Below are 288,358 nucleotides of genomic sequence, written 5' to 3' on the forward strand. Positions count from 1 at the left end.
TGCCATAAATCATTATAATGTTTGTAATTGGGTTTTGCAAATATCTAACCAGTAGTATTAAAAGTGCTTGTCAACTTTGACAACAAAATATTTAATCATTTAAAAAGTACAGTGTTTTTCCATTTCCTGAAAAACAGCGAATTTGGATATCCGAGTTTTCAGAAGGATAGCATTTCAAGACTCGATCGTGTTGTGTATTGTGAATACCAGAACTTCACAACATTGCCGTAATGTCACACTAACAAAGTTGATTGTACTTAACACAGTATACTGTGTTTTGTTCACTTTTACTGCTCAGTATGCACATTATGCGGTTATAACACACACAAAAAATTATACTAAGTACTACAATACATTTTTTTTTTATTAATTAGCCTACTAGTGTTAGCCGACACAATTCTCCTCTATCGTGTCTGCAAAGTGGCAGTGTGCCGTTTTAAGGAGGTTTCTAAACAACACAATGCATAGAGATTTTGAGTGCGCTTTTCCAGCCTCCCAGTCCATCTCGCACTACAAGCTCACTGCAGACGGTCACACCCTGTCCGCACCGCATGCGAGCGGCAGGATGCGACACGACAAAAGATAACTGAAACCATTAACAATAAGGTGTTTGTCGCGTTGCATTGCATCGCAACGCTCGAATGCGTTATAGACAGATGAAAAGTTTGAATTAAAGCAATATGGCGGCTTCGAGCACTTTTGAACACACTTAAAAACGTAAAAACGTGTTAATGTGGCATGTTGTGTCAAATTGAAACGAAAGCCAGTCAAGTTCGGTTGTTGCTAGAAGGGAGGTAGCTGTATCCCTTCTAGCCAAAACCGTCAAGTTCTGCTTCACATGGTCAAACCAAATCTTTTTTGAAACTAGAAACATGAACATCCATTGTTAAACACCCCAAAACATAATCAAAGCTTCGAAAACAGCCAATGAACGGCACCTTTAAAAAAATGTGACAAATTGACTAACCAGATTCATGCGACTTTACTAAAAATTACTTGCTGTGTTTACTCACTATTTTAAGCAAACCGCAATCTCAATATATTTTGTATCATTTATAGCAAAAAAATTAAGTAATGTGCAAAACCTTAGTAAAATCAGCCTATTTTACTGATCCATATTTACTATGGCCATGAATCATTTTTTACAGTGAGTTCAGCATCGCCAGCTCGGTCTAACAGAGCATAATTAGACACTTGTGGGTTGGGGTGGGAGAAGTGTGCTAATATAGTTTCTTTTAATTGTCTTGAGCAGTATAGGTGATAATGTTATTCAAGGCACACAAAAAAACTGCACAGAAGGAGAAAGAAACAAAGTCAGTTTTCAATAAATTACTAGCATATCTTTACCGTGTGTTTTTTGTCTTCTATCTCTGTCTCTCACTCGTGCCGTCTTTTAAATCATGAGACACTTGAATGATCGATGTGGATGAGGGGAGTTGTGATTGTTTGTGTTGAGATGTCACAGCGTGGTGACGCTGATGTCTTTTTCTAGCCGTGGGCAACCGTTAACAAGACATGTCCCAAAATTCAATTCAACACATATTTCCCTGCTCATCATTTCTTAGCCTGTGGGGTTTATATTTGCAGTTATTGAATGATTTATTACAATCAAAATATCAGAATAATAAAACTGTCAATAATGATGCTTGTTTTATGTGCGAAATGAATTGTGTTATGTTGCAAAAAGAAGGAACAGTTGACTCATTCTTTCCTGTGGAGGTATATTCAAGTTTTAGTCAACAGTTCCACTTTTGGTTTTATGTCATTCATATTAAAAAGAATGATATGAATTTGCACATGCATTGTTTTTGTTCATGGGTGATACTAAATTACCTTTGATTTCTGTAGCTTTTCATGATTTCAAGTATTTACAGGCTCAGATCAAGGTTGGACCTCCTGTGATTTAAAACAAGCTTTTAATAAGGTTTTTGTAAGCCTGATGCAGCTCATTGAACTGATTGTACACCTGTCTCTTGCAGCTTTGTTTTCATTCACGTAAAATTAAATATGCTGTCTTCACTGGATAAGGTTTATTTCGCTACCTACTGTTTTACAATAGCCTTGGTGGAGTGTGTCTATGTCACGGACGTGGGTGGTGAGGACACGGAGACAAGGACAGAGGACCCAAGTGCAGACAGCGGGTAAGGGGTTAACAAGACATTTAATAAAATATAAATACAAAACAAAGACCCACGTGGGGGTAACAAAACAAAACAGGGAAACAGGAACAAGACTAACTAAACTAACAGGACTAGACTAAATCACATCACAACTACAAAATAAACTAACTCAAAGACAGGAACTCACCACATAACACAAACACGACACAGTACAATGAACCAGCACGAGACAGAAGACACAAGGGCATTATAAAGGGGATAAATCAAGAGGGGACAGGTGCAGGACATGAACTAATTAACAAACAATAACGAGGAGACGAAAGGGCGGGAAAAAAGACGCCACACCGGAGAGTGGAAGACCAACAGGGACAAAACGTCACTCTCCACATAAAACAAGAGGTTCTATCATGGTTCTGCCACTAGGCCAAGAAAAGCAAGACAAGGTGGGCAGAACCATGACAGTCTATAGTACCTTGAATAGACAGTGCCGATGGTTTCAGACTCACTATTTATGCCTTGTTTTATCCCATCCAACCATTCTATTTCACTGTTTGGCCACACACACATTGCAAAGTTTCAGGAGTTGACAACTGCTTTTATATTCAGAAGTAAATGCAAAAAAGCAATATTATGTAAAGGTCCAGTGTATAAAATTTAGCGGCATCTAGCGGTGAGATTGCGAATTGCAACCAATGGCTCACTCACCCCTCCCTTTCGAACCACTACAGTGGCTGACACAGGACTAAGATGTTGTCACGTTTTGGCTTCTTTGCCGAACGGGATAACGTATTTACGAAACACTCTGTAGAGCAGTTTGTCCATTTACATTTAGGGCCACTCACAACATGGAGAATTCCATGCAAGGGGACCCGCAGTGTTTGTAGATAGCAACAGTTTGTTCTAAGGTAATAAAAACATAACGCTTCATTGTGTAAGGACTTCATAAACCTCTGAAGACATAGTTATGTATATTATACAGCATTTCTTTTTTAAATAGATCCTCCAAAAAAATACACATCAGACTTTTAATGTGCTGCTTGTAAACTTGTGTTCTTACCCCTCCGTGTTTAAAAAAATCCGCTCCACTTTAGTTTCTACTGTATATTGCTCTGTTTTTGTTTTTCTAGGTTTCGTGTTTGTAACCGCATTTGCTGTTTTTCTTTTTCTAGTAATGTGCGACTGATGAGAAGAAACCCACAATGCTCACATCGCTGCAGAAGCAGGTGATTGAGTCGGCTTCTGGTTGGTGCAAAGATATCCATTCTTCTAATAGGTCTCATTCAGCGCTCGCTCCTGTGGGAGACATGGGGAAACAAGCCCAGTCTGAGGCCTCAGATTCTCTTGCCTCTCTCTAGACCTCTGAGCTCAGGTGGATGAGTTTATATGAGCTGCCAATTTTACTCCGGTTCACACTCTCAAATGTTTTTCTCCTGGTCAAGTTGAATAAGAGAAAATGAGAAGGATATGACACAAACAAGGGTCAGGAAATGAAAGAAAGCCGTCTGGGAAGGTTTTAGATTGTGCTGTGTGAACGGAACCAGGGTGAACATGTAGTTGTTGTATAAATTGTCTTAAAAATATGGAGTTCTGATAACAGAAAGGGAAATAAAATCTGTGTTATCTGAAAACCGGTCTTACAGAACGTATATGTTTCTGTAAGCTGTTGTGTGAACGGGACAACTCCAGAGTAAATACGCTTATCAATCTCAAGCGCTGACTGTGTGAACGCAGCTGTTAATTGTGTGTAGTGTTACAGAACTGAACAGCTTCCTGTTAAATGTGCTTCTTTTAAGCATGACAACTCGTTCAAGGTGCAGCGTTAAAAAATAAACAAAGGTACAGTATGTGTTTTGAGTCATTTACACTTTTGAAACAAGTCTCTGTCTTTGCGTTACTTGTGGTTTCTCATGACAGCCCTGTGATCTATACTGTATAACATTGTGACACCACCACAGCAAGGCAACAAATATAAATGTTTTGCTCAGTATACAAAAGTATGTATTTTTCACTCGGTATACCAATGTGGTAATTGTATGACCTTCCCTTAAGTCAGAAGAGACTCCTTTCAGATAGATAGCCCAGTACTTTTATTTTGATATGGGGTGAGAGAGAAGGCAAAAAAGCCTATAGCTTTGGGAGGTTAAGGGCTGTGCATGTTGGGAGCCATTAGAGCTGGTTGGAGGGTTTGTTTTCCTTTTGAATTTATTATGTGTACACAAACATTTGAACATTCAACTGAATATTTATAACCGAATCAAAATGTTAAACAGTTATCGATTTAAAAATAAAATAAATAAAAATGAAACTGAAAGTGCTTCTGGACCAATGTGTACATCTTGTGAAGTGGTCTATAGTTTTAGCTTAGCATCATGCTAGCGACTCTTGCGATCAAATATCACTGTTATGTCAATTGTGTATGGCATGTGTTGTTATGCCTATTATGCCTCATAAATAAACTTTTCTCTGTTCTTTAATGTTTCTGCTGCTTTAAACAAGGTTACAAAAAATTTACGTCATGTTTTTCAGATTTCAAAAAGACTGCATACTCCAGATTCCCCTCTTCTATCTCAGAGGAGCAGAACAGGATCTCTTCACTGGTTAATTAGTGTTGGATGGACATTTTGTGCCCATCAGAACAAAGAATGAAGGACAGATAGTTCAACGGCCACTTTAAATGTGCCAATCTGAGTAATTTTAGTGGAAGAGCAGAAGGAGTAAGTGCTGCCTATATGGTGAACGAAGCCGTTTTATTCCATTTCTTTTGATCCCAGAATCCTTCAGACTATTTAAGTTCTCAGATTTTTATTCAACGACGAAAATGACAAAAATGATTTAAAGAAACAGTTTGAAAGTCCCCAAAATTCATGTCATTTACTCATTCGCATTTCTTTCCCAACACAAACCCAGAGTTGTTTTGCAGAATAAGTTGGTCAACCTTTTACAGTGAAAGTAAATTGAGATGCCCTTATGAAAATAAGTATGGTAATGCTTTAGTTAACCTGTTTTTAGAGACTTGAATAGGATTTACCTTATTTTTACTGCAGACATCATAGTTGAAATAGTTACTGTGAGACATGGTAAATTTTTGGTTACTCTGTTTATACAGTAAAACAATTACTTACGTTACTATAGTAAATATGTTTATTTTATGGTTAAGGACAGAAGGTTTCCAGCTCAAAACATGACACAAAAGTAGTTTGTATGACTTATGTACTTTATTTAAAGTCTTCTTTATAGGATTTTCAGCATTTACCCCGATTTCCCTCGAAGTTTAAATGTAGTTCTATGATCAGTGATACATAGCATGAATATTCATCTCAATGTACCAATACCTGAGGAAGTAATTAGAGGCTGATTTGTTCTTTCTTTAGCAGCGGAATTAGTTCAGTGTAAATTTTGAATTTCGATTCAAGCCCTCTTGCTAATGCAACAGGATGTTAATTTTACACAGACGTACTGTAAATGATACGACTAAATTGAAAAGGTGTGTTACATAGAGGTTCGGTTCGAGTGTCAGAGAGGGAGAAACGTATTGAAAGCTGTAGAGTCAAGCAAACTACTTTCTTTTGTCCTCAACACTCAAACGTAAGCTCATCTTACATATGGATGCTGACCCAGTTTAAACCTTCGAATCTGGGCATGCTCGTATTTAGCTCAAGGAGTCCCTACTTGAGTCTATTACACATCAACTTCTGGAAATTCCTCTCCATGCAGTCTCCCAAATGCCCACACATGCTGTAAAAACCAAGTAAATGCAAATTTCGTTTTTCTTTAATTAGACCACAAAGCCTGAGGCACAGCGCCTATCAAATAGCACAAAGTAAATTATCAAAAGTTTATGTTACCTAGGGACAGGACCCTTAATTATAGTAAATCCATGTCTTGGTTAGGACGAATCCTAGATATAGACAGGTAGAGAAAAGATAACTTTTAAGGGAATATAGCCTTGGAATGATCAAAGCTTTTAGAGTAACTTAGAGGCCAACCACTGAGTGGAACAAAACACATCCCAACCTCTACAGACACATCTAGAATAGTGAAAAACCAAAGTATCTGTTTCAAATCCCTCATTAGACCTGAATCCCTGCACTGATGCCATTTCTTCTAAGTCTGGACAACAAAATATTCTGGTTGTAATAAAGAATGCATGAACTAGCTACAGAGGGTTGGTGGTTTCTCGGCTCCCTCTGCTCGGCTCTGTCCCGTCCCTTCAAGAAACGAAAGGATTTTTGTTTTTTAAAGTTTGTGTGAACATGAGCTGATGTGGTGTACAATGATGTATGATGTTAAACTGTGGTAAGACACCTTCTTTCAGTTGCATGCTTTAAGTCTCTGGGCATTTGTCACCTGTCACTGTACAAAAAGTATGGGAGATTAAGCTTTTATACCGAAGAACAAAAGTAGCAAGGATTTTCTTATTTAGTCATAGTTTCAGTGTTAAATCTCTGACATCAGGATTGCATCAGGACTGTCACAAACTCACCAGTCTCTTCCCAAACTACATTTTAGCACCTCTGGGACTTCTATTCACGCACACCTGTACCCATTTAAGTAATCAGTACTCACCATTTGTGTATACATAGCTCTCAGTTTGGTTTGTTCTTTGTCAAGTCTTGTTTATGCTTCACCTCTCAGTGGACATAACTGGTTTTTGACTCCTAACTTCTGCCAAATTAAGTGTTTTGATCTTTAGCGCTAGTTTTTGGTATTTAATTTTTTTTGTTTGCTTTTGTTGTACTTTAGATTTTTGCTTGGTTTTTCATTAAAAACTCCAGCACTGGGTTTCAAACCTTCACAGTCAGTTTCTCTGTTCTTCAATCCTGACAAGGACGATGTTTAAAAAAATTAAGGTTAAGAAATATGCGTTGTAGACTCATGTTGATTTATTGAAGGGGTTCCATTATGAAAATTTACCATGGTTTTACTACAGTAAAAATTGAAAAATCATGGTTTTACTACAGTTAAAACAAACAAAAAAACATGGTTACTGTAGTAAAACAATGGTTATCACAAAATAACCATGGTTTTGAAAACCATGTTTTTTGTAAAAACCATAGTAAACGGTGGTTACTATAGTAAAACCATGGTTTTGCCCCAAGTAATCAATGCACCAAAAAACCATGGTTACTACACTTGTACCACAAAATAACATGGTTAATTTTCATCATCGTAGTAGTTACTATCTCTCATGTAAACTTTTTTCTTTCTTCTGTGCAGCATGTGGATACATTTTAAAGAGTGTTGGGGTTTTCTCCGTGAAATAAGTAAGGAATAATTGACCATGGTCCGTTCAATTACTCGAAAGTAAATGCACATCCCGGGGTGGTAATGGCCGTTACACCTCGGGTGTGCATTAACTTTCGAATAATTTAATGGACCAGAGACCATTATTCCGCTTATACCACGGTTACCACATCACAGGACATTGTTCAAATGTTTATTTTCAACATTATGTTATGCCTATAAAATGCTCTTGATGGTAGGACTACTTTCTTGCGCATCTCATTTCAAGCGTCCGAACGGATTCGCTAGCTTGAGCCTGTACGTGTGTGTGCGTGCGTGCGTGCGTGCGTGCGTGTGAGAGCGAGAGACCGCGTGTTTGCAGTGACGTGACAGAAAAGCCGGTGATAATAAATTAGGCTATTTATTCCTCCTATTGTTTCTATCATCAGCAGGAAGAGGAAACGAACCAGTAGGTTATCAGTTATTTTATTTTTTCGATTTCAGTATATGTATTTCTATATTGTTTATGAAATGCTTTGTTTATTGAAACGAAACTTAACACGTTTCCATTAACAGTAAAGTTTGACATTATAGATCAAGAGCAGTGTGCTGTGTGCGGTTGTAGGCTACAATATAACCTTTCTGTTGTTTAAACTTGGCGAAGTGATATGGAACTGTAATGCGGTCAGCAGACCTGGAACACCTTCATAGGTGTGCATTTAACTGAAAGTTAATGCGTACCCTAGAACGTTTGTCAACCAATCAGATCGAAGCATTCAACAGCCCCGTGGTATAAAAAGAAATGATGACACTGTGGCTGCGTCCGAAATCGCATACTGTGACAGTACGTACTGAATTTGAATAAGTACCTACCTATCGGCCGTCAAAACAGTACGTTCTATATAGTATGAGTGGTAGTAGTATGAATACATTTCCGCCATGTTTTATGGTCATGTGACCCGTATGCTCTTTGACCTATGACGTATTAACAACAACCTACACGTGAGAGTTGATAAAAACATAATTTAGTCACGAGAAATTAATTTACTGGCACTTACATTAAAAACGGACGTCCGCCTTAAAGTTTTCCGCTATATTTATTTGATTTACTTTTGAAATTTGATCGTTGCTCAGCTCCCGTGGCATCATGGGATAGAGAAGTGTCCATCCGATCCACACTCACGAATCTCGGCGGAAGTAGTAGACCATCAGGGTATTTTTCGCCTACTGTTTTTTGCATACTTTGGTTTCGGACATACTATTCATGACTCATACTCATTTTCGCCTACTATATAGTATGGAAGTAGGCGATTTCGGTTAGTTTCCTGTTAGTCACTAACAATATTCCTAACATATTTTTGTACTCCACAGAGTCACGCACAGGTTTGAAACCACACGAGAAGTGAGAGTTATGACAACTTTCCGTTCAAGGTAAGCACAAGACAATTTAATCCTTACAAGTCATAAAAGCCGTGACGCATTGTTTTCTTAGCTAATGGTAGTTCACCTGTCAAGCGTGCAGTCTTCATGTCATGTGATATAAAGATATGAGGTGTGTTCGAGCTCATGCGGCGCGGCGCGGCGCGGCGCTGCGCGGACCGATCGGCGAGATTAGCCGCTTGCAGTAGAGGGAGGAGTTGAAAAAGAAGCAGTCAAGTCGGACACCTGCTGCTTGCCGTAGTGACGTTCGCACCGTGTTTCATTTTCAAAGTGCGATTGAAGTGGATTAGAATACTGGATTTGTCCAATAAACAAACGTTTAAATTAAAAAGTAGCAACCGTAAACTCTTCATATTGCAAATGTTATGTGCTGCTTAACACTGTGTGCCTAAAAATCATGGTAAACATAAGAATATATTATTAAATTACCAACAGAGTCTGTATTCATTTCGTTTTTATTTTATTAAACAACACAAAATAACATGAGTTATATACAAATGAGTTTTAGCTGTTTTAAAAACATGCATTAATAAGTATTAGTTGAACTGAGGGTGTTATAATAAACCGAAACGCACGTGATCGTTGTCTAGCCAATCATGAAAAGCTATGTCGTCATCACAGCCTGGTGCACGAGTCGAGGAGTCGATTCCTGTCTTGGAGTCGATTCCGACTTTAGGGACATTAATAGTCGAGGAATCGACTCTTCTGGAGTCGACTCCCCATCCCTAGAACACACCTATTTTCTTCATGCTATTTGTCTAATTTTCTTGCGTTAGCGTTGATCAACCCATGATTTTCCTAATTTTTTTCATTGGTATACAGCCCTCTGACGGCTCGCTCTTTTCAGCTCTTCAAGCTCTTTAAGGATTTTCCCCACATTTGTGGGCAGGAATAGACGTTTATCTCGACAGGGTGCATGCATTAAGGAGAGCTAAACTGCTTTGACATGCCTGTGTCAGTGACTTTCAAACCGCTTTATGGGGTTGCGCTGCATGCGTAAACGATTTTTCATTCTCTTACAAGACCAAACGTATGTTTGCAGTTGAATGTGGGTTTCTTACATGGGCACACAAGTGACATTAACAAATGTCTTCCTCTATACCAATTACTGTAGCAGCATGTGGCGTGCACTCCAGGTGAGAATGAGGAAAAGTGTTGAAAAGTATATGCTAGAGCTGAAACAGCACTGAATAGATGCTTTCTTAAAAAAACAACTCTTTAGAACTTACTTCTAGATTTGTTTTTTAGTTAATCCTACCAGATGCTGTGTCCAACACAATATTATAGTAATTATTAACATTTTTATTAGATGGCTACTCTGTATGAATTCACATGATCTCGTTTGTAGATTTTAATATGATCTACTTTTGCCCCAGTGATGGTTAAGTTAAGGGGTGTGGCTTCATTATGACTTTTTCTAATCATATACAGTATGTTTGTATGTTTTCATACAAGATCAGACTGGAAGGTCTGAATAGTATTGAAATAGAGGTTACCTGTACAGATTCATTGCAAATGTACTTAAACACAAAACTATATACTGTAAAACTTTGCTGTAGTTTTGCTGCAGGTTTGCCAGTAACTTACTGTAGATTTAATAATGAAATAATGATTTTATTTAGCAGAGTACTAAATGAACATTTATACATTTTGCAGTCACATCTTCTGTTTTTGGTTTTGGATTTGTGTACTGCCAATTAAAATTGTTTACGTACAATTTTGGCAAACAAAAAGGTACCAAAGCGGTCACTGGGGCAGTACCCTTTCAAAAAGTACACTGCACCTAAAAAGTGCATATTAGTGCCTCAAAGTTACATATTGTTGCCAAATGTATACAGTACATATTTGTACCGATATGGTACATATTGGAGCTTTTTAAAAGGTGCTGTACCAGTGACAGCCTTTCTACCCTTTTCTGAAAGTGTAGTCCCAATGCAAATGCATTAAGTAAACTTCCATTTTATTAATCTACATTGTCTGTACGCTCTGAATTTTATTAAATGTTGAAGAATTGTGTTGCATTAGCTCATTATAAATACCTCAATTTAACAAGCAGCAAAAATTCATTTTCCCAGTAAACAGAGCCTTGCGCATAGAAGAAGCTTGATGCCATGGACAATTTGTAATAGGCCATAAATCGCAAAAGCATACAACAGTAGACAGCCCATAATAGACTGAATGCCCACTCTTGATATTTGTTCTTCGCTTCCTCATTTTAGAGGGCAAATAATGGCCCACACAAAAATTCAGTCTTATTGTCTCTGATGGGGTTTCCCTGTAGACATGTCTATTAAAAGGACAACTGTGAGTGTTACTTGTCCTCAGGGAAGGAGGCCAGTTGCTTTTATAGAGAGATATTTAAAGCCTGTTAAACATTTAACCCCGTCACACAAGGTCGACACATTCACACACGTATACACATGTGGACTTTGGCAGGACACACTCAGACACATTGCACCAAATATTAACAAATGCTTCAGGCTTCTATTATGTTGATGTTCTCGGTGGGAGTTGATGTGGCAGCGTGTAAGCATTTTTCATCTGAGTCGTCTCTCCCTGCTGTACTTTTAATCTCAACTTTGGGTCCCATTGTGGCCCTTCTCATCACTATGAATACCATGCCCTGAATTCATTGCTATGGGGAGTCATGTTTAATCAGCATCATTATTGGACTGTAACCATGTGTTTCAGTCCCATTATGGTACGTCTAGACGCATTTTGAAGGACGGACGATTTTTGAACACAGAAGGATATTCTCACTTTTGATATGGTGTTAATCGTGTTTATTTGCCAGTGAGCAAAATGACCCCATGAAGTATGTGGTCAGTGATGGTTGCCTTGCCAGGTGGAAGAAAGAACAGGCAATAATACTGCATGAGAGGCACTCGCTGTAACATCTTTGACAGTGTCTGAACCGTCACTGTGGTCTAATCTCTATAACTGAAAGCTCAGAATCCCATTGGGCAGCCAATTGAAAAGAGAGGATCAGATGCACTCATATAAATAAATGTCATCTTTAAATTTTGGGTCTGAATGCTTATGGTTAAAAGCGTGACCACAACAAAATCTAAGCACAATCTAGCAAGGACTACTTCTCAGAATTACTTGTGGGAGATGCTGATAAGATCTTTGTATGCTATATTTAAGTGACGTTGAGAGGCTATTCTTAATTTTTAGATTCATATTTTTTTAAATTAACATTCGGTCTCCTAATGTTGAATATTCGTTTGCATTCTAGGTGAAACTATTTGTGATTACTGTGCAAGTAATTGATACACTACAAAGAGAAAAATGAACGACTGTTTATTAAATACACAGTGCCCACACTAATGTAAATTGTTTTCCATAAATGTTAGAGTATATGAATAATTAACTTCCATATTACCGGGTATTTATTATTAATGTTAAAATAAATACATCCTTCTACACGATAATTACACGCAAGAGAATGAGCAAATAGCATCGCCTCTCCGGATGTACAGCGCAGCTCCCATGCAGTGGCCCCCGGAGCCCCACATGACCCGTGATGAACAAGTCTAACGCTACCAGATGTTCACATGTCATCTTGAATTTAGAAGACATCTGACATGTATGCTCATCCTTTTCTCTAGCACAGCTGGTCACTTCCCACCGCATCCGCGTACCGTTGGGCGGCAGCGGGGTGAAGGACAGCCGCCGCGCTCCCTCCGCCCTCCGCTATTGGCCAGCGCGCAGCCGGTTCATTATTTTAGTCTCACGGATGCGAGAGACGCACCCGCTCGGCGCTCACTACCACACGCACTCCGCCCGGATGAAAGAGATGCTGCTACTTTCTCCTGAGTGAGATCCACGTGAAGTCGCAGAAGATCGCAGAACTTCGGGTTTATCGCGACTGGAGAGACCTGTTACTAAAGCAGAGGGAAGCGATGGCACATGCATGAGAGCGTCCGAGCGGCTCCCCGGTTTAGTTGGGGACGCAGACGAGCAGCGCAACGATGATGGGACGCTTTGGAAAGAAGGGACGTTACACTTGCGTTGGCTTTCTCGCGGTCCTCGTTTTCCTGCTGCCCAATGCGATGGCTCGAGGTAAGAGAACTTAAGTCTTTCCTCAAATGACATTGATACGATGTACTTTTTTCCACGGTTATCATCTGTCCCAGAGTTCGTGGGCTTGTTAATGTGAATATTAGGTTTTATCAGTGCATGGGCAGCATGAGACTGAAATGCGCATTAAACTTAATACACCCATGTACAGGTAATACCCTCGGATAAGTTCATCTCATACCATATGTTCCTGTAGGCAGCACTAAACGTTTATTTCGCTTAATGCCACAGATAAGCTCAGTGCCAGTGCAGAGAGAGCAACACATTTGCGCTCATTATTCCGTAAACGCGCATAAAGCAATTGGCAGTCTTGAATTGGATTCTTGTCGGCAATTCTGTTCGCATGTGTCCGTATGTATTGGCCCTTGTGCGTGACTGCATGTGTGTGCCGCGAGATGCGCAGCGCAACAGGCGTGAAAACACATTCCCATCCCATTCTGCACGATTTGTCTTCACATGTTCTAAAGGGGAGAAGTGCCATTTTGTGGGCTATTAAAAGTGTCATTTTACCTAAGTACTTTTTAAAGCATATAATTAAAGTCAGCTTCATAATGCATTTGAGACTAATACTCTGCACGCAATTATAATTATTTATATGTACAATGTTACTTTTTAAAGAGCAATGCTGTGTTTCTTTCTGCATGTTTAACAAAAGTAGCTACTATGTACAGGAGTCACTGATGCGCACTAAATATATAGGTGGACAGTGCACTGTGTAGACAAGTACAATAACTATCATTAAGATGTTCAATTAAGATAGCTAAATTGGATGTTTATAAATAAGTGTCCAATTACATCAGGTTAATTGCCAATGCTGTTTTTGTCCTTGCATAAAACCTATAGTAAAGGTTTGTTCATTGATGTATTTGCTCGATTGCCGTTTCTGCAATTTGAGGCAAAGCACTTATAAAGAAACCTGATGCTATGAAGTGGGCAATTTGAGGTTGTTGGTCTTGTTACTGGCCAAGCACACTGTTATTACCCGAGGTACCCCTAAGGGCCACCGTTCATATTGGCAGATCAAGACATTGTTGTTAGCTGGTTGTGAGCATCATTCATGTTAAATTTTGGAATTTGTCTTATATTAACATGCTGATGTGGTTTCTTTGATATGCTGTCATATTAGTTGGATTAAATACTCGAGTTCAATAGTAAAGATTTGAGTCAGCATCTCACTGTATTTGTTGAGCCAGATCCAACCTCCTGATTCCAGCATCCTTTATAATAAACCATTTGCAAGTCTATTAGCAAATTAGCCCTCTGAATTTGATCCTCCTCCTTCCCTTAAACTATGGAAATCAGCTTGGCCTAACATTCATAATTAATAAGTTGTTCTCCCCAGCATTAAGAGCATATTACGTAAGGTATGTCTTTTTCTCAGCGAGAGACTGCTTTGTTGCCTCATTTAAGAGAATTCATTAATATGTAAATGAGACCGTGTCATTAAAATATCCAATCGTCCGTCACGTTCACTTACACCGCCTCGAGACATTATCTATTGTTTCAAATCCATGTTTGGAAACGTTCCACACCTGTCAGAGCGAACCTGTTATTGAAAACCATAAACAAACCCAAACTGTTACAGCGTTCGCCACATTGCCTGTGGTCAGAACGTTAATGTCGTTTTCCTTTAATGTATTGTTTGTTTTTTCATAAAGTTGATGTGAGACACAGAATGAAGCTGTAGCCCCGCGGCGGCAGTAGATGGAGATGTAACAGTCTCTGATTCAGTGATAGAGGCACATGGTAATAAGTTTGAGTAGCTTTTGACGTCTCCAGAGAGGCTCTCTCATTGCATGGGTTATGAATAAAGCCAGTGGGTTTCATCTGAACATAAGGAATGATTAATTTATAGTCCGGTATCGCTAGACCTCCGCTTACGCTATGCCTTTTGACATCATGCACGTTGTAGTTTATAGAAAAACATTTGAAATGTTGCACATTCTGTGTTGTTGAGTGTGTGTGTATGTGTGTGTGTGTGTGTGTGCGTGCGTCAGCAGCGACGTGATTTAATATGACTTGTGCAATGTTATATTAATGTGTCATAAATATGTGCAACGATATAACACTGAGCTCATTGGATATCCTCGAGATACATCTGTTAACGCTGATGCATCGCGCTGTCCGCGAGAATCTTGTAACGCCAAGACATACATTTCCCAGAATGCATCAGTGATATCCCCAGAGAAATGTCGAGCTTGTCGTGTTGTGAGAGGTTGTCACGGTGCTGGTTGGTGGAGAGTATTTATGAGAGGGCCAGGTCTACTTATCCTCAGGGACCATGGAGCATAGCTGGATCAGAAGATGCTTGTTAGGTTGATGGAATCCTCTCATCATTTGTCATAGCTCCAACGTGGAAAGCCAGCTTTATCCCTGTGGAAGATCTCAGGACATGCTGCTTGCTTTTCAAGAGTTGCACATGTGTTTTTTGCATTTGTGTGAACGGGTGTTTGTGTGTAATTTGTTGAGGTTTGTGATTTTATATGTGCGCTGTTTGCTGACGAAACCAACAAAGGTCACGTTTAATCTCTCGAAAACAACCTTGGCACTCATAAATTTGTCAGAGGGAGGGAGGGAGGATCTGAATAACTACATGAATTTTTCACCAGGAGGTCGGCAAGGTTGATCCTGGGTGAGGCTGCGGAATTCTTAGATTTTTTATGTGGTCAGATGCATTTCCTTATGAGTGCTTGGGGGTGGATAGATATGTTGTATTTTTGTAGATGTTCATCCTATACTGTAATAGGTGCTCATTGACAGCTCTCTTGATTGACTGACAATGCCTACATACCTAAATGTGGATTCTGAAGGCAGAAATTGTCAGCATAACTACCGATAACACCACCAGAATCGCCATGTTTTAGAGTTTGAGTATGTGAAAGAAGTGGAGTGATGGCAATTTGCCCTCAATGCGTTCTGTAATCACTCCTCTCCAACTCCACTCCAGGTTTTACATTTCCCACACCTTGTTTCCCACACTCTATAGCATAATTTACCTTTATTTTTATACATAGACTACCAAAAGTTTGGAAACACTTACCCTTCATTTATATTTTTTCCACCTTTTGGAATATACAGTATAGTCATCAAAACTATAGAGTAGCACAATTGTAACTGTATGAATTGTCTTGCAGAAGCAACTAAAAAACTGTTATATTTTAGCATCTTCAAATTTGCCACCATTTGACAAGAATTTGCTAAATCTGAACAGCGGTACCCATTCAGACAATTTTACAGGCGCAAAACCAATGCAAGTCAAAGGCTGCCATTGTTTGGTTACCAACTTCCTTTAAAATATCTTCTTTTGTGTTCTGCAGAAGAAAGAGAGTCATACAGTTTTGAAATGACAAGAGGATGAGTAAATGATGACAGAATTTTTGACTTTTTTAATCTTTACTAAGCGTTTTGTATTTTAGGTAATTGCTAATAAATGTACACATTTCTGACATTTAGGAATGAGGTTGTTAATGAATGACAAAGGTGACGTCATCGTAGTGCTGACTGTGTGAGCAACAACACCAACGCTTTCCAAAAAACAAACACTCTTCTCTCTAGGGAAAACCAAGCACTCCGCTACACACTCCTCACAGCTCCGCACACTCCGCCTGACAGGCCGATAGCAAATTCGCAGTGAAAGCTTAAAACGCAGCTGTCTCGAAAACATTTCTCTGCCTTGCTGTTTCATTTAGCTTTACGGATTTTCACAGAGCCCTGAAAGTATTGGCGCTCGCTTTCTCCCGGCACGTGCTCTCACCTCGCTTCTCTCCTCCTAAGTGGCCTTGTTTCCCGTTTCTCCATCTTCATTTGTATCTCCTCGGAGTGCTTTTGAGAGAGTGCTGAATGAAGAGCCTGGAAGATTGCTGTCCTTCCTCCACTGACCCTGGGTTTCACCACCCAGCCATAACTCGCACCATTAACCATGAACCCTTGAGAACAAGTGCTTCCCTTTCTCTTCTCCTGCCCTCCATCTATTTACCTTTTCAGCATGCACACAGACCACTCTAGGTTCTCTAGACGTCCTGAACTATCTTCTGTATCTTGAGTGCTCTATCGGTGTGAATATCTGTTCTATATTTCCTCTTCGGGTCGGAACCTTTTGCATTGTGCATGGTGGTGTTGTTTTTTTTAGATGGGAAGACAAAGAAAAGGACTGACTGGTAGGTGAAAGAAGAAATGTAAAAGAGGTTATTAATAAGTGTAGATACGCAGTGTGTGGGATAAGAGGTCAGCTTTAATGGACTTTGGCTATTCTAGAAAAAAAGCATTTGTCTGCTGGTCCAATAACAATTTCTCCCATTTTAGGATTGAAATGCAAAAATGATAAATTAACATCCATTCACACTCATATTGTAATTATTTTTTGATAGATAACATGCATCAAACCCTATGCAGTAGTCAAAGAAATGTAAACTAGTTTAATGCGTTCTCCCCTCATTACCTGTCTGTGACAGATTTTTGCTATTGGCCATTGTATTTGAAAAATTATCTGACATGTCTCTTTGGTGTAAATCAATACAGCTCCCAAATATGAATATTTAATGTATTAATAATCAATTGCAACATTGACAGAGATGTAAGAGGCTGTCGGTAATAAAATATAATGCAATTTTACCTCAGAGGTTGTGATGGCTGCGCTGTCGATGAGCAGAGATCTGATTGGGCTGTGGGTGATATCGATCGCAGCGAGACGGGTTACATGAGCGAGTGAAAACATGCGTGAGCTAGACTGTCGGAGAAGCACGATTTATTTTATCATGTGTTGCGTGAATGAAATCGTATGCGTGGTATTTCAAATGCAAAACATGGCTTTGACTTTGCTGGAAATGGATCAATGGCTTTGCACTGCAGTCGCTCACAACCGGTGAACATGCTGGTTTGGTGCTGGTCCACAAACTTTCCCGGTGAAGTGGTAACACTGAGGACACCAAAATGATAGTGACCGGGCTTGGAATTTAAATGCTGGCCCTCAGCATGTTGGTGTCTTCATAACAAGCGTGTACATTCACACGTTATGTGTTCTGACGGTGAACCGAAGAAGAACGGAGGTGATAAAGCTCAAAGCCTGTTATGTTGTAAACAGCAGATTCACTCTTTTCTTAGCATGTCTCTGACTTCGATGTCAGACTTCTAATAAGTTGATGTGTAAATTTAGTATTCGGAACACATCACTCATCATCCGTTCAGTTGATTAGTGCATAGCATCTGTCTAATGAAAGCCTTCATTCGCTAATGTGCCCATATACCAGCACGTTTTTCCACACAACTTGAATTTCATTAAACCTACAGCCTTGCTTTAAATAATGAGCGTGTCACTATAGGATACGCTTTTCTCTCCTCTCTTATTTCACAAACATGTTCATGAGGTCGCTCGTAGGATGTGCTCTATGTTCCGTGACTGAGGAGAGCATCGCGTTCGCGTGTGCATATATTTTTCATTTGCAACCCCACACACACATACAGGGGTCGTGTACAGTGTAGGGCCCACCGCACCCGTATGTTGATGTACGGTCAGCAGTGTCAGTATGAAAATCTGCCGGTTCTTCACGCTTCCGTGGCTTACTGCTTGTAAAAGAGCCGGAAATCTGCACATAGCAGGTGTTTTGCTGAAAACACATATATCTAGATGAAACGCACTCCTCTCTCTCTCTCTCTCTCTCTCTCTCTCTCTCTCACACACACACACACAGATTTTCCACTCAATGAACAATAGATAATTTTCTTTTTACAACCCTTAAACTCAGTGTGGGTTTAAAATATCGTCCGCATTAAGGTTTGGTTGCCTCCCTCTGTGTGACATTGAAAATGTTCATGGGAAGCAAATTGTCTTCAAAAACTCATTTATACAGGGCTGTACATATGCACCGGGCTGTACGTTAACCTTTATTGCACATCTTTAAAAAAAACACAAGGGCAGTTTATCACACGAATAGGCAGATAACTGACAAATGAAATTAATGTTAAATACAGATGGATAAATTAGGGCAATATCATTTTTAGTTTACCTAAATTAGTTTTTATTTTTTTAAGTTCTGTACTATACAAAATTAATATATTTGTCCACATACAAATGCAGTAGTATACAATACTATAGTATTTATTACAGTAAAAGTTCTAGATACTATAGTATTTTTGAATCTTACTATATACCTAGGGTTGCAAAGGGGCGGAAAATTCCCGGTAAATTTCCAGAAACTTTCCATGGGAACTTCATCTGGGGAATTTTGAAAATATTCCAAGTTTGAAATTTACCAGGAATTTATGGGAATTTTCGGGAATTTATGGGAATTATTTAGAATTATTTAGAATTATTTAAAAAATTTGTTTACATTATAATTTTAAGTGATCATCATTCAAGCCTGCATTTAATTGTTTAAAAATACAAATAGTAATAACAAATAATTTTAATTATTCTAAGAAAAAATGATCACACATTATAAAAAATATTAAGCAGCACAAAATTGATGAAATCAGCATCACGTGTCACTGAAGACTGGCGTAATGGGTATGGAACATTCACCTTTGCATCACAAAAATATATTAAATACTAAAACAGAAAACTATTATGTTTTACAATATTACTGTTTTATTCTGTATTCAGAACAGAATTCATTAAAATAATTCAGAAAATCATTTAGAACAGTAATGTGTCCAAAGCTCTGACCAGTAGCCTACTGTACTTCTGTATGATGACAGAAAACTGTCTAGAAAGTAGAAGAAAGAGCATCACAGCTTGTGTTAGCTAGCCTCATAAATTGTCAATGAAATAGTGCTGGCTTACATTCAACATATCTGATTTGCTGGCTAGCTACTGAATAAACACATTTTGGTATTTGCTAGTGTAACTTTAAAACCATAGTTAAATATATTTAACCAAGTAATATAAAAACTTACTTAACTTACGAAATCAAATGTAGAACTGTGGTTTAAATATTCCTGTGGTATAGTCAGAGTCTGGAAGATGGGGATTTCCCACCCAGGTGAGGGATTTTTTGTGGGGGGTGGTCTTTTTTGAGTATTTTAATATGGCTCAATATGGTTCAATTAAAACAAGAGTTGTTACTTTTACTTTTGCTACTGTTACTTTTGTCATGACAATCAACATGGCTATTGTTTTTTTTGTCAAACTTCTGTCATGACAATCAACATGAATTTTTTTGTTGACACAAAACAATAGCCTTCCTAAAAGGATAGTTCAACTAAAAATGAAAATGATTTTAATCAAACAATGGTGGTACCCATTGACTTGGCATTGGTTTTGTATCCGTACAGTAGATATAAATGGGTAACGCCATTGTTTGGTTACCAACATTCTTCAAAAAAATTAAATTGTGCTATGCGGAAAAAGAGTCAAGAGGGTGAGTAAATGACAGAATTTACATTTTTGGGTGAATTATCACTTTAAGAGAGTCCTGTGTATATGCATTTACCTTAAAGGGCCAGTGCACCCAAAATCCATTTACTAATAGAATTTACATGAAGATAATTTTGCACACCATTTTTAGGATCTCATCCGCTCAACACATGTATTTGTCACTATGAGTTTGAGACTTTTTGAACCCAACCCTCCAATAACTGTCTGCACGCAGAGCGCTCTCAATGATGTATATTTTTACACTGTGTTTTCATCCATCCTTCTGTCTGTGTCTCGCATTCTCACTTTCTTTCTATCTTTGTCTGTCTCCCCTCCACACACATTATTCTTTAATATTCCACTCTCTGTAACTTTCTGTTCTTTCTTCCAGTCCGGACCTTTTTTTTCACAGATTGCAGCTTTCTCCCAAACTTTTGACCCGTGAGAGCGAAAAGAAAGAAAGAGAAGCTCTTTTCGTGGTCTTACATTGAGGTAAGAAAAGGCCGCAGACAGCTGCAGTATAATAATCTGGCTTTAATAAATGAAAACGATGACCCCAAAATGGCCGGCTAACCGCGGCCGGTGCACCCGAGGTCAGCGCAGTCTTTTATTTCCAAATCAGGTGGGCGACTGTCTAACAGGTTCCCTCTCGTTGAGAAATCTCACCTGCTTTAAGCCGTTCCTTCCGCCCGCTCATGTAATTCCATTCCGTTCCGCGATTTACATGTAAATGAGAGAAAATGACTATTCATTCAGAAGTGAAATTGGGAACGTGCATGCTAATGCTAATAGACCGCCATCAGAATCTTTGTTCGCCGTGTCACCCAGCAGCGTACGAGCGAACCGCGTGTGAGTGTTCCGTCAATGCGGGGGCAGGGTCAAAGCGAGCAAATTGAAAACCATTAAAAGGTTGCTTTTTAACACACAAAAAAGCATGGCGACAAAAACGATATGGAAAATGACACTGGGGAAAACGGGATATCACTCGGCTAATCATTACCCACAATTTCCCACTCTCTGACTCTGCGGCACATCAGGTAACGCTTCTTGAGAATGACACAAGTGATTGCGGTCGCATCATCCCTAAAACATCAATGCTGTCTAATCATGCTGCGTGTATGCAATAAGCACGCTTAATGTGTGTTTCCGATTCAGCAAGGTGTTTGTGCGTCTATAGGGGTGTTTATCCATTCATACGAGTGCTCTGAGGAAAGCGGCGGTGATCATTGTGTTGAGTAGAGGCGTCGAGTGCATTTCTCAAAGATCATTTGAATAGCACGGGTCAAAGGTCTTGCTACACAAACCAATTAGCTTGGTGTGAGCTCTGCAGCCCACAGTGCAGGTCTTGACTTAAATGTATATCAAGACTGCATGGGAAGAAAGAGAATAAGTTTAACATTTACACAGTCTTGCCTTTCCACTTAGCCTTTCTCTTTCCCTCCTCTGGCTCTTTAAAAATACAGGCAGGGTTATACTAATACCACATTGGAAATCTGGTATTCAAAATCCAATTTGAAGCTGGGAACAAACAAGAACAAGAAATGTTTATGATTCTGCATGTTTTTTAGTGCATTGGCCCAGTTAACTCCTTTGCACAGCAGGCCAGAATTTATTTTGCTTCCAGTGAAGCAGATGAGATGCTCTGTGAAACAAGTTGCTCTTTATAATATGAAATGTATATAGAAATATATTATACTGCAGTTATGTAATACATAATGGTAACATATGGTATATGGTAATATGCATGGTTGTGTGTGTGTGTGTGTGTGTGTGTGTGTGTGTGTATACAGTATATATATAAGTATGCACAGTGTATATAATATTTGTACATGTAAATGTACAAATATATGTTTTGGTGTGCATGCGTGCGGACACCTATATATTTTAATAGGCCTTTAAGTGGCATGCCCTAGCTACCTGGCAGCATCACCAAAATAGTCAACATGCATATTTTATAAGCGCTTTACTACCGAGCGATGAGGTTCCCTTCCGTGTCAAATGGCCATCGGTAGCAGTTCTGCACAGCTGTCTGATTGGTAAGAGGTCTGAGGCATGCATGTGCAAGAGAGGGTTTCATCAAAGGCATCCGAAAACAGGAAGTGTTCGTGTTTAGATTACTCTTTAAATTTCTGAACAGCACATCTGCATCACCCGAGGCCACTGTGACCTTGGCTAGACTGTTGAGGTTTGATGTCTTTGAAATGTTGTCGTGCTCACAATCCGCCTTGTTTTGGACGGAAAATGCAGTTGTTTTTTGTTTTGACCATCACAGTCTTTTCGGTGGACTTGATCAGCATGTGGATGCAAAATAACAGTTTGGAAGCTCATCATTTTAGTTTATTTAAAGATTACTTAAAGGTCCAATCTATGAAATTTAGCGCCATCTAGCAGTGAGGTTGCAAATTGCAACCAACAGCTCACTCCACCCCTCCCCCCTTCAATATGTAAGGTCTTTATACACATCTGAAGACATAGTAAAGTGTATTATATTGCATTTCTGTCAATAGATCCTCCAAAAAATTACACATTGGACCTCAGTGACCACATACATATAATTCAAAATTTCTCTGACCACTTAAGATGCGTATTAATTTTGCTTATTAATATTTGTCCTATTTTCCCTAATAGAGTAGGGAACACTCATATTGATAAAATGTATACCCTGAATGCACTATAAGCGTTTGCTAAAATAACAAATGGAAATGATTTGAGAAGGTTTCACAGAGCATCTTTTGTGCTTCAGGAAATGTTTTCATTACATTTTTTATGACAGACCTATTCTACAATAAAAACCTAGAAATAAACATTTCTTAAAACATTCCTAATAATTTTACATAATTATGTCTTTGTTTAATGTTCTTGGTTTATTCCAGATTTCAGATATTCTGCCTAATCTCCCTCTTCTGTATATTCCTGATCATGATACACATTTGAGGAAGTGTTCAGAACTTTCAAGCAGTTGTGTGCTTCTTCTACAGTCGAGATGACCTCGTGCACGTTGCTAGAACATCCACAAAACATTGTAATTGAACTTGAAAGGTCCTGCACTGCATTTGCCCCGTTCTGTGTCGTCCCAATTCCCCTTTCTCTCTCTTATTTCTCCCAGACACTTCACCCACATCAACCGCTCCAATTGTGATCTTTATAAAAGAAAAAGCAAGAGACCCAAAAATAAAGAGAAAGAGAAAAAGGGATGGAGTGAGTGAGAGTGAGTTGAAAGTAATAGACTGGAAGAATCGATTGCAGAGAGCTACAGCAAAAGGCATTAGAGAGGAATCATGGCCCACATTGAGTCTTCCCCTCAGCTTCTTTCTGTTGTTTTTTAGACCTCTCTCCATTCTCTCTTCCTCTATATCCTCTCATCCCTCTCCCGTCTCCCAAGTTTGTTTCCTTCAGGGACCAATTAAACGCATAGCCGTACGTCTTTCTGCTCTGAGCCCGAACTGCAAATCTCCAGTCCAAACTGAATCTATAATCGGGCTATAATTTGACTGTTTCGACTCCAACTAATCTAGTCCTCAGATAAGTATCTTCACCAGTGCCCATTATTTCAGCACAACCTAATGATGCTTCTCGCAGGCGTGCCTTTTCATAAAGGCAGTGAGCGGTGCGGTTTGTTTATTCCACATGCAGACCATATCATGTGTCTTTTGACATGACAAAAACAATGAATTGGCTTTTTTAAAGGTATTTATAGAGATTGTTAGAAAACATGTTTCCTCAGATGTCTCTTTATTATGAACAGGATGTATGTGTATATATAATATAAACCACTAACGCACAAAATATTTAGTAATTTTATTATGGCTAATTTTAGTCTGTTTCAAAGCAACACTATAAACAAACGTTACTGCCCATGCACACTTTTGTGGCCCAAACTTAACTTCCGGTACACATAGCCAAAGAATAGCAGATTATTTCTGATTACAAGCAAAATACTATCAAGTAAATTACTTTAGCTAGTTAAAAGTATGTCTAGCCAGTATTATTTTGGGTTACCATGAAGAACTGTTACTTGGCTAAACTTAAATGCGACAAGGTTACAAGACACATTCAACAAATGGTTTATACAATAAAACTAATATACAATAAAATTCAATAAATTGTTAATTAAATAGAATTTCCTAAAACGACAGTGCTCCTAATGTTTCTGGATCATCCGAATAGGTCTTGTTTCATGAATTGAGCTGATGAGATTTCCCATCACTTTTCTTCAACCCCAAATCTCTCTAGCGGGATGTTCTTTGCAGTTACTTTACTTTAAGTCAGTTTAGATTCAGCATTTGTGCTAAATGAGTGTTTTCTGAGTAACATAGCCACATGTTTTTGCTGCATGTGCTGAAATGTCTTACGCAGGAGCTGCAGACGTGTTTATGTACTCGGCGTGTTCAGACGTGGTGAGTAATGTTTTTGAAATTGACTTGACACGTATGATCAAATTATGCGCAGAGGAGTTTCGACAATACCGTAGCAGCCATCTTTAAACCTACCCATGGAACTCATAACTTTCACTGTTTGTGCACATCTTCATCCAGAACCCTATGGGTTCAGGTACATTTCACTGTATCATATTAATATTTCAGAGAGAGTCTCCTTTGTTAGACTTGAGTATTTGTGTGAAACGGGCACACAAGCACACACGCATGCACACAAACCCATGCGCGCACACACACACACACACGCACATATACACACACACACACACACACACACAGAGTGTGCCTTCTCATTCCCTTACCTCATTTGATCGCTGAAGATTTTAAATTGGTGTCGCTCTCTGAGCTCCATTTAAAGAGAGAGTGATGGGTGTGTGCGTGCCCTATTCGTTCCGCTTTTCCTCGCCTCTCTTAATTCTACATTACGTTAATGGTGTCTTTTTCTTGAGCGCTAGCGCAGGGCGATCCCGGGAAGAGAAGAGGCCAGCTTAATGAAAAGGTAATGACATGCCGTCCACTGTCATAATGGCCAATTATCTCCCTCTTAGATTCCGGCACATAGAAGTGTTGAGTTCCCACTGTCTGTCTCACCCTGTAGATACTTTAATGAGCACTTAACGTCCCTCTTTTTGTCATTTTTCTCATCATTCTCATTTTCTCATCAAAAGTGTTTTTGTCACGGGTAGAACTGTTTGTACGAGCCTGTGTGCTTGTGTGTCACTTAACACTGGTGGATGATCTACATAAGGTCTGTTCAAGTATTTCTTGTTGAAACGGATCATTGTGGCTGGGCATATCAAAGGAGTCATTTGTTTTTCAAATAGCCAATAAGATTTAGTTACATCACAGCTGTGAACCATGATTTGCTACTTGGTATTCGGTGGCGGGTGGTATAAGGAGGAGATCAGCATTCGCAGTTTGGAGACGTTTGATTCATGTTTTCATTAGTATTTTTGGTCCGTAGGGTATTTATGTGTAATGTTAATTAAATGTGTATATCTGCTAGATTTAATTTGTCAGTGTGGAAGTAAACTACAAAGAAACTCACGGGTTTGGATCTCATATATAGTTGTATGTAGTTTATTATATTTGCACTGTGGATATTATGCTTTCCAAAATGAAAAAATATGCAAAAAATATATACTTAAAGGATAGTTCACCTTAAAATTGATTATTATTTTATCATTTATTCACCCTCCTGTCATTCCAAATCTATATGACTTTGTTTCGTTGGTGACCAAACAACATTGGTAACATTGACTTCCATTGTATGAACACAAAACCAGTGAAACATTTCTAAAAATACTGTATCTTTTGTGTGTTCACAGATTCTGTCGACAGATGATGACAGAATTTTCATGTTTGGTTGAACTATCCCTTTAACCATATTAGGTAATATAAAGAGTATTAGACAAAACTTATTCAGCATATAAACACCAAAGTAAATATTAACGCTGTTCCCAAAAACACCACACCTACAACGCCTCTAGGTGTTTGTGCACAGCGTCTTATAAATTCTGTTTCCAAGCGGTGAAAGCGAAAGACAGGGTGGCTCTCAATCACGTTGTTTTCGTGCGTGTCTCCTTGAATGCATATGAATGCGTGTTTGTCTTCGAAAGTGAATGAATGTTTACACATGGAGCTGCTGGTAAACTGTTGTTTTTATGGCTCTCCACTCTCAGTGCAGTCGCAGTCAAACCTTCCCCTCCGGCTGCTGTGTTATTACACTGCGGCGACTGCCAGCGCATCCTCATACATCCCAGCACACGGCCGAGAATTGAGCTTAACCACATCAGGCCATTAAAACACACCTTTAACTGACTAATAGTGGCCATTACAAGTATCCTTTGGACGAGTAAAATAATAGCATCTATAAATCAGGGGTTACAGTGACATTCTGTGCCCATGGCGGGCAAAAAAGCAGCAAGAAATAGAGGGGAATAATAATCATTGGTCTTTGTAAATACAAGGCAGTCCCAATTTCTCCCACGTTTGATTACTTTACAAGTCGTAATGCCTCCAGGCCTAATAATAATTAATCAGGCTGGTTACAGACTGGCAAACATAGTGTCTGTGATCCCCTTGTGTGGCGGGAACGGAGCGTATAAAGCTCTCCGTCGGCTTGCACCATATGCGATGGAAAGAGGCAACGAGATCTCTGAGATTTTAAATGAAACTTCCTCAGCCGCAGAGAAGTCAATACTGCCCGTAGCTCGTCTCATTCCGCGTCACGCCGATGCAATTTACAGAGTCAATTTAAATGTCAGAGGCACACAGCTTGGCCAAAACCACTCCGGTAATGTCATTAGCATCGAGTGAGCAACCGCAGTGCATCTCCACGGTACGGAGAAGGTGAGGGACGTGACCCAGCTCCAGGTGTCGTCCGGGCCTGTCGTTCTTTCGGCTGGCTGTTTTTTTGCCTTGGAGGGAAGGACGAGAGGTCAGGATTCGGGAAGTTGTCTGAGGGCAGTTAGATTTGGTTGGATGGCCTCTGGCATAATGGGGGAAATAGTGAACATGTGAACATCGTGCATGTAATTGCTTGTTATGAAACACCAGGAACTTGGGACTGACAGCAAAAGTGCCAAACTGGGATAGTTTGCCACCAAGATTACTATAACATGTGTGCATATAAACAAATAAATGTGAAATGTGTAAGCGCACTTGAATGAATATATTACCTCAAGACTTTATTTACAAAACTTAATTGTATGAAAGAATAGCTGCCAAAAAATGTCCAGCATTCAGTAGAACCTCAGGTATAGTTTTATTTAAAAAATGTATATTTATACTGTGCTATATTCTATATTATTTTATATTATGTTTTAAAAATGTATTCAACACATATTTATTAATGACACTTAAGTTTGTCATTGTCATGCAACTTTTTAAAAATTGTTTGGCAACTTTCTTTTAATTTTAAATTAATTTTAAAATGGCTTTTATTTTTAGATTTGTAGTTTTTATGTTTTGATTGTAGTAAACTAAAATAACCTTGATACTGACAATATTATACCGATGTTATCACAATATTATCATGATATCTATTTACTTTTTACTAAACAAATAATGCTATTAGTCAAATTCATCTTTAATTTAGTTTATTTTGTGTTCACACAAAATCAACATGTCACACTTAAAATTCGAGTGTAGGGATTAGAAATCGAGTTTGTAACCATTGTGGCCCTTAAGGCAAAACTTTAAACGGGTGCTGAAATATTTACGATATTATCATATTTTGTATAGAATTACCATGGGTTTTTTTATATATATACACCACGGTTATTGGATATCGCAGTATATTGCCACACCCCTAGTTTAAACTATTATTTAGTAATATGTAACTGTAATAATTATGCTGTTGTGACTGGGTGTTTAAAACTTTTTACTTGGAGTATACATGCACAAACATTCTGGGATTTTCTTTTAGAAGCATTGCTTTGATGCCTCTCGCCATACCTTGATTTTTTCCACCACTCCTCACAGTCTTTTTATCTCTTTCCTCAGACAATGTCTCTCTCTCTCTCTGTGGTTTCTCCTTTCTCATCTTCTTCAGCTAGTTCTACATTAACCTCTCTATAGTGTTTCTGGAATGAGGGCTGGGACTGGGGAAGTGCCATATCTCCCCAAGCTTCTCTGGTATTCTGCCTTGAGTACTCGGCTACTATACCCAGAGACGCAGCCCTCGTGTGGGGAAAAGACCTTTGATCTTCGGAGCTCTCTCCCTGGATAGACTGCTTACCATGTCAGACCCCTTGAAGTTTTGGAGGGCTGGTATTACGAGAAGCAAGGCAAATATGGGTCGGGTTAAAAAGCTCCAGAGTTTCCAGTTTAACTTGTTAAATCTTGTTCTGTCTGTGTTTCCTCACATTTCATCTTTAAATACCGTGCAAAGGACATAGTGACCAAGTACAGTGCTGTAGCTTAGTGGTTAAAGATCTGAGGAACTAACTAGAAGGTTTGAACTGTGAAAAAATAATGAATTTGTCACCACTATGTTCCTTAATCACCCTGTTGCCTTTCAAATACAATTCAATGGAGCAAGAACACACTTTAGTCTCCAGCACACTGGTAGATCATCCATCACCTAGTATTCGCCATCTACTTCCCTTCAACCTTAATGAACCTCTTCTCAGCCCTTAAATTGTTTGCGGCTTTAGTATCCAAAACAGACTAATTTGAATGTAGTGGTGAAAGAGGGTATTTGCCGCTTCTCACATGATCCGCTGATGAAACGATCATTTGTTAGGGTCTGATTAAAGCCAGTTTACAGCCAGAGGGTGGTGGGTGGCTCTTGTGATGAGGGCTTTAAGGTCTTTGGGTGAGGCCTTTAGTAATTGATGTTGTCTTTGTAGTGTAATACTTTAATCTGTGTCGGCTTGTGTCTAGGCTGTTATAGCTCGCTAGCGCTCACGGATCTTGCACACCGCTTCCGAAATGGATCTCACAAGCTGTGCATGCATCATTCATATTTTTACATGTCACTGTGGTTATATCCACAGCCCCGGGGTCAGAAACATTTCACAGCAAGGGATCCATTAGGTTATTGGTTTGTAGCCTTAGTCGGCTATATGGTATAAATATTTAAAAAGCAAAAACAGTAGGGAATGATATTAATGCATTGTCAAAAAGCAGATACAGGTATACGTTTCATATCCCATTTCGCTTTTTGCTCCGTAGGCTATCCTTAACAGAGCCAACAAGGTACAGGGCACTGACCCAGCCATGAAGTTGAATATGTTGACTTTAACTTTGATAAATCTCGGCAAGCCGAGTGAGGTTTGTTTCTACATTATGTTTTCAAAGACTTTTATCCAAAGGTTAGTTTAACACTGTATTGTACCTCAGGCAGTAGTTCCCAAAAGCTTGCCTCAAGCATCTTGGGGAGAACTTGAAGTTCTCGGGAGGTTTTTACCTCACATTTGGCCGTGGTCTATTTAGTCCCTTTTCCATCTCGGAACGCACCTTTCTGTACTCTCGTTTATTATTTATTACGTGAATACATGACATCACACCTCGTGAGAACCGCTCTGAGGTGAAATTCGTTGTCTTTTTGTGGGGATTACTGTACGTACACCTCAGTTTTATTTTGGAATACAGACTGTTCTCAGATATACAGAAGTAACTCAAGCTGAAAGTTGGTTCAACTTTTCACAATAGGAATTTACAGTATGTCTAGTTACAGCTTGAAGCAAGTCCTTCCCGACTTTCCCAACTTTCTGTCGTGCTTTTTGACTGAGACTAAAGATGTTCTATTTACCTTAGTTCTTTGTTCACGGTTTGGTTTTAGGGAAGAAAGTGACGAACATGTTGTTTGACGGCTCAGTTTTGTAACCTTTAAAAGCAGTCTAAGAATAAATGTCCCGATAAACACTTTGTGATGGCTCACTGCTTGTTTTTACCTCTAAAACCAGACAGCCTTACAGCGTAGAAAGGTCAGTGTCCTTCCATGTGGTGCTAATTACACAGCTTATTTCCAAATTTATGTGTCTCTTTGTTTTTGTAAAAACCAGGAGATGTGATACAACATGGAAACGTAACACATTGAATTTGTTCTTTGCTTAGCTAAATGCTTTTTTAAATGCTTTGCTTAGCTTTGTTCTTTGCTGTTCTAGGCTAAATAGAAATTAAACTTTGTGATTTGTGGCCGTGAAGTGATTTTATTTTCTTCCACGCAGAAAAAAATTTGAATCCTATTTTATTTCACTTTTTATCTGATCAGAGTAGATCAAGACCCACGGGGTGGCCCACATGCTGCGTGTGGAAAACTTGGCAGAAAATCCACAGAACTGAAACGCAAAGGCACAGAATTACATGCATCCCCCAGCCTTGTGTGCCTGTTTGTTCAATATTTTGGGCATTTTAAGCAATTAAATGTAATACACTTTTTACAATCACTATGTTGCAAGCCAGATTTGAACCTGCACCCGACACCTCTGTGCGTGTGTGTTTCACCTAAGACATTATCATACACCTCTCTCTGACAAACACACGCTGCCGTTCTTATGGTCAATCCCTGAACCACCGTATTGATTTTCATCAGATGTTGGGCCCTCCAGTGTCAGTTAGGGAGCTGAGATGTTGTTATTTTTATGTTGAGATCGATGGTCTCTCAACATACCCAAACTTCTATTTATTTTGTTACTCTAATCTGTCTATTTGACCTCATGCAAGCTCGGCCTTGACTATAGAACGAGTGTTTTTGTTCATTCCGTATTTTGTTCTTTGTCAAGATGAGCTTCATTTGTATTGAATCCGGCCTGATGCTTCACCGCCCATTAGGAAGCGGAGTTATCTTACTCCCCACGTGGTCTTTGGTTGTTGGAGAGACTGCATTCGCTGCGGATGTGCTATTGAAACATTTATACTTGAGATGTTTTAGAATGAAGCGAAACGGTGTGCCGTGCGACGGCTTGCACAACCCAGTGCTAAGCTTGCACTGCTCGCGGATGCGGTTTGCCTGCGGATGTAGTCAATACCTGTCTTGTTTATAAGTTTGTGCTATATGTGTGTGCATGGGTCAAATGGGGCTATAAAAATAAATTTCCCGTATACTCCGGTCCATAAGGAAGAATGTTTTTTATCAATACTTTCCTCTTGACAGCAGTGGGGTTAAATTGAGAGCAAAAGGAACATTTTGCTTGGTTCTTTTGCATCGCACATGTTTCTCCTGTGAAAAAGAAACCGAAATCTTACCCATCGTCATGAAAGACATCTCAACGTCGTCACAAACTTTGCTCCGATTTGCCAAGATACCAAGTCTGCAGACAAAGATTATCAAAGATTTCAACATAAATAGTTTTTTAAAAAACGGTCTAAATTAATTTTAAAGATCCATACTTTATATGCATGTCAACAGTTGTCTCATTTGAAATGTAAGGCCATGATAAAAAGCATCTTTAATGCATCTTCCTTGAAAATGACCCACCACGCGCCTTGTCAGAACACCACCCTCGGCACACCCACCAGCTCTTACTCCTCACATCATTCCTCCATTTTACCTTTCGCTCTTTTCTTTTAGATGAGGTACAAGCATTGCCTGGATGTCTGCATCACTCTGACTTTTACATCCCTGGTTTGGTAGCCCTCCATTCATTTTTCTTTCTGCCTCTATCTCTCGCTTTCTCTACTTGTAGGTGTAGATGCGGGCCAGTGTGAGTGCTCAACATTTGTATTTGTTTTCCTGCAGGTCTATTTTTCTCTTCTTCATTCCTCTCCGCCTGCACATGGGCCAGAGAGCAGCTTTGTTTATTTCTCTTACCCACGTCTAGTGCCCAGCAGCCAGTCATATCTGTTTGAAGTCACCGGTATCAGAGGAGACGAACAGAAGGAAAAAAGGTCTTTAGGCTGTTGTACAGTACAGTTTTGGTCAGAATTTGTCAATCCGAGACCAATTTCAGCAATCGTGAAAGATTTATTTTGTCGCAGGGCAAACTTTGATCACTTGACATGCTCAACAGTTTCAGATGATTTGTATTCATAATTATATTTTTTGCCTTATTTGACCTTTTTATATAAAAGACTATTGATGTTTCCCAATCTTCCTTGACTTTTACCCAAGATCATACAATCTGGCAAGCTGAAAAGAATCACAGAGAACAGAAAGATCTCATTCTCAGTGTTGTGTGTATGAATGGCCATATGTGTTTATGCATATTAAAATTTAAGGTAATAATTCCTTTGCAATTTCAAGCATTATCTACCCAAAGGAAATTAAACACTTTTTTTCTTTCCTTTTTGTAGTTTTTGTTCTAGTCTGCCAAATATGCGAGTACTCATTCAAATCTTAATTCATTAAAATTCTGCTTGTACGTATGGTCTCCTGACATTTTAAATGGCACTGGTTGAAAAATTTATCAATTATGTTTTCCATCATGGAAGTGTCTGAGCAGAAGAAAACGTTCAAATGGTTTTTGAATTCACTGTTCTTTCATGGACAGATATGGTACAGCTCCATATGGTAGATCTTTTTTTTTTTTACTTTAAAGCTCCAGTTTCTGCACCATTAGCAGCACCAACTAGAAATAGGAAATACATGACCAAATTTAACAAATAACTCTCAATCTGACTAATCCCGCTGTAAACTAACATCACCAGTTGAGCTGATGTTTTTGTGTCAGGCGGCTCCAACAAAACAGCAAAAACAGTGCAACACTGTATATATTTGTCAGTCAAGAGGACAATCTACGAATGGTTTACTAAGTGTATACTCGTCTCTGCACATTAAGCTTGAGAAAGTATTGTTAAAAGTAATGACACACTTCACTTTTAAACATTTTTTTTAAGGTTTATGTTAGGACTCTCGAGATTTTTAAAATCTGCTTGTGTCTTTGGCTTTTCTTAGGTTTTTCTTACTGTGGAAACTTTTCAAAACTCCACATCTAAATTTTACTCCAAGATTCAGCAACTTTACTCCCTACTTGAAGCTTAGCTCAGATGCCACTAAAATTTCTCTGCCTGCGCAGTTTTTACTCTGCCAATCAGTGTCTGCTGGAGGCATTTTAGCTTATAAGACAAAAAGTAGAGGAATCGAAAACAATTATTGAAAGAAGAACAGCAGTGGGGTCTGTCGCCGCCTCGGAGGCTAAAACTGATGTGGCTATATAGCATCATTTGTCCCAGAATTGAGCAATCTTACTCTATAGAAAAACCACAGACTACAACAGTCATCGTCGTGATTATAGCACAATGGTTGTGATGTTTATATTGTGAATGTGATTTGGGTTTATGGTGATGATTGTGATTACAAAGAAATGGTTGTCCATTTTATGCAATCAAATCACATTACAGCGAAATGTGCGATCTATCCAAGCGCTGGTGCAGCCACTTCAAGTCATCTCTGACTGACTGTCTATTATTTGTCTGTTTAAAAAGGTTAAATTGTATATGGGGCATCTAAAAGTCTGACTTCATATAACGGGGGATTTTTTAAAAATGTGGGCCTAAATGTGAAATTGACTATGATGACTTCTTTTTACAATTCCTGCGATAAGCTATTTGTTTGTCCATACCGAACGCGAAAAAGTGGCGGGACGCGACAATCAATCACAAAACACAACCAATCAGAACAGTTTTTCTCTGTCCACGCATCCTCGCACGCTGCAGCTGAAGAGAGCACATAGAGAGATGCGTCCTGTTCTCATGACTTAATTATGCTGTAATATCAGAATCTAAATGTATGCAATCAAACGTATATAGCCTGTCCTCATCCATGTTTAGTGATTAATATTCATGAGGTGTAGAACTTACTTCGAATGAGAACGTTGTGTGGGTGGAGCTGTCAGCCGCGACAACGCAGAAATATAAAAACTTTTCAAAAATAGAAATGACCGTTGCTCGTCACGGCGGGTTAGGACAAAACTTCTAATTAACAACTCGGTGTAAGAGTTATGGTTAACATTGTTAAACAGTGACATGATGTTGAATTTTGTCGCTGTCGGGCGGAATCCTCGCATCTCCAAAACGGCATATTTTTTGATTTATTAAACATTGTATCATTAAAGTTGGTATTATACCTTACATTGCTATCATATACTGTTGTGTACCAACATTAACACAACATTTCCCCTAAACCATGTTTAATCGGAGATACAAGGTTTATTACTTGGGAGCAGGGAGATACGAGATTACGCTGTCATTGATAAGAATGGTACGGACACAGACGACGCTGCTGCCAGCAGTGTTCATCAAAGTCTGTGGTCGCATTGAGCCTTTTGACAAGAGACGAGGCTTTAAGAGCTAATGAAAGCGACGATTTGTACTCCCTATGGTTAGGTGTTGGGTGGGCTTTAGACATACGGATCAATCAGGTCGCAGCCTTCCTGGCATATGAATGAGAAGCGTACAAATGTATTTATTTATTCTCTAATGTAATTACCTCCTAAATAAATAAATAAAAACATTAACCCAGTATTTTTAAACACATTATGCGAAATCTCAAATAATTACTGTCCCAGGATAAAATAAAAATCCTGTTCTTAATTGGAGATTAAGTAAAAACTTTGAGAACAAAGATGTTCCTAGAAATGATGCAGTTTACTGTTACCTTTGTGTTATTCAATTTACAAAAGGTAAGATTTTCTTTTGCTCTCTAGAAAGTTTTTAAATCATGTAGGGATAACATGGTTTATCAAGTTTGGTGCGTGCACTTTTAGCATAAACGTCCATGGCAGATAATCTACAGTAAGTAAATTTTATATAATCAAATAAAAAAAAAATGTAAATAATTTGAAGTATAGTATAGACATTTTTACTCAGAAATTTATCAAGTAATATAATTTAAAATAAAAAAATGGCAAGCACAAGCACTGATGGAAATGGTTTCATTGCCACTAGAGTTTTTTAAAACCCACTGTATTTTTACAAAACCCCTTTTCATTGCTCTCTGCCTCTGTTTAGTTAATGTGCAAGTAAACCCTTCTCGTTTATTTCTTACTCTTAAACTGACAATTTGTCTCCGCTCACACTCTGTCTTTTCCGCACCTTCTGACACGCTCCCTTTCTTTTCCTGCTCGTTCTTTAACTCAGTTTGACTTTGTCACATTAAACCGGGTTTCATGATTAATCATCACAGTCCTGTCTTTCTCTCAGCCCCGTTGTCGCACGTTTACAGTTAGTTTTGTCATGCTCTCTCTCTTTCATTTAAATGGCTTTTGGCTCATCATTTCTCGCCATATGTGTTCAGGATCTCAATGGCTTTCTGTCTCTATGGTAGCGGAAGCTTCCAGCACTGTCAGCCCTCTTGTTGTCTAAAAAATGCTTCTCACAACCGTCCCTTTAGCGCAGACCTTCTCTGAGAATAAACAACGTGCAAACATAACTTCACTTTGACTCATCAGAGGACGCCATCAGGCAGACAGCATGGAGGGACATATGCATGCCCGAGTCTTCGCTAGTAGTGAGGATGTCCTTAAATTCATCGCTGATTAGAACATGAATGTATTTATTTATTCGTGCATTTATTCACTTATTTGCATATTTACCTAGTCAAAGACTAATAATTAGAATATTTTAAAGGAAAGTCAGTTCATCCTGCACTTTACCCTGAGTTAATTTATGTGAAAACCTTGCGTTAAAGACACTGAGTTTTTGTGGTGCCAAAGGTAAACGGTGTAAAATGATACATTGCTGAAATAGCAATCAGTCATAAACAGCCATAGTGCTTATCTCATTAAATATTGATGACTTAAAGGGATACTTCACCCAAAATGACCTTCGAGTTGTTCCAAATCTGTATACATTTCTTTGTTCTGATGAACACAGAGAAACATATTGGGAAGAATGCTTATAACCAGACAGATTTGCCCCCCCCCATTGACTACAATAGTAGGAAAAAATACAATGGTAGTCAAAAGTGCCCCAGAACTGTTCTTCAAAATGTATTCTTTTGTGTTCAACAGAAGTAATTTTTCCTACTATGGGAGTCGATCTGTTTAGTTATAAGCATTCTTCCAAATATCTTTCTCTGTGTTCATCAGAACAAAGAAATTTATACAGATTTGGAACAACTCGAAGGTGAGTAAATGATGACAGAATTTTCATTTTTGGGTGAAGTATCCCTTTAAGTTTCAACGTCCAAGTGTTATGGTTAACATTTTTAAACAGTGACATGATATTGAATTTTTACACCCTATGGTTAGGTGTTGGGTTGGCTTCAGATATATGGACCAATCAGGTCGCAGCCTTCCTGGCATATGAATGAGAAGTGTACAAATGTATTTATTTAATCTCTAATGTAATTACCTCATAAATAAATACATAAAAACACTAACCCTCTATTTTTAAACATATTATGTGAAATCTCAGATAATTACTGTCCAAGGATAGAAGAAAAATTCTGTTCTCTTGAATCCTACCCTATTTGTGTAGCACAATACAATTTGTTCCTTGGGGAGTAGAATAGTGCCTTTCAATTTCCATTGAGCAAGTCATAGGCAATGATGGCAAGGATGTTTAAGAAAGATGAAGAATAAACCTTGAGAACAAAAATGTTCCTAGAAATGACGCAGTATACTGTTACCTTTGTGTTGTTCAGTGGACTCTTGTTAGAGCCATTTGTTATCTCTGTGTCCTTGTGCCCTGCCTTGGTGTTCTAAAGAGGACATTATTGAGCTGTATTGATCATGATGGATCAGCTTTGATGGATGGAGCCAATTGGAATGAGCCATAGGCGTCTTTAAGCAAAGGTGAAGGAAGATTTGAATAGATAAGCTTGTCTTCACTTTTATTGTCTTCAGGGATATGCATGGGGTTCCATGAAATCAATTTCTATTGTCTTAGAGTAATCAATATTTTAATAACCTCCAGATTTTTGGGTATTGGATGGAAATAGGTGGGCTCGATGAAATAGAATTTTATTTTCTGTGGTATTTAATTAAATCAGTGGCGGTTTTCTAACGTTCAAGAGAAAAAAGTAAATAGCTTTTACATACTCATTTAAGCTTGACTAGACATTTCAGCCTTGCTCATTTCTAGAAGATCTATAGCGACTTAAGGCAATACATTTACTTGCGCAGATGAAAGATTTTTGTCCATCGATCACGCCTTTCCATCTTTGTTCGTAAAGTCAATAATCCACTCCCCCCGGATCATTATGACATCATTATCTTTTTCAAGTTAATTTTTATCTTCAGAACCATAATGAAATAACTGCCAGGCACTGCTTGGTTTTAATTGTATGTCAAGTTGTTTGAATTTGAAAGTGCCCTTGGGTCTTTCTCGAAAACATATGAAAGTCAACTGTATGTATCACAGCTTTACGAGAAAAGCTGCTGGCCCTCATGGAGGCCGAACTTTTGAAGGTATGCTTAACTTTAAAGGACTTCCAGAGGCTAGGTTTCATATTTACCATCTGTTAATGCACCAGAACAGGACAGTATTGTGTATTGATTGAGCCATCTAATTGTTTGCTGTATCTAAATGAGGTTTAGCAGGCTTGTCGGTGTATGTGCTCTCTCGCTGGATCTCCTGGGCTTAGTCTGTCTGAAGTTGACACGTCTACATATGACAGCACAAAACTCAAGAGAGCTGGCTGTTCAATTATTGATGAATATTTTGTCCTTTTTCTCCCACTTCCACTTATCCTGTCTTTTTTTCTTTTTGCTTTAGCTGCCAGAAAAGGATTCTGAACCATTTTGTATTTTTTCCTTTAGTGTTGTTGTTCTTTGTTCGGAACCTTTTTTTTCTAAATCCTTTTCATTTCATTTGTCTCACTTTCTACTTTTATTCTTGTTTTTTCCTCTGTTCTGAAAACTGTCAGAAAGGGCTATTAAACTTCACCTAATGTCTGGCTGTTGCCATTTTTTCCCGAGCTTTGTGCATCGTGAACCTTACAAACCTTGACCACCATATGAGACCCTGTTCTCTGCAAGAGTGTCAGGAACAACTCCTTTTTCTTACTTTTTTGTTTTACTACACGCATTCAATATCCACCTTACTTTCTGTCCCAAATTCACCTTAACACAATTCTCAATTTGCCCTAATATTGAATTTAGTATTTTCATTTGCCTGCAATCTCCATTCTCTCTCTCTCTCTCTCTCTCTCTCTCTCTCTCTCTCTCTCTCTCTCTCTCTCTCTCTCTCCTCCTTCCCTCGCCCCATCTCGTCTCTCTCTTTCTCTCCTCTTCTCTCTCTCTCTCTCTCCTCTCTCTCCTCTCTCTCTTCTCGTTCTCCATTCTATTTCTCCTCGCTCTCCTCCTCTCTCTCGTCTCTCCTCCTTCTCTCTCCTCTTCTCTTCTCCATCTCCTCCTCTCTCTCCGTTCTCCTCACTCCACTCTCTCCTCTCGCTCTCTCATCTCTCCCTTCGCCTCCATCTCTCTCTTCTCTCCTCTCTCTCTCTCTCTCTCTCTTCCCTCCATCTCTCTCTCGCCTCCATCTCTCTCTCTCTCTCTTCTCTCTCTCCTCTCTCTCATCTCTCTCTCTCCTCTCTCTTCTTCTCTCTCTGCCTCCATCTCTCTCTCTCTCTCTCTCTCTCTCTCTCTCTCTCTCTCTCTCTCTCTCTCTCTGAAACCAGCAACCCCTGCAATAAGGATCATTAGTTTGATTTAAAGAGGAAGTGTCATTGTTTTCCCAACATGCTTTATCAATTATTCACGTGTGATTAATAGAGTCTGCAAAGTGTTGCGCAAATATATCAATATGACTTGCTTCAGGGATTATCAACAAACAATGCAAATCATTCCGCGTTCTGCCACAGACGAGAAAAAAAGAAAATAATTGCCGTGTGACTTGTATCGGGACCTTCACAGAAATGCGTTTAGAAAAGTAAGCTGGTAAAGATTTAAATAAACACTCCCCTCGCTGGGCTTTGAAGACGGCACATGAAAGAAGCCTCGACCACGATGGCACTTTCCAGTCATGATGCAGAAAAGTCGGAAAAATCGTAAGTTGTCATTTTCTTTCTCTGCAGGCTCGGGTGACTGTGGCTACGCGTGCCTGCTCTGAATACAAGCAAAGAGGAAATTAAAGATGGTTTTAAGATAAGTCGGGCACCTGATAGTCTTAATGTTATTAGTATTGCTAGAAGCACCCGAAGCAAAGTCTGTTGGGTAAGATGTGGTCACAACGATGTCAATGTGTTTTCTATAGTTGTAGGGGTGGAATTTTGAACTAGACATTTTGCTTATTGTGTGTGCTGTAACTTTGATCAAGGTTGCCAGCACCACCCGGTCCTGTAGATCCTGGAGAATACGGCGAGAGAGGACCGGGCCCGGACATTAGTTAAGTTTTGTTTATGTTCGTGTTGCCGGCAGTCGTCCGCGAGGGGCTGCCGGTTTGTTACTTTTGTGTTTATGTTTGTGTGGCCGGCAGTCGTCCGTGAGGGGCTGCCGGCCTGTTTTATTGCTGTTTATTGTTTATTTATTTTGAATTAAAATGTTTGATTGTTCGCCGGTTCCCGCCTCCTTCCTTCCGTTTTATTGAGCTTTGCTACAAATATATAATCTTGTTTTGTGATATGTGGTACTTTGATATAGCCATGTAGAAATACACAAGAAATACACAATATACTGTAGTAACAGCTATGATGCAAAAAACTAGCATTAATATTGTATCTGTAGATCTTTTATGGTTTTAAAACATCCAGCAATGATGTACAGATCAGTCTTGTTCAATTTTCTTTAAAACTACAAGTTGCATTCTTCCTTACCATTTATCATTAGTAGTCAGGTGGGTCTTTCTGGCCCCTAAAAGATCAATAAACCTCTCTGTGGCAGAACGTACTGTTGACTGCAGTAAAACCTTCGGACTCTACTGAAGAGTGCTGGTCTTTATGTCCTCTCTTCCCGCACCTCTGTGTAAATCAGAAGTGCTCTTCTGTCTGCTTAAAAGCAGCCGCGCTCTAGTTCAATTCATTAGTGCTGCTCTGTTGCCTTTTACACCTTCAGACTCAGCCGACACAGTCATAGATCAGGGCAGAGGGAGAGAGGCCAGCTTAGAAACAGGAGACGCCCGAGGATTGATCCTACCTGTCTTCCAACTTCTGCGGACAGAGTGGCAAAACGTAAGGCGGTAAAACGCAGATAAGACAGGAGCGTAAATAGAAGGACAGTCTTGTAGAGTAAAAGTGAAAGGCAGAGAGAGGGAGAGAGAAAGACTCTTTGCTATTTTTGATTTATTCTCACTCCCTGACTACAGTACTTTGAAGGTCATAAACTCTTCTTTAGCAGCCCACTGTCACAATTACTGACTACAGTTTTCTTCCGCATCTTGTTTATGTATTTATTTTTTGTCCACCACTCTAATGATTTTATTTTCATAGGTAATTTATTATCTATACTATGTAATTATCTTAAAATGAGGCTTGCTTGAGTGGCAAGTATAATATCTCTTCACACTTAATGCAGAAAAACTTATAGGACAATTGCTCAGGTGTCATTCTCACCCGAGTTTGGATTCTGTCAAAGCCTCAGCAATTTTCGGATGTTTCGGATGAGTAAATGATGACAATTTTATTTTAATCCTAAAAGTTTAGCTTTGTGTAAACCAATGGAATCTTTGAAAACAAGCTGTAGTGATTTAGGTGGCACAGAATAAAGGCCTGTTCACACCGAAAATGATAAATATAAAGATAACTAAAACTATCATGGTACTATAGTATCATTCACATCAACTGACAAATAACGTGATGATTATTCTAGTCTTGCATGCTGCAGTTTTACATTTTATATGTGTATGATCACAACAATACCATTCATCTATATTGTTATCAATACAGTTGTGATGTGGACTCCACTATTCTCTTACGTTTAGTGATTGTTGTCGGCATTAGTGTGAATAGGGCTTTAGAGTCATTAAAATAAGGTTTCTTTTTTACATTTATGTCATAGAAAAAATTAGTAAAATTCTGTCCAGTGCCATTTTATTTTACCTGTGATCTGGAAGCACACCACGCTTTATACTCGCCTCTTCTCTTTTGAGTTATTTTGGGTTTCATCTCCTCCAGTGGGCTCATATCACAAGAGAGAGAGATGTAAGAGATGAAGTATTCATGTTTTTGTTTGGTATTTTGGGAGAAGCCACCAAACAAGGTTTTTCTATAGTAACTGACGAGGGACAAACTCGGCTTTTTAGAAGGCTCATGCCTTATTCAGTCTGGTGTTTTTGTCGTTCCACTGTCAGTCATTCATAGGCGCATGTGTGTTTTTGAATACTATCGTTTGCATATCTTGACACTAGTGATGTCACCAGGGACAAAACCATAAAACAAACATCTGTGTACTTGCTGTTGCAAACTGGTGGCTTCTGTAAAGGGTGTGCTGTGTGAAAATAAGAAGTAAAACCACCTCTAATTATTAGTTTAGATTTAACAATAATGTTTAGTTTTAATTGTGCACTATCAATAGATTAATTGCATGTTTTCATGCATTTTCCATGACGTCCCATATACTGATTTTCATATCTAGCTTCTGATTCAGCAATGGGAGAATGTAGAACCGGCTCATGAGCATCTTGTATGCATCATACTTGCTTACTCACCTATTTTTTTCTTCTATTCTTACATTCAGCCACCTGCATTTCAGATAACACAGGTGTGTTTTACCTGCTCTGAATACATATGGATATTTTAGTTTCCGGCCTATAGAGCATACAACAAATTCCTTACAGAATCAGTTACTGAATGTGAATTACAGATTCAGAGATTCTTTTTTTTTAATGGATGATTAATGTTAGTTAATAAATGTATTAAAACATGATGTTGTAAATGGCATCCAGAAATATGAGACTACATTAAGACATAAAAAACTGCAGTATTTTTGAAGTAGGTCACCGATCAAATGAGAAAATTTGGTTCATTAATCACGTTCAATTTTTTTTTCACGGACGATGCTCTTTGGAACATTCTCAAGGCATGCTGGGAAAACATTTTGGAGTTCATGTTCATCAACACTTGTGGAGTTTCATGCCAGCTTGAGTGCATGCTGTTATTAAAGCAAAAGGGGAACATCCCAAATTACAAGAAATTTGTTATGCTGGCGGTATAACTTGTGTTGAAATTTTTTTAAATGCAAAGTAGAATCATTTTAACTTTTCTCAGACTTTTGGGTCCTCTAAACCAGTAGTTCTCAAACTGGGGGCCCCCGAGATGGATCCAGGGGGCCACAGATTTTGTGGCATTTTATGAAATATAGAATTTGATCATAGATTTTATGCAATCAAACATCAGAAAAATAAGACCACCAGACAAAATAATTGATGTTTCAGCATTGTATAACCGAATATGTTTTTGTTTAAATAAAAATGTTAAATTTAAGATTATAAGTCTTTATTTGGGGGGCCGCAAAGCGATGCACTCTACAAAAAAGGGGGCCTTACAACGAAAAAGTTTGAGAACCACTGCTCTAAACACTGGTCCAGAAGCACTTCCTGTTTAAGTTTTTTTTCTTCTTTTTTTCTTATTTCACATATATAGTTGAGTATCACAAAAAGTATGTTTATTTAACATTTCAATTCAGTTTTAAATGTTCTGTTTGTTGTATTTTGTTTGAATGCTTCTGAAGTGTTAAACAACTGAAACATGCTTGTGGACCAGTGTTATTTGCAACATATCCTCCAACCAATACGACAATCGTATGTCATTTGTCCCTTCCTCAAATACGACAAACATGAGCATTTACTAAATTAGCGCCTCTCCTATGGGATGAATTTCATCTCAAAATGATTAACAAATGCATGCACAGTCATCCGTGAACGTTACACTTGTATTTTACTATTCACAAACAAATGCCTTATGATTTGAATCTGTGAAATTTAGATTTTAATAAACATGAGGCGATTTGTACAAATAGAGACAGATCTATGAATACAATGTTTAATTTTATGTTCATGTATAATCATTTTACGCATACCAATGAGAAGTTGTGCATCTGTGTATCCTGCAACGCGCGTCCATTCATCCTGTTCTGTACATTTGGATTTTGAGATGTTCTTTTCACGGTTTTCAGCATTACACAACCATGTACATACAACTATCAATGAATAAACCGATGCCTATGCGTTATGACCCTCAAACAAATGCCTTCCATTTCGTGTCCGCAAAATTCAGAATAAAATGAATCTGCACGGATTTGTACAAACAGAGATATATTTGTGAATCCAGATGTTATCTTTCGTATTAATATATCATAATTTGTGCACGTCAATAACAAGATGCGCATTTGTGGCATCCTGTTCGATTCATCTGGATTTTGAGACTTTGTTTTCAAATGTCAAATGACCCGCGGTGCGTGCGCGGTAGAGGGTGACACGGGAGTGGATTTTCAAACCTCTCCCATCCCATTCCCACAAAAAAATCCCGTCCCATCCCAATCCCGGAAGAATGACTCCCATTCCCTCCTACTCCTGTGTTGTGTTTATTTAAAGGGGTGGTGCAACGGTATGTCATGCATTCTGACTTCTTTACAATGTTAAACGTGCCGTCTTCTCATGCTTAACATGGTCAACTTGTCCAAAAACGAGTTGGGCGTATTACGTAGTATTTCTGTGCTCGATACAGCGATCGTACAGGTTTCTGAAAGTTTTTTTCGAACATATAAAACTGTTTCGTAACAATTTTTACCCTTATTGAACAATTCTCCAGGAAAAGTACGCGGCACGCCCACGCGGCAGCAAGGAGAGCAGGAGAAGGAGCATGCGCAGATGTCACTTTCACTTGTGTGCAGGAGAGAGAGAGAGAGCATACGTTCGCGAAGTTCAGGTGTTTTTTGTTAACTGCATTTGGGTGATGAATGTTATATAAACGGTGGATATAAGGCTGGATTTGGAGATCGTTTGAAACTGATATATGGAGCCGTCTCAGCGCTAAAAGATGCCGGACATGAACCCCATGTGGTGAGTGAAACTGATGTCTGTATTTTGTTGGCAATGGGTGTGCATGTGCTTTAGTTCAGCCTACCCCTCCCCCCGCATGCGCCGTATGCTTTCGGAAATAATCAAAAAGGGGGAGACTTGGACGCGCATGTGGTGCGTGTGCACATTTGACAATAAATACATGTGACTGTACTTTTACTTGTGTGTTGTGTTTAATTGTTGACAAGTGGTTAGGTTTAGGGTAAGGGGTGTATGGGGTTAGGTGCTCTTAAAATATCTTTGAATCCATAAACATTCATTAAACCATTAATAGTTTTATAATGCAAAAATAAATGCGTCTTTATCTGACTGCACAAAACGGCATGGGGTCCTTGTTATAACAATCTAAAACGTGAACTGTTGTCGTAATAAGCTACATGCACAAACAACCTTTTGAGTCGTTTATGCTTGAAGGACAGGCTGGTTATTTACGTGTATAAATGCTCAAGGCAGTGATGATTAATATTTGTTATCTTTATATAAGGAAAAGGTTTTTGTTCTGTTGAAGTCTGACTGTCGGCACTGGTCAGGCTTTTATATCCAGTTCAAGTTCAATTACATCCTTAAGATTAGATCTGTATGTTTTTATCATCTTTAGCGTGGCCGTACCGAATTTCTGGACAACTTAATTCTGGATTTCATTAATTCTCTGGTCCTCTGTTCATCCAAACATCTCTGCTTTTATAAAGCATTTACTGTCAGCCCTGATTAAAACAACGTCAATCTCATTCTTGGTCTTTAGTGAAACATGCTTCTTTTCATCTCCTGTTTCTCTGTGTACATTATGTAATATCCGCTTTGAGTTTAGCATCCGTCTCACATCTTCACAACACTCATAGACACACAAGTGATTTCATGCTCTCACTTAGGGAACAGGCTTTGAATCATTGATTTGAGTTGTTGTTTGGTGATACAGTACAGATAATAAATAATGCCCTTGGGTTGTCTTTTCATTAGAGTTCAATTTAAAGATGAAGTGTTTTGTTTTCTCCATGTTAAAATGTTGCATAGAAAACTGTTCTGTAGGTGCAGTGAGTTAGGGGCGGAGCTACATTTTTGTCCAACCAACAGCAGTGGCACAGACACCTTTCATTTTTAAAATTAAATTTGTTTATTGTTTCTGATTTCAGTCCTAGAAAAGTATTAAAACAGATTGACAGTGAAATTTTGGAGTTTCGATAGGCATCATCGACGATCCTCTAGTCGACAGCGTGAGGCTTAAAATCAAAGCAAATATGTAATAAACCATAACATCCACATGTGTGAACACAAAGAGTTACTTATCATCTTTCTTTCACACTTCAGTAAATGTTCTCTTCAGAGTGCAGCCGTTGGAAGCCCAGTGACAGACAGCAATTTAGCATTTTGCAGCTTTACTTTTGTGAAGACACATTTTAGCATTTCTAGAAATGTAAAATCAAAATAAACCGGAAAACTTTTCTAGTGGAGTCGTCAAATTGCACATTACATGTGCTTTTGAAGCCATAAAAAGACATTAATGTTATAATTGGCACCGTTTTGAGTGTTTCAACGTCTTGTCGTCAAACCCCCGTTGCTTTTTTCTCAATTTCTTAAGTTTATTTCCAAAAGTCTTTTTGGACTATTTTTACTGAAATGGTTACAGCATGAGCTCAAACTAATCCTGGCTTTTTCATTAGATAAACCCACTCTTATGTCTTCTCTTTACTTGTGATAGTTCGTCAGCAGTAAGTGCAGGACTGGGAACTGTAATTGTCATGGCTCTGCTTCCTTAGTCATGTTTTTCTTGGTCCTGTAGCAGAGCCATGACAAAGTCTTTGGTTATGTGTGGAGAGAAACATATTATTGTCCGTTTGACAGTAATATACGTTCTCTCCAGTGTCTTGTCATTGGCCCCATTCCTCTCGTTTCCTTGTTATCCTTCCCTAAGTGTTTGATTACCCACACCTGCCCCATGTCGTTATCCCTTGTTTGTCTTGCCTATAAATACCCTCTTGTTTCTTTGTCTTGTGCTCGTGCATTGTATGTATGTGGTTGTTCTCGTGTCCTACGGTCCTTGTTCCTGTGCTACTGTGTTTGCTGATGTTCCTCGTTTCCTCCCGTGTCTCTTGTTCCTGTTATCATTTGTTGTAGTAAGTGTTAGTTTAGTTTGTCTAGTGTTTATTCAGTCTTGTGTTTAGTCAGTCTTCGTTCTGTGCTTGTTTATTATTTCTTGTTGCTGTTTTACCCCCATCGTGGGTCCTTGTTTTGTGTTGTTTAATAAATATCTTGTTTAACCCCTTCATTGCCATTGCCTGCCTGCATTTGGGTTCTTGCCGCCAAAGTCGTGACAGAATCCACGAGCCATTACGAACCCAGCGGGCAGCATGGAGGAGACGGACGAGGCGTTTAGGAGCCGCCAGGCTCACACCTTGTTCGGCTTTCGCCAGATGGGCACCCCTGTGAAGACCTTCGCCATGGACTTCCTCTCCACTGCGCGCCACTCAGGGTTCGGCGAGGCGGAGTTGAAGGTGATCTTCAACAGCTGCCTCGACGAACCCTTTGAGACGGCGGAGATGCGCAGGTTGAGGCCCCTGGGCTTCGTAGACCAGCTCCAGATCGCGATGGATCGCGAGGAGTCCAGGGGAGTGTCCGTGGCGGGGTCTTCTACGAGGCTGGCGACGATCCCGGAGGGCCAGACCCTGCAGCTCGGGGTCGTGGGTCTCTCCGCACCCTCCACCTCGTCCGATGCAGCCTCCCCACCAGTCAGCCTACGAGGTAGGCGAGGAAGGAGGGAGTCCTGGGGAACCACCTCCGAGGAGTCCCAGCCGGAGCCAGCCGTGCCGTTTACCTCCTTCCATCACCCGACCACCAGCCGGGTGGCTAGGCGTAAGAAGAAGAGGCAACGGCGGGCAGCGTGGTCTCCTCCCGCCGGTGCAGCCGGCTCCAGTCCGGTGCGCCAGGCCGGCTCCAGTCCGGTGCGCCGGCTCCAGTCCTGTGCGGCCGGCGTCCAGTCCGGTGTCAGCCGGCGTCCAGTCCGGTCAGCCGGCGTCCAGTCCGGTGTCCAGCCGGTCCAGTCCGGTGTCAGCCGGCGTCCAGTCCGGTGTCCAGCCGGCGTCCAGTCCGGTGATCCAGCCGGCGTCCAGTCCAGTGATCCAGCCGGCGTCCAGTCCGGTGATCCAGCCGGCGTCCAGTCCGGTGATCCAGCCGGTCAGTCCGGTAATCCAGTCCGGCAGCCGGATCCAGTCGGGATCCAGCCGGCATCCAGTCCGGTGCAGCCGGTCCAGTCCGGTGATCCAGACCGGCGTCCAGTCCGGTGATCCAGCCGGCGTCCAGTCCGGTGATCCAGCCGGCGTCCAGTCCGGTGATCCAGCCGGCGTCCAGTCCGGTGATCCAGCCGGCGTCCAGTCGGTGATCCAGCGGCGTCCAGTCCGGTATCCAGCCGTCCGCGTGTCCAGTCCGCGCAGTCCGATCCAGTCCGAGTCCAGCCGTGTCCAGTCCGGTGTCCAGTCCGGCGTCCAGCCGGCGTCAGCCCTGTCCAGCCGGTCCAGCCCGCAGCCTGTAGTCCAGCCGGCGTCAAGCCTGTCCAGCCGGCCTCCAGCCGGCGTCAAGCCCTGTCCAGCCGGCCCTCCAGCCGGCGTCAAGCCCTGTCCAGCCGGCCTTCCAGCCGGCGTCAAGCCCTGTCCAGCCGGCCTTCCAGCCGGCGTCAAGCCCTGTCCAGCCGGCCTTCCAGCCGGCGTCAAGCCCATGTCCAGCCGGCCTTCCAGCCGGCGTCAAGCCATGTCCAGCCGGCCTTCCAGCCGGCGTCAAGCCATGTCCAGCCGGCCTTCCAGCCGGCGTCAAGCCATGTCCAGCCGGCCTTCCAGCCGGCGTCAAGCCCTGTCCAGCCGGCCTTCCAGCCGGCGTCAAGCCCTGTCCAGCCGGTCCCTGGGAGACTCCCAGGGCCAAAGACTGTTCCCCCCGGACTCCTCCTAAGTCCCCCAGGACTCAGCGCCCTCGAGCGCAGCCGGGGACTGGGACTGTTCCCCCCAACCCTTTTGGACTGCCCCCTATGAACTCTTGTTTTGCACCACCCCCCCTCCCATGTTTGTTATTTTTGTTATGCCACCCCAGTCCTGTAGTCTTGTTGTCCTGTCTACCCCTTGTCATGTTCACCATGTTTGTCTGGTTTTTGTCTTTGTCTCGGTCTGCCTTGTCTTGTCCGTCTACCCCTTGGTGAGCACCTGGAGGTGCTCATTAAAGGGGGGGCTTCTGTCATGGCTCTGCTTCCTTAGTCATGTTTTTCTTGGTCCTGTAGCAGAGCCATGACAAAGTCTTTGGTTATGTGTGGAGAGAAACATATTATTGTCCGTTTGACAGTAATATACGTTCTCTCCAGTGTCTTGTCATTGGCCCCATTCCTCTCGTTTCCTTGTTATCCTTCCCTAAGTGTTTGATTACCCACACCTGCCCCATGTCGTTATCCCTTGTTTGTCTTGCCTATAAATACCCTCTTGTTTCTTTGTCTTGTGCTCGTGCATTGTATGTATGTGGTTGTTCTCGTGTCCTACGGTCCTTGTTCCTGTGCTACTGTGTTTGCTGATGTTCCTCGTTTCCTCCCGTGTCTCTTGTTCCTGTTATCATTTGTTGTAGTAAGTGTTAGTTTAGTTTGTCAAGTGTTTATTCAGTCTTGTGTTTAGTCAGTCTTCGTTCTGTGCTTGTTTATTATTTCTTGTTGCTGTTTTACCCCCATCGTGGGTCCTTGTTTTGTGTTGTTTAATAAATATCTTGTTTAACCCCTTCATTGCCATTGCCTGCCTGCATTTGGGTTCTTGCCGCCAAAGTCCTGACAGTAATGCAGCATTATGCAATATAATGCAATTATGTTTATATTTAGCTGCGTCTTGTCTCTGCTGGCTCTTCTCGGTTTATTGGCTTGATGACTATTTTATAAGCATGACCCTTGTAGGCAGGTTATGCTCCCGGTTGTCATGGACACCGACAGTGCTGTGGAGATATCGAAATAGGGATGATAATAACTCCAGAAGACGCTAAGGTTAAAGACAAGATCAGACGCCCACTCACTTTCTGCGACAGTGTAGAAGACGAGTAGGAAAAACTTTGGTTTCAAACTTTTCATTTAGCCCTTCGGCAGCATATAGTAGATACTGTATATTCTGCTTGTTATGTATAAAAGGATGAGGCCATGTGCTGTAAATTAGTTTTTTTTAAGGGATAGTTACCCAAAAATAAAAATGCATTTAGCTATTTTGAAGAACAAATACACATTTTTGACAAATATGATGCATATTGTGAATTTTTTAAAATATTGTTAAGAATTGATTGTATAAATGGTTACACACAGTTACATGCAGTTGCTGAGAAAGCAATTTGCCTCTTTTAATTTGTCCTCTTTTAGAAAGTCAATGAAACTTAATAGTGTATTTTTTCTTGTGCTGCTGGAGCAAAATGCAACGCTGTTATAACATTTGCAATGCTCTCACATTCTACCTTCACGTGCCAGCAGCGATATTTACCCGGCTATTGTTTACATTCTGCTCTCTATACAGAAATGTGAAAAGGCTCCATTAAGACAATGATTGGGTACTAAGTAATGTCTTAGATATACTGGAAAGAAGCATGACGTGATATATAATCACAGCGGTGAAACAAACACTGATGTTCTTTTGTCATTCATCAAATCTTAATGGGAACTAGGTTTAATATTTTGTACATGTTCTCCCTCTTTTAGCAGGAACTGTTTCATACTGTAGAAACAAAGTGTGAAGGAACTTTAGCGCAAAAAGTTGCCAATTACTGTATATCGCATTTGAAAGAGGAGGTAACCATAGCAACATACTGCCTTGTTAGGAACAATTTGAGACAATGCAGTACATCAATGTAACATAAATACTGTCCAAACATGATTTTATTACAGCTTTAAAAATGTCTCGCATGTAAAAAAAACTGTAATAATTTACAGTATATGTTTGTGCCAGGAGTACAAAAAAAATCTTCACTTACAGTACAATCTATATTTGAAGAGTTCATTTGCAAAAACGGATAATTCCTTACTGATATTACTTGAAATGCACAGTGGAAAAACATGATTATTGAAATTTTAGTATTGTTTATTTGTATTATTTTTCTTGGCACATAGTTGATAAAATTGTATAGTATATGAAAACAAATTTGTTGGTTCATTTGAGTTGTGAAACTCGATTAGTTTGTGTTGTGATAATAGAAAAGAGTTAAGTAAATAACATTACAGAACAATATGGTGATGATGAACCCTTGATTCTGAATAAACATAACACAGGATGTCACCATTGAATGTTGACTTTTTCTTGTAAAAAAAAATAAGAGTTAGCAATAAGAGTTAATTATTGCTAAGTAAATATTTGAATTGTTTTTGCTCCTAACAACACAGATAAAACTAGTTGTACTAAAAGACAAAGTCTGACTGTATGTAATTCACAAACATTTAGTAAAAATCCAAACTCCTTTCGTGTTTCTTTAAGATTCCCTTGTATTATTCTTGGCACTAGGCTTGTGTTTTTAAGTATCGTAAAAGTAAGAAGTCTCATCCTGCGGTGTGCAGAGGTGGATATTCACTTGCTGCACTTTATTAGCATTGAGAGGGTTTTATACTGGAATGTGTCCAAACTCTCATTCCGGTTGCTTCTAGTACCCAATTTCTTCAGGAGTGTGGTGTGTGTGTGTGTACCCAAAGACCGTGGAGGGTTTGTTCAGTAGAGGTGTGAGAGAAAGAAGAGCAGAAAATGTCTCCACTCCCTAATAGGGGAATTTATTAGTGTGAATCTCCAGGTCTTCTTAAATGCCCTCTGAAATCGAAGTGTCAGCTCTGAAGCCGAGCACATCAAATGCCCCTCGCAGCGAAACGTCTGCATGTTGCATGTGCGAGTGTGTGTTTTCAGGACTTGTCAGCACTGAAGTCAAGCACATCAAATGCTCCTCCTCGCTGAGTGACTGCATATCTGTCTGTAGAGCAGAACAGACATGGAGCTCCGAAGTGTAATTACATTTCACCTATACTACGGATGTGTGGGTATGTGTGATGGGGCTTTCTTTTGAACATTCTATGGTACAATACTATAAAAGTTTTATATTATATATTACATCTATTTTTTATTCTATCTAAATGTATTTTCCGTAAATCTAATGTAGCTTTCCTGTAGCTCAGTGGTTAGAGCATGGCGCTAGCAGCGCCAAGGTCATGGGTTCGATCCCAGGGATTGCACATACTCAAATACAAATATATAGTATTATGCAATGTAAGTTGCATTGGATAAAAGCGTCTGCCAAATGCATAAATGTAATGTGATGTATTTTCTGTCCCCCACACGGTATGTGTGTATCCGTATGTGATTATGTGTATGAATGAAAAGCTAGTGATGACAAAGCAGTGATGTTGACAAAATAATAGCACCTCAAAAGACTGCAAATCAGTTATTTATAACTGTTACATTTCATTCAAGCTATTTACACTTTGAAAAACAACAGAATTTTGAGTCAGTGAAGACTCAGCTGAGTTGAATTATCACATCAGACAAAGGTCTACCACGAGGTTACCTACAGTTCAGTTATATCGCCCCTACGGTGACTGATATTTGTTTACACAGCGTTATGCTAGACAACCCCTTTGTTTTCCTGTCAAGGTCAAGGGTAGTTCTCTTAAGGATCGCTCCGTCGTGGCCTTTGCATGTAATGGAGAACTAGATCATAATTTGTGTCCAGTCGGGGAGCAATCGAGGACGAAGGAGTGACCTTCAGTGCCGGCCCCTGTGGTCTTGTCTGAAAGTGTGCCAGCAATAATCGGAGACTATTTTTGACTCCCTATCATGTAGATAAAATAGGCCACTGCGAGCCGGCCCGCATGGTCAAGAACACACACACACACACACACGCTGTGGCTAATCTCTTAAATCAAATGTATCCTCTGTGGGATCTTCACTAATGTTTAATGCACCAGGGATGGGGCTTCAACATGCTCTTGATATTCCTGTCGGGATCCTACTTAAAGGGGTAGTTTACCCATAAACAAAAATTCTGTCATCATTTACTTACCCTCTTGACATTTTAAACTGGTATGACTTTTTTTCTTCTGCAAAACACAAAAGAAGATAATTTGAAGAATGTTGGTAACCAAAAACCTTTGGTCCCCATTCACTTCTATTGTATGGACACAAAACCAATGCAAGTCAATGGGGACCAACGGTTTTTGTTTCCCGTCATTCTTCAAAATATATATTTTTTGTGTTCTGCAGAAGAAAGGCATATAGGTTTGAAAAGACAAGAGGGTGAGTAAATGATGACAGAATTTTGGGGTAAACTATCCCTTTAAAGCTGCAAGCCGTAACGAATCTGTTTAAAAAAATAAAAAAGTTGAATAAAATCAACATGACGACTCAACTTATAAATGATTATTGTAACATTACTGTTGTGCAATGGCGTAAGATAAGGAGACCATTTAAAAAATAGATATCTGTTTATTTTCCAAAAAAAAGTTACGGATTGCAGCTTTTACATTTTCAGTATTATGATTTTTTTGTACGTTTAGTCATGTTTTAGTCAGATCAGCATTGCTTTGTGTCATACTGGAGTGTGGAAATAACTCCTTTAATAGCTTGAATGTAGTTAGCCACTTATTAATGGTACTGTAATGTAATGCTAAACACAATTTTTTCTAAGAGAAGCTTGACTTGAACTACTATATTTTCAATTAGCTTGTCTAAGACCACTGCTTGCTGCGTCTCATACAGGAAGTGAGCTTCATCATCACAAACGAATGGGATCTATTGATGGATGAAGGGATGGACGGATGAGTGGATGAATGGGACAAAGTAAGGCCATTTCTTCCAGACTCTCAGATAAAACTTGATGGACCTCTTTCTCTCTCATCCCTGTGGGAGCCTCACCATTCTTCCCTCTTTTCCTTTGTCTCAGTCCTGTCGCCTCGCCGTGCCTTCAAGCCCCACATTCCTAGGCTCGTGGTTTGAGGAGATTGTGCTTTAATAATGAATGAAATAAAAGCTGTTGCTTAATGTTTTATGAATGATGTTCTCCCCTGGCACTGCTTAATGAGATGTGCTTTGGAACAGGTTTCTGCTCGCTCTGAAAACCACACATTTACCCACCCTGTAACATAAAGGCTTCATCCTAACTTTGATTTTTCGTCTGATTTACTGCGCTGCTAATTAGCTTTTATTCGCCAGTTTAGGGAAATCAAGTACGTCGGAGCGAAATGCGGATGAGTAATCTATACAACTCTATCCCAGTTTCTCCTCTCCTCATAGGAAAGGAAAATGAGTAGTGAGGTCTTTTTAATATTTCAGTTGTTTCTGCCAGACAGCAGTGGAATAAACAGCACACAAAGATGTTGGCAAAAAATCACATGTGCTTCTCTTCTAGAGTATCAGAGAAGGTTTTGTTCTGATGTTTAGTTTTTAAGAGATGCACCGATACCGATTATTCAGAGTGATGTGCCGATGTTATTAACTCGCATTGACTAAATTCTGAAGTTTAAATTAATATTTTAATATTAACTGAATGTTATTAATTCATATAATGACTGTTAATATTAAGCATCAAACTGGTCATGTTTCTTAGCATTTTCTATACACCTCTTTTGATTGACAGGGTATATCGGCTCTTGGCTATTTTTATACTATCGGCTATTGGCCGCTTTATCGGTGCATCTCTAGTTTTTACTTATTTTTATTGTGTTGACTGGTCATTTTTGTAATTTATATAGTTTATTGTATACTTTTGTACTCTTTCTCTATATCAACAATGAAGTACTTTGTATTTTGGAATTTTCTAAGAGATTTAAGAAGAAACATCTGAGACAAAATTGATACTTAAATTACACAACTGTGAACTTAAAACCTTTGAGCAATAAGTGTTCTCTCTGCGTTTTCTCATCTAGTCTCTCTTCTCTTCTCTCCCGCTCTCTTCTCTCCATTTATGAGTTCATTCAGAATGGCGCATTCATGAGCGGAGTGGCACAAAATCGTAAATGGCTGGTGCCACGTCTGGTTTGTGAAGATAAACACTGCGTCGCTGGGTGCATACTAAACTTCCATATTTATTGCTATTTTTTTCCCGCTCCCTTTCCATTTCACAAAATCGGGGTGTGAAATATGTGGGTTTGGGCCAGGATGTGCTGCCTGTTCCACAGGCTTTAGAAAACCTCCCATGTGGACCGCTTCAGCTGAGAGACTGATATTATTTTGCCGGCTAGAGCATTTGCAGAATATTGCTTTTCTTATAAATCGGCCAAGGTGGCTTTGCATGGACTGGATCTAAAGCCCATGGCAGGGAATACTGCTTACAGCCATTTCATTACAGCCTGAAAGTCATATTTAGCTTTAGAGATTTGGACTGTACGTTTTTTATGCTTTTCTGTAGGCATACTAAACTAATCTGTTCCTGTTTTAAGATCATAAATTCTATACTTTTATAGATTATTGTTTACAAATATATTTATTTTGTTAATTTACTTTTATTGGTAAACTAATGACATGCATATATTGTATAGCTTTTCAAAAGCATAGATTGTGATTTGGATGCTTCCCAAAGGAAAATTATTGTCAGAAAAGTTATTGCTCAATGTTTTTTTTTAATTGAACTGTGTGCTAAGTTGTGTTTTATTTAAGCATAAATTGCACGGGAGACTTCAGCAAAACTTTCCATTTGCTTTCCTATTAATCTAATGCCTATTTAGGAGAAACAATTCTATTAACACAGAGATCTTAACTGATGTTTCTTTGATTGGTTAGCATGGTATGTGCTGTCCCCAACTCACATTCAACATTTATTAGCCTCCGCCCCACACACACCTGTTTTTTCCACCTGGTGTGAGGCAACCTGACTGTTTGCATTACTCTTTATTACCTTCTTGTACTCACTCTCTTTGTGGAGAAGCGGGAACGTTTATGAGGTTTCGCTATTGAGTGCGTACTCGTAAAACCCTGGGTTACGTATTGGTTGGCCTGCCCTTTAGGCCTCCACTTAACAAAGCAGAAGCTATTCTAATGTGAACTCACACTGGAGAATACTAGTGCTTTATATGCTGCATGACACAGCCGAGAGAACATTTAATTTATAAGACCTTAGATGTTTCTACTGAAATTTGTTTGGAAAAATAAAACCGTTTAAAATAATGTTTTAACATAGATTTTATATCAAGTTTATTCTTTGATAAAAAGATATTTTTATAGAATCGCAAGATTTTGTTCTGAAGAGACACTTGTGGTGTGTTTTTCCAAATGCTCTCTGTGTGAACAGAAAAGATGATCACTCTTACTATATGACCACTACTTTCTTAATAGAATATATTTATAATTTTTGAAATACATTATATTACAGTGCATTTTTTAACTTGTCTTTTTAATCCTGTGTTTTATGAAGCTTCACCAAACCTTTGCCGGGGGGTTTCGAGGACACAATACCTGTCAGGAAAAGACATTTTGTAACTGACCTTCTGTCAGAGAAATCTGATTGGCTCTCTTGTGGCTGTGTGTTTGGGGGGGGTATAACCTTTAACAGTTTTTCTGGAGCTTTGCAAAGTGTCTGAATACTTACTAAGAAATGTGACTATTTGTAAGAAGTGTGGTGCGACATTCATAAGCAGGTGTTTATATCTGTTTGACTTTTTTATGTATTTTTCCTCCTTTTTCTTTTGTCTCTCGATCTGCCTTTTTTTCAACCAATACCTGCCCGTCAGGACTTTTGCCCTTTATGTCTTAAAGGCAAAATCCCAAGTCAATAACAGCCCCATAAATAAATTACACACATGTCCTGCAGTGCACCTGTAGCATCTTCATCACACAGCTTTGAAATGTGTGTTTGTGTGTTCGTCTGTACAAGACCCATAATGCAATGCAGTAGTTGAACAGGAAGATGGAGAAAATGTGACCTCCCTTTCTGTCGGTCTCTCGACGTTGTGTTGACAGAATGGGGTTTGACTTGAGAACCTATCATCTCTGACTGACTTTGAAAAGGCCAATGAAATTGGCGAATTAAATTTGCATGCCGGTCAAATTTCACGCCCCGGATATCCGGGTATAAAAGGAAGACGGCGTGCTGCATTCATTCGCCTTTTGATCTTCAGAGCCTTCGCATCTGATGCTATTTCTCCACAGAAAAATTGCTGGAATCTTACGACGCGGTGCAGCAGATCGTCCCTTCTTGTCAGTGACTTCCCCTGGGCGTCTCGGCAGTACCAGAGGTGTTCTAAAAGAGCAAATTTCCTTCAGCGCGGCGTGCCCCGCGGTTCTCGTGGGTGCAACACCCTCATCGAGGAGGTGGACGGACACAACGTCTGCCTCAAGTGTTTGGGTGTCCGGCACGCTGAGGCGGCGTTCGTGGATACATCCTGCCCGCACTGCAGGCGCATGACAATCCAGACGTTGCGGTCATGGGTGGATGTGTTCTTTATGGACCACCTCGTTTGCTTCCCGTCCCGTGACAGCAGCGGCTTCAGCCCTGCTGTCCGCCATGGCCCCAGTGGCCCTTACGGCCGGTGGCAGGGGCTTCCCACCTTTCTCAAGCTCTGGGACCCCCTACCTCTCCACTGGACGGTTACAATTTCGCGCTAGCGCTTACGTCTGACATGCCCGGGCCAGTCAGCGTCGCTTCACTAGAGATTGTGACGCGGCACAGCGCCGTGGCGTTTTCATAGGAACCCCATTCTGTCGACACAACGCCGAGAGACCGACAGAAAGGGAACGTCTCGGTTATGTCTGTAACCTCTGTTCCCTGATGGAGGGAACGAGACGTTGTGTCCTTCATGCCACAACGCTTGCCGCCCGCTGCAGCAGTCGAGAGACGCTTCTTAGGCCTCAGCACAAAAGGTGAATGAATGCAGCACGCCGTCTTCCTTTTATACCCGGATATCCGGGGCGGAGACCGGCATGCAAATTTCATTCGCCAATTTCATTGGCCTTTTCAAAGTCAGTCAGAGATGATAGGTTCTCAAGTTAAACCCCATTCTGTCAACACAACGTCTCGTTCCCTCCATGGAAAAATGGTTAGTTATGTCTAAAGCTCTTTTTAATTTGTTTAGATAAGTAGACAATTGTCTGAAGGGGTTTTCATCAGCAGGTATAGGCTACCTACGTACGCAAAACGTTCCCCATGAAGCCAGGAAGACATTCGCTCTCTCTCATCCATTGTCTCTCTCTCTGAATATCTTCTTTCTTGCAGAGCTTCATATCTGCTCAAGTTCATATCTGCTTCATATCTGCTCTGCTCAAATATCTACACCTGACTTTAATTTTCTAGTGAACTCAAAGTCGTTGGTCAAAGCTGGTTCAGGACTGTTTGATTAGAGTTGAAGTTAAACTCTGCCGGCAGGATGACCACAAGAAACAGAACTGAGCTCCCCTGCTATAATGCTGTCTTAAAGTCCTGTTGGAGTGATGGTATTACAAGATGAGCCCACATGAAGGGCACCACATGTTGTAATTACCAGTAGGAAACGTTGAGCCTAACTTTTCAAGTTGGGTGTGTGCCTGTCATGGTGAAACTAAATTGCTGTTGGTCACAATGAAGTTTTAATATTTAGTTTAAATGTATTTTCTGTACTGTTCATAAAGAGCCACAAATAAAGTTTGCCAGAAAATGTTACTCATTTATGTGAGCTTGCTATACAGTATTTCTTCACTGCAATTCTCTGTGGCAACAGGAAAATGATGAAATATATAGCATCAATTACACACTGTCCTTTGCTGTTTGCTTTGTTTGTACTAGAGCCAAAAAGAAAAAAGAAAGAAGCATATGAAATTACCTTAACTCAGTTAAATTAACTCAAAATAAAAAAATGGAAAAATTTGTTCCATTTAAAATGACTTAAAGGCACATCGTAATTATGAACTGAAATGAAAACTGCATAGAGCTTAATAATGCTTGTTTGGTACATAAAGTGTTACATAATCTTGCCCCCCCTCCGCTGCATGGCTTTTTCCAAAGACTTGAAAGTGGAGATAGTACACGGGCCTATAAACAGGGACTGTGTGATACCATTTAGGCGAACCACTTTTGGACAAAACGCATTGTCAATAATAGACGGTACAATCTGGAACAGTTTGCCCCTCCCAATAAAAGAGTGTCCTACATTCAACACCTTTAAAACTCACTTAAAACAGTGGCTTCTAGAAAACCAGAGATGTATTCATTTTTAACTATCACATAATGTCTTTTCCATCATGTATTTTTGTTTTGTTGTTTGTTGTCAATGTATATGTCACCGTCATATGTACCTTTTCATTTCTAGTGAATGAATGTTGTATTATTGTTGGCTGTCTTTATGTTAGTTTTATGTTACCTGCCTAGGGACTGCAGATGAAAAGTAGTTATTGTTACTTATTCTGGCATATTTACATGGTGTATTCTTACACAACAATGTTCATGCATGGTCCCTATTAAATAAATAAATCAATAAATAATCCCAAATTGCATACCATATATATACAGTATATATATATATATAGTATGCTAGATTAAAACATGCTCTAAATCAGAGTACATGTACTGTATGTGCACAGTATCTCAAAGCTGCCTGAATGGCTTGTTTCCAGTATATTTGCATCTGTCCATGTTTTTTGGGCTAATACCTCTGGTTCTCTGATATTGCATCGAGATGTAATTTTATGATATAGTAATACAGTATATCCTAAATCTGGTGTACTGGGGCACTGGTTTCTATTAGTAAAGGAGAACTTCTCCATAATTTTTTTAATTGCATGCTTGCCATCTGTTGATCTCAACACTACATATGAAAGCTAAATTGCTCTGGATAAAAGCCTCTGCTAAATCCCTCAAATGTAAACGTAAAAGTTCTTCATACTTAAAACGTATACTTCGCCAATGCCAGCAGAGTACATACTTTTCTCTCTTTTTTAAACTAATCAAGTCACATCGATGTACATTTTGTAATCCGGACTGCAGTTGCTGTGCGGTAAAAGGTTCATTTTTCTTTTGAGAACTGCTTTATGAACGAGTCCCGAGATATTTGCCGTCACGGACGTATTGATGTCGTTTTTGTGTAAATATAAAAGAACATATTCAAAAGCTGGAAATACAGTGGAGATGTCAAGTGTGTTAACATCTTGCTGTTTGGTAAATAAATGGAGTTTCACTTGTCATTAAAATCTAGCTCAATTTTCTTACCGTGCGCTTGTTGTTTGTCTGTTGCTGTTTTGGATGTGGTCTCCATTAGCAGCATCTCTTTTACTGTATCTCTGCTCTTTAGGAGCTGCCCTTCTTTGCACTATTACATTTCTGTTTGTTGCTTGAACTGTAAATCTCCGTTCACTGTATTTTTTACATCCATTTGCTTTGTTGATGTGAAGGTGGTAAGTATATCTGCATTGTAAAGAGCAATTAAGGTAAAACTGGAACATAATTTCAATTTTGATTGTCTATCTTTTTTACGCGCAGGTCATGGGTTCTCTGTATTCGCAATACGAAGGGGAAAGAAAGCAAACATCTGGTTTGAAATGACCAAAAATACATCAGATATGTAGTTAGATTCAGAGACTAGTACACAGAATATCCAGATCCAGCTCATCTATGCATATCATTTTTGCATATTGCTTTATATATACTGTATACACACACACACGCACACACACACACATACTGTATATATATAAATCTAAATTATATATACGTATATATTAAAATTACAGTTTCATTGTTATCACCATTGCAGTCTATCTGTCCTTACGGTTTTCTTCCCACCTCTGCCTCGCTTTCGATTTCAACATTGCGGCGGTGTAAAATCAGTCTATTGTTTTTCAGATGATGCATTATTTTGTGTGTGTTTTGATCCTATGTTGTATTTGTATTTATTTCTAAATGCACAATTTTAAAGTATAATTGCGATCCCAGATCCTACAGACCGTCCGCATGCAGAGTTCTGGACTCTCACGAAGCCCTATCACCATCACAATCAGTGAAGCTGTCGCATCTCTCCCATGCAGAGTAGAGGTGGTGCCAAAACAGCCTTGTGCCAGTCGTGCAACTTTTTTTAGGTATTACAGACCAGCTGACCCGCTGGGCGTTAGAGGTCGATATTAAGGGCGTGCATGTATGCATGAGTATACAGTAGCTGCCACTACATCTGAACATCCCTCCCACTAGCCAGCCATGTGCCCAATTTGTTTTTTTTATAGTGAGTGAAGAAAACCTTCGTGGTACCTGTTGTTTGTTTCTGTGTGGTTTAAAATTCATAAGTTGTGTTCCTGCATGTGGCATGCTGGTCTTTGTGGAGGGAGAGGAGACGTGAATTTGGCGTGTAGCCGCGCACAGGGCTGGCAAGAGGAGATGAAAGCAGAGGGGTGGATGGAAAGATGTGAGAGGAGTGTGTGTGGCTGCTGTTCTGTGCCTGTGGGCATGATAAAACATGTATGGTCTGAGGCAGAGGGAGGGATTTAAGGGTCGCCAGGCAGGGCAGTCTGGACCAGGAAAGATAGACCGGGACCAGCAGAAGAGCATCGCTCTGGAGGGAGACTGACGGAAAGGTCTTATGTCGTTCATTTCATCCCTTGTTTTTTTCTCATCTCCTCATCAAACAGCCCCAAAGGGCATCAGCATTGAGCCTCAGCCACGTGAAGGTCAGGCGGATGCCGAGGGTCCGGCGCATCTGTACACGTACATATTTGAGCCCACACACACACACACTCAGCCCGAAGCGGTGCAGCTCAAATCCGCCTGTCAGAACAAAGCTGTCCAACATCATCCTCTCTAAGGTCATTCTTCTGTGTATGTGTGTTTCCTCCGAGGTTCAGCTCAGGGGGGTTTTAACATCACAGTTAAGTCTGATACCCTGACGCCAAGGTTCATATCATTGACGGATCATTAATAATTTATCAGCCTAACTCCTTCCCTGTCGCTCCAACTTCCTGTTAGCCTCGTCCACTTTGCACCAATGCGTACCAAAATATTTCTGACAGCGCTTAATATATCACAGGTTAAATGTTTTCTGCATTCTTATGTATACGTCTTTCTCTCTCTCTCTCCTCTACGCCCGGTGGATTAATTTAGGGAGCTGTCGAATGCCGGTTCTTTGAGGTCCTAGTTAGGGCTGTCATGTAGAATATTTGCTTGACTGTTGCATGCCATGACTAATTGACTTTTTCTGTAAGCCTAAGCGATGGTGAAAGAGCTCATATTTCATCTGCTTTGTTCTTTCTTCCCCCTCATTCATTTTTTGGGAGGGGGTGAAGTGTCAGGGAGCAATCTAAGCCGGTACGAGCGAGCAGTTGTCCTTCAGAGACCCTGCAGTCCGTAGGTAAGGGCATCCAGACGTCAGGACTGTGACATCACGTCCTGCTAGTTTTAAGGAGAAATTACAAAAAAATCTGTAGGACACAAAAGGAGAGATTTTTCTTCTAGATGATTGACGCATGAGTACGTCTCTAGGAAAGGATTAGTAAAACTTGTGAATGAATCATTCAGATTGATTTAGTGAAAAATGATGCATGTGCCACTTTTATTATACTTTTTTATGATGCCATTGCTTTCTATGAACAAATTGATAGCTCCAGCCCTCTTTCTTATTGTGAGAGTAGTGAAATTCTTCAAAAGGTCTCTTTTTGTGTTCAATCACACAAGACTGAGTCATGACAGATTGTCTTTTTCTAAGAGAGAACTGTTGCTTTAAGCATTGATGCAATCGCTTTTGAAACCTGTTTCCTGTCTCATGCTGCAACATGATATTTGCATTGATCTGCCCTACATGCCCACACGTCACTCACAAGCATCTTCATGCAGATTGAAAGCTCTCTTTTTCTCTTTATCTTGAATTTATTAACTTTTATTAAGATTAAAATCCGCCATTTCTTCATCTCTCGAGCCCACAAACACACACTCACGTTTTTGGAGACAAATTCGGTTTACTCCTGTAATGACTGTATCAATCTGACTCATGCCTCCTTTACTCTGACAATGATTTTATTGCTCTAGGTCACAGTACTGTTGGTCGCTTATATTCATTTTCTCTGCTGAATGCCTTAATAAAGGGATAATTTACCCCAAAATGAAAATTCGGTCATTTTTAACACACCCTTTTGTCATACAACCTGTATGACTTTCTTTCTTCTGCAGAAAACAAAAGAAGATATTTTGAAGAATGTTGGTAACCGAACAACCCATTTACTTGTGTCCATTTGGCTTTTTGTCCACGCAATAGAAGTTAATGGGTCCCGCCGTTGTTTGGTTACCAACATTTTTCAAAATACAGTATCTTTTTTTGTGTTCTGCGGAAGAAAGAAAGTCATGACGAGTAAATAATGTTTTAAAAAATGTTAAATCCGTTATCAGTGGCTTGGGAAAATGGCCATAGCTTCTAAAATTCTGATCTTAGGTCAACCAGGTAAAACACGATGTAGTTACACTCAGAAGTAAACAAAAATGATCAATCAAATATTGTGATATAGCCTTGTGCCATTGTTAAAGTGCCCATTTCTGTGATTCATTGAAATCAATATGCAGTCTGCATACCCCGCGTGTCTTCTTTTGTCATTTCCCTCTCATTTCATCTCTCTGTCTGTTCTTCACGCCTTGTCATTGGTTATGCTTTAAGCAGTGTTATTGACTGCTGAGTTCTTTGATTTAGTTCAGCGCTCTGGGCTCGAGCTGTGGAGCTCTCGTCTTTTCCTTCTTGCCTCGTAGCAATAGTACAGACAGAGCCTCTCAGCATGGCCCAATCAGCATCAAACTCAATTTTCCTGGGCAAGCTGAGATGGGCCTGACCCTGCCAAGACCAGAGAGAGAGAGAGAGAAGCTGGCCATTCTTTCTCAGCCAAGCCCAAAGGCTGCTTTTCTGCACTGTTGAAGCAGGGGGGAGTAATGCCCCCACATGCTCACACATCTTGGCGTGTACAACACAGAGCTTTAGTCGCTGTGCTATTAGGCCTCTGTTGTGGTTTCAAACATAAAATCTGACAATAAGAGAAAAATATGACGGTCGGCATTGTGGGAAAATCAATAAGCCAGACCTCTGTGAGCTTTGTTTTCTCAGCTCGGGGCAGATCGTTTTCTCTCATATCATTGCTAATATAATGTATAAAGATGTAATTTTGGTGAGTTATAAGGGCAACAATCTCTTTATAGTTTAGATCATTGTAGCGCATGAGAAAAGGAAACATCCTTATTTTGCTTTAGTTTTACGTCTAGCTTGGATGAAAATAGCAGCAAATTACTTTCAAGCATTTACCTGCTCTGTTTTTATGGCTTTGCAAAAAGTCACATTTACAGTGATTATCCTTCCAGTTTGTACAATCGATATCTTTGTCTGATTTGCTAAAAAAAACATTTTTTTTCAGCCCTCCTCCATTGGTTTTACAAGCACCCAATCACATCATTTTTTTTCCCAGTGCTGTTGACATCTTGTCAACAAAGTGTACATTTACATTTACATTTAGTCATTTAGCAGACGCTTTTATCCAAAGCGACTTACAAAGGGTTCAGGAGCAATAAGCAATATGTCATACAGGAGCAATAATACAATAGGTGGTAATACAAAGTTACTAATTTCAACAAAAAGCTAGACCAATACCTGATGAGAGAAAGAGAGAGGGTTAGTTTTTTTTTCATTTGTCTCAAGTATTCACAGAAGAGATGGGTTTTAAGTAGTTGTTTGAATGTTGTGAGAGATGTGGTTGACCGGACCGAGTTAGGAAGAACGTTTGACCAGGAAGGAGTTGTGAAGGAGAATGAGCGGGAAAGTGATTTACTGCCCTTATGAGAAGGCAATACAAGATGCCGCTGGTTTGCTGAATGCAGTGATCTTGATGGGGCGTAGGAGTGTAATAGGGTGTGAAAGTATACCTGTGCAGATCCAGTGATAGTCCTGTAGGCAAGCATTAGTGACTTGAATCTGATACGGGCTTCAACCGGTAGCCAGTGGAGAGAGATGAAAAGTGGTGTCACATGAGCCCTTTTGGGCTGTTGGAAGACGAGGCGTGCTGCTGTGTTCTGAACCAGCTGGTGGCATGACCGCGTTGTCTTTGCAATGTGATCATTGAAGGACAGCTGTTCATCAAATATGACTCCAAGGTTCCTGGCTGTTTTGGAAGGAGTGATTGTGGTATTGCCAAGTTGGATGGTGAGATTGTGTTGCACCGTGGGGTGTGCCGGAAACACGAGTAGTTCTGTCTTGGCAGGGTTCAGCTGGAGGTGATGCTCTTTCATCCAAGCTGAGATGTCTTCTAGGCAGGCTGTAATGCGAGCTGCTACAGTGGTATCGTCTGGGTGAAACGAGATGTAGATCTGGGTGTCGTCAGCATAACAGTGATACGAGAAGCCGTGTGCCCGTATGATGGGTCCCAAAGATGTCGTGTAGATGGAAAAAAGCAGCGGTCCCAGCACCGATCCCTGAGGGACCCCAGTGATCATGTGGTGAGCAGTGGACAGCGAGCCCCTCCATGACACCCTGAAGGATCTGCCGGAGAGGTAGGATTTGAACCAGTGGAGAGGAGAGCCTGAGATTCCTAGAGATGACAGGGTTGCGAGCAGTATCTGGTGATTGACAGTGTCACAAGTGTACTAGTGTCACTGACCTCCTCTGCCAGTGTCAGAAGGAAACCTTATATTAAAGGGGTCATATGGCGCGAATATGTGTTTTTCTGTGTCTTTGGTGTGTTATAAGTTGCCCATGCATGTATTGCGTGTAGACACGCAAAATTGTAAAAACATGAAAGTGTCGGAACAAAAGATGCATTCTATCTAAAAGCGAGTGCTTTTATGTTTTGTTCAGGCTCGTAAATTATTTCAATAATTTACTAAATTATGTATTTAATATTGTAAATAAAATGTGATCCTGGACCACAAGTCTAGTCGGAGTCTTTTTTTTTATTGAGATTTATACATCATCCGGAATCTGAAGGTGCAAAAAAATCGCCTTTAAAGTTATCCATCAGAGGCGCTGTAGCAGGCCGTTGCTAAGAACAGAACAGACATCTAGCAAATATTCCCAAAATCATTTAGGTATTGATTTCAATTTTTAACAATAGTTCTCAGAAATCGATTACTCCACCTTGTATTAAAATTTGATCAGTTCTGATTATTAAATAATTAAAAAATTATGCACAAAATATAACCATACAAAATAAATTTTCAGTCAGATCTACAGTATTTGAGCAATATAATTACAGCATATAGTTCTATATTCTACTATTTGGTTAGATTTTAATACACTCACGGTTTCACATTTTTAAGTTATAAGGTGTTTTAATTAAAACGAGCGCTATATATTTAACAACTCTATGGCCCGGTTTCACAGACACGGTTTAGCTTAAGCCAGGACTATGCCTTAGTTGAATTAAGACATTTATGTTGCTTTTATAAAAATGCCTTAGAAGAACACATTACTGCTGTGCATCTCGAGACAAAACAATGGCACTGATATATTTTAAGATATTTCTGGGCAAGTTATATTCAGTTAAGACAGGTCACGCATTCATTTCAGTCTGGGACTAGTCTTAAGCCTTGTCTGTGAAACCGGGCCTTCGTGTTAAGACAGGAAATACTACACTGAAGAGCTACAGGGTAATATGGCATCTGAAGATGTAATAAACATATTACTAGATTTTAGAATATTATAAAATATACCATTTGTTGCATATCACATTTAAAAAAAAATGGAATTTAGGCCTCACAATGTGAATATCTGGGGCGTTTTGTCACATTTTGTAGCATTTTTGCTTTGAGCTAGCAGTGGGCAGGTTCTGAAATTAGCCCGTGTTCAAAGACTACATTCAGTCTGTATTTAGAAGCGTCTGTGTCTACAGGAACATTGCCTGACTGAGCTTTTGCCAAATTCCAATAACCATTCAGATATTTTTTGTCCAGTGTTATTAAACACTCTTGGCTATTATTCTGATGCCATGGATAAGTGGCTGTATTTAAAATTTAGTCTGACTTTTTGTGTTTCATGTATTCCTAGAAACATAAGGAGTAAATGTTGTTCCACACGTCTCAGCTGCTTTTTGCGAATTTACAAGGCAATTATTCGTCTCTCAGTAGCTTAGATTGTACTCGAGCCGCCAGAAACATAATTAAACCTCATTCATGGATTTCTTGAGTGTTTGCTAGCGAAACTTATGGTTGAGATTCCTAAGATGATTACAAAATGAGAAGGTCAAAGAATGTCAGTTCAACGTGATTCTGCTTGAAGTAGAGCAGAAAAAATGATAATTTTTCCACTCCCCAGATCATTCATCTATTGTATCCGCCCACTAGACTCCATCCATCGTTTTCATCTGTTGAGCTAATCCATCTTTCCCTAGATTACCACAGCGCTGGGGTGTTGGGATCTATGTGGAGAGAGAAACGCAACATCCATTTTGACTCCAACTGTCGTATGGTGACTGCTAGATGTGAGGCAAGAAAGAGTATAATATCAATATTGATTTCAAATTGTAAAGTCAAGTATTAAGCTTTCTGGAAAAACATGCCAAATCAGTTGAAGGTGGTCATGTGATTTAATTTTCACAGAGCACCGTCACATCAGCACTGTCTTTTTTAAGATATGAAGTATGATCAGTTTGTTCACACAATGATTTTTAGTCTTTTTTTATTAGTTTGTGTGTTTCCCAGAAATTGAAATGGTAGATTTTTGTGATTTTATTTTCCAATGTATTAAATACATAGTCAGTGTTACATAGTTCACTGTGATGAAAGAGGCAATGATGAGATGTGTTACCGAAATGCAGAAATTGTACATTTCAAACAAATGCTGGGTTATTGAAACCCAGACAGATTGAATTTGAGTCTGAAATGCGAAAATGCTTTTTTGGCTGTCTGAACAAAGCCATAGTAGTGATTTGTTGTTAGTCCAAGTTGGTCTACAAGATCAAAAGGTCCCACTGAGCAACCATCTTGACCAGCTAGAATCCATGTCAAACCATTCAAACGCTAGCTGTGTAATTTTCAAGCAGATACTGCTATAATAATGCATTTTATTTTAAGGGTTTCGCAAATCCTTTAAATAGAGCGGTGAACTTTTTCTTTGCTCATTTGAGAGCCGATGTGTAAAAATTGCGACGTGCCAACGTTAGCATATCATAGCTACACAGATCTGAGCTGGCTGCATTCAAATCAAGCACGTATTGAACGTTTTGTGTGCTAACATTGGCTGGCTTCAGCACCGGGATCTCTTTTTAATCTTTTGAGCATGAGAGAGCGAGTCAGGCACACAAAGGGAAAGAGGAATTTCTGTTTCCCTTTAGCCGAATATATAAAGCTATCTCCAGCTTAAATTCAATGTGTATTGAATGATGTAGGAAGCTGGGCATCATTGTTACGATCCCTCCGTTCGTATGTTGGACGTGTGACTGTGTGTGGGCTGACGGACTGATGCAGTGTTCTCGTGCCGTGTAAACGATTGCTTTCCCCCGAATGTTGACAGTAAAGCTGGCAGTTCATTAATCCTGCCAAATCCCCCACAAATTTACTGAAGTGTGGATTCTATTTCCACATTTTCCATTAGCCTCTTTTTGTGGATTAAACAGAGCCTTTTCAGAAAGAGCGGCCTGGGCCCGGTTCAACACAGACTTGTGTAATTGGGTTGTAATGGATTTTCTACCGCTGTAGCATCTCTAATTTAGTCCGATGTATGGAACAGAAATATTTCATCCTAGACTTCTGGTTCATTCATGAATTATTGTCACAGTTATACATTCTTAGTCTAGAGTGTTTTTGATGGAACGAAATTCTGAAATCAGAAGTCATCAATATTTCTGCTTTCTTTCTATATCTGCTTAGGCACATAAAGATGGCATTAAATCTAAAAGACATGAAAATGTTAAGGTCATGGAGTCTTGAAATTAGACTCAACCACCTGGGTACCCACAGTTCACATTTTTCAGTCTTCTCTACACTGTAAATTACCAGTACATTTTCCTTTATTTTACGGACATTTCCGTTAATGCTAAAATGCAATTTAATGCAGTGCAAAATGTAAAATACTGGTAAAACAACTGTAAAAACGAATATGGAAAATTCCTTCGTATTAATACAGTTTATTGTGCCCTATTTTTATGGATTTGTTTTTAGAGTGTACAGTATATGATCCATTCAATATCATAAATCCTTCTTCTAAGACGGACAGATCAAATGCGGACACTTACATTTTTTCTTGCTAATAAATTGTGTTTCTTTACAATGACAAATATGATGAACAAGACACTTAAAATATTGGTTATATACAGTATATTTCCCCCAAATATGTTTTCATCTATTTGCCATAATTTTATGAGGCGAGTAAATTATGGCATATTATTTTTTTGTAATTTGGTCAAATGTCATTGTAATGTGACATACTTTTTTTGGGAACTTAAAGGTCCAATGTATGAAATTTAGCGACATCCAGCGGTGAGGTTGCGAATTGCAACCAACGGCTCACTCCACCCCTTCCTTTTGAAGCACTGCGGAGGCTGACACAGGACTTAGATGTCCTCATATTTTCATTTCTTTGCCGAAGGAGATAACGTATTTATAAAATTCACTCTGTAGAGCAGTTTGTCCGTTTAAGGATACTGTAGAAACAACGTGGCGAATTCCATGCAAGGGGACCCGCAGTGCATAGAACTAGCTCATTCTAAGGTAATAAAAACATAACGCTTCATTATGTTTTATACACCTCTGAAGACAGCTTTGCATACTATATTGCATTTCTGTCAAAAGATCCTCCAAACAAATTAGACATTGGACCTTTAAAGGGCACATATTTTGCAAAATTCACTTTTATAATGTGTTAAAACATTAATACGTGTCCACAGTGTCTGTAAACAAGCAGTCTAAACAGTTAAAAATGTGCTCACTCTTTTTTTAATAATTTGCGTAATTCAAAAACCCTGTTGGTAAAAGCAAAGATTTGAATTCTGCCGTTAATGTCGTCACTCAACGGCAAAGCCCGCCCAGCAGTGGTGACGATCTGCCCTATTTGCTTAGACACAGCCCCATGTGGGAAGTACAACAGTCACCATTGTTAGATCGTCACTGGAGCTACACAATGTCTGCGCCACGGAGGCACTACAGTTGTTCTGTATTAGGATGTACCGACCAGCATAACTGTCTCCATAGACTCCCGCGAGTTACAGAGAACAGCATGGTTATATTTCATTTATGAAGGCAATGTCCCGCTGAGAATCGGTAAAGTATTTCACGTTTGCGCCAATCATGTCACGCCGGACTGCTTCACGAATGAGGGCCAGTACAACGCTGGACTTTCAACGAGGTTGCTACTGAAACCGGGAGCAATACCAACACTTCACAGTCCTCATATCCAGCAGAAGCAATATCACGCCTCATATTGTTGCTGATTAGTCTTTCAAAATTGCCACTCTTAATGTGCTTGTTATCGCGCTATATTGGTAATGTTGCTAACAATAGAAGTACAGCATCTAACTGTATTTATTGACGCTGCCCTCACATGCTGTCGGGTTTATCGTAAACAATACGTAAAGTAAGTGTGACAGTACATGATAGAACAACGTTGAAAGCGTAGTATAACTGTAGTAACGCTAAACTGTACCTGCTCGACCTCCATACAGCAATTATTCTCTGGCTCTGTAGTCATTTTACTGCAATTCCCACACGAGCACCTGCACAGCGATTTATACATTATCATGACGGACCATGCTAATGCTTATCCATCACTTGAAGAACGTTCATTCACAATAACTGCAAAATTACAACTAACCATTCGGAAATGTCGTGTTCCATTCTTAAGGTTGTCACTTCTTGTGTCTCTCCATCAGTGTCAGACTTCGGTTCGTACATATAGGGCTGAACACCACTAACAATTACTGACATTTTGATGTTTTGTTTTGGCCGGTACGCATCAGCACGAGTTCCTGAAACTCCGCCCTCCTCTGGAGAGGGGGCTGGGACGAAAAGCTCATTAACATTTAAAGAGATACAAGCAAAATCGGTGCGTTTTTACACACACTCAAAAACGGGCAACTTCAACATTCTATAATAAACGTTCCGCTGGGTATTTTGAGCTAAAACTTCACATACACACTCTGGGGACACCTGAGACTTATTTCACATCTAGTAAAACTATTCGAACAACCTCTCCTTTAAGATACTGATCACTGCTGATATTGGGTATCCATGTTTTATGGGGATTTTCCATAGATGTAAGGATTTTTATACTATACAAACTGTATATTCTGTTCCCTCACCCTACCACTAAACTATCACACAAACCTTTCTACTCATTTTTTTCCCCAAGTAAACATCCAATATTTTCATTTATAAGCTGTCTTCCTCATGGGGACCAAAAAAAATGTAAAAACTATCTATTGTGGGGACATTTGGCCACACACACGCACACACACTCTTATGTTCTCGTCCATATTCTAACAGACCACAAAAACTGCCACTCTCTCTTTCTCTCCATGGTGTGATTTTTATTCTCTAGCTAGCTGTGAGTTGGTACAAGCGGAAGGTGACAGGGCGCTAGATGAAACATGTCAGGTGTCTCGCAGCCTTTAGGCACGACTCTTTGTGCGTGCCTACGTGTGGTGGGCGTGAGCGCGTGCTTCATTGGGATTCCAGGCCCATCTGCACGCTAGACTGTTTTCCAGAGCATATGCTGGAACACATGTATTCACAGGAAACGCTCACACCTTTGCAACATGCCGCTAACAATGGCACAGATACCCTGTCAGGGATTCGTTTTCTAACCTCAACTCGGGTTTTTGATGCACACCAAACTTCTCTCTCTCTCTCTCTCTCTCTCTCTCTCTCTCTCACTCTCTCTCTTTTTCTGCCTCTGTTAGATGTCTGGTGATAGATGATGAGCTACCAGATCGCCCCCAACCATTTGGTGTCTCTGGGTGTAATGTTAGCGTAACCTCCCCACGGCAACAGATATCCAGGTTGCGATCTCATTTAGAGTTGCGAGCGGTGCTCCGGGGTGCTGGCTGGCTGTGCTCGCTCAGATTAACCATTAAACGTCAGCTCTCGGGTGAAGTTGGTAGATGGTTTTTGCACACAAACTGGTTTTACGCCTCTAGCAGAACTACAGGTCTGATGTCTTAGGCAGTGAAGTAATTTTTCAGTGATCGCTGAGAGCAGAGATGTTGTGTGAAGTGATAAAACTTCAATGAGAATATATTCAATGTTTGATATAAAGCAACAGTTATGCTCATGTTGACATACATAATGAAATACTGTTTTTATTGTATTGTTGTAACAGTACTCAGAGAATAGACGATGCCACAGTTGTGAAGTGAGGGTGAACAAGTTTAATCCAAAACGAAACAGGAACCAGGAACAAAAAGGGTAAACCACAAAATATAATCCACAGGGTAAAAAACGTGCAAAAACCAAGGAAATCCAAAAGGGTAAGTAATCCACTGAACAGTACAAAACCACGATCAAAAACATCCACGGAACATGAGAACACTGGTCAAAACATCCACGGGGTAACAGGTTTGGAACTAGGTATACATTCATTTACAACTAGACTTGACAATGAACAAAGACAGATGGCAAACATACAGTATATCTGTATATGGTCCAGGTATTGAGTGTCAGGTGCGGGTGAAATCATGGGGTAATCAGGTGCAAGGCATTATGGGGAGTGTAGTCCGTGAGTTGTTACAATTGTATTGTATTGTATTTTTCTAAGATTTATTTTGACGTTTCTTACCTTTATTTCGGAAGTACAGTGGGAAAGAGGACAGGAAGCAAAGAGGGAGAGAGAAAGGGGGCAGGATCGGTAAATGATAGTAAATGATGGTAAGTGACCAATTTTATTTTATTTTTTTATTGTGTATTGTCTATTTTACAAGTTCACATATTTAAATATTTTTCACTAGACAAACTAATAAAACAATTTAATTGTATTACATGAAAATTTGTTAGTATTAATACATAGGTTAATATATATATAATATGTTAATATTGTTTTCACCATGATCATTAGCCGGGTTTTCCAGCAAAATTGGAATGGCGCATAAAACATTTGCGAATAAACACCGTTTCCATCCAACTATTCAGCATCACTTCTTAATAAACTGGCACTATACATATTAGTAAGAAAAATAAGAGAAGCCACTGAATATAATCATTTTCATTTATAATAATTACTTGCGCAAGCAGACGAGAAACATTAAATTCTTTGCTTTTGTGGATGCTTGCTGTTTGGGAAACGCAGTCATGACAGTTCTGGGAGGCAATATTACAGAAATACATACTTTGACGACTTTGCTCAGGCATTTAAGAATGGCCATGACAACATTTCAGATGCTGTGCAACAAGATCAGTACTATGGTTAGTCAGGTTACGCCGTCTCATAGTGCAGTTACATGACTTTTTGGAGGAATTTATTCGACAAATGCGGTTCCATCTCCCAATATTCGCATTAACCCCTTTTCGCAAAAAAAGAAAAACCACCTCAAGCGAGCGTAAATATCTTTTTGCGAATTAACGTTTTTATTTCCAAATTTGCCGTTTCCAAATTTGACGAAACCCGGCTAATGTCTGTTTGTTTGTTTTGTTATGAGCCCACTTATCTTAAGAAGTAGGTTCAGCTTGTACTTTTCATCTTCAGATTTATTTTATTTTAATTTCCAAGAGAACACATATACTGATCAAATGTATAGCTTGAATTTACTGTAAGTTCTTTGGTTTAAAGAGTCTGCCAAATGCAAAAATAAATTCGAAATCAATTCACTCACATGAAAGGGTAATCTTTATGGCAGGCTGTTCTGCATCACCGTTTCTAAAAATCGCTCTCCGTGCTGCTGTTCTTGGTGTTGCCGCTAACGTTGCATGTCACCCTCGTAAGCAAGTACAGGAACGTCGTCGGCTGATATTTCCCTGGGCTCTGATAGGTTCCTGGCCTAACAAGTCTGCCAAATACCACCTCATTAACACTCCTGAGGGTGATGGGCCATGCCTAATAAGCTCGTAAAGTAACGAGCTGCTAAATTGTGTATGCTTGTTTGTTCATTTCGAGGTCTGCGGTAAAGAGGCCCGCGTGTGTACGCCGAGCGATGGAGGTGAATTTGTATTAATGGAAACCGCAGGCTTGGGTGCGTGATGGGGCGTAAGATGTCAACATGGAGATGTTTATGAAAAAATATATCTTGTTGTCCATTATTGCCAGATTGCTTATTGAGAATCTATGGGATACATTTTATGGATGCTTTGTGTGTGTTAGTGTCTGGACTTGCCGCTTGATGGACTGTAAGTTGATCTCTTATTCGTGGTCATTACCTGCTTGAATGCTGCTCAGTCACGCCTGGCTGGACGTATTGTGTCTCTGTTTGTAAATTGTGAAGTGTCTTCCTGTCGGCGTGTGTGTTTGATGGCTTTACTTGGTTGCTCGAAGGTCAGTGTGTTTATTAGTGTGCATGGATCTTTTTATTTAGCTCAGTGACCCGCCTCTGATCCTACTCGGACATGAGCTCTAAAGGAACAGTTCGCCCAAAAATGAAAATTCTGTGTTCATTTACGAACAGTTTTGGCCACCATTGACTGCTATAGTAGGAAAAATTGCTTTATAAATGACTTTGTTCTGTTGACCACAAACAAAGATATTTTGAAGAACGTTTGAAAACAAACCGTTCTGGGGCAATTTTGACTACCATTGTAATTTTTTATACTATGGTTGTCAATGGTGGTCAAGAACTCTTTGGTTACAAACATTCTTCCAAATATCTTTCTCTGTGTTCATCAGAACAAAGAAATTTATACAGATTTGGAACAACTCGAGGGTGAGTAAATGATGACAGAATTTTTTATTTTGGGTTGAACTGTCCCATTCTATGTACCCATGATTTCAGAATCTGTCCTGGTGTGCTATGTATGTTCTCATGAAGAAATGGATGGGATATGTTTCCGCTCTTGTGCCGAGAGACCATGACGGACCGCGTCGCTCCTTCTTTGGTCAAGAATCTTCTCAAAGAGCAATTACCAGTTGTCTGTTTTCACTTAATCTTTTCCATGGTTTACTTCGAAGTGACCTTAGTTATTGGTCTTTATATTCTCCCTCAGGAACTCACTTCATATGATACTGAGAGTGTGGGTTTTTCTCAGTGCAAAGTCATTAATTTAGCCTTTCTGGTTTAGGATTAGATCAATTTGGATCCAATTTGGTTTTCCCTCGGCCCCAAAGACTAGGGGGCCCAGAGCTGGTGCTAATTCACTCTTGTTGTACTCGGAACCCTTTGCAAATGAAGTGAGAACATTATGATGAATGATCCCTCTAATGGCAGCTACACTGAAGCGGCATTAGATATCATTCCACCCAAACCCCAGAACGCAGCGGAAGCTAACTGCCTTCCGTCCCCATGTACTGTATTTGTTCTGAGCCTTATTTTGAGAGATTTTATAATAAAAATCCCAACATTTCATTGTAGTCTGAGTCTCGCATAGCCAAACCTTTGACTTAACAGCTTGTCTGGTCTACATTGCAGCTTATTCTGACATAGAATCACTCACGTAGAAAGGAAGAGATGTTTTGATTGGCATGTGAAGCAACCAATCACATTTTGTTGTGATTTTGGGGTGGGTTTATCTGAAATATACTGTACTATCAGACTGGTGTGAAATAAATTGCCTGTATAAACCTTTGCCTGTATATTGCCATCTCTGTAAGCACATAATTGCAGGTCACTTTACAAACTTCAATCTTTAGGTGGGTTGTAGTAAAATGATGTCAAACTGCAAAATGGTACCTGATAGCTCATCTTATGTGGGTAAGATAAGGAAACCGTTGTGGACACATTTTATGTATTTGCTTAATAACTGTTTTTTCATTTTTAACAAAGAAAAAGTTACACATTGCAGATGTAATTATTGCCGTGGCTAATATTGATGCATTGAATGCATTGTTATCAAAATGTAATACGCAAAGTACAATAATAAATGATAAGTAAATGTAGTTTAAAAAAAGAATAATCAGAATAATCCAAAATAAAGATCAGTGTCTACAGATGGCCAATGAACAGTTTGTGAATGGTCCATGGGTGTGTGAAGCTCTTGTTTTTTCTCTCTTTCACCACTTTTCTCTCTTTTCTGTAAGAATAGAGAAGAGAGAGCTTTGAAGGATAGAAATGAACAGCTTCTCTCTGTTGGCGCCCCTGATTGCGAGCTGGTCATTACCATATGATTATAAGTGATGGACTATTGGCCTCCCAGATTTTCCATTATGAATCTGCTCTCTGGGAGCTCATTAAAGCTCTGCATTCGGGTACCGTCAGTCAGACCTGTAGTACTCTAGGCTGTCTCAATCAGACCAAATCGTGGAGTTTTTAATAAGTGTCTTAAACCTCACGTACTGTAGAACACCCAAAGTCACGGGCTGGATATATAAAAAAGTAGAATAAGAAAAAAGCATAACACCAACTCGTAAAGTAGGACTTTTCTTTGTCAAGAGAAATCCGGCCCTTGTGATATTAGCATTATTTTACCATCGCTCCACTTCTTAGGCACTTTTTCTCTGCTCACTTGCTGGCAAGGTATTGTTGGTGTTTGTTATTCAAAGGCAGGTGCATCCATCATCAAGATGCAATTTAATTTTTCTAGTGCGCTGTAACTCCCTCCCTCTCATTTGCTCTCTGCGGTGTTGATAAAGTTGCTGACTTCTGCCTATCCTGCAGATGAGATCGATACATGTTTGTTTACGGTTATAATAACACCGGTGGCCGTATACCCACAATGCCTGTTTTAGTCATGGCTTTCCAGGCACAATGCTTTAGTGGTTAAGAAGAGTTCTGGGACCTGGAAGCTGTGCATTCTACAGTGAGGGAAATAAGTATTTGATCCCCTGCTGATTTTGTAAGTTTGCCTACTTACAAACAAATGAAGGGTCTATAATTTTTATGGTGGGTTTATTTTAACTGATAGACACAGAATATTAAAAAAAATCAGGGGAAAAAAATGTTATATAAAGGTTATAAATTGATTTGCATTTCAGTCAGTGAAATAAGTATTTGATCCCCAAGCAAAACATAACTTTGTACTTTGTGGAGAAACCCTTGTTGGCAAGCACAGAGGTCAGACATTTCTGATAGTTGGTCACCAGGTTTGCACATGTGTCCGGATACATTTAGTCCACTCCTCTGTCAATCTTTAAGGTTTCTTGGCTGTCGCTCAGCAAATTGGAGTTTTAGCCTCCTTCACAGAGGTTCTATAGGACTAGGGTCTAGAGACTGGCTAGGACATTTAATGTGCTTCTCCTTAAGCCACTATTTGGTTGTCTTGGCAATATGTTTTCGTCTTTGTCATGTTAAAGGCTCATCCATGACCCATCTTCAGTGACCTAGTTAAGGAGAGGAGGTTCTCGTCCAAGATTTTACGGTACATGGGCCCGTCCCTCAGCCCCTCAATGCGGTGAAGTCATCCTGTATACCTGTAGCAGAGAAAAAGCCCTAAAGCAGAATGTTTCCAACACTGTGCTTCTCTGTAGACATGATGTTCTTGGGCTCATAGTCAGCATTTCTCTCCCTCCAAACACAGGAGTCCATTTTGGTCTCACAGCAGTGCCAGCACTTTCGCCAAAGCCTTTTCTGAATCATTTTTATGTTCATTGTCAAACTTAAGACGAGCCAGGCGGGCCTTCTTGGGCAGGAGGACCTTGCGGGTGCTTCAGGATTTCAGTCTACTGTGGCATAGCGCGTTACCAATGTGTTACCAATGTTTTGCTTGCTAACTGTGTTCCCAACTGTCTTGAAATCATTAACAGGCTTCTTCCGTGTAGTTCTGGGCTGATCTTTAACATTTCTCATGATCATCTTTACCCCATTGGGGAAATATTGCAGGGAGCTCCAGAACAAGGGCATTTGATAGTTATTTTGTATATCTTCTATTTCCAAATAATCACACCAACAGTTGTCTCCTTCTCACCAAGCTTCTGTCTGTAGCCTATTCAAGGTTTGTGCAGGTCTCCAATCTTGTCGCTGACATCCTTTAAAACCTATTTGGTCTGGACCATGGTGTTGGAGAGGTTGAACTGGAAGATACAGATTCTGTTGGCAGGCATCTTTTATATACATAACAAGCTGATTTAGGAGTACTTTCTTAAAGTGACAGGACTAATCTGTGGTCCATATAGGCACATAACCAATCTGTGGAGCCAGAATTCTTGCTAGTTGGTAGGGGATCAAATACTTGTTTCACTGACTGAAATGCAAATCAATTTATAACCTTTATATAACATTTTTTTCCCCTGATTTTTTTTAATATTCTGTGTCTATCAGTTAAAATAAACCCACCATAAAAATTATAGACCCTTCATTTGTTTGTAAGTAGGCAAACTTACAAAATCAGCAGGGGATCAAATACTTATTTCCCTCACTGTATGTACGGTATTCTGTGTCAGTGAATTGCCAATGCCAAAGGAAACAATTGTAAATACAGTAATGTCCCTTTAGTTGGCATGGCACTGTAGGATTGACTACTTCAGTCATTTCCGTGAGGACAAATCTTAATACTACAGTGTATAATGCTTCTAATTTTATAGCAAGAGTTTGGGCAGTACCCTTTTCTATTCCAACATGACAATGCCCCTGTGTACAAAGCAAGGTTCACAAAGAAATTATTGATACGGTCTAGTGTGGAAGAACTTGACTGGTCTGCATAATGCCCAAACCTGAACCCAGCTGAACAATCATCACCCAAACCCAGCAATGACATGTACACCAGGGTACAGTCATTTCAGAACAGAAAAAGTTTTTCAGAAAAAAATTCTTTAATATGGTATTGTATGGTAGTATAGCATTGACATGTTTTTATTGGAGTTACTGGAATAGATAGATAAACAGGTTTATTAGAAGGGGCGTCCCAATACTTTCTGTCATATAGTGTGTATATACACTGATTATTTTATTTTAATTTACAGGTATATGCAGTAGAGGCGAAAAGTGAAAAGTGCCGTCTTGTATTAAAAACCCTGTGTTAAAAATACTATTAAATATCATTGGTTTTAAAGAAAAAAATCTATATTATTTTTGATAATTATAGATGTTATTAAGTATAATGTCCAGTTTGGGCTGTTTTTGAGAAGTAAAAAGAGGTAAAAACTAACGTTAAAGATCCAATGTCTAATTACATTTTTGGAGGATCTATTGACAGAAATGCAATATAATTTGCATATCTATGTTTTCAGAGGTGTATAAAACGTTACATATCAGCGCTCTTGGAACTCTTCTTGTCCAATAAGATTCGAGAACTGAAAATAACTGCTGTATAATATGAGTTCAAAGGAAGAAATTGCTGGGTTGGTGTTGATGAAGAAATTCTTGAGGTACTGAGGATGGAAAACACTGCTGTAGAGCAAATAAATGATCTTCCTTGACCTCAGTGGGCTTTTGCTCAATGTCATCTTTTAGTTTTAACTGCTTGCACTTTGAGTGCTTCACCCTTCAGTAAATAGTATTCTTACCCTTTGTTTGTTATATTGCATAAATTGGCATGTTTTATATTACGCTTAAAGCTGTTTGGTGGACCTTGTAATCACATGACCTCAGACAAACCAGAATATGCTCTCGGCCAATCATAATGAAGCCTGGCAACTTCACACATGCTTCATAGTGTCTGTCAAATGCTGTCAGATTCAATAGGCTGCACGATCACTTGGAAATGTCTTAAAGGTGTTGGGTACATGTGCCTGTCACAAAAAGATATTCTGAGGAAATGCTTCTTGGAGGAATTTGTCAACACTAAAGAGAAGCGAGTTAGAGGTATAAAAGGAAAATAAAGTTGAGGAAGGAAAAGTAGAGAGAAGGAGAGAGAGAGAAATAAATAAACCATGACTTTGACGCCTTGCTGAAATTTCCCAACCCCTAAAACCAGTCATCCATGTTTAAGAGGTGTGTGTGCGTGTCACAGAGCTGCCCTTCATTCCACTCTTCTCTGTTATATAGTTGTTTCTCTTTTTTGGGCGCTGCATCGATTTTCCCTAAGGTTGATGTGTTTATTGTTTCAGGGCAGGAGTACTGTCAATAAAACATAAAAGACAGAAAAAGAAGGCGTAACGGAGAAGGGACATGGTAAAATAAAAAGAAGGGATTGTGCCGCAAAATGGCCCGTGCAGACGGTGACCTCGCCATCATTTGTTTTTCAAAAAGCAAAGAAAAGGATATTAGCGCTTGAGAAATGGAGCCCGGCTTCATCACCTCTTCCCGTGAAGGTGGCCACTATATCAAGCTCCTATTGTATGCTCGTCCAGTCCGAGACGGCCTGGCGAAATCATGTTTACCTTGCAGAAAATGGCCCTTGTGTCGGTAAACAGCCTTTTTATCACCAGTGCGTCGCTGTAGCGGGGTGGCGTTTGCCATTCATTCTTTGTAATTGCGCTCAAAATGATGGCCGCCGGCCATTCCAATGTTACACTGACAGGGAGCGATTCAGAAAAGAGAAAGTGCGAGTGCAAAATTTCCTTTGCGCTTTATTTTTTCCTGCCACTTTCTTCCTTTCCCGCCCTTCTTTTGATTATAGTCATCCCTTATTACAGTGCCAGCCAGTGAGTTGTAGAAATAAATCAACCCTATTGAAATTAGCTGCAGGTCTGAGCTGTTTTTTTCCGCAGCCACCCTCCAACCCGGCGCCGATGGCAGAGCAGATGAATCAGCAGCATGGGCTCTTAAGAGACGCCAGGCTCAGACTAGAGCAGGGGAGATGGGTGACAGAGAAATCTGCTACACCATTAATTACACTAATGGTGATGCAGCAGGCGGGGAAAACGGGCTCGCTGTATAATGAGGTCCGTGAATAAAACTCACTCTCCGTGCTGTGTGCCCAATAAACACTGATTAGACCACGTATAGCCAGAGTTTCAAGGGTCTGGGAGAAATCAGAGGGCTGAAATTGACTAAACGTTTGCCGCGCTATTGTTGCGATGTATACGTTTCTTTGTTCTGATTTGGAGGAATTATCGTAACCAAAGAGTTCTTGGACCCCATTGACTACCATAGTAGGAAAAATTGCTTTATAAATTTCTTTGTTCTGCTGAACACAAAAGAAGATATTTTGAAGAATGTAGGAAAGCAAACAGTTCTGGGGCACTTTTGACTTCCATCTATGCTGGTTTGCAATTTTTAAAGCAAGTCTTTCTTTATCCTTTTAGCCCTTGAGGTTTGTGTTTAAGTCTCTATCCACACTAATGCGTTTTTGTTTGAACAAAACTTTTTCTCTCCGTTTTGGCCCTTCGTACACACTGAGACGGCGTTTTTGTCAACGAAAATGGAACTTTCCACACTCGAAAGTGGATACATTTGAAAACACCGTTTTAGTGTTTGGGAAACGCTTGAAAACGCTAGTGTGGATGAAGAGCGTTTTGAAAACAAAAACTGGTGCGCACTAGTGAAGACAGAGTCTAAATCAGTTCTCAAGTCAATTTTTGAAGTCTCACATCTAGGTGTATGGTTTTAGATGTGTTTGCATAATTAAATGACAGAATCAGTCGCAAAAGCAACGCCAACAGCACACGCAGGTGAACCGCACTATTCATTTAGCCTAATCCCTGGCTAACAACTAGGCGCAGGCATAATGAGGCGTGCATGCACGCTGCATGCTGGAGATCTTGTGCTGCCACCAGCTGTCCTCAGATTTGGTGTCAGAATGATGTTTAGAGTAAAATATTTAAACCTCTTGTCATTCAGATGTATCATCCATCCTCGGTAATTGAAGCAGCGGATCTTAAAACCAGCTCTGTGAAATATAAATGATTGCTTTGAAAGTTTAATTAACTTTACGTAAGCTTTGGCTCCTTGAGACCTCGGTTAATATTCTAAGATCGCAAATGCGTGACCTTGCAATATATGTTTTAGCAAACTGATTTCATCAAAGGTGACTGCTACTGTCAGTGTTTGAAATATTCAATAGCTCTGATTGGTTTAAAACATCCTGCAGGTTACATTGCTGTGTTTCGTCCAATGAGGATTTTGTTGGATTATGGTGTCACAGTTCATTGACCTCGCTCATTGGCTTAGACCAGGTGCTCACTTGAATATTAATGCCCCATCATGCATTGCTTCTCGAATCCGGATAGCTGATCCTTAGGGCTGTTTTAACAATTTTTGTTATTTTGGCTAATAATAATAGAGGTAATTATAAATTGGAAAACGATCGTTTTTATAAATTCAGCAAAGCTCTTTTTGGTCTAGGTTAATCCTGGTCATTACAACACAGTGTTAAAGTTATAGGTAAAGTATACATTTAATAAGACTATAATTCTCGTTCTTCAGAACATAAGCTGTAGGATGTTTTAAGACTTGACCTACTATTGATTTCCAGTCTGCATGAAGTACAACATGAAAAAATAGCTTAGCACTTAAAATCTTGAAGTGAATTTAGAACACTGTACGTAGCTAATTAAACCATTAAATTGACTTTTGCAATCAGAGTTTAACCTTTGTAATAAATTTAGAAACAGGGAGAAAAAAAGAGGAATTAATTTGCTCTAAGATGTCGATTTAGCCTGTGAAAAGTATAATAGCATTGCAATATTGCTACAGAACCAAGATTAAAGCCTTATAGCCTTTTCAATATGTGTCAAATTTGGGTCAATGCTATAAGATTTTTGGGTACATTGATATAATCTCTATTGATTAAGTCTCTCATAAAGATCAGTCAGCAATTTGCTTTTTCAGCTTCCAAAGCATTCAGTAATTTTTATTTTTTCCTATAACTTGATATTTGTCATGAACCAATGATGGCTTCTATAAAGATGTGCTAGATAAATGTGTTTGAGTGATGGCTTGCTTTTTTATAAATTCCGTAGTTGTTAAAAGCAAGAACACATCTTTTCATTTCAGAGTTTGTGCAATGTATATTCATCGGTCTTGTATTTGGTTCAGACTTGATTGACAGCATATATCATTTTCGTCATATAACATGTTTGAAAACGTTATGCATTGAACGCCAGTCATAACCTCCCCGACACAAAACTTTACAGCACGCCATTTACAATAAAGGCTCTGTGATAGTTCTGTACCCCATAAAATGCATTTTTTCATTTGACAACACCATCTTGGCCCTTTCATATAGTACAGTGGTGCCTATTCTATAGAAACGATCTGTTTTGGTTGTGAACTATGGCCATTGGCAGCATGCACCAGTGTAAATAATGTCAACCTAAACAGCAATAAATCGATTCCCACACCATGCCTCTGTCACCACTCACTGTCAAAAGCCTCTTTTCCGCAAAGAGCCAGAGGATTGTTTCACTCTGACCGCGAACGACACCGTGGCAATAACTCGTCGGTTAAATGTTCAATCGCATTCTCAAAGCTTCAGTGAATAACAATTATCCTGGAGTTTTTAATGACTGTCACCCTCTTTTTTTGCAATTGCTTTTTAACGACCAGAAAATTGAATTTGTGAGTAACCCACATCCCGGAGTACGGTCCAATTTCCCATCGAGCTATGAAATACTGAATATTTAGATGCATAGCTTCCCCATCAAGTATTTCATGGTTATCAGACACAATTTCCCCGGTGCTTAGTGAACAATATACATCAAAAGTTCAACGTAATTTTGCTCCATATAGTGTCGTTATAACTAATACATCTAAACTGCGAGTTCTACCATAATTAACGATTTCCTGTAATTGTATTTGACAGCCTGTGACAGTGGTTTATTCTTCTCTGACACAGTGATGTATGCTGTCTAGTTGTTTCTGTTACTCTTGTGATTGTTGAAAATCAAAACACAACCTTCTTTTTTCATCTTATACTGTACCATCTTGTTTATATCTGCTTTGAGACTGTTGTGAAAGATTCAGATTCTGCATTTCTTTTGTTGTAATGTCTTTGTTGAGATCATCATCGTTGTCTTTGCTGTCATCTTCATTGTTGCCACGATGATGATTCTTGCTAAAATAATGATATCTTTGTTTTCACCATAGCTGATACGTTGTCATTGTGATCGTCCACCATTGTAAAAATATTTGAAACTATTTCATGTTTGTGCTGATCATTGTTGTATTCATCAATATTATTTCATTCTAAACAAAGTATTTTCATTCTAAACATCATTACCAAGGTTCTAATCAAATTGATAATGATAATATATATAATAACGTCACTGTCCTTCTGAAACCTTCGATGTCCAAATTCGCTGTTTTTCAGGAAATGGAAAAAACACTGTACTTTTAAAATGATTACGTACTGTGTTGTCAAAGTTTGACAAGCACTTTTTAATACTTTTTATTGGTTAAATGTTTGCAAAGGTAAATGACAAACATGCAGTGTGACTAATAATAACGATTTATGACGAAAAATAAAAATCACGAAATATAGAGAAACAAGGCTTCAGACAGAGTTATATGTTAAAATCTTTAAGCATCATTATTGTATCATAATCAGAATATCACCTTCCTCATCATTCTCATCTTCTTCATCATCGCTGTTCAAATAACTTCATTCGGATATTATCACCATTAGAACTAAAATATCTTTACCCTCGTCTTTCTCTTCATCATCCCCATCCTAGTTATCAGTGTTGAAATATCTGTGTCCGTCATCCTCATGCTCATTACTCCTGTCACTCTTCTGTCCCTCTCCATTCCAAACAGAAATGCAGTAGTTTGGTGTCTATTTCTGTCCTCTGTGGGACAGCGGCCTTTGGTCTCCTCCTCTGAACCCCTACAGCTCTTTCTTCCCGATGTCTAATAATCTGCTGTTTTGCTGGCTTGCTCTTCTCACCCGTGACCGTTTCACTCCCCGAGGCGAGCCAACCACAAGGCATCAGACTGCCCAGAACAATTCTGTCTCCAGCGCTGACAGCACCCATTGCATCTCCCTGTTTCTTCTAGCAGGTCCAGAGATCTCTCTGCTTTGTGAATTTGCATAATATGTCAACACAAGCAGAAAAAGAAGAGATATGACATTCTGGCTGGCTTTTGTCTCAAGCATTCAGAACCTACAGAGTGTTAAAACGGTCTGACAGCGTGTCCCGTAATTTTAAAGATTCTGAGATTATTGTTAGGATGGGAAACATATGAACATCTTGAAACTCACAGCGGCAATATATCACTGGTTCCGTTACGTAACTGACAACTAGGTCATAACAGACCCAGCTGATATACTATCTTGCTTAACATGAAAAGACAGAATGCACTCCATTACGACAGCACTGAGAGCCATCCATAAATCAGACGTGTTTTGACTGCATTCTCAGCTGTTGTAAGAGAGCATCAGCATCAGTTTACATTGTGTGCTCATTAATGCCTCCATTTGGCTCTTTTTTGCCTTGCTGTGAGATAGTAGAGTTTTCCATTCATTGACGAGACTATGGCGGCCCGCTAGAGTCTATTTTTTTCTGCCATAGTCTTAAACAAGCCAATTTTTTTAATAACAATATAAATATTTCTAACATTGAATTGCACTGTTGTGCCATTGTTCACAGCTAGACGAAATATGTCCCCCTCTCTGTTGCTTCAGCGCAATGTGCGCAGCACACACACAAACACATACTATAGCCTACGTACGATGGCACGCTCGCTCGCTACTGTTTCAGCTTTCACAGTTGAAATGCAGACATGCGAACTGCCCAGGATTTGAGACGTTGCCAAGCCATACTGAATACAACATCGTTTGATGTAAGTAAAATCGAACTAATGTTTCAGTATTCACTGCTGTCATCCACCAGTACAAACATGATTTTATCAGTGTACGACAGAGCAAACAGATAGCATTACCTCACGGCGTTAGCATCATTATGTTCAGCTTCCATATTACTTCCAGCTAAAATAGAGCTTGTTAATCGATGTCACGCCATTGCACCATCTTGGGAGGATGGCTGCTAGTGCGTTCAATGCAGTGTTTTGTTTTTCTTGTTTGATTAGGAAATATAACTATGGTAGGTCAGTCTTGCTGTGTTAAAAACTGCAATAGCATTACGCAGAGTCATTCAGGAAAGGCTCCTGGTTCTTTCACTTTCGATTTCTCCATATATCAAACAAAACAAGTAACGGTACATATCAAAACAATAATAGCAGTGGAGTATCCTCCCAAGATGGCGGCATCACTGCAACATGCAACATAGGGTGTGACGTCAGCTTCACATTCTCTATAGCAGTCTGCATATAGGGACATTTGACAAACACCATTTCTGTCGTTTAAAATGAGCAGTGCTTCTACACAACGGAGTTGTACGCATCACGTGCACCCATGACATTTATAATGATGATCTTTCGGCGCTATATCCTCTAATATCCTTATTTAGCGCAAAAAGCCCTTAGTTTTAACCCTTTCCACATCGCTTCAACACATCGTGCATCAAGCTAGAACCCTGCATGGGGCTCAAATTTGCCCGAGTCTGACTGAAGCCCGTCGTGTTTTTTGTACCTCCGCGTTACGCAGGCTGTTGCAGCAATTACAATAGTTCAGTTTTGTTTTTAATGGCAAATTATTCAAATTTTGTTTAGTTTCTTTATTAAGTTAATTTAGAAAAATGTTTGGAGTATTTTTTGTTTGTTTGCTCAGCCAGGTGCAGAACGCATAGTCTGATTGCTAACTGTGCAGGGGCACGGATTTGAATTAATGATGTGAATGATACTGCTGAAAATGCTGCAACCATTAAAATAGTTTAGTTTTGTTTTTAATGGCAAATTATTCATATTTCGTTTCATTTCGTTATTAAGTTAATTTAGAAAAAAATGTTTGGAGCATTTTTTTGTTTGTGGCTCGGGAGCAGAACGCATAGTTTGTTTGCCACATGCTGCTGGAGCACGAATTTAAATTAATGATGTGAATGACACTGTTTAAACTGTTAAAACAATAGCTATAGTTTAGAATAAATAAATAGTTAAAAATAAATAGTTAAAAAGTATTAAAATAGTTTAGTTTTGTTTTTAATGGTAAATTATATTTTGTTAAGATGTTTTACTCATGTTGTATTGAATCTGTCATTACTTTCTCACTTGTGTGTTGGTATGGGTCGCTTAATGTTAAAAATAGAAACAGGTATAGCAAGGTATTGTTAAAGTGTGTGGTAAGATTGTCGGCACCACTTTAAATGAGTTGAACGACCTATACAAGGCCAGGACTTTGAAGAAGGCGGAGTTAATTATGAATGATCCCAGCCATCCCTTGCAGAATGTTTTTAAGTTGCTTCCTTCTACTCGCAGATATTGTTTGCCTTTATGTAGGACCAATAGATTTAAAAACTCTTGTATACCAGCTGCCATCGGTTTTTTAAATTACAAATAATCTTATGGACATTATTAATGGAAGTCATTGTTTTTGTTTATTTTTGTTTGTTTTTGTTTGTGTGTTATGGTGCTTGTCATTGTTTCATATGGTTTACTGCTGGCTGTGAAATAAATTGCCCTTCGGGAATAATAAAGTTTGACTAAGACTGAGACACTGGCGCTGTGAAAAAGGCCAGATGCCCGGCCCGCGTTTTAATATAAGGTAATAAATAAATTAGTTCTACTGTTAAACACCTTTTGCTTCATTTTTCGATGGCTCATGCTCTACATATTTTGACTGTTTGTGAACTCCCATTTTACCATGTGTTGTGCCCCATTATCACCATTTATATATATGAAGCCAATGATTCAATTACTACTATATTGTATTCTTTATAGATTGAGTCACTTAATTTTGCTCTTAAAATGCACCAGATTGCAGCATTTACCTTTAAAAGATACCAAATTTTCTTCCAGGGAAGCATTCCCCCGGACCCCCATAGATGAACATAAGTTTAGCCCCCATAGTCTCACAAAATTCTGTGGGAAACACTGGATAATATATTGCCATTATAACTGTTTATTGGTCATTGCTTTCTGTACTATCCATAAAGGAATAGAGTATCCAAAAATAGTTAAAATTATAATCTTTTTTTCCAGAAATTTAATTTAATTTAATTTTCTGGGGAAAAAAGATTATAATTTTAACTATTTTTTAACTAATTATTTCACAATTAACTGTTTTATTTGATTTGATTTCATATATTTTATTATTTTTTATTAGATCTTTTTATTTTAGGGTTTTGTTTTTGTTTCCCTTGTCCCCATTGACTTGAAACACTGGTTTTGACAGTTTTCAAAAATGTGCTTTTACTTTTCCCCAGAAGAAAAAACATTATTCAGATTTGGAACAACATGATGTCGAGTATAGTAAACAACAGATTTTTCATTTTTGGTTTCATTTTCTTTAATCTATCAACCCTGTATCGTACCAAACACTTGATGGAAATTTCCAGGTTGAAATTGTGACATTAAGCATGGCGTCCAGCTGTGTAGAACGAATGATTCTTATTTATTTATGTATTCTGTGTTTATATTTACTTTCTCGTGTATTAAATAATCTTAAGGAACACAGCTTGCCATGTAAGTGATGATTCGGCTTAACGGCAGGGTTCCCTCCGGGGGTGGGCTTTTGTGGGCGTTTCAAGCAGGTGCCCTGTAATCCTTTTCCAAACGACAGTCATTAGAGAGTTTGCAGTATCGGCATGCCTGACTTGCTGTGATTCAAGCCGGTTTTTGGCAAACAGAGGAAAGTCTCCATCATCAGTGCTTATTCACTGCAGGATAGGACAAGAGACAGTTAATTAGTTTGTTTGTTCTTGTGTGTTTGGGTTGCAGGAGTGGAAAGGCACTTAAGACAAAAATAAAAAAGACGCTTAGAGAGAAATACGACAGAAGCACCCTATATGGAAATTATATCATAATTTACTCTTCCCTCAGGTCATTCTAAACCCCAATGCTGTCAGTTTTTCTTCACATTTTTGTTTTTATATAACTTCAGTTATACTGACCACATTTTTATGCTCTGAAATAGACTGTACACTGTACAATTATAGTAAAACTAGACTTCCATCATAAAAGTATAATGTTTAAAGTCTTCTGCAATCATTCAATAGCATTACGTGAAGAAAAGACTGAAATTCAAGTCATTATTCACTGATAAAGTTCTCCTTCAGGGAGCTGTCAACACCAGAACTGATGAGTCATTGAGTTGAAGTCAACAACTGGATCAATGAGATTCCACTGAAAAGAACCGGCTCAAATAAGTTATTAGATGATAAAGATGGAGTGTAATGCTTAGATATAAGTTGTGTGAACTGTTTTAATGGTGCTTTTTTGTTTGATTTGAAGCTTGACAGATGTAGACACTCAATTGGCATTTCATGGCATGATCTTTTGTGTGCCATGAAAACATAGCATTGTACTATGCTGAAGAAAGTCAAAATGTTGGTAACCGTACAACTGCTGTACCCATTGACTTGCATTGGTTTTGTGTCTAAACAATGGAAGTGAATGGGTACCGCCATTGTTCGGTTACCAACATCCTTCAAAATATCTTCTTTTGTGTTCTGCAGAAGAACGAAAGTCATACAGATTTGAAATGACAGGAGGGTGAGTAAATGACAGAAATTTCATTTTTGTGTGAACTATCCCTTTAAGATCAGTTAAATGTATTGCATAGAAATCGCACCCATGTCACTTTGGAGTTGCCAGTGCCATGCGGTACCAATTGAGCTACAGCAGCAAACATAATTAAAAAGAACAGAGAGTGGAAAAGAAACCGAGAGGATGGTGGAGGATTGTAAGAGACTTTGATGAATAGCAAATCAGACTTAGCAAAAACCTCCCGTCAGTGGTCAATCAAAGCTGCAATTTATCTCAGACACAAAGCTGGGGCCCTGCAAAGACCCCAGATGACCCTGAGGGAAGGAGTGAGGCGATTGGGCAGTCTGAGGCAGCCAAGCTGAACTGACACCCTTTTTCCAGTTAAGCATAGAGGGCAGCTAGTGCACAAATATGTCTGGGCGTTTGAGGCTGGGGGGTATGCTACTTCCTCTGCATGCTTTCTTAGAGATTTTTCCCTATTTTAGTTTATAAAATCTGTCATTTACTCATACTGACTTTTGATTCATTTTTAACATGAACGTTTTGGAAAAAAAATACTTTTATGTTTAGTTGAAATCATACCTATTTGGAATTTCAAACATTAATTACGGCGACTAAACGAATATAACATTTTTAGATAAACTATTCCTTTCATTCTGTTATACTCTCTTTATCTTTCATGAGTCATTTTGATGAGTCATAGGACCTTGTGCACCCTGGTCATAGCCATTAGTAAGAGGGGAATGGTCACTTCCTGCTGGGACAGGAAATGGACTCTCTTTGGTTTGAAAGAGAGTAAAGTTCCCCCCCACACACACAGCAGTCTGCTTAGAGAAAGTCACCACTAAAAAACCCTCATTCTGGCAGTAGCTCATTTCTTCTCTCCTCCTCCACTCCATCCCACGATCCACTGCTCCTGGATGAGCTGTCGTGTGCTCAGTGTGAGAGAACAGATTGCTAAATTTGTTTAAATTGAATAAATCTGTTATTGCTCAACTTTTTTCAACGTATCCTCTTTTTTAGTTTAAATAATTTGTTTATTTATTCATGAAGCATGGTAATGAATTACAGTATGAATATGATCTCTTTTCTGTAGCTTAGCACATTACTCTTTTATTATTAATTATTTCATTTTTTCCAAAATATATTAATGAATGTTTGCACTTCGATCATATTATTATTTTAACTAGTCTTCTAATGTCAGCATCACTATTGCAATTGTTCATATACTTATGGTTCGTTCAAATTATTTGACTGTTACTTTTCTTTGCAAGTAAAACAAACAATTATTGGTTAGCTTTAGGGGTTAGCTGTTTGATACCCTAGCAAGTCCCTAGCAACCGAAAGGAAACGTTATTAAACTCCCAGTTATTTATTCCAGAGTTATTAAAGTCCCAGTGAAAAAAGAAATTACAATGCCTATTTTTTCATGCAATATTGCAGCGTTTATTGTAAATAGTTTATCAATGTGGGTCATTCCCCACATTGTTTGTCACTGGAACTTACGACATGCCTGCGTCATTTGCCGGAAAAACAAGCCTCTGGTTCATGCGCAGCCAAGGGATAATGGAAGTTAGACATTATCGTTTATAGCATTGTCAATATGGATATTTCTCTTAAACAAATGCATCGATTTGCTTCAGAAGACTTTGTTAAGACCACAGTGCTTCTTTGATCGATGGATATACTTTTTGGAGCTTCAAAAAATTGCCCCCCATTCACTCCCATTCTACCGCTTGGAAGAAAAAGGATACGTGGTATTATAACTCCGACTGCATTATTCTTCAAGAAGAAAGTCACATTCAGTTAGGATGCCTTGAGGGTGAGTAAAACATGGGGAAATTTTGTTTCTTGGCTGAAGAATCCATTTAAATGACGTATGTTACACGGCTTGTATCCATTAGCTCCTCCCCTTCAACTGTCAGTTTGCTGCCAGTTCCATTTCAAAATGCAACGGCTGTTTTTATACATCCAATCAAATCGCAGAGAAAGACTACTATTTTTCTCATTCGAAATTTCACTTGGAAATGCATCAAAATGGCCTAGTTGCACAAGACGGCGGCGGTGAGCTTTTGCGACGCCAGAGTCCGCAGACTAATTTCCGGTCTGTGTCACCCATTTTTTAGCATTTCTTAGTCTAGAAACTTCTCGACTAATAGTTGTTGATGGCATCAGCACTGAATGTGGACTATCTGGATGTGTACTCATGGCTTTTTAACTGCTGACTAATCACATGACAAAAAAAGAGAGAGAGGACACTTCCAAATTTAACAGCGAATTAAGGGGCAGAATGCGCTATTTGTCAATGGGGTGAAATGCGAAATCAAAAAATCACCCATTTAAAATGAATCGACTATAAGAGAAACATTCGCATATATCTAATTAAGTCGCTCTAATGGGCCGCTTGATCATTGCTGCTTGAGCACTTATGATATTAATTTAGCAAGGCCTAGATTCCACTCTTGCAAGCACGCCACTTATATAAAAACGGGACCAAAAAAGAGTCTTAATTAGATCTATGAATAGACAATGAAGAAAAGCACAGCGGGCTAAACAGAACTGTTTACTGGATTAAGCCTATCCTGGCAACACAAGCATGCAAATGCACAAGCTCACATTCACGCTTCTTCAGTGCGTATGTGATGACCGTAGGGTCTAAACTGCAGCGGGGTGATTACAAGGGACGACTCAGTGGTGGCAACCAGATGGAGAGACATACATCCATCAATCCGTGGCGAGCATACCACTAAAAAAAGATGTCTTGAGTATTCACTTTCCTACACCATATAGCCATCTGCAGAGTACGTACTGCTGTTTCCATGCTAATGTATGCCCTTCATAGAGACCTGCTGAGTGCATACTTCTGTTCCCGCGTTTCTGTCACACCCTGCTTCACCGGGGCCACCTGCTGAGTGCATACTTCATGACACACGTTCCTCTAATAGCAACCATCCCATGTGTCACATTCGCTTGCTGTAGACTTTGATTTGACCTTTCTGTTTTACTTTAAAATATCTCCAAGTGCCTGGTTTCACTTTTGATACAAACTTCAATGCCTTCATGGTGAACTTTCCTCTCCATCAAATTGTGTCAATGTTCAGCTAGTCCTCTGTCAAAGAGCGTAGAATAATTTGTCTCTGCTTTTAGCTCCGGAACCTTTTGCTGGCCTCAATTTTGTGTATTTTAGAAGTTTCTTTAAAATTGTGCTAAACTTGTTTAAGGTGAACGTAACAACAATGCAGTTCTTCAGTACCGCTCACAATGCCTTGGTTGGATATATTATCTAAAAGTCACATATAAAATGCGTTCAACTAGTGATGCTAAGTATGCATACTTTTTTGGGATTTGAACAAACCCTAAATTTTAAACTTTAGGGTGTTCATAAACTGCATAAAAAGAGGGACCTGAGCCATATCTACACTGCAAAAAATTGTTTAAGTTATTTAAACTTATATATATATAAGTTACTTAAAAATATAGTGCATAATTTTTGCGACCAATTTTTTAAGCCAGTTCTACATGAAATTTTAAGCAGCATTACCTAAAAATATTTAGTACGCATTGCTTAAATTTTTGAGTAACCCTAACCCTATTCCCAGCAAGGGATTTTGCTTAATTTTTCAGTTGGTGTGACTCATAATTTTAAATTGTTTTTACTAACACATTTTTGTTATTTCTACCAAAAAAGTCTAGTTTAGCCTCATGATAAAATGTAAGCTCGTTTAGATTAATAATTTTATGTTCTTAACACCTAAAATACAGAAACAATGGACAGCTGTGAAATATTAAAAGCTTTATTTTTTTACTGAATGAATTTAATCATGAAACATACAGCAGTTCAGAAATGTAAATTTCATTGTACAACAAAAACAAATAAATATTACTAAACAACAGACATTCTGACAACATTATAATAACAGTAACCATCAACATGGTTTTTAATATTTGTGGTGTTGTATGCATGAGTGTGTATGTGCATTTGATAACAGTGTAGAGTTATGTTATTTATATAATGTTTGTGTGTGGTCTTGCTTGCATGTTAAGTGTTGAGCTGAATATGGAGATCTGGAGTATCCCCCCTCTGGTGATTACTGTGTGCTCTGAAACGTTGATTAACTTCACCATTGTTGTCCTGAAACAAAACAATATGATATTAATGTATATTATTAATTTAGAATAGTATAAAATATTTAAATATACAAACTGATAATTAAAAGAATGTAAAGAATCAATATGAACTGTTATGTTACACACACAGGTCTGCTTCTGTATAAGTTCCTCACTATGAAAATCAGGTCTCCCAAGATTTTTTTAACATTCATTCAGGAATTGTCTTTACTAAAATATAAAACAAAGATATTAAAGTCACATAATGGAACTTTACCAGAACTTCACAACATTGCCATAATGTCACACTAACAAAGTTGATTGTACATGTACTTAACAAAGTATACTGTGTTTTGTTCACTTAAACTGCTCAGTAGCCTCCGCCTCGCACTTCTAGCTCACGGTAAACGGTCACACCCTGTCCGCACCTCAAGATGCGACATAAAATGGTTTTCAGAAAATGGCCGCAAGCTTTGAAAGCCTGTCAAGCGCTTTGTCACATGATCTTACAAAATGTTATTTTTTTTGTCAAATTGACTAATAACCAGATTAATGCAACTTTACTAAAAAATTACTTGCTGTGTTTACTCATTATTTTAAGCAAACCGCAATCTCAATATATTTTGTAACATTTATAGCAAGAAATTAAGTAATGTGCAAAAGTTATTTTTTTGAGGAAAATCAGCCTATTTAATTGAGCCATATTTACTATGGCCATGAAACTTTTTTTACAGTGTAGGAACCAGAATATGATAGAGACGTGGGTTCTCACTTGGGCAAGTAAGCAACCACCTACAACCAGAGAAAGTGTAAAAATCTAGTTTATTTCTCCCACCTGATGCACTATATATTTTTCCATAATAAACATATTTTTCCGCCTCTTTCTAGAAATCAACCCTGTCAAACGATATAGCACTCTCACAGTGACTAATGTCAGTAGCTTGTGGGATGCGGTTGGACAATGAGGCGTTTGTCAGTTCCAAAGAGTCCACACATTTTCCACATCTAACAATTCATTAACTGGCCATGAACAAGCAGCATATGTTCATATGTAAAACTGCAATTAATTCTGAAATGTTTGCTCATATGTGTCAGGTTAAGTGAGGCCATTTTTACGCATGTTGTTCTTGTGGCATTCTCAAATTAACATACAATGTGTTGTCAATTCAAGAGTAAATCAAAACATATGAGAGAGAGAGCCAAAGAAAAAGCTAAATAAAGAAAAAGATGATTGTGAAAGGATAAAAAAATATCGGAGACTGTAGGGGTAATAAAACTGCCTGAAAGCAAAATAAAAGCAATGGTAGATGATTGTTGTGAAGTATGTAGTTGTAACCTGGAATAAAGTGAAATAATAAACAGGTTTGTTTACAGTTTAGATGAATAGGGATGACTTTATTTTTTATTAAAATCTGTAAAATCCTGTTTATGAATAGAACACTGGTTTTAGGGTAATGCAAAATGCACACGATGTGATCTATGTGTTTATCATTATGATAATACATTTCTTTTCTCTTTTTTCTCTTTTCCAATTCGCCTGTATGGACATTCTTGTACAGGTAAGATCAAATTTATGTGTGTGCGACTGTATACAGTATGTGCATGTTTATGTGTGGATCCACACGCATGTTGAAGTAGAACAACCCTGTACTGAATTTTCTAGGCTCTTTGATGTAGGTGCATTGGGTGAAGGACATGCTATGTTTCATTGAGATGGTCATCCAATCAATGAACACACACACATGCTCGAACTGTAAAAAAGTTCAGAGCAAACTTTTATCAGTTGCAGTGGGCAGTATTGAATTCAGTAGTTTGGTATTTGTTGAGGTTTTTCTCTGTACTCTGATGTTGTGAAAGTTTCAGAGTGAAGTCGGACAAGGTTTTCAATGAACTTATCAAGGTTTCATGTTGCAGTATGATGCAATTCACCAAACTGTGTTTTTCAGGGAGTGGGTTCGTGTTATTACAAATCTTGAATAGGAGTGGTGTTATGTCAGTCCTTCAATATGTCAATAGTAGGAATTTGTACTTTTGTAAGTTAGAATATCTCAGGAAATGTATAAAATAAAAACTAAACTGTTACCTTATATAAACCCACACGCAGCTAGAATCAAACTTACCTGGAGGCAGGTACCTTCTGCTAAAGTTAATCCAGGCCGCCTGATATCAAATGGGTCTGACACTTAGTTCCTGTTCAGTGATGACTAATGTAGTTCATCCTGAAAACAGAGACGCCACACTCAGAGAGATGGAGGAAGTGTCTGACTGTCCTGTACCTATTGTCTTACATGCACTACAGATCAAACCCATGAACAGGGTTGCCAGATCTTGCCTCTCTTGTCATATTGCACCATGTAACAAATGTAATTGTATATACTGTAAGGACGTTCGACTGATGTTTGGGATTTTAGGATAGACTCCCATTTGTTCTTTAATCACAATTAATCTCTTTTATTCTCTTTTTTAGAGTGCCTGTTTGCTTAATATGATAACGTTTGCACTTGAGGTCTGGGGTTTCATAAATTCATTTGTATTATTTAAATCAGATTATTTTTGCAGAATGTGCCCTCATCGATGTTTTTATCCCTTTGATAAAGACTTCATCGTAAATTATTCAGTGGACTTTGTAGCTCTGAGAGGAGGGCTTGAAAAATTAAAAGGATAAAGGCTTAAAATGAGAAGAGTATTCAAATTCCACAAATGATTTTCGGCTGAAGAAGCTAGATGAGCCAATATTCTCACAGAGGGTTGGAAGCAGGGAGTTTAACTGTTAATCAAATAAAAACACACTGACAGAAAAGTTGAGACAAGAAAATACAGAAAATTGAAAATCGAGCTGTGAAAATTACTGAAGGGGTCATGTCTTGACCCAGCAGCACAGATATAATCAGTCACCAACGATGATGTCATCTTAAAGCCCAACACACGTTGAATCAGAATCACCAGTGATGAGTCATGATTCATTTTTAACCCAACACACCCAAATGTTTCATTTAACCAACTGTAACAAACAATGGTGAGTCATGATTCATTTTAACCTACTGTAGCACTAGCACATTCTGAATAAGAATCACCAGTGTTGAATCATTGAATCATTTTTAATCCTACTTTAGCACATTCTGAATCAGAATCACCAATGATGAGTCATGATTCATTTTTAACCTACTGCAGCACACTCTGATTTCCAATCACCAGTGGTGAGTCATGACTCATTTTGTAACCTTCTGAAAGGTGTAGTTCACTTCAAAATTGGCCCCCATTCACTTTCCATAGTCATTTTTATTCCTACTATGGAAAGTCAATGGAGGCAAATTTTGAAGTGAACTACTCCTTGTGAAGCACACTCTGAATCAGAATCACCAGTGCTGAGTCATGACTCATCGGCGGTGGTTCTGATTCAGATGAGTCAAGTCTGGTGATCCCACTAATCACATTCAGAATCAGAATCGCTTGTGATGAGTCTTGAATCATTTTGTAACACACTCTAGCACACTCTGAATCTGAATCACTAGGTATGAGTCATGACTCATTTTGTAGCCTTCATTATCACACTGAATAAAAATTACTGATATTCAGACGCAGCGTTGATTTTTTAACCAAGTCGTCAGCAATAAGCTATGACTGAGTTAGCCCAGAACACTCACTATATGTAGCACGTTTTATTTCAGATTAACCAGCGAATCATACCTTAGCCCAACTTTCCTTTGAGTAAAACCTAATTTCTCGGACTATATGATGGTCTCTCGACAATTTCACGTATAGTTGCTCTCTAGTGATTTTCATACATCTCAGCCGCTTGCATGTGTGTCCTCAAGACCAAATAGCACTCTTTTGATGAAAGTGTGAGCCCTGTGAAGTTTGAGAAATAGTCATTACTATGAATTATGGCAAAATGGAGAATCTCAGCAGTGGGTCGCTCTGATGGCTCTGTCTAATGGGCCCTCCATTAAGGCATGTGTTTGTGTGCATTAGATTCTCAGTTGGGCTGTAGTCTTTACGAGCCGATCAACAGGGAAGCTCTTTTATGATGTTTTCAAAGTACTTGTCCCACAGAACAAAGTGATTTAAGGGAAAGTAAGAAGAAGAAACAGGCAGAGAATATGAGGAAAACACATTAATTTCCCTTTGTGGAGATGTCTTCCGACATGTCAAGATACACTACAAAGCCACTCTAGTAATTGTGTCCCAACTTTAGTGAAAAGAAACCAAGACGGGAACCCAATTGTCTCAAAGACAGACAATGACACTATAATTGCCTTTTACATTCACGGTGGATGACAAGGAACAATCAGAAATGACAGCCAATGAGCTTTTATTCTATAGTGCGTAAGCCATTGAACTCCCCGCTGGTGTCTAACGCTGAGGGACTCGACAGGTTAATAATTACAAGCGCAATTCCCTCGTAATTGAGTTTATACAGTGTTTTATGAAAAGGACCGATATGATCAACTGCTATTGTGAAAAATGCTAAAATCTGTTTCAATGCAAAGATCTAGATTGCTGATTCTGCAGACGTATTGCAATGACATATTCCATGTGGACCTGCGAATTCATATCTGTCTTGTTAAAGTAAAAGAGGTTTTTCGCACCAGGCTGCAGATTGTCAGTTCTGTTGCGAAACGGTGGAAAGGTGTCTTGTGCATCTAGGCACGTCGTGATGGCGGTTTTGATAACCGGCCAGTATTTGATCCACATTACACAGTTGGCGTACTGTGATCGTGAGGTTTAATTAAATAATTCTGGATGATAACCCTTCTCATTCCTCTCTGTTGGAGTGCTTTGAATGGATGCTCTCCAGCTTGCTTCTCTACTGCTGTGAAGAGCAGCTCCACGAGCTTTCCATATTCTGTCGCACTCCATACAGGAAAAGAGCCAGTTGGGTATATGACGTCTATGGTGGGATAAGACAAACACTTCTTCACCTAGTGGCTAAAGGCTATTCTTATGGTCAAAGTTTGTAGGTTTTAGACTAACTATGTGAGGGATGCACTCAATCTTGGTTAGTCACTTAAATAAAAAATATGTTCATTTGATCCTTGGAATTCGGTGTCGGCTAATGCATTACCTTAAAAGAATTGCTCATCCAAAAATAAAACCCTCATGTCATTTAAAACCTGTATATGACTCTTTCTTCTGTAGAAAACTAAAGAAGATATTTTGAGAAATGTCTCAATGGTTTTGTGTCCATGCAATGGAAGTCAATGGGGTCAGTGTTGTTTGGTTACCACCAGCATTCCTCAAAATATCTTCTTTTGTGTTCTGCAGAATGAAGAAAGTCAGGTTTGGAATGATATGAGGTTAAGTAAATAATGAAAGAATTTTCATTTTGGGTGAACTTTCCCTCGCGTTTACATTTCTTTATAGCTTATAATACAGTATGCCTGGCTTAGTGTTTTTACTTAATAGACAAATTTTCTTCACGTATGTTTCATTTATGCATTCCTGCCACATTAGTAACAGGACTTGTTATTCGTTTAAAGAGAATACACACTTGGGATACATTTTGTCACGCTGGGAACACGTTTTTATATATTTCACCCGCCGGGGGCTTAAATGAATCATTAAGGTGTTGATGTATAGGTGTATTAATTTTCTAGTGTTTGTGCTGTAAGGACGCCAGGCGTTTATGAATATTTTGTGTGCAATTAATTCTCTGCGTGTTTTCAGGGAAAGGTTTTGCCACATTATGTTGAATAGATGACGCTCTAATTATCTCTTAATTCATGCTATTAGCGCTCGGCTAAGCAAAGATTCATTCCTCATTCCCTTCTTTCCGCTATTGATTCTAAACGGACATCTTGTCTATGGCACAACATCTAATTGAGTGTGAGAAGGGACCATTAAAGCAAAAGGATCGAGTTCCAAGTTGCCTAGATTTTTTAGTCTTTCATACAGAGGTCCCTGTAGGGAATTATGGGCTCTTTTGTCTTGGCTTTTTCATGTCACACTCAGATTCCTTATTTATAAGCATGTTAGGCTATTCTCTCTCCCACTGCAGTCAGCTTCTCTTTTATCCTCGATTACTGTGACCCTCAATTGTTTGAACTGCTTTTATGGGTTATTATAACATGGATTGGAGGTCTGCTGTGCAAATTCCTTTAGTTTTTATTCAAGCAAACGCTATCTTAGATGCGGTAAAACCGATCATGGGCTAAATTTTCCAGTGATTTATTTCAAAATCTCATCGACTAGGACTACAGATTGCTTAATCCTTATAAGAAGTCATAATATATGGGATTCCTGTCCTAGCAATTGGTTTATTGGGGAATAGTGCATGTTTTCTTTTTTTATTAATTATTTTGTTTATCCTTTTGCCCTTAATCTTTTTACTGTACTGGATTTGTCATATTATGTCCATCTGTTTCACCATATATGTCCTCTTTGCTTTCTTATCCATCCTTGATCTCGTTTCTTTTTTGTACTGTATGTGTGACTTGCCTTGTTCAATTCATAGCCACCATAGAAATAAGTAGTAGTCGATCTCTTAACTTTTGTTGAAAAGCTTGTGTGAAGTGTGCATGCATGTTTAAAATTGAAATGCAATGCATTTTGTACATTATGTGTACATTCGTAATTGCGAGATTGAAACTTTTGCCTAAAGGTGTGACCTCCGAAGAGTCTTTTGTGCATGTCCATGTTGCTTGTCTTTACCTCTCACTACGGTACATCGCACCGTAAACACACATATTATATCGAACCGCAAACACGCACACTGTCTAAGCCGCATTTCAAACAAAAATATGTCAGCTGCGAATGAGAATCTGAAATGATCTTAATGGTTTTGGTGTGAATGATAAACAACCCAGGTGGCCTGATGGAAGGGATCTGAGTTAATTCGGCACTGGTGTTTATGCAGCGAGACTTCTGTTTCAGGGCCAACTGTGAAGTGTCCCTTTTCCCTCAGCCTGGCTCCCTTCTATAATTATGACACCCTCCAGATGTCACTTCTTCATCCTGTGATGCCCACCTGCACTGCTGCCAAACCACGGCTTGTTTTTCTTAACACCTTCTCACTCCTCGTGACTTATAATTGGCAGTCCTGCACTTGTTGAAATCTGCTTTGCATTTTTTATTAATGTTTATAAGCTTCATAATACATCTGTATATTGTCCCACGGGTGAAAAGACTTTTAAAATGAGATCTCGGTTGTATCTCATTTGATTCAGCAGTGAGACTAAATTAGCTTGAGCCCTAGATCTCATATCTGTTTCTTCTAGAGTTTAAGATGAGATCTCAACAGTGTCACATTTTCCCTATAAATAGAAGATTTATCATAACACTTTTCCAAAGGAGGAATATCTGAGACAATGCTGGTACTGTTAATGAATCATGACTCAAATATAATCTCTAATAATTCTCCAGGTTTGAAAAAGCCCTAAAGTTTTATTGCGTTCTGAACACAATGATAAACTTTCAGATAGCGGAAAAGCCATATAAACATGCCGACGCTGACGTACCTCACTAATTGTGTAATCACACTGAATGTGATGGTAATTGAGGCCTGACAATTCCACTGAAAATTCAGTTTCCTCCAGATCAGAAGCGCATTACGATTTCAGCATGATTTACTTTGACATTTACACACAATCAAACTGTCGCTTGTAACGCTGCATAAATGGTAATGATGGATGTATCGGTGTTATTTAAGTATTTACTTTTTAGTATAGTGATAAAGCACGCATAAATTTGCATAAATGTTTGTGAAAATAGGCGAGTGTTCTGTGAATACCTTCCCTGTGGTGATTGATGGCCTACTTTCAACTGCTGTAGATAGGAGAGATATTCAGGAGAGAGAGAGAGAGATGGACAGATTGTGCTGATATGCTTAGAAAGAGAGAGAGAGAGAGAGAAATAAGACATAACTTCTGCCCCGAGTTTGAGTTATCTGTCACCACAGCAGCGCCTCATTATGTGTGGAACTAAATGTTTTCTTCATCCGAGCAGTGTTGGAAAAGTTACTTAAAACTGTGGCTTCGCAAGTTACTCCTACTATAAGGAAGTTCAAAGCGGTCCCTGAACATTACAAACCAAGTCCAACTGGTTGGACAAACAGACCATTCCAGATAACGGGACACTTTAAGGACTAAAGGCCCGTTAAAGGGATTTTTACCAAAAATGAAAATCCTGTCATTATTATTACTCACGCTTTTCTCATTTCAAACCTGTATGACTTTCTTTATTCCGCAGGACACGAAAGAACAAATTCTGAAGAATGTTGGTCACCGAGCAACGGCGGTACCCATTCAATTCCACTGTATGGAGGCAAAACCAATGCAAGTCAATGGGTGCCGTTGTTGTTTAGTTACCAACATTCTCCAAAATATCTTCTTTTGTGTTCTGCAGAAAAAAGAAAATCCTACAAGTTTGAAATGATAAAAGGGTGAGTAGATTTTTGAGTGAACTATCACTTTAACACTTTTAACTTTTAAGATAACCATAATGTTATCCGCATTAGCATCCACATCAGTGGTTAAAAACATACGTTTATTTTAATCTTGCATGGTTCAGTTTCACATTTTCAATGCGCAAGCTTGCAATGTTTTTTATTCATCAGCTGGAAAAAATACTCAAAATGGATCCAAAAATATCTTTCCTCTGTGTTCTTGTAGTTGTGGTGAGGACTCTGCTGTTCCCTTAAATATAGCAAACCTGAATGTCTTTAAAACCTAATAATGACCGTTACCAGTATGAACTACCCTTCAGATTGAACTTTTGTAGCTGTACTTAAGTTGAGTTAATTAGCATTGCTACTTTTATTTAGTTGCTTTACAACTATAGTAGCTAGCATCAAGCAACACCATTAACTAACAAATGGCAAATTGTAATGTTACACCCTTCAACTTTTCTTTCTTTAATGCTGTCTCTAGAAATGAAGTTTTTTAATATCCAACAGTTGGGGTCTAGTTTCCTGTGTTGCTCATTTTGTCCATTTATCACAGTGCATTGTGTTCCGTTCTGACCCCAATTAGAAAAGAGGAGCAGCACACTTTGATTAGTTTATACAGCAACTTTAGCTCAGCTTGTCTAGCTCTGTGATATCTTGTACGATAGTTATAACCAATAAAGTGTGAATTATTCTCCCCATGGAAACAGAGTTTTCGTACTTTGACAGCTGATTTTGTGGAACATTACTTTTGTTGAGGGGTTCATTGCCTGATAGTGTTTCACAGACCAAATAAAGGATTTTATCATAATGTCATTTGACTTAGATGCAACAACATAATCAAATGCACTACAAACAAAACACATTGCTTCTCTGTATTATTCTTTCATATACTGTTGTTGGCTTTTCCAGTGCAAAAAGTCTCTTTTTGCACGTCTTTTATACTGGGCATAAATTTTTTTCCAGACTTATATGCCCACTTAGATTCATTTAGAATCTAACTATTATAATTGAGGGGAGATTGTTATAAACCCCACTTTTAGAAATGTTATGACATCACACGTCAGAGGATAGTTTTATTGCTCAGATGTTGCTCTTTTATAGCTCTGAATAGTTCTCAGTTGTGTTTCATTTTCGTGTCAGCCTTGCATTAAAGTTTCAGATGTTTCGCCTAAATTTGCTTGGGAGAAGTAGGAAATGAATAAAATACATTAATTTATATTATAAATCATTATTGTAAAATGTGTGTAGATTGTATGGCTAAAATGATGTGGATTTAGGAAAAATTTTATGAGAAATGTCATATTGACTTTGCAAATCTGAGCTCAGTTAGTGACATTGTTGAGATCTCTTCTGAAAGTCTAATAGAGACATTTGTGAAATTTCTCGGTCTTTAAACGAGATATTAAAGAAATCTCATCTGTGATTCGTCTTAATCCCTAACATCCACCCTTTTCAAATATGAAATCGCTCATAACATTTACTGTATTTAGACATGTAGTGACTTACAAAGATGAGGGAAAAATGAAGTGATGGAATCATATGAGAAGTGACTCTTTCAGTTGTCCCATTCAGATTTATGAGTATGTCCATGTGTTTTAAATCGTCTATCTGCACATGTTTCTCTCCCTATAAATTTCAAGGTGCACGTTTGCCTTTCCTTTCAAGCTGATGGAAGGCTGCTGACACAGCTCATGATTACATCCCACAGGACCTATTCCAGTTGTGGAAGCGGCTCTCGGAAATCAGTACTAGTCCTGTTCACCAATTAGCCCCATGAGAGCTATAATGGCCGCTGTGATCAAAGGCTGAACATCACGCCGGCTCTGTTTCTTTAGGGCCTCCTGAGGTGCGTGCTACCACTGTGGGCATAAAGTTGCCAACCGGCTGGTCACCGCTACAATGAAAGGTGTCAAGAACATACACCTCCAGAGGACGTTACGTATTCATGCGCACTCATATATGAGAGCTTTGGACACTAGCGGTACTTGAAAAGAGGTATTTTAAGGCTTATACATAATACACTAACGCCTCAACTTTTCTCTAGCTGACTAGAAGAAGCATATTCGGTTTCTGTAGAGAGGATGAACAAACTAAGGAAATCATTCTCGGAAACACGTTAAGGCGATTTATGGAAATGAACCAATTCAAAGTAAGAATTTACATTAGTATCTTTTTTATTTAAAAATGAACACAATGCTCTACCGAGTGAGCTACAGGAGCATTACACACATTTATTGTTTTGTCTGATTTCTTTAGCTGTTTATTGCAGCACCTCAGCTCTGTGAAACTCAGCAGGCTAACACTCTCAGTCTGTTGGGTCTGTCAGAGCTCGGAAGGCTTGCAACATATTTGACAGCAAGAAAAGAGAGAGGAAAAGGGAAGGCTAAAACGAAGCCATCAAAAAACTTCAAAGTCAGCGTATTGGAAGAGAGAAGTTTGTTGGCCGCCGTCAAACTGCATGGAGTAGAGAAAAGACTGCGGTTAGAAGGTCAATGCTGAAGCACTGATGCGGCACAAATATTGGGATGGAGGAATGATGAAAGGTCTTCATTGCTTGAGCATTGTACACTTACACCTATTCAGTATTCAGCAGTCTGGCTCGTCCTGATGAAGTGTAAGAGAATACGCTCATGCAGTTTGTGTGAATCCAGCATAAGGGTCAGAAAGAGGGTGCAGAATAGTCATGTTTAACTAAATTACTGTTTTTAGTTTATTTTTTGTAATATGCTAAAAGCTTTTTGTATGTGTACCGAAGCATCAATCCATAGAAAATAGTTGCTGTTTAAAGCAAATAAACCACATGTCCTCAGTCCCAAATGGGATGATTGGTAACGTAGTGTATGGCATTTAATGGTAATTTGTTAAAAATCTTCTTTATATTTGTAAAGATCGTTTAGTCAGTAAGTCAGTTGAGATCTAGATCAGTATGATTCTTTAAAGGTCCAGTGTATGAAATTAAGTGGCATCTAGCGGTGAGGTTGCGAATTGCAACCAACAGCTCCGCCTTTCAAAGCACTACAGTGGCTGACGCGGGACTTAGTGATCATCACGTTTTTGCTTCTTTGCCGAAGGAGATAACTTATTTACGAAATGAGCTATGTAGAGCAGTTCGTCCGTTTAGGGCTACTGTAGAAACAACATGGTGAATTCCATGCAAGGGGACCCGCGGTGTACAGTATGTACATTGAAATAGCTAATTCTAAGGTAATACATTACGAACATAACGCTTCATTTTGTAAGGTCTTTATAAACCTCTAAAGACATAGTTAAGCATTTCTTTAAATAGATCCTCCAAAAAATACACATTGGACCATTAAAGAATCATACGGATCATTATTTATTGACAGAATCTGATTCGATATCATAAATCGGACATTGCTATTCCTCCTTTCCTTTTAAGAATGGTTGTTTGTCTTTGTGCAAACTAGAAAAAACACAAGCAGGCTGCTTTCTGCATGTACACATGCACCTACTTTATTATCCTCATAACGCTGTCTGTCTGTTTGTGGCTCCAGCACTGTTTGAACAGATGGCTCTATAAAGGTTATTGCTGTTTATTAAATGTTGGAAATCTGGTGTATTTATGTACATTCTTCCGTCTCTGAATGTTAATATTTTGCTGAATCAATCATCTCTAGTTCATTGGACTGTAATCAGGGTTTTTGAAGGTGTCAGGAATGTGATCAAACAGAGTAGATAGTCAAGGCTGGCAGAACCTATATCCAGATACACTTAATTAAATTCAAACCTCTCGAGAACTTCCCGTAGTTTCAGAGAACGGCTTTCATTTTTTCCATCATAATGCATATCACACCGCATTTTGGCAGTCTGCATAAATGTGATGATTTGTAAACCGCTTACATTGACCACATTGGGCGCGCTTTCATTTCATCCTAATTAGACGTGAGATGTCGAGTTTCAAGTAATTTATTTCTGCCCTCGCTGATAGCGAAATGTTACGCGCAGCAACGAAATCCAAGTCAATAAGAGCGTGTTTGAAGTTTAATATGTGGTGCAGATTTTCAGACCAAACGTGATACCGCTGAGAGTGAAACTACCCACAGGGAGCTGTTAAAAAAAGCGACCAGTGAAATGGAAACTGTGGATGAAAATTGTTGAAAGGTAGGACAGGAACTCACACAAATATGTTCTTTATTCTTAAATGCTTTATTGTTTTGCGACTAATTACAACATGGTGATCTTGAACATCTTTCTCACACGTTGTGTGAGATCTTAATGACTCTTGTCTTCTGGGTATTCATACGCTAGAATTACATTACATTACATCCATCCTACCTCAGAATGTATCCACCTCGAAATGTCAGCCAAGGAGATTGAAGTGTATATAATAAAGCTTTTCTAGTTGTATTTAGTATAAATGTATGTGTTTAAGTTGAATGCTGTCAGCGTACTTGACATCCCTCTTCCAAAAATCCACATACAGTAGTCTTTGTGGCAGAAAATACAGCTCTGAACAAATTATACGTGATATGATCAGATAGTTGTGCTTAAGAGCTTTCCCCCCTTAAGTAGCTTTGTTGTAGTTACCAGCTTTTGAGGTACTTTGACAACTAAGTATGACATTTTAATTACTGTCATTTCATGGGTTTTCAGGTACTTAACAGCATTACGTCGACCCTCCCCAGCCATCAGATTTCACCCACATTCATTTGCTTCAAAAATATCATTCAATAGGCAGTACTTTTTCACTTTTTAAAAGGTGCAAAGTGGTAGGGGGAAGTGTAGATATCGTGACCCCACCTACCCACCTGAACCGGAAAGCTGGAGGTGAGAGAATGCATGAGTGATGAGAGAAGGTGAATGAGGGAGATATAGGTAAGAGGAGTGATGGTCAGAGATGTTTGTTTGGTCTGGCTGGTTAAGAGGGTTTGGAGTGGTTCTCAGTGATGACCTGGAAAGCGTTTGGACTCTATCAAGCTGAAGTCCAGGTTGTGGATGTGCTTTAGAAAATGTTAAGTAAACATGAGAACAAGTGGTTAATTCATAGACAAAACAGCCCTGTTTAATCTTAATGAGTTGAAGATTAACTGGACTGTGAATTTACAGCACTTAACCAGTTTAGAGCCAGGTCTCTCACATCTGCAAGCTTGCATATACATTGAGTTTTGTCAGGTCAACTGTGAAGAAACTGTGAAAAGATGCTTAAACCAGTGAACCCCGAACTAAAATATAGAGCACTTCAGAAAACAAACAACGCTGATTGAGAAGAACTTCCTGTTTCAGTTTAACACAATGTTAAACAAGGTTTGAACAAAATACAATCAACAGAATATGTATAACCAATTTAAAATGTTAAACAAATATATTTAAGATGTAAGATTAAAAAAAAAATACTGAAACCGCAAGTGCTTCTGGACTAGTGTTTACATCTTGCAAAATGATATTCGGGGGGCATATTTGTGTCAAATTATCTTTTAATGCCCTCTCATCTTAGATTAAACACCCAAAACACGAAGTTTAAGCTCACTGGAAATAAAGCATACTTTTTTATGCAAAACTATTTTATCTGTTATTAATATAATTTAATCTTTTGTAGTTATTTTCCTGGGCCTTAACCCAATAAGCTTTGTGCATTTGTTATGTCTCTTTTTTGCCAAGATTCCTTAAATTATTCTTACTTCTAAGATACTACTTCTGAGCTTCGGTTTACACGCCAAGAAAAACTTTGCGAAATTGGTAACACTTTAGGTTTTATTTGTTAACATTAGCTAACATTGAGCAAGGCACCTTACCCCTACTTGCTCCCCGGGCGCTGCAGTGATAGCTGCCCACTGCTCCGGGTGTACGTGTGTTCACCACTTGCTGTGCGTGTGTTCACTACTCTCTGGATGGGTTAAATGCAGAGGTCACATTTCGGGTATGGGTCACCATATCTGACTAATAGGTCACTTTCACCTTTCACTTTCACATTAGCTTTGTTAGCATTCGCTAACATGAATTAACCATGAACAATACAGCACTTAATCTTAATGTTAATTTCAACATTGACTACATTTGTAAAATCATTTGTAAAAATCAAGTTTTATCTGTAATCATAAGTTAATGCACACTGAACTAACATAAACAATTGAATTGACATTAACCCCTTCAGTGCTGCCTGCATCTGGGTTCTTCCTCCCATTCATGACAGAATACTAACCAGAATCACACAATTTGTCTCTAATCCCAAATATCATCTCATACAGCATTCTGACAGGCTTGTGTGGGCCGTCTTTGAATCTGGAAATGAGACGTGACTACTAAATAGAAGCGTGGTGAGCGGAGGACGCAGGCATGATGTGATAGTCAAGTAACCGTTGAGTAGATGTGAAAGGTGATTTCGTTATATCCACTTGCATTTGGCATTAGCACACTCAGAATGTCTCTTCTGTCTGAATCTTTTTCTGTCAGCTGCTATCCTATGACCCCCAAGTGTACACTCTTCGTGCTGCACAATGAAGTAAAACCTTCTATATGGCAAAACCATTTTGACCCCTTCACAGTAATGAAGGGAGTTATGACCCCAATGAATACACCACATCATTACATCATAAATGTCCCATATACTTCACGCCATTAAATTTAACGCTACGGAAAAAGAGCACTATTATTCCTTTAGTAGGACAGAATGGCAGCAACAGAGACCTCCTCTTAAAACATGATCATTAGGGAGAACTTGGAGGAAGAGCCGTGTGAGGTCACAGGGACACGTCTCCTTGCTGCTGTGCAGCTCTGCAATTAGTGTTATTGAACGGAGCGATTCGTTGCAGTTAACTGACCCTCGTAGGATGTCATCTGCAGTTCTGACACCCTGCTTCATTAGCGCACGGCTGCGGTAGGTTACTCAGGTCATGCACACCATTATGTGCACATATATATACATATAAAATGACTTTATTCTCTCTAAGTACTACACTCAGAGATACACTAACCATATACATGAGTGCACATCTTCACATAACAGCATAATACTGTATTTCTGTTCTAAGAACAGAATAATTGACGTGGCTGGAAATTGACAGAAATTGTCTTTGTTCTTTATTCAAATATAGACTACTATTAAAAATGTGTTAAAAATGTTGTTGTAACACTTAACAATGAGGTTGAATTTGTTAACATTAGAACATGCGTTAGCTAACATGAACTAACAATGACAATGTGTTTTTTTAGCATATTATTGTTAATGTTAGTTAACAAGATTTAATAAAAACAAAAGCCCACGATGGGGTAACAAAGACAGGACTAAATAATAATAATAATAAACAAAAAACAAGAAACAAGGACTTCCCACGTGGGGGAAAAAACTAAACCAACACATCGTCTAACAAACAGGCAAGGTAAGGTAAGGTAATCCACAGGGTAACTCCTTGGCAAGGCAAGAGGAACACGAGTATCACACGGGGAATATACAAACAGGTAAGCACAACGAACGAGCACAGGACAATGAACTCGAGGGCATTTTATAGGGAGACAAACAAAGGATAATTAACAAGGGACAGGTGTGGGTAATGGAACACTCAGGGAAAGCTGAACGAGAGAACAAGGGGGCGGGGCCAATGACAAGACCAGAGAGAGAGCATGGCAGGTCAAAACAAACAATGTCATGTCTCTCCCTACACTTAACACAAGGGATCTGTCACGATCCTGCCACTAGACCGGAATATCATGAACAAGGAGGCAGGACCATGACAGTATTTCACCTGTTAAAACAGAAAACCTCTGATTAAATGTACCTTACAGCAGACATGGACTCTGAGCTTTTTCATCGCAAGGTGTAACAGGGCTTGAAATTTTCAAGAGCAATTTTACAAGTAAATATTATATGCACTTTATTTTCTTTTTCTTTTATATTTTGAAATTTTGGTACCAAAATGTGGTGCCGCTACATTTTAAAACCCTAATATGTGGCAAGCACTATGTTTATTAAATGTTATGTTTTTTTAATTAAATTAGCTCATAATTTTATATTCAGTTCAATTCACTGTTATTTATATAGCGCTTTTTACATTGTTGCATTGTTTCAAAGCAGCTTTACAGAAAGAAAGTCAAAACAAACCAAAAAGTTAGTATTAGTGATTACATTTTTATACAAACATTTTTGGGGTACACTACTCCTTTAATTACAAAGAATACTCTACTTCCATGCCAAAAAAAGGTTTCTTGGAAGAAACAGGAAGTGATGTATCAGATTACTGGCTTTATTTCCTCTTGGAAAGAGTAGGATGAATGGAGAGAGGGAGTAATGGAAGGTGGTGTCAAAGGGAGATAAAGAGCAGGAATGAGGAATGAAAAGAGTGGTGTGAATAATAGCAAATATTGGCACAGGAAATGGTGTGGAAGAGAATGCTTGGTCAGGCAACTGACCAGCCGAGCCCAGATATAATCTCCCGGTGCCTCCTGATTTGATTACTTGAGTCTGGGATTGAAAAACTTGGAGGAACCTGTTCAGTCAACTGAGCGCTGTGTGTGATGTTCCGGTAACAAAGCGAGACTGTGGCGTGGAATTACCGGGGGAAAAATGTTTTTCCATGCATGATGCTTGACTACGCTTTGTTTGCCCGGTGTTTTTCTATATCCCTGTTCAGTTTAATACAGTTTACAGCAAATTCAACATTGATGTAGTAAGAATGTGTACTTTTGCTCATTGTAAATATGTAAACCAAAGCCACCGAGCTGTTCTGGTCATCGACTGTGTTGAGATTTAGCATTTGATTAGGGATAATTTGTTTGCATGGGATTATGCCTGATTGATTATAGTAAATCCATAGGATTAAAAGGATAGAAGGAACCTTATGTTTATGCATAAAAAAGAAAGGACGTCCCTTTAAGAAAAGAGAGAATAAGACGAGCTCGGCCATGAGTTTGAACTGAAACAGATCAATTAAAGGGAAGGTTTCTGCCTGTCAGCGTGCCCTATTACATCCTAAAGCGTATCAGTGTATGGAGATTATTGAGTAAGCCTGGGTATTTGGGGAATGTTAGCGTTAATCGTAGCGAACGCTACATACGCTTGCTCTCTTTCTCTCTCGGAGGCCAAACGCCAGACGCCAATAATAAACTTTCACATTCACGCACACACATCTGTCTCTGGTTCTTCCCACACGCAGGATGAATAAACATAAAGCTTATTCTAGGTTACTATAGACCTCTCTTGTTTTTCACATGAGTTTGTGACCTCACCTTGAACTGACGTGTTCATCATCGAATTGCGGCAGTTCATCTCTCGTGTCGGTCTTTAAATCTAAAACGCCTTTTGAAATTATGACTTATATTGCAGCAATGAGTCTATATTTGAATTTTATCACCCGTAGGTTCATAATCATTTCTGTTTTAGCATAATTGAATTCGACTCATATCAAGGTGTTTTGTGTCACGTCTGCAAATGTAAATTGCCTCGTTTTAGATTCCGTTCCAATGTACCACATAAAGTTTTCGCTTAATGAATATTTTTCAACTCTCCGCTTAAGGCCTGTGGCTATAATTCTTAACATTTTACACAAAGCACGTACACCCTAATTAAAGTGATTTACTGTAGGCTCCTTATACGCCATAACCTAAGGAGACTTTACAGTAAGTAACTACAAATGAAAAGAAATTGTGAATGTTTCCACTCTCGTCTTCATTTGCAGTCTATTTTTCACGCAATAAAACCTGTGAATATACAAAAGCACGTTATTTCCAACCTCATATGTGATGCTTTTAAAGAGCGACAGCAGTTTGCAGGCAGTGATGAATTCAGAAGAGGTTGAACCGTGTTAATGTGCACTTTATTGGACCTGATGCTGAGTAGAACTTCGGGGTGAGACAGGTTATAACCTCTGATTAGTGAGCTTTACAAGCTAATGAAGAGAGATGAAGCTTACAGCGATGGCTGAGAAATACAACATGTGACGTTTTTTGCCCATTTGTGTGGTTATATATTTGTTTGGAATGTTTGGAAACTGGCACAAAAGCGTAATAAGAGAGCAGGGCTCCATTACAAGGGAAGAATCGGTGAAACGAAGCTGAAATCCTCCGAATGGCTGTCGTTTCAGTGGAAATCAGGTAGAAATAATAAGCAGGAGACCTTGAAGAGGAGGTCAAAACGAAGCGCTGTGATTGGCTAATGGACCGTAAGCTATCTACAGTGCAGCACAGATGGCAAACAATGCAACAAAGAAAAAAATCACAGCATTTCCTAGAAATGTGAATGATAATTTGTTGAGAAGTCCAGTTTGGGGAATATGTATTTCTAGGCTAGTTTATGCTGGTCTGGCTGGAGGAACAAGCTAAATTGGATAAAGCTGGTTGAGTACTGTAGCAGTGAGCAGCTTTTTGATGAAGTGCAGGGTTGACTAAAGTTATAGATGTTAGAGCTTGTGAAAGAATGCTTTAGTTGCATTGAGCAATGGTGTGTGTATTTGTGTTTCTTTTTTGCAGGTTTACAAGTGTAGTCAATATTCTTTTATTAACTACAGACAGCTTTCATCAATGAATTATATTTTGTGTGGAAAGCGTTTCTATCTTCCAACAGTTGTCATGTCCTATTCCCTCAGTTTCTTTCCATCCCTCACAGGAAGTGCTTTAATTAATAGTATTATTATTACTATTATGCATCATTAGAATGCATGCTTTACATCTTGAAAATTGTTAACATAATCTTTTGAACAGTGAGATGAATAAAAGCTAACAGTTGCATCTCAATACAATTTCTTTTTGATGATTGACATATACATTGGCCATATAAAAGAAAATGTCCTGGCAGGGTCAGCAGGGTGCAATTCTGCCACGTAAACATGGCCATCGCTGACATTCAAATGCAGGTGTTTATGATTGCGAAAGTTTGTCACGAGAAAACCTCAAGCCCTCACAAGGTACCATTAAGCTGAGCTGTGGCTTTAAACTCCCTCTAATCCTTATCTCTGAGTCTGACATTTAGATTTCACAGCAGGTGCTTTAGTCACCGGAAATATCTTTCAGCATATAAACAATTATGCTTAACAGAAGTTCCACTGCAGTGCTGTTTTATTCAAATGGATGGGACCGATTTGGTCAGGAATTGAAAAAGACTTTGTGGATAACGGTAAAAAAAAAGAGACCATTTCAAAATCATTTTTTATAGGTACAGTATGTGCTTAAGTACAATGATCATTTGGTTTCATTCTGTAAACTACTATCAATATTTATCCCAAATTTCAAATAAACGTATTGCAGAAAATGAAAACTGGAAAAACAGGTCAAAATAACAGAAGAGATGCTCTGTTGATTTTTTCAGACCTCAAATACTGCAAAGAAAGCAAGTTTATATTCACTTTTAAGCCATACAAGTACATATTTGTATATGTATTTATGAAAAGTTCAAAAAGTCGTTTTTGTGTAATCTTAATTTTCATCTTTGTTTTGTCATGCTGTCAGTCTTTCACATTGCTGTCATCGTTTTGTCAGAGCAACTTCCTCAAGTGTGCTTAGAAGACACAGATGTTCCATTATAGAGGACAGTGGGGTGTCATCTGGTGATTTCTCTGTTTTGTAACACTCTGTCTGTGATCCTGTCTCACCTCGCTGCAATGATAATCTCAATTTGTGATGGATTCCGTGTAAAAAAAAAAAAGCTACGAGGTGCAATTTTATGAGTGACATTTTTCCATATGCCACGTATGCACGCTGACAGCAGAATAATGATATTAATAAATTCTCCAGAACGATCCGCTTTCGTTCTCTTTGAGGGATATTAACTTTTTTTATGGAATTCAGTTCTTCTCAGCTGCCAGGTTTTTAATGAAATGACAAAATGACAACATTTAAGGTATATTTTATCTGTTCCGCTCCTAAAGCTGTCGGAGTACCTGAAAGAGAGATTGTAATATATTCTGAGGTTCATTTAATAATGGTATGGAGAAGAGAGGAGAGGAGCAGGCGGAGAGTTAACAGAAGATGAAGAGAAAGAGAGAGAGAGATAGTGCTGAATCGTTCTCTCACTTAAAGGCTGTAATTACAAGCTTTTTTCTCTGATGAATGATAAGAGTTGCGGTAATGAATGAAAGGAGATATTGAAAGGGGAGAGAGACTGAAGTTGGCTTTTTACACGGCACTCGAAATAACAGACATTGTGCACGTATTATCACAAGAATATACCTGCAGATTGTGTTTTAGGATATGCGTAATGTTTTAAAGCTTTTTAAGTTGATCAACACCCTCTTCATAGGAATGTTAATACTGGAAAATCCATCAAATTATTTCCGTTTTTTAATGCGGGAGGGTAAGAGACAGAAGGAAAGAGGTTGGCCCAGCATCTAAGACGTTCAAATCTGTATCTGCATGATTTAGACAGATGTTCGCCATAAGAAGTTCTCAGAACGCCATCCCTAGAGAGATGAAGAGTTTGAAATCCGACCTTCATTTAGCAAAAACAGCGTTCAGTCACTATAGTTATCTCCTTAGTTTCCTTCTGAGATTTCTTGACAGTACCCCTGGTAAGGATTCTTCCCGCACACGTTTGCTATTGGATCCTATCACGTATGTGAACAGATGGTGTGCAGACATCGATGGTAAATCTGTATGTGTGTGGTACGCTGACGCTCTCCTCTTGAGCCGTGATGCCCCCTGCTGATGCTCACTGTAGGGCTTTAGATCAATCTCTCTCTCTCTTTAATCTTTCTTCTTCTCTCACCCTCCCTTCTTCTTCCTCTCTACTGCTGGGTTTCCTTCACCTGTCTCCACGCTCAGCACTGATCAGTGGCTGAATGAGAGAGGAGAGGCTAATTACACTGACTGACAGAATGAGCCTCTCCGGCACTTTATAAAGCCAGCATGACAGGGTGAGTCGTGTGGATGGAAAGCGAACGGATAGAGGGTCACTTTGGTTGTTTGGTAGATGGTGACCAGGTGGGTGTTTTGGGATGAACAAACTTGACTTTGAATGATTGAGGTTATTGCAGCAACCCGTGAGAACTTGCTATTTCCAGGCGCGTCTGGGGAAAAAATGTTTCATTTTTTGTGGAATCTACGGCCTGTCTATTACCAGGAACCATATTAATATTTTGAAAATGCCGTGGTGGTGGGTTTTACGGTAAAAGTGATTTCTTTAAATCTATTTCTGGCCCCGATGTTGTCTGAACTCTCTTTAAACCCTTGAAAGTGTTTCTCTGAAATACTTTCCGAGCTGTTGGTTTGGAGTCGGTGTGTGGAAAGCAGACATCTCTTCTCTTTCACTTCCCTCCATTTCTCTCTCACGGCTCAGTGTGATTCATGATTAATGTGTCTGCCGTGTTCGTCAGGAGCTCAGAAAGCCTTTCAGTCCTTCATTCTCCTTTCTTTCTTTCAGTCTCTTTTCTGTCTGTCTACTCTTTCCATCGTTTCTTTTCCCATCTCTTCTCTTTGTGTCTTTTTCTGTCTATCTATATTTATTTTCGCTTTTTTAACGTTTACTCATCTCTTTTTTGTCTCATGTTGTCTATTTTACAGTCTTGTCTAATCTACTCTCTTCTAGTCTTTATCCATCTACAGTATAGTGTTTTCTTTTCTCTTCTATTCTCTTCTCTTCATTTTGCTTCTCTTTATGTTCTCTTATAGGTTACTCTTCATGTTTTTTTCTATTTTCATCTCTCCTGTTTCATCTCTCCTTTTTCTATTTTTATCTTCTCTGTCTGTTATTTTCCATCTCTTTTTTGTCTCTTCTGTATGTCTCTTCTTATTCAGTCAAATCTCTTTCTTACCTTTTTATAATCTGAAGAACCTTTTTTCACCACAGAGAACCTTTTGTGAGACAGAAAGCTTCTTCAGATGTTAAAGGTTCTTTATGGAACCATTTAGGCATCATTAAGCACCTTTATTTTCAGATTGTACACTGTGTCTTATCACATCTTCCCTTCATATCTCTTTATGGTCTCTTATCCCACCCTGTCTCCCTTTTCGCTTTTTACTTTTCATCTTGTTCAACATACAGTATATAAACCGGTAGTGTAGTGGGTTTTAAGCAGATGCTGCATAAACAGGCAGGATGTCACAGTGGAGGGAATGGGACATTAAAGACTGCAGCAGTCTTACCTAACTCACCATTAAAGCTGATGGACTAGTCGACAAAAACCTTTGATGGGAGACCTAGTGAGAAACCATGTGGGAGAGGATGCTGCGGTCTGCAGGGGATCCACGCTGTCTGAAGTTTAACGCTCGAAGGCATTTTAAATTACAGCTGTGAGAAAACAGAATTCCTTTGCATGCGAGTTAAAAGTGGGTCCACGGTCTAGTTGTTATTAGCCATGGGCCGGTTACCGGTTTCAAGGTTTACCGAGGTTTTAAAGAGTCAAGGTATCAAAACCACTAAACTTTTCTGTGATACCGTTTCTAAGGTATGAGCTGTGTTTACACAAAATGAATTAAATCATTAAGTCAAGTAATTGATTTGATATTTATGTTTAATATATATTACAAAAATATATTTTTAAAGTATTTTATTTTATAATTTAAAGGCTTTATTTTTACCTGACATACATGTTCTATATGTTGCTCCAAAAAAAAGTATTGTGACCAGTTGAAAGGTTGTATTGTATACGCAGACATTTAAAAATAACACATTGTAGTGTTGTAATTGCAATACTGTGAAACCTGCCTAAACATTTAGTCTCTTTTAACAGCAATGTGAAGCAAACACTGTTTTATTTGCCGTTTTGAAGCTTGGTTTTAGATTTTGGTGGCTTTTTAGTGTCACAGTTTGGCAGAAAAGGTAAACATTCTCATACAACAAAAATAAATAGAGTGGGAAATTTACCATTTTATTCATGTCAAAGTGGGTAAAGATGAGAATGTGAATTACTCTCTGTACGATTCTTACAGTTTTTGTAGACTCTACCAGTGAGTAATCCTTATTGTGAATAATTTGCCTTGATCCGTTCTTTATATTCTTGCTTTTACAGTACATACTTTGTGGTGCATGTCTGGAATATGTATGACAACAACTTTTCCGATGATTCATTCACTGTATCAAAGGAAATAAGAAGCATATGAAGAGCGCTTTAGGGGTTCCCAAGAACTTTGATCCCATTGGACAGCAATGAGAAAAAATAAGCAACTTAGTAATATCATTTAGTGTGAGGCTCTTTGGAGATGGATAAAGAAAAAGTCTTCGATCTGGAAGGATCCATGCTGTTGTCCGTTAAATCTCCTCCACACATGCAAGAGTTATTTCATCTGAAATGTTTGAGGTGTCTTTTGTGAACTCATGTTATCTTGACTTTATTTAAGCCCTTTTCTCAGAAAAATGTGGCCAAAATTTCCATGATCTTCCAATATGTAAGGACACCTAACTTTATTTGATATGGCTATGTTACTTAAAGAAACTGTAAATTATGTAGTAGAAATCGCTCTCTCTCTCATTCATTCAGTCTGTCTTTTGTGTTTGCCTCTTTGACAATCAGTAAACACTCAATTATTGGCCCCTGACAGGCTGCTATTGAAATGATGTATTAGGGGACGTCTTTATTTTCTCATCAGTGGTAATCCAGACATGAGTCCAATCACATTAACTCTGTTAATTTGGTAATTTTACATTTCTTTTTTTCCACTACGACGTCTCTTTCATTTCCTTTCACCATCTTTTTCTTTTTTCAGTGTTATATCACACATTAAATCATTAGATTTTGTGCTGGGCAGTGGTCACTATATGTAGAAAATGCATTGCTATTGTGGTCTTGGAAATGTAGTGTTTATTATTTACGTTTTTATCTCCATTGACATGAGAAATTACTTGCTGCAGATATAGCAACTGTATCATATTCTTATTTCACCAAATAACACATTGATAAATGCACAGAGGTCTGAGCCAAACCCGGGATATTCAGTGACCCCTTAACCCCCTGTGTACTGCTCCCGTCTGCCCACAAAAAATATGTATGTGCTTTGACATAAACACTAGATGCAATCTAATATCAGCGAGGCATTCCTTTATCATTCCTAAGTCGTGGCAGCATGTGAGAACTGTTAGCGTCAGTGTGTTCTGCGATGGAGACCTCTCGGTGTGACAGACAGGTGTGTGTGATAAACTCATTGCTCAGAGCTGTTGGCACTGACATCTTGTTTTGGTCCCGTGGCGTGAGATGTCCGCCGTTATTGTCGAGGTGGCCCGCCACTCGTACATCATTGCCGTGGCAACCGTCTCGGCCCTGACAGCAGGGGATTGAGGAGGTGAGGACGGCCATTTTGCCACGTCACAATGTGGATTAAGTGAACAGTTCGGCGCTTTATCAACTCATGCAAATGAGACACATTAAGTAGCTGTCAGAACACTGTGCTGAGGGAGGTTTGGAAAACAAGCTCGCTTACTCACTCACTCTCTTTCCCGCTTTCCTTTCATCTGTGGTTCGGTCGGATTATTACTATTTTCCCCTTTCATCAGACTGCTATCATGTCAAGCACTCCGGAACATCTGCGATGGTACCTGGATAAAAGCTTGTGATGTACAAGTCAAAATGTGTGAACGTGTGTGGGGCCGTGCGCCAGCATGCTGCAATTGTATATTTGCTTCTAAATGTGAATGCATTTGTTTGTGGGTGTGCGAAAATAGCGTTGACACATTACAGTATAGAATTGCATGGCCCAATATGTTTATGCGTCTTTGTGAATATGGTTGTGTTTGCACTCCTACCTGGCGGTTTGTGTGTGGGAGGGTTTATTCTGAAAAGAAGCATATCGTGTCCGTAAGCACAAAAGCACAGGAACGGTGCAAACATGAAATTGTGCCAGAATGCATTAAAAATTGTGTGTGTTCTGTTTACATGTTTCTTCCTGTTGCCATTTCTGGAATGAAGCAACAAGGAGGGATGGGAGATAATAAAAATAACAACCTGTAGGAATCTTTAGATTTTTCAATTGTCTCTAAGATCATATGCAACAAAAACATTGAGACTGAAAAGTCAGTTTGATTCAGCCTGCATCTCCAGGTCCCTGGCTCCTGGATATGAAAGTGAAAGTGATGTGAGGCCAAGTCTTTTGCTCCATACTCGGAATTTGTGCTCTGCATTTAACCCATCCAAGTGCACACACACAGCAGTGAGTAACACACACACTGAACACACACCCAGAGCAGTGAGCAGCCATTGCTGCGTGCCCGGGGAGCAGTTGGGGGGATCGGTGCCTTGCTAGGATAAAAACCTCTAAGCAATAAAATGTTGCTCTGGAAAGAAGATTGGTAGAAGAGAAGGGGTAGGTGTATTGGACCAGCGAGGGTTGTGAGTTTCTCAGTGTGAGCAGAACACACAAGTGTTTCTCCATTCGTTCTAATCAGGATGTGTTAGGTATGTTTGCCAGAGGATTACACACCTGTGCACACACATACATAAAGTTTCCCAGGGAAGGATTACAAGTCAACTGGAATCTCTATTATGCTTAAGATTTCAGGGAAAATCGCTTCCAAAATATCCCATCCAATTACGTCTGTGACAGTTTTATTAGCGAGAGAGTGTCTAAGAGGGCGAGTGTGTATGTGTGTACACATGCAGTGACAGAAAGAGAAATGGAGGGAGAGAGAGAGAGAGAGAGAGAGAGAGAGAGAGGTGCTTTAAATCACAGTGTGCTTTGAATCACGGTGGATATTTCAGCTCCTGTCACTCTTGTGTGGGTCTTTTATCCAGGAAACACTTTTAGACCTTAAATCTTTCTCCAAATATCACTGTGTGAAATGGAATTTCACACTCATACGTGGCCAATTTCATGGAGCAGTCAAAACAGCTTTCATTTTTTCAAAGGACAGTTTATTATATATTTTGCAGCACTTCTTTATATTTTATTATAGATGCATGTTTTTTATTCAGTTTCATTGTGTGGAGAGTAATTGTGGGAAGGGATCGGGACATATTGCAGGCTAGACTCAAACCTGCATGAGCCAATGCATTTATGTTACTAGACACAGTGCAGAAACTGTTATCAAATCAATCATTTATTTTTATTTAATTTTTACCAAAAAGTCATGGATTGCAGCTTTACATATTAGATAAATCTTAACAGTTTTGTTGGATGATTTTATAATTCTATAAACAAACTTTAGAATACCCAGAGAACTGGATCAGCCTTGTCCATCTCTTGCTGTGACCGAAATTTATATTTGCATGTAAGCATTTAGCAGATGATTTTCTCCATATGTTCAGAGAACACATTCAGCTGTCACATTGTCAGATTTTTAACGATCACCTTAGTTATAATAACCATAAACTGGCTTTAAAATATATACATCTATTACATGAAAAAACTTCAGATGAGCTGTCCATGGTGCTAAACTTGCTCTGACTTTTCTGTCAGCTGTCCATGGTCCTGAAATCCTACACTGGCATCTTAAGGGCAGTTTTCACTGTCTCTAGGTATCAGGGGTCCATGTGGTGTTCGTTTGAAAGCATCACCCAAACTGCGGGTGCTTTTGAATGTGATTGACAGGCCAGTTAAGCTAGTGAGTAAGCTTGCTGTCAGAGAGCCCCAGCTGATGGGTCTGATTATAGGAGCTGGCAGGTACATAGCTGCCGGTGAAGTGGATTTGCTCAGTTAGATATTCTTCCTTTGCTTCAAACCAAACAGGGGTTTTCCCGGTGAGCTGACGATTGACATCCATATGTTTGTTTGTTTACAGGGTCACGTGATGGTCTCTCTGTGATGTCTGGAACACTGCCTCACTTCCTCCAAGAGCCTGACGATGCGTACATCGTGAAGAGCAACCCCATCAAGCTATGTTGTCGTGCACGACCCGCTCTCCAGATCTTCTTTAAATGCAACGGGGAATGGGTGCATCAAAACCAACACACGTCATTGGAGCATACTGAATTGGGAACAGGTAAGACACAATACAGACATTTGGTCTGTTTCTGGATAATTGTGTTAACTCTGATGGTGTTTGTTGGGACAGTGTGATCATGACATTTACAGACATTCAAAAACCAGCAGCCAACTTTAAAATGTTTTTAAGATGTGTAAACCCTTTTGAAATGTAGCGAGATTTGCATATTGCGCAAAGCACTGTTTGCGTGTTGCACAGATATAGAGTTCACTTATGACGGTTAAGATGTTGTCTTAGAAGGAAGCTGCCTATGTAGGCGGCAAACAGTGAGGCAGCTCAGTGGGTTTTGGAACAGAGCTATTGTCCTTCTCTTTAAAGCATCTTCTGTCTATTTCAAACACAAGCACCCAGCAGTGCCTGGTGGATGAACAGTGTCCAGAATGTCAAATCCAACACCAGCGGTTGTTCGGCTCAACTTCTCCCTGTGTTTCATCTTTCAGTTCCCTCTCCATCAAACGTAGTGTGCTATCTGTAAGAGCTTGAAAGAGATTGATTGTTGCATTTAGTGTTTGGTGCTGCAGATTTTTGACAGCAAAAAGAACTGATCCAGTGATGCAACAGAGTGAAATAGCGCTTTATTCCCCACTCTCGGATCAGAACTTGACCCAGGCATGAATGGCTGCTTTTTTTTCCCAAAACGTTTGAAAGCTGTCTGGCTCATTTCAGGCATGTTTTTACCATTTGCGCTTATTTTTTCATCTTTACCTGTTTTTGATAATGGAGACAGCGGTTAGGAAAATTAACAGATTTGAATGCTTTCAGAATTAAAAGCTTTAAAAAGAATAAATAGGACTGAATTCTTACACATGAAAATAATCTCAGGTCAGTGACTTCAACCTCAGCATTTAGGTAGCCTTTTAGTAGGTAGATACTTCTATTTGGAGCAAGTTTCAATATGTGCACAACTGCATTTGCTCAGCTGATGTAAATTGCCACTAGCAATGCTACTTTAAGGTTATGAGTTTGATCTCAGGAGAACAGGTGTACTAAATGTTGTTCTTGCACTTGCACAAAGTCACTTTGGATAAAAGCATCTGACAAATGCATCAATGTAAATATTTAACTGATCATTGTTTGTGTCGGTTATCCAGATTTAGTGAACTATTTTTTATTTCAATAAAACCAGTTCCATGAAAACCAGCCTAAACAAGTGAAAAGATTTTCAGTTTACCTCAAGGAGCGATTTCTACCTTACTCAACCTTTAAAAATAGCTTTTGCTGGTGTAACCTAATGTATTTACAGTAGGTCAAATCAGTTAATAAGTTGAATGGCTTTAAAATAAATCACATTTTGATTATCAGCCCAAATATTAAACCACTAGGCCACATATTCTATAAGTTATCGAGCTCAGGTCTGTTTACCTTAACTAACTCAACTCACAGGCTGAAAAGCCCTAGGCTAATCTTAGATCATGTTCTTAAAATAAGACCGAACTAAAAATTCAAAGATGCAAGCACCCAGATGACTTCAGATTTTCCACACCACACTTACAAGGATGTTCTGTCTGTGCATAGCATTGGCTATTGAGTCCCTGCGGGTTGTTGGACTGCCTAATCATCTCTGTACATCTGTGAAGCTCTGTTGATTAAGACCGGGCTTCCTCAGTCCAGCACAGACATTCCGATCGCATCTCCAGCGGCAATACGATAAATCAAATTCAGCGAGTGGGAACAGAGGTGTCCTTGGACTGCCTGCGTGCCTGCTCGGATTATTTGTCCTGCTGGGCAGAATGGAATTGTCCATGGATGGATGGTTGGTAAATCTGTCAGTGCTTTTGAAATGGTGCCATTTTGTGGAAACTGGTTAAGGCTGTAAAACCACACACTAAGGGTGACACTAATTGATGTTGTCAAAATGAAAATGCATGTGAGACATTCCTTTTTATGTTTAATGTTAACAGGAGTGTCTTATTGTTTTATTCATTTATTATATTTATCTTTAAGTTTACAATAGCCTATACAATAAATGCATATTCTGTTGATACTGTGTACGTCTCTGTTTGATTATATATATTTGTTTAATACAAAATCGTTGCTGTTGGGCGAGAACCTTGTATCTCCAAAACTGGCTTTCAGGGTTAAAAACACCTTATTTAAAAAAGTAAACACTGTGTTTTTAAAGTTAACAAGCTCTTTTTAATACATTTCATTAATTAAATATTTTCCATTCCCATAGAAAAGCATTAAGGGTGACCAATATTAACAATTTGTGCGAATAAATCATGAAATATAATGAGGTTACATCCAACAGCAGCGATATATGCATAATGTTTACTGTATACAAATAGGAAACATCAACCCTGACCCATAATCATCATTGTCCTTGGTTGTAACTGGTTTTGAATCTTTTGAATCACAGGCATTAATAGAGATATAAAAGGAAATTTCAGGCTTTGCCTCTTTCTTGTTTGATGAATACTGTCAGGAAAAGTGGCCAGCTTGTGGGTGTGTTTCAGAATTAGCCAGCTCTATTTTCCCTGTGGCCAAACACACAGTCAGAGCTGAGCTGACTAACAGCGCTGGACACCATCGACATTCACTGGCAAACAGCAGAACCACAAAGAAAACGCTTTTATTGAAAACACAATGATAACCTCACACATCATTCATGGCTCCATTTGCCACTAATGCATCATATTTTTAAAATAGTTTGAAGTCATCAGCATTCTATTCTATTCTATTGAATACCGTAGAATAGAATATTACAATATTACAATTCAATTCAACTCTCTTTCAATTATCATATTCTATTTAATTCCAATACGTTACATTTAGGAGAATTAACAATGCTATTTTGGCAGATTTACTACATTTTATGTTGTCTATAGATTTAATACAAATATCATAGTTAAACTGTGTTTACTGTAGTGAGACCATGGTAAATTTATGTTTACTGTGGTTTTACTACAAAAACCGTAGTTAAACTATAGGTATTGTAATAAAACCATCTCCTTTTGGGTGAAATACTGAAGGAGCAAAATGTACACCCTGCAGGGAGCCTCAGGTGCACGACCCCGAAAGCACACCTCTGGTTTTGATGGTTCATTGTACGGTCACGACTCATCATTTAGTCATGATGAGTTCGTTGGGAGTGTGCATTCAGTGCATTATCACAAAAAAAAAAAAAACTTTCGCGCACTCACCTTTGTGTGACAGAATGTGCTGGTTTGTTTAATAATTACAAGGACTGCTGTGGCTTTTATGCTGGCACTTAATGAAAATATATCGAAAGGTCTCTGTGTACTGCAGCGCCCGTGAGGTGTCACATGCCCCTGTTGCTGAGAGTGATAATTGTCACGGCTGCAGTTGACAGCGAATGACGGCAGCCCTCCATGTAGCCTAGCCACAGTAAACAATGTGCTAATAAAACTCACCTATAGTGTAGCTGAAAACACGGGGTGTGCGTATCCAGTAACCTGAATGAAATGTTAAATATGCTTTGGCCACCACAGGAAGTAGCTCATAAAGTAATGCTCAACCTGTTGTCATGACGACTGGTATAGGCTGTAAGAGAGCAGAAGGGCGGGGCCGAACAATGGTCCACAAGTGCACGTAACCCCACTGCTCGTTGATCGATATGGCTCACACGGCCAAAGCCTCTGATCCTGCTGAGAAAGAGAGAGATAGAGAAAGATAAAAAAAAAGGAGAGCAGGAGAGATTTATTATAGAAGAGTAAAAATACAGATATGTTGAAGGAGAGATTTGGGAAGTAAAACGGAGAGGAATTGAGAGGTGGCTACAAAAAGATGGAGGAATCTCCATTTAGAGAAATAAAGGGAATACATGGTGAAAGTAAAGATTTAAGAGTCAAGAGGGTGAGAGGAGACAGGAAGTGGGAGAAAAGAGACCAATAGATTTAAAGGAACAGTCATCAAAAATACATCTGTTCGTTTTTTTTATGTATTTGAATTTATTTAACTATTAGTATTATTTTTTTTATTAATTTTAAAAATGAGATACTAAATAAAATCCAGGTTTCAAACCTGCATCATTTTGGTTATCAGGCCACATTTTTTAATTTCAAAACCATTTGGTTTAGAACTATAGATGGTTTTTTTGGTATGACAGCTGAGCTTCAAGGAATTTAAACAGGCGCATCATTTAAAACATGCATTCATAACATAGTGCAGCACTTCGTATGATGATCAACCTCAAACCGAACAAAACGAAAACGAAAATGAAATAAAAGAGAAGAGAAAATAAAATAAAATGAAAATCAAAGTTTACATTTTAATTTGAATTGTGTCAGTATTATTGCGTGAACATTAATAAAACCTTTGTAAAAAAATGTTTTTACAATTTCTTTTTCACATTTGCTTTCACATTTGTCTTGCCTCGAGATTTTAGTGAAAATGAAATGTCAAATCACCAATTGCATTTTCTTTTTCAATTTGACAGGGACAACGCATTGTCAGTGTAAAAATGAAAATGAAAATAAAATAATTTCATTTTATTTTTCATTTCGGCACATATTGTGCACGCAGTTGTGTATAATGAAATTGTTAATCTGGTTTTCATTTTCATTGTTTAATTTATTTATTTAAATTTGGCAGGATTTGCCTCCCATATGAACAGCACGGTCGGTGTGAAACTGATAAGACATTTCAATTTTCTGTCAAAGGGTTATTTACTTCATTCAGGTCAAAGGGTTATTTCTCCTATGGAGTCATTTCAGTGGGCTTACGAGTGTGCAGGAGATGAGACACGACACTTGGAAGACACAAAGAGGGACACAGCAAAAGATGGAGCAGGAGATGGTCTTCACCTGCTGCTCGCTGACTGCAAGAGGGATCGACGTCCAACATTCTGCATTAGGATCACAGCTAGCCCACTGCGCCGTATCATCTACCTCCAACAGAGAAAGAGAGACCCAAGACAAAATGCATTGAGATTCGGGAAGGACAAAGACAATGAAGAGAAAGACTTTGAAAGAAAGAAAGAAAGAAACCAAATAAGTGATGAATCTCAAGGGCATATGTATATTATATAAATAAATGTGGATTTAATATTTAACAATATTACTATGTAATATTATAAATTCTGAATGCTGAATGATTCTTTGTGGAAGTAAAAAATTAGTTACAAATGGAAGAAAAACGAAATCCTCCAAATAAGAGTGTAATTATATCATTATGTAATTATTTAATATATGTCAACATTATAATGATTTCATTTAACAAAATGTACATAATGTGTAATCTACTATTTTTACATATTTTGCTACAGAGCAAACTCCGAGCGAAGGTTGTTGTGAATGAACAGCTAAAAATGGAAAACCCAGAGAGAAGTTTCCTAAAAAATTCAGAATTCTGTTAACAAGGGGCTTTGATGCAGGATTAGCCATTACACTGTCATTTAAGACACAAGTGCCAGATTCTGCCAATCTAAAGGACTTTAAATTCATGGCAGTCCCAAACTGTCTGTCTTATCACATAAATACAGCCTTTATGCATCATGAAACACTTCCAGACTGAGAAGCTGACAGGCGTCGCCTGTACATTCACCCGATGTTGTTAATCCCTGAAGTGGCCCTATATGCGCAGATGGACCCATACACACAAACACACCCGCGGTACATGCCAACTGGATCAGAAGGCTCACAGAGTTGGTACAGACCTCTGACTGCTTGAGATAGAGCCCTAAGCCAACAGTCGGACAGTATCCCCACATACACACAGCTGCAACCCGATGGCCGCCAATATGTGGCTAGGAATCAGATTTTGTTGGCTATGCCAAGCCCTGAGAGAATAGGACAGAGAGGAGAGACAGAAACAGAGAGGACACTTTGGACGTGGCAGTGCGACAGTGTTACTATTGTAAGACACAGATTAAGTTCCCCAAATCTCTCCCAGAATTCTCCACTGCCACTCAGATCCTCTGCGCAGACACACACGCACTGCTCTCTCTTCAAATGTTGGAACAGGACGGGAAAGGAAATGAGGATAAGGGGAATAAGCTAGCAAAGACCGACAAAGCCGCCACTGACTCTCTTAGAGACCGTGGGCTCCCCAACTCTGAATCTGGTGTGAAAAGTACGGCCAGGGATGGAGACTAGAGGCTGCTTGGATGTGAAAAAGAAGATGGATTGAAATTTAAGACCACAAAAATATGAGGCTGTGCTGCGACGGAGATTATCACAATTCTCATTTTTGGGTTGTAAACTTGGATGATCGCAAGGACAAATGTATGTTTTGTACCTCTTTGTTTTACTTTGGGAGGGTGATGGGGGGGGGGCGATAAAGAATGCAATATTTAAATAAACAGCATCATCTGTCTGTCTGTCTGTATAAACACTAATACAGTGTATTAAAACATAGAGCAATCAGAGTTCATCTAGATCATAACACAAAAAAATCCTCCAGCAAAAATAATTTCCACAAGCGCTTTGGCGCAGCATTGGTGCGTTGACATTGCATAAGCCTGACTGCATGTCAAACATAATGTTTTTAATATTTCATGAACAAATCAAATAAGACATTCTCAGCCGTGCGTGTAATCACGTAAATTCTGCTTAGAACTGCCACACGATGAGAAAGAGCTGTGTTCATGATGGATGCTCAGACGTTTTAGTAACTCATATTTGGCCCAAGGCTTGGAAGAAGTTCAGGAACACAAGGTTTTCATATGTGTGTCTGTGTATTTGTGCGTTTACTAAAGCAACATGAAAAAAATAACCCAAAATGTCCAAGGAAGCCAAGTGTGTATCAAAGCAACACCAGACTGGAATACAAAAGACTTTGGAAGAGCTATAGATGCGTATCTGGGTTTCATACTTTATCCGTTGCTTTAAGGTCTTTGGCAGCCATGAGCTGTGTCCCATTCTGTTGGTTTGTGGAGGATTTCCTTTCTTCTATTCTAATGGATGCATCAGAAACGATGAGTTTGCGGTCACAAATACCATTGATTACTTTAAGGCCACACGCAACACAGGCACAAACTCTAACGCTCTCCATATGTCACACATTCATAATCATTAGTCATGCTTTAGTCTTTCTACTTTCTGTTGTCTCTACACACACACTCTGTCTCTGTCCTGGGCCTGAAATCATGATTTATATGGTTTATTTAAAGTCAACGGTGCCTCCAGCGAAACGGTTTCCATGGTGGTAAGCTTGTTTGACGCTTTGTTCCAGACTTGGCTCGGGCATCTCTGTTCCTCTGGGTACCCCTGGATGATTCTAGATCACTGGGAAGTTCTGTTTTCTTGCCAGAATCTGTTAGGATTTGTTGATGATTTTCGTGTGTTGTGTGGACTTTTAGTTTATTTTCCTGAGTTCCTGTTCCCCCATGTACCTTTGTAGTTTCTATGATTATTGGTTCAGTGTTAATTATTGTCAGGTGTTCCTTGTTTGCCCGCTTGTTATCCCATGTGTATATATCCCTAGTGTTTTATTTGTCCTGTGTCAGTTGATGTATTGGGTTAATCTGGTTCTGGTAGAGCTTTTCTTATGGTTCTAGTTCACAGTTTGCCATGTGGATTACGAGTTTCTTTGTTTTGATCTTTATTTTGTTATCATTTAATAAACTTCTTCAAAGCTGCAAATGGATCCGCAACCTTTACTTGGATTACTCTGTTAAACACTTGTTACAGATCGACTGACCTTCAAAATGGATCCAGCAGTATACCTCATCCTTCTCTGTCAAGGTAGCCGCACCCTCGAGGACCACACCAGAGACATTTTGGATATTGCACACCATGTTAATTACCCTGATTTTGCCCTGATTGACTTCTATCTGTATGGTATAAATGAACCACTAAAAACTCACCTGACTTGGTACGGTCCTCGAGGGTCGCTTGCACAGTTCATGGACTATGCTCTGTCATCGGTGGGGTCTCCCTTCACAGTCGCCGTTGTGGAGGAGGAGCCTGGCCGCCAGCCCAGAGCCCGCTCGCAAGATGGCCGCCAGCCCAGAGCCTGCTCCAAGAACCTCCAGCCATCATGGCTGCCACGCTGGTGGTCCCAAGTCTGGTGATATCCGTTCCTGGTGTAACCCTTGTAGTCAGCTCTGCCAGTTGTGGCTGCTGCCTTGTTGTGTGTCTGGGCTGTGCATTGTTCATCTGCTCCTAAGGTAATTTCTGAACCTGCTGAGCTTCCTGTCTTTGCCGAGATTGTGGCCTCTGAGTCACCGAAGCTCCCGGCCTCGTCCAAGAAGGCCACCACTGGCCTTACAGCCCTGCCTTCACCTCGCTGGCCGCCTGACCAGCCTGCGCCTCTGCTCCACGGCCCAGACCTGCCTCTGCTCCACAGCCCAAGTCCTGTTCCCCTTCACGGGCCTGGCCCTTCATCTCTCGCTCAGTTCCACCTCCACTCCACCACCCACCTGGACTGTTTTGTTGTGGAGCGGCTGGAGTCCGCTCTTAGAGGGGGCGTTCTGTTATGATTGTTGAGGATTTTCCAGTGTTGTGTGAACTTAGTTTGTTTTCCTGTTTCCCCATGTCATTTTGTAGTTTCTTTGATTATTGATTCAGTGTTAATTATTGTCAGGCATTCCTTGTTTGCCTGCTTGTTATCCTATGTGTATAAATATCCCTAGTCCCTAGAGATCCCCTCCACTGGCCCTTGTCAATCATGGCCTCCTAATAATCCCCACCCTCTGAATTGGCTCTATCTCCTCTCCACCTATAGCTGGTGTGTGATGAGCGCACTGGCACCGTTGTACTGTGGCTGCCTTCGCATCATCCAGGTGGATGCTGCACACTGGTGGTGGTTGAGGAGAGACCCCCCGTCATATGACTGTAAAGCGCTTTGGGTGTACAGCAATACACAGATAAGCACTATATAAATGCCTCATTCATAGTGTTTCATTTGTCCTGTGTTAGTCGATGTATTGGGTGTACGATGTATTGTATATGGTTCTTGTCCTGTTATATCTTATGTTTCTAGTTCTGAGTTGACCATGTGGGTTAAGAGTTTCTTTATTTTGTATCATTTAATCAACTTCAAAGCTGCAAATGGATCTGCAACCCATACTTGGTTTACTCTGTTAAACAGTCCTCGTTACAGACTCCCTGTGTACTTGGTCAACCCAGCAGAACGTTTTCATTTCTCTCACCATATTCATTGAATTTCTCAATGTGCCATTTCTGTTTTACGCAAGTTTGATATTTTTAATTGTATCCAGAACTAAAAAACACCAAAGTTATACATTTGGTTTACATTTCCCAACATTGTATGATTCTGTTCTTTTCAATAATGCATAGTAAATGCTTTCACAGGACGCAAACGAAAAGTTTGAAAATTGTGTTACACGAAAAGTTTGATGTTGTGTTACACGGTTTGCTCTTAAAGTCTGTGAGCAGTATCTAGATGCTGGATATTGTGAAGGCGAGGAGCAGTGAGATTAAAGAGAGCTACTTTTAACTCATAAATAAATTCAGTTTTCACTATGATATGTACACTCACCTAAAGGATTATTAGGAACACCTGTTCAATTTCTCATTAATGCAATTATCTAATCAACCAATCACATGGCAGTTGCTTCAATGCATTTAGGGGTGTGGTCCTGGTCAAGACAATCTCCTGAACTCCAAACTGAATGTCAGAATGGGAAAGAAAGGTGATTTAAGCAATTTTGAGCGTGGCATGGTTGTTGGTGCCAGACGGGCCGGTCTGAGTATTTCACAATCTGCTCAGTTACTGGGATTTTCACGCACAACCATTTCTAGGGTTTACAAAGAATGGTGTGAAAAGGGAAAAACATCCAGTATGCGGCAGTCCTGTGGGCGAAAATGCCTTGTTGATGCTAGAGGTCAGAGGAGAATGGGCCGACTGATTCAAGCTGATAGAAGAGCAACTTTGACTGAAATAACCACTCGTTACAACCGAGGTATGCAGCAAAGCATTTGTGAAGCCACAACACGCACAACCTTGAGGCAGATGGGCTACAACAGCAGAAGACCCCACCGGGTACCACTCATCTCCACTACAAATAGGAAAAAGAGGCTACAATTTGCACGAGCTCACCAAAATTGGACAGTTGAAGACTGGAAAAATGTTGCCTGGTCTGATGAGTCTCGATTTCTGTTGAGACATTCAAATGGTAGAGTCAGAATTTGGCGTAAACAGAATGAGAACATGGATCCATCATGCCTTGTTACCACTGTGCAGGCTGGTGGTGGTGGTGTAATGGTGTGGGGGATGTTTTCTTGGCACACTTTAGGCCCCTTAGTGCCAATTGGGCATCGTTTAAATGCCACGGCCTACCTGAGCATTGTTTCTGACCATGTCCATCCCTTTATGACCACCATGTACCCATCCTCTAATGGCTACTTCCAGCAGGATAATGCACCATGTCACAAAGCTCGAATCATTTCAAATTGGTTTCTTGAACATGACAATGAGTTCACTGTACTAGAATGGCCCCCACAGTCACCAGATCTCAACCCGATAGAACATCTTTGGGATGTGGTGGAACGGGAGCTTCGTGCCCTGGATGTGCATCCCACAAATCTCCATCAACTGCAAGATGCTATCCTATCAATATGGGCCAACATTTCTAAAGAATGCTTTCAGCACCTTGTTGAATCAATGCCACGTAGAATTAAGGCAGTTCTGAAGGCGAAAGGGGGTCAAACACCGTATTAGTATGGTGTTCCTAATAATCCTTTAGGTGAGTGTATAAGGTAACCATACAGAGAGCAGATCCAAGCATTTCAAGGCAAGCATTTGTTTCGTGTGTTATTTGGTCAATTAATTACACTAAATACAATTGCAGGGAGGCAGAAGGTTTGGGGTCTCATTGTACAATTTTAAACTGGTACTTAGTAGGTTACGATATGTGTGAATTAACACAATATCGATAATCTTATTGACAATACAGTTATATTGTGACACCCCTAATTGATTTTAAACATGACGTTATTGGCATATACTGATATCATTAACTCAAATTTTCAGTTTCTTCAAAGATTGCATTTGGCCTGAAGTGTTTGAGAACTACTGGTCCAGTGTCTCTCACTTCTTTAAAGAAAATACCATGGTTGATATGATTTCCTTAAATATACCAAGATGACTGTTCAGGTAATGAGGCAGAGCAAAAGTATTTAAAATATTCCATATTCTATCTACAGTATATGCTTTTATTGCAAGTGTTTCCCAGCATGCTTAGTAGCTTATCTCAACAGGCTATTTTGCAAAGTTATTTCGAGGTCTAATTTACGTCCCATATACCCTTCAATACAATCTTAAAAGTGTATTCCACAGTATTATCCACAGGAGTTTTCAGGGGCATCACAGACGATATATTTGGCAAAGTCACATTATCTTGTCTATATACCGTGCGCCATCTGAACAGTCAGCGGGAATTTTTTTGATTAGTTATATTCGGCAGGTATTTGGAGCTGGTGTGCTATACTGAAGGTGTCTGTTGCTATCTTTCTCTTCTCCTTTCGGCACAGAAAGCTTAGTTTCTCTTCTGTCTCTTCTGTTCTGTTCCCCACAGGCCTGTTTGAAAGATAATCATTCAGATTAAAGGGATTATAGATGCTCAGAGTCCTGACCTGACTCGGTTTCCCTTTATTTAGCAATTCCCTTTTCATTTCAAATCTTCTCCCTCGCTCTCACCTCTCTGAGTGACTGAGACTCTCTGCTCTTATCTCAGAATAGCGCGCCCTTTTCGGACTGAGCAATTTCAAATAGATTTTCTTTTGCTTACCTTAATATCATTAAAGATGAGTCTCATTTTCTCTCTGCGCTGCAAATACACCCACAGAGACCCACACGGAGGTTTGCATTAATTCTGCCGTCTGTGAAAGAGTTTCATAGTCATGATTCTGCCTCCGCTCACCCTTAACTTGGTGCTAATTCACAGTGCGGTTTCATTTAAAAATGTTTTTACTACTTTAGCCATTAAGTCTCTCTATAGGGATTCTCTCTGTGGTGCATATTTTGACTCTAAAAGAAATGTTTCTCCAGCATTGGCCTGGCTCATGTATTTTTGTTGTGTTTTGAAGAGCATTCTGGGCATTGCCTGCGAGAGTGTAATCCACCACCTCAAACGTCGCCTGCATAATTTAATGTTTGGTCGGCACGACAACAGCACTAAAATTAGGCCTATGACAGGAAGAATACATTATAGAGCGGTTTTGGAAGAGAGCCCGGGGATTGCTTTTGAAAACTCTCTCTATAGGAAACAGTATTTTTTGATAATTCCCACACTCTGACTCACATCATGTAGTCTCTTTAATCTATTCTTCTATTCTATTCTTACCTGGTCTCATTTCATGCAAGTGTATATAAGGACCGCAAGCTTTTAGTTCAATAAACCTTGTTGATAAATACTCAAAACATCTCTTATGAAAACTACTAAACTACTTTTGCTTAGAGGTTTCTCTTTTATTGTTATGGAGACTTGGAGCGTTTCATTTAAGTGTCAACATCTTCTCGGGAGAAATTAAAATAGACAAATTAAACTTTGCTGACATAGAGTAAGTGTGTATAATTATACAGTTACCATAATAAATATATTTGAGTCCATGTACATTTGAAAGCACAGTTGATATTTTAAAACAGGTATTAAAGAGACTGTTTTGTACTTTCTCAATATATGTTTGGTAAAAAACCAGGGACGATTATATTGAACACTAACCCTCTGAGGAAATACAGCTTAACTGGTTTTTAATTTTAGCATCTGCTGTTTGTTTGACTGTATTTACTTTAGTCATTATAAACTAAAGCTCTTTGGATTAAACCAAAGTCTCTTTGTCATTGACAGTTCTTCCTTTTGTCTTTGTGCAGGGCTGAAGATCCGTGAAGTGATGATAAATGTTTCCAGACAGCAGGTGGAGGACTTCCATGGGCCAGAGGACTACTGGTGTCTGTGTGTGGCATGGAGTCATTTGGGTACCTCCAAGAGTCGCAAAGCCACTGTCCGCATCGCATGTAAGTTTAACAAACCATATGGGATAGCTTGTTTAAAGGTAATGTGTGTCATTTCGGGCATCAAATGGTTTAAATTAAATATGAATAGTTTTACCAGCTGATCAGCCCTTTAACTTCCACCATAAAAATAAAAAAGCAAAAAGTTCAAGTTAAAAAGGCCTAAGAAACCACTGGAAAACGCCAGAAATTACCTTTGGGGCATGTGTTTTTTCATGCCCCTATCAATCCCACAATCCACTTCCAAAATAAGTCTTGTGAGTATGCTGCCAATCCCACAACCTTCCATAGAAATATATTTAAAACATCTCCACTCAAAACCACTTGTCAAAACATATATTTCACTTTAACTATCTTCTGATCAGTTGTGATTGTCACATCGCACAGCAGTGTGGATAACTGCTTGAACTTAAACAATCCTCCAGCCTTTACTTTTTTCTAGTTTCTTTGCTTTTTTAACTATTAAAACAGTAGCTACCTGCTACCAATATTCTTTTCCTTTCCATATAGATCTGAGGAAGAATTTTGAACAGGAGCCGCAGGGGTTGGAGGTGCCAATCAACGGCATGATCGTTCTCCACTGCCGCCCACCAGAGGGAGTGCCTGCAGCTGAGGTGAGTGCATTCACAGCGCCCTCTTCTGGCCTGGATTCAACAGTTTATGGAACATAGACGGATGAATAATAAATCCGTCATATGTAAACTTTGTTTTTAAATGTCAAACCTAGTTTGCTTTATAAGCAGATGAGCGCATTTAGCCAACATGATATAGAGGATTTAGTTCGCATTTATGAGACAGTGGCTGTGTCTGAAACCGCTCCCTATCTCCTATATAGTGCACTATATTGGGTGTCCGCCATTTTGTAGTGGTGTCCGAAACCTGAGTGAACTACTTACTCCCTACATTCGTTCACTATTTTTTACCCACAACGCACTTTAATTTTGAGTGTACATTCGATGTACACTCGCTCACTCACTAATTCCCATGATACAACACGCCACGACCGCTTGATTAGAATCGGCTGGATGAGAGTGACCGTTAATGCCACGAATGCACATTTATACACTTGTGTTTGTTCTTGTTGACAGTTATTTTCGTGTTTTTGAGAATAAACAGATTAAATGAATGTTATAGACAGTGGTGCTTTATTTTGTTTGTTCTCTTCATTAAAAACTAATACGAAAACGTGACGAATAAGATGAAAATGAACTTTACCATTTTATTAAGCAATCCATGAAGCCACACAGGTGTAATATAACCGTTATGTCGAATGTCCTTGACAGTACTGTCAGACGCAGGTTATATTACGTCAGTGTCCGAAATCATTCACTTATTTTCATTCACTTCTTCCCCATATAGTGGACTCAAATGTCATTCGCTATGTAGGGAATAGTGAAGGAGTGAGCGGTTTCAGACACAGCTAGTGCTTCTGTGTGTCATGTTAAGTGCATTTGTATACTTGCTTCAGGATCTTCTCTGTATGTACATTTGTGTTCGTCTTTGGGAGGCTTTTTTAGCAAATACCTTTTCGGTTTCATTAGCTAAAAGCATGTTTGGATGTTTCAGTATAAGGTCCATCTCAGTTCTCCCTGAATAATATTGAAAGAAAGTTCTGTATCCAAATCTGTATTAATTTCTTTGTTCTGATGAACACAGAGAAAGATATTTGGCCATTGACTGCCATAGCAGGAAAAGTTACAATGGTTTTCAAAAGTGCCCCAGAACTGTTTGCTTTCCTACAGTCTTCAAAATATCTTCTTTTGTGTTCAACAGAACGAAGAAATTTATAAATCTATTTTTCCTATAGTCAATGGCGGCCAAGAACTGTTTGGTTTCAAGTATTCTTCTAAATATCTTTCTCTGTGTTCATCATTCAGAACAAAGAAATGTATACAGGTTTGGAACAACACGAGGGTGAGTAAATGAAGACAGAATTTTCATTTTTGGGTGAACGGTTCCTTTAATCGATCAATATCAATCAATACTTATTTATTGAGCACTTTTAAAAGCAACCAAAGTTAGCAAATTTGTCAAACAGCTCACAAATTTGCACAGCAATATTCTCAATAACATTAAAAAAATAATCGATAACAACATTTCAGTAATTCAAATTGGAAAATGAAATACACCTTACACCGTACATTTCATTGTACTTGGATTTGGGTTTAACTTGGATTGCCGTTTGTTCCCTCGGTTCAAATTCGGGATTTAAAAAGCATTCCCAATTCATTCTGAACGGCTCAAAACTCTGGTTTGATTCTCTGCTCAAGTTCACCTCAGTGACAAGAGTGCAATATCAAGCCTCCTACAGAGTTTTGTGACAAGCTTAGGAGGATATTCATGTGCTTAGAGGAAATCAAACTGGCAATTGCTTCTCATAAACCCAGTGTCATATTATTATCATCCCCCACTTTCTACAGAGATGATAAGTGATACCGCTGTGTGTGCCGCTCAGAGGAAAGATGGAAGCGCCGCTGACAGATTCCTTGTTTTTTTGTTTTGTTGTTTCATACGCTCCCAATTCTTTGAAGTTGTTTCAGAAAGAGCGACGCGTAAACTAGGCCACCATGAGCACATTTCAACATCAGCTAAAAAAATCATTTCGTGCCATCTGTCATGTTGGAAATCGAGCCAGAATGGCTGTATACGGTGTGCTGCTGTCTGTAATGTGGATGGGAAGAAGCCATGCACCACCACCGCTACAGCTAATCAATAGTTACTAGAGCCAACATGGCGCTTCTGTCGAAACGGATAGTCATTGTGTTGAAGCACCGCTAGCCAGGCCGAGGCGATGTTTGAAAGCAAGCCAAGATCTGGGTCCAAAGAGCGCGGTGCCAGAAGGGTTTGTCACTGGAGATTACAGGTTGGCAGCTGAATTCTCCCTCTGTAATCATTACCGCTCTAAGTCTAAAGGTCAAGCCGGAGAACTTCGCCACTGGGTAGACATTTGAGCCAAAATGGCTCCCCTGTTGACTGGCTGATACCATCTTTGGACGGAGCGCAAGTCTGGCTGACACTGGAAATTGATCAAGGGCTTGGAGAGGTTTGCCAGGTTGCTGTAGTCAAGACACCACCTCTCCGCTTCTCACGGGTTAATTATTTTGCTCTTGATTTTGGCAGCGAAACGTGAAAACTTGATTAAATCCCATGTATTTCATTTTTTCCAAAGACATTTCCTAAAGGTCACGGGCTCAAAACAATTTTGTCATTGTTTATTCTGGCACGCGTCATCGCTGTCCTTTGTTTGTTCCCTGGTTGAAAGCTGTTTAGAAAATATCATTTCCCTGGAGCTATAAGATCATCCCTGTTGAATAATGAATGTAACATAATTAAAACAATTACACCAACAAGGAAATGAAAGTGTGATATTAGCTGTCAAAGTAAAGTTCATACAGATTACTCACAGCAAGGATGAGAAGAAAAACGCCTCTCAATAACTTGGAGAGACCAGACCGATCATTAAGCCCATATTAGTTTCACAATCTTTGTCCTGCAATGCAATTAATCATTCAGTCTGATGAAGCAAAGTCATTTAAAGTGCTTAAAATGTAATTAATCAGCAATAAACACAGCGTGGCCCGCGCTGTCAGGAGGAGAATGAAGAGGAAGGACACGTCCGGTCCGGTCTAGCCTTGCATCCGAAAGAGCTCCATTGGATTGGTAAAGTTCATTTCTTTAATGTGATTCAGTGAAAGTCATCGCGGCGCTCGTGAGGGCCCGCTGTCCTGACTGAAGCCAAGTGATTCAAAGGGACATTAATGAAACTGGAACTTAATTGAGTGAGATAGAACAAAACCGAACGAGACCTCCGTCTGTAATTGCCTTCTTGTCACTTTCACTTTCCTTCTAAATGAATGTAAATCTGCGGGGTGATTTTTGCACAGAATGACGATGTTATGAGGTGTTTTACCCATTACAGGTTTAATTGAATTGACCTGTTAGGTACGTGCCCTATTCATTCACACCGAGACGGTTTTATTTAAAGTGTTAAGGACTTTTGACATGTTGCAATCTGCTAGAATGTGTCGACACAATGTCATGCAGGATAAACAAATTCGTTCATTTTATATGTAATGTTTGTTTTTTGATCTGTATGAAAATTCATTCTACAAAATGGGTGTTTCTCTGGTCATTTTAAAATACTTTTTTGTGAGGTTTTAGACAAATAAGTTTAGTTAATAATAATAAATTATATTGTGTCGTATGAAGCAATTTTTTTCAGAATACTGTAGGTTGGAACTCGCTTTGTGTCTGTTAAACAGAAATATAAATGGATACAGAGTTACGGTTTATTTAATATTACAAGGACATTACTTGTCGATGGGGGGCAAAGACAGGATATACTACATACACAAAACTAGTAAAACAAAACTTCTCACGTGGGAGACAAAACCAGACAGGCACCTGAAACAAAACTAAATACCAAACCATAAACGAGACCAGACAAGGAACATACACCAAGGTAATCCAAAATGGGTATCCACAAGAGCAGGTAATGGACACGCACACGACAGTACACAAGAAACACCATATACAATGCACGAGCACAAGACAATGAAACATGAGGACTATTTAAAGGGAAGACAAACGAGGGATGATAACACAGGGCAGGTGGGGAACATGAGACACGGCCAGGAAGTAATACAGGAAACGAGAGGGGCGGGGCCAATGACGAGACATGAGAAAGCACATGGGATGTCAAAAGATAAACACCCCATGGCTTTCTCACGACTCTGCCACAAGACCAAGAAAACCATGACAAGATAAAGCAGAGTCGTGACAAAATTTCTCATGGAGGAAGAATGCTGTCTTATGATATCAGCATGATATGAATTTGATGGTGAAGTTAGTATTGAAGATGCACCCGCCACTTTTAAATCATATTATAATTAATTCAAATATAATTACATTAATTACAAACTTATTTCAAAATGCACCTAAATTTCTCATCTTGTGGGGTACGTGTCTCTTCATACCCCTATTAGCTGCACAATGGTGCTGCTGTCCCTTTAAAGCTTGTCTAGAAACAGGTTGGGTTATCATGACATCAGAGGTTATCTGTGTTATCCTCCGAGAGGCTTAGTTGGTGGGCCTTGCGGCAGTCCACTTTCACAGGGGCTTAATAGGAACAAATGTGATAATTAAGCAAATTCATTTCCCCTGTTTTCCGTCTTGAGGCTTATCGCACTCGTTTGAATCTGTCCCTCTGTGTATCTCCCAGCAACAACCAGAGGACTCGTGCAGACCCAGAAACAGTCTGCGATTAGAATACAAAACACAAACTCTCACAGAACGAGACACTTTATAACCAGCAGGCTCTTTAAGAAAGAGTTAGAGGCACTGATAAAACAAAAGCTTTAGATTAAGTCTCAGATAACAGAAATAATTAGTAGAAAGAAAATGAAAGTATTTAGATAACAAGCAGTACGGGAGTTTGTGGGAAGGTATTCTGTGGTGAAGTCGGGCTGTATTTTTGATGCTCAATGCATTGGCAAGCCCAGGGCTGGAATGATAGTCGATGATGGTTTTCAATCAAATAAAGTGAAACTTGATTGGATTGGCTACAGAGAAAAGGTCTAAATTGTTATATTTAACCAAAATATGATATCTTTCCCATGTGTTTTACCTGCCACCGTGCGTGGATGCGTTTGAAATGACTAAATCAGTAAATTGAACATGAATTGTTTGTTTGTTTTGAGCAGTGGTGGATCTTGGCATTGGCGATGTAGACAGTGGCCTGGGGCGATGCCGTTCTCTGGGATAACACGTGGCACAGAGAGAGCTGTGAGACGTGCTCCCCCACATTCAAAGTTTCACAGGATTGTGAAAATGAAGCTGTTTTTTTTCAGGCCCCTCCCTGTGTTTTATTCGGCTGCGCTCCCTCTCTTCAGCTGCTGTCTGTCTGCATCATATTAATAGGACAGGAGTCTTCAACTAAAATTACCAGCCGAGGTCCGGACAATTAAATGCCTAAAATCAGGAATTGATGGTTTTTGGCAGACCAAAGAAATAAACATGTCTTTTCATATCTGTACGACGGCATAACAATTTCTGACAACAATATAATGAAGGAAAATGTGCAAAATGCCCTAATCTCTAAACCTGCACTGAACATACATTAATTTCAACATTAACAACTTTAAAAGAAAACTAAAGTGTTGTTTTCTGCTGAACTGAGATTAACAAATAGCAGCATCAAGTTGTGACTGGTCATCCTCTGATAACATTTCAGCTCTTCTGGTGGCTGTTGCAGCTGAAAGGGGGGTTTGTTTAATATTTTCTGTCATGAGACGGAGGCAGACACGGAAACACAGGAACGGAGGACCCAATCGCAGACAGCGGGTAAGGGGTTAACAAGACATTTATTAACAGAAGACAAAACAAAAACCCACGAGGGGCAAAATACAAAGGACAAAGTAAAACATGGCGGAGTGACAGGAACACAGACTAAACTACACTGGACAAGACTAAAGATAAACATTGACATCAGGTACAAATAACTGGACTAAACTACATTGACCTCAAACAGGAACTCGCCACATGAGACGAGTGACAGATAACAATGAACCAGCACGGGACAGAAAACACAAGGGCATTATAAAGGGGATAAATCAAGAGGTAACAGGTGCGGGGAATGAAAACATTAACCATCAATAATGGGTAAACGAGAGGGCGGGGACTAAGACGAGACCTGGAGAGAGCATGTGGAAGGCCAAAAGGGCCAAAACGCCCCTCTCCACATGAAACAAGAGAAACAAACCCTATAATTATTTGCTAAACATTCAGATTTAACCTTTAAGAAACTATTAAAATTACTGTTAAACTAATTGATAAATATCTTACATTTGCAAACCTAAATCAAATCATCAAAACCCATCAAAATCTATAAAAGACAAAGACATCAGTGAGGTCCCAAGTATCTTTAATAAAGACTGGCAGGCATTTAAGACAAAATATTAGTGCATTTTTCTGTTCTCGTGTTTCAACTGGTATACAGTGGTTTAATTAAAATCGTTCAGTCCAGTCTACATTTAAAGTGATACTTCACCCAAAAATGAACATTCTGTCATCATTTACTCACTCTCTTGTCATGTCAAACCTGTACTGTATATATTTCTTTGTTCTGCTAAACACAAAGGAATATATTTGTAAGAATGTCATTTACCAAACAGATCTCATCCCCCATTGACTCCCATAGTATTTTTTTCCCTACTACGGCAGTAAATGAGGGATAAGATCTGTTTGGTTACTGACATTCTTATAAATAGCTTCCTTTTTGTTCAACTGAACAAATAATTTATACAGGTTTGGAATAACCTGAGGGTGAAGAAATGATGACAGAATTTTCACTTTGGGGAGAACTATCTCTTTAAAGTGATACATCATGCTTAAAATCAAAATTTCCCTATGTTTTACTTACCCTCAAGGCATCCTAAGTGAATGTGACTTTCTTCTTGAAGAATAATGCAGTTAGAGTAATAATACCACGTATTCTTTGACTTCCAAGCGGCAGAATGCGAGTGAATGGGGGGGGGATTTTTTGAAGCTCCAAAACTGCATCCATCGATTAAAGAAGAACGGCTCGACACGGCTCTGTGGTCTTAACAAAGGTCTTCTGAAGCGAATTGATGCGTTTGTTTAAGAGAAATATACATATTGACAACGCTATTAAGGATAATGTCTAACATCCGCTGCATGCGAAAGAGAGGTGCCAAGGTGCAACGTATATCTTGATTGGATGATGCTTAACGGTTATGTTTTAAATGCTTGTTGAGTTGATTGCTTTACCATAAAATACATTCTTGAGTGCAGAGACAAAAAATTCGTTTCACACAATCTAAAAATGTAAAATCACTGCTAATTACATAAAAACAATATTTAAATGATCAAAAATGTCAAGGTGACATTTTTTGGGGGGTTTAGGCAGACAATGTAAGCTAAACAATGTATAGAAGTCATTATATTACAACTTTACACACAAAAAAATGATTTTATAACACACATATGTTAAAACTGGTTAAGTGTGTCCTGCATTGTGGTGTTTAAGTGCACACTGCACAGGGGAGTCAAATATGTTTATGTATTTGTAATAAGAATATTTTTAAGACGTTCTTTTTTACAGCAAATAATACAGTAATGTACTGTAATGTTTTACTCCAATAAACCGTATTTTCATATGTTTTTACCTGTTAAATGTACGGTCTTACTCCGTAAAACTAATTACAGCTTTTCCACTGTAAATTCTACGGGTTTTACATGTTTTATGAAATACGGTTTTATACTGTAGCATTTATACGGTATTTTACTGTTGAATCTACTGACATTTTTACAGTGTGTGTCTGTTTTGGTGATTTGAACATCAACAACGGCTAAGAGAAATCGGACACCCCGCCTTTAACTCAGAGATAAAATCAACTATAAAACATGCATATTTTATTTGGTTTCTTTAATAAGTTTGGTTTTTAGAGGCAACCAGTTTGACTTGATTTATTTTGAATGTTTACTTTGTTGTTAGGGTCCTGCATGTATGTGTTTATCAAAGCCATGTAACACTTTTTTTTTTAAATGGCAATGATACAGTAGAACCGCTCATTTTTTATATAGACGTTCTCAAAGCAACAACATAAATGTTAGTGCTTTTGTGCTTTTGTGGCCGAAACTTAATTTCCGGTACATTTCTGCAAAGAAAAGAGTCCCCGCAGATTATTTCTGATAACAAGCAAAAGAAATAACAAGTAAATGACATTAGCTATAGCAAATTAAAAGTATGTCTAGCCAGTATTATTTTGGGTTACCACCAGTAGAAGAACCGTTACTTGGCTAAACTTAAATTATTAAGTTACACGACCAATTCAACAAACTGTTTATTTAATACTATTATTATACAATAACATATTAATATTAATTCATATAAATTCAATAAATTATAAAAAAAAAAAATTTGCCACTAGCAAGACTGATAAACCAACACAGACCGAAAGTTACCTTTGGGCCAGGCGCGTGTGTCCGGTGAAACCACAGATATGCTCTGTGCAAGTTTGAAATGATTGACTGTTCTGATCGGCTGAACAAAAGAACTAGCCATGGCCATTATTTTGTGTTTTTCGATTACAAACTAGCACATTACAAACTAGTGATACTTGGACACCTATTACAGTGATATATCCATCAGGTAATGAGGACGTTTTGTGTTTGCCGTTCCATAAAAATATCGCTTAAAGCACCTTTTAGTAAGTCTACCTGGCGCCAACTCAGTATTGACGGCCAGCTGAATAAACAGGGAAGGGATAGCGAGAGAGCCTCTGTCAATCTGGGAGCTTTGGTCTGGAACGGAGAAAAGAGTGAAATTAAAAGCATATGATGAAAGAGTTCTCTCCGGCCATCACATATATGAGAGAGAGAGAGAGAGAGAGAAAGAGAGAAATCTCTCACACATGACAATCTGATGGTTGATATATTGATTTTTAAATACTTCCATTATTCTTTCATGCCTTAGAGAGAGAGACTTGAGCAATTTTATCCACCCCATGTTCGTGTTTGCTGCTGTGGTTTTCTTCCGCAGGTGGGGGGTGGTGAACTTACACATACACAGAGCTTCCCAAGGGGTGTGCTGTGTTTTTAATCTGCGAACATGCCGTGACATAAATCAACCCGTGTCCCCATGGCCCGATGACTGCCGCCCCTATGGACCAACTTAGAAGTGGCGGCTGGTGGAAAACGATCGCAATTTACACAATAAACCATGCGAGCAGGGAGCGTCGTCACAGCGTCACTACATTTGTAAATCCTAATGAATCTCGTCTGCAAATGTCAAAGCTGAATAAATAACTCCAGATCGGCCGTGACCTCACAATCCCCTCTAAGTCCCGTGAAAGAACATCAGGCTTGACCTTACCGATAGCTGAAAATGTACTGTACAAGTTGACAATTGATCTATACACTGTGACCTAGTCATCACGTTTCAACATAACTACACAGCAATGCCAAACTTAGATCTTAAATACACTGAACAACTGCCGGCGCATCTACTGTAGTACCACAGCACATGCTGAGTTTCAATCTGTCAGTCTGTCATAGGTCACGCAGGGGTCATTGAAATGCTTGCTGTTTCATTGATATGGCTTTAGACTGTTTTGACGTTTCTGCTCTTTAATTGGCTGGAGGTGATGTCTCCTTCCATCATGCTGTCAACCACATGGTTTGAGAAAGCCTCTCACTGCTATCAAAAAAGGGTTGCGTTATTTGAGGCCTCAACATTTTCTCCACAAACACTGTTAAAAAGTTATATCGCACAATGTATCAGATAAATTAGTAAAAACATTTAATACAGGGTTTAGAACCCGATCAATTGTTGAGAATGGAACTTTAGGCGAGTGAGAGTTGTTATTAATAGGGTTAGGATATATAGATTTTGCCGCCACTGCTTTTTGAAAAGCAGACAAGGAGTCCCTTAAAAGTTCATATGAGATCTGTAGTCTATCCTTGAGCCATTTCCGTTCGTACCTCCTGCATATTTGACGAAGCGAACGGATTGAGTCATTAAACCAAGGTTCAGATTTTTCCTTCAGGCGTTTTCTCTTCATTGGTGCAACAGAGTTCAAAATACACTTATCATTGAATGAATGGAGGTACTCGTCACATTAGGGTTCCGGGGCGTTGTCTCCGTGAAGTCCGCAGGATCAAAAGGTTTATACACTGAAGCGAACTCTTCCACTGCATTGTCCCTAAAATAGCGAGACCATCGGGTTTGCACCGCAGACCTGGTGGGTCGCCCGAGAAACATTGCAGTAAAGCAGATGGATCTGTGATCTAAAAAAACTGGATCGCTGATTTGAATGTCAGTAATAGAGAATCCAAGTGTAAAGTGGGGGTACATTCTGCACACGGTCTCGCATTTGCATGGGTTCCCTCGGGTTGGATTGACAGTAAACTTTTATTAAAGGGTTATTCAAAAATGCAGGTTTTAACCTGTCAAATCTTCCACGTCTTTTTCAGGTGCAGTGGCTGAAGAATGAAGAACCGGTGAGTTCTCTTGACGACGTCAACATTGACACCCGTGCCGACCACAATTTGATCATCAATGAAGCAAGACTGTCCGACTCGGGAAACTACACCTGTCTGGCTAGTAACGTTGTTGCTAGGAGACGTAGCGCTACAGCGACCGTCATCGTGTTTGGTATGTTGGATAAATTTGGATCATAATGTGTTGAAATTCCATAACACCAAAAATGTGTTATTATTTCACACATCTTTTTTGAGTGTTGTTTTTAGTAATGCAAGTTTGTAGTACAGTAATGCAAATGGGCAGGGAAACGTTAACAAACATTAGGAAAACGTTAGGATCGTTAGGAAATTCCTAGCTTTACCTTGTCATTTTGAGCACTATGAATGTTTCATTCACACTTTTTTAACTCACATAACGTTTGAATGTGTTTATCGCAACGTGTCAAAGTTTGACATGCTGCAACGTAGAACCGCCCATCCATTTAGTCAACTGCACCAACCTTTAGTCAAACAGATTTTAAAAATGATCACCTATAAATCAATGCTCCTTCGTGACATGACGCTCTCGTTTTTCAAATCCCTAATAATTCTTTGCTCAAGACATGATGTATAAATACTTTTTTTCCGAGATCTGTACCTGCGTGAGTCCATCACTTAGACACCTGGCATGGGTCGATGATTATAGCCACGGCTCAGGGTCCATTAGCCTAATTGACACGGTCTCCAAGTGTTTATTCCACAATATTTTGACGGTAAGGTAATGCGGTGCGCTGGCTTCCTGTGTGTGCCTTCTAAGATTCAGTCACAGATGAAGGCTAAGGCTGCCGGCGTTGGAGGCTGATTAAACACACTGAAAAGCTTTGACATAAGCTGTCAGATGCAGGCAGGGCTGATTGAGCACTAGCTTACTGATCTGCAATTAACGTTTAGCAGCTAGTGTAGCATCCACAATTTTAAATGACTCCCGGAGGTCCACAAGGCTTAGCATACACCAGAAAACTGGCCCTTACAGTATGCTTTATTCAGAGCAAACAAACGTTTTTTGTTGTTTTTTTGTGTTTCTTTACAGTAGCTGCGCTAACAAGATGATGCACTTAGGGTTGCCGGCCATCCTATGTAGTGCATAATCGTCCCGTATTTATAGGAACAGAATAGCAGCCGGTATTGAATCCATACACATGTTGTCCGTTTTTTTGGAGTATTCCACCCAAACTGCTTCAGTATTGCATTTCAATCAGGTTCCATGCAGGCATCAATGTTAAAGAAAATCAGAGTAGAATGGGAAATAAATCACAAAAGATGGATTTGAAATACTGAAATTTTGTGTGAGAGCCTGAATATTTGCAGTTGCTATGTTACACGGTCACTACACTTGACATCAATGGTAGGATTAAAGAAGATCAAGGGAGGTTAGATGCTACTAGCTTTTATCTTTGGGCTTTGTGCTCTGTGGGTTGTACTGTTCATCATAGATTTTATTGAATTCTTTTTGTTTATTGTAAGCGGTAAGATATAGAGACAATCCATCCATTTAAGTCAATATCATGTTTTCAATGCCCTTTTCAATATACAATGTCTCAACTCGCAACTCAACTCAACTTTATTTATATAGCGCTTTTTACAATTTTCATCGTTACAAAGCAGCTGTACATGAAGCATATTGACTATAAGCTAAACATTGAAGTTATACAAGTAAAAACAACAAAGTGAACACACAGAACACAGACAAGCACACACAGGTTCATACAAACCCACATGCACACATGTACAGATCACAGACACACACACACGCACACACACACAGCGTGATTATCACAGAGAAGCACACATTTAAGATAAGGGAGAGAGAAACACAGGTCAAATATTATACAGACTATAAATTCCTTTATGTTATAATAAATAAATTAAGCGGAATGTTACATTTAAAGTGATATTAATAAATATGAAAATTTTAAATTCTAAAGCTGATGTCAGCAGCCCCCCGATCAGGCAAACAGTGCAAAACAGTATGCAAACAGTGGCGAGGTCTCCAAAGTAGCTTTAAAGAAAATAAAAAAGTTTAGGAAAACAAAATAATGCAAAGGCAAATCTTACAGACCCCCTGTGAGCAGTCCACTCCTCCATCTGTTTCTCCTCTCATCCTTCTTTTTCTCCTTTCTTCCTTCTCTCCTCTTCTTCCTCCTCCTCAGGCTGACACCAGAAGTTCTGTTAACAGCACATTTTGTTGCTATGGTAATAAAAGGTCTAACGAATAAGGCACTTAAATGTTTAATTGTTCATCTGTCTGTTCATATTGAGATATTTATGTATACAGTTGCAGTCCTCCTGTGTTCTTTATGTGTGTGTGACATTAAAGTTAATTTTACAGAAGGTGGAATGAAATCAAGTGTCACTTAGTGAATATCATCATGTGATTGCATCTCAAATTTAATTTAGCACTTTATTTAGTCAAGATGTGGGTATTTTTTATACAAACACATTATTACAAAAAGGTCATTTGTCACTCATCAATGGTTTTACTTAAACCATTGACTTGCCGTAAACTGACTGGAGGGGCGTTGTTTTCTGTTTACTGTTTTCACAGTTTCTACATGCCCAATAAACTGTTGTATGATTTGTCCAATATTTTTGGTGGCTTTAAAAATAACAGAAATAAGGTCTTTAAACTCAAATGGCATTGAAGAGTTTCCTTTATTTTCCTACCCTGCATGCACATGGTAGGACATAAGCTAGCACGCACATCAAATCTGACATTGTTGAAATTCATATGCCCTTTCGGCGTATGCTTCGTATATTCATGAATCTATCATCTTAGGCGTTTGTTTTTCTCATTAAGTTCTCAGTAGGGCTGTCAGCGCGTGTCCGAGACATGTTTATGAAGTCACTGCCAATACTCAATGGCATCTAATGTAATATCTGTATAATCCAATTTAATCTCATCCACGTACCAATTAGATGATCTAGTCAGTCATTTCTCGGTTGAATAGATGACAGAGGCAATATTACGTAGAGCTGTGTGTGTGTGTGTGTTTTAAGCCCTGCACCCAAGTAACAAGGTTGTGCATTATTCAGATTGAATTGAGATTGACTTTTAACGTCCAGTAACTGAATTTCAGTTGAATTTGAATTGAGGTCATAAATGGGATGAATAATTGTTGTTGAGGTTTAAAAAAAGAAAAAGGAAAATTCTATCAAAAGTCATACGCATGCGTTAAGTGTATGTATCATCTTTAATGCAAATTACATAAATATGTTATCATACACCCAACACGTGTAATTTCCAGAAGCATTGCGCAATTTGTTTCATACTGCAGCTCGGCAAACACTAAAATGTACATCTTCCATACAAAAATACACACACTGAATGTCTCGTTTTGTTGTGGTAAAAACAGCGGGCTAATGCTGAACCTTGCCTCTCTTTTCTCTGTTGACTGCAGTGAATGGTGGGTGGTCATCCTGGACTGACTGGTCAGAATGTAACGTTCACTGTGGGAGAGGAGTTCAGAAGCGAACGCGAACCTGCACTAACCCTGCACCGCTGAACGGAGGGGCTTTCTGTGAGGGAATGTCCGTTCAGAAGAGCAGCTGTACCTCGCCCTGCCCAGGTCAGAGGACACAGAGCCCTTAGCAATACAATAGCAATGAGCTGAGAGAATACAGTTTAAACTGAATCTTATAAGAGAAAATGTTTGTGTTTCTCAGAATAAAAGAAATCTTTACTTGCTGGTTGCATGCAGTAGCAATACTGTACAACGTGACACGGATCCAATTTCCGTTGTTTCCCATTGAGTTGTTTCAGCACTTATATTTGCAAGCCTGCAAGTCTCAATGATTTCACATTTCGGACTATGTAAATCATAGTAAACCTCCTCAGCGTGTTATATTTCCCAAAAGAGAATTTACAGTTTATATTTATTGAATAATTAAATAAACATACAATTATCATTATCTTTTGCACTTTTGGAGCTCTGCCTGCATTAAATACAGAATTTCTCTCTTGTCTTTCTAGAACAACGTTGTATTTTACAGCCCAGTAGTGCATTTTGCCAGCAGATTCAAGGCTGGTCAGTCAGGCAGTGTGACTGTCTCACCGCTGTGCCTTGTTAATTAAACATGCCTTCTGAACACATTGATGGCTAATCCATCTGTCTGGGAGCCTGCATTTCAAACAGCACTTTGACAGTACGTGCTGAATTTGAATTGATCTCAGTGGCAGAAGCCTCTCGAGTTTTACAGCTGATGTGTGTGTCCGCTTTCAATTATGTGGCGCCTACCGTCATACACCGAGACATTCAGTTTACTGTCTAAAGCGTAACACAATGCTCCTCACAGCCAGTGCAATAAATGTAGATGAAAGGAACTCAGACAGACAGGAGGGAAAGTGTGTGCATGTAAGAAAAACATGAAGGTAAAAGAGGCAACGTTTAGAAAATCAAGAAGGATGAGCCATATAAAGACAGATACAAAGAGAAAAAGAAAAAAAACGTAATCGCCTTGGTCTCCGTGCGCACTTACACCGGCTAAATTTATGGTTTCATTGGAAGCACCAATCGCATGGGAACCACTAGTCATGTTGGGGAAAAAGTTATCTGAGGAGGGCACCGGTCGCTCGGCGACGAGAAAACCTAATCTCGCTCTCCAGCCCCACTCGATCCCGCTTCCCCACTCAACAGAGACACACAAACATGACATTTGCATTTAGATTAGCCGCAGAGGAAACACCAGCAGCACGTGGAGTTGTTAAGGGAACGGGGAAAGCCTGATGGAACAAGACAAAAAAGTAAATTGTCTTGCGTTTTTGTCAGAGACGAACCTTGAAAGGGAAAATCCTGGAATTATAGAACACCACACAGAGAAAAGGAAGAGAATAAGTAACTGTTCTTAGAGATCTGGGAAGTATTGCATCAGATTGTTGTTTGGTTTTAATTGTACTGTCTGTTTGTGTAACAGTGGACGGTGGCTGGGCGGAGTGGACCGTTTGGTCTGTTTGTAGTTCTGAATGTGAGAGGCAGCGTACAAGAGAGTGTACGGACCCGGAGCCCAAACATGGAGGCAGATTGTGTGATGGAGCCGCCCTAGATACGGATAACTGCACCGGAGACCTTTGTATACAGGGTGGGTAATCATCATCGTGCAAAGCTTCATTACCACTATCACTATATTTCATTGTCACCATTTTGACCTTTTGTTTTGTTTTCCAGTACCAATATTCTTAACCAAAAAATTCTTAAATCAAGAAATGTTAGATTTAAAGTGATAGTTCACCCCAAAATAAAACTTCTGTCATTATTTACCGTATTCATTCTTATGTTCTGTATATCTGTATATGACTTTTTTCCTGTGAAACACAAAAGAAGATATTTTGAGAAATGTCTTTGTGGTTTTGCGTCTATACAATGGAAGTCAATGGGGACCCAATGCAGTTCAAAATATATTTAGAAGAAAAAGTCATACAGGTTTGCAGTGTCTTTAGGGTGAGTAAATTATGAAAGAATTTTCATTAACATTGCTAAATTAGTTCAAACTTAAAACTGAATTGAGTTCATTTTTCTTAGCCGGCAGATTGGCAGATATGATTCTTGTTTTAAGCATAAGCTCACTTAATTTGGACATTTTTACAGAAAAAAAGGTTTCACTATCTTAAAGATATTTTGAAAAATGTTGTTAACTGGCCCCCATTGACTTGCATTGGTTTCGTGTACATACAATAGAAGTGAATGGTGGCCAGTGCTGTTCGGCAACCAGCTTTCTAATAATATCTTTTGTGTTCTGCAGAAGAAAGTAAGTCATACAGGTTTGAAATGTCAAGAGAATGAGTAAACGATGACAGAATTTTCATTTTTGGGTGAACTATCACTTTAAGTCATTTTGCTTCTCAAGTAAATTGATTAACATATTTTAGATATTTGTACTGATGGCACTATCAGTCATTACAGCTGTGTACCGGCAATATGTCATGGGTTTGTGACTCTCTGTTATACAACTCTTTCAACTTCCCTAGTGCAACACAGACACAGAGCAGTAAAAAATCATCCCACTTTTGTTTAGATCAGTGGAGACAAGTGCGCTGTGCAAGGCTGTCACCGGCTGAATGAAACCAGTCAGTCAAACTATGAGACGAGCAGCTCTTGACAGCCTGTTTTGTAATTCCTTAGGAGAGGCAGAAATCTTCTGTTTTAATCCTCCTCGCTCATCATCCTGACAGTTCTTTAATCAATCTTTCCTGCCTCCATCCCCCGAGGGAGGAGGGCGCACACCTCGCCATCCTCTGCAGATGAGTCTAAAGCTCGACGGTGATAGACATCCCTATCAGAGACCAATTTCCTCCATCTAATACACAACGCTGATCTGTAGCATGGGCCTTCGTGGTAATTTTGTGTAAAAGATTGGACAGTGATTTCACATTTCATGCCTGTCATTGAGCATCATACATATGTAGATCTGTGTTTGGATCTCCTACGTAATTCGTGGAGGAGTTCGTGCTTCCCCTCAGCGATGCAGTCCGGTCAACTCGTATAGTCACACCGCATGGGCATTTCTGATCCCTGCATCTTCTAAACATCCGTCAATGTGTTGTTTATGTGTAAGCATTTGACAGGTGTCACAAGTGTGTGTCTGTCTCTTGCAGACAGGAAGCTGCTCCACGACGTGAAGGTGCCTCAAGGTGAGTTACTTTTCTTATTCTTATTTGAGTTTTTGAACCTCAGTTTCATCAAGTCATTTACATGCATTAGGTTGCGTTTCTTGAGAGGCGACTATTAAAAATGCTGGCAGGCATATGAAGTATGGTGTAATAGTGGCATATTGCATCACAGTCATCCATCTTAATATCACCGTTCTCGACGCGTCTGTGCAATTAACCCCTTTTTCTGTTATCATCAGTTTGAGTCTTGTTGTGCAGACAACCTTTTCGCAACCTTCACGTAACCTCAGTTCTACACTGACTTGTTCAGCATAGGGTTGATGACCGGAGCACAGTTATAACAAATATTTATAATGCAAGGGGCATCATAACTCAAGGTTTTTATTTACTTTTTACATAAGAGGTTTGTTGCAACTGCCTGCTGACAATTACAGTGGGTTTTCGGTGAATCATTATCCAGTTTTCCATTACTGCTAATGTATTCACCATGGTTGTCATAATCACTGCTGTAATCACCGTCCTTGTCCTCATCCCCGCTATTATTACCATCGTTGTCATACATTATACTCAACGTCTGCATTATTTGAGAAGCAACTATTAAAAATGCTCGCAGGCATATGAAGCATGATGTAATACAGCCACATTCCATCACCACCATACGTCTTAATATCTCAGTTCTCACGGTGTCTGCAATTAATCCCTTTTTACTGTGATCATCAGCTTGAGTCATGCCGCACAAACAACCTTATTGCAACCTTTATGTAAGCTCAGATCTGCGCTGGCATTCTTCAGCATCGGGTTGATGACCTGACAATTGAGTTTTCGGTGAATCATCAACTGGTTTGCTGTTTGAAAGAACCTGGAAAAGCAATTAAGTCCATGACATTTTAAAGACAGCGTTCAAGGGGCTGACTCGACGTCTGTGCCACATTAGCTCAACGGTGACGCATTACAGCGATTAAACATGTTTCACTGAGGAATGTCAACCCTCATCTGGAATATAATTTAACCAAACAAAACACAATAAATGCAACCTTTCACAGCGAAAGGACACATTGTACTTGAAATTGTTGCTTCTGGGCTGAAATCATGTTTAGGTAGTTGACAAAATATACCTATATCTAGATGTGTCCTATGGTGTGACAGCAAAAAAATCAGAAAACAAAATGTTAATAATATATTATTTTCTATTATTAATATGTATATTTATAACATAAAATATCATAAGAGAGACATATTTTCTTTGTTACTTTTTTCCCTAATTTTTGCTGTCACACCATAGGACACAATTATGTGTGCTTATTTTTTTGTCATCAACCCATATACGGACCACTCCACTTTTGCTTTTTATCAGATTTCTGCACGTATTGTGGCAATTCCAGTCCAGTGTCTGTTGAATTTCAACAGAAACAAACCTCAAGAATGGCAAAAAGATACCCAACAGAAATGTGAAAGACGGAGAATGCAAAGATGCATGAAAATGAAGCTTATTCCTTTTTTTTTACTGATGCTAAAATACATGTAAAACATCAGTATTGTGCCGTTTAAACATTACAAATATGAACTTGTTATATTTGCAGTAAGATCTGCAAAAAATGCATCTTTTTGTTCTTTTTGCAAATAAAAAACAATATTTTCATTTGGAATTTGGGAGAAATGTTGTTCACAGAATGAAACAAAAATGATCGTTTTCCTTAAACATGTACCTATAAATGGTAAATTCATAACAACACGAACGAGCAATACAAAGGTCATGGGTTTGATTTCCATTGAACACACATACTGATCAGAAAAAAGTTTTGCTTGGTCTGCTGCTTTGATTTTTTTTATAGAGAAATAAACTGTAATCTGCATCTGTCTAGAGTTTCAGAAGAAAATATAAAAGAGCAGTGGAATTTACCTTAATGCTGGTTAAAATAGCAGACATTTGCTTTCATACAGCAATTTCATGCACAAAGAAAGAGTAAACGAAGTCAATAAAGCTTATCTGAACTCTAAAAGCTTATCTGAAGAGAGAGTTACAAAGACAAAGAGCAAAATACAAGAACAGAAGTGCAAAAGCGATTCATTCGCCTGCCAAACTTTAGAGCTCCCAATTAACCTGCTCTCAGTATTTGCTCTCAGTACCGCTCCACATGTTTCTGTCTGGTGTTTTCGTAGCTGCAGGCCTGACGTTCAGCACCCGTCTGAAGGCTTTGAACGCTCAGGAACGAGACTCTTGCTTTTCTTTGTGCCTTCTATTGTTCACTGCGTCCTGGTTGAATTGTTTGCGGGAAGGAGTCGTCAGATAGGGCTTAATCACTGCAGATGAGATAATATAATGAGCTTCGTTGTCGTGAGTCCCAGAGGAAGGCGCGTGGTTTGCGGTACACCAGGTTTTATGGCGTGTGTTCGTGTTGAGAGTCAGGTGCTCGGATGATTGCGGATCGTAATTGCCCGTCACTGGAGGACTTTCATTAGTGTTGGAGGTATCTGGGAATGTGGACGCGAGAAAGAGAGGGAGATCTGTGATGAACGTATTTTATTATTATGTAATTTCATTGCTTTGTTTTATGACTGGGTTGCATCTGTACGTCGAAATGAGATCCCTAAGCTACTGTATATGATGGCCATTTGGAAAAACAAAACAAATGCCCTTATGTAACAATTTTCCTGTAGTCATTTTGCTTGGAGTTATCTTCTAAATGTTTTTCGCTGGAGCTTGCCTGTGTGTTTCAATTTAAAATGATTTTATTTTCTTTCATAGCTGAAATGGAGACCAATAATGATGTCGCCCTTTACTCCGGTCTGGCTGCGGGTGTGGTTACCGTGGTCATGCTGGCCGTTGCGGTAACGCTTTACAGGCGGAACCAAAGCGACTATGGCGTTGATGTCATCGACTCATCTGCGCTGACTGGAGGATTTCAATCGTTCAGCTTTAAAAGTGCAAGGCAAGGTGAGAGAAAGCAACCCTTTATTGATCCAATGTTATGAATTATTTGGCTTTATATTGCTTTAAAGGGATAGTTCACCCAAAAATAAACATTCTGTCATCATTTACTCACCCTCTTGTCATTTCAAATCTCTGTGTCTTTCTTTCTTCTGCAGAATGCGAAAGAAGATATTTTGAAGAATGCAAGTAACCGAACAATGGCAGTACCCATTGACTTGCGTAGGTTTTGTGTCCATGTAATAGAAGTGAATGGGTGCCGCCGTTGTTCGGTTACCAACATTCTTCAAAATATCTTCTCGTGTTCTGCACAAAAAAGTAAGTCATACAAGTTTAAAATGACAAGAGCGTGAGTAAATGATTGCATATCTACAGTAAATCTGATTAAACAAAGATTTGCACAAATAGCATCAGGTGGCACGACAATGATTTCATATAAGATTCTTCAACTTCCTGTAGAACATTCTCTCACTCAACTGTGTTTTCTTGTCTCTCCGCGCCTCTAAACCTGAGCTAACGGGCGTCAGTTGATTTACTTTCCACATCTCTTCTCTCCTCTCCTTTGGTCCGTCTGACGCCCCCAGAAAAAGAGATTGATGTTGATGGAGGGGTGCAGAGAGAGCACAGCACTAGTTCTCTCTTGCTTGTCGCTTCAGTAATGGGGCCCGTTCACAGTGTTATCACTCTTCCCGGCCCACTAAACGCCACCATCACAACAAACACACACACCTATCACCAGATGTCTACGTGAAGTTTCAAAGCACTGAACTAAACCCAAAGTGGTGATGGATTGCTCAGTTTATCCATCAAATGCTTTAAAAAAACAATGAAACATAATGATGGATGATAGAATAGATAGACCCTCAAAATAGATGGATGGGTAGATGAACAGATGGAATTTGTTAATAAACAATGTCTCATTTTTCACTGTGTTTAAAACACGGCAAACTGTTGAAATATGGTTGCAATAGCCACTTTGCCTCGGCAACAGATTTTTGACAGCGCTGTCAATTCGCGCGCAGCGGTGAAGGACCTCGATAGACACTCAAATCAAGCAACACAACTGTTGTCATGGAGATCGGAACCTTTAGCCCTGCGTGACAGATCTCGCACATTTGGATTTGGAATAGATGTGCTGAGGGAAAGGCTTCGAGTGCGATCTGCAGTCTATCCTCTGGGGCATCAGTCCAATCTGAGAAGGAGAAAATGACTCCCTTTCACACCTTTTGCGGCACCTCTCTTATGGGAGAGTGCTCGTTCAGCCATTGCTTTCTGATGAATAAAACAGATTGAAGATGCTGCGTGTGTGTGAATGTGGTACATTTTTGTGATCTGTGACAGCTCTCACCACAGCTCATGGTAAAAGCATAGTTGAATCACTTAAGACAGAAATAGCAGCTGGTTGTTATCCTTATATCTTTATAGCATAAATAATGTTGCTGTGTTGTCTTTATTGTTCATTTGATAGAGACATGTCTCTTTTTTGTCTCTGTTTTCTTCTGAAACTTTTATAAGGACTGCACACAACATGCACGTTTAGTTGATGCGTCATAAATATTGTTCAAGTTTCCTTAAAATCTGAATGAGATATATTTAAAATACCTGTTTTGAAAAACACAACAAAACCATGTAAAGACACTGTAAAGAGCAACAATTTGGTTACCGATAGAACATCTGATACTTATTTGTGAAGAAAAACGTATTTATTTTTTATTGTGTTGGGTGATATTAAATCATTACTTTTTAAAGATCTCTTATTATGTATTCTATTTTCTTTGTGAATAATTTTCATGTAGAGCACTATAAATTACCTTTGTGTATGAAATGTGCTATATAAATAAACTTGCCTGGCCTTGCCTTGATTCCCCAGCAACATGTACTGATAAAAATTGTAATGATTGAAATGTATGGTTAAATAGAAGCATCTGCCAAACGCGTAAATGTAAATTTAATCACATTTATAATTTTTCAGGTTGCATTTTAGATTTCAGGTTGCTTGCATTAAAAATAAAGTACATAGCTGTCAGTGAAAAATATTATTTTTGCCCACATATTGTTTCAGCGGCAACAACATAAACAAATGTGGCCCAAACTTAACTTCCAGTAGACTTCCGCAAAAAAATCAATAACTAATGTCTAGTTTTCATTTAATTTTATACAAATACAATACAATAAAATATTCATATAAATTAATGTTAATATCAATTAAATATAAAATAAACTGTTTTATTATTACCACAGACCGGAAGTTAACTTCAGGCCAGGCAAGTGCGTCCAATGAAACCGCCTTTTGGTGTCTTTAGCATCTACCAGCACAGTTTAACTGCAAAGCCAAACCAGTCGATACTTGACCCCCTGGTTTGCATAATCTGAAATAAACAGAGCAGTTGGCCTTCGCAGAGTCTTGTTTTTGAACATTTTCTCCCTTAATCTGTAAATCAGATTTAAATGTACTAAACGTTGCTGAGAGTGCTGCACTCATATTGGTAACTGAAAGCATTATTGAATTATTTAATATTTGATAAATATTTAATGTCCTCTAAATATTAAATTATTTACTAAACAAACAAGCAAAGGGCGGAGGATGTGTACAACAATGACAAGCTTATGAATTCAGCGGATATCTGAAAGCTTTCAGCAGAATTTTGGAGGCTTAAATTACATGAAGATCTGCTTACAGTACCTGGACACAATGTTATGTGTATAATAGGCCCACAGAACCGATTACGGTGGGCTTAACGTTGTTTATGTGTGTGACCATTATAGATTATGTTGTACATGTACGTAGTTTGTAGTTTCAGGCTGTTCCTCTCCTACTTTGTCTTCCAGGTAACCCTCTGTTAATGAACTCCTCCATGCAGCCCGATCTGACCGTGTCACGGACTTACACCGGCCCCATCTGTTTTCCCGACTCCATGGAGAAAGAGCTCATCCCTGAACCTGCGCTGTTTGACCCCCTCCCTGACCTCAAGGTCAAAGTTCACAGTTCGTTCATGGTGTCCCTGGGTGTGTCAGAGAGGGCGGAGTACCATGCAAAAGCCCCTTCCCAAACCTTTCCTCGTGGTGTGGTGCAGGACGTGGGAGGGGGAGTTGGCACGCTGGGTGGGAGGGGGAGGAGTCAGCTGAACCCCGCCCAGGCAACCCTGGTTTCCAGTACGTGTAAACGACCGCTTAGGACCAGCGGTGTGTTCGGGCACAGCGGTGGGCGACTGGTAGTCCCCAATACAGGTGACTGAACTTTGTGTGTGTTTTATACATTCTTATACATGCTGTAGATCAGACAGGAAGTCGGCAAGTACACTAAATGAGAAATGACAACAAACCTTGTTGCAGCAACTGAGGTTTTGAAGCTGAGATTCTGTCTCCACATCCCCTTGGCTTCCCTTTCTGTCTCGCACGTAGCATCTCCAGTGTTGTGTGTTAAAGAGGTTGTGGGCACAGCACCCAGCAGCTGAGAGTACGAGCAGCTGACACAGGCAGACAGACCAGCAGGGCAGCATTGAATCCGGAATCTCCAGGGTCCATCCCTCCCTCTCTCTCTCTTTCTCTTTTACATACCCTCGCTCTTTCCTCACCTCTGATCCCGTCTCACGCGGTAAAGAGTCTTGACAGCCGGGCCGAAGCGCGTGAGAGAGTGAGAAAGGTTAGAGGCTAGCAGATCCGTTGAAGCATACTGGAGTTTTTTCTGAGCTCTTTTTAAGATCTTTACAGCCGAATACTGACTCTAACAGCTCTACTGGCACCTTATCACGCCTCACTAAGCTGGTGCCCGTGTGCTCGCGTTCTTTCATGAGGGAGGCTTTACATTGATTTTTAAGAGCACATGCTGTCATGTAGGAATCCCACAAGAAAAATGCTCAGTCGTTTCATGATTCCGGGCCAGTATCGTACTATTCATTCTGCTGAAAGGGCTTCTGGGAAATCAAGGCTTCCAAAGAGGAACTTTTGCTTGTTTCAGTTGAGCATCTAAGACCCATTCAGTCATGTTGTAGGATCATATAAATTGTTTTGTTTTGAGTGTGTGTATCGGTGTGTTATGACTCGTATCTTTGGCCAGGTGTGAGTTTGCTGGTGCCACAAGGCGCGATCGAAGAGGACACAACCTGGGAGCTGTACATAAGCATTACCCAGCAGGCCTCCAGGTAATATATCCAAGACACTGACGCACACAACTCAAGCTGTATTCAACTTTTTCTCTGTCAGGCACAAACTGAACAGCTTGTCTTGCTTAGTTAGCACACTTAAATGTGTGCTCTCACTGAGCGTGTGTGTGTGCGCGTGCGTACTTGTCTGTGTACGTGTGTGTGCGTGCGCGTCCGTGTGTGTGTGTGTGTGTCTATGTCTATGTGTGTTAGTACGTGTGCATATTGTGTGTGTGGAGTGTTTTGTATGTGGGTATGTCTGTCTTCTGTGTTTTCAACTTTTTCTTGTTTTTGCAGGTACAACTTTAATTGTTTTGCTTATAGTCAATATGTCTTATGTACAGCTGCTTTGTAACAATGAAAATTGTAAAAAGCGCTATATAAATAAAGTTGAGTTGAGTTGAGTAGTTAGTTAAAGGTCCAATGTGTATTTTTTGGAGGATCTGTTGACAGAAATGCAATATAATATACATAACTATGTGTTCAGAGGTGTATAAAGACCTTACACAATGAAGCGTTATGTTTTTATTACCTTAGAATGAGCTATTTCTATCTACATACACCACTGGTCCCCTTGCATGGAATTCGGCATGTTGTTTCTACAGTAGCCCTAAACGTACAAACTGCTCTACAGAGCATGTTTTGTAAATACGTTATCTACTTTGGCAAAGAGGCGAAAACGTGACGACATCTTAGCCCTGTGTCAGCCACTGTAGTGCGTCGAAAGGGAGGGGTGGAGTGATCCGTTGGTTGCAATTCGCAACCTCACCAGTAGACGCCGCTAAATTGGATACACTGGACCTTTAAGGATTTGTCAACTTCGAAAAAATATCGGTCATCATTTGCTCACAATGAATGACAACTTCAGCTTTCATACTTATGAAAGACACAAACACACCATAGAAGTGTCATACAAGTTGTCTGTGTAGTAGATGAAGTTTTCTGAAGTCATACGGTGTGAGAAAAATTAAAAGCATAGTTCACCCAAAAATAATGTATTTATTTATTCATTGTTTATTGGCATTCCAAACCTAAATGACCTTTTGTCTTCTGCAGAACACAAAATAAGATATTTTTAAGAACATTGATAACCAAACAACATTGACACCCATTGACTTTGATTGTATGATCACAAAACCACTGAAGCATTTGTCAAAATATCTTCTTTTGTCTTCCACAGAAAAAAGAAACCTACAGTATACAGGTTTTGAAAAACATGAGGGTGAATTAATGTTTAAAGATTTGTTTCGCCCTGCTTGCCACATTCTTGAGATTGACTTTTTTATGATACTTTTATTCTGCCTTTTGTGTCATTTTTCTTTTAAAGCTTCAATCCCCTTTCAGTATAATTGCATCCTAAAAAAAACAATCACATTCTGTGTTCCACGGACAGAAAAGCAATACAGTTTAGGAACAACATCATGGTGTGTAAATGATGTTAGTTTTCATTTTTGGGTAAACTACACTTTTACAGCACACGCTGGTATATTCTCTCCATACACATTTATTTCTTAACCTCATTTTACCTTCCTTACCTTCAATCTTACCCGCAGTCTCCGGCTCTCCGCTCTGAGAGAGGGCATTATGTTTCAGAGCAGGGTTGCAGTTACAGCGGCAGCTCTGTATATTGAAGGCAGCTAGGTGTGCGACTGGATCCCCGGGGCTCATTTAAAATTGTGTACGTTAGTATTCCGGGCCTGGTGCGAGAGCGGCGCTGCTCGACGCCGGGGTGAGTGGTTAAACACAGCTCAGTCCAGTAGGTTATCAGCCAGCTGTGCCAGCCTGTCGCAAAGAGGAAAAAAGATGGTGCCTGTAAAGCGGCGGAACAGTGAAGCAGGTGTTCGATTGAGCCGGAATGGGATTTCACCCCCCGTTCAAGTCATTGTCATTTTGTTTGTCAGTCAATTCCATTTTGTATGTTTTCCCCAGTACTGTTTTTTGCTCTCAACAGACTTTATAGCTCTGTGTACTTTAACTAAGTTTAACATGCTAAAAACGAAAATGACATAATTTTTCTTACCATCGACAGTACACACAAAAAAACAAACAGATATTTTCATACATTTATACATTTCGGTCCCTTACAGAAAAGACACATGAATTTCACATGTTTTTCACATGTGATCACATGTATACAACATGTGTTTAACATGTGCAAAAAACACGTGTGATCACATGTGAAATGTGTGTTTTTGAAACATTTTGGTGTGAATTCCCACGTGAAACCCATGGGATAACATGTTAAAAACCCATGGGATGACATGTGCAACATGTGGTGACGTGAAGAACATGTGATCACATGTGGAGACATGTCGCATATGTTATCCCATGTGTTTTTTTACATGTTATCCCATGGGTTTCACGTGGGAATTCACATGGAATTCACACCAAAATGTTCCAAAAACACACATTTCACATGTGATCACATGTGTTTTTTGCACATGTGAATTTCGTGTGTCTTTTCTGTAAGGGGTATTATTACTCGTACGCAGAAATTACAAGGTACTGGCATATCACTGAGCTCAAAACAACAGTTTAACATAACAGTTACTAAAAATAAGTTGTCCAAAACTCCAGAAGTGTACATATGATAGTTTTTGTCTTTTATGACTAATACGGTCCACACGAACAAAGTTCCAGACGTAGTCACCCATCATCACTTCATCCTACCTTCCCTGTGCTACAGAAATTTCTAGAATTTTCTGACAGTGACAATTGAAAAAAAAACATTTTTTTTAATATGTGGAAATTTGTACAGTTTTTGTTTATTTGGAAGAGACCTATGTATCGTAATTAATGATATACTGTAAGCTCAAAATTTACTTGAGCTAAATATACACTAAAACATTGATGCTACATGATAATAAATATTACCACAAGAATTAGCACAACAGAATTGTACAAGAACTACAAAAAGATCGGGCGATACAAATATTTGTTACACTGTGTTATTATTATTTTATCTGATGGATCAGAAAATAAGCAAGTATTTTAAAGAAAGTGGTACCCTTGATAATGGTCTTGTAAAAGTAAAATAGTGCTGTAATATTTAAATGTCTTTAAAGGGATAGTTCACCCCAAAATGAAAATTTTGTCAGTATTTATACACCCTCATTTCGTTCAAAACATGTACAGTATATGACTCTGCTGTGGAAAACAAAATAAGATATTTTGAGAAATGTCTTCTTGGTTTTGTGTCCATACAATGGATGTCAATGGAGGCCTATGTTTTGGGGCACCAACTTTTTTCAGAATTTTGTGTTCTACATAAGAAAAAAAATCATACAGGTTAGGAATGACATGAGGGTGAGTAAACAATGAAAGAATTTCCATTTTTGGGTGAACAATAAAAATCTCCCAGAATGTAGTTTACTTTGTTTCTGTGAGCTGCTTAACTTTGGGATTAACCCTTCAGATAATTGCTTCAGAAAGTGCTTACAAACTTTAGCGACTGCAGTATTTAAACACTAAAGCTGAAAACTGAAAAAATATCACCCAGAATTAGACAGAGACACCTTCTCCACATTCTCAATCCTCATCCGCTTTCTTAAACTTCCTGGGACTGATGGAGATCAAGGGTCACGAGTGTACCGAGACTCCTCAGCATCCTTTCGCCGGTCCTTGATGAAAACCTCAATCTCAACAAGCCACGGATGAAGGTTCCTGCTAGCGTACGATAAGCCAAAAGCTGTTTTCGTCCTCCATCTCCTGGCCAACACGCCACTGAGCAGCCACCCGTCAGTCAAACTATAGATGCGCAGCCCAGCTGTCAGTCAAAGCCTATCTTTTGACATTGGTTGAGACTGGCAGATAGAAATTCAATCCACAACACTGAATTCGGACCACAAAGCATCTACAGTAGGTGGAGGGAGGGGTGCAAGCGAAGGAGAGACAGAAATCAATCCGCAGGAGCTCCTAAATTTAGCCTCATGATCTGCAGAGTCTTCATAACCGCGGCTATAGAGAGAAGAGTCATGAAAAAAGATCAATCAGAGACTTTATTTGTTCGCTGTGATAGGATTGAGTTAGCTCAGATCTCTGGGCTGTTTGCAGAACTTAAAGCTCCTCTGTACGCTTCCCCGCGGATTTACTGGGATGTCACACAGACCATTTGTATTGCTGGGAAATAATTCAGGATGTGTTAATGAAAGTACACTCTGATTAATGAAAGCTGCAGTTTCTCTGGTTATCATGCCGGACGGTAGTTTCAATAAATCAACCGTCAAAGTGTTTCTGTTGTTATTAGCACTGCATCAAAGGTGCCTATTTACATTTGATGAATCATGGGAAAATAAATAGTGGGCGGACTCATGCCTGCTAGCTAGCTGACAATTTAAACAAGGTGGCACTGCACCATTTACGTCCACATTGTCGACAGTGATCGGAGATTTGAGGCATCGTGAGTGACAATGACCATTGGCGATATCATATGGGCGTTTGCAGTGACAAAGCTACAGTTACATTTAATACAAATGAGTGTTGTGTGAATACCAATGGTTTACACACAACAGTGCATATGTGGAGTAGATGTAAAATAGGAATATGAAGAAGTTAATACGAATTGTGAGCAATTTCACTGCTCCTGACCACAGACAAGGATATCATTTTTAAAGAAAGATGTGTGGAGATACATCTTTAAAAATTGTTAGCATTCCAAGTGAGTTTAATTCATGAATAAATTATCATTCATCTTATTTATAATACAATGCACTGCTGCAGTTCATCAACAAAGAATTTCCATTCCAGAATAGTAATGTGGAGCAGTAAATAAGCTGATTCCTTTTTAAAAAAACAGTGACAGTTTCAGCAATACACTTACAGTTGTGGGAAAAAATTAAGAGACCATGCACTCCAAATCAGCATTTCTATGTGTATTGTGTATTGTAAACCTCAGGAGTGACATAAAGTAAAAATGATCATTGCAACTGGAAAGACTGACAGCAAGACACAAAAACTGTGATAAAAATTGAGGTTATCATATGAAATATAATATTTGAACTTTTCCTGAATACAAATATTACTGTGTGAATATGATCTTGTTTTCTTTGCAGCATTTGAGGTCAGAAAAATGACAGAGCATCTCTTCTGTTATTTTGACCTGTTTCTCCAGTTTTTTATTGTCTACAAATAAATGCAAAAAGAAACAATATTTTTATTTGAAATTTTGGGGAAAAACATTGTTTGTAGTTTACAAAATAAAACAACAATGATCATTTTACTTAAACCTATAGATAGTAAATTTAGAAAAACTGAAAGTAATTTTGACATTTTCTCTGCGGATGTATATTGGTGTGGACCACATAGCATCAACTATAGAAACTCCTACTATGACCATTTACATTAGGCTGACGTCTCTCCAATGTAACATACAGGGCTCTACTGACAAACGCTCACCGACTCTAAACCAAGTGTCTCAGCCACAAGTATTATCTAGGGATAATTGTAGATATTGATCAGGCCATAATCTCTGTGGCTCGGAATGCAATAAAGACACTTGTGATGCTTCCCGAGGGAGCAGTTTTGGTTGATATTAAGCCTGTTTGTCTCTGTGTGTGTGTAAAGAGAAGAACAGTGGCTGGGAACCAAAGAACCTGAATCATAATTAGCTCTCCAAAACACTGGTAATCAAAAAAGCCTCTTTCTATGAAAAGCATAGAGGGGTTCCTTAGATTCCCACAGACAAATCAATATTGATGTTCCTTTAATCACTTTTCACCCGTATGTCGCCGTTTCGGATGTTTCAGCAACATTTCGTTTCATTTTGATGTGCATTTTATGTACCTGTGTGAGCGTTAATGCGTTTTGGGTGTGTGAACGTTTCATTAGACAGTGAAATGACAGGTAACTCGCTGTATCTCTTCTCCAAAATGACACGCTTAGTCGCTTCATCAGCGTAATTGGGCTTTTTCAGACACAATAGAGTTTAGATACAATGCCAATAGGTGGAGAGTTTGAGCAGGTAATTACTCAATATAAATAAATCAACATGTAAACAAAGAGTGCAAACGAAGTGAGAGAGTTGTTCAGAAGCGTGTTAAGTGACTGGCCTGTTGACACCGTACAGTGTCGGCTGCTGTAATTGGACGGCTGTCGCAGCGTGCCACCTGCCTAGGATGAAAAAGTGCTCCGATTGTAAAATCAGCACTTGACATCATGCTTGTGTTTGTGTGAAAGAGCATCGTTATTAGTGGTGCTTGCTATGGTGAGTGTCATTTTTTGTTGCCCATACTTAACTCTTTCCCTGCCATTGTATAGATTATCAGTCATTTTTAGCCCTACTCTTCAATGCCGTTGATGAGTTTTTATGACTTTCCATGTTTTTACTATTAATAAAGTAGGGGGTGCTGTTACTCATCTTTGAAAGAGTATAGCATCTGGCCAAATTTTTTTTTAAATGCAATTTCTTCTGTGTTTTGTTCAAAATGTATGTGCTGTATGTAAGTGTACATTTTTCTTAAGAATTGATGAAAATGACATGAATGGATTAAACCAGTGGTCTAATGGGGGGGCGTGGCCCACAAGGTCAAGGGGGCCTCAAGATGACCAATATTTTAAAATTAAGACAAAATGAGCACAGAAATAAAAAACTAAAAAATATGTCTTATTATTAGGCCATTTTTATTAAGAATATTTTTTTCAGTTATCGTCAAGCTCTAAAATATTTTAATTTTGAGTTTTTGTGAGTGGGAGGGGGCCTTTGAATATTATTCAGTACAGTGTGGGACCGCGGAGTCAAAAAGGTTGAGAACCTCGATTAAACTGTCTTTAACTGTTATTGACTAGCAGACACATACCAAACACCCATAACCCCCTAAAAAAGCAGACACTGTAAATAAATACTGCTCAGAAAACTTAACAAATACATGGCAATGCCCCAGCGTGTTGTTGTGCATCACTACCACATTTTCCTCAGAAAGCGTAAAACGAAATCTAGTTTAAATCTGTGCGCACTGCATCGAGCATAAATTGTAAATCATCATGTTTTTTTGACAGCAGGTGTCTGGTTTACGTAATCTGCTGTGTCAATGTGTTAGTTCTCCCCGGTGCTGCCTAGCCCAGTCTGATCTCTTCCTGCTGCAGATGACTAATCCTTGTTGAGGATCCACAGCAGTCATATCGATCGACGCTAACACATCCAAACTGTCTCAATATGTCACCAGGCTCCTCAGAAAGCACTTCAAACAACACCATCGATCCATTGAACTCTCACACACACACACACACACACACCCAATCAAGTTCAGCTGCCCCCTGGAATCACCACTTCTATCACAAAGTACAATATATCTGTATTAGCGCTGAGTCTGCAGGCTTATCTGTTGTGTTTGAGCTTCTCGGGACCGCTGTGCGACTACTCGGCATGTTTTCATTGACAGATCTACCTGTCTGTTCGGCTATCTCGGTGGCTGGCTGCCATCTTTATTAACTCAACTAATTTCAACATTAGCATCTTTGGGCAAAATCGATGCTCTTGTTTTGACACTGAGGCACATATTGAGCAAAGATTTCCCTTGAGCGCTGCACGCAAGGTTATTTAGTCTGTTTTTGTTAACAGTGGGCAACGTTTTTTTTAATAAAATCACTTCAGATAACATTCAGGGGTGACACGTTTACCTTGACATTTTACTGGAAACTTGATGGTCTTAATTGGTTTAAGATGGAAGTAGCTGGTCTAAGCTGATCCACACAGCCTGGCAAAACTGGTCTTCCAGCTTGGTCAAGCTGCTTTTAGGTGGTGGGTTCCAGACTGTCCACCTAAAACCAGCTTGACCAGCAAAAATGGCCAAAACCTCTCTAAAACCAGCCTGCATAACCAGCTAAAATAGTTTTTCAGTTCAGGTTCCAGTTCAACTTTTAAAAAAATTGATTAACCGTGGGACCTGCATTCATTTTGATCTGAATTGTATAATTCCTTTAGTAAATCAAGTGCTACAACAATGCAGACAACAACATAATTGACACAATTATTCATTCTGAGTGAATTCCCCCCTCAAGAGTGTTTTAGGCCGTTTGCTGTGCGTGTTTGTGTACGTGTGCGTTAATATCTTTCCATCTTTTCCACTGGTGCCTGTTAAGTGAATCAGAAGCGTTATATTTTTACATTTACTTATTTAACAGACCATTTTATCCATTTAGAAATAAGGAAAAACAAGCGATTAATCATCATGAGTCACCAATATTAGCAGTGTCACAATACAAATTACAAAGCAAATAGCCTTCTTTTTTTAAGCCATATTAATTATTCACTGTCTTTCTCTTCAGTTCTTTGTCTGATGAAGGTCAGGAGATTCTTCTGAGTCCAGAGGTAACATACGGCCCACCTGGCCTGACTCTTTCCTGCCCCGTTGCCTTGACGATAGCCCACTGTGCAGATGTGAGTTCGGAAGACTGGAGTATTAAGCTCAAGAGACAAACCCAGGACAACAGCTGGGAGGTAAGAGTGCACAGAGTACACATAGATCATTGTGACCGAACAGCGCTTTTCGTATGCTAGAGCTTAGAATATTGTTTATTTGACCATGTACTATAGGTTACAAGGACGGCACCCTGGAGCGGCCCAATGCTAAAAGCTTCAGGACAACCGCTTACAGATCTGTAAGGGTCATGTTGAATTCAGATGTTCAGGGCCGGCCCAAGCCTTTACGGGGCCCTAAGCAGATTTTATTTTGGGGTGCCCCCAATACAATCGACTATTGTCAATGTTTGATTATTTGCACGCACACTTTAAATCTAACACACCTAATTCTATTAGTTGTAGCTGTGTTTGGGATGTAGGAATGTCATAAAAACAAAAACACATAGTGTATTGTGATTGCATTTGAAAATTTCATTACTTCCAATTTTTTGGTGAACTGTCCCTTTAAATTTTAAGCACAGACCATACAAAGGTTGTGGAATTTATTGTTCAATGCATTTAACTATTTGCAAAAATTTTATTAAAAATAAATGTTTTATATTTATTTAAACCCTTTTAAAGCCACACAGACCTTGAGGATGATTTATTTTTATTTAGTTTATTTACTTGAAATTAATTTGCAATATGCATATAATTATTCTTAACCTTATCTCAAATAAAACCCTGAATTGACAGATAATTATAATGAATTAACATAAATCACGTAAATTACATATTTTTCATATGATTCAGCATTTTGTCATTTGCTTCAGTGAATACTGTCTGTTGTTCAACATTTCTATCGTTAAACACTAAAACAAATATTGAATGTTTTTAGTCACTTACAGTATGTCGTGTGTTGCACAGCACTCTTTCAACTTTAAAATGAAGCGTCTTGCTGAACAGCTGAACACGTGACAGTAGCTCCGTCTTCTTTGATTTGATTGGTCACTGCTCGGCTCTGTAACTAGTAACTCCCATCTCCTTTCATTTGATTGGCCACCTCACTTATTTTGATATTGCAATGTTGCGTTTAGTCAGTAATTTCACAAATTTTGACAAACACCACAGAAAAAATAGTGGGTACAGCCCTACCTGAGAACATGGATGTGTGTCGTGAATATATCACAAAAAAGCTGTAATTTCATGTGCTCTCGGGGCCCCCTAGTGGCAGCGAGGCCCTGAGCAGCCGCTTAGTTCACTTATAGGGAGAGCAGGTGTAATGCCGAGAAATGCACCCCTGCCACATTATGCACCCACCCTCCCCACAATGGTTAGGGTGAGGATTAGGTGTTAGGGGAGGGGTTAGGATTAGGTGTGGGGAGGGGTTAGAATTAGCCAATCGGACATCGTGTTATTGAAGGAGGAATCTGGCAGTGACCCTGGGGAAACCAGCTCTCTGTTTGTATTTGTGTAGCTGAGTGCACGTACATGTGTGTGTGCGACCTGACATTTCTGCCGACTATAATCAAACACAGATGCTCTAATTCAAAGACACATCACAATACCAATCAACTCTTTTTCTTCCTGTGAAAGTGAGTCATTTTGACACTGTGTTAAAGACCCGCAGACCTCTGACGGTTATGTTCGAAATAATGAGCTTTTTTCCTCGCAGGCGTAATGCGAGTGCAAGTGCGAGACAGGCACCAAGTAATGTCCCCACAGAATTGGGAATAAGACTGTTTTTGTGCAATTGTGTGTGCGTGTGCGAGATACAGTAAGAGTATTTTAATGTGCACCCACTGATTTGTGGGTAATAGACAATGCTTCCCGTGTGATGGCACACTTCTTTCTGAAATATCAAGCGGTCTAGTATTGCGGATACTGTGGGTCGCTCCAGGGGGAAATGTTATGCTTAGCTTCTGCTATATTGAGCCAGAGAAATAGAGACCCTGGACTCTGAATACCTGCGGGCCGCTACACGCCCACTGTTCCTGACATTCAAATACCAGATGCATATAATAATATTCAAGCTGTGCTTCCATCTGTAGCACTATACAAAAAAAACGGGAAGCATTTTCAGCTAAAGATCTTCACCTTTTTACAAGTGTGCATTTACACTTTTCTGCTGACCATGGAGTTTGAAATTAAGGTGGGGTGTGAAAAAGATCTGGGTTGCTAAGTTACCAAGAAATTGTCATTTGGACTGTTACGCCCCGTTCAGACCGCCAGCGAGTAGCGATCTCATTCATTTCAATGGAGAGCCGGCGACTTCAGGCGACACGAGCGACAGTGACTGTTGGCAACAGGAAGTGGGCGTGTCCAGCGAGGGGAGTCAAGCGACAAAAGTTGAGAATTGTTCAACTTTATGCAAACGATGAGTGATTTTCGCAAGCAACTACAAATAGCAGTAAAGGAGTGGAGCTTACGTCATCCATCTCTCATTAGTTACTGGAGGGTTTGTTCAAACTGTTACAACCAAAGCTAGAAACGCCTTCTAACGATCTCATAGCAAGAGACAAGCGACACACAGCAACAAAGTCGCTGCCTGTCTGAACGGGGTTTTAGGGAGATGGATCGTAGCAAAGATTCATTTACTTGCTACATTTACTCAGTATGTTTGGTTCGAAAACAGTCAGTCGATCCTTTGTTATAATAATATCACATGTTTACTATGTAGATCATATAATTTACATACATTTAACACACTTTATATTTAATACCTTAATTTTTAAAATGAAGATATTGCAAACAACTTTTGTAAAGAAATTTCCCTTATATGGATAGTTTTTCCAAACCTTTATGACTTTCTTTCTTCAGCAGAACACAAAAGAAGATATTTTGAAGAACGTTGGTAACCACGTTGAACACTGAACCCCATTGACTTCCATTGTATGGACACAACACCACATTTTGAGACATTTCTCAAAATATCTTTTTGTGTTACACAGAATCAATAAAGTCATACAGGTTTTTAAATGGGTGAATAAACGATGAGAGTATTTTTGTTTGAACTATTCCTATAATTTTTTTCTTTTCGTATATTGTGCTACATTTTTATTGCATTAATTCTCTTTTTTTACATTTTTATTATGTCAAAGTTGTCTTTTATAACATATGTATTAGCTTTTTTATTTTTGTTTACAGTATAAACAGTACAAAGATGTACACTATTTCAAATGTGTCTCATATGTTTCTGTGTGTTGGATAGGAGGTAATGGCTGTGGAAGCGGAGAGCACCTGTTGTTACTGCCTGTTGGACACTCAGTGCTGCCACCTGTTGGTCGAGAGACCAGGGTGTTACGCTGTAGTGGGAGAGGCCCTCACTCAGACAGCCGGGAAGAGAATCCGACTGGCTGCGTTTGGAAACATGGAGCCAAACTTTCTAAACTATAGCATTCGAGTGTACTGCTTGGATGATACACCCCATACCTTTCAGGTACGAAGGCTTTTAAGTACAGTAGAGTGTGTATGTAAGTTATGTTAGTTCTATGCGGAAAAGACCAGCATCACGTGTTTACATTTATCCACCATCCTTTTATCCAGAGGCTATACTATCTTAACCATTAAAGGGGTCATATGACAGGGCTAAAACGAATATTATCGTTTGTTTTAGATGTAATGCAATGTAAATACACGATTTAAGGTTCAAAAAAGGCTGTATTTTTCACATATCGTGCATGTTTGTATCTCCTCTTTGCCCCGCCTCTCTGAAACGCTCAGATGTTTTACAAAGCTCATCGCTCTGAAAAGCGAGGTGTGCTATGATTGGTTATTTAACCAGTGCGTAGTGATTGGTCAAATACTGCAAGCGTGTGACGGAAATGTAACGGCTCTTACCATATTTGGAACATCAGGTTCCAAAGCAATTGTACTGACAGGTACGCCCACCTTGCTTGCGTAAACATTTGGGCGGTCTCAGTCAAATCATACCACGAACTGACGTAGATTTGTGGGGGTGTGGTCACACGAGGCGTTTCAGGCAGGTCTGGGTGAGCATTCGCTTTTAGATAGAATGCATCTTTTGTTCCGACACTTTTATTTTTGCAATTTTACGTGGCTAAAACATGCATGGGCAACTTATAATGCACCAAAGACACAGAAAAACACGTATTCGCACCATATGACCTCTTTAAGACCAAAAAAACTTTTGTTCAGCATCACAAGCTAAAGTTGTACTGGCGAACAGCATTGCTATACTGGTAAACCAGCCAGACACCATCAAACCAGGACCTACCAGCTGAAATCTTTTCCACAGACTAAATTTTCACCTTAGATGATGTCTTCTTAAATGTCATGATACATTTCCCCCTATACATTGCTTGTGCCATTAGATAAAAATCCACGGCTTAAGGGATATTTGAATTCATGCGGTGACATGTTATGGCTGGCCGTCTTGCTTTGTGGTACTCTGGTTTTACGCTCCACCGAAAGTCAACTGGACTCTCTCTCTCTCTTGCGCTTTCTTAAACGCACACATCTATTGGCTGATAGAATGTGTTCTTAAATTACTAAGACACGGTCAGCCACTTTCACGCTTCCTGTGTCACAGAAGTCCTTCCCCGCGTTCAGTACGTGACCGATTGCTTTCCGAGTGCTAATTAAAAGTGATTTACATCAACGTCTAGCTGAGCGGACGCAGCTTGAGGAAATTCTTTGTTCATTTCTCCAGCGCGCTCGCACACTTTCCGTCACACTGAGTTATCGCGACCGCTGGCCTTTTGTTAAAAAACAAAACATCATTTCTGTATTGATGTCATTTATGTTTATTGTTTCATGTGGAGCTTTCCTCGTCGTGGTTATGGAGCAATAAAGATGTTTTTATGTCATATTGAAGCACCAAGATGTACACAAACATGATTATGATTTTGATCATAGTGGCTCTGTTTCTCTCTCTCCCACACATAGAAAAGCAGTCAACTTTGTGTTTGTGTGGCTGTATTTATTTATTTTTTGGTGGGACTATGCTTTGCATGTTAAGGCTAAAATACACTACAAGACTTTTGCTCAGATTTTCAGTCTGGACTTGTTGCAGAAAGTCTGTGCCAGTCTGCAGATTTGATCAGTTAGTGTGTTTCTATCTGAAACTTTCAAAAAGTCTGCAAGTGTATGATGTCTAGTTAAAAAAAATCTGTTCAGATTTTTAAAGTCTTGTAGTGTATTCCAGCCATTAGCTAAACACTGTAAGCATGAGTATGTGTGTGTACATTGTGAGGTCCAACCAAAAGTTTCCAAGGAAATTGGTTAAAACTTTAAATAGTTCCCTTGTTGAAAATCTAAATATGCAAAAATGTTAATAGGATAAAATATCATTAGAAAAGAAAAGTTATCATAAAAATAAATCTCTGTGTGTGTGCGTGCACGTGTGTTTGTGACGGCTCTTTGAAGTCCGCTCCTCAAAAAAGACGCACTCACTACTTAACGGTCAAAGATTGCATTTCTCCACACCATAGCGCTTTTTCTATTTCACTTTGTTTGTCCACACGATCAGCGACCGTTTTTTCTTCCTTTGTTGTCAGGCAGCGTTGTTTGCATTTCACAAAACAGCAAATGAATTCCTCCCTGGAAACTGAACGAATTCAGTCCAGTATCGATCAGCAGCCATCACAGCGAGATACTATTTTCCTGTCTTTTGTGACCGAGGCAGTGAGAGAGAGAGAGGGAGAGACCTAATGCTCTTAATGCTGCCTTGCCGTTGTCAACAATTCCCACCGAATAGATGCAAAGTGCACAAAATCACCAGTGCCTTTCATCAGAGCAGATTCAATGCCATGCAATGTCTTTTTTTCCACTCCATTGTGCGTGTGTGTTGTGTTCGCACATGTGGGAAAGGTAGGCGACTTTCATTGTATTCGACTGTGATGGTAATTGATGGCATTGTGCCTCGTGATTTATTAGTTGTTTTGTTACCGGATTTTGTTTTGTTTTTATTTTTTGGCCCGGAGTGTTATTGTAATTCCATTCTTGTAGATGAAAAATGCAACGGAGGCATTTCTTCTACCTGTTTTTGGACCGGGGGTTGGAAACTTCAAACTCGCGTTGAGATTTTTAATCACTTTATGCTTCATCTTCTCAGGTTACGAAGATTTAAGGTTCCTTCAGACCCAGGAAATAGCTGTTCTGTAGTGTGGGAAGACTTTTTCTTTCCAGCTGAATAATTTAAACATGAGCAATCAGTTGAGTTGTGTTCTCAAAGCTGAATAGTTTTATGTGTCGGATGTGTTTATGTAGCCATTTAGCATTTGTGTTTGTTTCTTCAACTAAGGGCACTTTTGTGCCTGTCAGCTTGCCAGAGTTTTTACACCTCACTAGTTTATTTCATTTGACAACTAACAATTTTCAAGAATGGACATTTCTAAAATTCTGTCATCATTTACTCTTGTCATTTCAAACCTGTATGGCTTTTTTTCTGCACAACACAAAAGAAGATATTTTGAAGAATGTTGGTAACAGAAAACTGTTGGTCCCCATTGATATGCATTGGTTTTGTGTCCATACAATGGAAGTCAATGGGAACCGTTGAGAACTGTCTTCATTATATCTTCTTTTGTGTTTTGCAGTAGAAAGTCATACAGGTAAGTATTTTTGGAAAAAAATACTATTTGGGGAAAATGTCTTGTTTTGGTGGAAAGGATGCAGCAGTGGTAATTTCAGAAAAGGTATATTCATCATTTTCACCTAATAACCATGTGTATATATTCAGGGGCGCCTGCAGCCGTACGGCTGTACGCATAAGAGGGCACTAGTTATCATTTTATTTATATGTTTAAATATTTAAATAGTATTTAAAATAGATTATTAATCTGTGTACACTCATGACATATTGAGAAAGCAAGAGAGAATGAGAGTAAATAAATAAAGTAAATAGTGTGTATGTTGATAAATCAAATGTGTGTACGGTTAGCCATTCTCATGATCTGTTAAAGTAACATGTTGCCAGATCTTCATAGATAAAAACAACCAACAAAGACTAACCGAAAATAAACCAAAAAAATCCAAATAGGTTATATTTTATAAGACCACAAAAACTCAAATATCCGTAACTGAGTTTTTTTTTTACAAATAAAGTGCCGAGCTATATGAGCTAAAGACCAAATATCAAGCATAAAATGCGCTTAAAATTAAATGAACATGGCAACACTTCAAAAGAGCGCTCCGTGATACAGCCTTCTGAGCATGAACAAAACAAAGCACGCCTGTCAGCGGTAGTTTACTTTAAAATTAAAGTAAAGTCTTTAGCCGAAAAATAGCAGGCTTATATTCTTATTTACAGCTGCAAAATACTAGAACAGCATTACTAGTGTGACGATCATCACTTAATGCGGATAGGCTACCTGTTCCGTACACACATGGAATGATAATTTAGTGAATTCACTCCAATATTTAAATGCGATTGTCACTTCTGAAACTGCAGTGTGTGCATGGTGCAACACGATGAAAGACACCAGACTTACTGGACTTGCACTAATGAACATTCAACCTGAGATTAAAATGAACAGCGAGGAGGTGCTTAAACAGGGAGGAGGAGAGTAAGCCTCAAACAGCTATAAGCAAGGTTTATCTTATATATATCTCTTTTATATTAATTAATTTTGTGGCATTTCCTGAGTATTTAGTATTTGCGTGTGTGAGAGCTTTATGTTGGGTGGGGGATTCTGTGCTTACCCTGAGTTAAAATCCTGCAGGTGCCCCTGTATTTATTATTCTTTATTTGTTTGTCACTTTTTTGTATATTTCAGTCTTATTTGTTTACTCTCTGTTTGATTTATTTTGACTGATTTATTTTTAGTGTATTTACTCTACTGTTTTTTGCCCTACTGTATTTCTTGCAGGAGGTGGTATCACTGGAGCGAGGTCGAGGTGGCCGCCTACTGGAGGAACCCAAGACCCTTCTCTTCCGAGCGAACTCTTTTAGTCTGCAGGTTTCCATCCAAGACATCCCCCAGTTCCTCTGGAGCATCAAACCTTTTACCACCTGCCAGGTGTCGTCTTCATAAATATGGATACCTTCTCCGAATGAATATGCATGGTTTTGTTAATATGCATATGAGGTTGAATATTAATGAGATGTCAAATTCAAGTGTTCATTTGACTGGTTGTATGAATATTAATACGGCACTGTTTAAGGTAGTTTAGCCAGAGGCCATGGTTAGAGTCTGCCGTCTTTTTTTCTGTAGATAGAGGTTTTACAATCCACTGCGTATGGTTTTAATTGGTCTACAAAAAAGTCAACTTCAAAGCGTTTTTGATGCACAAAGAGCACAAAGTGATAGTTAACACAACCATACTGTAACTATTTCTGTTGTTAATACCCAGTTTATCTTTTGCTTTTGTATGTGATCAGACCTGTGATTGATAAAACATGCAAATTCAATATGAAACTACATTGAAAACCTCCAGAACACTATTATAAGCTCATAGAAACACATTAACAACCGCACTGAATACTTTGGCATCCACCCAGAGCATTTTAGCATTGTGGCAGCAAAGGCACAGGCATGCCCTGCTTACATTTTCTTTAGAAAATGAAGCAATCTAGTTTTATGTCTTAGTGCTATGCCAAGAAGCGTTTGTATTTTTAGAGAGCAGTTTTTAGTATACAGTTTTTTTTATCAGAATGCTGAATATATTATTTACCCACAGTTCCTTTTCTCCGAAAAGCTTTATAAGAGCTGGCACATTTTTATCCCAACCATACCCATAGCGAGCTATGTTTTGTCACACTCGCCATCGGTGATATGACACCAAGTAAATTAGCTTCAGTGCCGCCAACAGAAGAATAACAATAGAAGAGGAGAGGACATGAGAGGAGACGATTTCTTCTTGTTTGTAATATACTAAAGTGTTTCTCTGTGTGTTGCTCTTGTACATTGGACAGGAATTCACCTTTTCTCAGGTGTGGTGCAGTAACCAGACTCCTCTGCAGTGTGCCTTTTCTCTGGAGCGCTACAGTCCAGCAGCCAATCAGCTCTCTTGTAAGATCAGTGTTCGGCAGGTCAAAGGTCATGAGCAGATCCTGCAAGTCTACACCACCATTGCAGAGGTGCGGAGGAAAAATTATCATGTCTTGCAACCAGCGCTGTCATTCGATTAGATCTACTTTTGATTAATTTTGTTTGGTAAACTCAGTTCCAAGAAAAATCAATATGTATAGGTGTTATTATTAGGTTTACAAATTTGTCTGGATGCCACTGATAACGTAAATGTATGCAACTGCCCTTAGTATTCCCCTCGCTAGCACGAAAAACAGATTCTGTATCTTTCAAATTTGCATTATGGAATTCAATGCAAATGTGAAGTAATTCAATAACAAAACAACTTTCCGCTACAGTTTATGGACTTTACTGTAAATTAAGTTTGCAAAGTTATTGTCGTCTGCCTGCAGCATTCACATTAAAGTTTCCATGAATGATGGTTGTTTCACTCATGGGTGATATTTTGCAGACTGACCTTAAATTCCACCATACAAAGAGTGCAAATGACTATTTAAACGTTTCATCTGTTAAATTACCCGGAAGGACAATCTTTTCCCATCATTTACTGTTAAATGTGGCTCCGCTTAAAACCGGTTTCAATCAGCTCCGGAGGTTCGATTTGTTTCACACAGAACAAAATTAAACCACTTTAATGTTCATTTGTATAAATCAACAGTAAAGTTAATGGCCTTAAACTAAATGAAATACATTTAGTTAATCACACGTGTTAACGGATTAACTTTGACAGCTGTAATTGAAACACACACCATATTGACTATCCATTTGTATTGGTAACCCCTAATCTGTCTCTCTAATGCTTTGTTCCTCCAGAGCGAAAAAGACACCGTGCCATTCTTCACCCAATCAGACTGTACCGTCTCCTCCCAGACGGGGTCCAGGGCCTTCAAAATCCCCCTTTCCATACGGCAGCGGATCTGTGCGACCTTTGACACAGCCAACGTCAAGGGCAAAGACTGGCAGCTTTTAGCGCAGAAACTCCACATAGACAGGTGAGCAATTAATGCACGTAAACATGGACACGCTTTGCCCACAAACAAACATACGGATAAACACAGTCAACATACGGATGTGTAAACATTACTGGACTTCAACATATGGATGTCTCCACATCTAATTTGCTTTGTATTCGTTCGGCACATGGCTGTCCTGTAACAGCCAGAAGGTTACATTAACCACGGGCAGAGCCACAGGCGTGATGCACAGATCTCCACATCATGCACACCTCGAGCCCTAAACGCCATTGCAGGGATTTAATTATGGATGTAGAACGTAGAGGTTTCTTAAAGGGATGGATCCCCTAAAAATTAAAATCCGGTCTTCATTTGTTTGCCCTCTTGTTGTTCAAAACCTGTATATTTTTAAATTGATATTATTTATAAACTTTTTTTTATTATGAACCTGTGTATTTTTCCTATGAACGACAAAAGTAGATAGTTTGATAAATGTCTCAGTGGTTTTGGGTCTTTACAATAGAAGTCAATGGGGGCCAATGTTGGTTGGTTTGTTACTAACATCAAAATATCTTCTCTTTTGTTCTGCAGAAGAAAGAAAGTCATACAGATTTTGAATGACCTGAGAATGAGTAATGATGAACGATTTTCGTTTTTGGGTGTACTAGCCCTTTAAGAACACAATTTTGATGTGCATTTATGTGTGTTTTGTACGATTTTGAATCAGGTGGCTTTGACAGTCAGTGTCTGAACACCCATCCAGATCTTTTCCTCATTAAACTACTTTTTCTGTTCTTTCTGTTCTTTTTCCTTTCAAACATACCCTTGGTCCTCTGCCCGGCTTTGTTTCTTCTGTTTTAATAGCGGTTTGGCTCACTGGCTTTTTTTCTTCCCCACCATGATTTAAAAAAACAGTTTATTACAAATGTCACACAAACAAACCAAAATGTCAGAGATGTCTAAGTTTCAGATCTGTTTTATACTCGGTCGCGTGTTTTTATGTTATGTGGGTTTACTTGTGAAATATTTTCACCGGTGATGAAAGAAAGTTGTTTTTGAAATGAGACTGGGAGAATCGGACGGAAGGATTTAGGGGAATTTTCTAGATGGTCGGAGCCCCAGGCAGTGTGTAATGAGAATGTCTCCTCCTTGTTAAGCTGATTTCTGCAATTACCTTCTGAGGATGTGCACGCTCGCCTTAACAGCGCAGAGAGCAATTACCCAGAGGGCTGCAGGGCGGGAGTTATGTAGCGCAACGCTGCCCCCTGCTGGACACCAAACACCTGTCATAAAATTAGAGAATACACAATGTTTACATGGCCCCAGCAGCACTGCGGTTTATTGTTGTCTGGTTAATGATGATGTTACATATCCAGCATTGGAATTAATGCTGGTGTAAGCTGGACTTTTCAGACCAGATGGATGCTTCAGTTTTTACTGTTTGGTTGATGTAAGTGTTGTATTAATAATAGGAGGTCAGCCTGAGGTCAACAGGTCATCTTCAAAATATTTTTTTTTAACTCATCTGCATTGAATATTGAAGCCATGTCTGTTTTTTTAGACACACCTGCAGAAGCGCATCTCTGGTTTCCTCTTCGATTAGATTACGTCTCGCAAAGATGGGTTGATTTTCTTCCAGCAAAATTCCAGTAATATCCTTCTCCCTGTTATAAACTAATTTAACCATTTTTATAAGTCGCGGAGGCATTCTGGCATCACAGGCTGACATTATTAAATAAAAAGTTAGGCACACCGAGGCTCCTTGCAACGGAGTGTAATAATTTTGTGTCTCAACGGCATAATTAGAATTTATATAACTAAAATGTAGGTTAGGTCAATAAGGATTTAAAAATACAAATATACTCCAGTGCGCATAGACACGAATGTAAAACATATACGGTTTACTTAATTAAGTTTTACATTCACACATGATTATGTGAAAGGATTTCCTGAACCAATTAAATTCAGTAAAATGCTTCAAATGGGAAATAGCTGTTTGGCTGAAAGTACCTAAAGACACAACTCACTAAACAAACCCACTTTAACAAGAAGTGATATTCACAATAAGTTCTCCCCAAAGTGCTTTTTACCTGCATTGTTTTATACAGCATTCACAACTTTTGATGTTGATCTCTGTTTATCTTATCTCCATTATTCAGGAACCTCGGTTATTTTGCACGCCAGGCGAGCCCATCCGCTGTAATTCTGAGTTTATGGGAAGCCCATCATCAGGACAGAGGCGATCTGGACTCTTTGGCCAGCGCTTTAGAGGAAATCGGCAAAATTCACTCTAAACACTCAACCAGCGTGGACACTCTGGACTGCATCAGCAAAACTCACCCTTCCATCGACTCCATAACCATAACCCGAAGCAGTGAGGAACTAGACACGGACCACACCTAAGAACTGTTTTTTGGGAATATGAAGTAAAATACAGTTCTGAGGAGAACATAATGAGAGGGGAGGTGGCACTTTAAGAGGTTGCCCCACCCTTTCAAACGGTTGCTCCTCCCCTTTCTTGACTGACACAAACAGGGTGTTTTAAATGGGATGTGACCAAATAGACAAGCTACAGTGATGCACAGAAACACATATCCACGTGGTATTCTTATAAATTACTCATAAACGCATCAGAACAAACGGAAAAGTACACTGAGCCTGTCTGGCGAAATTTTGGGTGTGCTTTCGCAACATTATTTGTTTCGGTAGAGACGAAATGAATGAGGCTTAAAAGTCTAAATGTTGACTTGCAACCACAGGGTTGTGCAACTTGGACTGCGTGACTAGACCGGGCTGCCTCAATGCTTCAGAGTGTGTCGTCGTTTTTGTGGGACACGTTTTTTTGCGTATTTCTGTTTAAAACCAAAATGGTTGTCTGCATTTCTGAGTACCTTTCTGATTGCAAATAGATTAAAAAAGAAAAATCACCTGTATTATTGAATACTATTAAAGCTTGTTGGATAGCAACCAGTTGAAGCTGAAGGGTATAATGATACATGACAAAAATGTTGCAGCCTTTAAAAATATGCAATTATGTTGTTTTGAGGAAAGAACTACAAAGAACGAGACAAAAGAAATTAATGTTCATCACACTTGTTTTTTGAGGAAAAGTCGGTTCATTCATTCTGACAGCTGATTGGTCAGAATACTTTTCTAGCACCTAACGCATTCTACCATCTGTCTCTCGCAATGACAAATGATGGACAACTGTGTCAGAGATTTCCAACACCCATTTAAATCCAATTCTTTATTTCATAACTCTGCAAAACAACTGTGGAGATACCCGCTCAAGCAAGAGGAGTGACATCACCTGTCCATATGTAATTTTCATCCTTTTTTGTTTCATCTGAATACATCCAGAATCAGATTTTGCCTTCATGTTGTCTAGATGGGATGAAAATCTGAAAGCATTTTAAAACACATTGCCCTCCCAGATATGCTAATAGGTTCACAAGCAGACATACATAATATAATGTATTAAAGAATAAGGTGTATCTGCAAGCACGTCTCATCCAAGGTATGAATATCATCCACGTCGCACATCACTTTATCTGAGTGTGAAAGATGAGCTGCCGGGATACAGTATGTGTGATGCAAATGCTTTATTACCATATAATTGTGTGAATATGTGATGAAATAGTCTGTTGCATCAGGGTATGAAGGAAGATAGATTGTGCTTTTTGATATGCTGAATTATTAACAAAACCTTATGTGTCAATTCTAAAGTACGCCAGCAGAGTGCAAATTGAGGGTGATTTGACTGTCAGGACACTGGTCCGACACAGATTTAGAGACAGAATCTGCAAGGGCACTTGAAAAAGTGAAATACAAATCCAAAATGGTTTACTGGGAACGGGAACACATTGTTATAAATTTTGAAGGGTGAGAAAATGAGAGCGAGACTAATATATGTTTACTTTATTCAGATATTATGTACGTGATGGACAGCGTGTTATCTTCTAGAAGGCTATCAGTGAAGACAAAAGCATTAATCATGTGTTCTTTTGAGAGAAGAGTTAGTGAGTAAATATGAATAAATTATTATTATTTTATTAGCAGTGAAAAAAATGTTTTATTCCTTTTTTCTGTGTTTGCTTTGCAATGATCTAAAACGCACAGAAAAGTCCCACAGTAATATTTTGAGTGTTTGAAATAGATCCGTAAATAATGTAATGTCACAAAATTACAAACATTAGTAAATTGTTAGCAGTTGGCCCTCTTCTGCAGACAAATTAATATGAATATCTGCTTTTTATTACATCTTTCGACTATTTTGTTGGATTAATGCATACATTTTATACTTATGTTATTATTATTATTTTATTTCATATACTACAGTATTTTATAAGTGCAGTATACAGTCTACTGACCATTCAAGAATTTGTGCTCGTTTTCTGTAAAACAGCTAGAGCTGCGTATGACCAGCAGAGGGCAGCAGATGAATATTAGTCTTAATATTTCTCTCTGCTGAAACAGACGTGAGATTTAAGCATATTTTTTATATTTTCCAGATTTAAAAGAGAGTTAAATGTAAAGTTCGTATTTAGAAACTAAATCTGTTTTAATTCAGAACGAGTAGGCCTACTATTGATATTTTTATTTACTAATTACTTTTAAGTATTTATGCAAAATGTCTAGGTCTATGTTAATTTCCTGTAATCTCAATATTGTTAATGTAATGTAAATTAATGCATTGTTGAACAAAATGCTGTTACTTTAAAAGGACACGAGTGGATGAAAGGCCCATACCAGATGCCACACTTAGCACAGATCTCACCAAGTACCGACATCTCCAACCTGGGCCTCTGACACTCTCACCATGCATACACACTTCCCAGATTTAAAACAGGCCTCCACACACACAGATTGTATACCGCAGTTCACAGTCCATGCTGAAATAAAGCCCCGAGAGTTTAACACTCCCACTCAAAGCCTTAACCTAAACAATCCAGGTCTCTGGATAACACAGGGTGTGTGTGGAGATGACTGCTTTACACAAACATCTCAGCCACACGCCTCTTATAACTCCAGCACCTCTGCCAATCCCCTCAAGTCTTTACACTTCATGTTTAAGCATAATATGTTATTACTTAGAAGTATTACTGGTGACGTCTGAGAAGTTTACAACTCCCCGGTAGAGGGAATTGAATATTTCCTGATGGACTGTCCTTTTGCTTTGTGCTCCAAGGGTCCCAAATCAGATATGGATCAAGTCACAAGACACATCGGGGGAATAATTTACTCGAGGCCTCCGGCACTTTCAGGAGGTTTTAGTTTGGTTACCTGCTAACATATCCACCAGACAGCACAAGTAAGTCAGTATTTGCAAAAGTTGAGGCTCAGTTTTAAGCCCTGCCGGAGCTTTCTTTTATTCAGTTTATTCAAATACTGCTATTTTATTCAAATGAAGAAATACTTTTACTAAAAATTCTGTCACAATTTATTCTTCTATAACAAAGGAAATTTTCAAGCAGCTCTTTTGCATACAATGTGACTGTGGCCTGCTTATATATATATATATATATACAGTATATATATATATTTTTTTTTTCTAGCTTGACCAACCCTGGTCCCGTCCGCTTCCATTGAATGGAATATACAAATGCAGACGTTCTTTTAAAAAGTTTTACAGAGTGCCTGAGAGAATATGTTTGGTATTCCACAGAAGAAAGAAAGTCACAGGTTTAAATCATGAGGGTGAGTAAATCAGAACATTCATTTCGGGGTGAACTATCCCTTTAAACAAAGGTTTTGTGGATTCATACTGCTGTGTGAGTGGGCCGCTTTGTCCCCGCTGTTCACAGGGGCAAATAAGCCTGTGACTTGAATGAACGCAGCATGTCCGCCAGATGTCAAACTGTACGGGGCAACCTCCACCCTGCTCTTTCTCACCGCCAAACTGCTGGGACAACTGTTCTCACTCGAATGGATAAAAGATGACTGTCTCTCTCGCTCACTAACTCTCTCTCGTTCTTTCTCCGGGCCGGATGAAAGGCCTCCCAAACACCCACTCCATTTGCATGCCATTGAGTCCAGAACACACAGGGAGCCTGTGTGCTGGAGAAAAGAAGGGAGAGGAAAAAAGATAGAAGAAGAGTGAGTGAGAGAGAGAGAGAGAGAAATGCACTGAAAGGTCACAGCTAACTGTATAACTGTACAGCAATTTGGGGTAAGCGAGATAACTAGATAACGCTGAAGTGTGCTTTGTGTAGCAAAAGAAAGCTAGAGAGCGAGACAAAGAGAAGAGCAGGGTAAAGTGGAGTCATGTGAAGCTCATGAGGACAGACCTTTCAGAAAGGTCTGAATGTTGCTCACCGCCTTGTTTTGCAGTTTACTTCCTTTGTTGCCTGGATACGAGCGTACACTCACTCTTTCTTACCGTTTTAACACTTTTGCTTTTGTTGACGATTCTGAATCACTCATTTTGCCGTCCCTGCTGTAAAGATACAGTAAAATACAGTATGTAATTGCTCAGGAAGCGTTTACTGTGTGCGTTCGTGTTATCTAGATCCACAACTTCATTTCCTACCCCTACCCCCCGCCCCCTCCCGCCGGTCTCGCTTGCTTTTTCTCATGGCTGTCTTTTCCATTTCTGCTCCGCTCTGTGCACTCTTCCATGAGTTCACTGCTGAAGATGTGGAATATTGTCTGCAGCACACTTCATACTGTAATGTAACCCGGAGGAATGTCTTTATGAATCCTACTCCATCACAGTGATGGTTGTGAAGATGTGTGAACTTGGAACAATGATATAATGGAAGCTGGAATCATCCGACCGTAGCTTTTCCCAACAGTTTTTCTTATGTATCATGTTAATATTTGTTGACGTCTTTTAGAGTGCCATGTAAATGTATCCCTTATGAAAATTAACCATGGTTTTACTACAAATAAAAAATATGGTTAGAATAGCCAAACATGGTATCCACAAATCAACTATGGCTTTGCTACAGTAACCTTAGTTTAAGTGTAGTTTAAGTGCAAGAGTAGTAGCCATTTTTTCCCGGATTGAATACCATTTGTATAACCACATATTTGTAGTAAAACTGTGGTAAAGTGGTATTCAATCCGGGAAAAAATGGTTACTACACTTGCACCATAGTAAAAAACTTATTCAGATGTGATTTCTAAAACAAATATTATGGTTTGTTTTAGATGTAACGCAATGTGTATACACAATTTAAGGTTCAAAACGCTGTTTTTTCCACATACGTGCATGTTTGTATCTCCTCTTTGCCCCTCCTCTCTGAAACGTGCAGATTTTTTACAAAGCTCATCGCTCTGAAAAGCGAGGTGTGCTATGATTGGTCAGTTAACCAGTGTGTAGTGATTGGTCAAATACTGCAAGCGTGTGACGGAAATGTAACGCCTCTTACCATATTTGGAACATCAGGTTCCAAAGCAATTGTACTGACAGGTACGCCCACCGTGTACATTTGGGCGGTCTTAGTCAAATCTTACCACGAACTGACGTAGATTTGTGGGGGTGTGGTTACACGAGGCGTTTCAGGCAGGTCTGGGTGAGCATTCGCTTTTAGACAGAATGCATCTTTTGTTCCGACACTTTAATTTTTGCAATTTTACCTGTCTAATACATGCATGGGCAACTTATAACACACCAAAGACACAGAAAAACACGTGTTCGCACCATATGACCCCTTTAAGCCTTTGATAGTTCACCCCAAAATGAAAATTCTGTTATCATTTACTAACTTCTGCAGAACACAAAAGAAGATATTTCGGTCACCAAACACCAGCAGTCCCCATCGACTTGCATTGGTTTTGTGTCTGTACAACAGAAGTGAATGAGTACCGCCGTTGTTTGGTTACCAACATTCTTCAAATGATCTTCTTTTGTGTTCTGCATAAAAAAGAAAGTCATATGGGTTTAAAATGACATGATGGTGAGTAAATGATGACAGAATTTTCATTTTTGGCTTAACTATCCCTTTAAAATCAAACATCCATCCATTTTCTATACAGTCTTATTGTTCTTTGTTCATTATATTCTTTATTGTCTTATGCAGGGTCACAGGCAGTTCCTAAAACTCATTTCCAGCTAAACTGAAGTGAAGTGACCTATTAGTCAGATATGGTGACCCATACCCGAAATGTGACCTCTGCATTTAACCCATTCAGAGAGTAGTGAACACGCGTACACCCGGTGTAGTGGGCAGCTATCACTGCAGCGCCCGGGGAGCAAGTAGGCTTAAGGGCACCTCAGTCGTTACCCGCCGGCCCTGAGGATCGAACCTTCAACCTTCTGGTCACGAGGCCACGACTGCCCTTTCAAATGGTCTTTAATGCGAAATAAAAATTCACGTTTTGTTTTGATTTTGGGTTTAAATGTCACTCAGACATTAGCCCAGCTGTAGGTGCTATATTTGGCTTTGATTCCAATTAGATTTCAGACTGAGAACATTTTAAGTTATAAATGTCCTTCTTATTATTTTCCATGGATTAACGTAATTGAATGTGAAGACAAGCATCATTAGATGGGCGGAAGTGCTTTTGAGGACGATGCTTCAGGCGGAGAGGTGGAGCTCGGTCTCATAGGGGGGTGCATAATCTATCGCAGTTATATTAGATTTGGCATGAACATGTCCGCTAAGTGTAAATAATTTCATCACGTGTGCTTATGACTGCTTGTGTTTTTCTGGCTAGACCTACAGTATGCATACTCTTTTTGTATGTTTGTGTTATTATACTTTTACTACAGCACACAAACACACGCACTCTTCCCCCAACCGGCGTCAAGACGCATGCTTTGAATTACTTTACATTTACGCCTGGTGAGAAGCCAACTGCCTTAGACCGGATCAGACAGCAGTCTGAATCAACTCTCTCTCTTATTATTTCTTCTGCGTGTCTGTCAGACCTTTCTTCAGATCTTTATTTGTTCACTGTCTCGGTCTGTCATTCCCTCATTTATTACGTTCCTTTTTCCTTCGACTCGTCAGGCCTGTTCACTCTTTACATTGGCATTTAGTCCTGTCTGTTTTTTTTCTTTATTTTTGTCTGTTCTGAACTTTTTCCTTCTTTTCTTTTCTCTGTGTCTATTTCAACAAGTCATCTGTGTCTAACTGCATTGATCTTCTCTTTGTCTGAATATTTTATCTAGTGTGTGAACCGGCTCCTATGAAATATCTTTCTGCATGTGAGGAAGAGGTAAGTCTTTAAGAATCCTATGTGGGTTGTCAGCGTCATGTGACTGATCAGGCCACATATCTTTGTCTCCACCCTTAATTCATGACTTGTGCATGCCCAAACCTACAGCCAACCCAATGATGTCATAAACATCTCCACTCCTGCTGTTTTTCAGAAATGAAGAATGTAATGATAGGTGTGTTTTCAATTCATAAGTTGTCATTTGAATTGAATATATCACATGCCACAGGATATTAAAATATGACAGGGTGAGGAATCTAGTGAATTGCGATTCAAAGAAATTAAACTGTGCACATTTAGTCCAAACCGTTTTTCGACAAAATATGACATAATTTTTACTCATTATTTCTTAGGATCTTAAATAAATATTTAATTACAGATATTTTTCAAAGTAAAATATTATCGAAACATCAAGGTTTATTGGACTTGAAATTAAATGTCTAGCACATTGTTTTTAGAAAAAGTCTGTTTTATAATATATGTACTGCTTGTCAAAGTTTTGCATTGTTCATTGTTTTGTTCAGATTTTTTTGTTTAGTAGATTGTTTTGTTTTTGTGTTTTAATGCAAATATATATGAAAAATGAATCCATATGGATGCCATGTATTCTAATAGGTTACACTTTATTTTGATAGTCCACTTTGGACATCATACTGACCATAAGGAACTTTGCCACTACATGTCAACTAACTCTCATTAGAGTATTAGGTTGACGCGTAGTTATAGAAACAAACGTTATGTGGCCCAAATTTAACTTTAAGAACTAGTCTTCTGCAAAAATCAAGAAATGTTGAGTAGTTTTAATGTAATTTAATCCAGTTAACATGCAATAAAATATGAATATAAATTAAATATAAAATAAAAGGTTATATTACAACCAAACAGAAGTTAACTTGGGGCCAGGGGTGTGTTCGATGAAACTATAAGTAGAATGTTTTTGAGGGAATATCATAGTAAATTTTTGGCACATATTAGAGAGAAAGTCTACTAATACTCCACTGACTGGTAGTAACAAAAAGTTGAAAAGTATAATTTGTACATTATCTAAAAAATATACTGTATCTTTTAATGTTATATCTCCAGCAGTTATCATCTGGTCAAGCTTTCTCTGGAGATAATGACAGAAATAGCATCTGATCCCATCACAACACCATGGTACCACTGCAGTATTTTTTGTAAGACTATCTCTCTTTCAATTCTCGTCTTCCACCCCTCTTCTTCCCTATCATTTTCTCCCACCCACACAAACATACCCAAGTGTCTTCTAATCTTCAGGCCTACTGTGTGTGTAATATGAGTCCGACTGGGCATAGTGACCCATGTCTCATTAAAGACCAGGACTCAGTCTTGAGCCCCCAGGGAAAGCAGACATTCACTAGCACACAAACACACACACACAAAAGATAGAGAGAAGGGGGGGGGGGTGCATGATGGTCAAGGCCACTGCGGAGAGTTTCTGCAATGTTTATGAGTCTGTTCTCTATGTTGAGGCCTGTGAGTCACACTGTGCACATACCACCTGCTTGAGTCTTACACAACAACGTCTGCGACTGTAGAATACAGAAGAAAGCAAGATGAGAATAAACAGTGTGAATAGTAAAAGTGACATCAGTCGATCGCGTAGTTTTATTTGAAAGCATTTTATCATGCACAGTGAGGTAAAACTCTGACAAGCTATGATTTAGTCAGGATTCCTGCTGAAAGATATATCGCGGGCAAATATTCAACATCTGGATCTGCTAAAGGTTCCTGGCATATCTAAAAATACCAGTCTGTTTCTATTGAATGAACAGTGATTCTTATCACGAACGACAGGGAGCATTGTTTGCAGATGGCATTTTATTGGATATTTTGTTATCTATTTCAATGAAAGGATGTATTGTAGTGAGAGCTTAATGTAAATACTGTACTTTTGTGATGGCATAACTACAAAAAATCTACTAAATGTTCATTTTCAAATTGTTAAGAACTTAAAGGGCCAGTGTACGAAATTTAGCGGCATCTAGCAGTGAGGTTGCGAATTGCAACCAACGGCTCACTCCACCCCTCATTTCGAAGCACTACCATGGCTGATAATGGACTAAGATGTCTTCACGTTTTCGCTTCTTTGCCGAAGGAGATAATGTATTTACGAAACAGATAATGAAATTTACGTGTTCTGTAGAGCAGTTTGTCCATTTAGGGCTACTGTACTGTATGTAAGGTAATAAAAACATAACGTTTCATTATGAACCTCTGAAGACATAGTTATGTATAGCCTATTATATTGCTTTTCTTTTAAAAACGTTTGTTCATGAGCTAAATCAAATTGGCTTTACAAGTCACTTGAATTGAAATGATATTAAACTGACTTAAAAAATAGATTTTTTTTATGGCAAAAAAGTTGTCAAATACAAATACTGTATATACAGTAATTAGAATGAATGATACCCTAGTCCGTTCACGTGATCAGAGAGACTGGAAAAGCATCTCTATTTCTGGAACAAAACTATGACAATGACACATTAAAAACAGATCATAAAATAAAAGGACAGGGAGAAAGTGTGAAATGTGGTTCAGAGTGCAATGCTGAGATCAGGAGAGCTTTATATCCTCCGGTGATTTGAAAAGACGACGTGACACAGGAAAACACACACCCTTATCAGCTTCAAACATGCGGAATTACCGGATGTGCTCTTAGATAATTCTTACCTTGTGAATTTACATGGACTTGACTTCTGGAGTCTTCTTTGCGAAGACGGATAGCTACAACAGAAGTTATTTTTATGAAGTGCACGGAGGCCAGAGAAGAGTAGAGCACTCAGAAATCACATTCTGATGTTTTATGTATGTCTGGGAAAGGCCTTGAAGAGTTAGTATGACCCAATAACATCATATAGGCCTGTTTATCATGAAAAATGCCCTGATTTTCACCAGAAGTAAGTGTCTTGAGATATGAACCCCATGTTCCCATCTTAAACTTGTGTACTGTCTTAAAGTGATAAAATGAAAATTCTCTCATCATTTACTCACTCTCTTGTCATTTGGTAATGGAACAACGGTCGTGTATTCGCTTCTATTGCATGGACACAAAACCAATGTCAATGTGTGGTTCGGTTACCAACATTCCTCAAATGATATTCTTTTGTGTTCTGCAAAAGAAAGAAAGTCAAGCAGGTTTCAAATGACAAGTGGGTGAGTAAATGATGACAGAATTTTCATTTTTGGGTGAACTATCACTTTAAATCTTCATTAGTGATTTTAAGTTTGCTAAGTTTTTGTTCATTTGTATTACCTCAGTGCCCTGGGTTTGACCTGTTTCACTGTGTTATAATCGACTTGTTGCATCCACAGAGCTCAGTAAATGAAAAATGAAAAATGTCCATTTTCATGAAGAAAGTCAAAAGATTCAAGTAAATTATTCCGAAATGAAATCCGACTTATTTTCTTGGAAAGTTCATTTTGTTTTAAGAGCACATAAAAACCGGCACTGGGAGCTTGTATAATGCAGATGACTTAGTGAAATCCTTTGGGACCCGTTGAAGTTTATTTTAAAGCATGTGGCCGTGTCCGGCCTGTTTCTCAGTGAATTGTCGGTGTTGATGATTGTAAGGGGCTAAATGAGGGGATGTGTGGACGTGAAGTTTTGCTAGAACATTCCATAACAAAGTGGAGACAAACAGAGCTGCATCGCACTTGTTTGGCAGGAGACAATGACCTAAAGCGCATAGGGTTCTTAACTCATACACTGTGCAGTGTCACACTTGTGAAGAAACGCGGTCACATGTTACGTCTGTCACATGGCTAAATGTTGCAACAGGAATTGGTTTAATCTGACGGCGGGTTCGCATACACGCACAAGCAAACAAGTAAATTCTAAACAGACCACCGGCTTTCTGGGAAAACAGGGCAAGTTCACAGACAAGTTCAAGTCTGTCCTCTTCTGTTTTTTAAACACTTGAAAAACAATGAGAAGGCGTCACTGGATCAGACTTTGACGCTCAGGATATTTCCTTCCCGTTTCTTCGCTCCTTTTTCCTCTTCACAACCGACCCCCGTTTGGAGCGTCCCCATCATTATTTTCCTCTCCTCGCTTCATTTCCTATACGCTATGTGATAAAACACAGGCTTGTAGTTTATCTGAAGGTCATATAACATCATCCAATTAAAATTAATATAGCAGCAAGAGACTCAGAGAAAGGGACATTATTTGTTGTGGCTATTGTTGGCAAATGTATAACATTATGAGTTAGTTCTCTTTCATGTTGTTTCATTTCCACTCACACTGGCGTAAATGGTCCTCGCTGTTTGTACTTCAAGTTTAGCACAGATGTGGTACTGCGCATGAACTGCAATAAACTCTGTTTTGACTGAGTGGGCGTACCCGGTTTAGTGCAAGCAAAGGTGTGCACAGGTGTTTGTGGGTTGGACACAGTTTTGCTATTGTCAGGCGAGTTTCATATGAAGTCATTTCCTGCTTTTGAGAGGACCCCAGCAACCCACGCACGCACACACATGTGAAATTAAACACAGGAAGGGATGTGAAAGCAGACACTCTTTTTCTTTGAGCAAGAGACAAAAAATGACCAGACTCTTCACAACATCATAACATGTTATTCAAAGATTGCCGTAAAGGGACAGTTCACCCAAAAATGAAATTCTGTCATCATTTATTCACTCTCACGTTGTTCCAAACCTGTATAAATGTATTTGTTTTGCTGAAAGAATGTCAGAAACCAAACAGATCTCTTTCCCTATTGGGAAAATAAATACAATGGGAGTCAATGGGGGATGAGAATTGTTTGGTTACTGACATTCTTCCAAATATCTTCCTTTGTGTTTAGCAGAATAAAGAAATTTATACAGGTTTGGAACAATCCGGGGTGAGTAAATGATGACAGAATTTTCATTTTTGGGTGAAGTATCCCTTTAAGTGTTGTTGTAAAGAAACAACAGAGATAAGTCATTAAGACATCCTTATTTTATAATAAAAAATAATATATAAGAAGAATATTATAAGAAGAAAATTCACCTGGGTGAATTAAACCAAATACTGGTTGCCTGAAGACAAACTTTTGAAGAAATGTGTATTCTTGTAGTGAAACATTGAATTGTTTTAATTTGTATTGCTTGCTCCTTATTGTAAGTCCTGTGCATGTTAATAAAACTTTAGGAACTTTGTGTATTAAAACTGTGTTTTAATTGCATGTTACATTTTACACATTTTTGCTGGGTCATAAATTGTTTTATTGTGTTTCATAATTGTTTCCTAAAAATCCCACAATAGGCTGTGCAGGTTCATGTTGTGACAACCTACCCCATACACAGTTGTGTGAAAACATGCTCTGCAGAATGACTTTTACAATATATCAAATGTATTTATTTACTTATTTGAAAGGGGGATAATGTTGGAAATGTTTAAAAGATTGCGGGTATACAGAAAGGAGCTTTACTATCCAGGTAACAGGTATAATTTCCGGTCTATGCCGAGGTATAGGTTTTATCTTAGAAAACTTGTGATAAGTTTGTGTGCAAATGTGTGATAGACATCTTTCTCAGGTCATTAACAAAAGCTCTTCCGTTGACTCATGCTTATAACCTTGATCTTTATTAAGTCAGATCTGTCCTTCCAAGTATTTGCCAAATTCATAACATCCTGCTCAAATGTTCTGGAAGACCTACACAAAGATATGATTTATACAACACAAAAATACACATATGCACTCTATTGTTGATTCTCTTGTCATCGCATTTACAGGAGACCAGAGCATGAGGTCGATCTTTGCTCTGAATTATGAGACACATCCTGCAGCCCAGACAAGCGTATCCTGGTGTCAACCACCATCCTGTACTCTGTCAAACATAAACTGCTTGTTCCTCACTGATTTCATACTTCTGCTCTCTCTTCACCTAAAACAAAAAATCTCTCGGCATTCCAAACAGTGTCAACAAAATCCTCCCCTTCAAAACAAATAAAAGAGGCATGGAAAGAATGTCCGTACAACTCAAACAGTTATGGTACAAATATGTGATAATTAGGTCTGTCCTCCAGTAAATCCATGCTGAGTTTTTCTCTGCTGGACCCTCATGTCCTCTTTGAAATGTAAACAATGCCGGTTTTTTGTATGTAGGAGTGAAAGAGAGAGTTTGTGGTATAGGGTGTTTTACCCAGATGCCAGACTTGTCAATTTAGGCTGCAAGTGTGAAAAGTTGCATTAAGATGTTTGTAAGCAACACTGCCGTGCAAGGTCAAGCTCAATTCATTGAAGTGTGTGAGTGTGGCATTCTCTGCGGCCTGCCACAAGCATTACTCATACGTCTTTACTGACTGAGCCCTTTCCACAATGAGAACAATCATGCCGATGTGGTATTTTCCAATAGATTTCCACTCAAAACAGCAGAAGACATATCCAGCTTGTCATCACAGACTTACCACGATACTCATTACTAGCACTCCTTTGATTTATTGGAAAAACAGAGCTTGTCATAAAGTTTTGATTTATTATTATGTAAAACAGTTTATTTTTGCAAGATTAAAATCATTTTATTTAAAATTCCATTTAACCCTTTCAAAATTGCACCGTAACTCCCATGGTTACATTTGTAGTGTGAAATCATTTTAACAGTTGCAGTCTTTTTGTCATTTTGTTTTATTAATTACAGTAGTTGTCAAGAAAGTTATTTGACAGTGGTTCTTAAATCAAGTTACCATTGTTTCGATTTAGTATCAATAACTTTTCTAAATAGTTTTTTTTTACAAAAAATACAGAAATAAATTAAAACATTTAACTTAAATTGTAATGTTATTTAAAAATTAGTTTTAATTTACTTGAATTTTGTGTTTGGACTTTTGCATTACACTGAGACAATAACATTGATATATAAATACATTTAAATTAATAAAAATGTCATCTATACTGCATGCTGTCTCTCCCTCTCCTTTTCTTTTTGTTTCCTGACCTGATATATTTTCCAGGTCTCATTAGGCTAAGCTCTCCTATAGCTTACATACCAGGTTGTCAATGCATCCTCAGCCACCTTTGTGCTAGTGTAAGGCCACTCATGCAAGGTGACATGCATAAACAGATCCATATGTCTTAAAGAGGCAGCATGTTAAATGAATTGAATCTCTCATTTTTCTAATTTTATAAAAGATGATTTTGTGCAGTATATGTGCATTTTAAAGCATTTGCATCATGTCATAAAAGAACGAAAGACAAAGTAGGCTTACAATACAATGAACTCAACCTAATTAACATCATTAAATATGAAAAATAAATATTTAACCTGTACCAGCATGCACAAAATCCTGCACTGTCATTCTCAAGCAGATTACATAAAACGCATAAAACATCATTTGGTGTGTTTTTTTTTAATATAAGAATAAAAAAATAAGCTTTTCTTAACTCAAACTCCAAAGAATGCAACTTTATCACGCAATTTCAAATTTACCTTGCAAATCTGTATGGTTTTGCTAATGAATGTCCTCAACATAATTACATCTGGTGTTAGGGATTTTTAAACAATGACAGCAAAAATGATTGCGTAATTTGATCACTTTTTTACCTATCTGTTCAGCGGCTCGCCCTCTGGAAAATTGCAGCATCACGTTTACGTCTTGGTTTCTTTTTTATCATCAGCGGATATGAAACATGTCACACTGGTTCTTAGCCAAAGTTGCCTGGGATCTTTTTGAAAATATTACATTTGTTATCATCAATATGATTAAAATACCTTTATGAGCTAACAAGTCTTTGGTAGCAAACTCACAAACAGCACAAAATGAGTGAATCCAAGAATTAAATTCAATACTTTATTGTCATTGTCATACAAGATGACAATGAAATTTTGTTAGAGCATCAAACATCAAACACTGCATAGTAATGAAACACAAATAGTAGTGCAGAGATCCTATCCCATTGTAATAAATAACCACTGTGTAAACATAAAAAACATAATAGTGTTCAGTGCAAACACAGATGTAATAAGTAGTAACAGTAACATCCTTCAATTGCTGCATACTGATGGCAAACAGTCAAATTTGTAGAATTATAGTGTAATATTGCAACAATGCAAAGTCCAGTTCATAGTTATTATAAGAAAATGATAAAAGTCGGAAAACATTTGTTAGGCTACTCATACAATTCTTATTCCAATCATAATTTGTTTGAGATGCAGTATGTGTGAGCATTGTGATGATATTTCGTGCACACACCTTTAAAGATGAGTGAGAAACGTTTTGCAGATCACTTAAGTCACGCGGACCTGATTTCGCAATATTTGCAGACTGCGTCAGAGGTTTGACACGGTATTATTGTGGGCTGGTCTTTGTTGAAATTTCCCTTCTATAACCCCATCAAAGACCTTTTAAGGGAAATTGTTCATGTGTTATGATGTTCAGGTAAAGCTGACAACAGCCCTCCCCAAAACCTATACTGTTAGCCTACACACCTTCATTTAACTAGAGCTTCACATTGGTTGAATTTGTATAATTTCCAGAGTACAGATTTATAAAATAATTAGGAATTTGCCCGCAAACTAGCCTGAAAATACTTATATACATATACCATAGAAAAGAAGATATAACAGAATAAATGTCTGACATACGAAATTACACGACTTTAGCAAAACAACATTATAGTAATAACAACTAGGTGTGTTCGACTTACATGATGCGCAGACCGAGTGACTTATGACATCAGAGTATCGCGAGAGAGATTCGAGCGCGTCGAACCACCTTTATCTCGATTCGCTCTCGCGGTACCTAGATGTCATAAATAGAAGACTCTGTGCAGAGCCGAATGAATTCACCTACTAAATCACAGCACTCTAACTAAACCACGGTCCGCCTCTCTGATTGGGCGAGTGAATTGCGTCACACGAATTGCGTCAGGACGCTCGCTTTTCGTCTCTCCACTAAGAAGCAAGTTTCCCATTACGCCAAGTGCGTTCCTTTGAGTACGCTTGCAAAAATGAGCCGGTTGTGAAAGGCCGCCAATCATTGGATCTACTTTGATTTTTCTAGTCACTTTTTCCTCATAACTTGGGTTGAAAACATTGTTTCCGGGGTGTAAAAGGAATCAACAAGTAGTTGGAAACTTCGGAAAACAAGCCATCCGCAAGGGATGGACTCATCCTCAACGATGAAACTCGTGGTAAGACGTCTGGCGCTTCGTCGCAGAGTGATTTAGTTTTTGTTTGTGTAATATTTCATTATTTGTTCATGTCACTCATTTTTGAATAATATAATGTTACAAAGTCGATGTCGGTGTGCTTTTGTGAAGCTTGTAGATAGATACACGTGCAGTGAATTTATGTGTGATATATTCACACGATGGGTAGGGACCCTTCTTGGTTTTCTTTAAACCATTTAAATGAATCTTTTTAACTTGGTTGTTCTGTTGTAATTTAGGATTAATACCATTTGTATTACCATACTTTTACTTTAAATATAATGGTTAAACTGTGGTTATTGTAGCGAGACTATAGTAAATTTACGTGTACTATGTTTTTACCACAAATACCATAGTTAAATCATGGTTGCTGTAGTAAAACGTTATTTTAACAGCTGTATTACGCGCTTGTCGCATAGTTCAAGTGATGTCTGTACTTTTTAAAAAAAGTTTACAAAGTAACTTTCTCAAAACCTGCTTACAAGGACAGCAGATTTCTGCGCACCTGTAATGCGTTAAAGTGCTTTCCAGGTAGGCAGTTCGCTAGGTTTAGAGGAACGGGCTTGCTGTGTGGTGTTATGGTTTTCGTGATATACTGAGCAGTTTCCAGTCTTCTCCTTTCAAATGAACCTCATCTTGGGAGAAGTTTCTCTGTGTGGTGCCAGTGTTAAGTTTATTCCACGTTGAAAGAGCCATTCACTGCCCCTTTGTTGCTTTTTCCAGCTCCGCTCTGCCAAAAGTGCCACTATAAAAACACTTCATTCGCTGAATGTCGAGAGACTCACCTTTAAAACTTTCCCTTGAGCTTACTCTCATGCTGTCTTTAACAATGTTACACAGTTCTCTAATCAAGAGCCCTTAAAGATAACGAAGAGCCCTTAAAGATAACCAAGAATTTAATAAAAATACTGAGGAAAGTTTTGTTCTAATGCGTGTATAGCGCTATAAAACACATAGCTGCAGATGATGTGTACCTTTACTGCGAGCATTTTGGCCCTTTAACCAAGCTTAAGATGACGAGTGATGGTCATTCTAACTGTTGTTACCTTTGAAGGCAACTCATCTTTCTCATTAGCCCCAGGCGAACCCTTCGCCGTCTGAACGCCAGCAGTTATTCCGTATTTGTTCATTAAAATGAAAGGGCAGAGGTAGTTTGCAATGTGGCTGTTTATGCATGCTGTAAACTTTGCTAAGTTATGCGTCTGCTCTTGTTGGCTGGTCACTGGATGAAGATAGTTCATCCTTGCCAATGTGCATAGCTCACACATTCCTGGTCCAGTGAGAGCGGATGGTTGGGGGAGGTTGGACAGAGGCGTACGGCTCCCACTGTAAACTTCCTGTCAACGCAGATGGCAGTGACAGGAATCAGATCTTTGTAAACTTTTCCACCCACACTCATAAACATTTTGCATACAATCGGAGCAAGTTCTCTTGCCCACTTTCTCACTTTTCCCTTTTGTTCGGTTCTTTGGACTTTTTCTCTGAGATTTTCTCTCTCCTAGTTCCTTCCCATCCCCTCTTGACGCTTTTACCCACTCGCACTCTTTAGATCTTATCACAGCGTGCTCTCTAGGGTGTGGGCATGGACAGGAAACGTGCACGGTATCTCTCCGAGCGGCTCTCAAATCCAAACAGGACATGTGGCGCATACCTCGGGATCCACAAGAAAGAGTCCAGAGCCGGGGCTACATCCCGCCGCTTGTTAGGAGCCTTTTAAAGCCACTTTCCACCATCAGATGTTTATAGAATCCACATTTACAAGGAGACAGGAAGAGAGACGATTGCTTGACGCAATTAAACGCAACACTCATTATCAGAGTAATCAGAATGGTGTGGATGTGTGGGAGTCTGTGTGTTTCAAAGTTTGCCAAATCTGTTTCTTGTTGTATAGACACAGCCCACAATAAACAAGCCTAGTTATTTAGGCCCATTACAGTTGTTTATACCCAGACATGAGGCACATTTATCATGTCTTTTAAAGTTTTGGGGCTGTTACTTGAGTTATGCTGATGGATAGATGACGTCTTGTGCGGTCGGATTCTATGCTCTTAAATGTTTCAAACACTGCTATTTTATAAGTATTCTGTGTGTGGCTTTTTATGAACTCATATTCGTTGAAAACCTACATGAGACATTTGTTTGACATTGCAGGAGCGTTTCAGATGAACAAGTAAAGGCAAAATGCAGAATAAGGTGCTGAACAACAGACAAGAAATGGAAAATGGTTACAGGAGCAAAGATGAACAGTTTTTTTATAATACATTCAATGTACATTTTAATTTATAATTGTGGTCTATGCACACAGAGGATCATCTACCCTGGTACCTTTTAAATGAGGAGATTATACTTTTTTGACGTGCAAAATATTCTTTGTTCTTGACATATATTGATGTCTCGTGGCTTTAAAAAGATCAAGTAGTGGGAGAGACGTATCGAAAGGTTTTCTGAAAAGCGACAGCAGGTTGATGGCGTGTGGGTTTGTGGTGAAGCATCTATCTCACTTTAGTCATTTGCCATTTAGCATCCGTCAGTACTTCATGGTTTTTCTAAAAAAGGTGGCCACACCTTACAGGTCACTGCTCCCATATTGAGTGACTGAACGAGAGATTTGTTACATATATTACAATGCGCCTGCTATTCAGCTACCCTTCTATTCAGTGTCTATTGATTCTGGTTAAAATGCTTATAGTGTGCTTTACCACGTGTGTTTCTTCCTGCGTCTGTGTGTATGTGTGTGTGTGTTTACACTTACCCCCTATCCAGTGTCTTCAAACAATAATTACCTGCCGGTTTGACTTAAAATTGAACAGTCTGTGGCGATCCTCCGCTTCCTTGAAAACAACACCCACTCTGTCCTTTATTCTTATGTCTTGTTGTCCCATGATTCCACAGGTGAACGGCAGATTGAATAACGCGACACAGTAGCAAACAGGCCTTGAATTAGGGTGTGTGCCTAAATATAGGAAATTAGATGAGGGTGTTGTGTCTCGTGTAAGGCGATGGATAATGGTGTTGGTTTTTAACTTGGTTCGCTTTGTGGTTGGGTGTATTCCTGTAATATTGTCTTATTTATCATGTCAAAGTGGAAAGAGCAACTTTAGACTCTATGAATAGAAAACATGGAATAGATGCTAAATGACATGTTAAAATATTGAATTTGGAGCTGTTTTTGGCCTGGGAATCGATAATAGTTTTAAATCAAAATATAATTACATGAGATGAATGACATGAATCGAAGCTAATTGTGAATATCAAAAATGATCTTCATTTGAGTACATTTTGCAATTAAAGACATTACAGTATTTGAGCAGACGTGTAAATGGTCTCTACTTGTTTTGTTCTGCCGGCTCTCGAAGCGTGATTTGGCATGCCACAAATCCAACAGCCTCAAGTTAAATTTGCGCTGATTGTCCGAAAATCTTGTATTACGAAACGTACTTGGGTGTCAGGGCACGGGTTTCACGTTACTTTATTTCTAAATTTAAGCATTTAAGGCACAGTTTACCCAAAATAAACATTCTGTCAATTTTGAAGAATGCTTGTAACCAAACAGTTCTTGGCCTCCATTGACTACCATAGTAGAAGGAAACATTAAAATGGAGTAAAAAATGCCCCAGAACTGTTTGCTTTCCTATACATTCTTCAAAATATCTTCTTTTGTGTTCAACAGACCAAAAAAATCCTACATTGGTAGTCAATGGTAAACTGTCTATTCCCCCTTTAAAAAGCTAACAAACTCAAATGGCTTATGTTTAAAAAATTAACTAATAAAAATAAGTCACACATTCTAATAATAATTAGTAAATGTAATTGCAGCCCTTACGTGGTTTACACCTCTAGAATGACTTTATTCTGACATTTGTAGACGTCTGGATTAATGTTCACCCTGAGCGGGTCCAAGAAAGCATTCAGCGACCCTCACTCAATCTCCTGCTGCCCCTGTGAGTGATGAGAAAGGCATTCGGCACAAAGCCTCTGTCTGATGTGAGCTCGGTGAGATGAGAAAAGCTAATGAGTGAGGCAACTCAGCGTGACATTGTCCTAATGTCATGGGTGTATGTTTTTCAGGATTAAAATGCCATTTGTATTATACCTTCAGTGGATTGCACTACAATCTTAATAAACATGTTTGTGTTGTCGTAAACGGGCAATATTGACGCATGTTTACCTTTGATGACAATACGAGTTAAAAGATTAACAGAGTAGAATGGTGCAGATTGTAGCCCTCCAATAAAATCTTTTGAAACTCGTTCGACCTGTCCTTGACAACCAATGGGGCCGTAGTACAAAGAGAAGAGCCACGAAGTCATCCTAGCCTTAAAGCTTTGATTGGACAAGACTTTGATCTCTGACGCATTGACGACCTATTCACCTCCCAGAAGTTTCCATGGTAGGCGCTGTGAAGAAATGGAAATGTTTAGCAGTAATTAAATTTGGTATGAAAGGGTGACGCTTGTTTTACAGCTACAGCTGCTATTGTTAGGATTCAGTTCTTCTGACTCGCTCTGTGGTATTTTGTCACGTTTGTCCAACCTAAGCAAGGCATTATGTTGACATTTATTCATTGAGCTTTTATCCAAAGGTACCTACAATTACAAATGAGGGAGACTTTAATTTAGAATTAAAACTTTTTAATAAGTTAAACCTGCAATCTGCAACTTTGGCCTCTCTGTTACCAATTTTGTTTGAAACAGAATATTGCAGGTTATTTTATGTACTTATTTATTTGTGTTGAAAAACAACTGACATTTTCTGCAAAATGTGTAAAGTCAGTGTCAAAAAAATTCTTGACATAAAGGGAAAATGTTGCAGAAGTTCTGCTTTCAACAAGAAAGTTTACTTTTTTTTGTATGTATGATTATCTGATGTATTGTACAGCACTTTGGGCTGCCCGTGTGGCAGCAGAAATGTGCTTTATAAGAAATAAACCAAACCAAACCAAACAAGGAAATACAATTTTTTTTAATTGAATTTAAACAATGTTGGTTATCCAGTCCAACGTAACTCAATTTTCATTAATACTTATTTGTACATTCCTAATCAACCTTTTAGTCAGGGTGTGCATCTACTATTTTATCAACACAATCTTAATGTTATTGTGTAATATACTGTGCAGTGTGCAGAACCACAAATAACATTTCGCACAGGAAGTGACTCCATGATCTCCTGTTATCCCTCTTTCTTCTCTCTGTTGTCTTTGTCTTACTTGACCCTCTTTTCCTCTTTTCAAAGGGAAGTGATTCGAACAGTCCCGTCTCGTTTCTATTCACTGTGCCCCACATTAACAGAAAGTAGAAAAGCCACAGGAAGGCTGTGCCGATGTTGGTTTCTCAAGCTATTAATATCCTCCCACGCACACTGAGGACAGCAGGCCGCCTGCCCTGCCAGGCCGCCATCTCTCTGTTGTGGGCTTTGAAACCCTCCGTCACCTCTGTGGGGCTGAAAAATCACACCCCCCGCACCGGAGGTTTCATAACCTGCAGGCCAAACTAGGGATGTGCAAAACATATTTTCGATGTGATGGAACGACAGGGGTCTTAAGATGTGTTTTTATAAATTGGACTATTTTTAACTTGACACCCCGTCCTAAAAACATGCAGTTCATGGTGGGATGCTCAGAAACAAGCAATGCAACGGCCAAGGAATGTGTGTACTTTGTAGCGGTACTATGTTTTTTATTTAGTGTGGATAAATTTGGAGATGATGTTTTACCATGCAAGCCATTTAATAGTTAAACGCACTACCCATATATAGTACATTGCTAAACATACCAAAGGAAAAGGCGAAAATCTAGTTAAACTAGATCATCTCAATAATCTAGTAGTGTGCAATCGTGACCCATCCCAAATTAGGGTGTGTTCAGAATCATGTAATAGCATTTACAAAACTAACAAGTTTTGGAACTAACAACTCAGGAAGACAACATGATGGTATTAAAGGAACAGTTCACCCAACACTGAAAAATCTGTCGTCATTTACACACCTTCAAGTTGTTCCAAAACTGTATAAATTCCTTTGTTTTGATGACCATAGATAAAGATATTTTGAAGAATGCTTGTAACCAAACAGTTCTTGGCCACCTTTGACTAGTATAGTAGGAAAAATGGCTTTATACATTTCTTTGTTCTGTTAAATGCAAAAGATAATAACAGTTCTGGGACACTTCTGAGACAATTCTGACTACCATCAATGGTGGCCAAAAACTGTTTGGTTACAAGCATTCTTCAAAATATCTTTCTCTGTGTTCATCAGAACAGAGAAAGTTATACATATTTGGAACAACTCTAGGGTGAGTAAATGATGACAGAATTTTCATTTTTGGGTGAACTGTCCCTTTAAAATATGTGGTAGAATAATGCTTGATTATTGTTTAAAAAATGGTAAGGTTGGAGGACATGTGGTTTGACTTTTATTTAGGATTGTGCGTGTGTGTGTGTTTTAGTGGCCCAGCATGAATGTGAACTCCAAATGAAGCCTCCACATTGTCTGACTGTTTCCTGTGTTCCCCGAGAGGAGCCATTCACAGATTTTCACACGCTCATACCCAAGATGCTAGAGCGTGTGTGTGTGTGTGTATACACCCCTTTCTTAGTGTGCTTACACATGATCTGTGGTTTAGGTAGAGTTCAAGAGTTTCGTTGTGCGTGTGACTGTGACTGTATCGTAGTACATCAAAAAGAACAGCTGTGACTTGACTACAGTTCGAGTCGTTTTTGAAAAGCGCTATGTGTTTGATCTGCTTGCCGTAAGCGTTTTATAAACCTTCCCCCTCACTAAAGCTGTGGCCTGCTGCCCCGCAAGTGTTCTGTCTGGGGATGGGTCACGATCAGTGTTGGGTAAGTTACTCTGAAAAAGTAATTAATTACTAGGTACTAATTACACATTCGATAATGTAATTAGATTACTGTACAAGTTACTCTCTTCAAAAAGTGTTTAATTACTTATTACTAATTACTTTCTATATCCTATATCAACCTTGATGAGTTAAGTGATTCAAGGATAGACATGAAACGGCTCTTTTAATTCATTCAAATAAATAATAGAAAACTACATAAAGTATTATTATTAATTACAAATGTGAGAATTATACATTAAAGCACGGATTTTGAAGTTAGACTTTGAATTTTGATGTAAATTCCACTTCTGCACACACACATATTGCACATAGTATTTACTTTAATTACATCAGAAGTAACTGTAATTAAATTACCGTAAAAAATAAGAGTAATCCCTTACTTTACTTTTTACAAGGGAAAAGTAATTAAATTACAGTAACTAATTACTTAGTAACTAGTTACACCCAACTCTGGTCACGATGGACAACTACTTTTTCAACAACCGTTCTGGAGCAATCACTGTGTATTATTTAAAGACAAGGTAGTCAAAAACATTCTATATGAATGTACCAATAGTGTTAAGGCCCATATATATATATATATACGAAGAATGATATTGGTTTGTAATTACAAGCCTATTAAATTTGAATGGATTTTGACATTTTAATTTATTAAAGACAAATCATAGATTGTTGCACCTCCCTGGTTCAAGTCATGCGTGCAACATTTTCTTTCTATTCTCTATATTCTGTCTTCTGTTTTAGGCTATTAATCTAACGTTGAAACAAATTTTCATTCCGTCTCTTGCCTTTTAACTGTATCCTTGTGCAGTACATCCTGTTGTTATGATTCATTCATTTTAAAGACATGGGATCGGCGAATAATTGGAGGCACATGATTCAATAAAGTTCCACGGCGCTGGAAGTAATGAAGAGCGGTGTGTCTTCCTTTAACAGACAGCTCTGATAGAAATCATCTGTTACATACGGAAAAAGAAGGCTTGTCTGTCCGCCACTTCCAATAGCGATATAAAGAAACTCACTGTACAGCACACGTAGTACGGATGTAGTTCTAATTGATCATGCATGCACATGCTGCAAACCTGATAGACTGACAGTCTTGTCGTACTGTAATTCCAAACAGTACAACCCGTGTAACCCCATTCTTCCCCTGCGGGACATTGTGCCAAGAGCGTGTGTGCGAATGAAAGAGATACAGATTTATAGGCAGATACAGACGTACAGTTGTCCGTCCACATGTGGGAAGGGGTTTGTTTTGAACAATGAGGATTTCTTGTTTGAGAGCCAACAGAGTGCTTGTGTCAAGCCCGATTGTTTTATTGTAGCAAAGGAAGCCATCATGCTTGGCACATTCATTCAGGTTGCTTTGAACTTTGTGCGCTGTAGTTGTTTGTCGTATGACTCCTTTGGCATTAACCAGTTCATTCATGAGCGCTTGTGTGTCCGGTGCTCCCAGTTTACATTTATTTTGGTGGTCAGCCAGTTAGACGAGATGCATTCATTCTATTTGCACCATTCATCCGGGTTGTGCTTTCGGGTAACCGCCGTGTTTCGGGGTCAGCCGTCTCTTGTTTTTCTTTTAATTATGGCTGAGGCTTTTAAAAATGGGTTTTTCTCAGACGTATTGGCAGCCTCCTTTTCGATACGGGAGATCCAGCTGTTCCTTGTTTGTTTTTTTAACTGCTGTGATTTTCCGAAGTTTTCGGATCGTGTTCGGCAGTCACTCCATCAATTTCTCGCTCCAATGGAAAAGGGCGTCCCCGAACACGCCACACTGGTGAGCTGCCAGTGTGCAGTGATTGTGGGTTTGGAGATCTCTCATCGTGGAAGTTAAGGTTACCACGCTGGTCTGCCTCCTGACCAAACCTTACCGCAGACACACTGGACACGTGTGAATGTGTGTGTGCGCGTGTGAGTCTGTGAGCATTTCCTCTTGTCATTTCATGCTCTGATTTGAAGGATGTTCTTGAAGATGTATTGCTCTGATTTTAGACCTTGGCCTCCAAATCAGATCTCACTGCCGTTTCCTCCTGTATAAATGGATTGCCATGGGAAAGCAGGAAGCCGGTTTGCATTGAGTTTGTTCCTGTCTTATCTTTCCAAGCGCTCGGGCCTATTGGCTGACCCGCATTCCTCCTCAGCTGAGGCGCTTTTGTCATGGTTTATCAGCAGGATAGTCTTAAAGAACTGATAATAGAGACAATAGTTTGGCTTTTGCAGGGCTGTGTAACAAAAGCAAGACCTTTTTTCCTAAAAGCTCTTTTCTGACAGAATTAGTTTTCTAAATGATGGTTCAATTACTTCTAACAGGATGTTTTAATACAGTTCCATGGCAATTTGTAGTTTGTACATTTTTGTAGGAATTTTGTATACATTTGTGTAATTTGTAAAGTTGTATTTTTTTGTGTGATCTGCTTAAGCCCTAGTGATGTTAGTGTTTAGGGGTGGGGTTGGGGTGGCCCATGCTTTCTTTTTTCTAATAATCATATATGCCTGTACGATTCGCATTGTTCAAATTTATTCGAAATCGCCACATTAGTATCATTGTCCTAGAAGTTTGATGACTGTCATTTTATATTCTAATTTAAATGAAATAAATATTTGTGATTTATTATGCACATCATTGCTGCCCTTCCGAAACCTTGGATGTCCAAATTTCCAGGAAATGGAAAAGACACAAATCTGTCAAAACGCAAAAGTACTAAAAATACTTTTTGAATTAAGTACTTTTTGATTCATAGAAAAAACTAAAATCATAAGATATGAGGTTTCACTGTCTGTGATCCGAGTCTCCTTATTGCTAAAATTCTCCTTTTATGTTAAATATTAATAATATAGTTGTAAAAAAGGTATGTAGGAATAAATTGTTTAACATTTAACTAAAGAAAAACTCTAGTCTGAGTTTTTCTAAAGAGGGCCTATTAGTTAAACAAGATAAGATTGTTTTGAATTATAAACAACCAGGAAGACACCATGTTATTTATCAAAGCCAACAAACCTGGAATGTCACATACAACCTATGTGCGTCAGAACATCTTTTTCCTATTCAGCAGACAGCCAATCATTTCGTCTGATCTGATGTTGTTTTGTTTGCTCATAGTTTAACTATGAGCTGTCACCACATAGCAGTAGGCTGGCAAGTTAGTTCAAGTATAAACTGCCAATCGCAATCCAGTGATTCACAGGTTTGGAATGTGCAGATACAGGAAGTGATGTCACCCATCCATGTCCCCCCCCCATCTAGTCTATCTATCCATGCCTCTGCAAAGAAGAGACGCCACCTGTTTGGGAAAAGACTTGTTGCCATGGAGACGTCGAGCATGAAGTTTCCAAAGCATGCACGTCTAACGTGCAGTTGGGAAAAGTTGCTTCGGCTGGTTTTTAATGAGCTTTTGGCATAGATGCTTTCAGACGGGCTCCACTCTCATTGGTTTATCCTCCGTTTGGAAGATGATGTCATTGACAGATTTGTGAACTTTGACCTAGATGGGCTTGCATGATGTCTTGGATGTGTTGTAGGGGGTCAGGGAACAGGTGTTGGACATTAATGTGGCTCCTAATTTTTCGGGCAGCCGCAAACTAATACATCCACTATGAACTCTTTCGCCCTGTCTGGGAAAGTTCTAGACTTTCAGGAATGCGTGCGTGTGTGTGTTTGGGTGTGAGAGAGCGAGAGTGTGTTGTACTGTAGCTCATTAGTGTGACTTTTAATGTTCTGCTTGCCTGAAAGGCTTCAGTGTGTCTGTATGAAGTTGGAATCTCTCCCCCCCTTCGTTCAGTCTCCATTTCTCTTTTCTGTGCCTTCCCAAACTCCTATGCGTCTACCCTCTCTCTCTATCTCCACACTCCATCTATTGTATCTCCCCTGCTTCACTGTTTCTCTTCGAATTCCTCCACAGCTTCTTAGCCGTCGCTCTCTGACCCCGCCTCCCGGTGGCCGTGTCTAAATGGTGCGATTGTGCGTGCGTGTGCACGCGGACGTCTGTGGAAAGTCTGACGCGAGCAAGGAGAGAGTGCGGCTCGACAGCGCTGCTCAATCCAGGAAACTCCCTTAGAACAACAAGGCATGGCTGATATCCAGAGACTCACACTGGAGCCAAAGTTTGCCTCAGACTTCCCTCCAACACACACACTTCTGGCCTCATATACATCGGGTTTGCCTCACAACCTCATTCTTGCAGTTTTATTGTCTCGGACAGTTTTACTGTCCGTTTAGACACTCGCTGACTTTGGTTTCCCTCAAGGCTGATTGACTCCACAAGTCAACAAGAAGACCATTGTACACTTCCAAATAGTTCCAAACATCGCATCTCAAACCTCAAAAATGATGCGCTCTTGTTTCTTTACTGCGGGCTTTGAGATGTTTTTTTTCAGCTTTTATAGATGGGTTCATCTGCAAATCTGCAGTCTGACAATGCATTTAGCTGTCCAATTACATTCTTATGGCTGTTGCCACTGTATTGCGTTTCAGCATATTCTCTAATACCCCGGCGCTCTGCGGCGACTAAACGCAGCTGTTCAGCACTATTTGATACTAGTTTACAAGTAACACTGCAGTGTTTTTTTTTCTCTGATTGCTCGTCTGTTTTGGCAACACTGTTGCTATTCTATTTGGAATGGCCCGTTATATTTTGTCATAACAACCAAAAGTTTTCATGTAGCAATTTATCACCAGTTATGCGGCAACTTGTTGAATAAACATTGAGGGATGTGGAAACTAAGATTGGTTTTGGAATTAGACTACAAAACTATTGCTTTTTCTGCAGAATACATTACGAGTGTTATGTGTGCCAAAATGTGATATGTATAACAAGAGCAGACTGCATGGGATAGTCCATCCCACAATGCAATGTGCTCAATTGGAATTTTATTGATAAATCTAGAATTAATACCAACTGCGATTTTATTTTATTAATTAATTAATTTATATATATATGTTTTTCCATTACTTATTTAGTTTTTGTTGCGAAAGTTCTTTTCTTTTTTTATTGATTAACCTGAAATTAATATCAGCTGCTTTTTGTTTATTTTTGTACAAATTTTATTTGTTTTTTATTTTATTTTTATTTATAAACCTGAAATTAACATCTATTTATTTATTTATTCATTCTGTGCAAAAAATGTTTGCCTACAGTTCACAACTTAATAAAAAATTGTGAGCGGTCGTTAGCCAATTATAACTACACTACAAAATGTATATTTATACAAAAACTGCTTTTTTGATATTTTTTCTGTACTTGTATGGTTTTAATTGCCAAAAGTTATTTTCTTTTTATTTATTTTTTATTGATAAACCTTAAAGTAATATCAACTGCAATTTATTTTCTCTACTAATATGTTTTTGTATTGCCAAACGTTTTTTTATTCATAACCCTAAAATTAACATCAACTGCAATTTTTGTTTCTGTGCGAAATTTTCCTTGCTTAAAGTTCGTAACTTAATTAAAAAGCCAATTATAACGACTGCACTACACAATCTCTCTGGAAAATGCTCATTAACTGAACTGTTTTGTGTTAAAGAACCCATGACTAACATTTCAAATGCTACAAAAGTGTACTTTCGTTTCTATTAACGTCAGTGCGGTACTATAAAGGATGTTCCCAGTGCTGGTGATTGGCCAGTCAGTTCACTATCTTTTGTCTTTTTGTCTCAGAGGATAATGGGAAATGTAGGCCGTTAGATGGAGCCAGCGGTGTCGAGTTGCTGTAGAGGTGTATGGCGGCGGTGTTGTGTGTCTGTGAGAATGTGGGTCATTTGAAGTGGTGCTTCTAAAGTGTGTTGTTTAGCGGTAAATGAGGCCTTCTCATTGTGACACCCTGAAAAGAGGGAGAAGAAAGAAGGGGGGCCTCAGGGACCGAGTAAAGTGCTCGTCTGAAGTTGAAGACCCCCGCTCAGCCCATACAGAGGGCTGCTGTTGACTCCCTCTCTTACGAACAGACACACAGCTTGTATAAACCTCTCACTATCTGCTCACAGCGACCCCCAAATATCTTTCCTCCCCTCTCATTTTGACACGCATAGACACATATGGAGTGTGTAACTGTTGTCTTTAGTTTTCCTCTGTATCTCCTACGCGTACATTTCTTGTCTTTGAACATCTATTAGACACTTGCCTTGTTCCCCATATGGATCTGGTCTTATGTACACGCATTCCCACATGCCTCTTTATTTCAAACACTTATGAGTTTATTGAACCCCCCAGCACTAGTTTGCATATGGTTTAGCTATTTTTAAGATTTTGTTTATTTGAAAATTAATGGTAAAACTTAACTACACTTTGTTGGGTTGCTGTAATTTTCATGCATTAGGTATTATGTTTCATTACATTTATTAGCCTTGGTTTAATTTTTTATATTTATGTATAAATATAAATATACTGCTTTCTTCGTTACATGTACAACGTTTATGTTAAAAATGTTTTATAGGGAGCACATCGAGGACCTTGTGTGTGTGTGTGTGTAGGCTGTTTGGTTCTGGTCCAGGATAAGAGACTCTCCTACTCTGTTAATTTGCTTTGCTCTGCAGATGTGCACATCAGATGGTTTGAATTAAATACTAGATTACTCACACAAGGTCAGCCATGAGAACTCAGAATTCCTCTCTTATTATCTGTATTTGTGAGCAAGAGAGTGGTGAGAGACCATTACAGTCATGTGAAAGTACAAAACTAATATTTCTCCTGCAGAAGCATCTTATTTCTTAGTGTCATGGCGTAATTCATACACCTGATTAGCAGAATCTCTGTGAATACTTCGGTGTGCTGTTACTTTTAAACATTAATGGCACAAATGCAAATCTGTCTTTATTTATTTTTTCTTAAAAGGGTTTTAGACCAGAGATTGCGCTAGACTTTTTCATTGTCCGTCATTTTGACGGACAGGCTCCTAAAAATTCCGTCATGATCTATTTTTACCCGTCACTATGGTGCAAGGGGATACGTGCCATTTAGCATGTTTGTGACGTCATCGCGACATACATGCGTTCTTTGAACTTACTGAATTTTAATAGCCAATAAATCCGAAGTCGTTTATAATTAATACTAATTACAGACAAATGTTCATGTCCAGTCAGTAACAATGACAGGTGCTTGTACACGCTGTTTTGTAATAATTCATTTATTAACTTACAAGTAACTTCTAGCTGCTGTTAGGTCATGAAAGGAGAAGACGCATGGAGACTTTTTTCCACTCACTGAAAGTTAAGGTTTATCCAAAATGACGCTAGTCCTATGCTCTCTGAAGGAAAAAAAGTCTGTAAACCACACCACTGGTTTGTGCACGCCTGTGTGAGTATGAGAGCACACGACGAGAGGGTCTTATTGAATGACAGATGCACGCTTTGCAGAAACAACGCCACAAACAACGTTAGAGATCGCTGTGTTATAAAAAGTGCAAAAAGTTTTTCAGTTGGTTTTGAAACTATGGCGAAACAAATTAGACGGTGGTGGGCCGTCATAGTCGTCTTGTTTATACACGCCCCTGGCTCAGCACTGCGAGTTTCCGCTGATCCCGCATGTGTTTTCCTGAATGGACGAGGCGTTTTAGTAATGAATGGGAAACGTACGCATCCCTACGATCACGTTCTGATGAAAGGAAATGATTGGATGCTACCAACTCTACAAAAGGGGAAATTTCAAATTGCCCTCATTGTAAATCCGTCAAAATGACGGACAGCCTTCAGATTTTTCCGTCACTGGTATAAAAAATCTGTCAATGACGGAGAATTTTCGTTTAACGCGACCTCTGTTTTAGACATGTCTGGAACTTCTAAGCATAGCTTAATTTAGGCTGAAAATGACCCATTCTGGTGTAGTTGAAATGTGTTGGATAGGTTATCTTATGCTAGAAGAAAGTCAAACCAGGGTTTCAAAATTTAGTTAGGATTGAACTAATTGGTTTCGAACAGGTTTCTTACTAAAAAAGAGGATCGTTTTACTAACCTTTAGTTGAAAATTGAAAAAAACTTGACTAAAGGGCCATTCACATTTTGCGTATTAAAACGCGAGCCGCGCTGCTTTCTCCTTTTTTCCCCAAAGTGTTTGAGAGCTCACACTATCCTGCGGAGAAATATTTTCATCTTAATGCGGCGCCTAGAAAAAGGAGTGCGTCGCACTGCATGCGCGTCGCTCCATATTTGAGCGCGGCTGCGCCCGTCTACATTTAAAATAACGAATTTGCGCGTGCAAAAGACGCGAGATGTGTATGGCCCCTAAAAATACAATTTCAAATTTTATGTTCAAGTTATTCATAGTGGAGAATCTCTGATCTCTTTTGTTCTTCCTATAGATCCTCGTCCTCTCTGCTTTGAATCTGGGTCGTGGGGCAGCAGAAGTCGGATTTTTAGTAGAGCTGCAGAACCGCACAGCCAGACAGATGAACTGTGTGGAGAACCAAGAGTATCCTCATAATGGCTTCTGCTGCAAGAACTGCGAAGCTGGTAAGTAGCAGTGAAGATTCTTCCTATTAGACCTTGAGAACTTCTATAGCAAGGGCCAGTTCTGTAAACACAATATTGATTGTTAAACAAGCTTTGTCCATAAGTGCTTCCAGACATTACTGGATGATGCTATTAAGAACCTTCAGGTGAGTTATTGCGTATAATGATCTTTGTTTGTGAAGATTTTGTTGGTTTATGGTGTAAAGTTGTGATACCATGACCTTGAGTTTGCCATGAATAGCTTTTAGTGCTTATATGGTGTTGAAAAAGAAAGAACCTCCGTACCATAGTTCCTACAGTTTTGATATCGTATTTAGATAAATAAAATATAAAAAATGTAGAATAATAACTTGCTTATTGATAATTAATAATTACTTATGCTATTAAAATGTATATTATATTATAGTATATTAAATCATATTATATTATAATATACTACACTATCCTCTTCTGTCAAGTTGCAGAAGACGAATGTCTTATGGTGGATTCACACGGTACGCAGTGAGTGGTGGAATTGCCGCACGGCAGCCGCCTTTAAACCAATGTGGCTGCTGCTGCCGTTCACAAAAAGATTCACAAAAAACTGTGCCCATGGAAGTTACGCACCACCACCGCTGCGCCAACGAAACAGCCCTCGTTTTGCTGCTTACCGCACGTTTCCCTTTGAAAATGACCTAGACAATCGCGACCGCGAATCGTGCACCGTGTGAATCCACCATTACTGTCTTTATTAATCTACAGGTTTTTTAACATAATGTCTTGTTTTTTGACAGGCACTTATGTGAGTGAGAAGTGTAGTAAGGACCAGGAGAAGGGCACATGCTCATTGTGTAAAGCGGGCACGTATGCCGAGCACCCCACAGGCATGGACCAGTGTCTGCAGTGCAGCCATTGTCACATAGGTAATGCTATCCAAAACCAGCTGTTTATTCCTGCCACTGCTTGTGAAAAAGACTCAAGCTAACTTATCTCAAGCTTACACAAAGGGAGATACTTAGCATCTGTATTTTTATATCCAAGCTGCGCTATACACTAAAGGTGAACTTCTTTTGTGTATATATAATGAGTAAATGGTGTCAGAACGGGTCCTAAAGTCATGCCTAGTATGTGACCGGCACTCCGAGTAACAGGAATCCCATACTTCTGCTTCTGTAATTGATTGTTAAGTTTTCCAGTAGACAGCCATCTGCAGTCTGCACTGACTCTCTGGAGAAGCAGAGCACTCAGGAATGTAACATTTATACAAATGAATAATAGAACACACATGGCCTTCGACATGCTGGGAAGGCAATAAGACATCACAGTGACTACTGGATGAACAATTAACTTCTGAATCGCTACAAGAAATTAGAATAGACAAAACTTTCATGAATCATATAAACTGACGACGCTGCCTTCAGAATCCCATGCTTTTGAAAAATCAGACTCTCCTTTATGGAAGATGGAAAAAATTCGGCAAGCGGGCCGGAACATCCAAAGCACATTGAACTCATCACGGAGCGTTTCTTCGTGACAGACCCGCTCTTCTGCGAAGCTATTTAGTCTGTCTCCGGTTACTATGAAATCAAAGCCATTCATTTTGTTTCTGTTTATTTTGATTGGACAGCCCCGTTCACCGTTTATTAAACTACTTGATTTACCTAAACACTTAGCGTCTCTCCCACAAGACCGGCTGCTTGTTCGGATCCAAACTCTTTTGTAAACACCACAAACTCGTATAAACAAAATCTCGCCCACCCGTTTAGACAATAAGGCTCCCATAGGATTCTCATGTGGATGGGAGACATAAGCAGGGCCCCTGAATAGAGCCGAGTCTAATGTTTCCCGTGCCGGACACATCACTCCTGGGAATCTGATCTCCTAACGTTACACGGCCTGGGTGTGGCCCGCTTCTGTGTTCTTTCTCGAGCCGTGTGTGTGCGCGCGCTCGCATGCGTGTGTGTGAATGCGTGTATTTGGCTTCCTGTGGATGCGCTTTCGCAGTTGTGTGTGTTGTCCGTGATTAGGTTTTATCATAGCTTTGGGTGTGTCTGTATCATGTGGTGTCTTGTTCAGTATCTGTCTTTTATGACATAAAGGGCTAATTAATCATTCACAGGATTGCCCGTCTGCTTGCTGAGTCACAGAGGTGTGATAGTAAGACTCTTAAAATAGGCTTATATTAGTTATATATTAGAAAATTCACATTAGATCAATATTCTCTCTGGGGTTGATCTGAATTGAATCTGGTTATTGCCCTTCAAAGATGCATTTCAACTGAGGCTGGTATTCAGAACAATGATTGGATTGACTGATTCATCCAAAAATGTTGTTTCTCCAGATCATTTAAATTCTCATCCACTTCTTACTTTTGATCTATACCTTCCTCACCCTTCTTTTTCTCTTCTCATACAGATCAGAATGTTGTAGGAGAATGCACCAGCTTGAGCAACACCAAATGTGAATGCAAGGCCGGTTCCTACTGCCTGCCAGACGAGCCGTGCGAAGTGTGCAAAAAATGCATTCGGTGAGTCCCTCCCATCATCCCTCTGTTGTGCCGCATGGCTCCCTGTTAAGCGCTGACACACCGGACACTCCCAGCCGCTCTTCTCTTAACCTTTGAGACCCTCCTTAGATCATCCAAACATCCAATGACTCAGATTCTCTTTCCAGTGATTCACCCCCTCCACCTTGAACCCCTCAGGGTTTTGCCGTGCTATTCATAATGACAATCATTTAAGGACTCCTATTTAAAGCCTTTGGGTTCACACCCTTTTTCACCCATTTTTCGTCTCTGGTTTTGCAGGTGCAAAGCTGACGAAGAAGTAGAGAGTAGATGCACCGCGACATCCAACACAAAGTGCAGGAAACGCACTTCGATTCCTACAGAAGGTCCAACGGACCAGACAACACCGTCCGGTCACAACAGGATTGTAGTTGCAGGCAAGCGTTTGTGTTTTAGTAATGCATATACACTGTACAAAAACACATAATAATTGGGAAATAAGTGCTCGTGACCTTAGATATTAGTTACACTTCCATTTTACAGGAGCAGTAGAATTGAATTTGTTCTTCTGGTTTTCTTTAGCAGTTGTTGTACCGCTGTTTGTGCTGCTTTTGGTTGGTGTAATTGTACTAGGAATTAAATGGAAGAGGTGCCAGAAGCGACAAAGTGGTACGTCACAAAATGTTTCTTATACTCGAGTTAAAAGGATAGTTCACCCAAAAATAATCATTATAGTATCATTTGTTTGCCCTCATGTCATTCAAAACCTGTTTATGACTCTTTCTTCTGCACAACACAAAAGAAAATATTTTGACAAATGTCTGTGGTTTTTGTCTACAATGGAAGTCGATGGGGTCCAGTATTGTTCTTCAGAATATCGCCTTTTGTGTCCTACAGAAGAAATAAAGTTACTATAAAGTTAATAAAAACCATTATGGTTTAATGGTTTAAATGTGATGAAAAGTCAAAAATATATATTTTGAATTGTCATCTCTGTTTTAGAAATTGACGAAAGTTTGAAGGAGGTGAAGATTCCAAATGTAAGTGTCTGTAGCTTATTCTGTCGCTTGCGACGTTTCAACAACGATTGTCCACCTTTAAACTGTAATCTGTGATTTTAATGTGTTACTTTTGACATCGTTCAGGATGTGTGCCCAAAATCAGAAGAGGAGCAGGAGAACAACCGCAATGCTGGACTAGAGAGGACGGAGGAGGAACGTCCAGAGTCCTGTCCCTTGTTGACGCAAGAAACGCAGGAATTGGGCAAAAGCATACCTGTGGAAGATGAGGACCGGGGACTGGGTGACAGCTTGCCTAACACAACCAGCTCTTCCCAAACAAGCCTGTCTGCCCTCCCCCCTGCTTTAGGTATTGAGGACTCACCACGGTCAAGCCCTCCTGTCCAAAGACAGACAGAGGGAGATACAGAGCCCTGGGCACAGGTTAGGAAGAATCCTTTCATACAGTTAAACAACAAAATGCAGAAAAACAAAAAGATAATGCCTTCGATTGTGTGGAAGAATCCTTGTTTTGCGGACTTACACTTTGAAGAGAAACGTTGACATTATTGTGACTTTATTAATGTAGTATTCTGATTTTTTGTTTTTCTTTAGGATGATGGTCCGCTCAGAAAGCTTGTTCCTGTGCTTGGTGAGATATTTCTCACTCCATTTTAGCATCTTCCATTTAGAGATGTTCACTTTTCAAACAATAAATCTTAAAATACAAATAAAGTACAACACAACTGCTTCATTGTAAAGTGTCATCGCTTTGGCTTTACTAGGTGAGGAAGAGTCTCTGAGCAAGAGCTTCGACCTCTTCGATACCCTGGACGTGCGGATCCACAACAAGTTCTTCCGTAGCATCGGCGTAAACGACAACGCCATCAAGATAGCAGAGACTCAGAATCCCGATGACAAAGTCTACAATCTGCTGAGGGTTTGGATGCAGAAGGAGGGGCTTCGAGCAGACATCAACACCTTACTTCAATCTCTGCTGGACCTGGATCAGAGATATTCAGCGGAACAAATCAGCACCAGAGCTGTTGAAAAACGCCTCTACAGATATGAGTGAAGATTGCTAAAGAACAAAGGAACCTCTCGGTCTTACGGCATAAACGTCCTGTAATAGAGCTCCGGTGCCATCCTTGGAGATTTGATTCTCTGTAGCACCCACTCTGGGTTTAGAAGCCAACACTGGACCCATTTGAGGATTTACACTGGCTGACAGAAGAGGGCGCTGTGGTGCCTCTCAACAGTGCATACTAGAAGTATTTGGTGCACAGCCATTCAGCTTTTGAAACCGCAGGTTGGTCCATAAGCCTGCGTTTAGATGTCATTAGCCCATTGTTTGTGGCAAATTTTGAAGCTTATAGAAGTGTAAATAGTCCTACAGCTTTGTGTTTATTTTGACCACATAGTGACAGGCGCAATGCACATTTGTATTGATTTTGACAAAGCCTAGTTCTACACTACAAGCTCATAAATCACTTCTGTTATTAGCAAGTTTTGTCAATTTATTCAAGGTCGTAAACGAACAAAAATGCCTTTGTTGAAGTTTGTTCAAACCAGTTTTAATCCATAACGGAATCCGCCATAAAGATGTATGCATTATTTCTCATAATGTGTCTGCCGTTCCAGATTTCATTTAGTTATTTCCAAATTTCAGTATCCTGGTTGTTACAAAAAGTTGTCAGTCTGTGAAAGGTGAATTAAAGTTTATCACCCGAGTTTCCACCCATTTCTAATCTGCTTGCTCTGAGGCAACAATGGCATTTTTTATTTATATTTTAAATAAGTGATATTTATTTATATTGTGTAATTGCGTATTATTTATACCTGTTAACTATGTCCTCCCATGTGTTTTCTCAAACATTTATTGTGACTGAGATGTTCACCAGATGAATTCCTCCAGCTTTACAAGCAGATATGCTGGAGCACATTCACTCCGAGTTTGGCTGTAGCAAAGACATTTCTACATGTTACTTTCTTCCTATCCGTGTCCTTCCTGTGGACATGCGTGATGGTGTTGCCGTTGATATCCTGACAAAAAAATCTTGTACCATGGTCAGTATCTCCTTGGGCGCTTGTGCTGCAGCGGGTCCTTGTTGAGTTTGTCAAAAGAGGGGTTTCAAAGTTCTGCCTGCTCTTGTTGTATGTGCAATAGTGCACAGGTACGTGTTAATAGTGAAAAGATGAAGGAAATGTATTCTCATCCAAAAACTACAGTTTAATAGCATTGTTTTGCTTAGGATGTACATAGTTTTGTCAAGAAGTCTAATAAAGGAAACCAATAGATATATATTTATAGAAGCCCTAGGAGCACAACTTAATGAAGTAGAGACTGTCTAAACCAAAGGAACGAAATGACTTGTAAATGAACAAATAGAATAGTCACAGTATAACATGATATCTGAATACACAGGGCCCCTAACTTCATTTACGTCTGACTCGGCTACAAAGCTATGCGTGTATGAAATATGACCTTTTAGATTATTTACTGTGTTTAGGAACACGGATCTCAGATCAGCTATACATTTTAACTTGAACATGAATCTGGATAAGAATTTGGCACAAGATATCTCCCCCTCCCGTTTAATAATGAAATTGTACAGCTGTCGTACAGTGCAGGCACTGCCACCTATTGATGTAGAATAAAATGGCAAGAGAAAACCTATTTCAAGGGACCTTTCTAGTCTGGCAATTATGTTCTTTTCACATCTTTAATCCCTTTGCACTGAATTTAAGACAAGAGTCGTTCTCTAAATGTAGGTGCAGGAGTTTTCTTCCCTTCTCTGTTTAAGAGAATGTTTAGTTTTGTACTTTTTGTAATGCACAGTTTTTCAATAATGCCTCTAACACAGAGCGCCTCGGCTTGCTCATTCTGCGCTTTATTTTTCATTATACTGTATCTCTCTGTGAGTAGAAGTCTGTTGTGTGTATGTTTTTCCCCTTAGACAATTGTTTGCTCATTTATGAATGTAAAATGTTTGCTGTTGCAAAGTTATTTGTAGAATGTTGTTATAAAATAAAAGTTTCTATGGTAAGTGAAAAATTGCAGACCTGCCAACCTGTACGCATTTTGCGTAGCAGGTACGCATTTTGACCTCAAAGTACGCTGGTACGATTTGTCACTCTAAACTACGCAAAAACCTGATGACGCCTCTGCTGCGTGCAGTACTCAAAACAAGCAACAGAAAAAGAAGAATATGTCCAATCATAGCACTGAGTTCTTCCCCCCAAATAGAAAGCGGCGATGATTGACACGTCCTATGGCCTATCAATCAATAACAAGAGTCAGCAAATCGGCAGAACCACAAAATCCCGCGTGATCCCCGTCCACACACACGTTCTGACGCATTGTTTTAAACGAAGAGTCAAGACTTGTCTTCTGAGCTCTAAAGTAAACGGATCGGGTGGATGTGGAAAGTTGAAATATTGAATTAGCTTAATCCTATGCAGTCGATGATTTCGCGGGCTCATTTGATAACGTGCACTTGCCCGCAAGATGCGCTAACATTATTTCTGATTTATAAATGAGCGCTCACGAAAAGTTACCATGATTTTACCAAGTACCATAGGCGCCGATTGCGCTGTTGGATTCTCACACTCAATAACGTGCATTTATATCTGCGAGAGCGCATCAAGTTTTGGTCATATAAAAACGTCTTTCAGTAAAGGGAACGAAGCAAGATGGATCCACCAGTTCTCAGGTAACAATATTAATATATTTGATGCAACATTATTAATCAAATGTGTATTAGAAATGAACGGGGCATTAGGATGCTTTGTAGGCTACATAAGCGTCAGTTTAACTACCATGTTATTCAGACAAAACAGGCCAACACCCTCAAGTTCATGTGGTCCTCATGCATGTCCTACACTAAACATAGTATTGTCAAAATAGTACTAAATTGATTAACGAACAATTTAGATTGGTGTCTTAAGTTAGCTTTATTCTAAAATAATATTTACTACAAGTAACGGTACATATCAAAACAATAATAGCAGTGGAGCATTTGGAAATATCATATAATATTCTATACCTATTTGGTTATGCATTTAATGCATTTGCAGACAGTATTGATTTTGACAAAGCCTAGTTCTACACTACAAGCTCATAAATCACTTCTGTTATTAGCAAGTTTTGTCAATTTATTCAAGGTCGTAAACGAACAAAAATGCCTTTGTTGAAGTTTGTTCAAACCAGTTTTAATCCATAACGGAATCCGCCATAAAGATGTATGCATTATTTCTCATAATGTGTCTGCCGTTCCAGATTTCATTTAGTTATTTCCAAATTTCAGTATCCTGGTTGTTACAAAAAGTTGTCAGTCTGTGAAAGGTGAATTAAAGTTTATCACCCGAGTTTCCACCCATTTCTAATCTGCTTGCTCTGAGGCAACAATGGCATTTTTTATTTATATTTTAAATAAGTGATATTTATTTATATTGTGTAATTGCGTATTATTTATACCTGTTAACTATGTCCTCCCATGTGTTTTCTCAAACATTTATTGTGACTGAGATGTTCACCAGATGAATTCCTCCAGCTTTACAAGCAGATATGCTGGAGCACATTCACTCCGAGTTTGGCTGTAGCAAAGACATTTCTACATGTTACTTTCTTCCTATCCGTGTCCTTCCTGTGGACATGCGTGATGGTGTTGCCGTTGATATCCTGACAAAAAAATCTTGTACCATGGTCAGTATCTCCTTGGGCGCTTGTGCTGCAGCGGGTCCTTGTTGAGTTTGTCAAAAGAGGGGTTTCAAAGTTCTGCCTGCTCTTGTTGTATGTGCAATAGTGCACAGGTACGTGTTAATAGTGAAAAGATGAAGGAAATGTATTCTCATCCAAAAACTACAGTTTAATAGCATTGTTTTGCTTAGGATGTACATAGTTTTGTCAAGAAGTCTAATAAAGGAAACCAATAGATATATATTTATAGAAGCCCTAGGAGCACAACTTAATGAAGTAGAGACTGTCTAAACCAAAGGAACGAAATGACTTGTAAATGAACAAATAGAATAGTCACAGTATAACATGATATCTGAATACACAGGGCCCCTAACTTCATTTACGTCTGACTCGGCTACAAAGCTATGCGTGTATGAAATATGACCTTTTAGATTATTTACTGTGTTTAGGAACACGGATCTCAGATCAGCTATACATTTTAACTTGAACATGAATCTGGATAAGAATTTGGCACAAGATATCTCCCCCTCCCGTTTAATAATGAAATTGTACAGCTGTCGTACAGTGCAGGCACTGCCACCTATTGATGTAGAATAAAATGGCAAGAGAAAACCTATTTCAAGGGACCTTTCTAGTCTGGCAATTATGTTCTTTTCACATCTTTAATCCCTTTGCACTGAATTTAAGACAAGAGTCGTTCTCTAAATGTAGGTGCAGGAGTTTTCTTCCCTTCTCTGTTTAAGAGAATGTTTAGTTTTGTACTTTTTGTAATGCACAGTTTTTCAATAATGCCTCTAACACAGAGCGCCTCGGCTTGCTCATTCTGCGCTTTATTTTTCATTATACTGTATCTCTCTGTGAGTAGAAGTCTGTTGTGTGTATGTTTTTCCCCTTAGACAATTGTTTGCTCATTTATGAATGTAAAATGTTTGCTGTTGCAAAGTTATTTGTAGAATGTTGTTATAAAATAAAAGTTTCTATGGTAAGTGAAAAATTGCAGACCTGCCAACCTGTACGCATTTTGCGTAGCAGGTACGCATTTTGACCTCAAAGTACGCTGGTACGATTTGTCACTCTAAACTACGCAAAAACCTGATGACGCCTCTGCTGCGTGCAGTACTCAAAGAACAAGCAACAGAAAAAGAAGATGTCCAATCATAGCACTGAGTTCTTCCCCCCAAATAGAAAGCGGCGATGATTGACACGTCCTATGGCCTATCAATCAATAACAAGAGTCAGCAAATCGGCAGAACCACAAAATCCCTCGTGATCCCCGTCCACACACGTTCTGACGCATTGTTTTAAACGAAGAGTCAAGACTTGTCTTCTGAGCTCTAATGTAAACGGATCGGGTGGATGTGGAAAGTTGAAATATTGAATTAGCTTAATCCTATGCAGTCGATGATTTCGCGGGCTCATTTGATAACGTGCACTTGCTCGCAAGATGCGCTAACATTATTTCTGATTTATAAATGAGCGCTCATGAAAAGTTACCATGATTTTACCAAGTACCATAGGCGCCGATTGCGCTGTTGGATTCTCACTCTCAATAACGTGCACTTATATCTGCGAGAGAGCATCAAGTTTTGGTCATATAAAAACGTCGTGCCGGTGTTGTGCCGAGAAATGCACCCCTGCCAGATTCTGCACCTCCTTCAATAACACGTTGTCCGATTGGCTAATTCTAACCCCTCCCTACACCTAATCCTAATCCCTCCCCTAACACTTAATCCTCACCCTAACCATTGTGGGGAGGGTGGGTGCATAATCTGGCAGGGGTGCATTTCTCGGCATTACAATGGTGCCCACCCACCTACCCACACGCAAGAATCCACTCATTAAAAGTTTTATATATTAAAAGATTTTATAAGAATGAAACTCAGCAATTTACAATTTACTATTTTACAAGAATTACACATTAACATGACACTTTTGTAGAAAAGAACACAAAAAACAACTCTTCATCAAGCATTTTTAACAATTAGGCCTACTGTAGTTAAGAGGTCGCATTTTCATTGGCCCGCCGTGGAAGCCTATCCCTGATTGGTTGACTACTTTTGACAGCCTATAATACCTGGAACCAGAGGCGGATTAACCATATGGGCAATTGGGCAAGTGCCCAGGGGCACCAAGACTTTAGGGGCACCAAATAAACCCGCAATACAAAATATATATTTTTTATAAATGTACATAAGCACTTGTTTTTTAAGACTTAAGTCACGTATCTGCGCTAAATAGGGGTGGCACCATGTGCGGGAATACCCCCACTTTCAGATAAAAATGGTTCTGTCCTCCGCACTTTTTCGACACACCTCCGCCAATATTCCCGCCCATGTTATCTGGTTAGTTACATAGATTTGAGTGAATTAACATTCAGCCAATCACAAGTGACTGCTATGAGGCGAGTCGTCTTTCGTGTAGCCTACACTTTAATCTTCAAACAGATGGAAGCGGGAACGATGCAGAGCGCATTGTTGTAGCGGAGACTAAAAATGCGGGGATTAGCACTGATTAATAAAGGTATATATACATGGCATGCGTCAGAAATAAGATGTTATAGTGCCGATAATGTATGCTAATAATAGTACGTGGAGGTAAAGGCCACTATTGAAGATCCAAACCTGGGTTTTAAAGTGAAAGTGAAGAACGGTCGGTGTCATCACTATAGCAATCAATTCATATGTGTCCTTTTTAGTGGAGTACACTTTTATCTTAGTACTTATGTGATCGTTTAGTAAGAAGAATATACACATACTGTGCTTAAATAGAGCGTTTGAATAGCTGTATAGCAGTTAAAATAGTAACAATAACGTTTCATGTTATTTTTATGAATAACCTTGCNGACACTGTAAGTGTTCTGCATTCAGTGTTCCAGAAGTTCAGGGCATAAAACTGAACTCTATGCAATATACCAAACGCTCCCTTACCGTTCATTTTAATATACATTTGATTAATAATGTTGCATCAAATATATAAAAATTGTTACCTGAGAACGTGGTGGATCCAGAGGCGTATTAAGACCTCATGGTGCCCCCCATCCACCCACTACCCACACGCAAGAATCCACTCATTAAAAGATTTATATATAGATATTACAAGTATATTTTTATAAGAATGACAAATTAACATGACAGGCAAGAATTCTACAGAATAACACTTTCAAGTTTCTAAACAATACCTTACTGTACGAGTTAGAATGGGGAAGTGCTCGCAGAATACAGAGGTTTACATGGCTACTTGTTGAGAGTTGGCGGCTGGCAGCTCCGAGGGCCTGCAGTCTATTGGGGGTGCTATGTAGCTACAATGAATTCGTAATGTTTGACTATAATTATAGAACAATTAACACCAGAACTCATCTGAGCGGTGGGGGCTCATTGGGAAGGCTATTAGGGGCCCTACAGAAACATAGTTGTTTAATTTTTGATCATGCATTAACGTGATTCTGTATCAGTGATGACTGTTTATTATTGCACACCATGGATGCATCTAGATTGTTGTTGTATATTTATGTTAAGATAAGTCGGAACAAAACAGGTCGAACATAGTGATAAAGGGGAAAGAATTTCTATGGGGGCATGGATAATTTGCTGGATTTCAATTATTTTAGGACATGTGTCCTTGTGTACGGTTCTACAGAAACCAAAACTTAACAAGGTGAGTGCGATTTAATTCAAATGGCAAGCCCTATTTGGCCAAATTTGTGTGTAAATTATTGCATATTTCTTTAATTTTTGAAACAGTCTAGATTTACCCAATTCCTTTTAAGCCATCATCAGCTTGACGACGATTTAATCCCCTTTTATTTATTATTTTAATGGTTGATAACCATTAAATTAATTTACAGTATGCACACAATTATTCTCAACCTTATCCCAAATAAAACGCTGAATTAACAGATAATTATAAATTACACGAATCACGTAAATTACATATTTTTTATCTAAATCAGCATTTTGTTGTTTGCATCAACGAATACTGTCAGATGTTCAACATTTCTATCGTTAAACACTAAACAGTTGTCAAATATTTAATGTTTTAGTCACTGTCGTGTGTTGCAAAGCACTCTCTAAACTTTAAAACTTAAGCGTCTTGCTAAACAGCTAAAGATGTGACAGTAGCTCAGTCTTCTTTAATTTGATTGGTCACTGCTCGGTTTTGTAACCAGTAATTCCCGCCTCCTTTCATTTGATTGGCCGCCTCACTTATTTTGATATTGCAATGTTGCGTTTAGTCAGTAATTTCACAAATTTTGACACACACCTCAGAAAAAATAGTGGGCACGGCCCTACGTGAGAAAATGGATGTGTGTCGTGAATATATCACAAAAAAGCTGTCATTTCGTGTGATCTTGGAGGCCCCTAGTGGCGACGAGGCCCTAAGCAGCCGCTTAGTTCGCTTATAGGGAGGGCCGGCACTGTCTCGGAGCAAGAGTACCAAAGGATTCGTGGACGCACGGCACGCATTTTGAGTACGCACACGCTCACTGAGCGAGAGGAGAGAAAATTCATAAGAGAGCAGCGTATAATTGAAAGCGCGCGTCCAGTTTTGTGCATGAGCAAAGGAAATCGGCGTGCGAGCGGAGAGATTCGCGCGCTCGTATTACAAGAATGCGCTCTCGCCTTGTAATAATGCGCTCGCGACATTTGTCATTATAATAACGCCATAGGAATCCGCCTGACAGCGGAGCGGATTGAATGCGCTCTGCAAAATCGAGCTCTCGATAATTGTCAATAAAATAAAATGTCATATGCAAACTTTTGAGATTACTTATTTATTCACGTTTATAATTATAAAAGTAGATTATGGCAGGCTGGCAAAAAATGTAAGTGCATGTGTGCAGCATAGAAAGTTACCAAGAGGTGTTTGTTTGTGTGTGTGTTTTGTGGCTGGAATGGGGACTAACTGCCACATGGAACACTTTACTGATGCTCTGCTCAGAAATGCCAAATCAGCGACCTATGAAACAAAGCAGTCAAGAGCAAGTGCCACTGCAAGTAAATGTGATTGATATACATCAAGGGTGTCTCACTGAAGATTATTTACACACACACACACACACACACACACACAATATACACAAATGTGTTCAATAAGAAAAGTTATTTTCAAAAATGTGACTGCAGTGTTTTTTTCACAACCAATATGTTATATGTTAAAAACCTGTGTTCTGTCTCTTCGGCTGATGGTACTCAAAAAAAGATTCCAAGGTTGGCAGGTCTGAAATTGTATTGCACGCCGTGTCGCCTTAAATTCAAGAGTCATTTAGTTTAACTTGTTAAACTTGCAAAAAAGACCTTTTCACACATGCTCCTTTTAATGTTAATATATGGTTGAATTCATTTTGCTTTCTGTCTGCAAGATGGAATGTCATTAACTATTGTTTGCCATAATATAACAATCTAGAATGACTTCAGGCAAAATTCCTAATCTATGGCAATCAAAGAAGTCACCATGGCAACATGACCATTTCATCATCAGGTTCTAAAGTGTATAAAATTAATAGTAATTCCAAAATTGTTTTCTTTGTAATATACTTACTCTTCATACTTTCCTAGTAATATATTCTAATGACTGAAATGTTCAGTGCCACATACTGTGTCAAAGAAAAGCGTTAATCAGTCGTTCCGAGAAGAAGAAACTATAGGTATCCAAAGGTTAAAGTTACTGAAAGACTTTGAATATCAAATCTAAAACCAATGGTCACATCAAGTCAACTTATCAGACAGCTAATAACCCCCCATGAATAACAAAACTGTCTAGAAAAAAATATACAAGCAATCTTTTCAATTTAAAATCAATTGTCCAACATCATGTTAAGGTTGATAAGTTGAGATGTCTGGGTGCCAGACTTTCCCTCTGTGTGTTCTGACACTCAATTTGCATCCACCTTCAGATTTTCTGAAATGTAGAATGTTGTGGCACGCTTAAACTGCTTTGTTATAAATCTGCTTTATGGAGGGTGTGGTGCCCACAGCTCATGTGGGCGTCTTTTAAGTAATCTGCAGACTCCTGCTGAATAAGCTTTAAACTTCAATAACTTCTAGCAGCCTTGGGCCCATCCATTGAGACGGAAACCACATTCCCAAAGGCAGGAGGCTGTACACGACCCTGAAAATAGGAATAACGGTAAAAAAATGTATAAGTGTAATAATTGGATACCCAGTTTTCAAGGCTTGGATTACGTTTTTTTTTTGGCAAGCTGTAACATCACTTTTGTTACTCTAAAATAATAAAACTTTTCATAATCATTTGTGACCCTGCATGTGAAAACCCAATTAAATCATTTTTTGTGATGTACTGTTGTCTATACATAACATCATAAAATATAATTTTTAATATTGCCCGAGTAAGGCCATGTTGAAGCCAACGTTTGGTATTTTTTAATAAAATGCACTGTCAATAAAATTATTCATTTTAGTATTTAAAGCAATTACTTTCAGGGGCGGTTTCCCGGACAGGGCTTTAGTCCCAGACTAATTTAAATGTTAGAGGTGTCTTGATCGAAAACAACTTACTCTGACATATCTTAAAATATATCAGTGATTGTTTTGTCGCAAGATGCACATCAGTAATGTTTTGTTTTTTTGTAAAGTATGTTTTTAAAGACAACTTTAATATCCTATTTTAACTATGGCATGGTGATATTCCCTTTCCGGGAAACCGCCCCCATGTCGTATAAATAAAAATTTTACTTTATAAAAAATAAAGTACTGTCTCTCTAAATCTAACACATAATCTATCATTTACAGCAATAGACAAACTTGACCTTTTTTCATTATATGGCTGGCTACTTTGATGCTTCTAATCTTATGATTCGATTTTGAGCCTGGATTTCACAGACGGGGTCACATTTATTCTTTCTATTTTTTATTCAATGTTTATAAGGCCACAAGAAGTTTTATTCACAATAATTAAAGTTAATAATAAAAATGTATTGATACAGTAAATCATGAATTCTGTGTGAAAACATCGTGCCTGCTGCTTTTACACACAAATATGAAGAAATGTTTGGTAAGCAAAACCCAGTGGATTCCTCTCTGAAAGCTTTGATGTCTGAGTCAGTCCTGTGCCGTTGCACCATATAAATTGATCAACATAGTCTTGCTCTGTAAAATATATTTTGAACTTCCAAGTTCCAAGCTCAGATCTAAGTCATTACTAATGATGCTGTTGCTTTTGTCTCATCCAAATGAGGTCTTCACAAGCTCGGAGGATGAAAGCATGGCAAACGCAGTTTAAATACGTAAAAATACAATTTATATAACCTCTGCTCTGAAAGCAGCACGGAGCCATACATTCTTCAAAGGTCTGAAAACTGGCAGCTGGGAGTCATTGGTTGTGCGTTTCTCGTTTGAACATCCCTATCATTAGCTGCCGGGGGGAATTCTGGCTGTGGGACGGGGTGATAGGTTTCTGCTGCCAGAGTTGTGCTGTTTGTTTCATGTGGGATTTCCATCGCCTGGATTTTCCTTGTGCCAAGTTTGCAGACGCGCCAACTTTTTGCTAGAATTTAACAGGCCCTACAGCAAAATATACTTTAAACTATTTTCTCACTTTTTTGTGATTCCCCTTTGCAACTTCGTTATGGTGAGCTGGTTGCTTCAAATGTACATTCTATATGATGGTTAACCGTGATTGTTATCTTAAATCATTGTGAATTTTTTTGTGTTTCATCCAGGTGTCCATCTCATGCATTCACTCATCCACTATTCCTGATGCAGGCTGGTCAGATCCAGATGTGTCTGTGTGTGGTGGGTCAATGACGCTTAAAACCATGGTACTGGTGCTCTTTTTGGACCTGATTGCAGTAAGCAGCTTCACAGGGTGGAGCGAGTTGGACGTTGGTTTTTCTGCTTCAGGTTCCCATGCCAGTTTACTCCATGATCTGTTACCTCCTTGTCTACATGTCCTTTCCAGACCCCGTCTGGGTTCTACCGACTCCACTGCTGAGACACCCACTCGTTTGTGCCTCCTCCGGAACCAGCAGGAGCCTGGGCTGCTGAAGCAACAACCTCCACCGGGTTTCCGTCCGCGGGTGAGCAGAACCAGCAGGTCCCTCTTGAAGGTCGTGTTGAGGGCTGCGTAAACCAGCGGGTTGCATACCGAGTTACTGAATCCAAGGATCTGAACCACACTGACCAGGAGAAACTCAGAGTCGATATCAAGGTCTAGCTGACCTGTGTTCAGAGAACAAACATGTAAGGTACGGTTGTAACAACATGGTAAATCAAATGAGGTTAAAACACCAAATTTTGTATAATTTAAAGGTATAGTTCTACCAAAATTCTAATTATTTTAGTATTTACTCTAATACCCTAATATCATTCTAAACCTGTATGACTAACTTTCTTCTGCAGAACACAAAAGAAGATATTTTGAAGAACTTTGGTAACCAAAGCACCCATTGATTTTTATTGTATGGACACAAAACCACTTAGACATTTCTTAATTTATTTTCTTTTACGTTCCACAGCAGTCATATAGAAGTTTGTGATGTAATGAGGGTGAATAAAATAATTTTTATTTTGGGGTAAATTATCCCTTTAAATCAAAGTTATGACACAAATATTGCACTTTAGATTGCAAATAATCAAATGTGTGACTATGCTACCACATTATACAATATAAAGAAAACAAGTTTTTATTACAACATTATTTTAAGTTAAAATGAATTTGGTATTTAGTAAATGAAGTAAAAAAAACTAAAATAATGGTTTGCTATGGAACTGCACAGTAATACATTTAGATGCTTAGGTGAGGAGATCTTGTAAATATACTGTAGCATTACATGACCAATCAGCATCCAAAATATGAAGTATTCGTTTTTTTCAAGTACAGTACACGATTTGCTGAAACGGAGGGCCTCTACTAATTATGATGCTTAGCATCCCCTTCCGTACCATTTTCATTTTTAAAGCCTTATTTACATACTGAAGAGGCTCCACACAATGTGTCTTCGGGCCAATGTTTTTGAATGTTAGGGAGTTGGTTATGTCGTCTTTTGAAGTGTTTTTGTTTTAGTCGAGAAGCACAGCCCGTGTTTTCTATTTTTGTTGCAAACAGCCAAAGAGTATTGCATAGACAATACAGGCAAGAACGTTTAGATGTATGAAAAGGTTCAATACAGTGCTGTGGTTACTATAAAGACACAAATAATTAAGTAAATCCCAGAACACTCGCAATGTACGAAAAGGCCACTGGAGCATATAATCTTCGGTAATAACAATGCTTTCGCTTGCTTCTAGCCTTGAGGAGTGGGTTATACATTGTAATCTGGTGAATGCCACTTTGGTGAATTAAAGTCCCAATGTCCTGAAAATCTGTACATTGTTCCATTGTCCCCCTAATGTGAATACATACATGCAAACTATAGTGTGTGTGTGTGTCCCTGTACCCCCATTTTGTGGCACGCACAACATTTACACTTGTTAAAAAAATGTTAGTGATTTTTTTAAACTACATCAAAACCTGAAATGTAACATTACAACAGAAAGCAGGTGCCCCTTAACTACAGGCCTAATTGTTAAAAATACTTAATGAAAAAGAGTTGTTTTTGTGTTCTATTCTACAAAAGTGTCATGTTAATGTATAATTCTTGTAAAATAGTATATTGTAAATTGCTGAGTTTCATTCTTATAAAATCTTTTAATAAATCTTTTAATGAGTGGATTCTTGCGTGTGGGTTGATGGGGGGGCACCTCTGGGGCTGTTGCCCAGGGGCACCATGAGGTCTTAATACGCCTCTGCCTGGAACACACAGGAGGACCTCTCGAGAGCAAGAGTACCAAAGGATTCGTGGACGCACGGCACGCATTTTGAGTACGCACACGCTCACTGAGCGAGAGGAGAGAAAATTCATAAGAGAGCAGCGTATAATTGAAAGCGCGCGTCCAGTTTTGTGCATGAGCAAAGGAAATCGGCGTGCGAGCGGAGAGATTCGCGCGCTCGTATTACAAGAATGCGCTCTCGCCTTGTAATAATGCGCTCGCGACATTTGTCATTATAATAACGCCATAGGAATCCGCCTGACAGCGGAGCGGATTGAATGCGCTCTGCAAAATCGAGCTCTCGATAATTGTCAATAAAATAAAATGTCATATGCAAACTTTTGAGATTACTTATTTATTCACGTTTATAATTATAAAAGTAGATTATGGCAGGCTGGCAAAAAATGTAAGTGCATGTGTGCAGCATAGAAAGTTACCAAGAGGTGTTTGTTTGTGTGTGTGTTTTGTGGCTGGAATGGGGACTAACTGCCACATGGAACACTTTACTGATGCTCTGCTCAGAAATGCCAAATCAGCGACCTATGAAACAAAGCAGTCAAGAGCAAGTGCCACTGCAAGTAAATGTGATTGATATACATCAAGGGTGTCTCACTGAAGATTATTTACACACACACACACACACACACACACACAATATACACAAATGTGTTCAATAAGAAAAGTTATTTTCAAAAATGTGACTGCAGTGTTTTTTTCACAACCAATATGTTATATGTTAAAAACCTGTGTTCTGTCTCTTCGGCTGATGGTACTCAAAAAAAGATTCCAAGGTTGGCAGGTCTGAAATTGTATTGCACGCCGTGTCGCCTTAAATTCAAGAGTCATTTAGTTTAACTTGTTAAACTTGCAAAAAAGACCTTTTCACACATGCTCCTTTTAATGTTAATATATGGTTGAATTCATTTTGCTTTCTGTCTGCAAGATGGAATGTCATTAACTATTGTTTGCCATAATATAACAATCTAGAATGACTTCAGGCAAAATTCCTAATCTATGGCAATCAAAGAAGTCACCATGGCAACATGACCATTTCATCATCAGGTTCTAAAGTGTATAAAATTAATAGTAATTCCAAAATTGTTTTCTTTGTAATATACTTACTCTTCATACTTTCCTAGTAATATATTCTAATGACTGAAATGTTCAGTGCCACATACTGTGTCAAAGAAAAGCGTTAATCAGTCGTTCCGAGAAGAAGAAACTATAGGTATCCAAAGGTTAAAGTTACTGAAAGACTTTGAATATCAAATCTAAAACCAATGGTCACATCAAGTCAACTTATCAGACAGCTAATAACCCCCCATGAATAACAAAACTGTCTAGAAAAAAATATACAAGCAATCTTTTCAATTTAAAATCAATTGTCCAACATCATGTTAAGGTTGATAAGTTGAGATGTCTGGGTGCCAGACTTTCCCTCTGTGTGTTCTGACACTCAATTTGCATCCACCTTCAGATTTTCTGAAATGTAGAATGTTGTGGCACGCTTAAACTGCTTTGTTATAAATCTGCTTTATGGAGGGTGTGGTGCCCACAGCTCATGTGGGCGTCTTTTAAGTAATCTGCAGACTCCTGCTGAATAAGCTTTAAACTTCAATAACTTCTAGCAGCCTTGGGCCCATCCATTGAGACGGAAACCACATTCCCAAAGGCAGGAGGCTGTACACGACCCTGAAAATAGGAATAACGGTAAAAAAATGTATAAGTGTAATAATTGGATACCCAGTTTTCAAGGCCAGGATTACGTTTTTTTTTTGGCAAGCTGTAACATCACTTTTGTTACTCTAAAATAATAAAACTTTTCATAATCATTTGTGACCCTGCATGTGAAAACCCAATTAAATCATTTTTTGTGATGTACTGTTGTCTATACATAACATCATAAAATATAATTTTTAATATTGCCCGAGTAAGGCCATGTTGAAGCCAACGTTTGGTATTTTTTAATAAAATGCACTGTCAATAAAATTATTCATTTTAGTATTTAAAGCAATTACTTTCAGGGGCGGTTTCCCGGACAGGGCTTTAGTCCCAGACTAATTTAAATGTTAGAGGTGTCTTGATCGAAAACAACTTACTCTGACATATCTTAAAATATATCAGTGATTGTTTTGTCGCAAGATGCACATCAGTAATGTTTTGTTTTTTTGTAAAGTATGTTTTTAAAGACAACTTTAATATCCTATTTTAACTATGGCATGGTGATATTCCCTTTCCGGGAAACCGCCCCCATGTCGTATAAATAAAAATTTTACTTTATAAAAAATAAAGTACTGTCTCTCTAAATCTAACACATAATCTATCATTTACAGCAATAGACAAACTTGACCTTTTTTCATTATATGGCTGGCTACTTTGATGCTTCTAATCTTATGATTCGATTTTGAGCCTGGATTTCACAGACGGGGTCACATTTATTCTTTCTATTTTTTATTCAATGTTTATAAGGCCACAAGAAGTTTTATTCACAATAATTAAAGTTAATAATAAAAATGTATTGATACAGTAAATCATGAATTCTGTGTGAAAACATCGTGCCTGCTGCTTTTACACACAAATATGAAGAAATGTTTGGTAAGCAAAACCCAGTGGATTCCTCTCTGAAAGCTTTGATGTCTGAGTCAGTCCTGTGCCGTTGCACCATATAAATTGATCAACATAGTCTTGCTCTGTAAAATATATTTTGAACTTCCAAGTTCCAAGCTCAGATCTAAGTCATTACTAATGATGCTGTTGCTTTTGTCTCATCCAAATGAGGTCTTCACAAGCTCGGAGGATGAAAGCATGGCAAACGCAGTTTAAATACGTAAAAATACAATTTATATAACCTCTGCTCTGAAAGCAGCACGGAGCCATACATTCTTCAAAGGTCTGAAAACTGGCAGCTGGGAGTCATTGGTTGTGCGTTTCTCGTTTGAACATCCCTATCATTAGCTGCCGGGGGGAATTCTGGCTGTGGGACGGGGTGATAGGTTTCTGCTGCCAGAGTTGTGCTGTTTGTTTCATGTGGGATTTCCATCGCCTGGATTTTCCTTGTGCCAAGTTTGCAGACGCGCCAACTTTTTGCTAGAATTTAACAGGCCCTACAGCAAAATATACTTTAAACTATTTTCTCACTTTTTTGTGATTCCCCTTTGCAACTTCGTTATGGTGAGCTGGTTGCTTCAAATGTACATTCTATATGATGGTTAACCGTGATTGTTATCTTAAATCATTGTGAATTTTTTTGTGTTTCATCCAGGTGTCCATCTCATGCATTCACTCATCCACTATTCCTGATGCAGGCTGGTCAGATCCAGATGTGTCTGTGTGTGGTGGGTCAATGACGCTTAAAACCATGGTACTGGTGCTCTTTTTGGACCTGATTGCAGTAAGCAGCTTCACAGGGTGGAGCGAGTTGGACGTTGGTTTTTCTGCTTCAGGTTCCCATGCCAGTTTACTCCATGATCTGTTACCTCCTTGTCTACATGTCCTTTCCAGACCCCGTCTGGGTTCTACCGACTCCACTGCTGAGACACCCACTCGTTTGTGCCTCCTCCGGAACCAGCAGGAGCCTGGGCTGCTGAAGCAACAACCTCCACCGGGTTTCCGTCCGCGGGTGAGCAGAACCAGCAGGTCCCTCTTGAAGGTCGTGTTGAGGGCTGCGTAAACCAGCGGGTTGCATACCGAGTTACTGAACCCAAGGATCTGAACCACACTGACCAGGAGAAACTCAGAGTCGAAATCAAGGTCTAGCTGACCTGTGTTCAGAGAACAAACATGTAAGGTACGGTTGTAACAACATGGTAAATCAAATGAGGTTAAAACACCAAATTTTGTATAATTTAAAGGTATAGTTCTACCAAAATTCTAATTATTTTAGTATTTACTCTAATACCCTAATATCATTCTAAACCTGTATGACTAACTTTCTTCTGCAGAACACAAAAGAAGATATTTTGAAGAACTTTGGTAACCAAAGCACCCATTGATTTTTATTGTATGGACACAAAACCACTTAGACATTTCTTAATTTATTTTCTTTTACGTTCCACAGCAGTCATATAGAAGTTTGTGATGTAATGAGGGTGAATAAAATAATTTTTATTTTGGGGTAAATTATCCCTTTAAATCAAAGTTATGACACAAATATTGCACTTTAGATTGCAAATAATCAAATGTGTGACTATGCTACCACATTATACAATATAAAGAAAACAAGTTTTTATTACAACATTATTTTAAGTTAAAATGAATTTGGTATTTAGTAAATGAAGTAAAAAAAACTAAAATAATGGTTTGCTATGGAACTGCACAGTAATACATTTAGATGCTTAGGTGAGGAGATCTTGTAAATATACTGTAGCATTACATGACCAATCAGCATCCAAAATATGAAGTATTCGTTTTTTTCAAGTACAGTACACGATTTGCTGAAACGGAGGGCCTCTACTAATTATGATGCTTAGCATCCCCTTCCGTACCATTTTCATTTTTAAAGCCTTATTTACATACTGAAGAGGCTCCACACAATGTGTCTTCGGGCCAATGTTTTTGAATGTTAGGGAGTTGGTTATGTCGTCTTTTGAAGTGTTTTTGTTTTAGTCGAGAAGCACAGCCCGTGTTTTCTATTTTTGTTGCAAACAGCCAAAGAGTATTGCATAGACAATACAGGCAAGAACGTTTAGATGTATGAAAAGGTTCAATACAGTGCTGTGGTTACCATAAAGACACAAATAAATAAGTAAATCCCAGAACACACGCAATGTACGAAAAGGCCACTGGAGCATATAATCTTCGGTAATAACAATGCTTTCGCTTGCTTCTAGCCTTGAGGAGTGGGTGCAGATGGAAGCAAGAGTTTTGCTCGAAGTGCCATTAAATAGTTCCCGTCTGAATGGTGAGATCATCAGAGTGCTTGTCAGAGATACACTGACCAGAACTATAAACGCAACACTTTTGTTTTTGCCCCCATTTTTCATGAGCTGACCTCAAAGGTCTAAGACTTTTTCTATGCACACAAAAGGCCTATTTCTCTCAAATATTGTTCACAAATCTGTCTAAATCTGTGTTAGTGAGCATTTCTCCTTTGCGAGATAATCCACCCACCGCACAGGTGTGGCATATCAAGATGCTGATTAGACAGCATGATTATTGTTCAAGGTGTGCCTTAGGCTGGCCACAATAAAAGGCCACTCTAAAATGTGCAGTTTTATCACACAGCACAATGCCACAGATGTCGCAAGTTTTGAGGGAGCGTGCAATTGGCATGCTGACTGCAGGAATGTCCACATCCAGCATCTTCACCTCCGAGACCAGCCACCCGGACAGCTGCTGCAACAATCAGTTTGCATAACCGAAGAATTTCTGCACAAACTGTCTCAGGGAAGCTCATCTGCATGCTCGTCGTCCTCATCGGGGTCTCGACCTGACTGCAGTTTGTCGTCGTAACCGACTTGAGTGGGCAAATGCTCACATTCGATGGCTTCTGTCACTTTGGAGAGGTGTTCTCTTCACGGATGAATCCCGGTTTTCACTGTACAGGGCACATGGCAGCGTGTATGGCGTCATGCGGGTGAGCGGTTTGCTGATGTCAACGTTGTGGATCGAGTGGCCCATGGTGGCGGTGGGGTTATGGTATGGGCAGGCATATGTTATGGACAACGAACACGGGTGCATTTTATTGATGGCATTTTGAATGCACAGAGATACCGTGACGAGATCCTGAGGCCCATTGTTGTGCCATTCATCCACGACCATCACCTCATGTTGCAGCATGATAATGCACGGTCCCATGTTGCAAGGATCTGTACACAATTCCTGGAAGCTGAAAACATCCCAGTTCTTGCATGGCCAGCATACTCACCGTACATGTCACCCATTGAGCATGTTTGGTATGCTCTGGATCGGCGTATACGACAGCGTGTTCCAGTTCCTGCCAATATCCAGCAACTTCGCACAACCATTGAATAGGAGTGGACCAACATTCCACAGGCCACAATAACCAACCTGATCAACTCTATGCGAAGGAGATGTGTTGCACTGCGTGAGGCAAATGGTGGTCACACCAGATACTGACTGGTTTTCGGACCCCCCAATACAGTAAAACTGCACATTTTAGAGTGGCCTTTTATTGTGGCCAGCCTAAGGCACACCTGTGAAATAATCATGCTATGTCTAATCAGCATCTTGATATGCCACATCTGTGAGGTGGATGGATCTTTCTCTTTTCTACTCTTTCAAAAAAACAAACTTAGCTCTGTATACTGTGGTAGGATATATCAGACCAGTTTTTTTATTGCACTTATGCTTTTTGTTGTCCTTATGTTGTTCCAATTGCTTACATTGTTTCCCTCATCTGTAAGTCGCTTTGGATAAAAGCGTCTGCTAAATGACTACATGTAAATGTAAAATCTGAAAATACACTTCCATCCTGTAATGACTATCCATCTTAAATGACGTATGTTAGACGTCTTGGGCAGAGCAGGCATTAACTCCTCCGCTTCAACTGTCAGTCTGCTGCCAGTTCCATTTCAAAATGCAACGGCTGTTTTTATACATCCAATCAGATGGCAGAGAATGACGAAACCCACACTTACAATTTTTCTCATTCGAAATTCCATTTCACTTGGAAATGCGTTGGAATACGGAAGTAAAAACGATCGCAACTTCTGGTTCATGGGGACTTTACCCCGTAATTACCCAAGTCACCAATGTACGGTTCACATAATAGTAACTGTAGCTGTACATCTCGCAGCTGTAAACAAAAAAATGGAGGACAACATTTTAACATGGTTGTCTTAGTTTGCCTATTTTTGACCATATTAACAACATTTCAAAAAAATAACAGAGGTGCTATTAAGCCTAAGGCATCACTGAAAAGGTAGAAGGTAAGATGCACCTAAAAACAGCTTTCATGCTAAAATCATTTTTATGCTTATATTGTCAACTGCGAGGGCCACAAGAAAGGACAACTAATATACTAATATTCTCTATGCTTTTCAGCTATAACGGTATCTCCACTAAAGAAAGGACACGCAGGAAATATATCAAATCTGGAAGACGCGCAAATGTGCAAATTGTCTGTGGTCGAGACCTTGTGAGGAACAGAAAAAGAGGGATCATTTCGAGTACAATAGTAAGGAAGAGAGAACAGCTCAAAAAGTTTTATGTTACCATAGTCGAGCAGCAGGGAAACCAGATGGAAAGGTGCCCAGCAGGCAGCAAAGAGCAGCACCACGGTGGCCATCATTCTTATAGCGCGTTTCTTTCTCCTGAGAACAAGAGCCATTCCCCCAGTTACAGGCATGCCAATAATAACAGTTCCACAACACAGGAGTGTTAATCAAATGGTGTCAAATCATCCCACCCACATATAAAAGCATGCTGCCAAATGAAAGCACAATTGCTTGAATCGTATGGACAAACACAAGCTCAGTCTGCTGGTTTCTATTGATACAACCCATGTCACAATTGATAAAAAAATGATGTATAAAAAAATAATAATCTAATGTAGTAAGTCAAAATGTGTGTTTCATATTCTTGATTTTGCAACTACCCCTAGGACCCCTTTAAAATTTTGCAATTGCAATTGACCAATCATTTACAGTTATGCATTTGGCAGACGCTTTTATCCAAAGCGACTTACATTGCATGATACTATACATTTGTATTTGAGTATGCGAGTATGTGCAATCCCTGGGATCGAACCCATGACCTTGGCATTGCTAGCGCCATGCTCTAACCTAAACTAATTTGAAGCCAAAAATCACAGGCAATGATCCTAAATCAAAAACTTTTTATAAATGATTACTTAATCAGCGGTCAAATTACCTTGTAATCTTGTTGATTTCAGATCCTGGGAGTGTTTGGAACATGATGTCATGTACTTTGTGCTTGCCCCAAAGCTCTTTCATAATCTTCCAGTACAGGATGGCCATGGTCGCCAATGGAGCCAGGAAAACCAGAATGGATAGGCAAGTAGTGTAAGCTCTTCTCTGCTGCTGGCTTGGCCAGACTTCCAAACAACAGGTGTGGTGGACATCAAACAGGAAGTCATATTTCACCTGGATGGTAAAATGTTTAAAGATTATTTGGTCTGTTTCCCATACAAAATTCAAGTCTTGGCTCACATTAAAAACACTTTTATGATGCATTTTTAAGTTTGACAGCTTCAGTTCTCCTTAACTTTCATATACAGATAGGGCTAGAACATTTTTCGTGGCATTGAAGATGATGAATACAATATGATTAAGGGGAAAAGATGTTCATTTCTTAAGTGTTTTTTTATATATATATTTTTTATGTCCGTAGTAATAAGAGTTACATTAGGAGTTAACATTCTGTAGTTCCTTTTTTTCTAATGTAATAAAGTAGATAATTCTGTCATGTTTTTTCTTGTCATTTTGTGTAGTTCACCTGAATCATTTTGACTCGTCACTGATTGGTATTTGTGACGAGTAAAGAAAATCATTTTTATACTTGATATGCTCTCTCAAACAGCGAGTCATCAATGATAATTTGGGGCTGGATAAAGAATGATTGAATGCAAGACACCTTTTGCAAGATGCTGAGTGTTCACTGACAGATTGAAAGCTGCACGCACAAGGACAATAAACAGAAAAGAAAACAAACATGATGGGACATGATAAAAGTAATTTATTATATAATGAAAATCTGAGCCTTATTAGAATTGTTCCTTTTTGCACCTATATTTCTTCTGAATTAATAAACATGTCTCTGTTGTTGGCAGTAATTTCTGTGCGTGGGTTAAAGAGTGTTATAAGTATTAGCATCTTTATCCTGTATTATATGTTTATGCATTATTATTATTTATTTTTATTTTATAACTACAAATTATTTAAGAGTTAGTGAAAACTAGTTGGTTTTCCTTAATTTGTTGTTATTCTCAGGCACATTCATCTGACTGCTATTTCATGCTGTCATACACAAATGTTTATGACCCATTTACCCTGATTGGTAATGACTTGAGAAGATGTCCATTAAGGCAAAGAGGGTAAGTAAGCTTTAAATAAATGTCTGTCCTAAAGTGGTCAGTATAATGGTCATGATGGGTACTATTACATCCAATGGCACAGAAGATGTAAGTATAGCGATATCTTTAAAGATTGCACATTTACCTCCACTTTCTGGACAAACCACATGGGAGCTGCAATTATCAGGGCAGCCAGCCACACGGCAACTGTAAAGCAAAGACAGAGGCTTTCACGTTTTTTATAGAATAATGTAAACATTTTCATTCTTTGACTTTTCACAAGATTTAGGAAGCAACGCTCATAAATACATCTGTTGGTCGACAGTTCCATTGACTGGCTTTGCGTAACTTCTGGAGGTTTCTATCAGTCTGTCTGAAAATACATTGTCTGTATATTCCACATTTTTCATTGTTTTTCAGTGTTTTCTATATGCTCATTTTATGTGGTATCTATTTCAGATAACTACAGTGTGGTATTGTTGCCTATATGTAAAAAAAACTAAAGTATGATTTTCCATCCCTCTAAGCGCCTGTTCTTGACCTGCAAAAGCTTCAATATTGGACAGATTCTATATCTTAATACATCTCATAACCTAAAATATTTGTCCGTCTGTTTCTCTCCCTTTCTCTGTTACTCACCCAGCATCTTGAAGGCATGGCAAAGGAAGTAGCTGTTGCGGACGTGCAGGGGATAAAGGATTCCCTGGAAACGCTCTACAGCAATGCATGTCATGGTGAGCATGCTGGACGCAATAGCTGTCACTTGTAGGAATGGTATTAGCTTGCACAGAAAATCCCCTGTAGATCAAAAAAACCTGAATGAGTAATATTAAAAATGTGTTTTTTTTAAATAATTGGCAGTGCGGCTCACAGTAAGGGATTTAGTGCTTCAAAAATGGCTTAACTGTGTTGAATATATGAATATATTTAACAATATATGAAGTTATTTCCAAATTCTGTACGGATAATAAATGTATTGTGGTCTAAATGGACAAGAGCACCAGGGTGGTCTGGCAAGATAAGTACATGGGCATGGAAAACCATCAAGGACTTCATTTCCTCCACATATCTTGCAGACTCAAAATGTTTTGTTACTGATTCCACCTGCACTCACTAGCATCACTAGACTTAGTCTAGTATTCCAGGCATTTCACACTGGAGATGACGTTTCTTCAAATAGGCTGATCATTATACAAAGGTCAATACTCTCTGGATGGACCCATCCAGAGAGTAGTGAACACACGCACAGCAAGTAACACTTTACAATAAGGCTGTATTTGTTAACATTAGTAAATGCATTAACTAACATGAGCCAGCAATCAGCAATATAGTTTTTCAGTATGTATTCATTTTTGTTAATGTCAATAGAATTAGGCTATTCATGTTAGTTCATGGTACATGATTATAAAAATGTATTCATAAATGCTGAAATTTCCATGAACTAACATTAACAAATGCTTTAGAAGTATTGTTCATTGTTATGTCATGTTATCTAATGCAATAACTAAAAGTTAACAAATACAACCTTATTGTAAAGTGTTACCAGAATTAGCTTCTAGTAATATTTTTTCTTCTAGTAAAACTCTTTCATAAACATGAAGATACATTCCAAGTCCATGAATATTAAACAACTTGGATATATAATTCATCTCAGCTATGGGCCGGTTTCAAGGTTTACAGCGGTTTGAAAAAGCCACGGTGTCAAAACCACTAAAATGTCAGGTTTTTTAAGGTTATCATACCGTCTAAATATCATAATCTCAGCGAAGCAATAAACACCCACACTAAACAATGTTTGTTTTCTAGTTCTTATGATAGTGGTGGTGATGATGTGTGTCATGACTATAATCATAACTCGATTTATTCTCTTAAGGATCAAGACAGCGTTAGCCTTCAATTGCAAGTTTTGTGCACCAAATGTGATTTTGTTTTCATAAAATGTGTTGTTGCATTAAAAACGTGAATCTACAGAACCGACTACAAGGATCTGAAGACGTTCATTTAACTGTGTGTGGCTGAAGTGATGATGCATTAAAGATAAATGTTTTTCCAAAAAGGTTGTACCGAGCAAACATAACAGCTTAGGCACTAAGAATATACAAATATGAGATATATTATATATATTTTCACGAGTGGTCAGATCCTTGGACTCCTGTTTGGCCTTATGACAATTGTTATTTCTTTATTTCTTTAAACCTCCTTTAAACCTTTTCATTTCAAGTATGTATTTTCTCATACTTAATCATTATTTTGCCTTCAGTTAAGATTCAACCATAACGAGAGCTCTTATTTTTGACATTGCCTGTTTCTGCAATGATTCTTTAAAGCTTTGCTTTACATTTTCAAAGCTTTCCCATAATAATCTTCTCCACTTGGCATCTATTAAGAGCATCAGGAACTTGAATTTCTGAAACTATGTATACAGTTACGACTACTTGTAAGTGATGCTTTACATTGTAACTTAATGTCAACCTACAGTATACTGTAATCACATTTACAAATGAAAAGCTACCTACCTGCTAACCAATTACTGAAGAAGTGCTGTAATAGTGTTGCAGGAACACATACAATGGAGATGAGAAGGTCACTGAGCGCCAGAGAGCAAATGAAGAAAGTGCTGGGAGACTGCAGAGCCTTCCTGCAACATAGAAGAACCAGCACAGATCCGTTGCCCATAACCGCAAGCCCAAAGATGAGCACATAGAGAAGACCAAAGACGGGAAGAAGGGCGCTTGGGAGTCTGGGAACTGTCACCAAAGGAGGGATGGAATATTCCTGTATGAACTTCCAGCGGGAGAGGTTGGAGGCTTCCAGCATAAGATCCAGGAGCTGGGAGGTCAGGTTCATTGTGATGGTTTGCAAACGTCAAGATCTCAGGATGCTTGAACTCCAGCGTTTGTTTAAGATTGCATTAGAGTTAGTCACATTGTTTACTTGAGGTTTACAGAATAAACTATCTAACAACTCAAAATGATTATTTTTTTAAGTCTAATGACTAGTTACGTTTACCCTTTATTGATCTTTCTCTCTTTTGAAATGATGGCTTACAGGCATTTATCAAAGGGTTTTCTTGTTAAGCCTTCGATAAGAAAATGCCCTTATCTTTTTCCTATTATAGAAGTGCTCAGAGAGCATTGACTTGAAGCCTGTGGGGACAAAACCTTTTGTTTATTCTCACAGGCTGCTACTCTGCTTGAGTAACAAAAACCTCCTCCAGCATAAGTTGTGTGATAACTTTGTTGTAATGATGCCCCACTGGTCACTCTTTGTGATATCATAAAAATGTCCTTCATACCCTAACACAGCTGGTCTCTATAACATGTTGACTCCTTTTTCTATGCTCACTTCAAAGAACATATTTGTCTTGCTTGCTCCATATTGGGTTGAGTGCTGTAAATATTTGTCTTGTGATCTTGAAATATGCTGACAAACAGAGAAACATTAACATATGTTTTCAAATGAATTGTTGGGTAACACTTTAAAATAATGGTCCGTTGTTAACAAGTAACTATGCAGAAAGTAATAGGTAGTACTACATTAACACTTCTATGGATAGGCTATATATGTAGAATATATCCATTCATGTTTTGGTATTAGGCTTTTGGTATTTGTATTTATTCATAAATTTGTTTCCACAAACAACCTATTTTTTCACTTTATGTACGTTAATGTTGAGATTAGTAATTAATTGTTTTTTCTTTATTAATTGGTCATATTTCGCAAGTAGTTCTCAATGATGGCATTTTTCTTTAGTAATTATCAAATACCAAATAAGTAACTACCTTTGTCCTAAATTAGCTATTACTTATTGCTTAGTTAATCTTGCTTCTATATTAGTTAATAGTATTAAGGCAAGTGTTAATATAGTACTACCTATTACTTTCTGCATAGTTACTTGTTAACAACGGACCATTATTTTAAAGTGTTACCGAATGTCGAAATGCAACATTATACAATAACACAATACCTTGAATTTCATTAGGCTATGTGAACATTTGTAAACGAATAGGCTCACATAGATGCATATTTAATCGTAAAAATACGCGACGTAACTTTCAAAGATAAACACAAAAAATGCGTTAGTTAAAAATAAAACAATTATTAATAGGCTATGTTGCGTTAACCTATTTTGTATCGTTATTTTGCAATATAGCCTTTTGAATGCAGCTGTTCTTTTTCAAGCAGTGCAGTGGAAAAGAGATTTGTACACAATTTATCAACGGTTGTTAAAACAAGGCAGAAGCTCAAACTACTCGAAACAATATTTTAAACGCGCAACACTTCAACAGGTCATGCAACTCAGTCTTTTCGTTTCTTGCACATAGGCTACTGTATTTTCGTTTTGCAGTTATAAACAGTCGCGCCCATATAAAACAGTTTACTTACTGCTGTGTGATCTAGTTCTGCTATTTCTTCAAAGTTTCTCCGACGCGCATCTGAACTTGCTCCGAGACAGCTGCTCCCACGACAAGAGTCAGCGTTGTCCACTACCAGCTGTCTTTCCTTACCTGGAGTCTCACTTGACACTCCCATTTGTTTGTAATTGTGCAGTAATCTGACATTCCCTTTGGTCAGCCGGATTGGTCAAAGACATCGTCTGACCGCAATATTAGGCATCTAATTTGATTCGAGTTTAATTGGACAGCCTTGTCTTATAATGACAGAGCATCAATACTGTTGACGTCAGCCCAATTTACGATCCATAATCAGCGACAGAGCATTAATGTGTGAATTAGGAACCCTGCCCTGGGCTGTGAGGCACCTCAGTAAAATTGATTTTTGATCAAAATTGTATTTATTTATTAAGGTAATATGACATCACAATTATGAGCAGTCAATTATATATTTTTTTATTATAAATGAGCAAATAATATATTGTAGGCTATATGACGGGATTTTATATAAATTCATACAATAAATAATTTTTAAGATTTCAATCTAACAGGATGGAGATTAACAGCCTAATAATATGTAATATTGGTTAGAATAATGTGCATATTGCAATTATATGAACCTTACATGCGAGTTTAAAATGCAAAGTGTATCACATCAAATAGATTTTTTTACTTTAAAGTAAAGACTTAAATATAGTTGAATAATTATAAAATTATAAAAACAATTCTAAAATGTTAAGTTCATAACCATATCTGCAAACTTTTTCTCTCTATTAGCCATTTCTGTTTGAAACATAAGATTACAGGTTACTTTACATTCTAAATATCTTTATCTTTACATATTTTACTTGGCATCAAACTACAAGATTGCTGACCATTGCGAACTGGGGTAAGGTAAAGAGACAGTTTTAAAACTGATTTTTATGTACTGCTCAATAACTGTTCTTGTTTTTTTTTATTTTCACCGCAAAATAAAAAATACAGATTGCAGCCTTAATTGTTATTTACATTGACATTCATGAAAAGTAATGGACAGGTTCTCTCTGCAGATGTTCGTTGGTGATACTGCTGCTTGGTTGATGATAATGTGTTTCAGCAGTGAGCAATTTAGTTTTATTTACTAAATAAACCTCTGAATTGTCTTTGGTTTATTGACTCAAAGTGTTATTGTTCTCATGGCGTGCTGCGTGATTTCCAACTCTTTTCAATTTGCCATTAAAATAGTAGAAGTGGCTATTGGCATCTGAAGTTTGATTCTCCTTTTCTATATTCTTTTGAGTAACTTGTGTAAAACTCTGAAATTTAATCAGAGAGGATGCCTGCAGTGATTTCTGGATTTTGCGAGTTGAATTTGGTTGCAAAGTTGTTGGGAAATATGATCGTGGAGTGGTCTTATATGAGATAATTTGCATCATCTTCTCCCGGCATCTTTTCAACCCTGATGTGGTGCGATGAATTAGTCCAAAGCAGAAGTCTTCATCTGTCAACAGCATCTCATCTGCGTCTGGTGATTGAAGGATTTCCGTCACTTCAGTGCACTCGGTTTTCTCTCCAGTGTCTGTCACTGTTGGCATCATTTCTGTCGTTTTCATTGATGTCCTTTCTAGAATGTTATCCTTTTTTACCTGTGAGCTCTCTGAATCTTTTGTACATTCTGTTTCAGGATGGTCCAGTGTCATTTCTGGTCCTGCCAGTGTGATGCTGTTGATGTATTCACTTGAAGTTGTCACTTGGTTATTTGAAGGTTCTGGCGTTGATATCAAGATTTCTGTTGTACATTCAGTTTCAGAAGGCTCTGTTGTTATTTCTATCGCATGATCTGGCAATGTGACAATATGTTCGTATTGTCTTTGGGTTGATGATGTTACTGATTCATCTGTACGTTTTGGTTCACTATGTTCTGAAGTTAAATCAACAGATTCTGATTTGATATCTTTGTTTGTGGTAGTTTCTCTCACTGCAGAACTTATATTTTCTGGGGTTGAAATCTCAATTTCTGTTGTACATTCAGTTTCAGCGAATCCTGTTGTTGGTTCTATCACATGATCGATGACTGTAGGATCATGTTCTCTTGAAGGTGTTTCAGAAGATAAATCAGCAGATTCTGTCTTGCTCTCTTTGTATGTGGTAGTTTCTTTCTCCACAGGTCTTATATCTTCTGTTGATATCTCAATTTCTGTTGTACATTCAGTTTCAGCAAATTCTGTTGTTGTTCTTGTAACACGATCGATGACCGTAGGTTCATGTTCTCTTAAAGATGTTGGTGTTACTGGTTCATTCTTGTTTTTCTGTTCAATATTTTCTGAAGTAAATTTAACATTCTCTTTGTGTGTGGTAGTTTCTCTCTCCACATGTTTTATATTTTCTGGTGTTGTAATCTCAATTTCTGTTGTACATTCAGTTTCAGCGAATCCTGCTGTTGTACCTATCACATGATCGATAGCTGTAGGTTCATGTTCTTCTGAAGATGTTGGTGTTACTAGTTTATTTATGTCTTTATGTTCAATATGTTCTAAAGTTAAATCAACAGGTTCTGTCTTGATGTCTTTGTATGTAGTAGTTTCTCTCTTCACAGGTTTAATATCTTCTCGTGTTGATATCTCAATTTCAGTCGTACATTCAGTTTCAGCAAATTCTGTTGTTGTCCCCATCACGTGATCAAGGACTGTAGGTTCATCTTCTCTTGGTGTGACTGGTTCATTTATATCTTTATGTCCAATATGTGCTGAAGTTAAATCAGCAGGTTCTGACTTCCTCTCTTTGTGTGTGGTTGCTGTTGATATCACAGTTTCTGTTGTTCGTTCAGTTTCAGTAGGATGTGTTGAGATCTCTATCCCATGTCCTCTCATTGTGTCATCATGTTCATATTGTCTATTAGATATCTGTGTTAGTGATTCATCAATGTTTTCCTGTTCAGGGTTTTCTGGAGCTCTTATTTCCCTTCTTAATTTTATATGACTTCTACTAATCCTCTGTATTTGATCATCTCTCATGGTTTCATAGATTGCTCCCACTTTTGGCTTGCTATCTTTGCTCTCCAAAGATGGTTTCCTCCAATTTCTCTCAGTTTTAGAAAACACTCTCTCCAGTTCTGTGCCAAGGTCTGTTTCAGGGAGCGTTGTTGTCTTTTTCATCTGTTGTATTGTAATTGTGATAATATTCACATTTTCATCTGAGATGGCTGATTTCTCTGCTTCTTTTTCAAGATGTTTTGTAGGCACCATAATATTTGATGCACTTTCTTTCCCAAAGCCTGGAAGCACACTTGATAGTTTTATTGAATTGTCTAAATCACTTGGGTTTGTATTAACTTGGAACCACCTGTTCCTAGCTTTTATTTTTGAATGATTGTTTGTTTTATTTCCATTTTCTGACACAAGTGCCTTTCCTTTGAGTTGGGTATGTATCACCTGAATGATATCAGACTCTTGGAGTTTAGTAGTTGATGTTATTTCAGCATTGGCTGATGATGTCTGGTTTCTGAAATGTAGTACGTCATCTGTGATGTTAGACACTGAAGTTACCTTGTCAACACCTGGTTTGAGTTTGTCATCCATGATGACAAATGATGGGCTCATTTTGCTTTTGTAAGCATCTGGTGAGGTTTTGTTGCTGAGGTATTTTACTGATTTTTTTGCTTTGATCTCGTCTGCCCTCAACAGCTTTGCACGTGTAGTCGGTATTTCAGTATTTAGAGCCGCATTGGTTCCAGGCTGTGTTCTCCAGCTTACAGTAAAAGACTTTTTGTCATTTTGTGGGTTTTTTTTCCATATGTTTCTTCTTTTTACTAATACTTGGTTTCTATGTGTTGAGTCAGGTTGAGAATGTGTGTCGTGACTTGAGGCGATACTTAAGATCTCACCTGTGTCCATCATCTCACCATCTGAATTATCTTGTGATTCAGCTGTGTTGTCCTGCGGGTTGGATCTTAAAATATGTTCTTCTCGAACAAGCCCCGTTCTTAGTAAATGCAATATTATTTTTCTATGGATAACAGCATCATTACTGGATTTGGATCCGTTTTCCAAAGTACTCTCCAGTAACTCATTCACTTCTGCTCTTTTGTGCTGTTGAGAATATCTTGTAGCCTGGTGTATGGGACAGATGGCTGAACCTTGTCTGTTCATCTTTTGATAAGACAATATCCTCATCCATGCAGCAGATGGGAGAGTAGTCCTTAACATCTTGGCTGATGCTGACACCTGTTTCCACAAACATCTCTCAAGGGAATCTTTAAAAGCATCCGCTGGCAACACATCTGTGGATTGACCTGAATGATAGTCAGTCTTCCAGTGTTTTGTCTTTAACCACTTGTCCAATTTTGTCATGCTTGTTCGTTTGCCAGTGATAAGACAGTGATGCTTCAAAACAGTAATGCCTTTTTTTGTCGAATGCATTTTCCATCTTAAGGTTCTTATAATCTATAAGAAATATGAATATAGTGATTTTATGGTATAGCATTGGGACGCACGCACGAGCATGCACATGCACAGACACGCACGCACGCACGCACGCACACACACACGCACGCACACACACAGACACACACACACACACACACACACACAGTAATTCTGCATTACATTTCTTTGTATAAAATTCTTGAAAGTATAATTCATATGAACACTTATTGTATACAGCATACCGTATGTTGTTTTCCTTTCAGTTTTGTTGTTCTTTTACTCAAAGAAATATATTGATAAATTGTTTCTTCTCATGTTTAAAAGCTTAAAAAATATGAGCTTACCTTTGATGGTACAATTCCAGGAAAGATGTTTTCTTTATAATGCCCCCTATGAACCCACAAGCATGGCATAGATTTAATCCAATGCACTACTGCAATATACATGCACTTTGTAAAAAAGCATCTGCCATGTTTTCTGAAACCTGACTGAAATCGAGCCCAGTCTCCGCACTGTATTTCTTGACATGCCGTTTCATCAAGATCAGAAATCCGAAAGGTTTTCTTCAGGTGTAAAGACATAGCTATGGTAAGCAGAGACAGTGGCAGCCACCATAACCTCATCACGCCATATACTCAAACAACATTGCATTTACAGTTTTCGTTCTTCAGACGGAAGGACGGTTACACTTTTATCTTTGCTTAATTTGGGTCTTTGAGTTTTGCTATGTACATAAGATAAGACATTTACAGCTGGTGAAGAATAGAATAGTATTCATCACCTGACTTATTTTAATGTGGGAATTTATCAAAGGCCAGACAATAACACTGCACATGTTGAGCACTACGTTGCCAGCAGAAACAGAGGCACATGCATTAATTGTAAATAAATCATGTAAAATACCCTAATTTCTATCATTTTTGGTTTGTTATTTATATTTTACATTGCAGGATCCTGTAAATACAGACATTCAACATGAAAAGAGTAAGATGGGAAACCACGTCATAACATAACTTTTCAGTGAAAGTTTTATGTTATATAGTTACATTTCATCTCTGTTTAATTATCATTTCATCTCTGTTTTGTTTGTGCCACTTCTCACATATTTGGCCTCTACAAACAATATATTTCAGCCAATGTCTGTGTTCTCTACGTTTGGTCTAAAGTGGTTCATAGCACGTTTTAGCTTGCCGTTAAAAAAGTAAAAATGATCACTCTCCTTTTCACTGATTTGGACACCGCTGGTTGGCTTCTGTGTGCCATTTTCCTGTAATTTGTGATTTCGTTAAGTAGAGGATGATTGATGTGCCGTTGAGGTTTGTCTTTTGAGTCGCTGAAAGGCTTGGTGGAATTTCAGCCAGGCCATTGATGTTTAATGGCCCTGTTTTGTTTTTTAATGGCCCTGTTTTGATGATTTAAGTGGACTCTCAGGTTTGGTGAATAAAGCAACTCCAGAAAGAACCTTGACCAGTTGCTTCAATATCAACCTTTTCCACTTACATTTCTCTTGATGGTTTTGCACAACTGCGCCTTCAAAGGTAAACCCATTTAAGTTTACGTGGCGGTATGCGATCCAACAGATGTAGCCTGTATCGTGCCAGTTGCCCATGTCATGTATGTATTTCACCTTGAGGTGAAACATGCCACTTAAAATATATGTGGTTGTTGGTGAGGGTCTTGAGTTGACTTGACGTGCAGTGAGGGCATCTCTCCTCTCAGTAGATCCTTAACAACCTGTCAGGATTAAACAAACACCAACAGCAGAACAGATAAGTGTGAATAAAAGAATGCAGGAGACTTCACATGTCACTAACACAGCTGTCAAGGCACACCTGTTTTAGGATCTAACATTAATGCAGAGCCAGTTTCATTGTTCAGTTAGAGTATTTGCAGAATTCTGGTAATACAGATGATATACCGTATAGAGTGTATTAATTTGTAAATACATTAAATAAACAAAGCTTTTATTTCATTTTCTAAAGCTCCAAAAGTCTGCTTTGAATTGAATTTTTACTATGCAAATTGCAGAGTAATTATGTGGTGGACTATACAGTACTAACTGTTAAAGGTACAGTTCATTCAGAAAAAAAATTGAATCTTCATTTACTCATCATCACCATCATATGTTGTGCCTTCATGATTTTAATGTGTTAAACACAAAAAGAGATGAAAATGAGATGTTGTCATAGGCATAATCTTAGAGACTGACAACCTTTCGTGGCATCAACATTCTTGTTGATTTCACAGAAATTATTTTGCATATTTTTGAACTGTCCCTTTAAGATACACATATATACATTGTTTTATGTGTTGTAGCATAAATGTGCTATTTCAAGACTCCAGAAAATAGACCTAGAACTTACTATATGCTATTTATCGTTGCTGTCCTTCTGAAACGTCAGATGTCCAAATTCGCTGTTTTTCAGGAAATGGAAAAAACTCTTTTTAAATGATTAAATACTGTGTTGTCGAAGTTGACAAACAATTTTATTACTATTTATTGGTTAGATATTTCCAAATCCCAGTGACAAACTTAAAGGGTGACTAATAATAATGATTTTTGATGAAAAATCATGAAATATGGAGACATGAGATTTCAGAAGGACAGCAGCATTATGTTTCTTTTAATAATGAAATATTTCAAGTTCAAATCAAGATCTTAGTGATGGAGATATGTACCATGTCTTTATGGTCTTCAAGAGCTCCTGCTCTGACACATAAGTGATCTCTATAAAGTCTTGATATGCCCAAAAAACTGGTGTGTGTGTTGACACAAAAGCGAAATAAATACATTTGTCTTCATTGCATCTACAGCAATCCAGTGCTGCTTTATTGAAAAGCAAATGAAACTGCGTCCATCCCTTGTGAAATAGTCCTTCACACCTGTTCTGTTTTTCATCGGCGTGATTTGGTTGCCATATGGCACCCAACATATTGAACATTGAAGTATAGATGAGACGCCAGTATAGTCTCATTGTACCTTCTTAACAGAGGAAGCTGTTGAGCTTATGTGTCATGCACTTATATTCATATGATTCTCGCCACTTGACTTTTGCCATTTGCGGCCACTGGATACTAAACCCATTTTCTCATTAAAGCTACAGAAGCTTTGGTTTGTGAAAAGCTTTTCTCGTCTGTTTTTGTTGTACACACTAAATGGCTTTCTAGGAGTATTTCTTACACATGAACAGTATTTTTGCTTTTCTTCTTCTTTAATGTGTTTCATACAGTAGTTATTCCCAGGTTGATTTCCTTAGTACATACACGGTGGCTTAGTGGGGCTTTCAAAACATTGCTTTTTTTGCAAATGATTCAATAGTATTGGGCTTGGAAAATCTTGTCTACCATTTTAGAAATGTCAAATCTTATGGTCAGTACGCCCACTTAATATTAAATCATAACTCTTGCAAGTAAATATTGGTATTATTTGCAAACTAGCCTAACAATTTAATCTAACAATGTTTGCACATTTAAAAAAAATGTTTGATACCAAATTATATAAATACTGGTGCATTGAACATCTGCTATGATCAGTATCTGCTTCCTTTACTATTTTGTTATAGCTATGCTCTGCTATCTCTTTTTCGAACTGAAAGTACGTGCAGACCATGTGACAGAATAAAGTGTGCTTTGACATTTGCATCTCATAATACATTTTTGTGTGCAGATTATCCAAGTCTCAAAAGCTCTGACACAATTGACGTTTTACCTGATCCGAGCATGGCAATCTCACTTGAAACACTGCATGCATAGAGGTAAGAATGTTTCTCGAGTTGGACTGCACAGAAATAGACTAAATAGATTTTCAGACAGTCTTGCTTGTCTTCTTCACATTTACTGATACAATGATAAAATGTTGCAAAATTGCAACAATTGCATGTGAATTGGTGGTGAACCTAAACAGAAGTACTATTTTGTTAGATTGAAATTTTTTCTTAAGGTTCAATCAAAGGGGTTTCCAGACTGTGGCCGATGGTGATTAAGGCACAAAAGAAAGAACGACCTTTCATTTTAAAGGTAGGTACCCTTTGCGATCAAAATCAAATAACACTTGAAGAAGAACAGAGATGAACATGGGCAGTGTGAGGACAAATAACAAAGAGAAACCCATGGAAATAATCAAAGCATACACTCGAGTAATAGCCAGGAGGAAGTCAAAGAATGGAAGGCAATCTATCTCACAGATGGAGGTCACACCATCACTGATGGGGTCCCTTCATTGACATACTTGTCTTCACTTCATATGGTGGTTGAATATATTTTTGGACCACTGATGAATCAGCATGGACTTAAAACTACCGCAAAGTATGAAGTACCACAAAGATGTTTAGAGTTTTATATGTATGCCTTAATTAAGATGTTGAGATGACCTATACTTCAGTCTTGAAATTATTCACAAACTTCAATTAATACCCCATAACTTTGAATGTCTGGTAGCTTTAAGAGCATCTAGTGCACCTGATCATATTCACTTTTATCAGCTATATATAATTCAATTCTCTCTCTTTCAGGAAGAACTGATCAAAATTACTGATGACTCCTCTTGCACTCAGCATATGTCAGTTTCTCTAATGCTGCACCACCTGCATCCATGCAAATCAAAATTTTGTGTTCTAAACTCATCAGCAGGCATACTCACAAAGCAATGGGAAACACCAACATAAAAACTAACATACTGAACCGGAGCAGCAGGAACATGCGAGCCTTCATCAGCAAAGAGAAGCTGGATGTGGAAGCCTTTATAGCAAAATACCCCGGGAAAGATATGACGGACACGCTGCTGCCACATTCGGTAAAAAAGTTCTGCTTCCGGCCTGATGTGCCAAGCCACAGTATCTTGATCTCTGAAAACACTGAGCTTCTTTGCAAGGAAGGCCAGTACATTTCACTCTTCGTTGAGGATGAAGAAAATCAAGAAGTGTGCACAAAGCATGTTTGTCTGTGTATGCCTTTATCCTCTGCGACATCTATTATAATATATGATGTATAATCAGTTAGACTGTATAGACTGTATTTTGAAACTCAGTTATAATTGGAGGAAGACTCTAATCACATATCTGAGAGTTGTCTTATGTGTGTAAGACATTGGTATTAATGATACATAATATATCTGTAAAAGTTTATATTTTAAATGAGTAAACAACATCTAAACAATGAGGATCTTTGTATTTCATCTTGTGTTTTATATAAACACAATAAAAGCAGCCAGACCATTATGTTATCATGAAAATACAGAGTGACTTGACTCCTGATAGATTAAGTCGTACTGTCTAAAAGGGACAGTTCACCCAAAACTGTAAATTCTATCTTCATTTACCATATCACCCTCAAGTTGTTCCAAACCTGTATACATTTCTTTCTTCTGATGAACACAGAGAAAGATATTTGGAAGAATGCCTGTAACCAAACAGTTATTGGCCACCATTGACTACCATAGTAGGAAAATTGCTTTATACTGTTAATGTTGTTCTGTTGAACTCAAAAGAAGATGTAGAATGTAGGAAAGCAAACAGTTCTGGGGCACTTTTGACTACCATTGTCATCCCATTGCACTACTAGTCAATGGTGGCCAAGAACTGTTTAGTTACAAGCATTCTTCCAAATATCTTTCTCTATGTTCATCAGAACAAAGAAATTTGGAACAACCTCAAGGATCGGTAAATGATGACAGAATTTTTATTTTTGGGTGAACTGTCCCTTTAAATCTTTTATTTCTTTTAAATGACAATTACTCAAAAGAACACAGCTATGGGAGTAAATGCCAATTGTCATTCGTCAAGATGGTCTGTTCTATGCAAACGTGAACTGCTGACCGATAAGCCACCTAGTACTTTTATGATGACCTAAATTACAGTAGTCTTCATCCGAATTCACTTTAAGGTTGAGACCTGTGTAATTTAGTCCACGTCTCCTGTGCAACGTAGATAAAACATGCCATTCAGATAAAGGTTTAGTTAATAAGACTTTCTCTTAGTGGCATTTTAAAATAAGTCACTAAGTATTAGCATTATCATGTATTTGGATTTCATCTACTCTCATGATAACTTCTCGATATGCGTGACATTGTAGCCCTGACGTAGCATTCTAATGACATGCTTCACAAAGAAAACACTAAGGTCTTTGTGGCACTCTGACATCTGCATGACTGTGCAGAAAAACTGTGCTTATTTTGTTGACAAACTTTGTTCTGAGGGAAAGATCATTTTAGTAGTCCTTGACAACAGATGGGCAGTTTAACTACTCAGTAAGAGTATAAATTATTTGTAACATAATTTATAAGATACGTTTACTTAAATAATATTAATGCACATTTCAAAAGCTCTGCTAGACATAAGACAAGCTGAAAATTCTTGACTTCAGACAACAAATATGTCTCTCTTTTTAAGATTTCAGGAAGACTGAGTTAACAGCATGACCATGACTTGCACAACATCTCTCAGAATTTCAGGGTCAGACACATTTAAAGAGAATCATAGCGAGGCGGAGAGATACAGATAAGACACCATTGAATGACTGCAACAGAAAACAATGTAAGACTAGAAAACATTTTTACATGTATGATTGTGCAATCAAACTTTTACATTTGAAGTTATTTTTACATAAGTTTTAATAACTTAAATATATCATACTGTATTAAAGACGTTCACTGTTTAAAAAACATTTTTCCTCTCCGTTACACACACACAGATGTGTTTGCCGGTTTCCTTCTATGCGCTCTACATACTTAGTATGTGTCTAGGGATTTTGTGTGTGACGTTTGTGTGCCTGTGGAGTGGGACCTGGAGAGGAGGTTTTGCCTGTGATGGCTCTTTTTTGCAGTTTAACTGGCACCCTGTGCTGATGGTGGCGAGTCTGGTGGTGCTGTACGGAAACGGTGAGGTCTCTTCCTGTAAAGTTAACTTAAATTAAACAAAAATGAGAACTGTATTACATTAACTGGGCTATGTACAAGAATCATCCAAGCATCCAAGTTTCCCTTGAAAGTCATTTAAAAAAAAGCATCTCTCTACCAGTGTTCATGCTGAGTGCAACATTAGACAAGCATGGGTTGTTTTGATCCCTGATTCATGAGACAGCCAACACAATACGATAGAATGACTGTACTGTGTGTGTCGTCTGTGTAACATTCAACCTCTTAATCTTGGTACCATAGCATGTCTCACTATCTGCCAGAATCTGTGCCTTAAAGGAGGCCCCACATGTTTGTTTTCAAGAGTGTAAGCAACATTTTCAACACGTTTAACGAAAAACTATCAGGTAAACACAAATAGAGCTTCATTAAACACAGTAAGCTGTGCTCAGATCTAATAGACAGTTGTCACATTAATATCCAATAGTGAGTAACAGAAGCTGTTTATTCATGAATCATATGTATTTCTAATTTTAAATAGTGCAATGAACCACTAGCATACTAATGTATTATCACGGTACAAGGAAAAATACGATTAACTCTTTACTCCAATTATCCTGTCTTGTTTCTGTCTCTTAGCTGTACTACTGTACCGAGTTCCTCTCACCTGGAGCAGATGGTGGTGCAAGGTGGCTCATGCCGGACTACTGTTGGTGGCAATTGTGCTCTCTTTGCTGGGCGTGAGAGCTGCTTTTGATTTTCACAGTGCCAACAACATCCCTCACCTGTATTCCCTACACAGTTGGATTGGGATCTCAACTGTGACCCTATTCATTTTGCAGGTACAACAAATAATGCTTACCAATAACCAATAATTTCGTATTGGTTAAGCTCAATAAGTACTGTAGTGCTACTCCATCAAATACAAATGTGCTGATGTTCTTTTTACTGTACCTTTGTTTCCTGATTGGATAGTGGTGTGTTGGTCTGGGTGCCTTTTTATTGCCCTGGAGCCCTTTGACATTTAGAGCCTTTCTGAAACCTATTCACACCTGGATGGGCATGGCTATATTTATCTTGAGTCTTATCTCCAGCCTGTCAGGGATCAATCAGAAACTACTGCTTACATTGTGAGTGACATTGCAATTCTATTTGTTCATCCAGTCCTAATATTCCGTCGGCCCTGGAAATACAGTATATTCAATTGTGGAATACATTTTAGAATATATATTCACTCTCTAAAGTTCATATATTTTTACTATTGATGGCAGATTTGTTCAGCTGTTCCAGACACTACTCTTTCTAATTGTGTCTCCGCAGAAATGGGAGAAACGGAAGCAATACAGAACCATACACTGCGTTGCCCACTGAAGCTGTGTTTGCAAACTCATTAGGTCTCTTGGTTGTTATTTTTGGGTTGGTGGTGCTAAAAATTCTTTTCAATCAGGAATGGAAGAATCCAGAATTTGAGCAAGAAAGTAACAGGGTGAGTGTGATCCACTGTTAAAATTCTACAATTAAAAATAATAATAATAAGAAGAAATACATTCATATCGTAACTCTTTATAAATTGAATTTTGTGTGGTGTTGGTGTATAAAATACTGAGCAGAGAAATGGTTGAAATGTTTTTTTCTTCTGTATTCGTAGCCTTTGTTGGCAGATGCAAGATGAAGACTGAAGCAAAAAAGAGAAAAGAATACATTTACAGAATATTACTGTTAAACATGCAAAACCCTTTGAAATTACTGTGGACGTTTTAAAGAAGGCTTTGGTTGGTATCACTAGTGTCTATTCAGCTATTTTATGCTTTATTTCATCTTCAAATCCTATGAATGTTCGAACCTCTTGTGGTTACAAAGAGAATTGCACTCAATAAACCTAAACCTTTGTGGAATTTGTTTTTAACGTTATTTTTGTTATATATGTATTTACCTTGGTTTAAAGTATCATTTTGTTGAGAATTAAACCGAATTGCTTACACCGAACAAAAACAGTGGAGATGCCGGGGATTGAACCCGGGGCCTCATACATGCAAAGCATGCGCTCTACCACTGAGCTACATCCCCATTGGATAACGTCACGTTTCAACTGTATTTACTACAAAACGGTTTATGATTGTGTTTGTAATAAATTTTGTTCAATAAGTCAATAAAGTGTACAGTTAATGATCTAAACCATAACAAAACGTTATAGCCTACCTTCTATGTGTAGGCTGTACATGTTTAGTCTGCTCAAATAACATAAAAAAGCTCCAACGGAGCTGTGGCGCGTCACTTACGCTGTTACTCGATTACGACGCTGATTGGTTTAAAATCCCACTGTATATGACAGTGGCCAATGAAATTCGTTTACGGTGATTTCCAACAAGAACAAATCAACATTGCGTCCTATGTCAGAAATCTTGTTGCGGGTGAATGTGTGTGTACACACGGATGACGAACCACACGCAACCGCGCGGATATGTGATGTTTAATAAATCGAAGACTACGAGAAAAGCGGCTTTTGTAGCATATTTCTATTTCGTTTAAAAACATGTCAGCCTTTGTGGTGAGTGACAGTTAAAACGGAGAATGCTATGAGTGTTTTGTTAGCTTGCTAAAGTTGTTAGCTTGCTTAGGTACAAAGCCATAATGTTACCAGCCTTTATAGCTTTTTAGATCAATGTGATTTAGTGCGATTCATAGTCAACTAAATATAATGCCATAATGACTTTTTTTGGGGGGGGATTTGTAGTTTAAATGTATATACTTTGTTAGATAAGTGTCAGATGTTCTATGCTCATGTAAGTATCTGTAATTCAGTTGCATTCATGCCTATAACAGTGCTTAAAACATTTTTGTTGGGCTATACGAAATGGGTTGTTAGAATGTTTTTTTTATATTTTATACCTGTTTTTGGATTGTTCACAAACTCATCGCCCATGGTCCAAGTTTCGTTGGTTTTCTATGGCAATGCTGCTATTTACCACAAGGGGCTCTTAAAGAAATCTTGCATATTAAAACAATCTGAAGGAGTAAAATATCTGAGGTTTACTTGAGCTAACATATTGTGCTAAAACCAAGGCTAATTATAGAGTTTCTGTAATATTTAAATAAGGAATAGGTGTTTTTTCACATTTGTAGTTGGGTTGCATATTTATTCATGTCTTTTCTGCACTTATTTTCTAGGCCCATCCGTCAGTTCGCGTTAGGGGAACGGAGCTCACATACACACCTGTGTTGTGTCAGGATGAGAAGTGTGCAGGGCAAGAGAAAGGAGTGCACATGCACTGCCCACTGTGCTCTGTGATTGAGTCTTACCAAGATCCTGTAATCCTTCGAGCTCACTTCCGCATTAAACATGTTGACAAAGGCATTGACTTTGCAGGTGATGCATAGTGAGGATGTAGACTCATGTAGATTATGTGTATAGTTATTTTGTATGCTTCTAACTAAACATCTTTTTATGGGCAGGTTTGAAGGTACTACGCTGCTGTAATCACTGTGAGATTGTAGGCACTATTAAAGGAGAAAAGAGGTTCAAGGGTGCTCACTGGCACTGCTATCGCTGTAGAAATGGTTTCAACAGAAGGGATGAGGCCATAAAACACTATAATACACATTTCCGAAATCCTCACACCACATTCCAGATCCAAGTCACACAGGTTGATAACACTGAATTAGACCGGTTTTTAAAATTACATTGGTTATTTTTCTCAAATACTTATCCCCATCAATATGTTGTTAATTCCATCATTTTTTGCATGTTTGTTCAACCAGAATGTGAACTGCCGACAGTATTACGGTGACAGTTCAGAGGCACGTGCTAAAGCATATGAAGGGCTAACAGTGAGTCTTGGACCAGATGGTGCTAGCATTGGATCGATCTTAACCCAGCCCGTCCTTAACACTGGCACTGAAACCCTATTGACTGTGGAGCCAAAGGTAAACAAAGCTTTTAGGGCATGTACGTACTTTAGCAAGCATGAGTGACCACTAAGCTTTAAATTTGAACTTTGAAGTATAATTCTTGACTGCTCCTTTACGTTTGAAGTATGACTGTGAGAGAACTGGAATCCCATTGGGTGCTGAGGAGGAGGTGGGCTCTTCCCAGAATTCTGATGGGACACAGACCCTTGTTCTGATGGATGCTGATGGACAGGGAAGCAGTGTGATCTATGACACAGCTACTGGCATACTTACGGAACAGGTACCATCACTATGAAGTATGACCACCACAACGTATAGCATTCCTATTTCTAAAATACTGGCTAGATGTTTATGTGATATAATTTAAGTTATGCAGTTTTCGTTTTTTATCAAATCTCCTGGACGGTATGTATTATAACTTTGTCATTGTGATTTTAGGAGGTAGAGGGTTTGGAACAGAGCCTGCTACAGAAACGACTCCTCGAGCTTCACCAGCAGATAGACACACTCCGTCAGGAAAAGGAGAGTATGGAGAAGACTTTACGTGGTGAGATCAAACAGCTCAAAGAACAGGTATGCTCTTTGACAGGAACATAAGATGACATAAGACACAGGAAATCATTTGGCATGAGCCTAAAGAAGAATATATGTCCATTAGTTCTCTTTATAAAATTCTCTGTTTGATTATTTATCTTATCAGGTTGCAAGCCTGGTGCAGTCTAATGTAAGGATGTTTGAGGAACTGCAAGCATATCAATGCCCGGACCACAGCCAGCAAAAAGTAGCCAAGCTTGTAAGTATTCTGAATGTATATGTGTTCTTTGGAAAGGTTGGGGGATTTAGAAATGTATTGTGATCGCAACTCATTGTGCTGTTTAACAAGGCACTTAACTCCACATGGCTCCAGAAGATGGCTGCTTTAGTAATGAATGTAATTATTATGTGGATGAAAAGCCTCTGCAACACACCACCCACTAATTAACAATGTGCCTCCGTACCACTTTAATTAGTTTGCTGAATATTTGCTAATTATTATTCCTCTCTCTGACCAGTGTTATGATATGCCCAGCATACTATTAAGGCAAGTTATATCGTCAAAAAAAACCTCAACGTACGTTTGTTAATTTAGGGTTGGCTTTATGAAAAAATACATTAAAAGCAGTAAGCTTGGGTTATTTTGTTCTGTTTTTATTTTTTTATTAGATGGAAAGCCTTGAAGCTCAGCACAAGGAGCTACTGCAGGCACAGCTCGCCTCACTCAGGAGAGAGATCTTGTCAGGGACAGATTACATGCCAATCAATGGCCACAAGGGGGCGCTGGAGCTCAGTTTGGATTTAGAGGAGCAACAGGCAAAAGCAATCAGTGGCTCTGAAACAGGACTAGAGGATTTACAACTACAAACCGACCAACATGAGGAATTGAAATCCTCAGAGCTGGAACTTGTGCCAACAGATACAATGCCTTGTTTGGAGAGCCCCAGTTTGGACATAGATTTGTCAAACACTGGACTGACCACCAATGTTTTAGAAGATAAACAAGAAGTGTCATTGTCTCCTGTGTCGTCTAAGAAGCGCAGTTTGGTGGATGACACAGAACGGACTGTAGAAACAAAAGTACAGAGAGTCTGCTGAGTTTGGCTGCCTTCATTCCTTTTTCATAGTGCTGTTATGAATTACTGTTAAATTTGCCATGCATCTTCTGGTCATAAATGATCTGTCCATAATCGGTTTTTGCCTATAAATAAATGTTTAAATACAGTACTTGATTTGGCCTTACCAGTGGTGGCCAGAAGAACATATAGGCATGTTTGAATTGTTAAATTTATAGAATCCAATATTTTTTAAATCTTTCTTATCCATGCTTATTTGATGTTATTGTTGTTACATGCAGATATGATCTGAGATCTCACATATTCATTGTCTTATACTCATATCATTGATATCTATGTTGGATGTGAAGTATGGGTTATTTAAACATTAACATTAATGGTCATGAAATAATAAAAAAATGGAACATTAATGATCATTAACAAAAATATTATTAATGGTTGTATACTGATTTTTAGCATTTCTGTTATTTAAGTTGTAAATTGTTATCCAGAGCTGAAAAGGATCTGTAAATCATTTGTAAGTCATTTTTGTGGAGGATTTGTATACATTTTTTATTTTATATAGGCATACAAAAAATATTTTGATAAACAATAATAAACTTTCTTTAGTTGTTTGCTAAAATTCACATGGACCTTTCAAGACATTTATCAGCAGCAGCCTACATTTCTCACTCCAGTCCGCGTGACGTCATCAAGCAATAAAACCAACGGAGAGTTATAAGTTACCCCTTTTCCAAATAAAAATGTCGAGAAGAACAGCAGATCATATTTCTGTATCTACTGCAGAATTAATAGCAATACTTCTAGTGCTTCAATGGATAGAAAAAATCCAACCAATAAAGTCAGGAATATGTGCAGATTACCTGTCAGTAGCCTACTAAACAGTTTGTCAAGTGGAACATCTTTAGCAAGGCAAGATATAATATATGAAGTAATGTCTCTTGAGAATAATTGGATTACATCTCACATGGGTGTGAAAGGAAATGAGGCTGATCATCTGGCCAAACAGGTATTGGATCACTCACAAATAGATATTGAAGTGGCATTAAATAAATCAGAAGTTATCGCGTTAATAACGATTGAAATAAAGGAATTATGGCAAAAGGAATGGGACGAAGGAACAAAAGCATTTTCGATGCATACATGAAATAGTTGGTTCAGAGAGAAGAAGATTTGGAAACAGGAAAGAGGATGTTTTAATCAAAAGAATGCGTATTGGACATTGCTTTTATATAGAATAGGAAAGCATGAAAATTGTGATAATTGTGGATTATTATAAACAGTTGAACATGTGCTTTTAAAATGTGAATCTTATGAAAGAGCCAGGTTTCTGCTTTGTCAAGCCTTAAGATGTGTGGAAATAAATGAATTGTCACTACAGATTCTGTTAAGAGATGGGACTAATCAAGCGAGAATTTATCGTGAATTATTATTATTTATTTAAAGCAAACATGGTTGATAGATAGGATTAGAATAGGATTTAGAATATCTATAATTTTGTTTAGTCCCTTTTGTTTCTGAATTTCCTATCCATCAGGCGCTTCACGCTCCTTTCCAGTAGGTGGCGGGAATGCACCTTTTAAGTTGGTTTGCCAAACGCCATTAAACCCTAGAAGAAGAAGAAGACGCAGGCAGCTGTCTTTAGGCAATTGTTGTGAGTATCTAGTTAAACTTCATCGTTTGATTTAGAGCTCGATCAACATATCAGTGAATGTAAATAATGTAAATAAACCCTAGGAGGACGTGGAAATGGCATCATCAAGTTCGATATGAGTAATTTGTTTTGTAGTTAGGTGTGCAAACTGACTTGCATGTGCAGTTGAATGGCTTTGCTGTTTAACTGTTACATTGAACATTTCTAGTCATAGATCATTTACCAACTAACTTTCATATGTATTGCGGTTATATGCAATGATATACTGGATTTAACTGTGTTGCTTTAGAAAAGTACAGTAGTTTACGTCGAACCAATAGCATGTGTATGTAATGCAAGTATGGATTGTGTTTTATCCTGGTTTATAGGTGACACATATGTCACAGTCAGTGCAGCCAGGCGCAATGCCCTCCGCTCCGGACTCTCCGTCACTCAGCGTGACCGTCAGCGGCAATGTGCAGAAATACAGCATCAAGAAGAAAAAGGTTTTAAATGCGGAGGAGACTGAGCTGTTTGAGCTCACACAGGCCGCTGGCATAGTTATTGATCAAGAAGTTTTCAAGTGAGTACTACATGTCACCAAATGTATTTGCATTTAGTGTTTGCAAAGAATAGTGTTAATGTACGTTTTGGCTGTGATAGTGACACAACTAGGGGTGTAACGATACACCCAGCTCACGATTCGGTACGTATCTCGATGCTGGGTTCACTATACGATACACATGTCGATATTTTAAACAAAATTAAAAATTCAAATAACATTTATTTTCTAAATATTAACAATTTCAGTAACTTATTTTGTTGCACATACAATTTAATAAAGAATTTTAACATTTTAAGGCTTAACAGAAATTAGAAATAAAATTCTGTGTCAATTTTGTCAGCAAATTTTGATTTAGTTTTAGTCATAGTCTTTTGACTAAAATGCAATTTAGTTTTAGTCATCCCAATTTATCATAGATTTAGTCTATTTTTAGTCGACGAAATCTACATTATGTTAGTCTACTAAAATCTATCTGGATTAACTAATTTAATTGTTGTAATTATTGTAAAGAGAACATTAGACCATGAACAACATGTAGCAGTTCATTCAGTCTCATTTTGACTCGTTCGTTCAGTGAAGGGCGTGTTCATTCAGTACATTCAACCAATGAAACGCTCTGACAGAGCTCACGCTCAAGCGCTATTGACTCGTGTCTCTTTGAAGTTGCGCTGTCTTTGCTTGAGACAGTAATGAATGAGAAAAATCTTTCAAAAAGACATATTACATAAACTGCAAATGATGCTAAACAATAGAAGAAACATTTAAAGATCATGTTTAGTCGAAGGAAATTGTCTAGATGATTGAAAGTTTATATTTCTGGCTATGCAGGATTATAGTCGACTTGTTAAAGATGAACGTTGCTCCTCTGGCAGTCTATCAGACCCTAAAGACGATGTGTGCAGGACAGAAGGTCTCTGAAACATCTGCTGGTGACGCATCAACAGCATCTCAGACCACCACTGCACCTTCAGAGTCTAGAGGTGAGATCCATGGATTTTTACTTAGACCCAGCCATGCTATGCAACACAACAGTATTTCTTTTTTGTATTGGGAAATTGGTGGCATTATCAAGTGTGTTAGAAGAATGTATTTTCTCATCTCCATCTGCAGAATAATACATTTGATACATTGATTGATACATTTTGATCCAAAAAAATGTGGTCATCACTTTTGTTCGATTCAGTCTTGTTCTTAAGTTTTAATGACTTGAGCTAATTTATTTTAGTGGTTTTCTTTTAGTTAATTGGTCATGTATTAGTGAAACTTTCTAAATCTATATAATCATTTATGTTTATGAAGCAAAATAACTCATGGAAATATATTTGTCAAAAAGTGTGGGAACCCTGATGGTGATCTTATGACTTTATACTACAGTTTTCTGATTCTTTACATCTTCTGCTGTTTCATCTGGTGCTTTGTGGAGTTGTTTTTATAACTGTTATTGTAATCGATGTATGACTTCCTGTAGAAGAGGAGTGTGTGGTCTCTGGAAAGAGTGCTAAAACTGCAGCCCCTCCCTCTTCTTCTGCACCCCGCCCACCAAGGGGAGGGGCTAAGATAGTGGTCTACAGTGCGGGTGACACAAATGCTCCTGTCTCTCAAGGTTTTCCTGCATTCTTCCTCTCTTACTGTTTTTTTATTTTTTCAAGTTGCCTCTTCACCCTCATGTTCAACCTTTTCACCACATTTCTCCTTCCACATAGCCAACTGTTTTCTAACTAATTCCTGCTGCAGTTTCATGACTTGTGTCTCATGGACTTTTTGAGTCTCATTCACCAATAGAGACTTGTGCGTCAGTTGTGACAATGTATTGCGCTTCTAAACCAGCTTCCTGCAAAATTGCCTGTCACCAACATTAAAAACCATGCATGTTAACTGTCAAAATCTTGAACATGGAACATCTGTACCTTCACTTTTTGCCATTCCATCACTTACTACGTACACTGTATGCAACTGGTTTGCTGTGTGTTGCATTTTATAAAAGGTTTTTACTTTAACGTACCTTTCATGTCATAGCATATACAGTACATGTATTTATTTTGCTTTATTTTTTCTATTTTTCCTTGTGTCTATTTGTGATTCAGTACGCAGTAAAACAAGTTCAGGGCAAGGAGAGAAAACTGCAAGAGATGGTTCTAGTCAGCGGGTGCCACGCCAGGTTAGTGCCACCAGGGGGCAGAAGAGCGCCAAGAGCTCTGGCAGTAGCAGCTCATCTTCTCAGCTCACCTCCAACTGAAGTTCTGTTCAACATAAATTATCACATGCATAAGATGTTTAAGTTTCACTCCTTTGTTGTGTTAATGAATTATCTTTTAGACTTTGTACAAACAATTTCACTGTAAATAAAAACGTTATTTTAGGTATTCCCATTTGGTATGCCTTCGTTTTTGCTCGAAGAACACTTATTTTGTCTCAGATTTGCATCTTGTCTAGAGAGATTATAGCTGAAGGTAATATTTTGAATGCCACATTTTAAGTAGTGTTGTTGCTAGAGCCCATGAGATCAGAACCAAGGTTAACACGATTCACACCAAAACAATGGTATGTAAAATGTAGAACTTTCTAATTCTAAGTTTATGTGCCTACTTTGTTTTTTTGAAGAAACTCCAAAGCTGTTCTTGTGCAATTACAAAATGTTTGAAATTAGAAAGCAAGATGGCTTCTAATGTTACTTTTTTGTAAGAATATTCAGTGTTGCTTTGAAGAAGTATTCCTCTTTTTTTCTGTCCGTTTTCAAGTTTCTCAGGCCAGTTGGCATTTCTTATTATTGAGAAATGATACATAAGTACTTAAACACAATTACATTCACTGACTGCACACTTGATTCATTTGGACCAAAATGACCTATTGATTAGCATTCTTCATATTTCATATGCACTGAATTGGCTTTTGAGGTGATCTTCCTTCTAGAAAAACCATAACATCTGTACTTTATATTAAGGGGACTGGGAATGGAGGTCAATGAAAGTGCTTATGTGTTTGTACACTGCTGTTTCCTTACAGTTGGTAAGAGAGCGAGGCCAAGGTTATCCTCTTCGCTTTTGAGACATGTACAATAGTTAATGAACGTCAGTAATGCACTGGCTGGCATATGAAAAGCAGTTTCTGAAGAAATAACTTCCGTTTCAAAGTGAAAGTATTAGCATTCCTTCTACAAATCGTTTTAACAGAGATAAGCATTGGGTTCAGAGTATCTATAAAACACCGGCAGCCCAAAGCCTCAACTGTCCCTTCTCCATGGCAGTTTAATGTAACGAGGCATGACCAAAAGTTTGAATCGGTTTATTCTGTACATTTCAATGCTGTGTTGCAGGCAGACAGTCGTTTGACTTTCAAGGTCAGTGAAATGTATTTATATTTTATATAGGATACATTAGACTTAACAGCCATAAAGACGTGTGTCTCATTACAATATAAACACAAGTCTGCTAGCTAAAAAAAAAAATGCATCTACGCAAACAGAAGCAGTACCAAACAACGATCATCTCCGAACAGGTTTCCAGACACGCCCACGTCTTACCGACATTGATTGTTCAAATTTATAGACCCGCCCCAAATTTCTTGAAACACAAAGTGGGAGAGGCTCGGCATGCTAATTTTAGTGCTCGCAAAGGTCATTAAAAAACGGAAAAAAATTTGTTGAAAAACACAGTAGTGTTATATCTTTAGGGGAGAAATTAACCTACGAATGTACCAACTACAGTTTTCTCCAAACATTATGATGGAGAAACTACACTGCCCGTCCAAAAAAAGTCACACACAAACTAATATTTCGTTGGACCGCCTTTAGCTTTGATTACGGCATATGCATTCGCTGTGGCATCGTTTCGATAAGCTTCTGCAATGTCCAGAATGTCTATTTTTTTCCCGTCCAGAGTTGCATTCATTTTTCAACAAGGTCTTGTATTGATGATGAGAAAGTCCGACCGCTGCGCAAAGTCTTCTCCAGCACATCCCAAAGATTCTCAATGGGGTTAAAGTCTGGACTCTGTGGTGGCCAATCCATGTGTGAAAATGATGTCTCATGCTCCCTGAACCACTCTTTCACAATTTGAGCCTGATGTATCGTGGCATTCATCTAGGAATATGCCTTGGAATATGTCATTATATATGATATAATATCTTATTATAATATTACCGCCCCTTAATCTACACAATTCCACCCACGGCGCTGCCGCCATTGTGGTTTTCACAAGCGACAGCGGTGTACGTGACGCCATGGCTAAAGTTTGTGGACAACATGCAATGTAGTTGCTGCACATATTTCTAACCTCGGAAGAGACAGGAGTGGATTTATTTTATTTTTAGTGTAAATCCCTCAGAAACCATAAGTTAAAACCTGCTTGTTTGCGCGAATCACTTCAAGCCGGAGTGCTTTATCAACCTGGGACAGTACAAGCAGGATTAGCTTCGAAGTTGTTCCTCAAGAGAGATCGAGACCAACTGAACGAGACAAAGCTGCCGATGTAAGTAATATTTATCTACAGTCTGAATTGACTTACATGTACCGTATATATAGGAGGATAACGTTAGCATATGATAGCGAAGGGAGCTAAGTCGGTCACGGTCTAAATATAACATTCAAAGCCAGTGTTAAACTTACTCTATATTTATATGTTTTTTGGCAAATGGGCACTTGGAGTTTAGCTGTATGTATGTTAATACATTATGTGCGTTAATATGTTCAGCTGCGGCAAGCTGTTTGTTTTACTAATGAACAGGGGCGAACACTGCAGTTAGTTTTGTTTTAAACGTCTTAAAGGCGCAGTTCTTAATTAACAGCGACCACTAGCGTTGTATTATAGATTTGCCACGAATCGCTCAGTCCAAACATGACGGTGGCCACCACAGTACAAAAAGATGTCGTTCTCATGTTGACTCAGGGAAGAGATTTTGCAGGCATTAAAAAGACTGTAGAAAGAGCTATGTCTTATGTATTACATAAAATAAAAGGTTTGTGGATTTTAAGTTTAAAAAGAAGGATAAAAGTCAGGCAGGCACTAGGACATGTGTTAATATTATAAAGACTTTAAATCCAGCACATGTACCATCAGCACCGGAGCTCCTCAAGGATGTGTTCTTTCTCCACTGCTATTTTCACTCTACACAAACGAATGCACCTCTACAGACCTTTCTGTCAAACTCCTGAAGTTTGCAGATGACACCACAGTCATTGGCCTTATTCAAGACGGTGATGAATCTGCATACAGAAAGGAGGTTGCTAAGCTGGCTGCCTGGTGTAGTCAAAACAACCTAGAGCTGAATGCATTCAAGACAGTGGAGATGATAGTGGATTTCAGAAGGAACCCTCCATCACTTCCTCCCCTCACCATCCTGGACAGCACTGTGGATACTGTGGATTCATTCAGGTTCCTGGGCTCCACCATCTCTCAGGACCTGAAGTGGGAGTCCCACATAGACTCCATTGTAAAGACGGCCCAGCAGAGGTTATACTTCCTCCGTCAATTGAGGAAGTTCAACCTACCACAGGAGCTACTGACCCAGTTCTACTCAGTGGTCATCGAATCTGTTCTGTGCACTTCAATTACTGTTTGGTATGGCTCGGCCACCAAATCAGACCTACGAAGACTACAACGGACAGTTCGTAGTGCTGAGAAAATTATTGGTGCTCCTCTGCCCACACTTCAGGACCTGTACGATTCCAGAGTGAAAAACAGGGCAAGAAAAATCATCATTGACTCCACACACCCAGCACACAAACTCTTTGATCTGCTGCCCTCTGGCCGGCGCTTTAGAGCACCAAACACCAGGACTTCCAGACACAGAAGCAGCTTCTTCCCCCAGGCAATCTCCCTCCTAAACAGATAACTGCTCCTTAAGAGCAATATTCCACTTCCACTACTCCTATAGTGTGCACTATAGTGCCTTATTATATCTACATCTTATGTATACATGTATATAACACTACCTCTACTTACTAAATTATCCATTTGCACAAGTGTACATACAATCTGTTAATATGTTTATTCTACTATATACTACCCTGTACAATGTCTCTTATATGTTATTATCCCCCATTTTCTGTAAAATAGTCTTTATTTTATATATGCATATTTTAGAATCTTTTAGACTGTAAATCGTATTATATTGTATTGTCATTGTGTTGAATGTCTGTACTAGAAGCTTCCAACACCAAAGAAAATTCCTTGTGTGTGCAAGCACACTTGGCAATAAAGCTCTTCTGATTCTGATTCTGACTTTCCAGCAGAGACGCGTTAAGACCCGTGGTACTAAGGCTTTTAGCAGAGATACTCACAGATATCTATGGAGATACTTTCCAGCAGAGAGACGTTGGAGAGAAAGATCGTCAAAAAATCACCCCCGAGGAGGCTGCTTTGATTCAGATCAGTACGTGAGTAACATACTAACATACCAAGATATGTTGTTGTAATATTAGCTGTGTGACGGAGCAGTTTTGAGCGTCATTGTTTATCTGGAACCGCTTTAATATTGTACTCGTCCAGATACTGGAGAGAGAGAGCAAGAGCGCGTTGGAGCTGAAACTGGAGAGTGAGTGAGAGCGCGTTTTATTCTTTTACTCAATGATGAGTAAACTTTCAGTTAATCCGCGGGTCACATGCGTTCCGCACCAGAGAGCACGATCCATACAGATCACTGATCACCCCGCGATCCGTTTCACCACGATACCGCAGCGGAAAGGAAGAGGAAACACGCGTTGTAGAGTTGTTTGTCCGTAGGGCTGCTGTACAAAACATGGCGGCGAATTCAATGTATGTAGGCCCGCTCTGTATGTAGATATAAACAGCTTATTCTAAGGTATTACAAACATAATGGTTCATTACGTAAGGTCTTTATACACCTCTGAAGAAATAGTTTTGTATATTATATTGCATTTCTGTCAATAGATCCTCCTAAAAATGCCGTATTGTTCCTTTAAATCATTCGTCCTTAGGCTGAAAAATCTGTCACAGCATACTAGTTATGCTCTCACGTTGTGTGTGTAACGTTATAACTCGTCAACGACAAGTGCAAAAATCTACGCAATTCCGCTGAGATCTGCAGGTGCGCATTCCGTGGATTTTAGGCAAGCATACACGCACAACGTGAGCGCATTAGGATGCGCTGTTTGCTGTAACAGATTTTTTAGTCTCCGGATGAATGATTTGAGACGTTTAAAACGAAACTAACCACAGAGTTCAGGAAACTATTTAGCTAAACCATTGCCATGGCAGTACTACACGTGTGATTTATAGTGCTGAAGCTTTGGTGTCTTACTAAATGAGTTAAAAGTGTTTTCACACATGGGCCCTTAGTGTTGGTAAATGAGTGTAGACTTGTAAATGGCAGTATTTCCCAATAAAACCCAAGTGCTATGAATTTTGTCTAATGTAGATAACTTAAAAAAGTGTGTTCACAATTTTGTGAAGCACTTTCAAATTTGTAAAGCAGATAATGTGCTTGCAGATGAGTTAAATAATTGGTGCTCCTTGTGCTGTGCATGGAGATCACACCTGTTCCCAATCATTCTGTCATTATTGGTATTGTGCTCTTCTCCTGATTTGCTCTTGTGACTGTAGTAGGTTCTTTAAAGGGCACATATTTTGCAAAATTCACTTTTATAATGTGTTAAAACATTAATACGTGTCCACAGTGTCTGTAAACAAGCAGTCTAAACAGTAAAAAATGTGCTCACTCTTTTTTTAATAATTTGTGTAATTCAAAAACCCTGTTGGTTAAAGCAAAGATTTGAATTCTGCCGTTAATGTCGTCACTCAACGGCAAAGCCCGCCCAGCAGTGGTGACGATCTGCCCTATTTGCTTAGACACAGCCCCATGTGGGAATTACAACAGTCTCCATTGTTAGATCGTCACTGGAGCTACACAATGTCTGCGCCACGGAGGCACTACAGTTGTTCTGTATTAGGATGTACCGACCAGCATAACTGTCTCCATAGACTCCCGCAAGCTGAGTTACAGAGAACAGCATGGTTATATTTCATTTATGAAGGCAATGTCCCGCTGAGAATCGGTAAAGTATTTAACGTTTGCGCCAATCATTTCACGCCGGACTGCTTCACGAATGAGGGCCAGTACAACGCTGGACTTTCAACGAGGTTGCTACTGAAACCGGGAGCAATACCAACACTTCACAGTCCTCATATCCAGCAGAAGCAGCAACGTTAAGTATCACACCTCATATTGTTGCTGATTAGTCTTTCAAAATTGCCACTCTTAATGTGCTTGTTATCACGCTATATTGGTAATGTTGCTAACAATAGAAGTACAGCATCTAACTGTATTTATTGACGCTGCCCTCACATGCTGTCGGGTTTATCGTAAACAATACGTAAAGTAAGTGTGACAGTACATGATAGAACAACGTTGAAAGCTTAGTATAACTGTAGTAATGCTAAACTTTACCTGCTCGACCTCCATACAGCAATTATTCTCTGGCTCTGTAGTCATTTTACTGCAATTCCCACACGAGCACCTGCACAGCGATTTATACATTATCATGACGGACCATGCTAATGCTTATCCATCACTTGAAGAACGTTCATTCACAATAACTGCAAAATTACAACTAACCATTCGGAAATGTCGTGTTCCATTCTTAAGGTTGTCACTTCTTGTGTCTCTCCATCAGTGTCAGACTTCGGTTCGTACATATAGGGCTGAACACCACTAACAATTACTGACATTTTGATGTTTTGTTTTGGCCGGTACGCATCAGCACGAGTTCCTGAAACTCCTCCCTCCTCTGGAGAGGGGGCTGGGACGAAAAGCTCATTAACATTTAAAGAGATACAAGCAAAATCGGTGCGTTTTTACACACACTCAAAAACGGGCAACTTCAAAATTCTGTAATAAATGATCCGTTGGGTATTTTGAGCTAAAACTAAACATACACACTCTGGGGACACCTGAGACTTATTTCACATCTAGTAAAACCATTCGAACAACCTCTCCTTTAAATGGTTTGTGCGGTTACTCTGTATATTTGTGCATGTTTTGGCCTTCATCTAATCATAGCTTCCTAGGTTGATTGTACTGACTGTTCTGCTGTGTTTGATTCTATACCTGTCTCTAATTCTGAGCATGTGTTTGATTTGGCGTGCAGAGCTTAACTCTGATATATATTTTCATTCAGTGCCTGTTCTGTTGTAGCAAGCTGATACATTTTGTTTTGGTTCTTTGTTTGTCTCTTTCTTTTGGAATGTCTCTTTAGTGGAATCTGATACATAAAGCTAATTTCGACAAATATAAAAATATAACATGCCAGCATTCACAAAGTCCTAATTCACAAAGAGAATAAAATTATTTAAACCAATTTTCTGTGTTTTCTTTTTAATTCCTTTACTGTATATGCCCTATTGTGTCTTCCTGATTTTCAAATTCAGTATTTGACACAAGTGTGTCATATATTCTATATTTTTAACAGATTTTTCGGAATATTAGAATAAAAAATTATCATCATGTTATAAAGCAATGTGGTATAATTAAAACATTAAGAGCAAATCCTTAATATGAATAAATGATGGTTTACTAAAAAAGTTCGGGAGGAGTCCAGGCACACACCGGGCCCGGGGCCCTCTCCCCGGACAAGGGGCGGGCGCTCCGAGTTCGGGGGAACTACCGAGATCTGGGCCTTCTCCCCGGGACAGCACTCCAAATATGCATAATATCCGTCCCTCATCCGTACTTATTATCTGCGAGGTGAACTCGTGAATCATGAGGAGTAAACAAGGAAAGCCTTGTTAAATTAAAAATGGTAAGGGCTACGTTGCTTGATGTGACTTTTATTTTGACAACATAAGTCTTTGGTTTACACGTCTACACGCAATTACACGTCCACGCGTCTGACTTCTGTACACAAAATTACATCTTTAGCCCTCATTTACACTGCAAGCGTGTGCCGTGCGTTATGGCTCTCACGCGGCCACCGTTGCTGACCGCGGCCACTCTAGTCAATGCTTTTGTTTATATTAGCTGTAGCATCCCAGAAGCAGATCTACGCGCCACCTCGCTAAAGATACGCACTTAGTCTTTTTTTGACGGATGCTGCTTCCAAGCCGTACAGTTTTATGTCAAAATAAAAGTTCCTATGCAGACTTCCATTCGTATTTCATATCACATATCCCTGACATAAGACCAGAGGTTCATCCTCGAACAAAACCACGGTTATTTTATGGTAAAATATTGTTTAACTATAATATTCATGTTTTTTTGTTTTGAGTGTAGTGAAACCATGGTAAATTTTCGTAAGGGAACAAAGCATGAATCATAGCAATAAACACAACAATATACCAGACGAACATAACCATTTAGCCAACTTTCTTATGGTATAACCCCAAAAAATCATGAAAAAACACACGAAAAATGAAGAAATACAACGTCGGACAGGCAAATCACATGGTCTCGCGAATTCAGCCGCTTCGCGTTTGAGACGCTCCTGCTGTACATTGGCACCGCATTGAGGACGGAACAAAATCTCGCCAGAGCCGTAACGTGCCGCAGATGCGTGCGGTGAAAACAAGCGGTTAGGCGCAATAACGCGTCTACGCGTTATATCGTCTGTACATGTTACGTCTAAAGAAATATTTGCCAAAACAGCCTTCCATAACTACCTCGCAAACGCTGTGTACTTTCCACAGTCTCCAGCTAAGGTAAAATTGAAGGTGTAATACACTTCATAGGCGTTAGATGACACTTGTAGCATTCACATTTGCCATATGTGTAATGTTTTTTCAGTGTTTTAGGAAATGGGTCACTCTGAAGGGGCACTTACATGAAGTTCAAGTAATTGAGGTTTCACTCCTGTTTACTTATGTAGGGTTTGTGTGGATGATTCTGTAAGTGGTTTAAGTGTATGTGGGACATCTGAAAACAAAATTGTCACGAGAAGCCCACTTTCAGTACACCTAGTGGCATTCTTAGTTAAAAGCAAAACCAAAACAGAAATCTTACTATAATGAAACAATTTCGTTTTTTTAATTTATTTTATTTCATATAGACCACTTTGAAGATGTAAAGATGGTCAAGAAACTCATCCGGTTTCAGTTTTTATTTATTTATTATTAGTATTTTTTTATCTTACACATATGTAATTTAATCTTAAATATATTTGTTTAACATTTTAAATCGGGTAATAAATATTCTGTTGGTTGTTCAAACATTTGTGTATTGTTAATGAACTGAACAGGAAGTTCTTGTGAACCAGCGTTGTTTATGTCATTCGAAGAGGTCTATATACGTGCATTCACTTATAGTAGGCTATATGTAAAGTTATGTTATGTATGTTCCTGTTTTGAATGCCAAACCTTTGTGTGTAGACTACATATGCGAGAGCTCTATTGTGTGTGCACAGATTATGGATGTGAACAAAGATTCATTCATTCAAAGTTTTGTCTTGATCTCTGCATTTTGACATGCACATGATATTTTGTGCTAAAGCAAGGTAGGAATAAATTAGTAGATTTTATTCAAAAAGAGAGGTATACCAATTGAAAGATGGGATCCCTGGATCTTTTAGGGGATGTGCCATAAATACAAGAAAGAAGAATGCTCATGAGGGGAAGAGAAAGGAAGGCTTTTGTTTGCTAGACTGAGAGGTATGAGGATAAAGACATATACTTCAGGAGGAAAGAAAAAAGAACTGCTTGTGGAGCTTTAGCAAAAGAAAATAGGTGTGTGTGCAAGTGTGAGAGATGTCGAAATCTCGAGAGTGAGGGAAAGAGAAAGTGAAAGAGGTGAGCTGGAGGTTTTAATGTGGCCGTTTGTCGTGTTTATGTGGCTGTGGCGCTGCTCTCTCCTGCTCCCTGTATTGATGGCAGTGCAGCCAGGCTGTAATTGATGGCGCCATATTGCTGTACTCCTGCAAGTGTAATGGGCCGAGACATAGAAGCAGAGAGCACAGCAGGAAACCTCTTTAACCCTTTACACTCTCACACACTCGCACCCCTAAATGTGTGTTTGTGTGTCCCTGTTTGGGAAGCAGAGGGGTAGCTTACTTTTACTACAGGTAGATCCACCTTTCTTCCTGTAAATATGTGCAGATGACATAACTTTGATATTATTTGATATTATTATTTGCTCTGATTACAAAATGCACAAAGGCGAATAAAAAAGTGCATTCATTGACTAATCTGTGGAATGATGTTGTTTAATGGTTTGACTCGTACATCAGTTTATAAAAACAAACAAAACATGGTTAAGACAGATTTAACCCATTGTGCTTTTGGCATAAATTGTATTTTAATGGGTTTTAAAAAATCTTGCCACAACTCTCCAAATTGACCAAATAAAGGTGGCTGGTGGGTTACCTATGCTTCCAAACCCAGCCAATAGGGGGCAGTGTGTATCCACTGCTGTGTCCCTCGTTGGCTGCTGAACCTCGTTTGCCATCTCCACATATGCCCTGCCTGTGGCATCCTGCATCTATGTGTGAATATCTTTGGCAGCGTGTGGTGGGAAGGACCCGTCAGCCAGCACGCTCCTACTGCTGCAAACATATTTGTTTGCTTGACTGTTTGTTTCTATTTTTGAGAGTTTGACTTAACCTTAGTCATTAGCAGGGCAGATTTATGGTAATTTTCATTGTTTATTCACATGTTTATTCATGGCTGTATGCTTCCATTGGTGATGGTGTTAATTTATTCAGAGATGCCGTATATTGTAAGGTTTTCGGTGTCTGAGGTCTCATAGAATATATCAGATAAAAAGTCGGCATGATTCTAAACTTGAAACATTGCTTATACGAGAATTACATTGAACTGTTGAACAATCACAATGAAGCTGTTTACAAAACAAATCAAGTGTTCAGCAATGTATGCAACTGGATAGTAAATGTAATATTATGCAGAATAATGTTCAGTGGTCATCGCTTGCAGTGTAACTGTATAATATAATAATCACTTCATTTGTAGCTGTTTTATTTAGCTGTCTGAAGAAAAAGATGACGCATAACAATATCCAAGTGTATAACCCAGATACAAAGGAACGTATGTCTGTACACAGAGAAGTAAAACTAACTTAAAGGAACAGTTCACCCAAAAAATGAAAATTTTGTAACCATTTACTCACCTACATACCTGTATAAAAAAATCTGTTAAACACAAAGATATTTGGAAGAATGTTAGCAATTTTCAGGACATCATTCACTATCATAGTAGAAAAAAATATTTTTATATTCTTTTGTTCTGTTGAACACAAAATTAGATATTTTGAAGAATTTAAAAAAGCAAACCGTTCTGGGGCACCTTTGACTACAATTTTAAATCGTATTGTAGTCAATGAAGCCCCAGAACTGAAAATTGCAAACATTTTTACGAAATATCTTCCTTTGTGTTCAGCAAAACAAAGTAATTTATACAGGTTTGGAACAACTTGAGGGTGAGTAAATGATGACAGAATTTAATTATTGGCTTAACTATCCCTTTAAACTTCATTATCTAGCTGACATCCTTACTGAACAAATGCATTTACAGGTCTCCACTGTCACAGTCAGAATAGTCCAAAATGATATTGTGCTTGTTGTATCTCAGAGCAAACAAGCACCCATAAGTACTCCTTGTGTTCCCTACAATATGATTACAGATAATAGATCTCTCATTATTCACTCATGTTACACAGGGTTATTTACACAGTTGCCTTTAACATGCTCTCTGCGGCTATGTTTCTAAAACATACAGTAATAGTTCTCTATATGAAACCTTGATATCATACAAAATCTGACTGTTTAAGAACTGTGTAATAGTGATAAATTACTTTTGCTTCAGATTTGTGAATCATCAGTATTGCAATAATTCACTTTTTTAAAGTGAATTATTCTTTTTTAAACAGTCATATATAGCTCAGATGTGATCTCATCCTAATGATCAAAACCGAATGACAAAAAAACACAAAAATACAATGCATGCAAATCAGAGTAGCTATCCATAACACCACACACTCCCATTAGAAGCTCTTGTGATACAGTTAAATTAGCAAAAAATGTAAAAATCAGACAATTCAACGGGAAACCAGTTGCTTGATTCTCAGATCAGCACCTTTATTAAAGGCTCCTGTTTAAAGGTCCAGTGTATGAAATTTAGCAGCATCTACCCTAAGGCTCACTCTACCCCTCCCTCTCCCTTTTGGAGCACTACGGTGGCTGACACAGGGCTAAGATGTCATCACGTTTTTGCTTCTTTGCAAAAGGAGATATTTACGAAACGCTTTGCAGTTTGTCTGCTTAGGGCTACTGTAGAAACAACATGGGGAATTCCATGCAAGGGGACCCGTGGTGTATGTAGATAGAACTAGCTCATGCTTAGGCAATTAAAACATAACACTTCATTATGTAAGGTCTTTATACACCTCTGAACACATAGTTATGTGTCATATATTGCATTTCTGTCAATAGATCCTGCAAAAAATTGCACACCTTTAAATCTTAATGCTGTTCTCTGTTTTGTCTGTATTTTTTAAAACCTCCTTGCGTCTCCTTATGATTTCCTTCTCTGTCCCTCTCACCCTCCTCCACCTGGCATTTCCCCAGGTGTTGAAGCCAAAAGAGGAAGTGCTATTTTTACTAGTTTGATCTCACACCTTTCTCCCTCCTTCTCTTAATGGCATATGTGGTATTAGTTGGTCTGATGAGAGACCCGAATTTTTACATCCGTACGCTGCCAGTCTTTGATACAAACTTGCGAAGGTATTCAGTTATTTTTAACCTCTAGTGGAACATCTTTCATCAACTCTTCACTTTTTTCCTCTGGTAGGGACACTCTTCTGTTCATTTCCCCCCCTTTTCCCAGTTTCTACTACCTTGCGCAGTGTAGACTTTAGCTTTGTCTCTGTCTCTCTTCGTCTATGCCCCCTCAGCATCCCCCTCCCTTACCCTGCGCCTGTAGATGCAGTTTCTGCACGCGCTCTCTGCCGTGCTTATCGGAATGCGAGTGCTGATTGTTGGCCTGTCTCTCCGTTTGACTGACAGCTCCGGCTTTGCGGCGGAATGCCTGATTTTGTCAATGTTTGTCTGTGAGGCCTTATCTCCAAAACCTTATATTAACTGCCTCGACAGTTAGTGTAGCCAGTCTGCCTCCATCTCTCCTGCTCTTCCTTCGCTCATTCTATTATTTTGTCCTCTTTTTCCTTCTCTACTCCCTTTCCATCATTTCCTTCCCCCCTCGATCAGCTTCCCTTTTTTTCATAATTTTACTTGTTGTTAGTTGTTTATTTGTTTTTCTAAACTGCAAATCATTCTCTTAATAAGTATTTTGTCTTTTTAAATGTAAAAATATCTAAACATATTTAAACAAGCTGATTTAATTTAAATGTTATTTTCCCTATTAGCAAACCTTTCATACATTTACCACAAATCTTACTACATTTTGTTAAAGGGGTGGTGCCACAGTGTTTCATGCATTCTGACTTCTTTACAGTGTTAAACGTGCTTGGCTTCTCATGCTTGACATGGTCAACTCAGTGGCAGCGTTTCACCAAAACCTAGGGTATAGCAAAATTTCCTCTGGCCATACACTGTAAAAAAAATCCCGTAAAAAAGCGGATAAAGTACCGGAAGAAAATTACCAGTACATTTTCCTTTATTTTACGGACATTTCCGTTAATGCTAAAATGTAATTTAATGCAGTGCAAAATTTAATATACAAGTAAAACAACTGTTCAAATGAATACAGAAAATTCCTTCATATTAATACAGTATATTGTGCACTACTTTTACAGATTTTTTTTTTGAGTGAACAACAACTACATTCCAAAGTAACGGAACCATAAATTATACCACTTCATATCTAAACAAAACATGTACAAGAATCCACGAAACTGAATGAATGCACGAACATGCAAAAAGACTTACCGATAACAAATGTTACCCTCATATTGTTTAAAATATGCTTTTTAAAGCTCTAATTTCTGCAGCAAAAGGTCGACTTCAACAAAATATCTACTAAACCATCTGCCGTTTATACTGTGTGTGACAATCGCTTCAAACCCACAGCCAGATGTTGTCATAACAACAGCCAAAGACAACGTTAATCGGGTGCGAGTCTAAAATATTGGCCACACAAAAAATGAAATTAACAGCAAACACGATTAAATATAAAACCTTGTCGCAGTGCAGTTTATTGCATAAGTAGCGGCGAGCTTGAAGCAGTGCTAAATTTGTGACAAGTTCATCCAAATGAAAACACAGGTAATCCAAAATACGCGCTGATATTTAGTGCAATAAACTGCGACTTCGCAACACCGGCAGATGGAGTACATTTTTTAATTATTCACAGATAATGTAACAAATATCATTCATCTTGCAATATTTATACTGTACATCTGGCTTGGGCAGATGAGATTGTTATGTGACTGTTAAAATAAAAAATATAAATTGCCAATTTAGTGGCATGTGTCGATAATAAAGACCTCCCTACTACCCCTTACCTTACCATACACTTTATTATTAAACACCTGTTAAAGCCACAATATGGAAGAATTTTGTTATGAAATATCCAAAAATCACTTGCACAGTGTGATATATTTCATGCAGTTGTGTATTTACATTTAGAGATGCACGATAAATCATCGGCCATATCGGTATCGGCCGATAAATGGCAATTTTTAATGTTATCGGTATCGGCCGATAATAAAATTTAGTATGTATGTAAATTTTGGCCGATAATCGATAATTCTTGAACATTGGAAGCCTATAACCGATATATTGTCCGATATACAGTATCTAAATAATATAACGTTTTCTGAGACTGAACATTATTTTTTCCCCCTGAAATTCATGTACCAAGCCTACATTACACTATTTAAAGATCCTTGAACTTTTCAACTTTATTGATGATATTTATTGATTTCATTATGATATAATGTTTATTTAATAAACAAATTAAATATGTTCTTCCAGATTAACCCAGAAAGGTATTCTCAATAGCCACAAGTTTAACAGGTCTCAATGCAGAAAGCATTCAGACAGCAGTCTGCTTCAAACAATATGCTTTTGTTCCTATAATTTATATTCATAAATATCTACATACTACATCAACAATGTTTTGCTAATAGCAGTAAGTGAATGATCATGACAAAGACAGTACTGTTCTGGATTTTAACTGTGAGCAGCGTGCACATGAAGTGGTTCAACCAGAGGAAATGATTCATAATTTATCGGCTATAATATATCGGCCTAAATTTTATTATCCGCCGATACCGATAACATTAAAAATTGCCATTTATCGGCCGATACCGATATGGCCGATGATTTATCGTGCATCTCTAGGTAAATTATTCCTATTAGACAAATAAACAACTTAATTAAAAATATGTTATTTTCAAGACATGTGCTTTATACGGTATATTTTACCTGTTTTTTTTTACATACTGAGTGGAAAAATGATTTTGCGGTGTCAAACAACTGACAGTGTCCAGGACACGCTCACGAAATATCCATCAGAGAAAATAATAAATTTAGATTTTCAATTAGTCTCACTTTAAATTACATCTGCTGAGTGACGTCAGAGAGCATGGAGGCGGCGGGCATGTGAGAAGTGGGTAAATCAGCGTTTCTATCGTCTGCCTGTAAAGCAGATCCAGAGGTTAGCAGATCACTTCACACTTAGTGAAATCCAATATGACTCGAATTCTAGTCCTCTTACATGTCAAAGTCAATGAGCAGACAGAAACGATCTTACATCCATTGAGATTACGCAATTACATGCAATTAACAGCACTCTCTTTCACACAAACATGTGCACTTACATGCATGCAAACTGTTCCAGCTTGAGAATCAATGTAAAATTAAGGGAAGAAATTGAAGATTAAATGGTTTCAGAATCGCTTTTTACAGATATGTCTGATAAAATATTGTTACATTAAGACCACAAAAAGGAATTTATTTCTGGTTCCATTACTTCTCTTCATAAGAGAGATAGCTAAAAAACAACTAAAATACACATTCTTAAATGTACTTATGTTTGCTTTTACTCTTGAAAATAAAGGTGCTTCCCGATGCTATAGAAGAACCTTTTTTTGTCTAAATGGTCCCATGAAGAACTTTTTTTTACATCAGAAGAACCTTTCTGTTTCACAAAAGATTCTTTGTGGAGAAAAAGGTTCTTCAAATTATAAAAAGGTAAGAAATTATTATGGGTAACTTATAAACAAAGTGGAAAAGTAAGAGGGAATTTAATCACTTAGCAATTAAAAAAGAAGGTGTTTGAGACCTTGCATTAAAAGACTCATTCATTAACCAGGTGAGAGCGCAAGTCTATCTTTGTCCTGATTATATTTTTACATTTCTATGCCATGTTTCTGATTTGCACTCTGTCGGTTTTAATTTTTACTCATTAGCTTTGAGCGTACTGACGCAGATTATGCACATAGTTCTGTCTGTGTAACCCAAGGTGCAGATCTAGAAGTGTTATGTGGCTGAAAAAAAATGGAATCGTTCTTATTTCCACCATTGTTTTATTTGATATGAATAGACTTTTAGCAAGGGATATTGGGGCATGTTGTCACAATATTGGAGGTAGATTTTATCAATAGAACCTGGCCTTTTTATCAATATATAAACTGCAAATGTCCTTTGAAATATGAAATTTTGTAATAAACATTTAACTAATGTTATTGTTATTAATGAATTGTATGAACACAGATCAACCTTTTGGTTAAATTTATGTAATTTTCCATAAAATTGAACACACGATAGTTCAACTGTGACATTGAAATTTTAGAAGTCATAGCAGGTAGAAATCATATATATTTTTAAATTGGGATCAGATACACACATTGGTATAATTCAACAAAGCAATACTTGTTGTAAAATATCCTCTTTTGATAACATCTCTCTGTGACAACAAACCTCACCCTAACCTGTAGTCGATCAAACAGCTTATTGTTTTTGTCTGTATTTTAGCTCTATGTATTTGATAGGCGACATGCAACAAGACTCGGTCTCGGTCTCTGTGGATATATGCAAAAAGCAGAACCCTAAGGAATACCTGCACCTTTGTCATGTGTCTGGCGAGGTGCTTTGTCAGTCGAGATATGCTAACATGTCTGTTTCATTGTGCTGGTGTTGCTGTTCTTTGAACACGAATGAATAGAGCTCCTGTCTTTGCATTGAGAAACATGCCAGTCAGCCATGTCTCTGTGACCTATACCGTCCCTCACCGAACACCTCGCAGTTCTCCACATTCTCATACATACAAAGCCAGTTAATAACAAGGAAGCGCTGATAGACTCTGCACTGCTCTGGTGCTATCAGAGATTAAAGTGTTGCTTTAGCATGCAGTGTTTTGCTTGAGGGACATCCATTTGTGACCTCTACACAGAGATGAAATCAGCACAGCAAACTATATTCTGTTCTGAAGGCCAAATCTGAATCATGGCATGCACTTGTGGTGGCCTTGGGATTTCTGAAGGTCACAGTACGATGACCTCCTCTTAGGGGTTTGTAAATGCAGGTTGTGAAAACTGCTCTCATTACCATCACCCCAAGTTTATTGTCTTGGTGACTCAAGCCCTGAGTCACCAAACTGTAATTTCAAGGTGACTCTTTGTCTTTTTCCATTTAATACCCTCTCTGTTTTTTATTTTAATGCCACTTGTATTTTTCTTTCTCTGTGTGTCCATACTGCCAGTTTTCCACTTCCTGTTTCCTCCTTTCTGTCGTCTTTTCCTACTCTCCATCCTCTTACCCTTTTCTCCCTCCGCTGCATCTTTTTCCCTCCCTTTTCTTGCCTCGCTCTTCCACTCTCTCTCTCATGTTCCATGGCTTGGTAGTGATTGACACTTACAAATTACCCCGCAGTGGAGGCATTGTGTGTGACCCTTCTCCCTCTCATCTCCAGCGAGCCTGCCGTTTTGTCATCTAATTACTGTGAATCCCCGGCCTGTTCCCTGCTGCTGAATTTTTAATGGGCCTGCCTGCCTGCCAGCCGGTTTGTCCACTCCCCAAACTCAAACACCCCCTCTCTCCCCACCTGACAGCCCTGTGCTTTCTCTCTCCTGCCTGCGCTCTCTCTCTCTTAACTTGTGTGCGTGTGTGTCCTCATTCAGTCTCCTCTATCAGTCTCTCTCTATGTTATCAAGGCATGTGTCCTCTTGGCACTGGTGACCATCACAGTTTGACTGAGCTGCCCACCTGACGAAACCAAAACAAACTTCCTTTTGTTGAATATCTATCTATCTATCTATCTATCTATCTATCTATCTATCTATCTATCTATCTATCTATCTATCTATCTATCTATCTATCTATCTATCTATCTATCTATCTATCTATCTATCTATCTATCTATCTATCTATCTATCTATCTATCTATCTATCTATCTTACACTATTGCATACTATTGCATCGGATCAGAGAGGTGGTAAAATCGGACAGGTGTAATAAATTATATCTGAAACAGTAAGCTGTATCTTACTGGAGCAGCAGGCAGCTTGTCTGTGATATACAGCCCCAGAGTGACTGTAGTTCTGTAGCAGAGATTGGAGTTGAAGATGAAGCGAGTTGGTGTGATTCAGGCCCAGGACTTATGACGAAATCCCATTTTCCCCCTAGAGATATCCGCACACGGCACAGAAAGCGTGAAGACCCAAGCCAACAGCCAAAATCAGAGCTCCCACTATCCCCAGCAGGGTGTCACTGGGCGCCTAGACCTTAGCCGGCAGGAAGTCCCCTGTCGCTGGCACTAAAGTAGCTAGAAATCATCAGACCTTATCGGCCTGAAACTAGAGAGAGAGAAAGAGACAGAGGGTGGAGAAAACAGAGCAAGGTAGAAAGAACAAGAGTAGAGGGAGAGAAAAAGTGATCGAGAGACTGCACAGGAAGACGGATTAATGTTGGAGGGATGGAGGGAAGAGAGGGAAAAAGTTAATCTAACCTAAAAATGATATGAGCTGTTGTAATTCTCTTCTGCTTTTACAACACTGTTACCAAAATACTGCTTAAAGGGTAACTTCACCCAAAAATAAAAAGTCTGTTATCATTTACTCACCTTCGAGTTGTTTTTATGAACACAGAAAAGGATATTTGGAAGAATGCTTATAATCAAACAGTTCTTGGCCACCATTGACTACCATAGTAGGAAAAATTGCTTTATATATTTTTTTTGTTCTGTTGAACACAAAAGAAGATATTTTGAAGAATTTAGGACAGCAAACAGTTCTGGAGCACTTGTGACTACCGTTGTAATCCTTTAACTGTTTGGTTACAAACAGCATTCGTCCAAATATTTTTCTCTGTGTTCATCAGAACAAAACATTTATACAGGTTTGGAACAACTAGTGAATAAATCATGACAGAATTGTTTTTGGGTGAACTATCCCAAGATTTTCTCTACTTTCTTAAGCAACATGTTTGCTAACCCTAACAAGCAAATAAGTTTTGGTTTTAATAAATAAATCATTTGAACATAATAATATCAGCTTTGTTGTTTCTGGAAATATAAATGAAACTAGATTTTTACATTCATTTTATGTGAATGGTGCTTTTATGATGACACTAAGGTATTTTGGGTAGTTTTTAATTGCATTGCTTTCTAGTTCTCTTTTTGTGAAGTGCATCAAACCAAACAAACCACTTAACTGGCAAATTCAGTGATTATTTTTGTACTTGAGTTGTATCAGTTTGATGCCTTTCTAAACATAACTTTTGCTTTTTACTTTCATACAAAATATTCTCAGTGCATCTGAGGCTGGGACTGCTTGCACATATAATTTTTGTATATGCATATATTTAAACCTGTAATTCTGAGCAACAGTGCTTGTTGCCTATAGCAAACCCCAATGGAAGATGAAAAATAAGACAAATGAAACGAGAATTCTAACAAATAGATGAATGGATGAAAGGAGAAAGAGGGGAATAAACAATGGCACTGATGTATCTTGCAGGTCTCATTAGGTGGCCAAATATTTCTGATGAATTTGTTATACATAAACCACTTCCGACATAATGTTCAATGTGCGTTTGAGAGATAGGCGAGAGAATGTGACCGTGGGTTGGATTCTGTTTACCCTGTTTATCAGGTCTGTGGTGGGCAATAACATCATAATGCTTCGTTTGACCGCTCTATGGCCTCCCGAAAAATAAATAACTGCGTACTGCCAGGGGTGTTAGATTGAGTTCACATTTAACGGGGCACCCTGCCCCGCAGCCCCCTGGGAAAAGGGATGGGGCGTGGCCACTGGGCGCACAGCGAGCTCATTACAGTGTCACGGGTGAGGAGAAATATTGGCCTCGTAAATGACTGAATGAGAGAGAGAGTAGGATGGAGAGGTATGGGACATGGAGCAATAGAGAGAGAAAAGGGAAGGAGGGAGGAGGGAAGGAGTGGGGAAACAAATGACTTAGCCCAGAGAGATAGCAGTCAATCAATCATCTTTAAACAAAAGCAGTGCTGCCCCAGAGAGCATTTAAGAAGTGCTTATTTAATTAAAAGTCCTTCTCTCCATATTTATGGCCATCCGCCTTCAAATATTAACCTTTTGGGCTGGGACAGCCCTGTCGAGTGCAAGGCGATTTGTGTAGGGGATCTTTAACTGCCTTTTCCCAATAGATGTGGATGTTTTGTCAGCGTCAGTAAAAAATAGTGTGTAACTGGGTGTTGAGATGTCTGTGAAGGGCCTTTGGGGATGGCTGCATTGCAATGACTTTTATGTTACTTTTGTTTATGTTTGTGTGAGTTTATTTTAGGGTTGTCACGGTATATACTATACCAGCTGAAGTATTACGATACCAAGTAGTATCACGATGCTGTGCCATGTTCATAATTTAAATCTACGAAATAAACCAAATTTCCTTAATACATATTTAAATGAAACATTTTGTATTTACTATGGTAAACTGTATTATACTGTACACTACAATATTTTGTAGTATTAACTATAGTAATTGGATAAATTGTAGCTTATACTGCAGTATACTTTAATACTTACTATGGTAACGACTCAAAACATAGTGTCTAGGAATTTTAGTCAAGTTTACTGTAGTAAATACTACTAAATAGTACACTAGAACATTTTTCACATGAGAACTAATTCAAATCTGGGACAATTTTCATTTATACAGCAATGTTTATAAAGGGAAATGTTGGGCTTACTTTTTTCAGTAAAGTCAGTAAATTGTTCAACCAATTCGTTCAAAACAACTGATTTATTCAAGAAAGAAGCAAGTGTCTTGATGAATGACTCACTGAATCATTCTCCTCTGAGTCATTCAAAACATGGATTCATTTAGGAGAGAAAACACCACAAAAAGGCAGATGACAGTGCTCAAATTGAAGGGGGACTGGGGGGTTATGGGACCCCCATATGAAATAAAAAATAGACGGGTCCCTTAAAAATTATAATGACAAATATGATTAAATTCATGCAATGGACATGGATATGGATATGTTTATGGACTAGTTGTCATGCCTCTTTAAATTGTAAACGCCCGCCACACGTCTAAAGACCACTAAGCGCATGACATCGTTGACATGACTGCTTGATTGGCGTCGCTCCGGTGAAGCTTCAGCTAAAAAATGGAGAATAATAAACCTCCACTCGCAGTCTGGAAGAGGAAGCTTCTACTTTTTTGAGGGGTAATTTTCTCTCTCTTTATATCTTTCCACTATATTTATCAATTCCATGTCGGGGCTTTTGTATTCCTTGTGTAAATTATTATTAGGCCTGGTTTTGGGGTGCTAGAGATCTTGATGAAGATGAGTGACAGATTTTTAGTAATTATAAAGGGAGTGCTCTGTTTCTGTGCTATATATAATCCATTCAGAATTGTATAAAACTTAAAACTGCTAAGACCAACGGCCACATACATGCTGCAAAGTTTCGGGAATTACATCGACATATAATTGCGGGATTCACTCTTGAAATAGCTATGATTGACATATTGATAGCCATAGTTGGTTCCTGAATAAAGCAGACTTTGGACTGAAATGGTTGAATAGTCTGCTGACTGACTGACTGACAGACTCTCTCATAACAGTCCTTTGCCGCCACCTAGGCCTACTGGACGTAACTATGTAAACTGCACTGAAATCGTTGAAAAATCCCCACAACACTAACACTAAGGGCCTTATTGTCACGATCTAAGCGCATGGTTTAAAGCGCAATTATCCAGTTGTGCACTCAGGGCGTGTCCGAATCCACTTTTAATCATTTAACGACGGGAAAACGGTCGGCGCGCCCGGGCGCGTGGTCTAAACGGGTTGTCCCGATTCTCTTAATGAGTAATGGGTGTTTTTTGGGCGTAACGTGCAGTAAACCAATCAGAGTCTCATCTCCCATTCCCTTTAAGAGCCAGTTGCACTCGCGCCATGGCGGATTCACTACACGGCGGAATTTGCAAGAGTAAAGACTGGAGGCTTCTCTAGAGAGGAAACGCATCTGCTCGAGCGTGAGGTTAGCAGATCATCTACATGACAAGCCGGATTTTTATCTTTATGTACACAATAATAATCTTTAATATTGTAATCCATTTATTTTTTATATTTGGCATGTTTGTGTGCTGCTGCGCTTCCCTCTGTGTAATAAGTAAAGTTAAAGCGTGTTGTATGTCGACCCGCCCAGTGGCGCATTTTCTACTAATGCGCTCTTTTTTTAAACAAAAACAAATATTGCGCCATTGACTTTAGATTTTAGACCAGGTTTGAGTTGGTCTATGGCGCAGTCTTTTTTCAGTTCCTCAAAATAGCAACGCGCCAACAATGTGCCTGAGCACACCTCTTTTTTAGACCAACACGCCCATGGGCGCACAAATGTATTTGCTATTTAAACAACGTGGCGCAGGACGGGAAAATGAGAACTGCGTCGGGCGGAAACTAGCAAAAACACTTGCACTGCGCCTTGCGCCGGGTGTACAATAGGACCCAAAGACTGACAGCCGGTCTTGTCACAATTTATATTTTTAATATCTAATAAACTAGTTTCTTGCATTTAAACATTTCTTTTGGAACAAACATTATTATCACAAAGTGTCAATTATCCAGTTGTTTTTAGGGAAAATAGTAAATACTACTTTTGAACATCTAGCATTATTTACCAAAGTAATTTCTGTTCACCAAGCCTGCATTGATTTGATCCAAAATACAGCAAAATAATCGTGTTCTTTTATGCAAGCCTGTTTTTAATAAATAGTATATAGTTATGCATATTATGATCAAATATATTGTGTATTTTTTGTATAAATTGTATATTGCGAGACTAACCCCCACCAAAAAAGTCTTGTGGTGGGGACCAAATGAATGTTAATGCGCATATGCAACATTACTTACAGTACTGTACTACGATAATACCGTTTAAAAAATAGAGCGGGATCACGGGTATCTTGAAGCACCGGTACACTGTGCAACCGTAGTTTATTTTAACCATTTAAAACATTTCGGAGATATAGTCTGATAGATCACCCTCCCAACAAATAGATTATTGAATGCAGAATGTCACTGAAGTAATTTAGGCAGCTATTTACCAGTTTTAAAATGAGCCTATATTTGTGTCCAACCGAGCATCCTTGTGAGTTTAAAAGTCACTTTTTTAATATATAATTTTGAGTAAATGTTTGAGTTTAAACTGAACATTCATTCATTCAATTTTGTTCAGAGTTTTGCTCAAACTTTAGGAGTTGGGGCCAGCTCAAGTGCATACAGTCATATTGACGATATATCATCGGCCATCTGGTGACCTGTTCTCTACATATTGGCACGTATTGTAAACCCCCTATTGGTCGGTCACTATATAAGCGATAACGTACAGTCAGCCAATTGCACATTCACTCGTTAACAGCTAAAGAAACTTGGCCCGATGCAACAGAGCAGCTTCACCTGCCATCAAAATTCAGAGTCTGGTTTAAACCTCTTTTAAAGCTGGAGGTTTTGGTGACTTTGCTCTCTTGTCACACACCATATGCTTGCACCTTCTGTACCCTCTCAATTCACCCCGTGTGCCATCTGTACACATGTCCCCATGTGTAAGTCTATGTGTGTGTGTGTTTGTTTACAACTTAATAAATCTCAGCACAACTCTGCATGAACTGTTTTCTATACAAGTACAGAAGTGTGAAGACAGTTAGAGTAAAGGTTTAGAGTAGAGTAAATTTATTGATATTCATAGCATCCTTTTCATTTCTAAAATAAGCAACTCTGAATACCACAGGCCAAGATCTTACAAATTGTCTGTCGCTGTTCAATCTGTTATTGTTTCAGCTTTGAACTAAGAGCAAAATAATACATTGCTTTAGATATTCCTTAATACAATTGAGTTTCATTCCTTTCTGATTGTATAGATGAAATTATGTAAAAAATATGCATAAAGCAATAAGCAAGAATGTTTATGTACCTTTGGTATGTATGTGGTAAACAAACACAATATTACAATGTTATCATGTTTTTTTCCTCAAAAACAATGCAGTGCCATAGGGCTTTTGCTTAATTTAATGTAATAGCTATTTTGCTGTTATTGCTGAAGTTTAATACATAAATAAAAATCCTCTTGTGATATAATTATATGCATTTTGTATTGCTGTTTTTTATATGGCTTTACCATAAATGCTTAGTTTAGTTTAAACAGCAAAGCAGCCCCTTTGTGTCTAATACAATACAATCTTCAACGCTTCACAAAATGCAGTTCTTTATTCATTTGTTTTTCTTTTCTCTGTTAACCGTTTTGATCCTTCGCACTGACAGTTCTTTAAATTATCTCTGCATGCCAAACAAGGTCATTTTGGGCTTGCGCATCTGAATATTTGACTAGTCGAGAGAAAAGAAAATAATACAACAAACAAGCAAAAAAAGGAACACGATATCCCAGGGTTGGAATCGACAGCCAGGAAATTAAGTGGTACATCCAACACATTTCCAGAAGCCTAAAAATGAACAGCTGCCTCACTTTAAGAGTGTGGTAATTGGATGAGCCTCTTTGACGTGTTCCCACCTAGCGCCGGGCTGCTAAGCTACCACGTTCTTTATGAATCATATTTACTATGACAATATTCGCAGCCCTACTCGCTTGGTGCTAATGCATTCAGCTCACTTCTCTCTCCTAGCTGGCACCACACACACACACACACACACACACACACACATACACTCAAAGACACTTACGTGAACATAAAAGTGTACACAAATGTATAGCTAGAAATGTGTACAGACAAAACAGATTGTATCATCTGTCAACACTTTAGAGGTGCGCGAAGGCCGCGAGTTGCAAAGTGGCAATGTTCTCTTGAAATCTAGTGAACAATTCAGAGTGAATTTTGTCACCCCTGCAGTCGCCGACTCTCCTCACATGTGATATTGATGTTATGATATGGCTGCTCTCTAGACTGTTAAATCAAGCGGAGACGATGTGTCATTATGGATTTATCTTGTATGTCTGTAGCCTTCTAAGATCACACCTAGAAACAGTTGATTTTCAAGAAGATGGGTGTTATACAGTATTTTGTCGTTTTCTTCTAACGTTCTGTTTGGTATACAGTTTCACGTTGTTTGTAGTCTGAACTTCAGGCGGCACACCAACAGTCTGATCACTAATGGTCTGATGCATGTTCCACATATAATAAACTCGGTTCTGTTTGGCTGTGTATTCTGTATTTTTATGTATATTCATTTGAAAAAAATGCAATATTTGGGCTTTTGTGGTTTAGTGTATCTTATAGTTTAATATCAGGGGCTGTGATTGGGTCTCATGCCTTTGGCCTAATTACAGCCATCCTCATATAAGAGCACTCTCACACTCCTACTTGAGCAATATTGCATTAATTGTTGTGCTGCATTCAAGAAACCTCAGATTAAGGATATTTCCCACCTCAAAGCGGAAAAAAACAAGAAACCATTCCAAGTTTTCATTTAATCAGCATTTCTAGATGTATTGTGGCCAATTTCAACAAAATCAAACCTCAGGAGTGACATAAAGTCATCCAACACCAATGTGAAAGACATGACAAATGCGTGAAACTGTATTAAAGGTTATCACATAATAAAATAATTTTCAAACTTCTTCTAAATACATGTAGAAATATTACAGTTGTATTGCTTAAAAGTGAAAATGAACTTTCTTTCTTTGCAGTATTTGAGGTCTGAAAAATATATTTTCTGTTATTTTCACCTGTTTCTCCAGTTTTCATTTTCTGCAAATAGAAACAATATTTTTATTTGAAATTTGAGAGAAATATTGTTAGTAGTTCACAGAATGGAACCAAAAAGATCATTTTACCTAAACACATACTTGTAGTAAATTCAGAAAAACTTAAAATTATTTTTTTCAATGGTCTCTTAAATTTTAATTTTAGGCCCGGTTTCATAGACAAGGCTTATGACAAGTCCCAGACTAAAATGAAAGTTTGAACTGTCTTAACTGAATATAAATAGTCCTGACTAAAATATATCAGTGCCATTGTTTTGTCTGAAGGGGCACATCAGTAATATTTTTTTCAATTTATATATAAATCTTTTTATATAAGCGACTTAAATTTATATAGTCCTGGCATAAACTAATCCTTGTCTGTGAAACCTGGCCTTAATGTTAATAAATCCAGACATTACTTCGGGGTTTGTGATGGGAAATATACCTGAAATCCAAGGTGTCTTGAGAGCAGCATTAACCCCTCCCTTAAAAGGCACACACAGTCACAGTGATGTGGTTGTTGTTGTTTTTTGGCCAATTTGAATCTGACTACACAAGACTTGAGATTTGTTTCTTAGTTCATTTCTCTGGGATCTATGCATAAACTGGTTTTGTAGATGTTACAAGGACAAACTTGCTGCAGTCTGGTATTAGTTAACACGCTGCTAAAGAAAATAAATATGGAATGGGTGGAGAAAGACACTCACAGGCACAGCTAAACTCTGAATCCATGCAGAAAGATTCATGCACTTTAAGCAATATATTGACCAATATTTCATGTACGGAGAAGAGCTGAGACAGTGAGAGGAAGTTGATATCATATGTTTCAAATACAAGTGCTAAAAGTGAGCTATTTCTTTCGTACGACACACATCTCCGTCTTCATA

The 288,358-nt window shown here is 38.8% G+C and overlaps 6 protein-coding genes and 1 non-coding gene across 9 annotated transcripts; 5 read left to right on the plus strand and 2 right to left on the minus strand.

Moving 5' to 3' along the window:
• The first annotated feature begins 12,303 nt into the window (after positions 1-12,303).
• Positions 12,304-179,534, plus strand: unc5da (unc-5 netrin receptor Da). The gene is made up of 17 exons (XM_057360337.1): positions 12,304-12,848; positions 119,374-119,574; positions 132,316-132,459; positions 132,967-133,070; positions 143,452-143,632; positions 146,898-147,065; positions 148,411-148,575; positions 150,089-150,124; positions 152,850-153,038; positions 155,862-156,260; positions 157,090-157,174; positions 165,437-165,608; positions 168,721-168,948; positions 173,342-173,491; positions 174,388-174,552; positions 175,316-175,494; positions 177,615-179,534. The coding sequence occupies exons 1-17, from the start codon at positions 12,758-12,760 to the stop codon at positions 177,856-177,858; spliced, it is 2,901 nt and encodes a 966-aa protein (XP_057216320.1). The 5' UTR covers positions 12,304-12,757; the 3' UTR covers positions 177,859-179,534.
• A 14,004-nt stretch (positions 179,535-193,538) lies between these two features.
• tnfrsfa (tumor necrosis factor receptor superfamily, member a) lies at positions 193,539-215,608 on the plus strand. Of its 2 annotated transcripts, none has more exons than XM_057360842.1 (10): positions 193,539-193,754; positions 208,915-209,065; positions 209,839-209,967; positions 211,460-211,571; positions 211,851-211,987; positions 212,133-212,219; positions 212,553-212,590; positions 212,696-212,992; positions 213,164-213,200; positions 213,334-215,608. In XM_057360842.1, exons 1-10 carry the CDS (start codon positions 193,725-193,727, stop codon positions 213,621-213,623), a joined length of 1,308 nt encoding a protein of 435 aa, XP_057216825.1. In that variant the 5' UTR covers positions 193,539-193,724; the 3' UTR covers positions 213,624-215,608. The 2 variants fall into 2 exon arrangements, with proteins under 2 accessions (XP_057216825.1, XP_057216826.1); XM_057360843.1 differs by having other exon boundaries at positions 212,136-212,219.
• Positions 215,609-224,146: 8,538 nt separating this feature from the next.
• On the minus strand, positions 224,147-239,911 carry LOC130570682 (pyroglutamylated RF-amide peptide receptor). Its single transcript, XM_057361065.1, has 6 exons — positions 238,526-239,911; positions 236,649-236,807; positions 236,155-236,216; positions 234,848-235,080; positions 234,191-234,288; positions 224,147-225,424 (listed from the first exon to the last, which is right to left on the minus strand). The coding sequence occupies exons 1-6, from the start codon at positions 238,854-238,856 to the stop codon at positions 224,943-224,945; spliced, it is 1,365 nt and encodes a 454-aa protein (XP_057217048.1). The 5' UTR covers positions 238,857-239,911; the 3' UTR covers positions 224,147-224,942.
• An 11,376-nt stretch (positions 239,912-251,287) lies between these two features.
• Positions 251,288-253,523, plus strand: LOC130570230 (lysosomal membrane ascorbate-dependent ferrireductase CYB561A3). The gene is made up of 6 exons (XM_057360436.1): positions 251,288-251,336; positions 251,494-251,680; positions 252,296-252,498; positions 252,632-252,786; positions 252,977-253,142; positions 253,305-253,523. The coding sequence occupies exons 1-6, from the start codon at positions 251,316-251,318 to the stop codon at positions 253,326-253,328; spliced, it is 756 nt and encodes a 251-aa protein (XP_057216419.1). The 5' UTR covers positions 251,288-251,315; the 3' UTR covers positions 253,329-253,523.
• A 128-nt stretch (positions 253,524-253,651) lies between these two features.
• On the minus strand, positions 253,652-253,723 carry trnaa-ugc (transfer RNA alanine (anticodon UGC)). The gene has a single exon. It is a non-coding gene; the product is annotated as a tRNA-Ala (tRNA).
• A 333-nt stretch (positions 253,724-254,056) lies between these two features.
• Positions 254,057-257,847, plus strand: zgc:193801 (uncharacterized protein LOC564476 homolog). Its single transcript, XM_057360433.1, has 8 exons — positions 254,057-254,204; positions 254,825-255,023; positions 255,110-255,300; positions 255,416-255,580; positions 255,690-255,845; positions 256,004-256,138; positions 256,266-256,358; positions 256,769-257,847. The coding sequence occupies exons 1-8, from the start codon at positions 254,190-254,192 to the stop codon at positions 257,195-257,197; spliced, it is 1,383 nt and encodes a 460-aa protein (XP_057216416.1). The 5' UTR covers positions 254,057-254,189; the 3' UTR covers positions 257,198-257,847.
• Positions 257,848-258,737: 890 nt separating this feature from the next.
• mzt2b (mitotic spindle organizing protein 2B) lies at positions 258,738-261,742 on the plus strand. Of its 2 annotated transcripts, XM_057360438.1 has the most exons (5): positions 258,738-258,829; positions 259,198-259,391; positions 260,202-260,353; positions 260,842-260,976; positions 261,458-261,742. In XM_057360438.1, exons 2-5 carry the CDS (start codon positions 259,207-259,209, stop codon positions 261,607-261,609), a joined length of 624 nt encoding a protein of 207 aa, XP_057216421.1. In that variant the 5' UTR covers positions 258,738-258,829; positions 259,198-259,206; the 3' UTR covers positions 261,610-261,742. The 2 variants fall into 2 exon arrangements, with proteins under 2 accessions (XP_057216421.1, XP_057216422.1); XM_057360439.1 differs by lacking the exon at positions 260,842-260,976.
• Positions 261,743-288,358: the final 26,616 nt, after the last annotated feature.

The sequence above is a fragment of the Triplophysa rosa genome, linkage group LG19, assembly GCF_024868665.1.
Source record: "Triplophysa rosa linkage group LG19, Trosa_1v2, whole genome shotgun sequence".
Classification (NCBI taxonomy): Eukaryota; Metazoa; Chordata; class Actinopteri; order Cypriniformes; family Nemacheilidae; genus Triplophysa; species Triplophysa rosa.

Excerpts from the sequence above, each read along its gene's own strand:
- tnfrsfa (XM_057360842.1), top strand. The coding sequence starts at position 193,725 with ATGGACTCATCCTCAACGATGAAACTCGTG. Across the intron at positions 211,988-212,132 it reads CAACAGGATTGTAGTTGCAG|CAGTTGTTGTACCGCTGTTT; the intron begins GCAAGCGTTTGT and ends GGTTTTCTTTAG. Across the intron at positions 213,201-213,333 it reads AAAGCTTGTTCCTGTGCTTG|GTGAGGAAGAGTCTCTGAGC; the intron begins GTGAGATATTTC and ends TGGCTTTACTAG.
- LOC130570230 (XM_057360436.1), top strand. The coding sequence starts at position 251,316 with ATGACTGCAACAGAAAACAAT. Across the intron at positions 251,681-252,295 it reads GGTGGTGCTGTACGGAAACG|CTGTACTACTGTACCGAGTT; the intron begins GTGAGGTCTCTT and ends TCTGTCTCTTAG. Across the intron at positions 252,787-252,976 it reads CAGAAACTACTGCTTACATT|AAATGGGAGAAACGGAAGCA; the intron begins GTGAGTGACATT and ends GTGTCTCCGCAG.
- LOC130570682 (XM_057361065.1), bottom strand. The coding sequence starts at position 238,856 with ATGAACCTGACCTCCCAGCTCCTGGATCTTATGCTGGAAGCCTCCAAC. Across the intron at positions 236,217-236,648 it reads CCATGCCTTCAAGATGCTGG|TTGCCGTGTGGCTGGCTGCC; the intron begins GTGAGTAACAGA and ends TTTGCTTTACAG. Across the intron at positions 234,289-234,847 it reads GAAATCAACAAGATTACAAG|GAGAAAGAAACGCGCTATAA; the intron begins GTAATTTGACCG and ends TCTTGTTCTCAG.
- unc5da (XM_057360337.1), top strand. The coding sequence starts at position 12,758 with ATGATGGGACGCTTTGGAAAGAAGGGACGTTACACTTGCGTTGGCTTT. Across the intron at positions 132,460-132,966 it reads AGCCACTGTCCGCATCGCAT|ATCTGAGGAAGAATTTTGAA; the intron begins GTAAGTTTAACA and ends CTTTCCATATAG. Across the intron at positions 175,495-177,614 it reads CAGAAACTCCACATAGACAG|GAACCTCGGTTATTTTGCAC; the intron begins GTGAGCAATTAA and ends TCCATTATTCAG.
- mzt2b (XM_057360438.1), top strand. The coding sequence starts at position 259,207 with ATGTCACAGTCAGTGCAGCCAGGCGCAATGCCCTCCGCTCCGGACTCT. Across the intron at positions 259,392-260,201 it reads ATTGATCAAGAAGTTTTCAA|GATTATAGTCGACTTGTTAA; the intron begins GTGAGTACTACA and ends CTGGCTATGCAG. Across the intron at positions 260,354-260,841 it reads TGCACCTTCAGAGTCTAGAG|AAGAGGAGTGTGTGGTCTCT; the intron begins GTGAGATCCATG and ends GACTTCCTGTAG.
- zgc:193801 (XM_057360433.1), top strand. Across the intron at positions 255,301-255,415 it reads TCCAGATCCAAGTCACACAG|AATGTGAACTGCCGACAGTA; the intron begins GTTGATAACACT and ends TTGTTCAACCAG. Across the intron at positions 255,581-255,689 it reads TATTGACTGTGGAGCCAAAG|TATGACTGTGAGAGAACTGG; the intron begins GTAAACAAAGCT and ends TTACGTTTGAAG.